The 250,242-nt window shown below is 44.1% G+C and overlaps 1 protein-coding gene and 2 long non-coding RNA genes across 5 annotated transcripts; 1 reads left to right on the top strand and 2 right to left on the bottom strand.

Moving 5' to 3' along the window:
* Positions 1-6,665: 6,665 nt before the first annotated feature.
* Positions 6,666-96,895, bottom strand: SYNE3 (spectrin repeat containing nuclear envelope family member 3). Of its 2 annotated transcripts, none has more exons than XM_083732368.1 (19): positions 96,316-96,895; positions 72,954-73,029; positions 64,117-64,274; positions 61,856-62,028; positions 60,330-60,639; positions 56,180-56,341; positions 54,154-54,498; positions 53,735-53,871; positions 49,164-49,338; positions 47,054-47,236; positions 46,727-46,870; positions 45,133-45,267; positions 42,481-42,642; positions 40,903-41,066; positions 37,919-38,042; positions 35,036-35,188; positions 32,546-32,695; positions 30,678-30,716; positions 6,666-16,500 (listed from the first exon to the last, which is right to left on the bottom strand). In XM_083732368.1, exons 3-19 carry the CDS (start codon positions 64,258-64,260, stop codon positions 16,303-16,305), a joined length of 2,898 nt encoding a protein of 965 aa, XP_083588494.1. In that variant the 5' UTR covers positions 64,261-64,274; positions 72,954-73,029; positions 96,316-96,895; the 3' UTR covers positions 6,666-16,302. The 2 variants fall into 2 exon arrangements, with proteins under 2 accessions (XP_083588494.1, XP_083588495.1); XM_083732369.1 differs by lacking the exon at positions 96,316-96,895 and adding an exon at positions 74,680-74,791.
* Positions 92,167-147,865, top strand: LOC310845029. Of its 2 annotated transcripts, XR_014564429.1 has the most exons (4): positions 92,167-92,312; positions 116,446-116,528; positions 142,436-142,553; positions 147,851-147,865. It is a non-coding gene; the product is annotated as an uncharacterized lncRNA (long non-coding RNA). The 2 variants fall into 2 exon arrangements; XR_014564430.1 differs by lacking the exon at positions 92,167-92,312 and having other exon boundaries at positions 115,768-116,528.
* LOC310844890 lies at positions 130,446-142,266 on the bottom strand. Its single transcript, XR_014564375.1, has 3 exons — positions 141,559-142,266; positions 137,742-137,899; positions 130,446-131,333 (listed from the first exon to the last, which is right to left on the bottom strand). It is a non-coding gene; the product is annotated as an uncharacterized lncRNA (long non-coding RNA).
* Positions 147,866-250,242: the final 102,377 nt, after the last annotated feature.

Raw genomic sequence — 250,242 nt, 5'->3', positions numbered from 1 at the left:
TAATAGTTTTATTATTTATATGCCGCTCATCTGACTGGGTTTCGCCAGCAACTCTGGACAGCTCCCAACGAAATATTAAAAACAAAAAACTTCCCTGAACAGGGAATATAACATTTTGTGTGTGCAATTTTGCCTTGTGCACACTATTGCAAGCCACTTTCCCTAATGCCTTTTTGTATGTTGCTGTCACTACCTGCATTTTTAAACAATATACACATTTTTGTGCCCGTTTTTTGTTTTGTTTTTTGTTAGAGAACTGCACCTCAAATTTCAAAGGATAGCTGCGGTTCATTTTGCATGCTGTCTCAGGATGAGCAAATTGTGAAGGTGAACCTAACCAAACTCCTCTTCCATCCTAACCATGGCTAACGTCAACCATGGTTTGTCGGCTTGGACTGCATGACGAGCTGCAAATGGTTAAAACTGGAAGTGAAAGCTTGTAAGCTCCTCTCTTGGCCTTAAAGATGTTGGAGGGGAGCGAGGTACTGTAATGCACAAGGGCTAGCAGGACGCGAGACTAATTTCACATGTCATCAAACCAAAGTTTAGTGTGATAGCTGAATGTAGCCATGGCATCAAGTCTCCTCTGTTGCTGCTGTTTGGATGCATGCATGTAATTGAATCAGGCCGGTGGGGATGTGGGGAGCTTTGCCACTTTGTCGGCTGCTTTCCCCCCTTCCCCTTTCGTTTTGACAGCCCTGCGCTCCTGGGCTGCTGGAGGAGGCAGGTAGGGAGAGGACGGGAAGGAGGCAGGCGAGCTAAAAAGTGGAGGGTGGAAGGAAGGAGAGAAGCTCCTTCAACTCAGGACCCAAACTCTGCAACCCCCCAAAAAGCTCAACAACTTTGGCCAACCCTCCCCTAACAACTTTGGTCAATCTTTCAGCAACTTCTGGCAATGACAATGAGTAGATCACAGCAGTCTTTTATACTATGAGTAGAACGCAGTCTCTTGGGACTCCAAATAGATTTCAATGTGTGTGTTGTTGGGGCTGACAAGAAATTTTCCGCAGCGGGTACCACCTAACCGTGCTACGCCACTGCTACAGACAAAGGTAATCCACCAAGAGAAGCATCATTTTATGATCTGCCTAAACGACATGAGGGTTTGGCTTGTTTTTCCAAAATGTATTTCATATTTTAAGGTTCTTTGCATAATTGCGTCACAGGGAAAGGCAAGGAGCCTTCTATGACAATGAAACTTCACCCCTGATCACTGGAAATATCATCCTTTGGCTTCCCATATTTCATCAGGTATTGGTTCAGTACTTCCAGCCAAACCCAACAGGGACTGGAAACTTGTTTTTAAAAAGAAAAGAAAGCTGAGAGTCTCAGTATATGGCATTATACCATATTTCTGTACTTCCATGGAATCATGACATACACACACCCTGGGCTATAGCTCAATTCAATTTAGATGGCAATCATAGTTTTTTAACTTCTGAAAATCAGCCTTTAGGTCCACATTGGGAAGCAGCCAGAACCTTTGCAAAGTTTTGTCATTTGCAAATTATCAAAGATGTGGCTCCTCACCCCCCAAAATGGATTTGAATGTGTGCCTGGAAGTTAAACACACACACAGCCCAATGCCTAAATTATAGAGATGTATCGTCTGGGTGCTTTGCAGCCCCTGTGCTAAGAAATGATATGACAATAAATGGTTGTCATGTAGCACCTTTGCAATACTTTATTATCCCATAATGAGAAAGTGGCTTTAAGTTATTGGTAATAAAAAGCACTGCTGATGGGAAGAAGCAACGTCATTAGGTAGCTCCCAGGTATTCCAAATGATCCCCTTTCTGGCAACCAGTCATGATCTGCTCCCTGTCTCCATTTTCACTTCACTGTGTTATCTCTTTGGAAGTCAGGAAATCCCAGCAGATGGAACAGATCGTCCATCATCTCCATTTCTCTTTCTCTCTCTCTCACCATCAATAGTTGAAGAGGGAGGAAAAGTCATTTAAAAGTTCACGGAGCCTTGCTTTGGTTCAGCTGACTGCCTTAAGGAGATCCACCAAAAAATATAGAAAGATGGACAGCTAAACAGTTTTTTAATATATATTATGTATACATTCAAACTGCCAATCAGGAAACATTCCTCTGAAAGATTAGCTCTCTTTTTATTTGCCTGAATAGTAAAACAAAAAAAGAGGAGAGACAGAGAGAAAGAGGCATGAAATACTTAGTGCATTTGTAATGCACAGCAGATGGGAATTATACATATTTATGGACACTGTTAACCACATCTCTCCCACATTACTCTGATGGAGTGCATGCATAGACTTGGCAAAAAATTATTTTTTAAAAAATTAAACAGCCCATTAGTACAATTTATGAACAGGGCTTCCACTAAGGGAGCTGTATCGAGAGGTCTATAGTCAGTACGGTGCAGCCCAGCTGATACCATCTGTTTGGTGTATTCACTGAAGAAGATTATATTACAATCCTTAGTAATGCCACAAATGCTACAGCTAAACTGGATGAGACTTCGGCTTCATTCCACTGCAGCAATATGGGTTTATCGTGAGTGATTTTCCACAGCTGGAGGTGGAGACTTGATTTCATGGAATCACAAGAAATAAAATTCTGAAAGCTTGAAATATTAACCTAAAGGGGGACAAAAACAAAAAAACAAAAAATATCTAATTCCTCTGCATTAAATCTCTCCTGCATGATGCATTTGGCCGAACCCTCTAGACAAGGTCAGATTTCAGTGCTAAATGTTTCTGAGAGGGATTGAACCAAGGATGGTTCCAACTGTGTAGCTGCCTGTTAGTGCTCATTTCATGACTATCATTTCACCTCTGGCAGTCTTGTCCCTTTCCGTTCACTTTTATAGAATTCTAAATGATGGTGCCATTGAATTGGGGAGAAGAGCATTATGGCACAGCTCCTGAAATTGCTTTTATTCTGGCAAGCGCGTTTCCGACTTGAAGGGAAAAGCAGAAGACTCAGACTGTAAATCCACTGAAATGCATTTGATGCACTCCCTGTCTCAAGATGCCATGACTTAGCTAGGGACCATTTGAAAGCATAAATAGACGCTCTCTTTTTGCATATATCTCTAGTGCAGCGGTTCTCAACCTGTGGGTCCCCAGATGTTGTTGGACTGCAACTCCCATCATCCCTGAGCTTTGGCCTTGCTAGCTAGGGGTGAAGGGAGTTGTTGTTCAACAACAACTGGGGACCCACAGGTTGAGAAAGGCTGCTCTAGTGGGATAGAGAACCACTTGTGTGATTGGGAACTGTGTTTACCCTTCTCCTGGTCCACCACACTCAGAAGTTCACGTATATGGCCTGAGAAAGGACATTCACTTTGGTGTTCCCTAACCTGTGGCATTCCCTTCCACACAGAGGCACATTTGGCACCTTCATTGTACAGTGGTACCTCGGGTTAAGTACTTAATTCATTCCGGAGGTCCGTTCTTAACCTGAAACTGTTCTTAACCTGAAGCACCAGTTTAGCTAATGGGGCCTCCCGCTGCTGCTGCACCGCCACCACACGATTTCTGTTCTCATCCTGAAGCAAAGTTCTTAACTCAAGGTACTATTTCTGGGTTAGTGGAGAGTCTGTAACCTGAAGCATATGTAGCCTGAAGCGTATGTAACCCGAGGTAGCACTGTATAGCATCCATCATATGCTGAAGAAACAACTCTTTTATCCATCAGCCTTTGACACTTGAGATATGTATTGTTGGGACCCACCCTATTCTTAATCTGAATTGCTTAAAAAAACTGATTTTAATGTTATATTATTATGGGTGCCACGTCACTCTAGGATGGGGAACAGCAGGTCAAAGAGATTTTGTATGCGAGAGTTGGAAACTGGAGACACAGAGGTACATCAAGCTGGACCATGTGCAGAGGAGGGTGACCAAGACGATCAAGGGTCTGGAAACCAAGCCTTAAGAGGAATAAGGGGAGACTGAGAGATATGATAGCCATCTTGAAATATCTAAAGGGCTGCTACAGGAAAGATGGAGCAAGCTTGCATTCTCCTGGGGAGGGCAGGAATCAATGGAGTTACAAGAAAGGAGATTCCTACTAAACACCAGGAAGAACTTTCTGACAGTAAGAGCTGTTCAACAGTGGATTGGACTTCCTCGGGAGGTGCTGGACTGTCCTTGCTTGGGAAACCTAATGTGGAAGCAATATCTGTTTGAATGTTAATGATGTGACACCCTGCCCACCCCACCCCCACAAACATCCTATGTTCAAATTATGCAATGCATACATAAACCCACAGTCTCCACTGATCTTCAGTACAGTGATACCTCAGGTTAAGAACTTAATTCATTCTGGAGGTCTGTTCTTAACCTGAAACTGTTCTTAACCTGAGGTACCACTTTAGCTAATGGGGCCTCCCGCTGCACAAGTTCTGTTCTCATCCTGAAGCAAAGTTCTTAACCTGAGGTACTATTTCTGGGTTAGCGGAGTCTGTAACCTGAAGTGCCTGTAACCTGAGGTACCACTGTACATGGAAACTGAACCTGAGTAAGCTCAGAAACCCCTGGAGTCCATTGCCAGCTGGAACTTCAGGCTGTGTGCAACAATATTGTAACTTCCTTTTGACCTTATGGTGCAGGATGGGTAAGATAACAACTGTCACTGTATTCATGTAGCTCAATAGTATATCCAGCAATTTCCCTGACCATCTGTCTGGAAGCAGAGGCTGTACATGGTAACTGCTGCTTTCTTCTCTAATGTAATTCTGGAGTCCCCAACGTCGAGTCCTCAGACATCCCCATTGGTGCCCCTTGTTGGAGGCCGGAGCTGTATGCCCCACAGGCCTGTCATATGTTCCTGAAACTAGCCTGCTACCCTCAGGCACATTGGAGAACACTATCCACTTGCCAATGTCGAAGGAAAAATCAACTGCTGGGCCATTCAGCCTCTGTACATGGAAAAGTGGCAGAGAGGGAGGTCAGAGGCATCATCTTGTTCTTTGCCTCAGGCAGCAAAATATCTTCTGCTGGCTCTGCTGCCTGGACGCAAAGGTCTCAAACATGTTCCTGTTTGGGCTGAGTCTTTGCCTCAACATCTCCCTACACCTGGCATGTATCTGTATGTTCTTCAGCTCCGGCTTCCTGGCTCACCTCTTGACAGCTGTTTATGGCTCAACCTTGACAAAATGGGGTTGTTTCATGGGCGCTGGATTACTTACTTCTAGATGTGTGGCCTTGCTTCTGGAAACAGACCCAGAACTGCTGTTCAACTGAGTGGAAATTGTGAGGGCTCGGTGTCGTTGGTTGAAACAATGTTCCTTGGCGATTTGGTCCCCATTTTTCATTTAACGGGCTAGACTTCAGCCTGCCTCCCGGCATCACAACAAAGATAGTATTACGAACAGAAATTCGCAGCGCCGTCAAAGTGGGCAGCAAAAGGCTATTCTGTCACTTTTCATTCACCTGGGGTACTACAGTTAAACTAATTAGAAAAGACTGAGGAGGCCGAGGAAGCTGAACATTCTTAGCCCTAGGAAGAAAGCTGCGGTGAGGGAAAGCCCAGAGCTGCCATAATCTGAATAGTAACCACTTGTTCTCAATGACTGCCCTGGTCTGGCACTCGCAGAGAAAAGATTTGGGTTAAATAGGAGGATTTTTGTAATGCCGAAGCTAGCCCAGCGGCAACAGGATAAGCAACCATCTGCAGCAGTGTTTTGTTAAATAAATAAAAGAGAGATCCACGATTCTCAGAGAGGCTGAAGTGTGCTTTGCTAAATGAAGCCACCTACCCCCACCCCATATATGTCCAGTGGTGTCATCCCAACGAATGCCCACTAGGGCTGCAATCCTGTACACATTTGCCAGAATAAAGATGCGTTAGGATATTGTGCACAAGGGTGGTAGGACTTGCGCTTTTTCTTTTCTGTACACTCTGCAGGCTGGATATTAAGCGGGTATTAATGCTTATTAGGAGAATCTTAGAATTGGAAGGGATACCCCAAGGGCATTCTAGTCCAACCAATCTCCAGACACGGTCTCCCATCCACTTTGGAACCATGCTGGACCCTGCTTAGCTTTGCAAATGTGCTAGCTGTTTTATTGCTGCACCACTCGGTTGCATATTTAATGGCGCCAACTACTGCCTGTGTCATAGTGCCATGTGTCCGGAGGGAAATGGAGGAATAAACTGAGTGAAGCAAAGGTGTACGAAAGGCAGCACTTGAAGAGAGAGCAGCCAAATCATACTATTCGCCTAAGTTAAGAAGCTGTTCTTTTAATAGGAAACCAGTGTGCTATTGATCAGACTGAAGGGAGAAAGAATAAATTGTCTACAAGAGGCTGGCATATTATATTCCTCCATAACTAATAGTAAGAAGTTCCCCAAATCGATTATTTTATTAGTTGCAACTAGGGTCACAGCCACATCTTATGTCTAAAACACATGGCCTCCCCTTAACAAACCACAGTTCCCTTTTTCATTGATTTAGTAACAAAAAAAGTGTTATGTTTGTACAAACCACCATTCCCATGATTCTTTAGGGGAAACCATATGCTTTGAATGTGTTTTAAATAAATAGTGTGGATGTGCCTAAAATTACCATCATCTGCTCATTGTTCAACATTCTCAGACATCTGGGTTCCATGTGACATGTGCAGAACCCCTCTTGGAAAACAATATAATAGTCCCCGCCCCCGCAAAAAAACCCAAACTGAAACAGCAGCTTACAAACAGGAAGGCATTTATTAGAATAAAAATATATGCATTTTTTTAATTAAAAAAAGCCATTTACAAAAATACCACAGTGACGTTAAATGAGCACACAGAGGATTCTTCTTTCTATCTTTTTCTTTTAAAAAGTGCGGCTCTTCAAAAAGACAACAGTTTCATGACAGGGTTGCCAAATGCCTGGAATTTCCTGGACATACCTGGAATATTGCATTCGGAAGCACTGTCCGGGTGGAAATTGGCAAAATCCGGACATATAGCAACCCATGTCGGCAGTGTCGTTTTTGCCGATTTTCCTTAAAAACAGTTCTAAAACGTAACTTTTGTGTCCAGATTGTTACTTTTTGAAATATGGCAACTCTATCTTGCGAAGGAGTTGGGCTGCTCAGCATTTCTCCATATGACGGCAGAAAGCTTTAGGAAAAGTCCAGGACACAAAATCTGCCTAAGAGAAGGTACAAACTGCGATAGCTCGCACATGTACATCTGTTTGGGCCCACACTTTTTAAGCTAAAATGAGCCCAGCTTCTACAAACATAGTTCAAAACCACACACCATAGGACAGTGTGATGGAAATGGTCCCTACAGTATGGGGGTGTTTGTTTATAAGTGCCCGAGCTAAAACAAAAAAAAAGGGGTGGGGTAGCAGGAAATATGAAGCCTGTGTCCTAGTAGTCCATTGTCAAAGGACCATGATTGCCAAGGAAAGCTGGGAATGATGTACACTTCCTTCAGCCACCTGGGTTGTTTTATGAAACCCGTTCCTTGAACTACGCAGGGCCTTCTAGCTACATGTGTCTGCATGTAGCCAGTCTTTCTATATGTTAATGGATCCACTGGCAGATCCACACCATGCATTTAAAGCCCACAGCTTCCCTCCTGGAACCTGTAGTTTCTTAAGGGTGCTGAGTATTAAAGCTCTTTGAGGGCAAAACACTAGTTCCCAGGGTTTGTTGAGGGAAGCCATGTGCTTTAAATCTGTGCTGAATGTGCTTTAATTGTTCTCTGAAGAGACTCGGAGAATAGCTCTAACACGTGGAAATGCTCTGTCCCAACTATTTACCACCACCGGTAAGCTCCATTGATCATGTGCCTTGTCAGGTAGGATGAGATGAGATAATAAGGTAACTTGGAAAGAAGGGCCATAGCTCCATCTTAATGCCTCTGATTTGGTCTACAGCAGTCTTCCCAACCTGGTGCTGTCTAGACATTTTGGATTCTGACTCCCATTGGTCCCAGTCCGCATGACCAATAGTCAGGGAAGATGAGACTTGTAGTCTAACAGCTGGACGGCATCGTTGAGGAAGACTGGTCTATAGCATCTCCCATTCAAGATCTCGGGTGCTAAACTGAGAAGGATGCCTGCCTGAGATTTGTTGAGCTGGTGACTAGAAGGCCCAGGGCAAGGTGCAGCATAGTTTTGATTCAACATAAAACACATCTCTAGCTCTTCTAGGTGATGCAGGGAAAGAAACGAGGTTCTATTTCTGGAAGGCAGCAAAGACGATCTTCTCCCTGGGCTAAACAATGATCATGACCTTTTTCTGAGCCAACAACACATTCAAGTTAGCACAAATAGAAAAGTTACAGAAATCAAGTGGTTTACTTTTGACACACACACAAAAGCATTTTGTTGCCTGGTGCATTGTACAGAAGAAGCAAAGTTGGAGCACCCAATGAGTTGACTTACGTTGCAGAATTGCAAGTAGAAACTGGTGTCACTGCAATTTAAAGCACAATTGATATTCCCGTGGATTGGAGCACTGGTCACACTTAAGAGTCCGTGCATTTCAGTGGATCATGCATAGAAACATTGCTCCATGGTTTGCATTCCTAGACAGTCATAGGTACCAGACTTTGTGTGATGATCTGTAGCTCATCAATTTGCTTGACTGGTACTATATCGTATTATGTAAATAAGCTGTACACATAATGGTTCCTCTGCCAAAAACCACTATGGAGCGGTGTCCAGTTCATAAGAAAGATTTATGCATGGTTCAGGTTCACTGACTAAAGAAGTCCCAGAATGCTATCTGTTTTTCTGACACCTTAAAGAATAACAAATATATTGTCATGTCAGCTTCAATGGGCTAGAGGTTATTTCATCAGATCCATGCTTATGCCACAATATATGTGCTAGTCTTTAAGGTGTCATAAGATTCTTGGTTGTTTTAACACTGGAAAAACATTTCAAACAGCCATTTGTACAGATATCTGCATGTAAGATCAGCTCACTGTGAAGTCGCACATACATATAAAAGTTTTTGGGTAAGTTGTTTGAGATGCTTTGGAGATGAAAAACCATCATCATGTGAATCTAAAGGTTTCTTCACATATTAGGATTATGAGATATTTCTTCCTAGGAGTTTGTAAGCTCACCCATCCAGATACTGGCCAGACTGAAAGTTATTAAACTTCAGAGACAGAACTAAATCTGGCACTAATGATATTATGTGTATAGTGGCTAGAATTCTTAGCACCCTTCCTAAACTACAATTCCCAGGATTCTTGGGGGGGGGGCAGGGAGCCATGGAAGTTAAATTGTCATAAATATTATATATATTAGTTTGCTGTGAAAAGGCACCCCCAGATAATCAGTATTTTCACAATTTACTTTGCATTTATGTCTAAAAGTTAAAAACCCTGATAATTCAAACACAAATCCATGGGTATCCATGTAACTTGAGAAAAATACAATATTCAGTTCAAAATTCAATGCCCCCCGCCCCCCCGGCAGCACCATAAAGAGGTCAATTCCAGCAAAATCCCAATAGCATGGATGGAATGAATGAGAACCCTTTTTATTATCTGAAACTAACAGGATCAAGCCTTAGCAGAAGGGAAAGCTTAGCACAATAAGCTCCCCCCACCCCCCAAAAAAATCTCTCCACTTTTATGAAAGCATTCTTCCTTTTTATAAAGCTGGGCATGAAAATTATATGGATGTGGAACGTCACCTTCCTTTAAATAGTGCAATTATGACATTTCCTATTATATACAGATCACAGCAATGGTTAGGCTCCGCTTATGGAGCTATGAGGCAGATGCATGTGCGAGGCAATGCCAAGCCTGTGCTCTGTTACTCTTATTGGAGTTGACAAAGGCTTTTCGTTTTGAGAAAAATAGACATGCACCCCAAGTAACAACTGGGGTTGCGGGAAAACGATGGCTTCAAGGGGCAGAAGCGCTAGGCAAGTGGGTGGGAAGAAGACCAGTTTGCCGCCTTCTCCTCCTCTAGAAATTAGCTATGCCTTTTTTGGAACCAATCTACACTAATTCCAGGAGGAGACGTTGATCAATGACTTGTGAAAAAGAGAAAGATTGCAGGTAAATGCTTTGTTACTGCCGGGCATCAAAATGCACGGCTGAGCTTGTAAAAGCCATATAGCAAAGCTGGAGCAAGAGAGTCATGTTTGAAAAAGCGTTGCCTTTCCTTCCTGATTGAATGACACATTAACGAGTAAACAAACAAACTCCTGTGTTGCAAAATATGAGTCAGCAATATCAAAAGCCACACGATGGCCAGAAACAATAACAATGTGAAAAACTTTATGGAATAATTCAAAACATCAAAACTAACAAACCGAAGTCTCTGAAAGTCCTTAAATGAATCACAGTGCCAGACTTTACCCGGTGGAGAGCAAGCTGTGAAGCTTTGTATAATCAGCAAATGTCCAATTCTGAGGTCCAACTCTGAACTCTGCTGAACAGTGTTTCCAGATAACAACTACTGTTTCGTTGAATTCTTCATCAGCCAATTAGTTCAACACTCGTAAGTAGAAAGATATGTAATTTCTTCATTAACCAATCTTTTTCCGAATAGATATACTGAAAAATACTCCGGAACAGTGCTCATGGGATGATGTAGTCACTGTTGACTACAGTTTGTTAGTTTTGATGGTTTGAATTATTCCATAAAGTTTTTCACGTTGTTATTGTTTCTGGCCATCGTGTTGCTTTTCATATTGCTGAATGACACATTAGACAGGGGCCGCTTCCTGTGTAAAGTGTGGGTGGGGTGTCCGTCTGCCTATTTGCTGCTTAATTGTGGGGAGGGCAGAGTAGGAAAGGGTATCTCGTTGTGGCAGAGAAAGCGCTTCCCCTGACTTCCCACCACCTCCAGTGAGACTAGTACCCCGATTTGAGATGTTGGAGAGCTGCAGCCACCAAGCAAATGGTTTGACTCCTACTCTCACCGCCCTCAGCCAGCATGCCCAATGGTCGGGAATGATGGTAGTTGGAGTCCAGCTACATTTGGAGGCCCCCCCCCCCAATCCTGCATCTCTGCTGTAAGGCACTCTCCTATGTTCAAGTCAACTATCGCTTCAGGACAAATCAAATGTTGTGGAGCCTCTAAAGCACAGACCCTACGGGGAGACTTCCACTAACTTGTCCTGCCTTGAGGGTGGCTTGATTTCTATGCTAGGCACAGGGATGAGAGGGAATACTCTAACTCTCCTCTATCACATTCTAATGCACATTCCAAGAACCAGATAGTTACAAAAAGCAGCAAAAAGAAGTAAGATCCTATCCATATCACAGTCAAAGTACAAGATAAACACTACATTCTTTTAAACTGCTTTTCAATTATATTTTTAAATTTTTATTTTTAAATGTTTTTAACTGTTTTATGGGGTTATTCAGCTGTTTATGTTTATATTTTGTTTATGTATTTTGTGTTTTTATATTGTAATTTTACCTTGTGAACCACCCTGAGACCTGTGGGTATAGGGCAGTATATAAATTTAATTAATAATAATAATAATAATAATAATAATAATAATAATAATAATAATATCAGCCTGCTCATTTGCCTGCATTGGATTCCCTGTACATACCTGCATTTACAGTGCTACCTCTGGTTACGAATGCTTCAGGTTACGAGCTCCACTAACTGCCCCAGGATGTGAACGGAAATCATGTGCTGGAGGCCCCATTAGCAAAAGCGCGCCTCAGGATAAGAACAGTTTCAGCTTAAGAACGGACCTCTGGAACGAATTAAGTTCGTATCCAGGGGTACCACTTTAGTTCCTTGTAACCTATAGCTATCAGGTTTAAATAAAAGGCTGGCTTACAATATCCTTAAACTCCACAAGACATTCTGCACTGGAGGCTCGAGGCAGAAAATAGGCTTTTCCCCTGCCACCATTCCCTGGGAGTTGAAGTCAGTTTGAAAGAGGAAACCCGGCATGTTTTGTTTGTTTGCTCAGTAATATATGCATTTACACGAACACTTTGCCCTAGTATAGGCATTCTTCGTACACATTACTTGTCTGAGGAACCGCATTGCGAAAATTCGGCAAAGTGTGAATTCCGAAGGGGGCCGGTGCTTCTGTTAGTGCATTTCCAGAAAGTGCAAATTAAGTAAGTTTAAGTGCAAACTGAATCAAATTCTCCGCCCTCTGCCCCCATCACTACTTGGAAGCGACCCCACCACCTTCCCCACTCCTTGACAATCCAGCCTCACCAGCAGTATGTGTGAATGCCTTATGGGAAGACAGCCTGGAAAAATATACGACTAGCCAATCCTTGTGCAATTTTCGAAGCAGAAAAAGTAACAATGGGTTGCTTGTGGATCCCCTTGTGCAATTACGGTGGTGCCGTTTAGACTACAGGTCAGCTCAGCTTTTCCAAGATAAGTCTTATTCTTTGGAGACCCCTGATAATACTTTAGTAAACACATGCCCAGGTTTTAAACTAAACAGAACTGAGGCAGGTTTTTATTTTTTTTATTTTTTAAGGAGGGATATCGAATGCTAGATTTTTTAAGGAGGGATATCGAATGCTAGATTTCTTTCTCTCTCAGAAATGAAGACCACAACATGAACTGCATGGAGTAATGGCAGAAAATGAGTGGATCTGCTTGCCTCTTAGCCTTACACAAATATAATAGATCTAAAAAAGAAAAAAGCTAACTTCTTTGTTCCACAGAAAAGGGAAAAATCACATGAAAGAGAGAGCTAGCGTAATATTTTGGAAAACACCATGATTCTGCAGAGAGCAGGGATTAAAGGTGATAACGGCTGCTAAAGTGATCATAGTCTATCAGCAAACAAACCATTTCAAGGTTCTGAGCAGGGATGCTGAGACAAAAGCTGAGCAGTTGCAGCAGCAGCTGGGTTAAAGCAAGAAAGTGGAATGTCTCGGAGCAGACTGATACGTCAAATACCAAGCTGGACTTGTCTGCCACCTTAGGTGACCCCTGCACGGGCTAATGAGTCTTCTTCCCAACCACACTGTGCCAGTTTGAGCAATGAACAAGTCAGCCTCCAGTGGACACTTGGGTAGTCAACAGCATAAGAACATCCCGTGCAGTTGGGCTGCTAACATCCCTGTGAAGCAGCCTCCTTATTTGCAAAACGGTAATAGTCTTAATCCACAGCGGCAAAATATTTTAAGCACAGTTAAGCGATATCAGTAGACCTTTCCTCTGAATAATTTTTATGGGACCAGAGTGCAAAAAGGCAGTGAAGGATGCCAGAGCAGGAATAGGCGTGGAAAGAGAGAGGAAGGGGGTGCAGTCCCAGTCTTTTTTTTCCAGAGCAGAAGGGATGAAATCATCTTCCAGATCACCAGGGTAAGTGGTGCACCCTCCTTGCTCTAGCAAGCGACTGAGTTGTTAGTGAAGTTTTTTCTGTTGTTTGGGACAGATTAGCATAGAGGAAGTCAGAGAATGGGGGGGGGGGAGCAGAAATAAACAAGCAGAGGTTGGACACATCTTTCTTTTCCTTTGATGGAGTTCCTTCTTCACGCTGGCCGTTCAAATGGTAACACTTCTTTGCAAGATTGTTTAAAAGCTAAAGGCTGAAATTCAGCTGGCTGAAGGCCTTTTGTTAAAGCCTAACATGCTTTACAGGGGGACACGGGTGGCGCTGTGGGTTAAACCACAGAGCCTAGGACTTGCCAATCAGAAGATCGGTGGTTCTAATCCCCACGACGGGGTGAGCTCCAACTCGCAGGTAACTATGCAGAGGGTTGCAGCCAAGCCATGCGGCTGTGATCAGGGATGGGAACCAATTCTCAGAGTGGTTTAGCAATCAGTCCCCCTTCCCTGGGAACTCCAGGGGAATAGGAGTCTCCTAACAACTGTCAGCACCCATAACAAACTATAGTATAGGATTCTTTGGGGGAAACAATGACTGCTAAAGTGGTACGATCCTTTTTATTTTATTGTATAGCGCAAATGGGGCCTAACTTGCAAAGAGAAAAGGGCTGGATTGGGCAATATGAGAGGTTGAGGAGTAGAGGGTGATGACTAAACTCTGTTAAGTCCAGTGATGATTTCTCTATGGATGGGTCATCTAGGCCAATGCCCTGCAATGCAGGGACTGGGAAGGAACCCCCACAGCAGCCCACTGGGGAGTGGCCATGTAGTGCTGAATATTGCAGGCTGGAGAGTGAGTGAATGAAAAACTAGATAGAAGGGGAAACCAAAGTTAGCATCCTGGAAGAGGAAGTCTTACAGGGCAAAGTTTTAGAGACCCTGGATGTGCTGTCATATTCAGCAGAAAATTAATTCCATGCTGAGAGGAGGTTGGTGGGGGTGGGGAGACCCCAGGCTGCCAAAATGTGTTTCCAATTTAGTTTCCCCTTCTCCAACATTTTTTTTTAGGGGGCGGGGGAGATATCATAACATTTGAAATGTTGAAGTGACGTTGCCACTATTTTGCTCTGACCTCTGCACATGGAAAAAATGTCTGCTATGTTGCCTACAATCACCCTAAGCTTCTGCCTCCTCCTCCTCCAGAAACATCTCTCCTGCCGAGGTTGGCAGGATCTTTTGCCAGTTGGTAAGAAGTGAAACGATAGAGAGGGGTCAATCAGACTCAAGTATTTCAAGTTATGTTAAGGGTGCGAGAGAGAAAACGTTGATAACAGGAGAGTAGCAGGAACGGGGGAGAGAGACGAGACGGCGCAGCAAGGTTCAGGGGCCTCATCTTGCATATAAAACATAGGAAGTCTGTGCAGGATCAGGCCAAAGACCTATTCAATTCTCACAGTGGCCAACCAGGTACCTATGGGAAGCTCTTAAGCAGGACCTGACTGCAACAGCACTCTCTGTGCTGACATTCCCAGAAGCTGGCATTCACTCGGGGGCACATTGAGTTTCCCGGTGCCACAGAATTCCCGGGATAATCTCTTACCTTCTCACACTTTGGGTAGAACTGGCAGTGAGAAGTTCAATGGTTGCCACTAAAAAAAGGCAGCTCCATGTGGAGTTCCCTTCCTCCATCCATAGAATGTAATTATGAAAACGTGGTATGATATCACTATCTTGCCACAGCCAATCGTGTGGAACAGGTACAGGGTTGCGACTGCTAGCTGATTAATTGGTTAGATTAACGGACTAATTCCTTTTTGAACAACTAAATAAGAATGATAATAATGCTCCAATTAACTGGGCAGCAGTGTTTTTTAAAAAAATATTTTAAATGCATGTACACATAAAAACAGAAGAAAGAAAGCATCACCTGTAAAAGAGGCATTTCCCATTTTCTCTTACACGGAGGAGAAAAGATAGGGCCTTCCAGTGGTGTGCGGTGATTTTTTTTGTAGGAGAACAGAGTCAGCTTGCAGGGGGGTGTTGCAGGTGTGAGCTTCGTGCCTCCCTCCCTAAGCTGGGCAGAAGCTTCCCAGGCTTCAGGAAGGAGGCACCAAGCCTCTGATAGGATGCTGGATCCCAGCTGCCTCCTTCCCAAGGCTGAGCAGGCTTTGAGAGGGTGGCAGGAGGGCTTTTGGAGCCTTTAAGGGACTAGCCTAGTTTTCCTATTCCACTGACCGCATGTTGCTGGTGCCTCCTGTAAAAGCAGATGTCCACCCTCTAAAGCAGGCAAAGGCAAACTCTGTCCTCCAGATGTTTTGGGACTACAACACCCATCATCCCTAGCTGACAGGACCAGTGGTCAGGGATGATGGGAATTGTAGTCCCAAAACATCTGGAGGGCCGAGTTTGCCTATGCCTGCTCTAAAGATACAGGCAATATGTGTTTGCTGTTTTGCTTTAGTTCTTACTCATTTCCAAATGCATGCAAACTGGATAGATTTAAGTACTTAATCAACAACTACAACGAATCAAGCAGGATCTCTTCAAGCAGGTGGCAGCTGTAGTTTTCATAAAATTCACGGGTCGAAGAGATGGAACTTGACTTGTGTAGCTATCTCCCCCCACACACACACACTCCACGACAACCTCACATTTGTCCCCCTTTGTGGTTATACCTTAGCTTTTGGTTTCTATGCTTACACAATGATTTAGTTGAAACATCTACTGTTACTCAACGAAGACAAAGGCATAAAATAAGAACAGCAATAAAAATGGCAGAGTTAAAAATGGAAACGGTGATTTCAAGATATCTTTCATTGAGACACATATATAAAAATCATATATACAGTATAAATATAGCCATATATTTTTAAAAATATAATTTTAGCTCTAAGTATGAATACTTCATTTCTATGGACTGAGCCTATATGGACAATGCAGGTCATTTGACCAAGTTTCCAGTTTACACGGGTCCCTTAGTGAGTTGCCTTGGATTCTGGGGGACCTGCAGGAGGCGAGACACCTCAGGGAAAAGCCACTCGGATAACTTAATCTGTCACCTCATCTGCACCTTCAGGCGTAGAGGACTTTTAAGTTGGCGGTGGGCCGTTGTATCTCAGCACCAGGTTGAAGGAGCGGGCGTAATTGTTGGCGAGCTTGCAGCTGTGCGTCTCCTCTACGAGAGGCAGCAGGAAGGCGAGGAGAAGGAGGAGGAGCAGGAGCAGCTGGAGAGGCAAGGCGGCGCAGCAGACGCGGCGCAGGAAGGAACATGCCCCGGCTGGTCGTCCCTGAAAGACACAAACCAAATGGAGCATTAATGTCAGGTGCTGGGCAGATGAAGAGGAGGGGTGGAGACCACCTCCCCAGGAGCCCTCCAGAGAGGAGGAAGGGGCAGATGGTATTGATCTACAGGACTGGTCCGACACAGGGCACACCCCAGAGCAGAGGTAGTCAAACTAAGGCCCACGGGCCGGATATGGCCCACTGGGCTCGTTAATCCGGCCCGCGAACCTTGCGGACCCTGCCACTCGCTCGGTCAGTCCCCGCGCTAAACAGGTGCGGTGCAGAGGCCTTGCATGGAGACTGACTTCTGTGACGCGGCTGGCATGGCTTCTGATTGGCTGCAGCCAATCAAAAGCCGCGGATGCCTCTGGGCGGGCAGCGATGCTGGCAGGCTTCTGATTGGCTGCAGGAAGCTCCTGCAAAATTCAGAGAAGTGTGAATTTCAAAGGATAGCCGCATTTTCATCCTCATCTAGTTTAGGAAAGTGCAAATCAGAAAAGCACACTTTCAATATGAACTGAATCAATTTCCTCCCCCCCCACCCCCACAACAGCAGAGAGGACTATAAGTGTTTGGAGAACAGGAAGTAAAAGTTAATCACTCATCCTGTTCACTCTCTCCCCTACAATTTTTAATGCATCAAAAACTAGTACTGCAGGTGAAAGTACACAGAATGTTAAATGTGTCTTTGAATCTGAAGTGACATTTCAGAGAAGGGGTTTTCATTATGACCAGAGCAGGAAAAGAAAGTACCCATTTTCTCATCCCTGCCTTCTGGGTTCCCAATAATTATTTGCTCTTCCCAGCTAATACAATTTGCATTTTATAAACTAATCTGCAAGTTTATCATTTATTTGTTTATTAAATATGTATTTAATTACACCCACAGGTCTCAGGGCGATTTAAACATAAAATCGCAACATCAAAATGCAAAATGCATAACACACACACACACACACACACACACACACACACACACAGGGCACTGCATGTCAATCAGCCAAAGGCCTGGTAAAAGAGAAATCTTTTTGCCTGGTGCCTAAAGGTGTATAATGAAGGCACCAGCCCAGGGGTCAGCAACCTTTTTCAGCCATGGGCTGGTCCACCGTCCCTCAGACCATGTGGTGGGCTGGACTATATTTTGAAAAATATATATGAACAAATTCCTATGCCCCACAAATAACCCAAAGATGCATTTTAAATAAAAGGACACATTCTACTCATGTAAAAACACCAGGCAGGCCCCACAAATAACCCAGAGATGCATTTTAAATAAAAGGACACATTCTACTCATGTAAAAACATGCTGATTCCCAGACTGTCTGTGGGCCAGATTGAGAAGGCGATTGGGCTGCATCCAGCCCACGGGCTTTAGGTTGCCTACCCCTGCACCAGCTGAACCTCCCTGGGGAGAGCATCCCACAAGTGGGGAGCCACTGTAGAAAAGGCCCGTTCTTGTGTTGCCACCCTGTGGACCTCTCATGGAGGAGGCACATGAAGAAGGGCCTCAGAAGATGATCTCAGGGTCCGGACAGGCTCATATGGAAAGAGGTATCCTTAGACATGAAGAGGCATTTAACCAGTGGAGGCTCTTCCATTACGTCAAATGGGGCTTCCAGCCTCCCTCTGCCTTGAGCTTGCCCCCATTTGCCTGCCTTCTTACTTCCAACCAGTCTAAGGAGTTGCACAGGCTGTCACCTTCACCTTCCTCATTATCCATGTTGCCTTTCTGGAACTCAGTGGAGAGGATTCTGTCCTTGGATCTTGCCCCACATCATGTCGGGCTCCTGGCTTTCTGTCTCACAAGTCCCAATAGGCCACAACTGCATTTAACATCAAACTTGGCTCTGTCCCTGAACCATTAGCATGAAGTGATTTGATTCTTGGCACACCATCTGATAATTTTCAGACCATGAAGCCATTATGTGAGGCAGTGTGCCCTCTACAAGAGCTAGCAATGCTTCTATGCAGGAATGGACCACACCCTCAAGAGACACGAGGTGCTGAGCAAAAGGGACTGGAGGTTTCTGGGTACCATAAAAAAGGCTTCCGTGAGCCAACGTTTGGGGTTGACCTATGTGTGACAATCTGCCAGATGCTAAAATCTCTAAGAAAATGCTTAGTGTTGCAAACGATTTTTTCCAGACAATTTCTCAGCCTCGGTTTCCTCAAGGGACAACACAGTTGCTTTTAGTATTAATTTTGAGATTTCCACGCGCCAGTTACAATTTTTCCAACCTGTCTTGTGTGCCAGACAGGAACTTGGTGGCTGCTGGAGAGAAATGGCCGCCTTTGGTTGGGTATTCAGTTACAACGAAGTGCAAGTTTCACACACTTTCCCTCATGGCCAAAGCTCTGCTTCATGTTTGTATAGGTTTGCCGAGTTCAGGGGCAGCCGCCATTTTGGGATATACAGCACCTCAATCTAGCCATGGGCCTTCTCTGTTTAATCTCTGAACAGCAGCAGAAAGCTCCGGGTCCCCACCCCTTGCACCTCACTTTACAATCAGGCTGACTTATTTTCATTGCTCCCTGTACAAGCCTCATATTTTACAAGATGCCAGAGAATAAAAAGGGAAGTGGAACAGATGGTGAAATTTGAGTTCAATGTATAGCAGTAGCCTTTACAACTGGGTCTGCTGCTCCGAAATGGCTCATTATAAGAAGGGCAAGGGAGCAAAGTGGGCCAGGAATCCAATTCTGGCCTTACGAAAAGGTTTGGTTTCCCTCTGAGAACACCAGAGCGACACAATTCATTATGGGGGAATAACAGCCTGGGTGTCTACATTAAAAATAACCACGTCCCATGTTTGCCAGGTTCCCCCCCCCCCCCGGGAGAGTGAATTTTTCATTGATTTATGAGATTTCTTACCCCCACCCCTTCACTGAAATGTCCCAGGGCGGGTTGCAACAACGGAACAGAAATAGGTTTCATACAATTACAAAAGCAAACAACCAAGCAAAAGCAGAACAGTATGGCTTAAATAATCTTCTTCTTTGGCGATCACTCATAGCCGAGGAAGACTGTCTTCCATAAACACGGTTTTAACAATAAGTCTGTAAGTGACTGTGGAAGTCAATTCTGGACCCACACGTCCTTCCACAGTGGGGACATTGGTTTCCGGGTGGGAGTTGATCACGATGTGGATTTGCCAAGCATGCCTTCCTGTTAGCACATTTCTCCCTTGCATCCTGAGTTTGAGTGTCTTCAAAGTCCATGGCACCTTTGGTAAAGGCTGTTCTCCAATTGCAGCCCTTGCAGGCCAGTGTTTCCCAATTGTTGGTGTTTATACTACATTTTTTAAAACTTGCCTTCAGACAGTCTTTAAGCCTCTTTTGTTCACCACCATCATTACGCTTTCCATTTTTAAGTTCGGGATAGAGTAGTTAGGCTTAAATAATATGGAAGAGGTAGATATCACAAAACAAAATCCTTTTAAGAGCCTGCTGGATCAGGCCAATGGCCCATGCAGCCCAGCATCCTCTTCTTATAGTGGCCAAGCCTGTGGGGAAACTGCAAACAGGATTGAAGCACAAGAGCACTCTCCCCTCTGGTGGTTTCCAGCAACTAGTATTCAGATACATTACTGCCTCCGACCAGAGGATAGCCATCATGGCAAGTAGTCATTGATAGCTTTCTCTCCCGTGGATTTGCCCAATGCTCTTTTACTAGGAGTGAGTGCCATAGTTTTACCACACACTTCATTTAACTGTGAAAGGTAAAGAGCTGTGTCTTCAGTGTATGACTGGAAGCTGGACAACAAAGACAGCAAGATGCACCTCTGTGAGAAGGCAGTTCCAAAACTTAAGAGAAAGACGTCTCCCTTCCGGGCCACACTTTTGAGGGGGGCAGAACTACCAAGAGAGCCCCCTCTGCCACTCTTAACTATGCTGAGGCACCGAGAAAGATTTCTGTAGTTCAGCTTCTCACCCAGTTGCTTTGTCCAACGTCCTTATGCACCCAGCAGGGAAATTCTAGATTCAGGGCTGCCAGAGTTCAGGTTTACAGGATCTATTTCGCTGTGTGTTGTTGTTCAGCTAGAACTTTGACAGGGATGGCCCGAGACATTTTGCTGCCCAAAGCAGACAAGATGGTGCCTACCATTCCGTGTACAGAAGTTAAGTGGACTGGAAATTGAATCTTCCTCCAAGCATGGGTGCCACCTGAGGCAACTGACTCACTCTACCTAATGGTAGGGCCAGACCTACAATTCCCAGCACTCTTAATGAACTACAGCCCCCAATATTATTATTTCTGGGGCGTGTAGGAACTCTAAATGTTTGGCATGCATGCAGCCTCAATGTAGCCTTAAGTAGCTCCTGCCAAATTCACCGTGAAACAGCGCAGCAACTTGTTTTTTTTTTTTTTTTGACATTATTACATAACAGTAAGGAAATCAGGGGTGTGTACAGAAATTCCTATGAGAAAAAGTAGGTTTCTAGCTCTTTGAGGTTCATGGATTGGAACATCCCCCCAAAACTACAAGTCCACCAGGGTGCAGGAACTGGAATGCCTAAGAGTTTGGGATTGGACAATCTTTGCTTAGATGGTGAATGTAATGGCCACAAGAAAAATCCAGCCTAAAGCCAGTTGATTACAACCCTTGCTCTCCAGTGGGCTGAAACATTCCCATAACTATTTTTGGCATTGCGTCCTTTCTATGTTTCTTGGAAGCTGAATGAGATTTTGAAGAGTGGGTGCTTAAATTAATCCATCCCTTGGGATGCTTTGACATGCATGCCTAGCATCTGAGTAAGTGGCTCAAAGCTGCCATAATCCTGGCAGCATAAAGAAACAATTGCAGCACAAAGGACAATAGTCTTGCACCCAGCTAGATGCCCCAAAGGAATCTTCCATCTCCAAAATCCCAGGGGGACATTCTAATCCCCGTGTGGGGGATCAGAATTGCTTAAGGGTGAGTGGGTCAAGCTTCATTTCCCTAGTTGACATGAAGGGTTACAACATCTCAACTAAGCTTATTTTCCTCAAATGAGGAGTTGTTTTGCCTTCATATCCCAGGCAGATGGATATTAATCTACTTAAAGGACCTGATGATTAAGCAGTATATAAATGCTGTTAAGTAAAAAATAAATACAAATAAAACTATACTTCTGTGCCAATTTCTTCATCAGTCTCAATCCTATGTGTTTAATTTCAGCACAAGGTTGCCAGCTCATTTCTGGGTCCAATTCAAGGTGCTCATGTTAGTGTTTAAAGCCTTAAATGAGGCACGTCCCAAATAGCTGAGAGACCGCCTCTTTCCCTACAGACCCCCCCTAGGGCAGTGTGGTTTTCAAGCAGTGTGACGTGGCAGGGGAGGATGGTAACTGTGTCTGGAAGGTCCAAGGGCAATAATAGAAACTTTTAAACATTTCAGAGTAGTATAGTATTGAAATATTTTTATTATTATTTGCAGAACATGGATAGATCTCTTTTTAAAATGAGTGCAAGGGCATCTAATGATACTGAGGACAATCCTAGTTGTGTTTTCCAATGTATTTCTTATCAATAAAAAAATCAGTGTGCTGTGAGGAAATTTATTAACCTGAAATTGTGGACCAGTGTAAAAATTTTTTGAGAACCACTGCCCTAGGGTGTTGCGATAGGCAGGCGGGGCCCTTTTGGCAGTTCCACCGCCCTCAGAAGCTTGGGTGGCAGCAGCACAGGAAGTCAGGTGTCCCACACTGACTGCTGCTCATTCACTAGGTGTTTGGGTCTGTGTTCAAGGTCCCAACTTTGTCACGGACTTGAGGTGAGTTCTTGAGAAACTGGCTGTCTTTCAGCCTCAGTTCCCAACCTGTAAAATGGGAGAATGGTGACCTAGCTCACAGGGGTGTTGCGAGACCTGAGGAATGTGAAGCAGTTGGTAAACTGTGATGCTGTTTCGCAAACAAGCTGCACACTATGGTTCTGATTCTCCCTTTCAACTTCTCCCTACTGCCCTAAGGCAAACACCTGCAGGAGAGGTCATGTAAATCCAGCATTCCTGCCACTGCTTTCCCTCCCACCTGCTCTCGGCTTGGCTTTGCCTGATCCGGCAGCCATGCTATCATGCTTAATGACTCAGCTGGTCGCCATGGAAATGCCCAGGCTGTCACAACTTCAGCATTGTGATGCCGCTGCAGGATCAAGGAGTGGGAAGGCACCATGGGCTTGTTGACTCGAGGCATGATCAAAATGCCATGCATCTTAGCTCTGCAGAGCACAAAAATTCAATTGCTGGAGCAATGGCGGGTCTCGCCAATAACACTGCCGAGGACAGTGAGGCACTGAGGCACAGTGAGGCACATTGCGCAAAATAACCAGGTGTGAAGACAGACATTAAGAGTGCTGGCAGTGTCAGAAGGGACAGAGGAAGATGCTGAATGCTAGGGAAACCTCAGGCCCAGGTATAAATGCCTCTCTGTCTGGCCCTGGAGACTCTGCCCAAGCTATACCCATCACTGGCCATGCTTCAACACTGAGTGGGAACTAGGAATTCTGAGAATGCCTCCTGCTTGTCTGCTTGGAGGAGACAAGGTGGGGAAAATGAGTGTGTGTAGCAATGAACTTCCTATACAGAGGTGAAACTCATATTTGTTCCCTTGTCCACTTTGGCCTCTCGCTTGATCCACCATGGGCCTTTGGAAGATCACTCAGAAGCAGAGGCAGAGTTAGGGTTTTAAAAAAGCTAAAGGACCCCTGGAGAGTTAAGCCCAGTCAAAGGGGTTACAGCACTCATCTCGCTTTCAGGCTGAGGGAGCCGGCGTTTGTCCACAGACAGCTTTCTGGGACATGTGGCCACCATGACTAAACCACTTCTGGTGCAATGGAACACTGTGACAGAAGCCAGAGTGCACGGAAATGCTGTTTACCTTCCTGCCACAGTGGTACCTATTTATATACTTGCACTGATGTGCTTTTGAACTGCTAGGTTGGCAGGAGCTGGGGCAGAGCAACAGGAGCTCACCTCTTCGCGGTGATTCAAACTGCCAACCTTCTGATTGGCAAATCCAAGAGACTCATTGGTTTAGACCACAGCACCACCTTTGTTAGGGTAGTGTGACTGGTTCAGATGCACTGGGGCACCACAACAATGCTGTAGAATGGAGTGCGAGAGGTGGGGAGAGGCCGAATTTTAGCATCGCACTGGGTGCCGCTGAAATACGAGAGCCAAAAGTCTGCCACTATCAGAAGGGAATGTGGTCCCTGTTTGAAAAAAGGCTCCCTACCTCTGCCTTATATCAAGGTGCCTTAAGAATGTGAGCAGAGCCTCCTGGACCATGCCAATGACCACAGCAGCCAACCAGATGTTTGCGGGAACCCCTCAAGGAGGATCTGAGCACAAGAGCACTCTCTTCTCCTGTGGTTTCCCGAAATTAAAATTCAGAATCTCTGCTTCTTCTGACTGGAGGTAGAGCATAGCAACCGTGGCTGGTAGTCAATGGCAGGCATATCCCCCATGAATTTGTCTTATGTATGAATTTGCCTTATCTAGGGCTGTAGCTCAGTGGAAGAGCATCTCCTTGCATGCATTTGATCCCTGGCTCAACCCCTGGCATCTCCAGGTAGGGCTGGGAATATTCCCAGCTGGAAACTCTTGACAGCTGCTGCCAGTCAATGCAGACATTACTGAGCTGAACAGAGCAGGCCAATGTCCACCTAGCTCACTATTGTCCACACCAGGGTTGGGAAGCCTGTGGCCCGCCATATGTTGTTGGACTCTACCTTCCACCATCCCCAGCTAGCATGGCTATGTGTGTGTACATGGGTAGCCATGACCAATGGAATTAGCCAATACTCAGCTGGATGGACCAATAGTCTTATAGTCCTGGATTGACAGCCCTACTTGCTAGGCTCTCAGAGGCCATTAGCCAGAGTGGGAGATTTCTCCCCTCTTTTCCACACTTGGAGAAGAGCAGCAGAATGTCACTCACTGGTGACTAGGCTAGCACAGCTTCACAGGTGCCTCTCCATGCCAGGCGTAAACCTTTGCCTGCTACATTTCTGCAGGCCAGGCTATTAAAAGCACAAGAGCACAGCTAGTAAAAAAAAGTTGGCAACCGTATGACTTCTGTAAAAAGAATAGTAAAATTAGATAAACATTCCACCAAGCATAGAAGGCAGTGTGTAGAAAATTATATTTAAAATGTTTAAAAGTGCCACTAGGACTGAACTCAAGCTGCACGGGCGGCCTAGCTGTCCTCAGTCACATTTGCTCTTGACTCATCCTCCTGAGGCATTTTGACTCCTGCTGAGATGGTTATTGGGGAGCTGTGGGCTCTTTAGCACATTATGCAGAGCGTTCATTAATATAACTCCGTTCCAAATATATCGTGAAAAATGGTTCTGGTAATAGGCAGGAGAAGCAAAAACAAAAACAAACCCCTAAGCCTCCAGGGCTGGATAGAGTGTGCCTGTGAAAGTTGGCAATGTATTTCTCTGCAGTCGCTGCTTTCCCAATATTTCTGCCAGGAATATTGAACGTCACCTTGAATGGAGATGCCCAAACCATGCAAGCAATCCAAGCAATTATTTCAGTGAAGGGGGGGGAGCTTTTCTTTTGCCAAGGGCTGCATCCCCCCCCAAAGGGTAAAATTTAAGCAGGGGATGCTGGTGATATTTGGACCAGAGCTGGCAGTGTGTGTGGCCACCTTCTTTTATTTCTCTCTTTCTGCCACTCTTTCTCTCACACACTTTTCCTCCCCATGAAACAGGTGACAGGTCACTCTTTCCAGAGGCCTGAGTTCCTTGTTTGCAGAGGATTCCCATTCCTTCTCCTTCCCAGATTCCATCCCAGTGGGACTTCCTTCCCACACTCATCAAAAGTTGAGGACCACATGAATTGAGACCAAGAGCCTCAGTGTCCTGCTTGTAGGCTTCCCAGAAGCACCTGGTTGGCTTCTGGGCTGAGAACAGGATGCTAGACTAGATGGGCTAACGGCCTCATCCAGGAAGCTCTAATGATGTCTGGTTGATATCAGGAGCATAGTGTCCTAGTATATCCACTGGGCTTCCCATAGGGACCTGATTGGCCACTGTGAGAACAGGATCTTGGAGTTGAAGAGCTCTGGTCTCATCCAACAAGATTTCATGTTCAGATTCCTTCACTGAGCATTGAATAACTAGGCTGTAGGACCTCAAAAGTCCCTTCCAACTCCAAAATTCTGTTTTACAGCAGTGAAAGAATTTTACTCTCGTTGATGTTTTTAGCATGAGGACCTGAACCAAGAGCCTTCCAGAGAAGGAGCGAGTGAACTAGCATTGCTCGCGGCTGGCTGAACTTATTTGGTCCGACGATCAGTGGCGACTTTCTAAATGAGACGCAATTGCAGATCCTGACTCTCCATCTGCTCCAGGAGATTACATCCCACAGCATCTCAAAGGGAACCAATTAGGCAGTCATGAATCTAATAAATCCTAATTACTTTGTTTGTACAAACAATGAGGCCCAAATCATTTGCGCAGCAAGGAGCTTTAATTAGGGTTGAGCACTGCAGAAAATAAACCAGACAAGAACTGCTGAACCCCATAAATAACCTGCTTTGATTTCCAATTGACGCTAAGTATGCTCCTGCAATACTTTCAGCAACTTGGAAGCCAACCTTTGAAGAAACATTTATCATCATTATTTTTTTAAATATTTGTTTTTACAATGCTCCGTCGTATGCGAAGAGGCAATAAGCTATTCCATCACTGTCAGCCTACGGGGGAGAAACCACAGGCCCCAACGCATTAGCTTTCTCAATTTAATTTTCCAGTCTTCTGTTTATGGATAAAATTATGCTAGTGCATATTCGCCGTTTGTTTTGTATCTGACATCTTTTTCTCTGTGTGCGCTATTTATCCAAGCAAGGTTTTTATGCTCTGGGATGATCAAGGAATGGTTCTTTTATTATTGCAGACCATGCGTACACTTACTGGTGAGTAAGGCCACATTCACAACATACATTTAAAGCACTAGGGGCTGTGGTTTGTTAAGGGTCCTGAGAGCTCGCAAGAGGCCTCTGTTTCCCACCCAGAGCAGCAATTCCCAGAGTGGTTTAGCAGCCAATTCCTCTTGCCAGGGAACGCTGTGAATTGTCGCTCTGTCTGAGGTACGGGAGTCTCTTAACAATTCTCTGCACCCCTAACAAACAGTAGCCCCAGAATTCTTTGGGGGAAGCCATGATGGTTTAAAGTGAAATCCCTCCTTGTGCTCTGATTTTGTCAATGCATATGTACTCCTTTTGCATTGGTGGCTTCTAAAATGGGGGTTGGGAGGTTAGTGAGCAGAGAGATGGGCCTGAGGAGCAGCAGACTGAAGTCCAAAAATATTTAAAAATGGAAGAAGGGCAGACAGCTGGAGAAACACCAAAGTAATTCCATACTCCTCGTACATTGGGATGGGGAGAATTTTTTGAGCATCCCTAGTACATATGTATGCAAATGCATATATGAGTTATGTATTTTTTGTGTTTTTATATTGTAAAACTGCCCTGTGATCCTTGGATGAAGGATAGTACTGTATAGAAATTTAACAAACATGTGCATTAAATGGATGGCGTGAATGCTGCCTAAGTATCATTGAATCACTGGAACCTGTTTCTAGCAAAACATACACAAGATTGCACTGCTCATGAAATCTAACTAGCTCTATATCTCTATAAATGTTCATATATAAGCCAGCAGGGATAGGGTTATCTAAAAATACAAGCAAAATAAGCAAATATTAAAATGGGGGCGGGGGATGGCCTTGATTGGTCTTTCAAACCATCCCTTACAGAGAGGAAAACTGTATTTTTGTCTGGCAATGTTCCCATCAAGAATTAAATACAGCATGTTTTCCCCCTAGGGGTATAATGGATGCTAAGAGAAACATTCCTGCCGCTTGAGCTGTTCCTACTGAGGGAGGGAGATGGGAATCAATCGACTTTAGCCAGGCCCTGGCAATATCCAACATTTGATTCCCCCATCCTACTAATAGCCAGAATCCAAAAGCTTGTGCAGCCACATGGAATGATGTGGATGCATCTGAGGTTGCAGAACTGCTGAAGCTAAGCAGTTAATATAGATCATGTCAATTCCTTGGATGAAGTTCCATCAGAACCTCAATGAAAGAGGAAGAACATTCCCTGATGGATTGTAGGGGCATTGTAGCAGATTCTTGGTGGCTCCTTAGTGGACAAACCACTAGGGGAAGAAGAAGAAGAAGAAGAAGAAGAAGAAGAAGAAGAAGAAGAAGAAGAAGAAGAAGAAGAAGAAGAGTTTGGATTTGATATCCCGCCTTTCACTCCCCTTCAGGAGTCTCAAAGCGGCTAACAATCTCCTTTCCCTTCCTCCCCCACAACAAACACTCTGTGAGGTGAGTGGGGCTGAGAGACTTCAAAGAAGTGTGACTGGCCCAAGGTCACCCAGCAGCTGCATGTGGAGGAGCGGAGATGCGAACCCGGTTCCCCAGATTACGTGACTCTTAACCACTACACCACACTGGCTCTCCTGAAGGCAAATCTCTCCTGAAGGCATATGGTCTGAAAACCACTGGCTTAATTTAATATATCGTCTTCATCCTGACTGACTTATGATGCCCTTTTAAATGTGTTTTGTGTGTATGTGTGTTTTTGGTTTGTTTTTGTTCTTGTTTTGATTAAGTATTTTGTGTTGTTTTTTTTTATATTGTAATTTTGTGTTGTGAACCGCCCTGAGTTCTACGGATGAAGGACGGTATACAAATTTAAATGACAACAACAATTGTGGCTAACAGTGTGTGTATTTCACTTTCCAGGGCAGCGGTGGGAGCACACTGGATGCTGAGGAAAACAGGAATGTGTAATCTACCTCATGGTAGGCTGCTGGGACATACAGTGGTACCTTGGTTTACGAACTTAATCTGTTCTGGAAGTCCGTTCTGAAACCAAAGCGTGCTTTCCCATAGCAGCGGGGGACTCAATTTACAAATGGAACACACTCAACAGGAAGCGAAACATGTTCTTATTCCAAGGCAAAGTTCACAAACCAAAATACCTGCTTCCGGGTTTGCAGCATTCTTAATCCAAGTTGCTCATAAACTAAACTGTTCTTAAACCAAGGTACCACTGTACATGCACACATCCAGGAAAGGGTGAACCATATTAGAAAAAAGAAGACATTTAGGGCTCCTCAACTGTTCACTTCATAAAATGGCCAGGAGTGGTTCAAAGCAAAGCCATCATGGCTGAACTGCTTATGATACATCTTATGTCTATGTTAAAGCAGTCTTTGCCAACCTGGGGCCGCCTTCTGCTCCCATCAGCCCCAACCTGGGAATAGTCAAAAGTAACTGGAGGCCACCAGGTCAGTGAAAACTGCTTTAAAGTGTTTGACATTTTAAAAATTACTTTCACATTTTAGTGTACTTTCCTTTCATGTTTATTTTGACTCCACCAAGTGCAACTCTTTCTCTGTGTTCTTGAAGCACTCCTCTCTCTATATATATTTTCCTTTACAATTTTATTAATGGTAAATGAGATAAGGAAAGAGAGCTAAAAGAGACTGGCTGTTCTGTTTTTTTAATATATATAATTTTTTAATAAAGATTTATTAGTTTACTAAAATACGTGCATTGCCTCTTTCTTCAAGTTGTGTTTTCTACAGATCAGTTTCATTTGTTGTGAGACATTAGCGTTGCATGCAGTATTAGGTTGGGAATAAAAGAGGGGGAAAGAGGGGTCAGGTGGCAATGCTTCTTTTTTTCCTACACAGTGTATGTGTGGGGTTTCATGTTAGCTTCACTAGTGGGGGTTCTCTTTCTATTCGCTTGTTATATTTCCTTGGTGGTGAGAGAGGTTGGAGGTGGCCTAGGGTGCGGTTGGCTGTCTTGGTTGACTGCAGTGAGATTTGTTTATGCGTGTGAGAGGGTGGGTTTTGGGGTCAGGTTAGCCAGATCGATTTATATGCTGTCGGTGGATTCTTGTTGTTGTCTTGTTGGGCTACGCATGTGATAAAGAGGTGTCTTCTATTTGTCCCTGTGTCTGTTTCAGTTTATTGGTTAGTTTTTCTAGTAAGTTTTCCCATGCTATTTGATACCATTGGTCCATGTTCACTCTTGACAGATCTCTCCAGTGTCTGGCTATGATGCTTCTAGCTGCTGAGACTGGGTGGGTTATGAGCTCTTTATAATGTGAGTCGGCATTATTATCTTGGAAGAAGTTCAGTAGGGCCAGTTCTGGGATGACCTCTAATACTTGTTTAGTTGTTTTACATATGTCTTGTATAACTGATGTCCAGAAGAGTTGGATTTTGGGACAGTCTCACCACATGTGGAGGTATGTGCCTGTGGAGGTGCACCCTCTCCAGCATTTTGGTGAGGTTCCTGGGCGTATTAGCACTCGTTTTCTTGGTGTTAGGTACCACCTGTAGGTGATTTTCAGAGTGAGTTCTTTTCTTTTTGTTGATATGGATTTAAAGGGGGGTTTAGACCACATTTTGGTCCATTGAATGGGCTTAAGCTCAAAGCCTATGTCATCCTCCCATTGTTTTTTAATTGTGTCTAGGGAGTTTGTGGGATTTTGGAGTAGTGTTTTGTATATTGTGAATACCATCCCTTTACCATGTCCCTTTGTTGTTAGGAGGAGGTTTTCAAGGGCCTAATTGCTGCTGATTTCCTACTGGATTGTTTAAGAAGGCATTTAGCTGGTGGTGTTAGCCAGGGCATTTGGTTGTCCCCTAGTTTGTCTTGTATTTCTTGTGTCAATGTGGCTTTGTTTTTTTTTGTAGAAGTCTGCTAGGCGATATGAGCCTTTGATTTGCCAGGTTTTTACCTGGAGGTTTTGTGCTGCGTGATGGAATAGTGGGTGGTGAGCCAATGGGATTAGTGGGATTGAGGTCGGGGACAGTTTGCCTGCTTCTTCCTTCCATGCTTTAAGTATGATCTGTGTGAACCTGTTTAGTGTTGTGGGGATTTTCCTTAGTTTGTTTGGGAGGAATGGGTATGCTATGGTGGGGGTGTTTTTGATTATGTCTCTCTCCAGGTGTACCCATTGTTTTGTTTCGTCTTCTAGAATGCATCGGATTATGTGGCACATTTGGTTGGCAATGTAGTATAATTTTATTGTGGGGATTCTAATCCTGCAGCCGCGCCCTCCATAACAAAATATATTTCATTTCAGTATGTTTTTAAAACACACAAACACACATATGCCCTTCCCTCTCCTTTTCTGTGAACAAACAAAAACACACTCTTACCTTTCTAAATGTGTCTGTCTCCTCCAAAGAGCTTGTTGCCTGTTTAAAAAAGACAAAAGCATTGGGGTTTTTGTTTTAAGAAAAGAAACCACGGTATCCCCTAGGAACCTATAAGCCAATGTTTATTTCACGAGGGGAATGTTGCTTTAAATTTCTCATCGTCTGGACAAGCTAAAGCAGCAGGTGATTTTCTATTTAATGAGCTTTATAGTACACATCCAGTTTAAATTCCAAATGGATTTTGTTCCCTAGCAAGTTGAAGTCTGGTTTAGGCTTACATGAGAAATAACTATGATTTCACTGACACCTTCTGACTAGTTGTAGTTTTGCAGGAGATGGCACAGTAAAAGCGCATTACTGAGGGTGGATTGCTACACACATTTACCACAGAGTAAGGACACTGACACTAACTTCTTACTTGCACTTTAGCCAACTTTTGATTGTTGTGTATTTTTTCCCATCTAGCTTTCTTATTACTCCATATTCACCCCACTTTTTTAAAAAAAAATGCATTTAGAACTGGGGAAATGAAGAAGAGCAAATTCCCTTAATTTTTTTAGCACTTTCTTCATACAAAACAGTAAAGATTGGAGCTGCATGGCCTGCCTCTCCCCATCTTTACCCAAATTACATGCAGACCAGCTAAAGGCATGTTGCAGCATTTCCCCAAACCTTGCAGGTGTCAACCAGTGAAGTAGAGCAGGGTAGGGAAATGTGCAGGGCAATGGGGCCACACATTTTCCCCCTCCATTACAACAGAGACGGGTGGGGTGGGGTGGACCTTTTCCAGACAGAGGGCCACATTCCATTCTCTGCAACCTTCCAGGGGCCACATGCCAGTGGTGGGCAGAGCCAGAGGCAAATTAGAAGGAGCAATGAATGTCAATATTCTCTTCGTACTGCAGGCTAGGTTTTTAACATGCACTCCCCAGCCCACCCCCACTTTCTATCATCCATAGAAGAAGAAGAGGAGTTTGGATTTGATATCCCGCTTTATCACTACCCTGAGGAGTCTCAAAGCAGCTAACAGTCTCCTTTCCCTTCCTTCCCCACAACAAACACTCTGTGAGGTGAGTGAGGCTGAGAGACTTCAGAGAAGTGTGACGGGCCCAAGGTCACCCAGCAGCTGCATATGGAGGAGCGGGGAAGCGAACCTGGTTCACAGATTACGAGACTAAAACTTTCAAGGGTGTAAAACCAGGCGGGCTGTACCAGGCGCCTGCCGCCCCTGAACTGTGCCAGCTGGTCATTAGAAGAAAAACTGCCTCAGAATTGGTTTTGTTTTCTGCTCTTCCCTCTCCCTGTTTCCTTTCCCCTGTTCGTCCTGGTTTTGTTTTTTCTTAGATTGGAAGCCTTTTTGGCTGCAGAGTACAAGTGCTCCAAATAATAATAATAATAATAAAAATCCACGAAACATGTGAATCTGACCGTCAGACTTTGATATACCCATTTCCTACCAATTATAACTGTGCATCTTTTCTTTGTTTATGACCATGCACAATATGGCTCTTCTGGGTAGAAGGAGAACAGCGCAAGCCTAACACCCCTATTCTAAATGGGGTAAGAAGAAGAAGAGCTTGGATTTGATATCCTGCTTTAACACTACTCAAAGGAGTCTCAAAGTGGCTAACAATCTCCTTTCTCTTCCTCCCCCACAACAAACACTCTGTGAGGTGAATGAGGCTGAGAGACTTCACAGAAGTGTGACTAGCCCAAGGTCACCCAGCAGCTGCATGTGGAGGAGTGGAGATGCGAACCCGGTTCACCAGATTACGAGTCCACCGCTCTTAACCATTACACCACACTGGGTCCCCAGTGTGTAATGTAAAATATCCCCGATCCACCTATCCTTAGATCACAAGGCCTACCAAGGAGTTGCCGGAATCGTTCAGTTTCGACTTGTAGAGCATCCATCTGTAGCGCAGCTCCTCCAGATCATCGGAGTTCTTAACAATCGGCCGAAGGCGCAGGAGATCTTCAAAATGCTGCTGACCCTCAGGGACGCGAGACTGAAGCTCCTGGAAGGGAAAGTGGGGAGATAAAGCACCATTTTGTTGTGCAAATGATGGAGGTGGTAGTGGTGGTGAAGAGAGAACACACTGCCTTTTCCCATTGCACATACAGTAATTAGGGGGCATTTCACAAATAATTCCAAGGGGGAAGGCGGATCACAAAGCAGTGACACTTCCCATTTTTTTATTCCCATGTAGCTGCCTGGTTTTATTTTACATGGTTTTATATCTATATATTTCATAAATGATCACTGCAGATGGTGACAGCAGCCACGAAATTAAAAGCCGCCTGCTTCTTGGGAGAAGGGCAATGACAGGCCTAGACAGCATCTTGAGAAGTAGAGACATCACCTTGCCAACAAAGGTCCGTATAGTTAAAGCTATGGTTTTCCCAGTAGTGATGTATGGAAGTGAGAGCTGGACCATAAAGAAGGCTGATCGCCGAAGAATTGATGCTTTTGAATTATGGTGCTGGAGGAGACTCTTGAGAGTCCCATGGACTGCAAGAAGATCAAACCTCTCCATACTGAAGGAAATCAACCCTGAGTGCTCACTGGAAGGACAGATTGTGAAGCTGAGGCTCCAGTATTTTGGCCACCTCATGAGAAGAGAAGACTCCCTGGAGAAGACCCTGATGTTGGGAAAGATGGAGGGCACAAGGAGAAGGGGACGACAGAGGATGAGATGGTTGGACAGTGTTCTCGAAGCTACCAGCATGAGTTTGACCAAACTGCAGGAGGCAGTGGAGGACAGAGGTGCCTGGCGTTCTCTGGTCCATGGGGTCACGAAGAGTCGGACACGACTAAACGACTAAACAACAACAACACTTCATAAATACATATTAACTATATTTATATATAGGGGACGCGGGTGGCGCTGTGGGTAAAACCTCAGCGCCTAGGGCTTGCTGATTGCATGGTCAGCGGTTCGAATCACCATGGCGGGGTGAGCTCCTGTCGTTCGGTCCCAGCTCCTGCCCACCTAGCAGTTCGAAAGCACCCCTAAGTGCAAGTAGATAAATAGGGACCACTTTATAGCGGGAAGGTAAACGGTGTTTCCGTGTGCTGCGCTGGTGCTGGCTCGCCAGAGCAGCTTCGTCACGCTGGCCACGTGACCTGGAAGTGTCTCCGGACAGCGCTGGCCCCGGCCTCTTAAATGAGATGGGCGCACAACCCTAGAGTTGGACACGACTGGCCCGTACGTGCAGGGGTACCTTTACCTTTTTATATTTATATATTTCTTCCAAGGGTCTGGATACCAAGCTTTAGAAGAAAAGGTTGACAGAGTTGGATTATGTTTAGCCTGGTTAAGGGGGAGGCTAGGAGGAGATATCTTAGATATCAAATATCTTAAGGGCTGTTACAAGGAAGAAGTAAAGGAAGAAAACACCAGCTAAGACAAGGATACAGTCGTACCTCAGGTCCTGAACGCCTTGGGAGTCGAACGTTCTGGCTCCCGAACGATCGAAAACGGGAAGTGAGTGTTCCTGTTTTCGAACGTTCTTTTGGAAGCTAAACATCCGACGGGGCATCCTGCAGCTGCTCTTTGGAAGTTAAATGTTTCAGAAGTCGAATGGACTTTCAGAACGACTTTCGAGTTCGACTTCCGAGGTACAACTGTATTGACAGGCTGGGATGTGTGCAGAGGAGGGTGACTGAGGTGATCTATGGCCTGGAAACCAAGCCTTATGAGGAACGGTTGCAGGAGCTGGGCATGTTTAGCCTGGAAGACTGAGAGGATATATGACAGCCATCTTCAAATATCTCAAGGGCTGTCACATGGAAGAAGGAGCAAGCTTGTTTTCTCCTGCTCCAGAGCAGAGGACCTGAACCAATGGCTTCAAGTTATAAGAAAGGAGATTCTGGTGGTTGGAGATTCTGGAGATACTGGTCATTGGAGGTTTTTAAACACAGGCCAGGTGGCCTTCTGTCAAGGATTCTTTAGCACTGGGCTAGATGCCCTTTGGGTTCCCTTCCAACTCTACAACCCCACTCTGAACTACTTTTAAAACTATGCTAGTCTGAAAGATGTGGAGAGACTTCTCTGGGGATATTGGGGACAGGCTCAGCTCAGTGGTAGAGCACATGCTGTGCATACAAGGAGGTCCCTGGTCCAATTCTTGGCCTCTCCAGGGAGGGCTGGGAGATGCTTTTGCCTGCAAACCTCAAGAGCAGCTTACAGTCTGGTCAGTGCAGTCAATGCTGAGCTTGGCGGACCAATGCTGTGGCTTCTCATAAGGCAGCTTCCTATGTCCCTAACCCATTGCAACAGACCAGACTGGGGTGTCTTCTCAAGCACACCATACAGTAACGCGAAATTAACGCAGCATTGTGGAGTGGAGCAAACCTTTAACTTGCTGCGCCTTGCTTTAAGTTCTTCACCACTGGATGGTTTCTGGGCGAGAATTTTGGACAGCTTGGCATTTTCTTCTTGCAACCACTGCTCAAAGTTCTTAATGAGCTGGAGATCATCTGTATCTTCCTCTTTGGCCATGTTCTCCTGAGTTGCAGAAACAATTGCAAAAGACACAAATGTAGAAGACAAGAGCATGCACTTTCCCCCACGAGTTATTGAATAGTTGTATCCCATACCCAGCAGAGTCAGCTATGAAACAAATCATTCATTTATCTTGTCTTCTGTCATCCCATTTGTGGAATGTTCTTCCCAGGGAGTTTCTCCTGGTGCCCTCATTATACACCTTTAGGAGCCAGGGGAAAACGTTCCTCTTCAACCAGGCCTTTGGCTGACTAACATCCTGTATCCTTTTAAATGTGTTTGTTGGAGGTGGTGTGAGATTATTGTTTTGGTTTGCTTTTATTATGTATTTTGTGTTTTTAAACTTGCATTTTTATGATGTAAATCATCCAGAGATCTATGGATGAAGGATGGCATTCAAATACAGTGGTTACCTTAGTTCTCAAACTTAATCTTTTCTGGGAGTCCATTCGACTCTCGAAACCATTCGAGACATATGTGTGTTTTTGTATGGAACGTTTGGGAGGAAATAAGACAGCAAATAACAAATAACAAACTAATCATTGATGTATGTAATTTTTATTTCTCAATTATATTTAGTGGTAGTATGGTTGTAATGTTTAAAAGAAAAGAAAAGAAAACCAAGGCGCAGCTTCTGATTGGCTGCATGCGCTTCCTGCACTCAAGCGGAAGCCGCGTTGGAAGTTCGGCTTCCGAAAAACGTTCACAAACCGGAACACTTCCGGGTTTGTGGCATTCGGGAGTCGATTTGTTCCGGAGTCGAGCCTTTCGACAACCAAGGTACCACTGTATAATAAATAATAACTAGACTGGGACACTATTTGATTTTTTAAACTGGATTGGTGGAGTGGGAAAAAAAGCAGGAGTGACTAACCCTTTTTTTAAGCCCTTTTTTTGCCTTCTGGGGGCCACATGAACAGAGAAACCCCCACCGTTGATCCTTGAGAATTAGTCCTATTGTGACACAGGACTGGGCAGAAAGATCTTAAACCTCTCTGCTCAACCCACAAGGTAACCCACTGCTGCCGTTATAAATGTTCCCAAAAGTTGCTGTTAGGTTAGATTGAAATTTGGTTCTGAGGGGGGCAGGAAGATGCCAAGGAGTTCTCCTTCTTATGCTTGTTGATGGGCAGAAAGCTTTCCTACCAGCTGCCATTGAGAACCACCAAGGAGCAGAACGCAGAACTCAGGAAGGAGTTCTCTGATCTGCAATGATGTTTCCCTGAGCACAGAGTCAGTCCCATTTGATTTCATTCTTCATTCGTTCTGAAACGAACGTAGATCCCCAGTTTAGGGGAGACACTAAGAAGGACTTTTAAGGTACTGGAAAAGATGGCGCTTTTCACATTCAAAACATTTCAGAGCCGAGAACAGGCTCCGTTCCCAAGGTGTTTGCCATTTGGTTGCATGTCAGTGTTACAAGCTACACCCGCTGTGTATATGGCCCCAGGTTCCCTATTAAAAAGTTTGATGGCTGAATGAAGAGTTGTAAACTGCAGAAAACACGCTCGGAATTAAAACAAAGCAGCGCGGGCCTCTTTTTTTAAAAAAAAGGAAGAAAAAGGGTCTGCTGCAAAATCAGGATTTAATTTGAACCAGGGCTTTCTGCAACATTCAGACCCGGCACCTGCACACTCTGTCCTGCCACCTATTTTCAATGTCAGGGGTCAGTCCTGGAAGATGTAAAGCAATGGCAATAAAAAAAGGAGTGTGCCAATTGCCATCTGCAGATAACATTTTCTCCCCTATTGAGTAACTGTTGCCTGTCCCAGTTAGGACTGGTAGGTAGAAGGTGGGAGTTTATGAGACTAGATTTGAGCTCCAGCACCCATCGTGTTGGAGCTATGCCACTGCGTACAGGAAAATCCACCTCTTCATATTCCCTCCTTGGCGAAAGGGCCAACGCTCAGTGGTAGAGCAGCTGCTTTGTTTGCAGAAAGTTCAATCCCAGGTATCTCCAGGTACTGTTGGGAAAGACTCCAACCTGAAACCTGGAAAGCTGCTGTTGGTAAGTGTGGATATTACTGAGCTTGATGGACCAATGGACTGACTCAGTTTAAGGAAGCTTCCTGTGTTCACAGTACAATGCAAAAGAGAAGAGCTTTGCGCTGGCAGCTAAATATCAGTTCCACACTGGCAACCAGACAGCATCTGCCACTGTAACTGTGAGCAAACAGGCCAGCTTAGGGGGTGCAGCAGAGCAGCTTTTGTGGTAGATCCGAGTTTGTGAAACACACACACACCGTTCTCCCTACCAAGCACCAATTGGGTGAAGCAAAAATAACAGACAGAAGAGCCCAGTTCATATTGCATACACTGAACGGAGATATTTAGCATCTTACACAGGTACAAATCTACAATGCGCTTCCTGACAAAGGCAAATCTGAGCCAATCTGATTTCCACCCTCAGAAGCTGGTGAGAACTATAGCAGGGTTTCCCAATCTTGGGTCTCCAGCAGATTTTGGACTACAACTCCCATCATCCCTAGCTAGCAGGACTAGTGATTAGGGGTGATGGGAATTGTACACTAACAGCAGCTGGAGACCCAAGTTTGAGAAACCCTGACCTAGTGTCTGGAGAAGCGAGGGAACACAGCGCTCTGGCTGAAACAGGTTCTCACCTTTATGACCCCAGCCGTGAAATTGCTACAGGGGCTCAGACCTGTTCCTTCGCCAGCCCTGTTGCACAAAACTTAAGTCATAGCAAAAAGGTGACTGAAATGCTTTTCTCACCCAGGAGTGGTTGAGATCTTCAGTAGAGCAAATGGCAAAACCATGGGATGACAGGTTGGCTGAAAAGTTTGTTTTCTTGCCGGCATCTACCGTTGTCCTGTTTGGGTAGATTTTCTGGAGGAGACTATGGTCAAACCGAAGATGGGGAGGGGAGAGGAGAGATAGTTAAGCTAAGGCTTGTAACATTTATAAAACACCACTGATTCCCTTATTCATCCTGGGACCACCAACTAAACCGTTAAGCTTACTAAAGATTCCTATGGGCTATATAGCGTGTTGAAGCTGTGGCCGATATTGTCATGAGCCCTGAGCTGGTGTCCTTGAGGGAGCTGTCAGATGAGGAGGAGGGATGGAAGGAGCATGGGGTAGTTAAAAGGTAAAGGGACCCCTGACCATTAGGTCCAGTCGTGACCGACTCTGGGGTTGCGACGCTCATCTTGCTTTATTAGTTGAGGGAGCCGCCGTACAGCTTCCGGGTCATGTGGCCAGCATGACTAAGCTGCTTCTGGTGAACCAGAGCAGCGCACGGAAACACTGTTTACCTTCCCACCGGAGCGGTACCTATTTATCTACTTGCACTTTTGGGTGTGCTTTTGAACTGCTAGGTTGGCAGGAGCTGGGACCGAGCAACGGGAGCTCACCCCGTCACGGGGATTCGAACTGCCGACCTTCTGATCGGCAAGTCCTAGGCTCTGTTGTTTAACCTACAGTGCCACCCGCGTCTACCTACCTACCTACCTACCTATAGGGTAGTTAGAATCCCCCCAATCCACTCCAGAAGGATAGGAGAACCCCGAGATGAGTGCACAGGGGGAGGGGGGGGAGACCATTCTGTCTGGCAAGCAGAAATTCTTGCACTGGGAACGACCAGAAGAGTGAGGCATTAAATCCCTGCCTTCATCTTGATTCATGGATGACCTTGCTTGGATAAGCTTTGTCTGACGTTCTCTAGCAACTGGACCACCAGCTCCCAAACAGCACAAGCACAGCAGCATCACAGGACGAAGCAGAGATGTAAAAGATACCGTGACAAGTTCCTGCCAGTGGGTTTTATTCATTCTCCCTGGACGTGGTCTTGCCGTTTTAAGGCCACTTTTAAAATGGATTGTTACTTTCCAGGGGATTGTTCTAGCAGAGCGCTCCTAGCTGTGATTAGGAAACGGTTACAATCCGCGGCTGGTTTCTGAACTGATGAGGAAACCTGACAGGATCAGGAGGTGGGGAAAGAAAGAGCTACTTAGATTGGAAAATGTGTGTGGGGTGGGGGTGGGGGGTAGAAGTCTGGGCAAAGGAGAAAAGCATACAACTTGCCAGGAAAGTTATGGATAAAGGAAAGGGGGCGAAAGCTCAAATTCCCAGAACCCCACAGTGATTCATAAAGACTTAGATGGTATTATTCAGCAGCATTGGGAAAGATCTAAAAATTAATGCTGAATTATTGGAGCTCAAGTGATTAAATATTGGAGCAGAAACACACACACAGAAAAGGGTTAAGTGTGGGAAGATCATTTAAGTTTATGGCTATGTACACGGTATGCATTATTATTAATAATAATCAGTGCTTTTTTCTAAAAAAAATGTTTAGGGGTACTCTCATTTTCCTACTCATTGAAATACTGCCCCTCAAAGAGGCCAGATTCACAAAATGTTTAGGGGTATGTGTACCCCTGCGTCCCTCCAGGAAAAAGCACTGTTAACAATAATAATGATAATGATGATAATACAGTGGTGCCCCGCAAGACGAATGCCTCGCAAGACGGAAAACTCGCTAGACGAAAGAGTTTTCCGTTTTGGAGGTGCTTCGCAAAATGAATTTCCTATGGGCTTGCTTCACAAGACGAAAATGTCTTGCGAGTTCCTGCGGGTTTTTTTCCCTTTCCTCCCCCTTTTCCTAAGCCGCTAAGCCGCGTATCCGCTTATCCGATAAGCCGCTAAAAGCCGCTAATAGCGCTAATAGCGCTAATCCGATAAGTCGTCAATGGGCTTGCTTCGCAAGACAAAAAAACCGCTAGACGAAGAGACTCGCGGAATGGATTCTTTTCGTCTTGCGAAGCCCCAGGAACTTTGGGTGGCTTCCGACATATATAAAAACATACCGGTAATATATTTAAGGCATACGTTCCCCCGAGCCAAAGAACCCTGGGAATTGTAGCTCTGAGAGGGGAATACTACAGTTCCTAAGATTTGTGGGAGTGTGGGAAAATGTACTTTAAATGTACCTTATGAAAACAGAAACGTCTCTCTACTTCGGAAAATAAAAAGGGCCTATTGGAAGAGAACTGGTTCCTGCTTGTAGGCTTCCATAGAGCACAAACGCTGCTGGGTTCCTTCTGTTACCAAGATACAGCTTTATAAACTGTGGGGTGCATTTAGATAAACAGTTTAACCACACTAGAACCACTGCTGCAGCATTTTGGAGCTTTCATGCAGCAGTTACTCAGAAAGGAAGCCACTCTGTCTGCTGCTTCCTGTGCCGTGTCTATATCAGAACTGTTACTTAAGCACTTGCTGAGTAGCCATGGGCAACATGGCATTGCCGGCAGGTGAATGAACAGGCTGGTGGAGGAGGAACAGAGTTCTCCATCGCTCCTCTGCAACTAGAAAAAGAAACTGAGCCGAGTGGCAGAGGAGGGAAGCCTCTGCCACAGCCAGCAACTTTTGCAGGCTAGTAACTTTAGTGGGCTTATTTGCAAGGCTGAAGAACATTGCCAAATGAGGATCAGCAGGCCTCAAATTGGAAATGCTACCTAAGGGCATAAGAAGAGCCTTGCTGGAACGGCTCAAAGGCTAATTGGTCTAGCACTCTGTTCTCACGCTAACAAAGCAGTTGCCTCTTGGAAGCCCACAAACCACACAGACCTCTCAAAGTGTTGAGGAAATGGGAGCTAATAACGCAACCACGGCTTTGCTTGCCCTTTCACTCCGTCCACCCTCTGTGCCAGCCAACTTGGAGTGCAAAACATCAGAACTGCCTATCCGCCTACCTTGACATCATGTCTTCAAGAGACTCAAAAGATTCCTTTAGCCTCTTCACTTTGGTTCGGATGTTCTCAGCACCTTCCAACGAAGAGTTTTCTGCCACCAGCTGCCCATGGGCTTCAGTGAGGTGCAGCTGAATCTCTCTGTCTGGAAACTCACTTTGTAGCCTCTGAAAGGCACAAGGCACAACACGCAGAATCATGTAGATGCCACTAAAGTATCTCTCCATCAACGCTGAGCAGGACAAGCATATTGGCAAGGGAGCTGCAGCAATGTCTTGCCTCTCCAAAAGGGTATGGAAGAATGTGGTGCTAATGTCCAACACCAAGATGAAGGTCTACCAGGCTTGCGTCTTGAGCATGCAGCTTTATGGATGTGAGTTGTGGACAACTTACACCCACCGGGAGCGATGCCTCCACGCCTTCCATATGCACTGTGTCTGGAAGATTTGGGGCATCATATAGCAGGAAAGAGTCTCAAACAAAGGCGTGGTCTCCTAAGCCCACATTCTGTACTCCTGTCTCAGCAACATCTACGCTGGCTTGGTCATGTCCACAGAATGGAAGATGGCAGGATCCCCAAGGATGTGCTCTATGGGGAGCTGGCTTCCAGCACTAGGCCCGGTGGTAGACCAGCTCTGCATTACAAAGATGTCTGCAAACGTGGCATGAAGACTGGCAACATTAACCCCACCCTATGGGAATCCTTGCAGACAACCACAGTGCCATGAAACAGACAGACAGGCTGTGCATCCATAGCAGTGAACAGAGGAGGAATTGCCACTGGGAGGAGCACAGAGAGAAAAAACGCCATGCAGCAGCACAACTGGATGCCTTCATCTGCCCCAGATGCAACAAAACATGTCTCTCCAGAATCAGTCTCTACAGGTACAGCAGACGCTGTAACTCTCCAACAGATGGATGCTAACAGTCTATGCACAGGTGGTGCTTTTGCAAATGGAAACAGAAGAGGACCCCAAGCTAGATCACCCATGGATCCATCTGTACCCAGGATGGGGAACCCCTTTCAGCTGCGTTTCCTTGAGGGCAACATTTTAGGGGTGCAAGGTTGGTTGGAAATGCCAGCCAGAGGCAAAGGTGGGTGTGGGTCAATGGATGTAATTCTTTGTTTTGTACAGCAGGTTACATTTCAGTCATGCAAAAGTCAAGGGCTTCTGCACACACATTCACACTTCTCCACCTTTTCCTCCAAGAAGCGAGAGCCTTTATCGCTTGAGAAGGGCACAGAGCAAGGGCTGGTGGGAAGTGTGGCTTGGCAAGCGTGTGACTGAGGAAGGGATGTGATCTGGAGGCAGTCCCAAGGGCCAGACCGAGAAGCTTGGAGGGCCACATTAGGACCTGTGCCTGAGGTTCCTCACCCTCATCCTAAACCAAGGATAGAGAACCTGTGGCCCTCCAGATGTCGATGGACTACAATATTCTCCACCCATGACCATCTGCCATGCTGGCTAGGGCTGATGGGAGTTGTAGTCAGAAACACCTGGAGGACACCAGGTGGGGGCAGGCGGATTTGCCACCTGCACAGCATGATCATGACATCACAAGGAAATAAATGTTCCTCACCTCCAAGTCCAAAGCCCTGTTGTTCGTTTTCCACCCTCCATTGCCATCCTGATAGGACTCCAACTTCTGCTTGGTCACCGTCAACCACTGCAGGAGATCTGACGATTTGTCATTAAATGTCCAGTGGACTTGGACGTGGTGCTTGCTCTGGGCTGTCATGTTCTACAAAGAACATCAGGGAGAACCACATCAGTAATCAGTCACAACAGAGATATCTTAGTGGCCCTCCTTGTTATCTCCTAGTGAGCAAGGATGGTGCCTTAGGCCTCCCTGCATATTGTACAGTCCTGGGCTGCAACGCAGCTCCAGGTTTCATTCTGACACTCCTTGAGATGGGGGAGAAATTTGATTTGATGATTTTAAAACCACATGCATCAAAGCAGCACTTTCTAAAATGATATGAGAACCAAAACACAGTTGAGCCATCCTTCAAAATAATTCACACTTATCCAGATTTTGCAACGCAATTTGCCAACAAAACAATGTTTATGAAAATACAGATTTTAGGAAAAAACGTGCATAAAAATGAAGATGTAATTGAAAGTAACATACAAAAATTCATTGCATTAGGAGAAAATGTTTGTGCACACGGGTTTGTTTATTGGGAGAAATTTGTGCTAAAATGCCTGCTTAAAGTGGTGTGATACTGCTTTAAATGTATAGTGCAGGTGGAGCCTTATTTGCAGTCCTATATACACTCACATTGCAATAAGTCACGTTGAACTCAACAGTACTTTTTTCAGAGTAGACATGAGTATAATTGCGCTGCAAGTTGGTGGCAGGAGCAAACCTTTTCCATAAATGAAAAATGAGGGTAGATAGCAGACCAAAGTAACATCTGCATCAGCAGTAAAATGAGAGCTTTCTTTAACCAGCACGCAATTAAAAGAACCCTTGCATATTTAAAGCTAGCCACACGGTGGTGTTCTAGGAATAAAAATGCACCATGCAAGTGTATTGCTGGGGATGAGGGAGAACTTGCTTGGTCCGATTTTCACAGTGGACTTGACGTGAACTGATGCTCTCAAATGTATTTGTGGATTAGAACGCAACTCCAGGTCAGATTATGCCCTTCTCAGGATATTGCAGTGCATTTTGGGGGGGTGAATAAGAACTTAAAACATGTGGAAGGTGTATAGAAAATACACATTTTACTGGTGAAAGCACTGGAAAGTTTGGATTTCATACTAGAAGTGTGCATAAGATGTATACAAAATGCATACAATGGGTTTGAACAGGCCTATGGCTGAGTGACAGCGAGACCAGAATGGAATGGAATTGGTTGCTCAGCCCATCCTTATATTTATTTATATTTCTGATGAAGTAGGATGCAGCACAGGAAATATATACAGTGGTACCTAAGGTTAAGAACTTAATTCGTTCTGGAGGTCTGTTCTTAACCTGAAACTGTTCTTAACCTGAACCACCACTTTAGCTAATGGGGCCTCCCACTGCTGCTGCGCCACTGGAGCATGATTTCTGTTCCCATCCTGAAGCAAAGTTCTTAACCCAAGGTAATATTTCTGGGTTATTATATATAATAAACACACCCATGCACACAGAAATATGTATGTTTTTGTGCTGCAAGGCACACTTTTTTCTTTTCTCAAAGCCACAGACCTAAACAGCCAAACCACCATGCAGGGTGTAAAAAAAAAAGGAGTTCTCATTCATGGTGGTGCTTTTTTTTTTTTTAAGTCTTCCTAAAAGAGGAGTTTGACATTTACAAGCAACTTTATCCCTCTTGAAAACCCACTCCAAATTTCTGCATTACTGTACATTTTTTATCACCACCTTTAGATTTCGGTTGGCCCATCAAACTAAAATATTGCAGCAAGCTTGTTGTTTCTTTTGAGAACGAGTGTAGACCTTTATTCCCCCACCAACAAATCACTAGACGCTAAATTGATTCGCTATGTTACATAACACTATTTGTTTCCACCGGTTATAATCCTCCGGCAATAAACTGTGCGGATGATCTAGTACTAAGATTCTCTGCACAACAATATATAAAGGCCAGATCGATGCCTGAAGTGGCGGAGACACCCCCTCCCCCGAAAGCTTTGGAAAAACACCAAGATGGATTTTTATGTCCCACGCATCAGCAGCCTTAAAGTACTGAACAGAGACTTCCAGGTTCATAGCAGCGACAACAAAAAGTTCCATTTTTTAAAGTGTCTTGAGAGTGCATCCCGGACCGCTGTGGAAATAACTTCCACTGAACTCAGCTAGACTTGCTTTCGATCAAATATGCACAGAGAATCAGGCTCCCCAGAAGCTAAATATGTGATCTTTAAGAGGCAAATGACACTTACTGTTAAATGTGGCTTTGTATTTGTCCTTAAACCACAGCAGAAAGTGTGGAGGCCCAGGCAGGACTTGGCTTGTGGCAGGCATTGTAATGAAAATTGTGCCGCTGCCCCTCGCTACTATTTGCACTAGCGCCAATGAAAATAGCAACTGTGGGGCAGTGGGGGAGGTAAAGCAGTGGTGGGCCACCTTCGGCCAAGGGGCCAAATGAGGCCCTTCAGTCCTCTCCATCTGGCCCTTGAAAGTCTCCCAGAGCCACGCCATTCACTGACCTTGCTTTGCAACCAAAGTGTTTTTGCAAACTATGCCACAAAGCAAAACATTGAGCGAAACCTGATTTACCTCCAGAGACCTCTTCAGTATTTGATAGCTGGAGGAAAGCTGCTTGGTTTTGTTAATCTGCGCTGGGTCGGACTGCGTGAGTTTTTCCAGGTCTTCGATTTGAACAGCGCACTCCGTCATGTCTCCTTGGATGACCTGGAGAAGAAGATTTCACATTGCACAAGTTGCCGCGTGTGAAGTCTCCCTTCCTGGAGATGTTTGCACTGAAAGCATTGGCATCAGGGGGCAGGGCTAGTCGGCAATGTATGGCGGCATCAAGGGGAGGGACTAGTTGGCATTGGGGGTTGGGATTCCCAACCGGCTCTGGTCCCACCCGTTCATGCATAATGCCTGGTGATGATTGTCATCATCATCATCATCGTCATATATTACTTATACCCCACTCATCTGGCTGGGCCTCCCCAGCCACTCTGGGCAGCTCCCAACAGAATATTAAAAACACGATTAAAACATCAAACATTAAAAACTTCCCTAAACAGGGCTGCCTTCAGATGTCTTCTAAAACTCAGATAGTTGTTTATTTCCTTGACATCTGATGGGAGGGCGCCACTACTGAGAAGGCCCTCTGCCTGGTTCCCTGTAACCTCACTTCTGGGCCGAGGCTGTTTAGGGCTTTAAAGGTCAGCACCAACACCTTGAATTGTGCTTAGAAATGTACTGGGAGCTAATATATGTTACATGGGCTCAGCGGCCGCTCCCAGTCACCAGTCTAGCTGCTACCTGAGATCCTTTAAGTGGCAATGCCAAGGATTAAACCAACAGCCTTCTGCAGTCAAAGCAACTGCCCTGCAACTGGGCACATCAGGGAAAAAGCCCCACAGTGAGGATTTTCTGTGTTGTGCCTTTTACATGATGCCATATGCAGAATTGCTCAAACAACAGTACCACCAGCAAACCAAACAAATATGTCAGGAACCTGAATGCCCTAACATGTTCATTAGGGGGCGATGAGCACCCATCTCTAACTTTTATTACCACCACCACTCTCCGCAGTTCAGCAGCTTAGCATACAATTCAAGCCACATTTTAAACTTCAGAGCTAGTGGCAGAGAGAGCCTGGGAGCTGGGGAAGGGACTGAGGAGTTCTTGTTTAATCACAGCGGTTTTGAACACTGTCACATAGAAGTCTCTTCTGTACATTACTATATATGTGTAGGAGAGAATGAGAGCCTTGCAAAGACATCAGAGAAGGTGTGCAGTGGTGCACATACAGAAATGGTACAGAGGTAAGGAAAACTCCTCAGAGTCTCAGCTTTCAAAATGAAGGAATTGCAATTATCCCACCTTTCCTACAAACAGACAGGCTGGTGGACATGCTCTCTCTCTTTTTATCCTCAGAACAACTTTGCAAAGCAGAATAGACACAAGGGAAGAGAGTGATAGGCCCCATGGCTATCCGGTAAGCTCTGTGGCTGTGTAGGGATTTGAACCCAAGTCCCACAACTCCAGGTCCAATGCGCTGACCACTACACTGCATGGGATCTCTCGCTCCTGTGACTCCACAAAAAACACCCTGTGGATTGATGGTGCTCTTTTGCCTTAGTAATGACATCCACCAGAACAGAATTCGTCTGAATAGGAATTGTCCAATTACCTGTAGCCTCTGCAGCCGGGCTTCTTTGCCCGCCAGGTCAGGCAATGGTTCCTTCTCTGCCTCCAACTTGGCTCTGATAGCAGACAATTTCTTCTGCAAAGGCTCGAAGACCGCATCAAAGTCTTTATGCTGAGACACCAAAGCCTAACCGAAGAGAGAGAAGATTGTTTTTTTATTTCACACAGTTTGGCATGATTGCCTTCCGCTACTTACTCTGCCAGACTCACATGAAAGCATACAAGTGTATCAAATAACAAGAGGACTCATGGTCCCAAAACGCAGAATTCATCCCGTGGCCTAAGAGCAAAGTCCATAGAAGTGTCTCACCTGCAACCTGATTTTGCTCTGAAGCAGACTTTTGTGCAAGTGTTCCGTTTCCTTTGCGGCATCAGTTGCTTCAGCCAGGAGCGACTTTGCTCTCTCTGCCTCGAAAATGCTGCCCAGGAAATCTTTCTTCATCTGCAACATCATGAACTGCTCCTTAAAGCGGGAGCTTTCGGCCAGAAATGCCTACAGGGGAGAACACATTTTCACATGAATAATTTGTACCCTGCTTTCCAAAATAACACCAACCCCACCATTAAAGTCCAGCGCATGTCAAAAATGCAGCAACGCACATGAAAATCTGAGAACCTAGCATATAAAAGCCTCCAGGAAATGAAACATTTTCAAAGCCCATCTGAAAACAGGAACAGGCTGGGCAAATCTCTCTGAAGAGAGAATTCCCCAGCTGCGGTGCCAACACCAAAAAGGCCCCGTGTCCTGTGTCCACCAATAAAACCCTTGCTTCCAAGTCCAATAGAATGTGATAGGGAATACCTTTGGTTTGGTATTTTATAACAACTGTTGCTGTTCTTAGCTTGTTTTTAAAACTCCTAAGTTATTGCTTTAACTTACATGGGTTGCCACCGTGAGCTCACTGAGAAAAGGTGATGGTATAAATGTTCTCAATGGTGACTGGCCAGAAAGCAGAGCTCTCAGATCTCAATATCAGGGACTGGGTAGATTTGTACTAGTTGGGGTGAAAAAATGCTACTGGCTATGGAATCTATGTTCTGTCTCCAACCGTTGAAGGAAGCAGAATACCACTTTCTGGGAATTGCAAGTAGGGAGAGCACTGCTGCATACAGATTCTGCTTGCAGGTTTGGTTGGCCACTGCGAGAATAGGATGTTGGGAATCGATGGTCCTTTGGCCTGATCTGGTAGGGAATTTTTGCTCTTATGTGCACACACCAGTAACCTGGCCCCAGGCTGTTTAAGGTTTTAAATCTTCTATAGCTTTCAAACCGTGGCCTGGGATTCTTGGTTTGTTTATGAGAGATAGCTTGGTGAGAAGATCATAGCGATGGGAATTCTTCCCCAAAAGACAACTTGTCCACCTCTAACCACCTTCATGGTGACCCAGAAACCACAACTAATCCAGAATGCGGAAGCTAGACTGGTGACTAGGTGTGGCCACCGAGACCATATAACACTGGTCCTGAAAAACCTACATTGGCTCCCAGTACGTTTCCAAGCACAATTCAAAGTGTTGGTGCTGACCTTTAAAGACCTAAACGGCCTCGGCCCAGTATACCTGAAGGAGTGTCTCCACCTCCATCGTTCTGCCCGGACACTGAGGTCCAGTGCTGAGTGCCTTCTGATGGTTCCCTCACTGTGAGAAGTGAGGTTACAGGGAACCAGGCAGAGGGCCTTCTTGGTAGTGGCACCTGCCCTGTGGAACGCCCTCCCATCAGATATCAAGGAAATAAGCAACTATCGGACTTTTAGAATACCTCTAAAGGCAACCCTGTTTAGGGAAGTTTTTAATGTTTGATGTTGTATCGTGTTTTTAAAATTCTGTTGGGAGCTGCCCAGAGTGGCTGGGGAAACCCAGCCAGATGGGTGGGGCATAAATAAATAAATAAATTGTTGTTGTTGTTATTCCTCACTGATAGATTCTGCTGACTTGGGGAGAAAGGGAGCTGTGTTTCCATGCACAGAACTTAGGGCTCTTCGCTGCATCCAGATCTTATCATTACTGTCAGTAATGACAGCCATTACTGTGGGTTGAAAACAAACGGGGTTGTTTTGCTGCACATTTTAATCATGGCCATTTATATTTTTATGTTTTAATGGGACTATTTCATTGTGCATTTTAATTATGGTGCATTTTTAATTGTTCTGTATTTTAACAACATTGGGCAATTGGTTTTATGTTTCGCGAAATGGCTTGGGAGCCATCCGGGAATTAAGCAGCATGTAATTATTTAATAATAAATGTTGTTTCCTATAGTAACAGAGAAGCCTTCCTTTAACGGGGGCTGCCCAGTGGTTGCAGAAACATCAGTGTCATGTCTCCTTGTCAGCAAATTATTTGTCTGTGTGTGAGAACACAAACAGGTTATGTGCTTGACCAAGTTTTAGGCTTTCAAGAACTGCAGAGAATCTTGTCACCTCTATCTGATGCAGAAAAGCATCTGTCAAGGCCGGGTCAGAGACATTCGCCGCAGTGTCCAGGAGCCTCTGAGCCGATGGCTTCCACAGCTGGAACTCTCTCACGGGGTTTTGAAAGCGTTGCCTCAGTTCCGTCTCAGTCTCGGTGCTCATTTTAAAGGTCTTCTTCTTCAGGCTGCAAAAACAGGCATAGAACTACTGTTACGTACTCAGCTGAATAGTATCCAAAATGCAGCAATCTGATTGGTCCTAGAACAATAAGATTCAGAATGCAGCAGTCTGACTGGTCCACAGGAGCCACCCAATCCAGCTCCAGGTAGAAGTGAATCTGCAACCTGATTGGTCTACAGGAGAATCCCAGAACTAACCAATCACGTGGGACCAATTGTGTAAATAATGTATATAAACAGACATTCTGGGGGAAAGTCCATTCCTCCTCACCCCTATGAGCTGAATAAAGAGCATGACATCCACTCTCGACTCTGAGTATATTTCAACTATGCTACAAAGCTGAAGGAGAGAGAGGGAGAGGGAGAGAAATAGGGAGAGAGAGAGAGGGAGAGAGAGGGAGAAAGGCCTGGCTTTTCCTTTACATTGGAAGCCAAATGGTCAATGCCCTCTGTGCTTTGCTCTTTTGACACAAGGCAGTTCAGTCTCTGCTTCATAATAAACCCGTTTTCTTGCTTCCGGGCAGCTGCCTCTGCCACTCAGAGGAACAACAAAACCTTTTTTACTTTATTTTTAAGATACCAAGATGCACATTCCTTCCTGGTGCACCTGCCGTGTGGAATTACCATAAGCAGGCCTGTGCAACTGGAACAAAGATTGCTCAAGACAGACCACTGGTTCGCCTACCACAGCATTGTCTACATGGAGAACAGCTGCATCAGGCCCATCGTCCTGTTCTCACAGCGACCAACTAGATGCCTGTGGAAGCCTGTAAGCAGAACATGAGTGCAACAGCGCTCTGCCCACCTGTGAATCCCAGCAACAGGAATTCAGAAGGATAAAGCCTCTGGCAGTGGAGGCAGAGCACAACCATCATGGCTAGTACTGACTGGCAGTGGCTCTCAAGGGTTACAGTAAGAAGTCCCTCCCAGCCCTGTCTGGAGATGCTGGAGATTGAATCCGGAATCTTCTGCATGCCTAGCACGTGCTCCAGCACTGAGCTATGCCTCTCCCCCTCCGACCTAGACAGGCAGAAACTAGCAACGACTTCCCCAAATCAGAATCTACTTGCTGCTTTACAAACACTTGGCAAAACACTTTTTTCTAGCTGGATGGAACCTGGCCAGATGCAGCTGCCAATCTTAATGGAGAAACATCTTTGGAGAAAACATTTCCTGGGTGTTAATTCTCCCTGAGAGAAACCTTTTGCTTTAGCTAAACTAGAGACAGTGAGGAGTTTTCATCTCACTTGACACCGCACAGCAACATTCTCATTTCCCTTTGTATACAATAAGAGGAGGTTGCCCTCAAACTAGTTTTGGAGGATGAGAGGCCCTGCGACAACTACCTTTGCTGTTCTTCTGCTTCTGCCCCTTAAGGATTTGCCACTTCCTGGAAAGCAGCGAGCTGGCAGCAATCTGTTTTTTCTGCGTTGGCAAACGTTGGGAGTTTTCTTTTTCCTTGCTACTCCTCATTGGAAAGCATCCCAGACTTGCTTCCTAAAATCTGAACTGCCTTCTTGAAACGACCCATTTAATAAAGACAAACCTCTTTCAGCTTGCCAGCGTGCTCTGCACTTGACATAAGGAATTCAGCTTTTCAGACGCAAACAAAATTAACTGCGCCTTTGCGAGACCGACGATCTTTCCTCCAAGTATGGAAAGGTGTGGGCTATATGCTCGTCACTTCCTGATTCCAGTTAGCCTGGAAGTGCAAGTCTTTTGCCAAAGCTCAGGGGGAGAGGGAGAGGGGGAGAGAGAGAGAGAGAGAGAGAGAGAGAGAGAGAGAGAGAGAGAGAGAGAGAGCGCGCCTGGATTTCCTGCCTATCCCGATTGAATGTAAGTAGGAAACAGGAGGTTGCCTATTAGAAACTGGCAGGATAGGTGTACCCAAAAATCTATGACGGGAAAGAAATTAGCCCAGCAAAACTGGAGAGAAGGGCCATGCCTAGCAATTCACTACTGTTACTGCTACCTCTGTACTGTCTGTCTTCAAGCACGGCAAACAAGGCACAGAACATTTCAAGATAAGGATCCGAAGTATAAATGGGCAGCCCTAACCTAGAGACTAACAGCACTAAAAGTGACCTACAGAGCAAGCTGGCTCTTAGGACAGATGTCACCCAGGCAAGCAGGAGAAGTGGTTTTGCTCAACTTTTCAAAGCAGACTGCCAACACCTGACATTCAGAATAGACAGGAAGGAGGGCAGGATGCCATGCAAGGTAGCGAGAGGAGAAGCATCCTTCTTCCCACCCTCCCTTGCCACTGGAACAAATGATGTGATTTAAAACTGGCTGCCTACTGACTACTGAGCTAGGTTCAAGGCCTTGGTTTTAACTTGCAAAGTCCTGAACAACTTAGGTCCAGGTTATTGCAGGGACTTTCTAAGCACTTATATCTCAGCACCATTGCTGAGATCGTCTGTAGGAGTGTCAGTGTTTGCCTCCGAAGTTTTTATTTATTAATTATTATTATTATTATTACTTTTTAAAATTGATATACCGCTTGATTATAGGGTGGGAAAATCCTCAATTGACACCAACACAAAACTGAGCCATTCAGTGCCATTGCCTATTCCTGTGGAAAACTCTACCAGCAGAGAATCAGCAGGTGCTCTCTGCATTAACTTTAAAAGGTTTGTGGGGGGAAATTCCTTGCTGCTAGGCTTATACAGACAAGTAAGGAGGGGGACATTTCCCACAATAGTCAGCTGGTGATCTGCTTTAATACTTGTGTGATTCCTATTATAGTTTAACTGCTTTGATATTTTAAAATGAAACGATGGTCTGTTTTGGCACTAATGGCAGGCGAGCAGGGTTAAGCAGCAGAAGATGGGAAGATACTATACCCTAAGTCAGACCACTGGCCTTTCCAGCTTCACATCATCTACATTTACTGCCATTGACTGTGCTGGATTTTAGACAGGGGTGTTTCTGAGCATCGACCTTTGTGAGTCTTTCTCCCAGCTAAATGCTGCTGATGTGCTCCAGCACCAGAACACCAATTAGTAAGGTTGGAAAAGACCAAAAAGCTTATTTAGGTCACATCCCAGGTATGTAGCAGGACCACCCAGTACTTCAAGGAAGGACCAGAACTTAGTGAGAGAGCAATTTGCTTTGCAGGCCCTAGATTTCTTCCCTTGCATCTCCACACAGGGCTGAGATGCACCCTTTCCAAAATCTTGGTGAGGTGCTGCCATAAGACTCATTTTATCCAATAAACATTTCCTCCTAAGTAAGGACATGTGGTTAATGGTCAGCAGCAAAAGGAAGACTCTTGCCACCAACACTTTCCCCATGTATCCAATAATGGGATCTCCCACTTGACTTCTTTCTGCCACAAAGATGGACGCAGGGACAATGGTCCATCGACTATTGCATCCTGTTCTCACAGTGGCTGAGGAGATGCCTCTGGGAAGCCTGCAAGCTAGACATGAACACAACATCACTCTGCCCACCTGTGATTCTCAACAAGTGGTATTCAGAGGCATAACACCCAAGACAATGGAGATGGAGCATAGTGAATATACAGTGGTGCCCCGCAAGACGAACGCCTCGCAAGACGAAAAACCCGCTAGACGAAAGGGTTTTCCGTTTTGGAGGCGCTTCGCAAAACGAATTCCCCTATGGGGTTGCTTCGCAAGACGAAAAAAATCTTGCACCCCCCACGGGTTTTTTCGCTTTTTTCGCCCTTTTCTTAAGCCGCTAAGCCGCTTATCAGCTGTTCCGCTGATAAGCCGCTTAACAGCTGATCGCTGGAAGCCGCTTGACAGCTGTAGCGCTAATCCGCTAAGCTGTCAATGGGCTTGCTTCGCAAGACGAAAAAACCGCTAGACGAAGAGAATCGCGGAACGAATTCTTTTCGTCTAGCGAGGCACCACTGTATTGCGCTAGGTGACCCAATGGACTGACTTGGTATAGTGTAGCTTTGCATGAATATCCCACCAAACAGAGCCAGGTGTGAAATAGTGATCCAAGACATTTTGCTGCCTGGATAGAAGCCAAAGGGTTCGCCTCCCCCCTCCCCCATTCTGTATACCTGAAGGAGCATCTCCACCCCCATCATTCAGCCCAGACACTGAGATCCAGCACCGAGGGCCTTCTGGCAGTTCCCTCATTGCGAGAAATAAGGTTACAGGGAACCGGACAGAGGGCCTTCTCGGTAGTGGCACCCACCCTGTGGAACATCCTCCCTTCAGAAGTGAAGGAAATAAGTAGCTATCCTATCTTTAAAAGACATCTGAAGGCAGCCCTGTTCAGGGAAGTTTTTAATATTTAATGCTGTATTGTTTTTAATACTTGATTGGGAGCCACCCAGAGTGGCTGGGGAAATACCAAATCTTCTCAGGTATAGTTTATTTTCAACGGCTATTTGTTCCTGTCCTCCTCGTTCTCCCCAAATACCTTTGATATTCCCGTATTAGGCCTATCATGCTTTCGGAAAGTGCTTGCGTGTCTTGCGAAAACCTGAACAAATCCTTCAGCTGAGTCTTCAGTCTCTCAACCTTTGATTCCTCTGCTGCGAGAGTTGCCTTTGCTGCCTTAAAACACAAAGGTATTATGATTTAAAATGCACACACACATCAAATCAATTTATCTTACTGGGCACATTTGCATATATTTTTATTCTGCAATTATCTAGAAAAAGGCAATTTTCTTGTTCCAAATTGCTTCCCTATTGCTCTTCAAATTCCCTGAGCAAAACAAGTTTGCATACTTCAATCACATGGGCATGAATAAGTGTAGATAAGAAAGCCCGGTAGGATAATACAGACTTAACAATTTCCTTGTTCCCTGTCTGTCCCTGACAAATAATCACTCACCATGAATTTTCTCCACAGAGTGATTAAGTCTTCGTCGCCTCTCACTCTGTCATCTGATTCAAAGGTGCTTCCTAATCTCTTCAGGCTTTTACGGAAGTCCTGGACCTCGCCTTCCAAGAGCCTGGCTTGTGAATGATAGGCGTTTTCAGATTTAAGGCTCTTCAGCAGCCTCTCTTCTTCCTCAGCGCTGACCACCTTCAGCTTCTCCAGGGCTTTCTTCAGATCCTCAAGCTCCTCTTTCAACTTCTCGGCTCCCAGCGGGGAGGTGTTCTGCATCACACCTGTAGACTGAGCTTCAAGATGTCGCCATTTCTTTTCCCCACTCTTCACATCTTTGGCAATGTCCTACAGGAGAAAGGGGTTCAGAAAGAGTTACATAGAGGGACAAGGTTGCTACTACGACATCCCAGGACTAGCTGGACTAGATGAACCTTGGGAGTCGCTTCCAACTCTACAATTCTACTACTACTACTCAGGTACATAGGAAACTGCATCATTCTGAGTCTGACCCATTGGCCCATCCAACTCAGACGTGTCTGGCTGTGATCTCCAGGGTTTCCGGCAGGAGTCCCTACCTGAAGAAGTCAGGATTGAACCCGGAAGCTTCTGCACGCAAGGCTCTACCCACTGAGCTATGGCCCTTCCTCAAATAATGCTAATAAATATTTTGTTTTAAATGCTCTTCCTCCAGAGTTGTCAATTTCCAGTTTTAAAAAATACCTAGAGCACTTCCAGGTTGTTGCTATTTTTTGGCTGTGATTCAATCGCATACCAGCAAATTCAGGTTGTGCAAGTACAGCGGACCGAGAAGTCTTGTGCAACAAACCCACTTCCCCAAAAGCTTGGACGTTTTGCTCTGAGGAAAGTGTGGGATAATGCTTGCTTTGATGCAACACCATCTAACCTGCCCGCAAACAAACCAGAATGGGTGCTCGTTACATAGTCAGCTTTGTCTTATCTCCCTGCAAGCAAATCAGGATGAATGCCCAATGAGAAGGTCATGTGGAAGAACACCAAGTCAGTGGTCAGAGCAAGGGACAGGTTAGCGGGTGGAGCCAACGTGGGATTTAAGTGGCCAGAGGCAGGGCCTGGTGTGTTTCTGTCTGATGGGCCCGGGTGGACTTACTTAGAGGCAAGGAGTTGTGCTCTGAGCAGTAACATGTGACCAAGTCAGACCACCATTTTTATTTCCCAGAATGCCCCCAATGTAGTGCAGCTCCAGGACATTGCAGAAAATTAAAATGTCAGCTAAACCCAGGCACCTGGCGCTGCTCAGAGTACTGGGCCAATATATAGAGGTGTTCAGGAGTTAGGCTGTGCTGAACTGCTGAAGTACTGAGGTCCACCTCCGAGGGCCTTCTGGTGGTTCTCTCACTGCGAGGTTACAGGGAACCAGGCAGAGGGACTTCTCAGTGTCTTCCCTGTGGAATGTCAAGAAGATAAAGAACTACAGAACTTTTAGAAGGAACCTGAAGGCAGGCTTGTATTGGGAAGTTTTTAATGTTTGACGTTTTATTATATTGTCATATGTGCTGCAAGCAGCCCAGCCAGATAGGTGAGGTGGTAATAATAAATAAATAAATAAATAATTTTTTTAAAAACCACAGTTGGTCAAGGATGCCACATGAAGATGCCTGTCCTGCCTAGTCAATTTCTGGCACATTCAATTTTGGCCTTGAGACAAAAATACCAAATGGGCACATAAATGCACTTCACAAGTTGGAAACCCTACCACCTACCAAGCATTGAGGGTTCCAACACTGGTACAATATCTCTATTTAAAAAAAATAAAAATCCTCACAACAACCAAGTGAGGTAGGCCAGACAGAGATGGTAACTTCCCCTAGGCTGCCTTGTGAGCTTCAAAGCTGCAGAGAGAAGAGATCTTTGAAATGGAGGCTTCTCTTTGGGTGGAACACATGAGCTCTTTCAGAACATGCATTTCATACACCTGCTCATGGATAGACGAGGAAATAGGAATAAAGCTTTCCGCACACGACAGAAAGACCTGACACTGTTCAAGTACCTGCAATGACTTAATTCTGTTCTCTGCTGGCGATTTTGCTTCTTGACTAAGGCAGGAGTTTAATCTCTCTGTCACCTGGGTCAGCCACAGCTGAAACTGGTCCACGTTGCTCTTATATCGCTCGTGTTCCTTTGTTATCTTTTCAAGCAGCTGCACTCTCCTCTGTAAAAAGAGAAACATCAGAAACGGGGAAAGCGAAAGTTATCTTTGTCCTCATACTTTGCATTTTTGAGAAACCCAGAAGACAAAGAGCCTGTTCTTTTCCCTTTGCCCCTTCGCGTGCTCGTGCACATAAACGCACACACCCGTCACTTGGCTGCTTTGGGGGATTTTGAAACAGTTTTGCTGCCTTCAGCTCAAGAACAAAACAGTGTGTCCCAGGCCTGAGGATGCTGTAATTACCAAGCACTTAATTAAATGAGTGCAAGGTTTTCAAGGGCCTTGTGAGGTCACAGTCTTTCATTCTCTAGAAAAGAAAAAGCGAGATAACAAAAGAAAGGCTTAGCATGCCAAAATCTATCTGCAAAACATCCATGCTGGATTTCCACATGTTATACCCACAATTTCAAAACGCTTCATCTGTGGAAAAAGAATGCACTTCAGTGCTGCTTACTTAGCTTTTGCACAATTTATTATGCAGATGAAGGCCACAGCCACCAGGGGGCCTTCAAATTTTCTACCCGTTTTTTTGCTCATGAAAATACAGTACAGTGGTACCTCGGGTTACATACGCTTCAGGTTACATACGCTTCAGGTTACAGACTCCGCTAACCCAGAAATAGTACCTCGGGTTAAGAACTTTGCTTCAGGATGAGAACAGAAATTGTGCTCCAGCGGCGCAGCGGCAGCGGGAGGCCCCATTAGCTAAAGTGGTGCTTCAGGTTAAGAACAGTTTCAGGTTAAGAACGGACATCCGGAACAAATTAAGTACTTAACCTGAGGTACCACTGTACAAGGAAATCATTTTGCAAGCCTTTCTCTACCCAAGGGCTGTGGTTGGCTGGGGTTGCGCACTGGAACTTGTGAAGTTTCGGCATTAACTGTCCAACTGACTGCAGCTGCAACCTTGTGCCCGACAAGAATTTCTTCCAAGTAATCCCGTAAACAGGCTTGGACTTGCACCTTTATTTCAGTGGGAGAGTTCCACTTGCCCTTAGTTTGCCCGTCAATGAAACCTAGGGCTTAGAAACACTTCCTCTTGCCATGCTCCTTTCCCACTTAGGGAAAACAGCTCTTTAGTGCGAAATCGGAGCAAATGGTCATTTGGGATTTCCCCAGATTGCCATTTGTTCCTATCTGTCGCTAAAGAGCAGGTTTTCCCTTGGAAAGCAGTGGAGCAAGGGGAAAAGAGCTCAGACCCAGGCTTCCTAGGCATGACACAAGTGGAAGCATGAATGACTGTGCTTTTTTTTTTTCTGTGCTTGGTGCTTTATCGTATTTTTAATATACTGTTGGGAGCTGCCTGGAATGGCTGTGGAAACCTAGCCAGATGGGCAGGGTATAAATAATAAATAATTGTTGTTGTCGTTGTTGTTGCTGCGTTATTCCAGCATTATCATATACAAAAGGGTCCTCCTTCGACAGGCCTTTTAAGAAGAGAACTTTTATCCCAGTTTGCATCTATATTGCAACTATTTTTTAACTGGTTTTTTAATTATAAATATATGGAATTGTTTTCAAACATTTGTATTACTTTACATAATGGGATTGTGTGTTTTTAAAAATTGTTTTATATACAGAACTGGTTTTACATGTTTTTCCACTTTTCCTGTTTTATGGTTGTAACTGCTTTGTTTTATAATTGTTTCATATTTTATAACAGCCACAGCAACAACATATTGTACGTTTGCCACCCACCCTCTTCCCACAACTCACCTTGCTTCCCCTTCAACATTATACAATGCACATTCTTTTGCAATCCAAGAAAATCTTTATTAAAAATTATTTCAAACCACAACAGCAATTTTATTATTTGTACCCGCCCATCTGACTGCATTGCCCCAGCCACTCTGGGCGGCTTTCAACAAAATATAAAAACACAGTAAAACATCAAACGTTTAAAAACTTCCCTATACAGAGCTGCCTTCAGATGTCCTCTAAAAGATGTCTTCTATTTCATTGTTGAGAGAGAAATCAAATAAATAAATAGGCCGTCTTTTGAAATGTTGTGACACATGGATGTTGAAAAACAATAGAACAAGGTTGTTTCTGAGACCTGACTTGCTCCTTATCTCATTTTTCGGGGTTAGATTTTCTGGTGCATTTCTGTAACCATGAGAACAGGTTACTTAGAAAGAAAGAAAAAGCGAATGAAGGTTGCATTTTAATCTTTTTAATCTGTTGGCCTTTTTGGCCTGGCTCTGCTATAATTTATAACTATTGCAATTTCTCAAGGCTTTTGAAAGCTTAGCTACTTATGCACATCTATCAAGAGGATCCAGACTATGGTATTTCTTGTGGAACCAACCGAAAGGTCATTGTCAGGCACACAAGTTGAGAGTTAAAATGTTATGACTGCGTTATTTGTGTTTAGTGTTTCAGGGACCCAACCTTTTGTCTGGAACATTGTGTACTAGAAGAGATGGTAAAAATAATCAGTGCAAAGTGATGCCAAATGAAATTCCAGGTTGTTGTTGCTGCTTCCCTCACCTGAACCATGACAAAACCCAAACTTACCAGTTGGATTGCAGTGCGACACATGTTTATTTGCACTATCCTGCATGAAATAAGCATTTCATGGGCCTGATTCTAACCCAGTGTACATAAACAAAGGGGTACACAGACTTTAGGCTTGTATGATTGACTCTGTTTTCTACCTATGGTCCACCAACCCTCTCTAGGTGGGGCCATCCTGTGTGCCGAGCCTAGAGAAGTGGGAGCCATCTTCTGAACCAGGTTGGGTCTTGTGGGATTGCCCAGAAGTCTCTGCACTATTATGAGGCTACTTGGGAAGGTGGGACTTCCTCAAAGTGGGGGTTCCTGCCATGAGACCTGCTTTACAACCCCCCCATCAGATCCCATGCCTGTTTAAAGTGGTATGAGACTGCTTTAAATGTACAGTGCAGATGGGGTATCAATCTCCCATTTGTTCCACTCCTGGGATGAGGCCCACTCATACATGGATGCAATTGTAGAGTCCCAGGCCAGCCAACCAGAGCTAGATGCAGAAGGCATGCACTTAGAATTAAAAAAGCATGGACCCGGGGATTTGATCTGAGCACCAGAACTGAACAGAGCTCACAACCCTTTTGCACAAAAATCCACTCCTGGTTCCTTCATTTCGGCAGAATAATTTAGGATGCAGGAGTCATTTTCTTGCTGCTATTGTTAAGCAATTGGTAGTCAGAAATCCCTACTGATCTCCTGCAAATCATCCAGGCTTTCTGCCCATTTCCAGTTACCGCCCTCATTGATCATTCTGTTGGCCTCAGTCAGGAATGTACCAACTAACTGCTATGAGACCAGGTTCAAGTTACACAGAGAAAACACCAGCAATGCTTCCCACTAACCTATACTGCAGTAAAGTAGTGAAATATCCTTTTTCAGCTAAGACAGGATGTCCCCTGAGTGGTTATTTACATTATTTCAAGAGCGAATTGCCAATAAACCTTTTAGGCCATTTCTGGCTCAACTGAATGGAAAAGAAACTGGCAGGAAACTCGTAAAGTTGTGTTTCAGTAGTTATAGTTCTTTTTGTTTCTTTTTTAAAAAAAAATTAAGGAGAATGCAGCCAGGAAGAGTGAGAATACTTTTTTGGCACAAAATGGGAACATTAGTTTGCTCCCAGTGGTGAGCAAGTAAAACTCTTTGAGTAAGAACTGAAATGCTCAGTTTAGGAGAGAGAGGGATTGGGAGTTCAACTGGGAACCAGAAGTGTCACTATAACTTCATTGAGCATTCGACCCCTTGGCTGGACCAACATTAGACTTCCTGTAGTGCCTACTGAACTGGAGATTATTACATTATTACTTCAGAAAGTTTTTAATGTGTGGTGTTTTGCTGTGTTTTTATTATGTTATTATGTTGGAAGACACCCAGAGCGGCTGTGGCAACCCAGTCAGATGGGAAGGTTATAAGTAATAAATTATTGTTGTTACTATCACTTGTTCTTTAATATTCTGCCTTTTCTCACCCTTAGTTCCCTCCTTACCTGTGCTTCGTCCTTGACATCTGCGTATTCCTCTTTCATCTTCTTCTGGATGTCCTCATCAACACTTGGGTCCCCAATCCTGTTGTAGAGGGAAGAGGCTTCTTCCAGCAGCCGTTCCAACAGGGCTGACTGGTTTAGAACATCGTTCAACAGGACCTGGGCATGGCTGAGCTGCCACTCTTTCTCTTTCAGGCCAAGCTGCAGCTCTATGTCAGGCTCCAAAGTCACCTTCATGTTGTGAATCCATACGTAAAATTCATCTTGGGCTTTCAGGTATTCACTCCAGTGTAGCCACACCCACTCAATACGGCTGCAAAAGGATAAATAGAGAGTTGGGTTATGGGAGCGATGGACCTCTTCCAGAGCAGTTGGCCATGTTCCCTTCCCATACTGCTGTTGTCACTATGGTTGGTCTCCACGCCCATCGTTCAGCCCGGACACTGAGGCCCAGCTCCGAGGGCCTTCTGGCGGTTCCCTCACTGCAAGAAGTAAGGTTACAGGGAACCAGGTAGAGGGCCTTCTCGGTAGTGGCGCCCTCCCATCAGATGTCAAGGAAATATACAACTATCAGACTTTTAGAAGACATATGAAAGCAGCCCTGTAAGTTTTTAATGTTTGATGTTTTAATCATGTTTTTAAATATTCTGTTGGGAGCTGCCATAAATAATAAATTATAAAAAAATTATATAAAGTATAAATAATAAATTGTTGTTGTTGTTAGTTCTTCAGCCCCAGTGGGGAACCTCCAGCTTGTGAGGTCTTCGGCACCAGGCTCTGTTTCATGGATCTCAGGGTTCTATCAAAACACAAGGCAGGGCCCACTGGCCTGATCCACCTCTGCTAGTGCATCATGGAAGATGGGGCAAGCTTGTTTTCTCCTGCTCTGGAGGGTAGGACTCGAACTAATGGCTTCAAGTTACAATAAAGGAGATTCCAACTCAACATATGGAAAAACTTTCTGACAGGAAGAGCTGTTCAACAGTGGAACAGTCTCCCTCGGGAGGTTGTGGACTCTCTTTCCTTGGAGGTTTTTAAGCAGAGGCTGGATGGCCATCTGCTTTAGCTGAGATTCCTGCATTGCAGCGGGTTAGACTAGATGACCCTAGGGATCCCTTCCAGCTCTATGATTCTTACCACAGATAAAATGGTCTGTACGTTTGCTATGAAGGTGCTATAAGGGAGAACTAAATATTGTTGTGTCATAATAGTTTTGCTGGATATGAGGGACAACACAGTGTTCAAGGTAGGGTCTTCCCCTGCCTTAGAGGGGCTATATATCCCCCACAGCCAAACTAGGAGAACAAAAGCAGAATCTGGGATGTCCTGGAAAAAATGACAGAGATGGTGGATCAAGTTTTCTACACAGAAGGTTCTGTGTTCAGTCCCTGGCATTTTCAGGCAGGTCTGAGAATCTCCCCTTGAATGAAACCCCAGGGAATGACTGTCAGACAATGCAGACAACAATGAGCTATATAGACCAACAGTCTGACTTGGCAAATGGCACATTCCTACGGCTGGAATCTTACCTGTGACAATGCGTAATATATATGGCTGTCTCTTCCCACATGGCTTTAATATCCTTTAGTTTGGATAATATCTCGTGTTTCTTCTCCTCACCAGTGCACTGAAGGAGAGCATCGGCCTTCATGAGAACCAAGTCCATCTTCAACCGGCCCTCAGGTTCCAAAGCACAGATTTTCTGTTGGGAAGAATCAAACATTAAAATTAAACCAAAAATAGGTTTTTTTAAAGGGGACTTAGGAGCATTGCAAATCCCATTCCACCTTTTGTGGGGAGACTTAGGACCAGAGGGCCTTTAGAAAAAGCAGAAGCCAGGAGATCCAGGCTAGGGGTCGCATAACTATCAGGTTTGGGAAGGGTCTCTCAGCAGCCCTAAAGAACTACTGAGATACTTGCCCCTCAGGCCTGTGTGCCTTTCAGGGAAGGCAGAAGAGGAGCTGCCTAAGTCATGGTGCTAGTGCCATCAGCCCCTGAAGGACGCCTTAGGCTATTTTGTACTATTTGTTTTGAAAATTGTAAACCACCTTGTGTGTGCCTTGACAGGAAGTTGGTATATATAAATGCAATCAACCAACCAAATGGAAATAATATTAAAAAATAAATCAATATCCAAGCAGGCCTGAAGCTGCAGCACAACCCTGTGGCAGGCTTCCAGGGAGCTGGCTGTTAATTGACTCAATCTAATTATTGCTATGTACGAATGAGGCTTTAATAAATAATAATAATAATAATATACTAATAATTTATTATTTATACCCCACCCATCTGGCTGAGTTCCCCAGTCACTCTGGGCGGCTCCCAATCAAGTGTTAAAAACAGTACAGTGTTACATATTAAAAACTTCCCTGAACAGGGCTGATCCACAAATACAAGGACACAAGGAAGCCAAATGATGTGTGGGGGGGACACCCCCCCAATTAATGCCTGTAGGGTAGCAGAACTTGTGAGGTGAAAGCTGGGTATGAACTGTACATTTAAAGCATATTTAACATGCATGACTTCCCCCCCAAAGCATCATGGGAACCATGCTATGTTAAGGGCGCCAGGAATTGTAGCGCTGTGAGGGATAAACTACAATTCCCAGGATTATTTGTGGGGAGGTGATGTGCTTTAAATGTATGGTGTGCATGCAACCTAAGGCCCCATCCACACTATGCTTTTAAAGTCACTTTAAACAGCCATGGTTTCCACCAAAGAATTCTGGAAAGTGTAGTAGGGTGCTGAGGGTTGTTAGGTCCTTGTTCCATTAACAGAGCTACAATTCCCAGAGGGACTTAACAATGACTCCCACTTCCCCAGGAACTCTGGGAATTGTAGCTCAGGAGAGGTAAGATGAGAGAATCAGAGCATATGAGGAGAGAAGGGAGCATGTGATCATTGCAGCACTTACCTGATAGCCACATGGCCATGATGTCTAAATTAAACCTTAGGTTGCATCTCCCCGTAAACCAGGGTGTGTTTCTATAGAACTAATTAAAATTCCCAGGAGCCAATCCCAGAATATAAACTGCACTAGGTAACAAAAGGAAGATCTATAAATAAACCTGAAGCCAGGTTTCAGAACTCATTAGTGCTCACAGTAATGGGAAGATGAATAAGTGTTCTTAAGAAAATCTGTTGCAATGGTGACATTCTCGTTTTTCATGCTTTAAAAAAAATATCTCTGCTTTCCTTGGCTGAAGATTTTCATTAACAGATTAATGGAACATAAATCATATAAATCAAGTATGACTATAAACTGCCCAGCTCAGAAACAGCAACTTTGGAGCCAAGTTATTTAAAAAGCCAACAGCCAATGAGATTGAGATATTAGCAAGACTAATTTCTGTATGTAACGATGACTGCAGATATGAATTAACCATTAGCTAATTTAATCATTTAATAGGAGAAAAAGACAGGGCACAGAGGACTGGATTGTGATTAAATCAGAAGGATGTGCCATAGCCTTTTGCTTTCAGATGCCTGCAGCCAGAGCCTTTTTTTCAGCTGGAACTCACCAGAACTCAGTTCTGGCACCTCTCAGGGGGCTGCCATTGATATTATAAGAGAACATGGGAGGCACTCATGGCGAGTTCTGGCACCTCTTTTTCTAGAAAAATAGCACTGGGGAGCACATCTGGAGCAGGTCCTCAGACAAGGATCTCAATGTCAGGGCAGGTTCAGATAGTAATCACAGCAGTAACAATATTACATCTGAAAAAAATGTCTGAAGGAAATCAGGTGTGTGTGTGTTTGTGTGTGTGTGTGTGTGTGTGTGTGTGTGTACCTCTGTGTCTCTTAGCCTGGCCTCCAGGGCAGACCTAGGTCCCTTGGTGTTGTCATTGATCCGCAGTCTCTCCTGAATGGTCTTCATCCAATCTACTGCCTTCTCCACGCTGCTGTCAAATTCATCCTGTGGCTGCTGGGTCATTGCATTAGATGAAACTATGGGAGAGAGAGGAGTTTGAACAAGCTTACTTTCTTGAGGCATTACTCTAGTGAAGAACCACTTTGGACTAAGGCTACTCAATGGATTTCAGTCCATTTTTTATATATATAAAGCAAAGTAACCTGCTGCACGTTTCCTGAATTGATATGCAAATCAGAACGCGGTTCAGTTCTCTGAATTCTGTGATGTGGCCACCTCCTTTAAAAAGGCATATTTGGAGAAACAAATTGCATATAAAATGTGCATGGGGGGTATGTTAAAAAATAATCCACTTTTTGTGCAACATTTAAAAAACAAAACAAAACAAAACTCGCAGTTGGATACAGAAAGAGGATGGGACCGATTTACCTGTGAAAAACAGATATGAAATAGGCTGATTGTTCCATCTCTGTGGTATGTAGTTGGGGGGAATTAAAAATCAATAAGCATTACATATTTCCAGTTCCTTGCTCTTTGCTGATTCCAAAACAGGATTTCAGTAGCTTCTCCTAAAGTGTGCAAATGTGCTAATTATCTGCACCATTTGTGCACCTCCATACCAGGGAAAAACGCTTTCTGCTCGTGCCAAATCTGGTATGCCGTTTTGAACCAGGGCCATGTCTGAACTAAGTTCACATGCAGATTGGCAGTGCACCTCTGAATACCAGTTGCAAACTGCAGGCAGGTGAAAGTGCTGTTTTGCTCATGTCCAGCTTGCAGGCTACCCATGGGCTTCTGGCCAGCCACTGTGAGATCAGGATGCTGGACTTTTGGGGCTATTGGCCAGACCCAGCAGGGCTTGCCTCATGCTCTTATGCCTTCTCTCTGCTTGGCTGGCATGCCCCAAACTTTCAGTTGTGAGGCTTCATTACAACAAACATCCTCTGGGCACGTAAAGCTTTCAAATCTGTCACACAAGGTGAGACTTGCCTTCAAGTGGGCAGGGTTCATCTAGGGACAGGGTATATTTCCTCATAGTGAAGAACAAAGGAAAATAGTTTTGAGTGGTGAATATCAAACCTGCCTCTAAGAAGCCTCCACACTGATGGGAATCTGCAATTGCCCAAGCTTCGCTGTGTCAGCTAACGAATTTTACTGGGCCAGGGAGATGATCAATGCCTCTTTACGAGAGGGGGTGGTCCCTGCCTGTTTGAAGGAGGCAGTGGTAAAACCACTCCTTAAGAAACCTTTCCTGGAATCAGAAAACCTAACTACCAGCCAGTTACTAATCTCCCTTTCCTGAGCAAGGTTCTGGAGCGAATGGTCGCAGACCAGATCCAGGCGCTTTTGGAAGAAACTGATTTTCTGGATCCATTTCAATCGGCGTTTAGGGCTGGTTTTGGCACAGAAACTGCTTTGGTCGCCCCCAACATATTTGACTCTCTATTTCCCCGTGACAGTGACCATAACTACATTATGTCTAAGAAAAGCCCTACACAGCTGAGCCAAAATAAAGTTCAAAACTGGAAAAAAACAGAAAACAAAAAATGGCTATTTCTATCCAAATCTCTCCCCCCACCCTGAATTTTCAAAAAACTTTGTGTCCCTCCTTCCACAGAGGCCAATATCTCTCTCTGGCACTAATTCTAAGCATTAGCTTCCTTCCAGAGACATTGACTGTCTATTAAGGACTATTAATCAGTAATCTCCCTAATGATGGAAAGCCAGCAGCCTCCGCAATACCTTTGACTGCCTGAGCAAGGGTTTCTTAAGCATTTCTATCTTGCAAACAGACAAGCGGGGGTGGCTGATAGCTGATCACCTAATTGGCGGCGACAGTGAGCCCCCCACCCCATGAACTTGGCACTGTTTGCGAACCCAGCTTGCAGAAGAACGGCTGGGAGCTCACTTTCAGCTCCCAAATGGTCCTTGGAGCCACATTCCTCACTGTGCCTCACCTGACACCACACATGATGTCAGGTCCAGAGCAGGTGAAATAGCCTTGCAGGCAAAGTTTGGCTTGTATTGGGCCTAGTTAAGGCCACTGAGCTGGATGTTCTCTGTGCCTGCTATAAGATGGTTGGTTACAGAGGGAAGGTAACAAGAAATGCAACAAGAAAAGGCTTTGAGAAAAGTAAACACTGTCCTGATCAACAGAGAAGTGAAATTCCATCAAATTTAGAACTACCACCATCACTTCATTTTGTGATGTCTTTAAATGATTGCAGAATCTCTTTGTTAATTCAGCAGTTTCTCCTGACAGTAAAGACATCGGGGAGGAAGACTCAAGTCTGAGGCCTGATCCCAGTCTCTGCCACAGGCACCACCTCAGTTACCTTCCGTCTAAGCCCCACTATTCAAGCATGTTTGTTTGCTTGCTTTTCTTTATCTATTTATACCTTGCCTTTTTACACCGCAATCCTAGAATCCAAGAATTGCAGCGTTGGAAGGGACAACGGGGGTCATCTAGTCCAACCCCCTTTAATAAAAGGTAAAGGTAAAGGTACCCCTGCCCGTACGGGCCAGTCTTGACAGACTCTAGGGTTGTGTGCTCATCTCACTCTATAGGCCGGGGGCCAGCGCTGTCCGCAGACACTTCCGGGTCACGTGGCCAGCATGACAAGCTGCATCTGGCATGCCAGCGCAGCACACGGAAACGCCGTTTACCTTCCCGCTGGTAAGTGGTACCTATTTATCTACTTGCACTTAATTGTGCTTTCGAACTGCTAGGTTGGCAGGTGCTGGGACCGAACGACGGGAGCGCACCCCGCCGCGGGGATTCGAACCGCCGACCATGCGATCGGCAAGTCCTAGGCACTGAGGTTTTACCCACAGCGCCACCCGCGTCCCTACCCCCTTTAATGCAGGAATCTTTTGCCCTATGTGGGGCTTGAACCCATGGCTCAGAGATTCTGAGTCTCATGCTCTACCAACTGAGCTATTCACATTCCTTACGGGACTCAAGGTGGCATACAGATAAGAATAAGGACCACTAAAAACATAGAAAAAGTAACCATTAAAAAGAAACAATTAAACACTGATAGAATTAAAGCAATATACACAAATATATTAACACCATACCAATCATTACAATGAAAACAGCACACCAGCCCTTTCATTAAAAGTGGTCAGTTTCCCAAAGCCTGTTGGAACAAGAAGGTTTTCACCTGCCAGTGGAAAGACAGCAAGAAGTGAGCCACTCTAGCTTTCCTAAGTAGGGAGTTCAAAATCTGGGAGCCACCACCGAAAAGACTCTGGACAGGTGTAAGTACAACTGTTCATAGGATCTGTATAAGGCCTTAAAGACTTAAAGACCTGGGACCAGATCTAGATTCACATTTGAGGGTGCACTGGGCAAAGGTTCCGCTGTCCCTTTGCCTATCAGCGGCCCCTGTCAGACTCATTTGGCTGTGGAAGCAGAGTGCCCAGCAGCACTGCAGAGCTGGGGCTATAAACTCTTTTTAATTTCCCAGAATGCATCAGCAACAGGCCTTGGCAGATGTGAAAGCATCCCAGATGCAGCTGTCAGCAGGTCACACGGGAGCTTAATGTAATTATCTGTGCTTGTTTCACTTCCCAGTTACTCTATATACAACAGCCGTTAAAAAGAGAAGAGAATAACGAGTAATCTGTTTGGCTTTCTACATCATGTTTTGGGTTTGTCCTTCTTCCCCCTGTCTCAAAGTGCCCTATTTTTAACTGTGTGAATATACTGCTCAGACAGACACACATTTTAAGCATGCCCCCCCCCTCGGTTGGCTTTTCCTTTCTGAGAAAAACAGAGATCTTATCAGAGATGTTTCCCCCTTCCCCCATACAGTGGTTCTCAATCTGTGGATCCTCAGATGTTGTTGGACTGCAACTCCCATCAGCACTGAGCTCTGGCCTTGCTAGCTAGGGGTGATGGGAGTTGTAGTTCAACAACATCTGAGGACCCACAGGTTGAGAAAGGCTGCCCCATCACAAAGCACCATGGGCCACCCCAATGCTTTCAGCATCTCAAACACTAGATACTACAAAAATTATTGGAGAAGCACAAGCCCAGCCCAGAGGCCTACATTTTCAGTTAAGTGGCAACTTAATTTAAATGATTAATCTTAGCAAAGTGAACTGCAGAAACTAGCTACGAGCAACGACTGCATAGCTAGCCAAAAATTCGGGGCATTTCACAAACAAAAGCCTTATTTGCAATCCAGCCTATGATCCTGATTTGTGATCCTAGTCTGCAGGCAAGCTCTAACCATAGTTTACTGTTCAGACAAACTAGAAAACTATGGTCTGTCACAAACAAGGTTAGGAAAATTGAGAATTATGGCATGCGGCCAGAAGAGGGGAGAATTTGGAATCTGTACGAGGGTCTGTGGTTCTTTGGAGCTTGTTCACATAAGGGCAAAATATCTCAATAGGCCAGGATATCAGGAGGTCAATTCTGCACAATATAGGGAATATATATAGCTCACTGGAAGGACAGATCCAGAAGCTGAGGCTCCAGTACTTTGGCCACCGCATGAGAAGAGAAGACTTCCTGGAAAAGACCCTGATGTTAGGAAAGATTGAAGGCACAAGGAGAAGGGGATGACAGAGGACAAGATGGTTGGACAGTGTTCTCGAAGTCACCAACATGAGTTTGACCAAATTACAGGAGGCAGTGGAAGACAGGAATGCCTGGCGTGCTCTGGTCTAAACGATTAAACAACAACAGGCCCTTACAATGCTACCATTCTATGATTCAATAGTGCTGTCTCTGTTGCCTTTTTGGTGCTTATGGAATACCTTTGAAACTGAGATCTTTCCCTGTCTGCATCTGAACTGGAATTGTTTTAAAGGTTTTTTAAAATCATTTTACTGCTTATTGTTTGCTAGCTCATTTTGAAGAAAGAGAGGGATATACCGGTAAATTCAAATAACAAGAACAGAAAGGTATTTAAAATTGTTTATGCAGAAGTGGGGGGGGGGGGACCCAGTCCAAATATGCATTATACAGTGGTACCTCGGGTTACATACGCTTCAGGTTACATACGCTTCAGGTTACAGACTCTGCTAACCCAGAAATAGTGCTTCAGGTTAAGAACTTTGCTTCAGGATGAGAACAGAAATCGTGCTCCGGCAGCGCAGCAGCAGCAGCAGGAGGCCCCATTAGCTAAAGTGGGGCTTCAGGTTAAGAACAGTTTCAGGTTAAGTATGGACCTCCGGAACGAATTAAGTACTTAACCCAAGGTACCACTGTACAGTCATACCTTGGATGCCGAACGCCTTGGTACTCGGACGTTTTGGCTCCCGAACGTCGCAAACCCAGAAGTGATTGTTCTGGTTTGTGAACTATTTTTGGAAGCCGAACTTCTGATGGGGCTTCTGCAGCTTCCAATTGGCTGCAGGAGCTTCCTGCAGCCAATTAGAAGCCGCACTTTGGTTTCCAAACATTTTGGAAGTTGAACGGACTTCCGGAACGAATTCCATTCAACTTCCAAGGTATGACTGTATTCAGAAATCTTCTTTATTATCCAAGGCACTGCAAAATCCAGAGCAGTGTTTTCTTCTGTTTTAAGTATACCATTTAACTATATTGACACTGAAACAAGCGATCCTTGAGAAGGTGCGCTGACACCTTCATTGTCAATATTTGTCATGCAATCCTGAGAACCTTGCAAAACGTCACTGCTGGTGTTCTGTGTATTTTGGGGAGTTATTTTTGTGTCTGTGTTGTCTTATTATATAAGCGTAGAGGTGGATTTGTTTTGGGCTGCTCATTAATGCCGGAGAAAGTGGACATGAAGGGGCAGTTGGGTGTTTTAAGCATTTCAAATGGAAGACATGCTCAACTGCATTGGCTGAAATTGTTTTGTCCATGGGCAGCACATTTACACTACAAAGTTAAAGTGGTTTAAAAGTGGCATAACTGACATGGCTCTACCATCTCACCCAAGGAGGGATGGATCAAGATCTTGCAGATCAAGAAAAGGTTATCACAGCAAAAACTTCAAAACCCTTGGCAACCAAGTATCTCAACCATGTCCTTAATTTTAAATTGCAGAATTTTTAAATTCTGATTGAGCATGGAGATTTTATCTGCTTAGTGGTGTTTTTATGTTTATATTTTGTGCACACATTGCACCAGCTGGCGTTTTAATTTAGTTTGGTAGTTTTACCTGCTTAGTTGTGTAGGCTGTGAAACACATAGCAATTAAGTTCAACATTCCTAGAGTGGACATGAAATGGGACGTTTGCATCAGCCAATAGAAAACTTCCTGTTTCCTCCTGGGCTGGGACAAACTTCCTCTGCATGTGACTAGAGATGGGCGAGACCTTACCTGTCCAGGTGACAAAAGGACCAGGAACAAAGCCCACTCTCTGACTCCATTCCTCATAGAAGCAACATCTCTTTTGCTAGACATGCCCAGTTGGCTTCCAGCCAATAGAACACAAAGGAACTATATCCTTATGGGATAGAATCCACGTGTATATACTTTGTAACTAAGTCTGCCTTCAGGGATCCATCTGTGAACTGAATGTGTGAGTAAACTTCTTTTATACTTTTACACAAGATTGTGTTGTGTCTATTCTTTTTAAGTGGGAGTAAAGGGGATTACCGGGACCCAGGTGGTGCTGTGGGTTAAACCACGGAGCCTAGGGCTTGCTGATCAGAAGGTCGGTGGTTCAAATTCCCGCGACTGGGTGAGCTCCCGTTGCTCGGTCCCTGCTCCTGCCAACCTAGCAGTTTGAAAGCACGTCATAGTGCAAGTAGATAAATAGGTACCGCTCCAGTGGGAAGGTAAATGGCGTTTCCGTGTGCTGCTTTGGTTTGCCAGAAGCAGCTTAGTCATGCTGGCCACACGACTCGGAAGCTGTACGCTGGCTTCCTCGGCCAATATAGCGAGATGAGCGCCGCAACCCCACAGTCGGCCACGTCTGGACCTAATGGTCAGGGGTCCCTTTACCTTAAAGGGGATTACCAGGAATCCTATATTGAGAAGCTTAAATGAGCTTGGAAGAAGCTAACCACTGTGTATTTAAAAAGGGAATGTTAAAACTCTGCTAAATTATAGAACTGAAGAAGTGTGCGTGCACACGAAAACTCAAACCAATAACAAACTTAGTTGGTCTCTAAGGTGCTACTGGAAGGAATTTTTTATTTTGTTTCAACGACAGCAGACCAACACAACTACCTACTTGTAACTAGAACTTGCTAGCGCAAGTTAGGAAGGACATTATGAAACAATATATCCTCTCCTGCCTCCCTGAACATTCCCACAAGTTGTTTGTACATGTTTGAGTTTCCAAAGGCCAGTGTAAAAGCTGATGCAAACAGAATACCTACATCTTGATCTATCAACATGGCTTTACCAAATAAAGATGGGATGGACCAACCAAAGCCTGTCGCATGTCAGTTTTCCTGGTGCTCAGACACGTTTATCCTGCTTTCTGCAGACTTTCAGAAAGAACACATGAAATTGTACACATTGTACACATTTCAGCACTTTCCCCCTGAAGTACACATTCTGTATGCTTTTTAAAACATCACATATTTACAGTTGCACTTCTGTGATCTGAAATGGCATTTCAAAATCTGGAGAAGTGCTCAGTCTGAGAAAGAACGGCAATACTTCATAATGTGTTTCCTAATCCACTCTTTGTTACCAAAGCTGTTCGGATGAAAAGCAAAACAAAAACAGGCTTCTGAAAATTCCTGGCACTCCTTTCTTAAATACACATTTAAGCCAAAAATCTATACTGTACAAGGCTCCTAAATAGCTCCGGCATGTCTCAGATTACCCCACGTTCCACACCTGACTGCCATCCGAATCCCAATTCTTATGCAAATACTGTATAAAAACATGGAGATAAGAGATGCTGCAGAATATTGACCTTGCTGTCAACTAAATTTTACCCACTGAAATTAATGGGCATGGCTAACCTGGACCTAATGACTTTAAATAGGTCTACGCTGAGTAAACCTTAGCTGGAGCAATCTTGGCATTTTCCAGCATTACAACTTTTTCAGAACATTTTCCATTTGGAAATGATCAGCACTCTGAGTTTCCTTTGGAGAAAGCTACTCAAAATATGCTGGAGTGTGTCAAATGTTATACACAGGCATTATCAGATATCCTGGCAGACAGGAGAAGCGACACACTCAAATTTCTGCTGGGGGACTACCTCTTTCTGTGATGTATGTATAATGTTTTGGGGGGTGGTCTTCAGCTACAATTTCAAAAATCTATATAAGAGCTTGCACACCAATGTTCTGGGTTCCTCTGCTCCCTTCCCTCCCTGCATGGGGTGATCAGGGGACCCTGGTGCGACAGTATAATAAAGATCATGCTTACTAGCTGCTTTGCTTCTCAATATTCTCTGGTTGGCCTCTGTTATTTTCTCCTACCGATAGAGAACCTACATAAGGACTCTATGCGGGATCTTGGATACCCCATGAGGGAAAAAGAAGCAGTTTTTTCTTATAACACTATTCTGTTCTTTAAGCGCGTATACACTGTGAAGAGTAGCTTGCAACAATTTAAAATGGCAATGTCATGAAATGCAACAAAAAAGCAACCATCAAATAGTTCAAAAAACACAATGAAAAGGCACAGACCGCAGCTAAAAATTACATTAAAAAAAGAACAACAGCAGTAGATACTTAGCAGACAAAAGCCTCCTGAATAACCATGCCTTTTGTAATCTGAAAAAGACAGCCACAGGTTATCTGCATTGTGCAGACCCTCCCTTTTCAGAACTGCCAGTAAACATTACATGGAACTTACCTTCAACTTTCAGGCTGTAATCCTTAGCAGGTGTCTGGTGAAAACAGCCCAAATCTATGAAGCCAGCTTCACTTCCCTGAAATAAGAGTTATATTTTTATCCATATATCAAAGGACAGAAGAGCTCTTGCACTGATGTTTACCTGGTATCACCAGATTGAATTGGCTCCTCTCCTACTGCAGGCAGCAATCAAGATTCAGAGCACTTCAAAACTAGGGGCATGCGTCTGCTAACACAGGGCAAAAACTGTATTTCAAAGGACGGTTGACTTGGTGACCTGTCTGCCTGCTCAGTCAGTCTGTCATCCTGAAGTTACCTGCTACCTGCTGAGAGGTCACTTCAAGGCCCCTATGCTCCCTTCTCAGGGTTCTTTATCTTTAAATCAGACTTTGACCGGACAGCTCTTCAAATAAAGGATGTCTTCAAATAGAGGACTGTCTTCCGGCAGCTGTTAAAACAGAGCCCCATCCTCTGAAATGTAGGGCACCCAACCACCCTAAATACAGATTAAGTTTCATTTTAATATTGCTTAGAAAACCGGCAGGGAAATGCAACACCAGACAATCTCATAGATTACTTTCATCTCGGGGATTTCCCCAACGCATTAAGTGATTGAAAAGAATGGCTGTTGCTGTTATTGCTTTTATAATGCATGCTGGTTACTCTTTCCTATATGATAGCCACAAATCCTGTTTTAACATTTCAGCAGCACTGGTTAGCTTTGATATGACCCTCAAAGCAATGTAGTAAAAGTTAAGGTTACTAGTACGCAAATGCCCCTTTCCCCTAAAAATGGAAAAAAATAAAATATTGGACAATGGCAGTTAAGTTACAAGGGGTGGAATTAAAACACTGCAGTTTGCCAGGTGGAAAAATCCCCTCTGCTCCCCTGCACACTGTTCTGGAGGTCCTCCCACCTACCCACCCCCAGCCCATTTCAGACTTCTGCTGACGCAGCTCCTTAGTTGAATCCCACCCTCAACAATTTAATTGAGTGATCCTTGCTGCATCATAACAATTATTCAAAGCTACTCCTAATGCTGGGAGTTGACAGCATTAATATAACACGGCACAGCAAGTCAAGGACGCAACATGGGAGTCACTAGGATTAGTATGCACAACTTTTTTATTGTAAACCGCTTACAGGGTTTTGCTACAATCGAGCAGCATATAAATTACGTTAAATCAGGTGTAAATAGGTGTAAGCTCTGTTTATCCTTTTTCATGCAGCATGCAGGAGTGTAGTGCTGTGGCTGAATTCACCAGCCTACCTGCAAAAAGTTACAAACTACTGCTCTTTTGAGCGTACTTTTTGCAAACCTTAATAACAGATCACCTGGCAAACCAGCAGGGGGCTTTGTGGCAAAGCTTAATTGTTTCTGAAGTTAGAAATTAATTGCAAGTCCTGCAGGATGCCCCGTGCCAAAAACACAATCATATCCTTAATGGCATGGTAGCATCATTAATTGCAGGATGAAAGCGCAACTATGCTAATGCTGTTCTTGTTTGCACCACGAGAAAACTTATTAGAGAAGACTATCTGATCACAATCGCTCTGGGCACCAAACTTTTGGAAGGTTCTCAAAGCCATGTGCTCCAGGATAATTAAAACTGCTCCTAGATGATCTAGCCATTCAGCTTCTTTTCATAACAGCATCAGCCCTGAGTGCTTCATATTGCAAAACAACCCTGACAAAAAGCAAATACCAGTTATGCAAAGGCTTGCCTGAATCTGAGAAGACTGACCAACAACTCCATCTCCACGCTGCTCTCCCTTCAGGAAGCAAATCAACTGTTACAATCCCCACATTGCACAGATAAGTTTTTGAACCGCAGAACACAGTTTTGGAATTGAGTAAAATAGGCTGTTTTCTAGCATGACTCATTTTTGCCTGGACTTCTGCAGTTTTCCATAAATTAGTCACCCACCCTCCCACTGAGCATATATGCCAGGCATTGTGGGTCAGAGGCACAGACAGCATCTGGTTTCAATCCCTGAAAGTATTTCTTTCTCAGCCAACTGGTACATTCAATTCTGCAAGGACGCTGGAGTATCATAGGAACATAGGAATCTGCCTTCCACCAAGTCAGACCTTGGTCCACCTAACTCAGTCTAGTCTACAGCAGCCTTTCTCAACCTTGGATCCCCAGAAGTTGTTGGACTACAAGTCCCATCATCCCTGTGTTGCTAGCTAGGGATGGTGGGAGTTGTAGTCCAACAACATCTGGGGACCCAAGGTTAAAAAGGGCTGCCTTGTAGTGACTGGCAGTATCATCATCTGCATTTCAAGGTTTGTTTCGCTCATGCTGGAGAAGAGGAGCAAGCAGGAGTGATCAAGCAGCACAACACAAACCAGGAACATGGATTCATCGTGATGTGCAAATTAAGAGCCTTAATAGTATAGTTATGACATGCTTTTATAAATCTTTAGGTGCCTTGATTGGGGAGATATGGGAATGTAAGTTCAAATCCCCACTCAAACAACAAAGCCAATTAAGTGGGCTTGGGCTTATTCAACTTATAATAATATAATAATAATTTATTATTTATACCCTACCCATCTGACTGGGTCTCCCCAGCCACTCTGGGCGGCTTCCAACCAAATATAAAAAACAATACAGCTTCGGACATAAAAAACTTCCCTAAACAGGGCCGCCTTCAGGTGTCTTTTAAAAGTAAAATAGTTGTTTATTGCCTTGACATCTGCTGGGAGGGCATTCCATAGGGCAGGCGCCACTACTGAGAAGGCCCTTTGCCTGGTTCCCTATAACCTCACTTCTCACAGCGAGGGAACCGCCAGAAGGCCCTCAGTGCTGGATCGGATTGTTGTGCAGCTAAAATGCTGCTTTGAGCTTCTTCATATTGAAGAATGGGACACAGCTGTAGCAAGCCATAAATTTAATAGGATTTGGAGAATTCGCAACCAGACACGATGTGGAGAATTCACAATTAGGATTTGGAGAACCTCTCTCTGTTTCAAATACAAAACGAGAAGTTGTCCTCTGAAGTTAGAGCAAAACTTAACTTTCTGTGTGCATTTCTTTTTTTGCAAGTAGTAGATAGAGGCAGGAGAGGATGGGAGAAATGAAGAAGAAACAGAAAGGAAGTAATGAGTAAGAGGGGAGAGGAAAAAAAGCCCAACTAAGATCAGTTTATAGAACAGGAATTAAAAGAAGATGCTTTATGCAGGGAAGTGCTGGGACTTAGAAGCTATGCTGCAGATGCAGAAGATCCCAGTTTTAATCACTGGTCTCTTCTCTTCAAAGCAGCAGGGCTTAAGAAGACCCTTCATGAGATCTGGAGACCTACTGTCAAGTTAAGGAAGCCCGGGGCTGGGGAACCTGTGGCCTTCCACATGTTGCCAGACAACATCTCCCATCATCCCTGACCACTAGCCATGTTGGCTGGAGCTGATGGAAGCTGGAGTCCATCTACATCTGGAATGCCAGAGGTCCTTTGTCCCTGCAGTAGACAATCCTGAGCTAGGTACCGGTCTTCCTCTGTATAAGGCAACTTCATATGCAACCTTAACACCCATGACTCTTTTTCCAGGGATTGAGGCAATGAGAGCTTTCCTTTTCTTTACGTATTTTTGTTAAGCAGTAGTACTATTGCAAACAGCAGGTGCAGAGGCAGTTTTAGGAGAATGCGACTGGCTCACCGGCACTAAGCATCAAAATGAAAAGGGCGCCACAACAACATTCCCCTGGTCCTATCTCTCCCCTATCCCACTTAACAGCTATTTATTTAACAAAAATCACGTATGCACCTGATGGCGAATGTTACATCTACTGTAGTTTGGCCTTAACACACACTGAAACCTAATATTTTACTTCCTCCTCTTTTAATACTGTCAACTAGTCCCCATTCATCAGGCGTCTTGTCAGTTTTTATAAGTTTCAAACATTACTCTTCTGTGCAAGTTAACAGGTTTATTTGATGGTGACCTGGGCTCCACAGAGTTTTTCCTTGGGGATTATCTCTATTTAAATCTTATTCGCCTTTTCAACAGAGGCACCCCTGCTGTGTGCTGGCCTTTAGTTGCATAAAGGGATTCTCTGGAGTCAGACAGCGGCCTGCTCTTCCCCTGTCATCTATACAGCTCTTCCCCTGTCATCTATACAGTCATGTGGGAGACAAACAGGAGAAATTGAACCATTTATTTGCTTACTTATTTCACAGCGTTTATATACTGCTTGATTGCAATAAAACCTCAAAGTGGTTTACAAAAAAATATAAAGAAAGAAAGAATAAAATTGCCATGGAGAACCAGTTAAAATCAATGATTTAAAACAGTAAAAATATAATAATTAAGATCAATGATAAGCTAAAAACCAGATTAAAACATGTGCTGGTATTCTACGGGTCTGGACAGACCGCTTGCCTAAACAAAGGTGTTTTTAGCAAGCACTGAAAAGAATACAGCAAAGTTGCCTGCCTGGTGTCAATAGGCAGGAAGTTCCAAAGTGCATGTGCTGTCACACTTCAAGCTATATTTCTTACAAATATAAGAAGCAAATATTATGTGGCCAGTTTTGCAGATCGAAGTGGTTGAGGAGGCATATATGCATAGCTGTCAACTTACAGATTTGAAAATAAGGGACCAGCAGCCTCAAAAATAAGGGATCAGCAGCCAAAATAAGGGATTTTCCTAGCACACGTATGTTCAACTTCTGGGCCCCTCCGAGCCAAAGGCAGAAAGCCCAGCCAGCAGCCAAACAAAGCCTCAAGTGGTGGTTCCCACAGCACAGCAACCCAGCAAAGGGGATGCAGCAAGGAAAACCACCGTCACCTCTCCGCTGGGAAGCGCTGAGCAAAGGCGAGTCCCCAGGCAATGTGGCCGATTTGATCGGCACAAGGCATGCAAGCTCCACCCCCCAGTCATTCTTAGACTCCTTATTGGGTGAGCAATGCAGCCAAGCAACACAGTTGGAGCCTCCCTCCTTCCTGGCTGGCAGGGAGGGAGGGAGAGGAGCTGCTTCCTTTGAAACCTGGGAAATTTAAGGGACATCATCAATAAGGGACAGCAGCAGGACATGGCACTGGGATAAGGGACTTTCCCACCAAATAAGGGACGGTTGACAGATATGCATATATGGGGGAAGGAGATTTTGCAAGACTCTTGTTTCCTTTAATATATAAAATGGACTCCTCCTAGTTTCTGCCTTATTCTATTTTTTCCTGTTTCAACAGTTTCAGATGGAGTTTTGACAAAGCTTAGCTTTTTCAATCGCACAAGGAACCCAGAGTACTGCCTAATACCAGGTCAAATGATTTGTCTGTGGTGCTGAATGCAGCAACCCCTTCAGCTGCCAGTCAAAGTTCTATCCCATCAACAGCTTCTCTGATCTTTCTGTAACTGGAAATGCCAGTACAGTAGTTTCAACTCAGGAGCCTTCTGTATGCAGCAAGTCAAGCTGTACATTACATGACTAGGAATCCGCAATGGAAGTGATTTGTGGACATTTATATCTTAATGTTTTGATGGGATTGTTTTAGTGGGCATTTTTGTTTACTCCATATGCTGTGCAACCATTTTCTATGTTTTTGTAAACCACTTTGAAGCCATTTCGGCATTAGGCAGTACAGACGTGCCTTGGATCCTGAACACTTTGCAAGTTGAAAGTTTTGGATCCCAAACACCGCAAACCCAGAAGTGAGTGTTCCGGTTTGCAAACATTCTTTGGAACCCGAACGTCCAATGCGGCTTCTGATTGGCTGCAGGACCTTCCTGCAGCCAATCGGAAGCCGTGCCTTGGTTTCTGAACGTTTTGGAAGTCAAACGGACTTCCGGAATGGATTCCGTTTGACTTCCGAGGTACCACTGTATATAAATTAATAAATTCTACTCATAATAATACTTGTGCCCCTTTTGCAGGACAGATTCCTGCATGGCTTGAAACCAGTACAGCTGCTTTATTATATTTGTGTTATTGGCTGCCTTGTGACCATTTGGTGGAAAGACAGGATACAAATATAACAAAGCAACAACAAGCAAGCTAATAAACAAATGTTCTCAATGAGAAAGTAGCTCAGATAGCCAGGGTTGTCAGCTTGAATAAAATATTAGGGGGGGCAGGTAAGCCCTTCTTCGCATAACTGATCACATGACATGGTACACACCCACACCCACACACCATTTGAACGCCAATGTGCCTATCAACTTTGAGGGGGCCCCAGTCCTCTCAGATATTTTTTTGGGGGGCTGAAGACCCTTCTGCCCCTAGGAATTGGCTCCTATGCAGATAGCTCAGCCAGACATTTAAGTCTGCATGGTAAAAGGAAATAATTTCAAACCATGCAGCAAATCCTCTCCCATAGCCAGGTATTAGAGATAACAAATCTCAAAGTTCCCTGTGAAAAGGGATTGACTGTTAAACCACTCTGGGAACTGCAGGTCTGGGAGGGGAACAGGGGTCTTGCACCAGCTCTCAAACCCTTAGCAAACTACAGCTCCCAGATTTCGGGGCGGGGGGCCATGTCTGTTCAAAGTGATATCACAATGCTTTAAATGTATGATGTGAACATGGCCTTAATTCACCTGGAAATGGTGAGAACTACTGTCAGGGATTTTTGAACTAATTCAGCAAACTTTGTTTAACCAAGCTACAGTAGTTCATTCTGTGCAGTGCAAATGCTGCACTGCCTGTCCTTGATCTAGGAACCTCCCAGACAAAAAAATTGAGATGCAGTAGTAGGAAGGGTTTTGATAGCATCCTGGTGTGGTCTTGTACCAGGAGTAATTCTGCAGCTAGATGTGGGCTTAGCTGCAGTTGACCATAAATCCATCAGGTCTTCTCTTGGATTTGCTGAATGATGGACAAGGAAACCTTCTCCATTAAACGCACAGAAAGTGATGGAGTTACTGAAAGGATTATTTTGGCCCACTAATTAATCTGCAGTACTTAACTGGTGCCGCCCTTTGCCGTCTAGTGTCTGTTTTCAGGGTAAAGGTAAAGGTACCCGTGCCCGTACGGGCCAGTCTTGACAGACTCTGGGGTTGTGCGCCCATCTCACTCAAGAGGCCAGGGGCCAGCCAGAGCCGCACACGGAAACGCCGTTTACCTTCCCGCTGGTAAGCGGTCCCTATTTATCTACTTGCACCCAGAGGTGCTTTCGAACTGCTAGGTTGGCAGGCACTGGGACCGAGCAGCGGGAGTGCACCCCGCCGCAGGGATTCGAACCGCCGACCTTTCGATCGGCAAGTCCTAGGCGCTGAGGCTTTAACCCACAGCGCCACCTGCTTCAGGGTGGAAGCCTGCAACTCTCCTCTGTGCCTGTAAGGCTTTTAAGGCAAAGAAGGGAGCTTTTTAAACTAGCCCAGCATGTATCTAAGTGTGATCACAAAAGGGCGCTCACTGGGAGACTGCTGGGTAATAAATAGTTAAGAACGCTTTTATGCATTGCTAGCATTCAACCTGCAGGGAATGCCAGCGTCCAGCCCTGGCACATGAAAAGAAGTGTGTCTGAACATGCACAGAGCACCTTTTTCCTCGCCCATGAAAAGGGGACAATGCTGGCCTGAGTGACGCTGGCCCTTTTCATCTTAGAATTTGGGCACTGCCTAAATCCTCAAGGATTAAGAAAGCAACTTAAGAATATTGCCAGCGCAGAATAATTTCAGGGTGGCGATAACCTTGCAGCTGCCTGACTGTAAGAATTCTCCCTAAGCAGGCTTTTTGAATCATATGTTTATCCCTGCTCATCTCCCTGCTTAAACTGGGATTTGGCACTCTATGAGAAAACAGGCTTCCCTCAAAAGAGGTACCAGTCACGGGATGTTGCCTGGGGACAGGAGACATTTACAATTCATGTGGCTTTGTAGTGATTTTGTTAGCTCCAGGTGGCTGACAGCAAGTCCAGTGCCTGATGGGAAAGATCTGTATATACCATAACAAAGGCAGATTTAAAGAGGGATTTATTTAAAAGAGGATCTGGTGGCTTTGAAGAATGCAATGAAGAGATTTACTACCCTTCCAAATGTACAGTGGAAGATAGCACAGCGACTCTGGACAATTGAGTGTGTGTATGTGTAGCACTGGCAGCTGTTCCAATATTTTTAAGTGATACCATCTCCAAATGGCTGCTCCTTACTCTCCTCTCCCCTTCCACAGAGGATATATTTTATTTACTTATACACAAATGCTCAAAGCAGCAAATGAAGTAGAAAAGCAAACACAGGAAATAACATTAGCAACATGGAGCTCCAACCCAGAAATGCACATGGCATGAGCCACACACAATCAGGTCTTGTGGCTGACTTTTGTAAAAGCAGTGGGTCAGTTCAGGTACCATAATCCCTGTGTAATAAAACGTGGGTAAAATCTACAGCTTATCCTTACACCTGAACGGGAAACTGTGACTTAATGGCCTGGTTCAGGATGTAATTTAGTTCCATGCAACAGAGGCTCTCTCACACTTCCCCTTTCCCTCTCCTTTGGTGCAGTTGCAAGCAGTGGTGGAGGAACCCTCTCCTGCAGCGGGACGCTGAGGGGCAGGGCAAACTGCTCAGTGATGCACGCACAACATCTGTACGGAGTGCGCATGCGTGGCATCCCGTACAGAGTGTGCATGTGCGGCAGCCGGTACGGTCGCCGTGTGAGAGGCAGCCCATACTGACTGCATGTGCCCTTGGCCACTCTACAGCTGGGGGGAGGAAGGGGTGTCACCTGGGGTGGCCTGCCCCCTCCGCCTACCACTTCATACGCCCCTGGTTGCAAGGAGATCAGAAGCATCCGCGCCCATGTTTAAACTACCCACAGTTTCTCACTATGTCTGAAAAGGATAAAACAGTGAATAGCTAAAACCATAGTTTACGGAAATACACCAAGGTCAAATCATGGTTTATGATCCTGATTCATTCCAATAAAACCTTTAAAGTATCTACAGTTTCCAATTCGGATGTTGATGACAAACTGAGGTTAACATAAGAACATAAGAAGAGCCTGCTGGATCATGCTAACCTTCCCTCTGGTCCAGCATCCTGTCTTACAGGGGCCAACCAAATGCTTCTGGGAAACCCACAACCAGGACCTGAGCTTCTGCAGTTTCCAGCAACTGATATTCAGAAGCATCACCGTCTTCTTTGACTGTGGAGGCAGCGCACAGCCCCCATAGCTAGCAGCCGCTGATAAGTCTTATTCTCCAGCCCACTGCCCAGAAATGCACCAAGCTGCTGGCAGCTCCATTCTTCCTCTGCCAGCACACGGTGGGCTAGCAATTTTCTGTGCAGGCTAATGACTTTTGAGGAAATTATTTCCAAAGCTGTGAAGCCACAGTCCGCACACAACTCCCACGCCAAGCCCTTTGTGCTGAATAAACACAGCGACGGGCCAAGCTGCCTCCTCCCAAACTTCACAGGGGTTTTTGCCAGCTTGTGTCACGCAGAACATAACACAGGCCGTCACCTGCCACTTTCTGCTGCATTCCGCCAGGAATGAAAAATGTGTGTCTTCCCAGGGGCCCAAGAGAAACCTGTCAGGTCACATGTGCAATGTAAGCAATGCGACTCCCATTAACCTGTCACTAATTCAGCCTGGAGAGAATGGCGTGTTGTGCTTTATTTCTTTTAAGGGCTGTGCTCCTCAGGTTCTCCGCTGAAGTTGCCAGGAAGATAGTTAAGCTGTCAGTTAAAGAGTTGGGAGGAGGCCAACTCCTCTTAAACCACCAGACGCTGATCAGATAGTAATGACTCTCAGTCACCGCTGACCTGATCTGGAGAGACACCAGCCACTCAGGTCTCAAATCTCTTTATTAAAGCTCCTTCGGGTCGGTTAGCAGAGTCACCTTTGACTGGTTAGGTACAGGTGCCTACTTGGGGAAAAAAAAGTTTAGCGGAACTGTCCCCTTGCCATTCATTTGTTCCAGTAATTACTGGTATTGCAGGCTTTAAGTGCTTCAGGTAGTAGATTAATCAACTAAATGCTAGTTGATTAATTGGCAGGGATCATTTTAATGGGTTCAGGCAAACATAACCACTGGGTCTGAGAGTTAAGGACAGAGTTATCTGGCTGTATTTAAGCACCTGATTCTTGTTTGAGGTGACTTATACTGCTGTTTATTTCATTTTGAAATGGCACCCCAGCGGTTGCCAATCCCTTTGGGGCTTGGGGGCAGATTTGCAAACTGGAGAAACAGTGGTGGGCAGCACGACACAGCGTAACCGTGCACAAACCATGTGGATACATGGTGCAACCACCAACGCACTACACCAGCTCCCTGATCCTTTCAGCTGGAATTATTTGATTCAGAGACCTTCTCTGCATGTAAGGCAGGTGATCTACCCACTGAGATATGCTGCATAACTGGGGATATTAGGTGCCTTCCCTGATGCCACATCACTGGTGATATGCATTAAATCCTCTATGGTCATGCTGCTTAACTTATACCAGCCTTGTATTTAAGCACGAGCTTGGCAGCCGTAGGCAAGAAGGCACCGCACAGAAGCGAGTAAGCAGGCTGGCAGAAAATACTTCCTCCTGCTATGGGAATGCAGTGGGCAGCTGACTCAGACACAGAGCTCTCCGTCTCTCCCCCCCCCCCCCCGGGTATTATTATTATTATTTTACAAGGCTGGTTCTCAGATGAAAAAGCTCAAATAGCCTTGCCAGCCAAACGGTTGTATTGTTGTGCTGTGGGTTTTCTGGGGGAACTGTTAAATTGGCAGCATTTCGGGGGGGGGGGGCTTTATGCAAACCAGGCCAATTTGCATATGACAATTTTCATTGTTTTTCTTTTTTTCTTTTAGTTTGGATTGGACTTGTCATCTGAACGAGCATTCTTTTCCCACGGGCGTTTTCCAGAGATGATTTGAAAACTTTCACGCTGGGTTAAACAAAATAGCGACTTCACCCGGAAAATCTGTTTTCCGGGGTAAGCTTTTTGGCATTTCCCCTCTTGTTGCCCTGACACATTCCTGGGCTACCCCTCTGAGCACATGCAGTCTACAGTTGCAAAGCGCAGCATGGGAATGACTGGAGAGTCAGTGCTGTGGGGCAATTCCTTGCAAGCTGACCCATTAGAAAGGAAGGGCTCTAGCCTCCTGCTTCATCTGACATTCTTCAGTCTTTCCTTCCAAGAAGATCAGAGGTTGTGTGTGTGTGTGTGTGTGTGTGCACGCAAGGACACAGACCAGCAACTCACTTGCATCCACATGCAAGGAATGGTCACCAGCTGTGTTTGAATCTACTTAAAGATAAGTTTTACATTTAACAACAACAACATTTTTTATTATTTATACCCCGCCCATCTGGCTGGGTTTCCCTAGCCACTCTGGGAGGCTCCCAACAGAACATTAAAAACATGATAAAAGATCAAACATTAAAACTTCCCTAAACAGGGCTGCTTTCAGATATCTTCTAAAAGTCAGATAGTTGTTTATTTCCTTGATGGGAGGGCGTTCCACAGGGCAGGAGCCACTACCAAGAAGGCCCTCTGCCTGGTTCCCTGTAACCTCCCTTCTCGCAGTGAGGGAACAGCCAAAAGGCCCTCAGCGCTGGACCTCAGTGTCTGGGCTGAATGACGGGGGTGGAGATGCTCATTCTGGTATACTGGGCCGAGGCCGTTTAGGGCTTTAAAGGTCAGCACCAACACTTTGAATTGTGATTGGAAACATACTGGGAGCGCCAATGTTGGTCTTCAAGGACTGGTGTTATATGGTAGTAGTAGTGGTGGTAATAATAATAATAATAATAATAATACCAAACCTTCCTAATGGTGCAGCAATAAAACCGCTAGAACATTTAGCAAAGCTGAGCAGGGCCTGGTCTGGTCTCAGATTGGATTGGGGTCTCTGTGTTGAGATTCCTGTATTACAAAGAGTTGGACTAGAGCGCTTCTCAACCTGTGTGTCCCCAGATGTTGTTGGACTACAACTCCCATCATCCCTGAGCTCTGGCCTTGCTAGCTAGGGGTGATGGGAGTTGTAGTTCAACAACATCTGGGGACCCACAGGTTGAGAAAGGCTGATTAGATGATCCTTGGGGTTGCCTCCAACTCTACAATTCTCTGACTCTAACAACACCAGAAAAAAGTGATCAGCCAAACATAGGAAGCTGCATTCTGTTGAGTCAGATGCCTTACTTCCTCTAGCTCAGTGTTATCTATAATGACTAGCGATAGCTTTCCAGGGTTTTAGACGGTGGATATTCCTAAGCCTTCCTTGAGATGCCAAGGATTGAACCTGGAATCTGAATGCAAAGCAGAACCTACAGCCCTTCCCCAAACGTCTATGATGCTGTTATATTTGCCTTAGAAAGCATTGCCTTTCTCTATGCAGAGTAATCAAGACCTAAAGTCTAATTTCTGCACAACATGGGCAAAGCCAGCCCACTAATTATGCGCTTGAGCCAGAAGAACAAAAATTTGCCTTGCAAAACCCAATAGGCTAGAGGGTGGGGGAAGGGATCTCGTTCTTCCATGATGCAGATTAGGCCAGAAGCAGTGCGTCCTATCATTAAAATTGGTCCGAACTGCTTAATATAGCCAAAACGAAGAGCTCAACCTCCTGTGAGTCACTGTCCTTGCAGGAAGGCTGATGGCTTCCTGGGAGGGACTCAATTCAATTTCTTGGTTTCAGGGTGGATTTCAGTGAGTGACGAAGAGACCAGGCCTCCAGAGCCCTGATTTACTCTCCTAAAATGGTGATTCATTTCTGCAAAGCACAGTGTTCTTAATAAATGACATCTGTTTGTTCCTTTCACTAACCCTGTAGGGTTGAAAGTCAGCCTTGCAGCCTACCCCTGCAAAACTGGTTTGTTCAGAAGAACCATCTGTTGTCTGAACTGGGCAGCCAGATATGTAGGGCTGGCCATTGTGTGGCCCTCTAGATGTTGTTGGATGACCGCTCCATCATCCTTGACCTTTGGCCATGCTGACTGGGGCTGATGGTAGTTGGGGACCAACAACATCAGTGAGGCAACAGGGTCCGCATTCCAGACCCAGAGAGAGAAATGTCCAGTACTGAAGACAGGGCTTGAATTGGAGTCAAAGAATCTGTTTCCAATGACAGCCCAGCTAACATGGTGCCCTCCTGATGCTGTTGGACTACAACTCCTAAGAAAGAGCCTTAACCAACATAGCCAGCGGTCAGAGAAGATGGGAGCTGTAGTTAAGGATACTGGAACATTGACAACCGCCATCTTATAGGGCATGCCCTGAGGTAAATCATTTTATGCATCTATTTATGAATTGCCTTTCACATGTGACTCAAGGCCATTTGCAAACACACCACTAAGTACAGCTAAAAATTCAGAAATAGTACAGAAACACAGCTAAGTACAAATTTAAACACAATACAAAACTGACAACTAAGGCAGAGGCTTTTTTCATCCATCTGGAACAGGTTGGAGAAACAAGAATGTCTTCAAATGTTTCTGGAAACTACAAACAGCAGGGGTAGCTAAACGGAGATGCTGTTTGGCAAAATCGGGGCAGCCACACTGAAAGTTCTGCTCTGAGTTACAGTGGAGGGGACTTCTGATATTTTAGGGACATGAAGGAGAACTTTCCCCTGACAGTTGTAGTGACTTGCTAGGTATATGAGGTGTTTAGGACATGGGTAGGCAACATAGCTGTCAACTTACAGATTTGAAAATAAGGGACCAGCAGCCTTGAAAATAAGGGACCAGCAGCCAAAATAAGGGACCTGCAGCCTCACCTATTCCAGGCACTCCAGTCTTCCTGTCCTCCTGCAGTCTGGTCAAACTCATGCTGGTAGCTTTGAGAACACTGTCCAACCAACTTTGTAACCAGAGGTTCAACTGAATAGAATCTGAATCACATGCACCACAAGGCCTATGCAGCCTCAACTTAAGATGGCTCCCCAGCCTGGCTTTGCACTGCAAAGTTTGCAGCAGCACGTGCAACAAAATGGCATCCAGCATTCAAAAACCCCATCAGCTTGCATTAACTAGCCACACACAAGGCATGCAAGCTCCATCCCCCACTTATTGGGTGAGCAACACAACCAAGCAACACAGTTGGAGCCTCCCTCCTCCCTGGCTGGCAGGGAGGGAGGGAGGGAGAGGAGCTGCTTCCTTTGAAATTTAAGGGACATCATTTAAGGGACATCCATCAATAAGGGACAGGAGCGGGACATGGCGCTGGAATAAGGGACTGTCCCTTCAAATAAGGGACACTTGACAGCTATGGTAGGTAAATTAAGGCCTGCGGGCCAGATCTGGCCCAATCGCCTTCTCAATCCAGCCCGCGGATGGTCCGGGAATCAGCATGTTTTTACATGAGTAGAATGTGTCCTATTATTTAAAATGCATCTCTGGGTTATTTGTGGGGCATAGGAATTTAGTCATTCCCCTCCCCCCCAAAAAATAGCCTGCCCCCCCACAAGGTCTGAGGGACAGTGGACTGGCCTCTGGCTGAAAAAGTTTGCTGACCCCTGTTAGGCAGTCTCTCAAGCATAGCTGTCAACCTTCCCCTTTTTTGCAGGAAATCCCCTTATTCCAGCACCGTTTCCTGCTGCTTCCCGCTGCTATCCCAGATTATTAGATATCCTGTAGACTGTCCCCAGGATAGGTGAGGCTGCTGATCCCTTATTTTCAAATCTGAAAGTTGACAGCTATGCTTTCAAGTAACCTTGTCCCAAGTCTAAGGTTAATAAACTACTGTTGCCTCGCTCAAATCTCTGCATCTGAAAATTTTCCTTGCACAGATCTCCAGGGTTTTCAGGGTCCAGATTGCAAAGAGGCACCCAAGCACGGAATTCCCTACAGACGTTTGTGCTAAACATGTGAAGGTCAGGCATGGTGGAAGGGGCACACACATGTCCCAAAGTCCCTTGTAAACTTCTTTCCATTGCATGTTCAGGCTGAGCGCTCAAAGAAGGTGTAAATATTTTTGATGCGGAAAGTGCAAAAAGCAAAAGATCGCAGGAGGCGCCACTTGGGTGACTATCAGCGGTAGATTGGTCAAACCAATCAATAAAAGGAAACACCTTTATCAGATTTTGGGGTGTGGGTGGAATTTTTGAGAATGAGCATCCTGTGACCAGTTTATTCTGATGAGCAAGTTAAAGGCTCCCTAAGACTTGCTGAAAAAACACTGAGGTTTCCTGCCAAGATGCAAGTCACGGAGGAAATGAGAAGTTGGTTTCTTTCAAGAGTCTATTGGCTGGAACGCTTCATGACGGGGAGCTGCTGCGAAGCTGTTGCCTCCCTGTTGTGCACCTTCTAGCTTGCTACATATTGGAAGCTCCTCTGAAAACCATTAAAAATAATTGGTGACGCCGTCTCTTCTTTAAAAAGAAACAATGGCTTGTTGTGGAATCCTGGGCCAGGCCGGCACACCTTCTGAATATGTGGGTAAACTATTTAGAAGCAAGCATATATTAGAGAGGAACCATAAGGATCAGTTCTTGAGCACCTTGTCATGGACTGGCTGGATGCAAAGGAGTAGAACCCCCAGGGGAAGAAGGCTCAGAGCCAGGGGATTGATGTTGGGATGATGATGAGTGGTCCAAGGGAGAAGGGGAAGCAGACTGTGGCCTCCTGTTGTTAAGTGTGGCTGTCCAGAAGCCCGTGAAAAGGACGTGAGTGCAACTCTCCCCACTTGCAATGTGCAGAAACTGATATTCAGAGGCACTGCTGCCCCCAACAGTGGAGATGGAACACAGGTACCATGGCTGATAGCCACTGATAATTTATCCTCCACGAATTTGTCAAATCACAGGAGGAATCTGTGGCTAGCCAAGGAGGGGCCAAATGAGGATCCAATGTGCCGGGGGGTTCAGCTGGGAATGCAAGCTGCACCTCCAGAACCCAAGGAAAGCCTTTTTGGCAAGGCCTGACATGCTGCTGAATAAACACGGGGCTTGGCTTCTCCTCCGGCGGCAGATAAAAGAGAAGAGCAGATGGCTTAAAAGGGAACGCAACACACGGTGGCAGAGAGGAAAGGATGCAGCTAATTCCCTGGGAATTAAATCCCTCACATTGAGAGTTTTAGAAGCAAGAAGAAGAAGAAAGGCTGGGGACGAAACTGGATTCGGCAGAAGTCTCCTAAGGAAAAAGTGGAAGGTGTTACACGGAGAGAGACTACAAGCCTGTGTGCTGCTTTTGAGTTTGGGGAAGGGAATCTCGAAAAGATGGTTGGGTAAAGGGATTAAGGGTGTGTCTGTAAGGAAGCTGGTTCTTGCTTGTGCTTCGGCTGCTAGTGCAGGAGTGTAAACTCTTAAGAGCAGGAGCACCAGAGAACCTCACGCCTATAGTTCTCTTGCAGCTTGTATCCCAGCCAGTTGTCCCTACCCATCAAGTTCAGTACTGGTGTCTCTGACGTCCTCCAGATGTTTTGGACCACAACTCCCAAGGGGCTGATGGGAACTGTAGTCCAAAACAGGCTGGCCATCATCATCATCATCATCATCATTTTATTATTTATACCCCACTCATCTAGCTGGGTTTCCCCAGCCACTCTGGGTGGCTCTAAATGGTTCCACTAAATGGCTGGGGAGCTCTGTGGTTACAGATAGGGGCCTTTTCCACCTGGAAATGCCAGGGATTGGACCTGGGGCATTCTACATACAAAGCATGTGCTCTACCCTTAACCCCTATCATTCTCCTAACCCTTCTCTTTCTTTGGCGATCACTCGTAGCCGAGGAAGATTGTCTTCCATAAACGCGGTTTTAACAATGAGTCCGTAAGTGACTGTGGAGGCCAATTCTGGATCCACACATCCTTTCACAGTAGGGACATTGGTTTCCTGGCGGGAGTTGATCACGGTGTGGATTTGCCAAGCGTGTCTTCCTCCTCGCACGTTTCTCACTTGTGTCCTGAGTTCAAGTGTCTTCAAAGCCCACGACACCTTTGGTTAAGACGGTTCTCCAACTGGAGCGCTCGCAGGCCAGTGTTTCCCAGTTGTCAGTGTTTATACTACATTTTTTTAGATTTGCCTTGAGACAAGCCTCTTTTCTGACCACCAGCAACTCATACTGCTTACAACACACCCTCCCTGTTGTATATGTAAATCCACTTAAAGGTTATGCTCCATGCAACTCATGAAGCAGAGACTTGTCCACTAATGATATAATAAGGCTGCTAGTTTTTAAGATGCCCCAAGACTCAGTTTGGCCCCATGGCAGCTGTCTACCTTGCAATGCCAAACTGCTTATTTCTCTTTAGATACAGGTCCCCCCAGCACCAGTGTGTAAGAACATAAGAAGAGCCTGCTGGATCAGGCCAATAATGGCCCATCTAGTCCAGCATCCTGTTCTTAGAGCAGCCAACCAGGCAAACCAGCAAACAGGACCCAAACCCAAGTACACTCTCCCCTCCTGTGGTTTGCAGCCACTGGTTATTCCAAAGCAATACTGGCTCCAACCCCGGTGGCAGACTCCAGCCGTCATAGCTAACTGGCTACTGTGAAATGTGTCACAGAGCTGTCGCTAGCCACTAAGCTCCTTTTCTGGCTCTCCAGAACCATCGAGCAAAACCCTTTGCCTAGCTCTAGAAACACCTGTTGAAGATCACTGCCCGTTGGTGAGTCCTCAGGTTAAACAAAAGTTGGTAGCCTTTTCCAGCTAATACTACACAACAGGACTGTGTTACAAAGAGGTGTGTTAATAAAAGGGTGTTGCTGGATTTCAGCCGCAGACAGCAGGGCCAATAGCCAGGGATCATAGATCTGTAGAGTTGGAAATGACAATGATACGATAATCTTTATTGTTATTGTCCCATACAGAACAACGAAATTGAAAAATCTACATAAAACATTCAAAACTCAACAAGCCTGCTATCCCAGCTATCCCAACCTGGTTAGCCCCCTAAAAACTCTGATACCCCATTTTTAAATACAATATACTCCCTTACACTGTGTTTAAAACCAAAATCGCATTTGGGTAGAAACTGTTTCTCAGGTGGCTAGTCCTAGTCTTTATAACCCTGTACCTTCTTCCAGAAGGCAGAAGCTGAAAGAGATCATTTCTGGGGTGTGCACTATCCTGCGCTATCTCTGCAGCTTTCTTATGGCACCTGGAAGCATAGATTTGATCCAAGGTGGGAAGAGTCAAATCGGTTATAAATAATTCATTCGAACAAACCCTGACTCCCCTCCAGTGAGCTTTCAGCATCTGCACGTGCCGCCATCTTGGAAACTTGGGCCACCCATCTGGTCCAACCCTCTGCAATGCAGGAATCTTTCTCCCAATGTGGTGCTCAAACCCAAGACCTTGAGATCAAGCGTCTCACGCTCTACCAACTGAGCTATCTAAGGTGGGAGCTGCAGTTCAACAACAGTCCAAGAGACACACATCCCTCCCACCCTGGCCCTAATAAAAGGAACATATTGAGCGGCCTCTCTAAGTCCACAAATCAAAAAGGCTGTTGGCTGTCTTTCCCTCTGCACAAAAGAGCTGGATGGTTTGGCATGAATGCTCTGAAGCTGGCCAATGGCAAGCAATTTATTCTGCCCTCCTCTTGTTTCCCTGCTGAATCGGGTGGGTCTTCCAAGCCCAGCCTCTTTCATGCAGGCGCCTCCCTTTCTGGAAAGAGATATTTTGTTTATCCCTTGCAGAGACAGGCCCACCCAGCAGCCGCCAGTGGGAAGGCACCAAAGGGTGCCAACAACACACGTCTACGATGCAAAAAGGTCATCACGTGCCGGGCTGTAATTATACCCCGGAGAGCAGCTCTTTTGGCGGTTTAACTCTGCAGAGGCACAAGCCAAGACTTGTCCACAATGCTAATGGGTGGATAATGAACGTGTTTCACTCGGAGGACAAGCCATAGTGTTACAGTAATCTGATGGACAAAATGTTAACATGTTTCTCCACCCTCCGCCGCCCCCTTTAGGTCCTACCTGGAGCCATTAATAAAGACGTAAAGGCAGAGGCTTCAGGAGGGCTCCTGAAACTACCGGTAATTAATGCCTGCTTCTACTTGGCATTAAGAAGAATGCTGAGCATTTAAACAGGGGATTTCAAATTGCTCTATGTATATCATCTCAATGATCTTTAGAACAGGTAATGAGGGGGGAATTAAATCGATGCAAAACAGCAAAACCCTAAAAATAAGTAGTCTGCAATACATAAACGTATGCATTTAATGCTGCAATTAAAACACACTTTAATAAAATTAAAGCAGCAGTTTCATGCACACCCGTACTGTACCTGCAGCACTGAATGCAGTAGGATTGCCTAATCCACTAACTTCTTAGCATTCTTCAGTCGCCTCTAAGGTGAGTGCTTCAGTCTGCAGACTTGCACCCTTTGCAAAGGCCATATATTGTTCGTTCTGCATTTGGAGACAGTCCCTTACTGTGGTCATCCTTTGGAACCCCCTGCCAATTGACATTAAGAAGGTGCCCTTGCTGTTTTGCTTTAGAGACCTGCTGACAATGCTTACCCAGACAGGTAATTTAGTTACCTATATTCATTCTAAAGTTGTATTGATTTTCATCTGTGTTTGCATGGTGTTTGTTTTATGTACATTTGTTTTTCATTGCTTTCTGGATTTTAGCTGTGTTTCACTTTGGACAGCTTTTTGATTAAGCACTTAAATCATCCAAACAAACCAACAATGCCTTTGTGCTCATTGCATTGGAAGGCTAGAACGGGCTCACTTTTTGCTGAGCAGCCAGCCAGCACACTACCTTTGCATTGTCCCTTATATCTCCCTAAGGGAAGATATATGTGTTTAATATTTAAATATTCTGTTGGGAGCCACCCAGGGTGGCTGGGGAAACCCAGCCAGATGGGTGGGGTATAAATAATAAATTGTTGTTGTTGCTTTTTTAGGCTGGAAGCTCAAGGATGGTATAAGATCTCCATATACCCACTGGCTTGGCTCAGGCACAATTAGCAGTGCTGGTGTCCAATCACAGAAGGCAAACAGGTGCGATTGGAGAAGTTTCTCCACCAACATCTACCTGTGTTTTCCCACAGCTATATACTTGCACCTTGCATGAGCACCCCAAGTATCTTGTTTTCAGTTTATGCTTATGCTGCAACTTACAAATATTATTCAAATTAGGAAAGGTAGGCAAAGGAAACAAGAACATTGTTGGAAACTGCCCGTTTTCCTCATGTTTTCAAAGAGTAAGGTGGATCATAAGGCTAAAACATTGTGTTTTCTTCGGAATGCTGTAAATTAGAACGAGAGCAAAAAATTATCAAGGATTGTATTCAACTAACTTTTACTCAGAGTAGACAAACTGAAATTAATGGGCCTAAATTAGTAGTCATGGCCATCGATTTTGGTGGGTCTTCTGTGAATAAAAACTGGAGACATATATAGGACAATTGCATGTTGATCCCACTGTCCCTTTCTGCAGACCAGAAAGGATGGAGCTGGAATGAGAGCTGTGCTTCAGTGACCAAGCAGCTCAGGCTGTACACAGCAGCTGAAGGCTCCATCCCTAGTTCAGAACAGGTGTATCCCTGCGCCTCCCCTCCTCCCGAGTCACTTCACATGCTGCTAGGCAGACACTTCTGCACCTGCTCTGCAGTTCCTGCTCAACTGTCTCCTCTGCGGGTGGGTCTGTCAGACAGCCACAAACCCAGGCAGCTGGCAGGGGCGACCTCCAGTCCAAGGAATCCTAGGAACTGGAGTTTGCTAAGGGTGGTAGGAAACTGTACCTCTGTGAAGAGTAGACTACAGTGGGCTGGGGTGTGTGTATGTGCTTTTAAGTGTATGGTGTGCACACAGCTCATCCTCTGGCCAAGCAGGGATTTGACCCCTGTACCAAATTGCACCCTTCTATCCACTGAAAGAGCAGCGGCACTGGAACATACGTACAGTGGTACCTCTAGTTGCGGACACGATCCGTTCCAGGGTGCCGTTCGAAAAGTCCGTAACCAGAGCGGCACTTTTACGTAAGCGCAGAATGCAATAGAGCACTTCTGTGCATGCACAAAGCACACAGAATGCTTCTGCACACGTGCACATGGTGAAACCCGGAAGTATACACTTCCAGGTTTGCCGCGTTCTCAAGCCGAAAAGATGCAACATGAACCTAATGCAACATGAGGTATGACTGTACATAAAAGCTCGCAGGATCAGGCCAATGGTCCATCTAGTCCAGCGTTCTGTTCTCACAGTAGCCGAGCAGATGCTGCTGTTGCTTCCAGCAACTACCATTCAGAGACACTGTTACCTCCAATTGGGGAGGAAGAGTTTTATCTTCCACAAATTTGGCTAATCCTCTTTTAAAGCCATCTACGTTGGTAACCATTAGTGGCTGATAGTGAGTTCCATAGCCTGCCGATCAGAAGGTCGGAGGTTCAAATCTGCACGATGGGGTGAGATTCCGTTGCTCTGTCCCAGCTCCTGCCAACCTAGCAGTTTGAAAGCACACCAGTGCAAGTACCGGTAGATAAATAGGTACTGCTGTGGTGGGAAGGTAAAAGGCGTTTCCATGCACTCTGGTTTCTGTCACGGTGTTGCAGAAGCAGTTTAGTCATGCTGGCCACATGACCCGGAAAGCTGTCTGTGGATGAACACCAGCTCTCTTGGCCTGAAAGCGAGATAAGCACCGCACCCCATAGTCGCCTTTGACTGGGCTTAACCATCCAGGAGTCCTTTACCTTTTTTACCTTTTTAGTTTAACTATGTGGTGCATAAAGAAGTACTACAGAAGTTCTCTCTCTGCCACCTCCCCTTCTGGCTTTCCTAAGAGTCAAAGGTTTCAAGTTACTTTGAGAGGAATCCTGACTACTGCATTTGCCATTTTTTAGGGAAGTGTGCCAGCCCATTTCAGACCAAGGAATTATTAACTTGCTTTTGCACCCATGAAGGCACCAAGTCATGATTTCCCCACTTGCATGCTAAGTAGAGCAAATATAACTATTTTAGGATGGAGTGAAAATGGTTCTTAAGATTCGCGACCCCTACAGACAGGTGGCAAAATTTAGGTGGAGGGGATTTGCCAAATATTCTCCAGAACAATTGTAGGTAGAACATGAGACTCTTAATCTCAGGGTCATGGGTTTGAGTCCCATGTAGGGCAAAAGATTACTGCATTGCCAAGGGTTGGACTAGATGACCCTCGTGGTCCCTTCCAACCCTGCAATTCTATGATGGAACTACTGGATTATAGGGAATTACAACAAAGGGCTGCAGCTCAAAGGTAGAGGAAGTGATCTGTATGCCGAAGCCCCCTCCCCGCCCCATTCCGATCCCCGGTGCTGGAGGAGGAAGAAGCGGAAGAAAATGAACAGAAAAATATATTCGAGTTAGTTAATTCTGAATGAAACTTTGTTGTTAGTGTCTATTGGTCAGGGAGCTAAGAGAAGAAGGCTGGGAGGAGCTCAGACCGAGGCCGTCCCTTCTTTCGGTAGTATTAAAACAAAAATAAACAGTTACTTCTGGACCCACAATTACGCCTGAAATTCTCCACTGACGGAAAAATGAGGGAGGAGGATTTCGCCAAATGTCGGAGGCGGAACAGAAGTTACTTTTTCGGAGAACACCCCCCACTCCGCACACACACACAACAAAACTATCAGGAAATGTATCTCTGAGAAAATAGCGGCCCAGCTGTTAAAATATATTCTCTCTCTCTCTCTAAAAAAGGGCGCCTTTTCCCAGAGGCTCCTCCTTCCACGAACTATAAATAAACCGCTACATTGTGTACGATACAAGGAGGCAATTGCACAACCGGCCGCTTTCTGCCAGCGCCCCTCCCTCACCCCCCCGCCCCATCTCTGTTCATCGCATTTTTCAGTTTCTGTTTTACAGAAAGATCTACTTTGTGAAACCAAAGACTAGCTGTCACCCGGTACAAGAAAGTCCCCCTCTCCATTTGCTTTTCCATAGCGCACCGCGAGTGCCGCATGCAGCACCTCCGCCTGCTGCCCTAAAGGACACCCGGAGACCTCCATCCAACATGCAGAGGCAGTTAGGATCCGCGCCACACGCAAACCGCTTTCACCGCTAAATAATCTATCTATGCGGCAGCGGGGAATCTAATAGTAATAGCAATCGATACATTATTAGCGTCCGGAAACACAGCCGGTGGTGACGCTGCCCCGCGCCGCTTCGAAAAGTTCCTAGGCTTCAGCCTTAGAACTGGGAGGGGACCTGGCGGCGACACCCGGCTCGGGGTGGGATTTCCCCGTCTGCGCTCTTAGCGCGCGCGGCGACCGCTAGATCCCGAGGACGGCAGACTGGGCGGGGGGGGGGGGGACACATGAAAAGTTTTGCCTGCCCATCTCCGAGGAAGCGGGGGGGGGGGGGAGAGATGATCGCTGTCAAGGGAAGAAGGGGGCACCCATTTGCCAGCAGCGGGTGCCCCCGAACCGAGGCTGAGGGTGGCGCCATCGCCTGTCAAAGTGACCGCAAAGGCGGGCTCCGGTCGCGCGGCCGAGGGAAGCCCCGCTGTGGGTCGTCCAAAGTCAGCCCGAGCACGCCACTCACCTAAAAGGCATGGAGAGACGGAGGGAGCGCGCGAGGATCCCGGTGCAGAGGAGGCTCCTGCAGCAAAATAAAGGCAGTCGGCAGCGGGAGGGCTCCAGGACCCGGAGCTGCAGCGGGGCCGTCGATGGCGTTGCCAGAGACTCCTCCCTCTGGGCCTCGCTCTCTCCGCCTTCGCCGCCGCTTGCCCTGCCTGCGATCGGCCGGGCTCATCGCTCCGCTCTGCAGAGCGCTGCGCAAAGGCGCGGCGGACAGGTGTCCGGGGACGCTTTGGCTGAGCGCGCCCCGGGATCGGAGGTGCGGGGCGCTTGCTGCAGATCTTATCTTCCGGGGTCGCTGGGATGGCGGCGGTCGGGGCTTGTGTTATGTAAGCGCGTCAGGAGGGACTGCTTAAGAGGCCGAACGAGGCTTATGCAATGGCCAGATGCTCCCTAGGGGTCGAGGCTTGCAGTTGCGGGAACGAGTTTATATACCAAATTCACATAGCCTGCATTGGCACGATGGCGCCTTTGAACTTCACGCCGCCGCCCCCTCTCAGCCATGGCCTTTTGCACGTTCAAGGTTGCCGCATTCAAAAACACAAGGGGTGCGGGTTAGTTTGGCTCGTTGCAGTTTGGTTTGGCTTTCCTTGCTGGAATCGCCTAGGCTTCTCAACCCCTCTGAACCACAGTAACTTTATACTGGGCGCCTTTCCCTCCCTACACACGCAGGGCGCACCACACCGATCATGGGTATAGCCAGGGGGGCAGCTGCCCCCGCCGCATCAAGAAAATAAATAAAAAATACTTACCTAAAAGTAGAAATAATCAAAGTACATTGAAATGATCTCTGAGATACCACAACCTCCCTCCCTAGCGAACATTTCCCTAGAAATAGTCAGTGCCTGCTTTTGTTCCACTGATACATGGAGCATGTAATTTTGTTTATTGTAAAACAAAGCAAAACTATCCCACAGTATGAAACAAACTATAGGCAGCATATAAACATCAACCCAAATCCTCTCAAAAGAGTCAGTTAATCTCTCCCCCCCCATTTTTTATTCATTTTATAACACAACTAAACAACACAAACAGAAAAACAAACAATACAAACAAATTATTGTCTTATCCTTATTTTTTCTAAACATTGTTAGGTGAGCTTCCCCAAGTCCTCCCTATCTCATTTTCATTTTACCTCATCTTTAGCAGTTTACATATATCATAATTTTTAACCATTTTTATTACACTTTTACCATAAAAATCTTCACATTTTATCACTTACAAATAATACTGTTTTAAAATACACTATCTTCTACTTCTAACCCTACAGCCTATATCCACTTCCAAAGCTATTCTAGGATTTAAAAATTAACATATTTTTTTCAAATATTCTTTAAACTTCTTCCAATCTTCTAAAAGAGCCAGTTGATCTTTACTAGTATTAAAGTTTAGGTCAAAGGTTTTCAACCTTTTGAGTGCACAGCTCCCTTGACCAACTACGTCCTTTCTGGGGCACCCCTGTGGGGCTCAGGAGCCCACTTACGTCACCCCTTGCCCGCAGAGCTGGCAGCCTCTCACCCTTTTTCAAACACCTTCCTTTGTGGAGTGTTCCCTCAGCCTCCTCTCCTCTCCCCTTTCCTTGGGTGTCCTCTGGGCAACTGCTGTCCCTTGTCTCTGAGCTGCCCCCCCACCCCAAAGAGAGGTGCCTCCTCATCCTGCCCCACAGGGGCCTGGGAAGCACCCCCTGGCCAGCCCCAGAGGCACCATTCACCTGGGGAGCTTGTGGCCAGGGCTGCTCCAACAAACACCTGTGCAAGCCTTTGGGAGGCAGAGACGCAAGAGGGCATCAGAGGAGGGAGGGAAGGAAAGAGGGACAGAGGCTGGTGTTGCCTACGGCATCCCTGACCATCATTCAAGGCACCTCAGGGTGCCACAGCACACTGGTTGAAAACCACTGGTTTAGGTAAATGGAACTGATTTTGGTGTCTTAAAAGCAATGGTGCCCTAAAATACATCTTTGCTGAGGGAGTTCCACAAGCGCGGTCCTACAAGAAAGAAAGAAAAATCGCTTTCAGGTAGCAAAACGTCTGGCTGAAAGGACACTCCAATAAGGGCTTCATTTCAAGCTTTCAGTTGACAGGCAGAAAGTGGTCATTCTGATGAATTTAAAAATATAATAGTGGAAAGTTGCTGTCAACATTTACAGCCTAAATCTAAATAAGTCTTTCTTTCTGTGGAATCAAGGGAATTGTGGTTCTCTGGGAGGGGGCTGCTAGAATTCTGCACAGCTCCGCTAAACTGCGATTTCCAGTATTTTGGGGGCAATCTGTGACAAAGTGGTGCAAAAGTAACATACATTTGAAGTATAGATGCATGCCTTGCTCGTGCAATCCCATGTGTGTCAACTCAGAAGTAAGCTCTCAGGTAAGTGTACACAGTTCAACCTCATTTTTTGATACAGCAGGAATACTTTTGCGGAGCTGTAACATTAAAAACAAACAAAACACTTATGTGTACAATAGCATTCTCTTTTATTCATATCCACAGTGGGATAAAAGTGGAAAGGAGATGAAAATAACAAAAACATACAAACATTTTTTGAGGTCCCTATCTGACTTGAATTAATTAAGTTAATTAATAGTAATTTATAGACAGCCCCGTTCCATAGACTCAGAAAGTCAATAAAAAATGTGTGCTCAAAATATCTTGTTGCAGTCAGATTAATACAAACTATTAGTACTAAAACACCATCTGCCCGCCAGCTTAACTCCAGCTGTTGAATGAATCCCAGGCTATGTAAAAGGAGCTTTCAGAAGATCCCTCTGAAAAATGGATACTTTAGCCCTGCAGGGTTGCTTTACAACACCAGAAAAGTTAGAGGATGTCATGTTGATCCAGAAGACAAAGCTGCATATTGGTGCATTCAGCTTTACTAAAGTGTGTACACTATTTGGTTGGATGACCTAATATAAAGGCAGTGTGTTAATGCGGGTTTTTGGAACTACAGTGGTACCTCGAGTTACATACGCTTCAGGTTACATACGCTTCAGGTTACAGACTCTGTTAACCCAGAAATACTACCTCGGGTTAAGAACTTTGCTTCAGGATGAGAACAGAAATCGTGCTCTGGTGGCGTGGCAGCAGCGGGAGGCCCCATTAGCTAAAGTGGTGTTTCAGGTTAAGAACGGACCTCCGGAACGAATTAAGTACTTAACCCGAGGTACCACTGTATAACATTATGAGGGGTAGCTTCACTGCCCACCCCCATTTTGTATTTTTCCTAATTCATGACCAAGAGAAAATTCACACTGGCTCTTTTTTGCATGTCACACTAGGTCAGTTTATTTTAGACCATGGCTTAATCGTGAACATGCTTCCTGTCCCCTCACAGCTGCTTGCTCATGGCACAAACCAACCACAGTGCGTCTTGTTGTGTTGTGTGAACTCAGAATACGTTTTTTTCCTTGTTTCAAACAAACCATAAGCAATCCATGCAGGTGGTGATGGTGCGGCAAATTCACAATTAAGTCATGGTTTAAAACAAAGTGGCTCAGTGTGATGGGTGAACCGTCAGTGGTAACTACCAACTCACCTCTGTTTACTGTTGCTCTGTTTATGGTGATCTGAATGCTCTTTATGGGATGAACTTTGGTGCCATTCTGTGCAGCCAAATAAGCATTTTATAATTATATTTCTGGGATGAACAAGGCTCCGTGAAGCCACCTTGAGGAATTTTGTTTTAAGGGTCATATTCAACTGAAGCTTGGCACTTTTATGTTCCATCGATTTCAGTGAGAGGCCCCAGGCACTGAACTCTCCCAGTGTTGAAATCAAAGGGTCCTGAAAGCCTCTTAAGTGTGGTTGGATAATCGCCAGACTTACGAGACACAGATTCTTAAGGAGCATGTTACATTAAGGCAGTGAGTGACACACAACACCTGACTTTCCACAGGACCCTACTCTGCCTGTACTATCAGCCAGTTTTAATCCTATATAGCAGCTGTCCAGACTTTAAATAGTCCAATTGTCACAAATGGAATGGTGAGCATAGGAAACATGCTGTGTTAGCAGCCAGCACATCATTTCCCTCGTCTTCTGCCCTTAATAGAAGCAAACGGTAGCTGTGCTGAATTGATGACATTTTTATTGTCCCCTTTTTCCAAGAAGCATGGGACAGTGTGCTTGGTTCTGCCCCTTCTACTGGCTAGGGATAGGGAACCCACATAACTCCAGATGTTTCACAACATCTGGAGGGCCACAGGTTTCCCATCTCTTGATTCATCCATTATTACTATTTGTCCTGTTGCCAGTTCCCCCCCGCAAAAGATGAACTCAATGGTTGCTCATTTGCTCTCCCAGATGAATTTCCTTTTTGCTTTCAACTTACTGCAGGCTTCCCATCTAAAAAGTTTTATTGGAATGATTGTCTCCGTCCCTGGGCTAAGCTCAAGGTCATGCAACTGAAATGGGCAGATATTCTTGCAGTGTTTATACGTGTCTCTGCTCCCTTCCTCTTGTTACTTCATCATAACATTTTAGATTTTAGTTACAGATAGGTAGCCGTGTTGGTCTGCCATAGTCAAAACAAAAAAATTCCTTCCAGTAGCACCTTAAAGACCAACTAAGTCAGTTCTTGGTATGAGCTTTCGTGTGCATGCACACTTCTTCAGATACACTGAAACAGAAGTTTCCAGACCCTTCTATATAATGAGAAGGTGGGGAGGGGTATTACTCAGAAGGGTGGTGGGAATGGGTGATTGGCAGATAGCTGTGATGAGCCTGTTGACGACTCTTAACGACTGCAATAGGTCTTACAGGAAAAAGCAAGGGGTGAAAAGGTGAAAAATGGCTTTGTCATGTATAATGAGATAAGAATCCAAGGTCTTTGTTCCATCAAATGCCAACAGTGTCCTTCAGCTCTCTATATTGGACAAACAGGCCAGACCTTACGCCAAAGAATAAACGGACATAAATCGGACATCAGGAATCACAAGACAGAGAAACCAGTAGGAGAACACTTCAATCTCCCAGGACATTCTATACAAGATCTCAAAGTAGCTGTTTTACTACAAAGGAATTTCAGAAATAGACTGGAAAGAGAAGCTGCTGAATTGCAACTTATCACCAAACTTAAAACCATCGAGAGACCTGGTCTGAACAAAGACCTTGGATTCTTATCTCATTATACATGACAAAGCCATTTTTCACCTTTTCACCCCTTGCTTTTTCCTGTAAGACCTATTGCAGTCGTTAAGAGTCGTCAACAGGCTCATCACAGCTATCTGCCAATCACCCATTCCCACCACCCTTCTGAGTAATACCCCTCCCCACCTTCTCACTATATAGAAGGGTCTGGAAACTTCTGTTTCAGTGTATCTGAAGAAGTGTGCATGCACACGAAAGCTCATACCAATAACAAACTTAGTTGGTCTCTAAGGTGCTACTGGAAGGAATTTTTTTCTTTTAGATTTTGACCTTTTCTTTAAAGGACCACCACCATGTTAGATAGAGAGATACATACATAATACACAAATGCATTATAAATGTTGAAGTTGCAACAAATGTACTTGGAGAACCAATTCTGTCCATGAATTATACAGTTCTCACTTTTAAAAACCATTTATTTCCCCTCAAGGAGAGAGGAGGGAGGACATCCTGTCTTTTGTCATACTGGCTGTGGTCTAGACACATTGTTTTCCCCAAAGAATCCTGGGTACTATAGTTTGTTACGGCTGCTGACAGTGGTGCTGTGTCGTAAGCATATCAGTGAAAGTAGATAAATAGGTACCACTGTGGCGGAAAGGTAAATGGCAATTCCATGTGCTCTGGTTTCCGTCATGGTGTTCCGTTGCACCAGAAGCGGTTTAGTCATGCTGGCCACATGACCGGAAAGCTGTCTGTGGACAAACACCACCTCCTTCAGCCTGAAAGCTAGATGAGCGCTGCAATTTAACAGTCCAGGGGTCTTTTACCTTTACCTTCTAGAAGTGCCTCTAGCTAATTGGTTTCCATGGAAACATATTTGCCCCTAGTTTGCATAACAAATGGGATATCTAACAGACATTCAACAAATGAAACTGAATGAATCATTTTAGCCATTCGTCTCCAGAGACAGATGCCAACAGCAAAAAAGGTTAGAGGGCACCTTGAGAGTCATTTAAATCCCAAACCGTATAAATGATAACTGTGTTTTATATATTCCTTGGCTTTTAATCATGGGAGGGTGGAGACTAAGCTGGCATTGCCACTTGAAATGTGTGGAATTGAACTCTAAACTTGTCTATACCACATTACGTGTCTCTATCTCCATTCAACAGTGTTATCAGGTTAACTGACAAAGTTGCAGCTGAAATGATGAATGAGCCCAGTAGTTAAACCATCTAGTTGCCTGGCCAACTAAACAATGCAGAGATCATCTCTGAGTTTTATGCTGTACCTGTACAAATCCTGGGAGGAATAGCAATGATTTAGGGTGGTAAGCTTAAATTAATAGGTACATTTTCTTCTTTTGTTCTTTTTCAGCAGGCATTTCTCTTCTCTAGCTGGCAGGCTACTCTGGGATGGGCGTTGCATTTCCCTGCATTTCCCGCAATAAGAGTTGCCCAAGAGAATGGATAGGAATGACTAAACAATTTAAAAAAAATCTGCTAGAAAGGAAAACACCTTTACACCCTTAAGGAACGAGAGTGATTGATGCTTAAATTTCTACAACAATGGTTATGCCCCACTGAAGCATTTACAATTAAGAGAGTCAGTATGGACAGACAATGGGCAACCTCCAGGTACCAGTAATTGCTGGACTTTGCAGGGGTCAAACCCAGACTGAAACCTATGGAGAACTTAAGAAGCCAAGTTACCCGGCCTCAGCTGGGGAGGGCGGGATACAAATAAATAATAATAATAATAATAATAATAATAATAATAATAATAATTATTATTATTATTATTATTATTATTATTATTTAGGACATGTTTAAAGTATGCCAAAAAAATGCATTCTATGGACCAAAGCTCATAATCTGAAAAAGAACTGTTGCAAAATAAGGATAAACTCCTGTCTAAAATGTATAATTTCTTACTAGAACGGGAAACAAAAGATGAGCATCATTGACACACCTATACCTCTGGGAGAAACTTTGGAAAAGTGATTTGAAATTTACTGTGTGTTATTTTCTGAAAGAGAACAATTTGAAAATCATTCATAGGTGGTATTTAACTCCCAGTAGGCTGGCTAAGATGTATAAAGCAGAATCAGATACATGTTGGAAATGTAAAGAAATGGGAGGAACTCCCCCCCCCCCTCATGTGGTGGACATGTGGAAAGGTAAAGGAATATTGGGAAATCATTTATAATGAGTTGAAAAAAATGTTTAAATTTACCTTCTCAAAAAAACCAGAGTCCTTTTCGTTGGGAATAACCCAGACAGAAATCCCCAGGTGCCAGAAAAAGTTATTTATGTATGCAACAACAGCGGCCCGGGTTCTGTTAGCCCAAAAATGGAAAGTGAGGTCCCTTGTAAAGAGGACTGGCAACTTAAGATGTTAGAATATGCAGAATTTGCAGGCTTAACACACAGAATAAGAGAGCAAGAAGAACGTATATTTAAAGAAGAGTGGAAAATATTTATTGAATATATGGAAAACAATTGTACACAGCTGAAAACGCTGGGAGCATTAAGATAAATTCAACAGAGTAAGCAATGTTTGCAAGAAGCCAAGTTACAGGGAACCAGGCAGAGCGCCTTCTCGGTAGTGGCATCCACCCTGTGCAACACCCTCCCACCAGATGTCAAAGAGAAAAACAACTACCAGATTTTTAGAAGACATCTGAAGGCAGCCCTGTTTAGGGAAGCTTTTAATGTTTAATAGGTTATTGTATTTTAATATTCTGTTGGAAGCCGCCCACCCAGCCAGATGGGCGGGGTATAAATAATAAATTATTTATTATTTATTATTTATTATTTCAGAAGCCGAATGTGCTCCATTTTGAGTGCCACACTCCTGTTTCGAGTGTCACAATTCCAATTTGAGCGTTACGCTTCTGATTTGAGTTTTACGCTCGGTTTGAGTGTTACACCGAGGTTGGTTTGTTTTGGCTATTTATTTTGTGGTTTTGTGGCTCTTTTTCTTTCTTTTTAGTGACTGCATGGAACCCAGTTCAGCTACTGATTGATTGATTGATTGATTGATTGATTTTGTGATTGCAGTACATTGTTTCATACTTTCATATTATGGATCAATAGTCTTGTTAGATAGTAAAATTCATGCTAAACTGCTGTTTTAGGGGTTGTTTTTAAAAGTTTGGAACGGATTGATCCATTTTCCATTATTTTCTATGGGAAAGCACGCCTTGGTTTTGGAACCCTTTGGTTTTGGAACGGACTCTGGAACAGATTAAGTTTAAGAACCAAGGTACCACTGTACAATCACAGAGCAGCTTAGCAATCAGTCCTTCTTCACCAGGAACTCTGGGAATTGTAGTTCAGTGAGGGGAATAGGGGTCTGCCAACAACTCTCGGCACCCTTAACAAACTACCCTTCCCAGGATGCTTTGTGGGAAAGCCAAAGTAGTACAGTCGTACCTCAGGTTACAGACGCTTCAGGTTATAGACTCCGCTAACCCAGAAATAGTACCTTGGGTTAAGAACTTTGCTTCAGGATGAGAACAGAAATCGTGCAGCGGCAGTGGGAGGCCCCATTAGCTAAAGTGGTACCTCAGGTTAAGAACAGTTTCAGGTTAAGAACGGACCTCCAGAACGAATTAATTTATTAACCAAAGGTACCACTGTACAGTGACGGTTCAGTTTTTTTGGGGGGGTCTATTTGCATAGGCAACATCGTGCAAAGTCAGGAACCCCCAGAACTGACCCCCTGCAAGGTGGAGGGCTGTTTACCAGGCTCTGGGAAGGCCACTTTTCACAGCAATACCCCACAGAGGAACTATTTATGACTTGCCAGCTGACTCCGCTGTAAATTCAAACATGGTTTCATGTTAAGGCACTTCACAAAGTAGCTGGGACATTCCAGCTAACTCTAATCTGGATTCTGGTCGAATAAATGGCTGCAGGTCTATATTAGTTCGTAACCATCGGCACCAGTGTTTGAAATCTTCAGCAAACAGTTGCTGTGGCATTTCTGAACAGCCATCACAGCTGCCCCCCAAAATAAAGACCAATTGGTTTATGGAAGTTCTGCTATTTTTAATATGGTGGCTCAGCATATTTGCTGGAATATCAGAAGAGCAGTTCTGGATCAGGCCCCTCTTCATCGGCATTGAGTGGAAGTGGAACATGGCCTTCATGCTTGGTCATTGCTGAATGCCCAGTCCTCCATGGATTTGTCGAAATCCCCTTGTAAAGCCATCTAGGTTGGTAGCCATCATCTCAGTGGCAGACTTTGGGGTCTCAAATTTCAGTGGCCCCCTGTGTGATGCCAGAATTTGACCCCCCCCACTTCTTGCCTTCTATTCTACATCATAGTTGGGGTGCCCTCGTGGCTCTGCTTCCAGTGCCACAGAACTGTTTGTGCTCCCCTAAATTTGGGTTTCCATGTTTCAAAAAGTAAAATTCCTGACATCTGCAGGTCATGTCTCAGGCAAGCTTCCCCTAAATCTGCCTCTGTTGCAAATTCCATAGTTCAATGACGCACTGTGTGGATAACTACTTTTATCTGACCCGAATCTTCCTTGTTTTGCTGTTCCGCTGTTCCATTATTTTCATTATTGTCTCGTGGTGCCTTCTACTCATGCCTGTCCTCTGTTGCCTCCTAGCTGCAACCTTGCTTTATTAAACTTACAGCTTTTAAATTGAATTGAGTTTTGGCATTTTATATTGGTGTTAGCTGCTCTGACAACTCTAAATTTGGGTACACTCTCAGGACCAGCCCTGTGATGAGGTGGAGTGAAGCAGCTGCCTCAGGTGGCAGATGTTGAACCAGGCAGAGGGCCTTCTCGGTAGTGGCACCTGCCCTGTGGAACTCCCTCCCACCAGATGTCAAAGAGAAGAACAAATACCAGACTTTAAGAAGACATATGAAGGCAGCCCTCTTTAGGGAAGCTTTTAATGTTTAACAGACTACTGTATTTTAATACTTTGTTGGAAGCTGCCCAGAGTGGCTGGGGAAACCCAGCCAGATGGACGGGGTATAAATATATATATATATATATATGCAGGTTTTGGTGTCCTCGGGTGTCTTCCCGTGTAAAAGTTGGGGTGTCTAGGCGACGTTTCGACGAGGTCTCACTCGTCATCTTCAGGCTGGTGCTTTCGGCTTCTTGTTACTGGAACAGAGCGGGATCTCAATGTTTGAGTTCCTATAAATACTGTAGAGGGGGTGTGGTGTCTAGCCTCCAATGTTCTGGGCAGAGAGGAAGTTCCCAGGCTAGTGTGCCTTTTCTTCTTTTGTTCCTTAATTACTTGAGAGATACCTTGAGTGATTTCTTGAGTGATATCCTGAGTACCACTTAGGTGGGTCATTAGGTGTGGATTAGTTGCTAAAGTCTTTGTGTCTTGACCTCTTGAACTTTGTGAAGAGTTTTCCTGAGAAGATGGCTGTATTGCACTTAGTTGTGCTTTGGCTTGGCTTCGTGTATAGGGGCGAGCTGTGGTTTTGTGGCTTGTGTCAGCCAGATCTGTGTAGGGATTGCAGGGGGGTGCAGCATCCGGAGGTGCCACCATGGATTGGCTACTGGATGGTGTCAGTAGTTCATCTGTGGAGAGGGTCTGGGTTTGGCCAAGCCAAAGCACAACTAAGTGCAATACAGCCATCTTCTCAGGAAAACTCTTCACAAAGTTCAAGAGGTCAAGACACAAAGACTTTAGCAACTAATCCACACCTAATGACCCACCTAAGTGGTACTCAGGATATCACTCAAGAAATCACTCAAGGTATCTCTCAAGTAATTAAGGAACAAAAGAAGAAAAGGCACACTAGCCTGGGAACTTCCTCTCTGCCCAGAACATTGGAGGCTAGACACCACACCCCCTCTACAGTATTTATAGGAACTCAAACATTGAGATCCCGCTCTGTTCCAGTAACAAGAAGCCGAAAGCACCAGCCTGAAGATGACGAGTGAGACCTCGTCGAAACGTCGCCTAGACACCCCAACTTTTACACGGGAAGACACCCGAGGACACCAAAACCTGCATTCCTGTACCCGTGAAAATCTACGAAAGCATATATATATATATATATATATATATATATATATATATATATATATATATCTCACACAAAAAAGAAAGAAAGAAGTACATCAGGTCTGAAGAACCACTTTCCATTGGGTACACTCTCAGGGCCAGCCCTGTGATGAGGCAGAGTGAAGCAATTGCCTCAAGTGGCAGATGTTGATGGGCAGGGAGGGGACAGTGCCATGATGCTTGCCCTGTATCCCCTATGTTAGCCTGGTGCCCTCAGGTTCCCTCAATATATTTTCTTTCACCAATATTTGAGTAAGATTCAACTGTCAGTCCAATTGACTTCTGTATGTATCTTGGGGAAAGGCGCCATCTTGCCCTTTGCCTCAGGCAGCAAAATGTATTGATCTGGCCCTGTACATTCTTCTGTCGCCCAATTGCTTTGTGCTGTAATTGCCTATTCAATGCAGACCAGGTAGCCCTATACAGGCTCTCCTTTAGCTTGTTTTTCCAGTGCACAGTGCTTTCGCATTCCAGGAGAGCAGAAAAATTTCTATTTCCTGCACTGCAGCAGCCCCTGGCGGCTATAGAAAGCAACTACAAATGGTTATTTATTCATTGATTTGATCTGAATTGATGCATCATGGGAAAGATAAGAATAAAATTCCAAACGACTTTGCCAAAATGGGGAACTGGGCCAATGCCACTAAATGAAATTAATCGATTGCTGCTGCTCTAGGTGTGCATCCTATATGCTTTGCTCTACAATTTGAATCTTGTTACATTAGCAGAAAATGAGGTTCTTTGCAGTTTTGGGAAATGTGCCAAGTTTCTCTTTGCTGGTTGAGCCTTGAACAGCAGCAGCTATTTTAATTGAGATCCTCTTACAGATATTAGGGCAGCTTTTGGACATATTCATAGAGCACAAGGCTATAGGTGGCAAGCCGTGATAGCTATATGCTGTCTCCAATGTTGGCCACGTAGTACAGCTCTAAATAGCAGTGGCTAGGAATCACAAGGGAGAAAAATGCTGTTTTGCTCATATTCTGCAGCTTTCAGTCTCCCTCGTAGGCATCCGGTTGGCCACAGTGAGAACAGGATCCTGGAGGGGCCCTGGCCCGATCCAGCAGGCCTTTTACGATGTTCTTAGGGAATATAAAATCAAGTGCGATTTGTTATGTTATAAGTCAAGTGGCCTGCATGTTATTGATTATGTATATGTAGTTTTCACCGGTATCTTCATTTTTATGCAAACTCTCCTCTAATATACGTGCCTTTTTGTAAACACTGGTTGGCAGACTGAATAATAAAATCCGTAGAAGTGCTCATTTCAAAGGATAGCAGTACTTTCATCTTGGAAAGTACGAATTTGACAGATCTGCCTTTAAATGAGAACTGAATCAAGTATCTTCTCCCATCTCTACACACGAGCGAGTGTTACTCACATGAAGTAGCTGCGATAGCTGAAGTGGAGCCTGGGTATAAGTGGGAAATGGAAGCAGCTTCATGTTGGATGAGAAAAATGCCTTTATTTTACTCAAGACGATAGCGGCTGTGATGTGGCCCAGCCTAAGACCTTATGCTATTTGCAGAGTCTATATCTGGAAAAATAAACAGAAAATCTTTTAACACCTGTCTTTACCATCAGTTCCACTTTTACCTATATCTATGAAATGAAAAGGGATAAAGCGGGGAGAATAATCTTTGTTTAGTGATCCTGACTGTCTTAAGCAGGGGTCAACAAACTTTTTCTGTTGGGGACTGGTCCACTGTCCCTCAGACCTTGTGGGGGGGGGGCAGACTATTTTTTGGGGGGGGGGAATGAACACATTCCTATGCCCCACAGATAACCCAGAGATGCATTTTTAATAAAAGGACGCATTCTACTCATGTAAAAACACACTGATTCCTGAACTATCTGCAGGCTGATTTAGAAGGCGATTGGGCCGGATCCGGCCCCCGGGCCTTAGTTTGCCTACCCATGGTTTTAAGAGTCCCTTAACATGTGACATGAATCTCACTCACTAATGCTTTGGAATTAGTGCTATTGAAGCACCAATACTTCCAAGTTTCAGATAAGCACAACTTGAACCATATAATGCAAGTCCTTTGTTTGTTTGTTTGTTTGTTTGTTTGTTTGTTTCACCTTCTTGAATTTCACACTATGAGTGATGAGGGCATTTTCATGAATGGGCCATACATTGACAATGGTTAAAACATGCATTCTGTCCTGTGTTAACAATGCAAGACTGTTTCCTGCACACATGCACAAGACTATGCCCTTCGATTCTCCCTCTTTTTAATGTGTAATTAATATATAGTCTGTGGTCCTCCTGTCTATGTTTGGATGTGGGGCACATCCAGGTTCTTTCTATAGGATGATATATCCTTGGTATCTACATAATACCAAGTAAACTGACAAAAATGTATAAATCTAAATCAAACAAGTGTTGGAAATGCAAAGAGAAAGAAGGTTCTTTTTATCATATGTGGTGGTCTTGTAGAAAGGTTAAAGCTTACTGGGAAATGATATATAATGAATTGAAAAAGATGTTTAAAATAACATTTGTAAAAAAAACAACCAAGCCAGAAGCTTTCCTTTTGGGAATTATAGGGACAGAACTACCTAAAGTGTATAGAAATTTATTTATGTAAGTGACGACAGCAGCAAGAATGTTACTCACCCCAAATTGGAAAGAAGCAGAAGTCCCAGCAAAGGAAGAATGGATACAAAAACTTATGAATATGCAGAAATGGCAAAACATACTGGAAGAATAATAAATCAAGATAACAAACTTTTTTAAAATAAAAGAATGGAAATGGTTTACTGAATATTTACAGATAAATTGCGAACAGATAAAAACATTGGCAGGTTTATTGTAATAACCTGCAGTTTCATAAGAGTATATATTTAAAGAAGATAATTAAATGAGCAAATTACATGAATTTGGATGTGGAGAAGATATTTAAAAATAAATTTAAGGAACCACAGAAAGAGGGGGAAGGAAGTCAAACCTTGAAATGCTAAAATGATTGTAAAATTAATGAAATGTATAACTTTGAAAAGTATAAACAAAAATGTTATTTTAAAAAAATGTAAAAAAACACACAAAGTTCTTTCTATAGGAGGAAAACAAGGGTAAATTGTGCTGTACCTGATGGAAGGATGTTTTATGATGGGATGCTAAAGCTCTTCATGCCATAAAAATGCCCTGATGTTGCCACATAGGACAGGATGATACAATCTATGTAAATGGCTCAGATGTATTAGCAGGTAGCAAGTTTTGCAGCAGCAGAGCACTGTTCAGGTGCTTGTGAGCTGTTCTGAATTGTCTGGGAGCTGCTTGGAAGGTGATGGACTCTCCTTCGTCACAGGTTTTTAAACAGAGGTTGGATGGCCATCTGTCAGGGATTGTTTAATTCCTGCATTGCAGGGGGTTGGACTAAATGACCGCTGGGTTCCCTTCCAACTCTGCAATTCTATGATTGCATGGTACTCTGGATTGTTTGCATTGGGAAGCTAAGCATCCTGTGCTCTGCCGGTGGCATTGACTGACACATGGGTGAGTGAGCACAGGGCATCTTGTATGATTTCGATTTTCTGTATGATTGACATGCCTTCAGGGTGCGAGAGAGAGACTGCAATAAAGCGTGTTCATCTTTAAGTCTTTGACAAAATAAATATACAGTGTCACCTTGGTTCCCAGACTTTAATCTGTTCCAGAAGTCCATTCCAAAACCAAAGTGTTCCAAAATCAAGGTGCGTTTTCCCATAGAAAGTAATGCAAAACGGATTAATCCGTTCCAGACTTATAAAAGCAACCCCTAAGACAGCAATTTAACATCTAACAAGACTACTGATCTATAAAATGAAAGCAATAATCAATGTACTGTACTATAAAATAAATAAAACAGTATTGTAAATGATAAAAAATTCCCCCCCCCTTACCTTCACTGATGATAGTCATTGTTTGGATGGGGGGCTTTTATCCATTTCCACAGTCACACAATCAATCAATAAATCAATCAGTAGTGGAAGTGGGTTCCAGTCACAAAAACAAGTCACAAAAATGAAGTCACGAGTCCTATAAAACGAAGAGCAAGCCACAGTCACAAAAAATAGCAAAAATAAAAGCACCAAATATCACCTCAGAACACTGCAATCAGAAATGGAAGGCTTCAATTACAATTGGGTTTTTTAAAAGCAAACGGAAGCTCAGGAGCACGTTCGGCTTCCGAGCAAAGTTCGCAAACTGTAGCACTGACTTCCGGGTTTGCAGCATTCGATTTCCACGTTGTTCGGGAACTAAGCTGTTCGAAAACCGAAGAACCACTGTAGAATCTTCTCAGCACACTTCATGACTGTATTCCCTGAAGAATCTTCAGAGGTCCATGGACATTTTTCTATTCTGTGTTTATGAGCCCCTGCTTTCTAGAGTAGTACAATGCTCCAGTTGCATTCAGAACGACCCTTAACAGTGGCCTAGCAGCACCGCTTGACCTCCTGTGCTAGCTTTGTGAAGTCTTGTTGCCTCTAAAACCTAGGGTGGATCTATACACTGGGGGAAAGCACGCTATAAATATAATAAATTAAATTGTCATAACAAAAAACCCCCTATGTAAAATCACACAGAAAAGTTTGGTGCTCTACAGCGCCATCTGGTGTTGCATATTTATAATGCATTTAAAATGCTGTTTTTTTGACTAATGTAAATGAGTCGCTCGTTACTGGCCTGCAGCACTTCTCTGGCATATGCACAACAGTTTCAGTTTGCAGAATATACCTAAAAATAAATAAATAAGAAAGTCAGTCTGGTGGGCCCCCTGATTGAATTCATTGCCATTTTTTGACATTACTTTCTCCATTCACCTCCATTTCTGTCTCACAGCTGTTCCATTACAGTGGTACCTTGGGTTAAGTACTTAATTCGTTCCGGAGGTCTGTTCTTAACCTGAAACTGTTCTTAACCTGAAGCACAACTTTAGCCTATGGGGCCTCCTGCTGCGCCGCCAAAGCATGATTTCTATTCTTATCCTGAAGCAAAGTTCTTAACCTGAAGCACTATTTCTGGGTTAGCGGAGTCTGAAACCTGAAGCGTATGCAACCTGAAGCGTATGTAACCCGAGGTACCACTGTATTGTAGGCCCTTTCACTTCACCTAGCGCTTGCTATATGTTTATATTAATATTAAGTCATAGTATTCCTAATTAAATTTTACCAAACTGTTGACCCAGGGTAGGGTATTATTACTCATTTTTCTCTCAAACTAAAGTAGGGAAGTTTGAGTTGCTTAAAAGAGAGAGAGAATGAAGAACTGCAGAATCAGCAAAAGAGCTAGGATGAAAATGGAAACAATTACTTGACAATACTGAATAAAGATGTAGCCTGAAAGGAATGTAAGCTGCAATCCTACCCACTTACCTGGAAGTAAGTCCCACTGAACTCAATGGCACTTACTTCTAAGTAGATATGTGCACTTGCTGGGCTGCAGTTCCAGCCATATTTACTCAGAAACAAGTCTCATTCAATGGAGCTTCTTCTTCTTCTTTGGCGATCACTTGTGGCTGAATAAAATTAACTTCCATAAAGACGGTTTTAACAATGAGTCTGTAAGTGACTGTAGAGGCCAATTCTGGACCCACACGTCCTTCCGCAGTGGGGACATTGGTTCCCAGGCGGGAGTTGAACACAGTGTGGATTTGCTAAGCGTGCCTTCCTCCTAGCACGTTTCTCCCTTTCGTCCTGAGTTCAAGTGTCTTCAAAGCCCATGACACCTTTGGTAAAGGCTGTTCTCCAACTGGAGTGCTAACAGGCCAGTGTTTCCCAGTTGTCAGTATTTATACTACATTTTTTAAGATTTGCCTTGAGACAGTCTTTAAACCTCTTTTTGTTGACCACCAGCATTGACCACCAGGAGCTTACCGGTAATCCCAGGTAAATGGGTAAGATTGCAGCCCATGTTGGTTTTTTATTGCAGTTGAATACTGACAGAAAGCAACCAGAAGATGGTGCTACTAAGCTGAAAAAGAATGCCTGATATATTAATGCAAACTCCTGGAGAAGCTTAGCAGACACACACTTGTTTATTTCTTTCCCCACACAGTGTGTCTTGCATTTGTAAAGTTTATAACTTGACCAACCAAAACAACGCCCAAACCATACTGAAGTCAGGAGCCTTGTCGCGTATGAAAAAGAATATCAAAGTGTGCAGAAAGGAGAATATCATTCGGAGGGAAGATTCATGGATACCTTCTTTAGGGGTAAAGGATGAAACTGCCTAGAGGAAAATCTGTGTGCTCTGTCCTTGCCCCTGGCATGGTGCATATGATATGTAATGTAATTCCATAGATAAATGATTACTTAAGGTGAAATAATTGTGGTAAATGTTTTGCGCCAGGCAAAAAACATTCCTCTTCAACAAGGCATTTGGCTGATGAATATTCCACAACCTTTTGTTGTTGCTTTGCTGTTTTAACTATTTATTTGTGCTTATATCTTATGTTTTTATCTTGTGAATCACTCTGATATTATTTGATGAAGGGCAGTATATACATCTTAATAATAATAATAATAATAATAATAATAATAATAATAATACATTTCCAATTCTCTCAGTTTCTCATTGTTCCAAACTTGTTCTGTTCTCCACATCAGTTTGCATTTTCTAAAAAAGCTTCATCAGAGTTTTTGTGCAAATTTCATCCCATACACCATTGGTGCCTGTGGTTTTTGTGTGGCGTGCACATATTTTACAAAGCAATTTCCCCCAATATGTGGGGTTTTTTTGTATGTTATTTTCACCAGATAAGAACACAGGCAGGATTATTGCAATAACCTGCAGTTTTATAAGTGTATATATTTAAAGTAGATGGATAAATGAGTAAGTTAAGTTAATTTGGAATATGCAGAATATATATATATATATATATATATATATATATATATATGGAACTGCAGAAAGAGGGGGAAGGAAGTCGAGTTTCAAAATGTTAAAATGGTTGTAAAATTACTGAAATGTATAAAATTGAAAATAATGAATAATTAAAATAAATAAATAAATTAAAATAAAAGTTTGTGGAGGGTCTGCAGAGGATACCAACCTTTCGACTTGGATGGTTTTAAAAGATAATTAGACAAGTTTGTGGAGGGCAAGGCTAACAGTGTCTAACTAGCCATGATGGCTGTGTTCTATGCCCACTGCCAGAGGAAGTATTCCTCTGCGTACCAATTGCTTGAATTATTGAAATCTCAGGAAGGGAGAGTTGCTTTTGCACACAGATCAGCCACCTGTGCGAACAGGATACTGGACTAGATGTGCCACTGGCCTGACTCAGCAGATTGTTGTTATGTTCACTGACTTCCAATATTTGGTCTTTTCCAGACCAGTTTACAGTCCTCAGCTAGGCACAGCACCATCCTTCCGTTTAGGAGACATTTTCTTCGCTGTGAGCTCAGATTATTAGAGTGGCTTCAGTTATGTGCCCCTGATTGGTTGCCCAGAGTTGATTTACTCCCCTTATTAGCAGACTGGAGTGCCACTTTACTTACATTTAGTTTGGGGCATGAGATTAAATAGTCCTTGCTGGACCCCTATATATTTTAAGCGTCTCCTGTCAGTCTGCCTCTGTCAGTCAACAGAAGGGATATATAAGCCTGCACTTAATGCAGCGCTATCTATTTGCTCCACCTGACCATGCAGTAAAACGCAGCTGAAAAACTCTAGGGTTCGATGTAGCTGAAAATAGAAGTTATTTCTGCACTGTGGAATTTTGCACTCTGACTCCACAAGGCTTTAAAAAAAAACACCACCACAAATTATAACACAGTAGATTTTTGAAAACTTCAGGAAACAACGAAGTGGCTTCGAAATGTTGGCAACTCTGAAAGCTGTTCTACAGTTATTAGTGACAGAATATCTCTGTACATTTAAGTCTTTGAATCCTAAATACTAGGAGCACAATTGGTGGCGGTGGTTGATGCTTGTGAGAGGTGGGAACCAGAGTTAAAGGTAAAGGGACCCCTGACCGTTAGGTCCAGTCGTGGCCGACTGGGGTTGCTGCGCTCATCTCGCTTTACTGGCTGAGGGAGCAGGCGTACAGCTTCTGGGTCATGTGGCCAGCATGATTACGCCATTTTTGGCGAACCAGAGCAGCACACGGAAACACCATTTACCTTCCTGCCGGAGTGGTACCTATTTATCTACTTGCACTTCATGCTTTCAAACTGCTAGGTGGGCAGGAGCAGGGACCAAGCAACGGGAGCTCACCCCTTTGTGGGGATTTGAACTGCCAACCTTCTGATCGGCAAGTCCTAGGCTCAGTGGTTCAACCCACAGCACCACCCGTGTCCCAGACTAGATCTAACTCTAACTCTAACCAGAGTTAGATGTCAGCAAATACAACCAAAAAGTAGCCAGCTTATAACTCATCCCCACAGTATGAAAAATGATGAAGCTGATTCAATATTTGTTATTAACGCAGCTCTATGGAGGGGCATTGGCCCTGGCAGTCATCTTGCAGCAGCAAGCTTCAGTGGTAGCATTTCTGCAAATTGGCCTCCCACAGAGGGTCTGGTAGTTTTCCTCACACCACTGCAAGCTTCTCCTTTGTATCAGTTAGCAATCTCATCCTGAAAATTGCCGGATCGGCAGGGAATCCATTCACACCTACGGCTTGCCATATAAGGATGGCCGCATTTGCAAGCAGCTACTGCACAGTGGAGGGCATGTGAGAATTAGGCACAAGACAGGTCACTGTTTTGCTTCCTTGGCCTGACCCATTAATAGCCCCTTCACCATGGAAAGGCTGTGCTTTGCCCCTCTCTCACACACAAGGAAATCCGCTCCACTTGGTTCCATTAGCGCCCCCCCCCCCCAGCAAGGTGACTTTTTCTGGTCCTTCCCTGCTTCTCATTCAATTCTGGGTCACTATTGCCTGCCTCGTACAAAGTTGTCTGTCCAGTGCATGCAACCTAAAGAAGAATGCAACCTTTTTTCATTTTGTTTTCTGACTTCCTTAAGGTGCCTTTCACAGCGCTGCAGAGAGAAGCCGCAATCTCCGTTCGATAACTCAAACTGGGTCACTCGGAATGCAGAGCCTCCAGGTTGGTCCACATTTCATTTATTTATTTAATCCCATTTCTGAATCACTTCCTGCGGAGGGGGGGAAAACCCACAATAAAAACATCGGTGCAAGAAAAAACACACAATTGCACACATATAAACAACCCCAACCAGTTGTTGTTGTTTTTAAAAAAATGACGATTAAAAACAGTTTCACACGTCAAAACAATTTCACGTGTAAAAAGAAAGAAAAGAAAGTCGAATATTTTTATGGACAATATAACAGGAACAATGGAAGAATCAGCATTAGTTCACCAGAACAATAAGAATAAATAATCAGTAATAGAATCTTAGGAACTGTGGAGTTGCAAGGGTACCTGAGGGTCATCTGGTCCAACCCCCTGCAATGCAGGAAACTCAACAATATAATTTGAAATATGTTTAGCTTCCATGGGATTGATAACTGTCAGAGTCAAACATAGAAAGGTATTAAGGTTTTCAGAACATTGAGAATGGATGATGGGTATTTATGCTTCCAGTTTTGAGCTACAGACGTTTCAGGTTACAGATGCTTCAGGTTACAGACTCCGCTAACCCAAAAATAGTACCTTGGGTTAAGAACTTTGCTTCAGGATGAGAACAGAAATCGCGCAGTGGCAGTGTGGCAGCAGCGGGAGGCCCCATTAGCTAAAGTGGTACCTCAGGTTAAGAACAGTTTCAGGTTAAGAACGGATCTCCAGAACGAATTAAGTTCTTAACCCGAGGTACCACTGTATAAGTCTCTTTAGGGATGCGGTAGGGCAAGTAGATAAATAGGTACTGCTGCGGTGGGAAGGTAAATTGGTGTTTCCAAGTGCTCTGGTTTCCGTCACGGTGTTTCGTTGCGCCAGAAGCGGCTTAGTCATGTTGGCCACGTGGCCTAAAAGCGAGATGAGTGCCACAATCCCATAGTCGCCTTTGACTGGACTTAACTGTCCAGGGGTCCTTTACCTTTTTTAACCTTATAAGTCTCTTTGTTAGAAGGGTTCTCAGGTTCCTCTTTCATTGTCCATCTGTTGCTCTCCATGTCACAGGAATGTAATTTAGAGGTGTGTAACCCTTGCAAGCATTCCCCCCAACCCCCCCCCAAAGTTAATACGAACAATTTCTGACTTACAAGAAGACACCACAGGGCACACCCACAACTGATACCTCAAATAAAACATGATCAGCTCCGGTCAGAACTTTGGTGACCCAAAATAGCCGAAACATTTCACTGCTGTATATTACACAACTGAAAATTGTGTAAAATCTAAGAACACATTTTTAAGACTAGAAATCCAACAAAGCAGAGTGACAGCAAGGGAAATATGCACTCATAAGAACAAAAAGAAACGTGTTAACTTCCTGTTTCACTCATGCACGTGTGAAAAATCTGGCACCTTTACATAAAGTAACATAACTGACATACAGGTGGAACCTGTGCACATTCAGATTGGAAAGCGGAAAGAAAAAAATGGATTTTCTTCACAGGGTTTTGTTCATACCTAAAGAAGGTGTAACAATAGCCTGAACTCATTACTATTATGCGTCCTACTTCCTGTCAGCTCCACACTTTTTTTTTTTTTAAAAAAGCTTGCCTCAGCAAAGAATTCCAGGTATTGACCTCACAGCCCTGAAGCAAGATGAATAATGGGTCTGATCAAATGGCTTTGGCTCTTTGATGTTGGTTGAAATCTGTGACTGAAGAGAAGAAAGAGCGATGAGCCAGGGAGGGAATGGGCCCATGAATTATGAAAAGTGATTCAAACTAATGAGGAAGGAAAGTTTGCTTTATTCTAAAGAATAAAAAAAAAACCTAGCTGTGAGGGGATCAAAGGGTTTGGCATTGTCTTCACACACAAAAACGACCTACTGCATACCTGGCTTTTGTGGCCATAGTGTAACATGGCAGTCCATTCTTAGCTTTTGGATACTGGACTGGGAAACTGGGAAAACCAGCTGAGGTGTGCTGGGAACAACCGCTCCTTATGCCACATATTGACTTAACTCTGGCATGTTGCAGCAAAACAGGAATTGACAGGAAAGGTGAAAAAAATGGTTGACCTGAGTCAAAACCCCTCAGCAGGTAATCCCATCAACCAACCCCTCAGGGAGTAAGCTTATTATTATGTCCAAACAACAGAGCACCTATTGGGCTTTCAGTTCGTGAGTTGGGAGCACTTTTGTCCTGGGAATTAACATTTAAAGATTACAACCAGTATATGATCTCCTTTAATCAATGGATCCACAACATGACAACACTCACAGCATATGAATGGTTTACTTCTAGATGCAGACTTTGTCTAAATATGTTGACATTTGGAATGAGTTTACAGTGGCACCTCGTGTTAAGAACTTAATTCGTTCTGGAGGTCCGTTCTTAACCTGAAGCTGTTTTTAACCTGAGGTACCACTTTAACTAATGGGGCCTCCTGCTACTGCCGCTGCGCTGCTGCCGCCGCGCTGCCGCCGCCGTGCAATTTCTGTTCTCATCCTGAAGCAAAGTTCTTAAGCCGAGCTACTATTTCTGGGTTAGCGGAGTCTGTAACCTAAAGCGTCTGTAACCTGAAGCGCCTGTAATCCAAGGTACCACTGTGTACAGAATATAGCAGGCAATTAATAACCATATATGTATTAGGACAATAATATTAGTTATATATCTGTGTATATAACAATGTATGGAGATGGACAATAAATGATTACATTTAGTGTACTAAACTGTATCTTTCTTTCTTAAAGTGCTTTTTGCACTATCCTCCTCTTTCTTTTCTTTTCTTTCTTTTTCTCTTTCATCAATAAAATCAATCAATAAAAATCACAACTATCATGATTCAAAATGGCTGCCAAAACCTTAAGAATGGGTCAGGGAGACATGGTGTCCACCAACACTCCAGCTATTATGGAAGCTGTCACTGATAAAATTAAATAATTTCATGCTCCACTTACTGCTGAGTGGACGAAAGTGTTCGATTCTATGAAGGAAAAATTAGAATTCTTAATGCAAAACCCCCCAGACCATTGAAACAACTGCAGATGAACTGCTGGACCTGGCCATCAGTAAAACATGGACTTTATTAAATGCCATTTTGAGCTCTCTATAAAGGTGGATGACCAGGAGATTAGAGTGAGATGATAAAACCTGTGCTAGAGGGGGGTTCCAGAAGGGGCTGAACAAGAGGATAGGATCAAATTTTTGCTGGTATGGTGGGTGACCAAGATCCCTAAAGTACCCCTGTCTCCTGGTGATATTGAAAGAGCCCAGCAAAGTTTAGCTCCCAAGCTCAAGAATTTATCTATGTGCAGATACATTATCGGGGTATTTAAGCATTTCATTATTAAAGACATGAAGAAAATATAATGGAAAATGTTCATGAAAAAATATCAGAACATGAGTGGGTTGGGGATTTGCAGGGAAATACATAATGGTGCTTCAGGACCCGCATTCAAAGACTTTAAGGAGCTTTGAAACCAGTAACTAAAAAATAACAAGCAGCACAAGTAAAATATTGTTAGACTTTCCCAAAACTAGTGGGGTTTGCTACTAATAAGAAGGAGATGACTCGCTTTCTGCAGCTACTGAATTTAGGAACCCCTTGGGATTTAGCAGAACTGGAGGAAAAAGATGAGAACTTAGATGTGGAAGATTTAATGGAATATAGTGCCAGTTGTTTCAGTGGTTTGGCAGATTCAAAATGGGCTAGATCTGTTCTCAGAAATGAATATCAAATACAATTTGCTTGACGTATGGAGGATATTACACAGATAGAGATCACAATTTTAATTCACCTAGGCACAACAGATATTGTAGAATTGCCTACCAACATCTAACACTCTTCATACTAGGTTCCAAGAAGCATACATAGGTTACGTTTCTGGTACTTAAGGTTGGCCTGGGAGAGATCCCTACAGAAAACCCTGAAGGACCTCTGCCAGTCGTGTCGACAATACTGAAGGGATGTGGGTGGTGCTGTGTTCTAAACCACTGAGCCTCTTGGGCTTGCCGATCGGAAGGTCGACGGTTCAAATCTCCACAACAGGGTGAGCTCCCATTGCTCTGTCCCAGCTCCTGCCAACCTAGCAGTTCGAAAGCACACCAGTGCAAGTAGATAAATAGGTACTGCTGCGGTGGGAAGGTAAACAGCGTTTCTGTGCACTCTGGTTTCTGTCACGGTGTTCCATTGTGCCAGAAGCAGTTTAGTCATACTGGCCACATGACCTGGAAAGCTGTCTGTGGACAAACACCGGCTCCCTCGGCCTGAAAGCGAGATGAGTGCCGCAACCTCATAGTTGCCTTTGACTGGACTTAACTGTCCAGGGGTCCTTTACCTTCACCCCCCTTTTTTTTACAGTACTGAGCTTGATGGACCAGTGGTCTGACTCAGTATAAGGCAGCTTCTGTTATCCCCCTGGGCCAGCAGGGGGATACTGTAGATAGTTTTCACTCAGGTCCACATATGCAAATAAGGAATTGAAAGTGATGTTCAGTGATTGGATAGTTACAGAAAGTAGTTACTGTTGCGTTGTAGTGAAACTCTATATAAGCAGGCTGGCTGAACCCTTCAGTTCAGTTCTGTTCTGTGAATAAACAAGAGCTGTTTGAAGAATCGCTGTGTCGTCTGATATGTTCACCCACAACTTAACAGCTTCCTATGTTTCTTCTACCAGTCCAATCCAATAGACTTCTGTATGAGGCATAGGAAGGGGATTGTATCAGAAGGCCATGTTTGGAGACTTCTTGCCCAGGTTGTCCTTCAAACATGGCACTCTGATGCAGTCCCCTTCCTTTTCTCTTCCAGGACCTTCCAGACAAGAAGATTTGACTTTGCTGGACTCTTTAGAAGACTCGCTCTAGGAGCAGGTCCTGATGCTCCTATGTGATAGGGGGAGGGGGAAGCTTTAAGATAAGATTACTTTACAGAGGACTAATCCACCCAGCCTTCAGAAAGCCTTAGAAAGTTTTTGCAACTTGGAGATGCAACAACTTCCTTTTTACCTGAGCTCTGTCCAGGGTTGTGGCCTGGTCTCTGCCTTATTCTGAATTGATGGTTTAACAGTCAAGACTTATCCCAAGAATTCTAGGATTTGAAACTCAGCCATGAAATTGTGTTAATGTTCTCTACCTCTACACCCCCCCCCACTCTGGAACACTCCCTGAGCTCCTTAGTGAGAGGGAGGGAATTACTTGGAAATCAGTTCAAATTTGGAGTGTGGAAGGATTGTAGGAAGAGGATGCTGCTGACTAGTTTTCCACTGAAATGAGTTGTGCTACAATAACAGATTAAGTGAATTTTTTAGACTGTAAACCCGAGGGCAGGAATTGTCTTTTTTGCTGAGATTTGTAAGACAATCTGGGAGCCTTTTGGGGGGCTGAAGAGTGGGATAAAAATGGTTTAAATAAATAAAATCAAATAAATATACAGCCTGGAAGAAAGTGCCACCCTTTCTTAAGTCTTCATAGTCCCACTTGGATGCTTCTCTCAGACTGAGGCGTTTTATGAGCCTAATTAAAATTTCCAACCAGGTTTCATTTGTTCCCTAATTATGTTTCTCTGCAGAGTCAAGCAAAAGAGAGAGAGAGAAAGTATCTTGTGTTGTACATAAATCACTATCAGCAAAAATGCCAGCTAGTAGGAATCTTGGGAATCAAAGCGTTATGAGCACAATCGTACCTTGTAAGCAGCAAGTGCTTCCCTCAGAAATGCTCAGGCGTGGTTTCCCGAAATGCATCGGTCAAGTTTCGTTCACATGCTTGCCAGGGTTGTTTAGCTGGAATGCAGAATTCACGTTTCCTGTAAAGGTTCCTTGTAATATCCAGATGTGGAGAACTGTGGTTTGTTTAAACTACGGTTTCGGAACAAGCCAGGACTTGAAACCACAGCTTGATGCTGGCTTGTTCTCACTAACTATGGTTGAAACCAGGGACTCCCAACCTTTGTGAGGTTGTGGCTCTGTGATTATTCACAACATCCTCCACTGGCTTTGCATTTGCCAGCAGTGAGAAAGAAGCCAACTTGTGGAGGGCTCCTTTATGTGAAGAAGAACCCTAAGACAATCAAGATTCACTTTTTGCACAGAGGATCCTATGAGGACACATTCACTCGGCTGCTGAATGAGTGGCTGCTAAGGGGGTAACTGCTGTCAGGAGCTTGTCCTACACTCAAATAGGACCCTGGTAGAGACACATGCCCAACTGGCATGTTCTCTCCCTCCTGGTTGATCGTTCGGGAGCTTCAAAAGCTTTCTTCAGCCCGAACATCACAGCAACCGATGCCAACAGACATTGGCACACTTAGGGATCCGCAGAGTCTTCACAGCTTGTGTGACAGACCTCAGCAACTCAGCATTTTGACTAATCTACTTTATTTACATATAAACACACACAGAGCACTGCAACATGGCTCCCTCTCTCTCTCTAGCATCAGATACGAAGAGAAAGGACAAAGGACAATAGTCCCACTTCACAGAACACAGTAACACAAACATCCTGTTTCCGCCACTTCCCACTCTGTCAAAACATATACAGTGGTGCCTCGCAAGACGAAATTAATTCGTTCCGCAAGTCTTTTCGTCTTGCGAGTTTTTCGTCTTGCGAAGCACGGTTTCCCATAGGAATGCATTGAAAATCAATCAATGCGTTCCTATGGAAACCGCCTTCAGACCAGGTTTGGGGACAGTCTGTCCCCCGACCTCTTCTGAAGGCCGACGGGGGGGGGGGAAGTCTTTGCTTCCCCCCCCTTCCCGGGACAGCGGAGACTTCTCCGCTGTCCTGGGGCGATTTTAAAATGCTGGCGGGCGGCAGCGAAGCCTTCGCTGCCGCCCGCCAGCATTTTAAAAACCCCGGGACAGCGGAGGACTTCTCCGCTGTCCGGGGCGATCTTAAAATGCTGGCGGGCGGCAGCGCTGACGCCCGCCAGCATTTTAAAATCCCCCGGGAAGGCAGGCAGGGGGGACAAAGACTTTTGCCCCCCACCCGCCTTCAGAAGAGGTCCAGAGGGCTCTCCAAGCTGCGGATAGCAGCCTGCTGCCCCGCGCGAGGGGCAGACATTCGCAGCTTGGGGAGCCCTGCAAGACTTCCCCTGCAGGGCTCCCCAAGCGGCGAATGTCTGCCCCGCGCAAGGGGCGCTCTGCTTAAGAGCGCCCCTCACGCGGGGCAGCAGGCTGCTATCCGCAGCCTAGGCGGGAACTCTTCTGAAGGCTGGGGGGAGAAGGGCTTTTCTTCCCACCGCCAGCCTTCAGAACAGCCTTCTGAATGTTGGCGGTGGGGAGGAAAACCTTCCTCCCACCGCAAGTCTTCAAGACAGGTCCAGGAACAGAGGAGAAGCGCTGCGCACCTTCCCCTCTGTTCCCGGACCTGTCCGGAAGGCTTGCGGTGGGAGGAGGGCTTTCCTCCCCACCGCCAACATTCAGAATGCTGTTCTGAATGTTGGCGGTGGGGAGGAAAACCTTCCTCCCACCGCAAGCCCCGGGAACAGAGGAGAAGCGCTGCGCACCTTCCCCTCTGTTCCCGGACCTGTCCTGAAGGCTTGCGGTGGGAGGAGGGCTTTCCTCCCCACCGCCAACATTCAGAATGCTGTTCTGAATGTTGGCGGTGGGGAGGAAAAACCTTCCTCCCACCGCAAGCCCCGGGAACAGAGGAGAAGCGCTGCGCACCTTCCCCTCTGTTCCCGGACCTGTCCTGAAGGCTTGCGGTGGGAGGAGGGCTTTCCTCCCCACCGCCAACATTCAGAATGCTGTTCTGAATGTTGGCGGTGGGGAGGAAAAACCTTCCTCCCACCGCAAGCCCCGGGAACAGAGGAGAAGCGCTGCGCACCTTCCCCTCTGTTCCCGGACCGGTCCTGAAGGCTTGCGGTGGGAGGAGGGCTTTCCTCCCCACCGCCAACATTCAGAATGCTGTTCTGAATGTTGGCGGTGGGGAGGAAAACCCTCCTCCCACCGCAAGCCCCGGGAACAGAGGAGAAGCCCTTCGCGCCTTGTCCTCTGTTCCCGGACCTCCCACCGCAAGCCTTAGGACAGGTCCAGGAACAGAGGAGAAGGCGCGCTGCGCTTCCCCGCTGTCCCCGGAGATTTCCCTATGGGCTTTCGTCTTGCAAAGCAAGCCCATAGGGAAATTCGTCTTGCGAAGCCGCTAAAAAATCGGAAAACCCTTTCGTCTTGCGGGTTTTTCGTTTAGCGAGGCATTCGTCTTGCGGGGCACCACTGTACCGTCATATGATAGACAACAATCCCATGACTGCAATCATGGAGCAGGAATTCTAACAACTGCTGCCTGGTGCAAATATTAGCAGCTGACTAATGACAGTGACCCAGAAGCTCATTTGCATGTACCTTCATGGTGTTAGGAGTCCCCCTAGTGGTGGTACAAGGGCAGGGTAGCAATTTCCTGCTATTGCCCCTGCATTTCAACAATACAATGGTACCTCTGGTTATGAATGTAATTCGTTTCAGAGGTCCATTCTTAAGCTGAAACTGTTCCTATCCAGAGGCACGCTTTCGTTAATGGGGCCTCCTGCTGCGCATGCACCTCCAGCACGTGATTTTTGTTCACATCCTGGGGCAAAGTTCGTAATCAGGAGCAGCTACTTCCGGGTTAGCGGAGTTTGTAACCAGAAGCGTTCGTAACCAGAGGTACCACTGTAGTTACAACCATGCATGTGGTGAGCATTCTGTCCTGTCCTGAGCTGAGTGTTACCATAAAGCACCAATGCAGCAGCAAGCAAAGGCTCTAGCAGCTTCGTCAGCTGCTTGTGGCTGGGAAGCCAAACAGGATGTCTGTGACTGTTGCCATAGGAACATAGGGGCAGTCCATTCTGTACTGAGCACCGGATGTTAGCTCAGTGTGTGTGTCATGTGACCCGTACTGGAAGTACATGGGTGGAGTTTATTCTTACTGCTGTTGAGTGCATACATGTTTCTCTGTACTGATGTAAGAGACAGAAATAAAGGATGTAAATAGATTTCTGTCTGCTTCTTTCCCCTCCCTGGGGATACCAAAGGGGAGAGAGAAGAAACGGTGTGTTCTTCTCACATCTGGGAAGAATCGCCGAGACCTCGCCTGCTTATCTGCCAGGAGTAGCAGCGGGGAGGTCGACAAGGAATATCTGCCGGTGCCTATGTTGTGGCACATTCCTCTGACCCAGGCAGAATTCCAACACTGAGCTCATCAAATGCTTGTGAAGTCAATTCTGCAGGCAGTCTCTCTTTCCCACCTCTACAGCCCCACGGCTTGCAAATACCTACCAAGCTATCAATCCATCTCTTGTCTGTGAGCATTTAAATTCAGTTCCACGTCTGCAGACAATGCCATTGTAATCCTGGGCTGTCCAACACATCTTATCTTTTGTAGAAAATTCAAAACTCCCTCTCACTTTTGTTAGTTTGGGTGCGGAAGCCTGGAAAAAGCCACTTAAAAAACACAATAGTTCCAACCTGAAAGATTTCTGGAGGGCAGCAAATCTGTAGCAAAAAGCTGTCCTCTGATGTAAATGACGCCCCTCTTTTTATTGGATTAAAAATATATATATCCAGGCTCAGAGAGGCATAAAGCTTCTCTTTTTCCCCGTGTGAAAGCACTAATAATAAGACAGCTCTGGAAGACTGAGCGATGTAATCACACCCCAGAGCAAAGTTTTAATTTGATTTAAACCTACCATAGTCCAAGACTCTAACATTCAGGTATGGGCTGTGCCTGAAATTGCTCTGATATTAACCTCTCTGATAGTGGCTGGGTTTGCTGAGTGTCATTGATGAGCATGCAACCATTCTCCTAAACTATTCACACGTAATTGCAGTTAATGCATGAGATATACTTAATTTGCTGCAAGACCAATAGCAATATTTTTGAGCACTACTGAACATCTATTCAGCAATAAAAAATTTGCAGGCTGAATCTGTTAAAAAAATGCCAACTCGCGTCAATTTGATTACAATCAAAGTGCAATCACAACAGATGTAACCACATAACAATTAAGTTTATGCCCCTTTCCTGAAGTTACTGCATTCAAAGTCGGTTGAAGAAAATACAACAAAATGATTCTTTGTGATGCTAAACTGAACCAGTCATCCAGAGTATGTCAATAATCAATGATACTCAACTCCTAATAATCCATTATGCTAAAACTAGCAGAAACACTGCAATGCCAGTGCTAAAGAACAAGTCACAATTCTGACACTGCACATATTTGGTATGGTATTCTATGACCATGATCTCCCAGACACAAAATTTTAGGTTAAATGTTAATGGGCAAAATTTAGGCTGAAAGAGGAAGCCTCAGAATCGCGCCATGGCTTAAATCGTCCCTGGCCATGCCCTCACCTCAAGCAACCTGATTGGCTGCCTGGCAACCTGATGTGGCCAGGATCTCCTTCAGCGGGACACGGGATGCTATCCCGCCACTGACGCTGAGGGGAGTGGCTAGGTGGCCAGACTGCAACCTGGCCCCACCAGGAAGTGGACCGAATTTCCCATAATTTGGGGGGGGGGGAGCCATGGCTGCTTAAAATGGCCTCATAGTGCTTCAGTAGTGTGAATGCGGCCGTCATGATGGTCACCAACATGGATGGATTCAAAAGAGGATTAGATGTGATATTCCAAAGGAGCAGAAAAGACTTTTTATGTATGCAATGACGGCCGCATGTATGCTGTTAGCCCAGAGTTGGAAAGAAGATAAAGTCCTTACCAGAGAAGAATGGCAAATGAAGCTGTTGGACTAGACCAAAACTTTAACAAAGATTGGGGGAGGGGGATTAATAGTGATCTTGGAGATCACTGTAAGCAGATGAAAACATTAGCAGGATTGCAATAACGCTCATAATGTAGCACGTACTATGGAGATAATGGATTTATATAAAATATGGACTACAGTATTGGAAAAGATGCAGTAGAAAAGGTTTAATAATAGGACCCACGGAGGGGAAGGTGGGAAGTCCAGAGATTCGGAGGAATGATCTCTTTCAGCTTCTGCCTTCTGGAAGAAGGTACAGGGTTATAAAGACTAGGACTAGCCGCCTGAGAAACAGTTTCTATCCAAATGCAATTTTGGTTTTAAACGCAGTTTAAGGAGTCTCTATGGGAGTACATTGTATTTTAAAAATGGGGTATCAGAGTTTTTAGGGGGCTAACCAGGTTGGGATAGTTGGCTTGTTTGTTTTTGAATGTCTTATGTAGATTTTTTCAATTTCATTGTTCTGTATGGGACAATTACAATAAAGATTATCGTATCGTGTCATATCACGTATGGTTGTATTGTTATAATTTTATACTTTTAAAATCAAATAAAAATTATTTCAAAAAAGAGGATTAGATAAATCCGTGAAGGTGCAGGCTATCAATGGCTACTAGGATGACACTGTTTTCCCTATGTCTTTAGCATATGCGGCTAAAGACCGCCCAGCGCCCGAATTAAGTTGTTGAGCTCTTTTTGAGGGGGGCAGCTCAAAGTTCTTGAGCTTTGTTTTAGGGGGGACATGCAACTCTCTCTCCCATGCCTCTGCAGGCGGAGGGAAGAGAGCTATCCCCGCAGAGGCTTGGGTGGGAAGCTGCATGCCCACCAGCCATCTGGTGCCCCCCAGAATTTGGCGTTAGGGTGCCCCACACCCCTTGCGTCTCCGGGTAAAGACGGCCTTGACTGTCAGAGATGGAGTGCCCCTGAATGCCAGTTGTGGAATCACATGTGGGAAGAGAGCTAGTGTGGTGTAGTGGTTAGGAGCGGTGGACTCGTAATCTGGTGAACCGGGTTCGATTCCCCGCTCCTCCACATGCAGCTGCTGGGTGACCTTGGGCTAGTCACACTTCTCTGAAGTCTCTCAGCCTCACTCACCTCACAGAGTGTCTGTTGTGGGGAAGGAAGGGAAAGGAGACTGTTAGCCGCTTTGAGACTCTTTAGGGTAGTGATAAAGCAGGATATCAAATCCAAACTCTTCTTCTTCTGTGCTTCTGGGTCTTGCTTTGGGGCTCCCCACAAGCATCTGGTTGGCCACTGTGAGAACATGATGCTGGAGCAGATGGACCTTTGGAATGACCCAACAGGTTCTCCTTCCAGTTGCCACATCAAAATGGCGGCTTTCCAGCTTTGAGCATGCCTTTCAAGCAGCTTCCGTACACAGTAGCTCAGTTCAGTTCCAATGTATTTTTAGGATTAGCCGCATCAGAAAATAACAACTCCATCTTGTGGGCCATCTTCTTGCCATCGTACACCTACAGGAATCATTGGTCTCACTTGCGACTGCAGCTTATTCAGCCTCATATGGCATTATTGCCTCATAAACTGGATGTACCCTCCAGTTATCATCATCATAAATAAGAGCAGGGTTGCAATCAGACCAAATGTGTGATCGACTCCTCAGAGCAAGGTTGTTGGGTGTTTTTTTCTTTTCCTTTTCCTTTAAACCAGTCATCTATTATGGCAGAGCACATTGGCAGCAGTGCTGTAGCTGAAGGGTCTGGCAAAGGTTTTCTTTCTATAACTCTCATTTTTCAAGGCTTTAATAAACTCTATTTATGCCAGTTTGATCACCAGGGTGAAACTGGCCATATCACGTCCCAGTAGTACAACAAACATTTTATTTTTCTTAACACCAGCCTTCAATAATATTAAGCTTTAGAAATAAATACATTGTGGCAGCAAAAAGAGGCTTATTTGCAGTTTAGGAGCTCCAGAAAAGTTCTGTTTTGAAAATAACATGGTGTTTCAGCCTTAAGTTCCCATCTTATGATCCCTCACAGGGCTGTTCTGAAGGTAAGTGAGGGGCAAACGCCTTTCTTTACAAATGTATTCCCTACTTTTGCCCCTGCACAAGCCTTTATGGTGGCAATAGCAATAGCCATAATAAATCTAACACATTTAGGTTAAGGATAAAGTCCCTTTAGTCTAGCAAACTCTAAGGAGACCTGATGGAGATACAACAAATTATAAATGGGAGAAAATAGATGGGGGAGGCGACTATAGACGACTGAAAGCGCTTCAGCACGCAACATAAAATTAACCGGTGGAATTCACTGCCACAAGATATGGTGGTGTTTGCTGCCATTAGCAAAAGTGGTTTTTCAGACGATCAAATGGAAGAAAATTTGTTTTTGATGACTGCGCATTTTATTGTTGCAACCTGCCCTGGGACCTTACAGTAAAGGGCAGGCAACCAACCAACCAAACATAACAACATGGCACTTTGCCAACTTGGTGCCCTCCATATGTTTTTGGATTACAACACCCATCAGTCCCAGCCAGCAAGTTCATGCCATTTTTTCCAACCCACCCTATGCTCTCAGTTCTTACTGGGTTCTTGGGAGGACTCCCCTCCCCTTATTTCCCCCTCAAAAAATATTTTTTGAACTTCTAAAAACATTGGAATTTCTCAATACCTCTGAATACCCGATACCGGTGATCAATAGGGTTGTTGAATTCATACCCATTTTATGAGCTTCTCAAAGGCGATGTTGCAGACTGAATGCTACAAGAAATGAAGTTTTAATCTGAGCCAGCGAGGTAGTTTATTATTATTATTATTATTATTATTATTATTATTTACGTGGCTGGCTGGCCTGTAACTACATTTACCACTCCCAGAGTGTGCACACATTTCCTTCCCTCTTCCCCACCCAGGCTGATTGCCAGGGCTTGCATAACACGAGGCATGGCATTTTGTAAATTCTGATGTTCAACTGATTCTCTCAACTTCTGTGCGCAGTGCAATGCAAACTCAAGTGATCAGCTGATTGTTGGGGGTTCAGAGAGGATGGTGCATGGGACATTACAAACCCTATGCAATAAAGAAAAGAAGAAAATAGCTCACCAATAATAATAATAATAATAATAATAATAATAATAATAATAATTTATACCCTGCCCATCTGGCTGGGTTTTCCCAGCCACACTGGGCAGCTTACAGAATATATAAAACATAATAAAGCATTAAACATTAAAAACTTCCTGATACAGATGTCTTCTAAAAGTTCTTTATAGTTCTTTATCTCCTTTACATCCGAAGGGAGGGTGTTCTACAGGGAGGGTGCCACTACTGAGAAGGCCTTCTGCCTGGTTCCCTGTAACTTCGCTTCTTGCAGTGAGAGAACAGGCAGAAGACCCTCGGAGGAGGACTTCAGTGTCTGGGCTGAGCAATTGGGGTGGGGATGCTGTTGATCTTTAAGGTGTCACAAGACTGTTGGTTTTGCTGCAACATCAAACATGAATAACAACAATCAGATCCTATATAAAAAGTCACAATTAGTATGACAGTAATTATGAAATCAGGTGACCTTTGCTTGCAAGGCACAAGGGAGACCCAGTTCACTAGCAATTGATCTGGTGGTAGTTGAATAACATTTTTCACTTAACTGGTCCATGAGATCCACATCCTCATCCTTGTATTAATGGTCCTGTCTGGCGTACGCAGTCAGCTGCTGCCTGATGCAACAACTAAGGCTCTGTGAGTCAATTCTAGGAGAAACATTACTGTCTAAGGCAAGCAAAAGGTTTTACAAAGTTTAAGTCCCAACCATTCCTACTGGCTTACCGTTCCCCTGGTTAGCTTTATGAAAACATTAACCTTGACATTTTGACGACATCTTTCCTTTCCCTTCATTTAGTATCTCATTTAAAGTTTGTTTTCATTGTCTTCCATTTAACGATTCCCTTGGACTGATTGCACAACCAAAGTCCTTTGAAGAATGACAGTCCTGGGCTCTCGGTGGCAGATCCCAAAGTGGGGTTTAAATGTCGAAAACAGAGCCAAGCTGCTATGTGGTGCCTGGGCAGCTCTGCGTCAGCATTCTCAGGTAGCAACGCAGGTGGAACACGGAGAAGCAAACAACCGCTTGTTAGAAAAACAACCTGAAAATCTTTAATAATAAAATTATTTAAGGAAGGGAAAGAAAGGCAGGAGTTGCCTCATTTCACTGAATCAGTGATATCCAGTGTGGTGGAAGACCTGGGTTCCAGTCCCCACTCAGACAATGAAGTTCACAGAGTGACCTTGGGCCAGTTAATGTTTTTCAGCCTACCTCACAGAGTTGTTGTGAGGATAAAACAGGGAGGAGGATAACCACGCATGATGCTATGCATTCCTTGGAGAAAGGTAGATTATAATTGTAACAAGCAAATAAAGAGCCAGAAGAGATTGTATTTATGTATTTCTCACAATTATGTATTTCTCCCCTCACGACAGCCCTGTGAGGAAGGCTAAGTTGAGAGACTGTGATTGGCTCAAATTCACCTAGCAAGTTTCATGGCTGAGAAGGGAATTGAACCTTGGTCTCCTAGGTCTTAGTCCAGCACTCTAACCACTGCACCACATGGGTTGATTTTGAAGGTCATCTGCCAGGGATAGGTTCCAGGAGCAGGTTAGCAATAACTCACTTGGCATCAGTGAAGTCAACTCTTTATTCAAAGAAGCAAACAGGCCCAGTGAGCACAGCAACTCTTCGCAAGTCTTGTGCCAATGAGGCAGTTATGATAACTGGAAGGTCCCACCTTCCCACCACTCTCTAAGACTCTTCCCCCAGGTCCTTCCTCAGCAACCTGAGACTCCTTTGGTCTTTTCTCTCTTTCTCCACACTCTTCATTCCTCTTCGTGTTCTGGGAGAATGGGGTGGTGGTGGAGGAGCTTTTCGCAACAGGAGGGGGACACTTCCTTGGCTTCTTCGGCAGCCTGTCTCATCTCTGCCTCTTGGGCCCCCTCCTCACCAGCCTCCTCTCCTGAGTCTAGCCTGCTCTCTGCCACAACCTCTTCCTGTTCACTAAGCCCTGTGAACTCTTCAGCTTCCAACACCTCCTCCTCCCAGTCTGCTCCCTCTTCGCCCTTTGACCACTCATCATTGTCCCGCCACTAATCGCCCGGCTCTGAGCCTTCTTCTCTTGGGGGTACTCTTGGGGGTTCCCCAGAGAGTGCCTTCCACCCCTCCTCTGTATCCAGGCAGTCCATGACATCATCTAATCCAGCATATTCACATTGCTATTACCGAGAAATTATAGTTAACAGACTAGGGAAGGATTTTGCCCCATTACCAAAAGTGAATAAGATTTAACTGCCAGTTGAGATGGATTCTGTGCATGGAATAAGGGGGTGCCATCTTGTCCCTTGCCTCATGCCGAAAATATCTTTGAGCTGCTCCTGCAAGTCTAATTGATGAGGAAATAAAGGTGACAGCAGCACCAAACACATGAAAGAAAGAAAGAGCCTCAAAACGGCACTGAAAAACAGAATTTTATAAAATAAATGTCCTTATAAAATAATGAAATGCCCAATGTGTTTCAGCAATGACTTCATTTGTGTTGCCTTTATAGGAAAAAGTGTATTCTTGTGCTCCCAAATATGGCCTTTGCTGAAATGTGACATTCGTTCTCACTATTATATGACATTTTTGTCATTTTATGAAATCCAATTTTCTTCGGGACGCTTTTAGGGCTTCGCCTCTATTGTTGGCAAGCAGGACTCTGCCATCTCCACAGTCATTCTCCCGCCCTGCCAGTCACTGATCGGAGGTGGCAGGAAAGAAACAGAACACAAAAGCTCTGCAGTGATGGGAGGGACATAAAAGGGGCATCCCCCTTCTTTGAGCTGCAGCCTGGCAGTCCTATGAAAAAGTGAAGCAGAAGTCTAAGGGCAATGACAAGGTTATAACTGCCTTGAGATGGAAGCCCAGACACAGGACTGGGATCACTCTGCAGAGGTGGTGATATAAAGAACAACAGAGCAGAGCAGAGCAGAGCAGAGCAGAACAGAACAGAACAGAACAGAACAGAACAGAACAAAACAAAACAAAACATAACAGAGGTAAAGGACCCCTGGACGGTTAAGTTGTGGCGCTCATCTTGCTTTCAGGTCCACAGACAGCTTTCCAGGTCATGTGGCCAGCATGATTAAAGTGCTTCTGGTGCAACAGCACACTGTGACAGAAATCAGAGCTCAAGGAAACGTCCTTTACGTTCCCACCGCAGTGGTGCCTATTTATCTACTTGCACGGGCGTGCTTTCGAACTGCTAGGTGGGCAGGAGCTGGGACAGAGCAACAGGAGCTCACCCTGTCACAGGGATTCAAACTGCCGACCTTCCGATTGGCAAGCCCAAGAGGTTCAGTGGTTCAGACCACACCACCACCCATATCCCTCACCTAATAGAATAGAACAGAATGTCTTGAAATAGTAGGGCTGCAGCCTTTAATTTGATTGATTAATCAAATTAAAATCTTTATAATAAGGCTAAAATCCATGATTAACCCCGCAATGCCTTTTTTTTTATAAAAAAAAGAAAGAACTGATTTTAATACAAATATTGCCAGGATAGCAGATGGTATCACCCATCTCACTTCAGTCTCACTGCTTATAGGTTATATAATCCAAACACAGTGAAAATAGCATTGTTCCTCCCCCCCACTCCCAAGGCATTGTTTTTGCCACAGGCAAATATATATGCAGATTTAACGGGGTAGCTAGCTCATTGGATCAATCAACTAATCTTTAATCAGGAGATTGCCCTGTGCACAAAGGCTATAAGCACACACTCCTGGTTTGAGAAGCAGTGTACACATGACATTTGCCACGATCCATTTCCCGCAAAACCAGCTTCAAACTGCGGGAAAAGAACAACCTAGCTGCATTTTAAGCCAGTAATGTGTACACAGCCAGAAAGGTAAGCTTAACGGAGGGGAAAGAACCAGACAACTTAGCACAGGGTAATCCTGCGTGTGTTCGACTCCAAAGCACATTTTATTATGTTCAATGGGACTTATTCCCAAATAAATGTGTATAGGACTGCAGTCTCTGCCATTTTGTTTAACCAGCTTCCAAAGGGGCAGGCATGTTAGACGGCTGCAGTAAAACCAACAAGTCTTCTGACACCTTAAAGGCTAACTCATTTTATTTTGGTGCAAGCCAGCCTGCTGCTCTCCAGATGTTTGGGACTACAGCTCCCAACCAGGCCAGGGCTGATGGAAGCTGTCATCCAAAGTATCAGGAGGGCACCAGGTTGGCAAAGATTTGCTTATGCCATAATAAAAGGTAAAAGGACCCCTGACCATTAGGTCCAGTCGTGGCCGACTCCGGGGTTGCAGCGCTTATCTCGCTTTATTGGCCGAGGGAGCCGGCGTACAGCTTCCGGGTCATGTGACCAGCATGACTAAGCCACTTCTGGCGAACCAGAGCAGCGCACGGAAATGCCGTTTACCTTCCCGCTGGAGTGGCACCTATTTATCTACTTGCACTTTGACGTGCTTTCAAACTGCTAGGTTGGCAGGAGCAGGGACCGAGCAACGGGAGCTCATCCCGTCGTGGGGATTTGAACCGCTGACCTTCTGATCGGCAAGTCCTAGGTTCTGTGGTTTAACCCACAGCGCCACCCGTGTCTCTATAATAGTTATAATATTTATATTATAATGCCATAATAGTTAGTCTTAAAGGTTCTTTCTCGATTTTTTTTTAAAAAAGTATCTCCATGAAGAATACAATATACAGATAATTGCCATGCTCTGGGCACCAATTATAACCACAGTGATGGATTGCTACTTCTTGAGAGGGTGGAATTAGATTTAGATACTATATGGTGATCATGTCAATAGAGGGATCTTTTTGCAAACTGTCATATGTTTAACTGGATGGAGTGTTTTATCGAATTCTGCTTGAGGGTTCCCCGCAGGCATCTGGATGGCCATTGTGAGAACAGGATAGCATTGTGAGAACAGAGCCATTGGGCTGATCCAGCAGGCTTTTCTCCTCTTCTTATGTGTTTTATATTGTTGATTTAAAAAATAAAATAAAAAAGAATGCTTTTGTATTCTAAATATGCCCTCTACTGCAGATTGCCTGGAGACCCCCAATATAGATGAATTAAGTTTAATGATGATGATCATAATTAAAAATTAGCATGCAAGAATCCACAATGAAAAATCCATAGGGTTACTATAACAGCTAAGAATCTGAGTCTATTTAAGGATAACTATGAAAAGTGTTGGTCAGAAATTAAAAGGGATTTAGAAGGTTGGTCAAGATTGAAACTTTCCTTGTCGGGCCGAATTGCTGCTATAAAGATGAATGTATTGCCAAAAATGTTGTTTTTGTTCCAGACTTTACAGATTGTGGATAAAATGGAGTGTTTTGGGAGGTGGCAAAGAGATATTTCCAAATTTGTCTGGCAGGGCAAAAAGCCCAGAATTAAGTTCAAGATATTAACTGATGCTAAAGAAAGAGGGGGCTTTGCCCTGCCAGACTTAAAGTTGTATTATGAATCAGCAGCTTTCTGCTGGTTGAAAGATTGGCTGCTTCTTGAAAACACTGATGTTTTGGATCTGGAAGGTTTTAACAATGCTTATGGATGGCATGCATATTTGTGGTATGACAAGGTTAAAAGTCACAAGGCTTTCAAGAACCATATTGTCAGGAAAGCAGTGTTTAATGTCTGGACAAAATATAAAGACTTATTGGAAAACAAGACCCCAAGGTGACTATCACCAATGGAAGCTAAGGCCCGGAAAAGACTCAATATGGAGGCCAAATGGCCGAAATATTGGGAAATACTAGAAAAAGATGGAGATAATTGGAGGCTGCAGAGTTTGGCGAAACTAAAAGATAAAGTGCGAGATTGGTTACATTATGCTCAGATTAAAGAGGTTTTTAAGTTGGATAAAAAGATAGGATTCCAGGTGGAAAAATCAAAGTTGGAAACGGAATTGCTAGAACCTAAGACTAAGGTACTTTCAAGAATGTATAACTTGCTGTTAAAATGGAATACACAAGATGAACCGGTTAAATCGGCTATGATAAAATGGGCACAGGACATTGGGTACAATATCATGTTTGCTGACTGGGAAAGGTTATGGACCACCGGTTTGAAATTCACGGCATGTAATACCTTGAAAGAAAATATTATGAAAATGATATATAGGTGGTACATGACTCCAGTCAAGCTTGCAAAAATATACCATTTGTCTGATAATAAATGTTGGAAATGTAAAGAAGCTGAAGGAACGTTCTTTCACCTCTGGTGGACTTGCCCTAGAGTTAAGGCTTTCTGGGAAATGATATATAATGAGTTGAAAAAGGTATTTAAGTATACCTTCCCTAAGAAACCAGAGGCCTTTCTTTTAGGCATCATTGGCCAGAGGGTGTTAAAGAAGGACCGAACATTTTTTATGTATGCAACAACAGCAGCAAGGATACTTGTCGCCAAACACTGGAAAACTCAAGATTTGCCCACACTGGAAGAATGGCAGATGCAACTGATAGACTATATGGAACTAGCAGAAATGACTGGCAGAATCCGAGACCTGGGAGAAGAGGCTGTGGAGGAGGACTGGAAGAAATTTAAGGACTATTTACAAAAATATTGTAAATTGTATGAGTGTTAAGAAAGATGTAAGATTATAAATAATATGGCACCATTAAGTTAGGTGAAAGGAATATGAAGATAACTGGAAATATAAGAAAAGATAAATTTTGGATAAATATTATGCTAAAATTAAGCTTTTAAGGTTTGGATAAAAATATCTAAAATTAGGGACACAATATTGGAAAATTATAAAATAAGAATTGAAACAAGGTGATAAATTGCTGGATAAAGTTTGATAAACTTGGAACGCAGGAACGAGAGATGTGAGGAAGTCCAAAGAAGCGAAGAAAATATGGTTATTGTAAAGTTATATGTTATTTTGTTTTTTGTTTTCTATTGTATTAAGAAAATCTTTAATAAATATCTTATAAAAAAAAAGAAAAGAAAAATCCATAGGGTTACTAACTTCTTAAGGACACGGGTGGCGCTGTGGTCTAAGCCACAGAGCCTAGGGCTCACCGATCAGAAGGTCAGTGGTTCGAATCCCCGCAACGGGGTGAGCTCCCGTTGCTTGGTCCCTGCTCCTGTCAACCTAGCAGTTCAAAAGCGCGCCAAAGTGCAAGTAGATAAAGAGGTACCACTCTGGCGGGAAGGTAAACAGCGTCTCCGTGCGCTGCTCTGGTTTGCCAGAAGCGGCTTAGACATGCTGGCCACATGACCCAGAAGCTGTACACCGGCTCCCCCGGCCAGTAAAGCGAGATGAGCGCCGTAACTCCAGAGTCGTCTGCGACTGGGGTCCCTTTACCTTTTTTACTAACTTCTTAGAGGGAAAGGGGCGGGGAAGCAACCAAGTTTTTATATATGGAATTACTAGAGAGACTACTTAATCTGTTTTTAAGAGATCCAGTTGCACCCTTGTTACATAGTGCAGCAGTGATGCCTTGTCCAGGTGCAAGGGGAACAGAATCCCTTTGTTCTTACTTGAATGCGGATAACATCTGCATCCAGCAACCCTTCTTCCCCTTGTGGATTGCTTGGTTGCTATCTTATAACTGTTAGGCACGTCTTTGTGCTTCTCTGACGCCTCCACTTTCCTCTCGACTCCTGTGGATGTGGGATTTCTGCCTGATGATAACAGGCTTTTTTAAAAAAAATGCAAAGACTGTCAGAAATGTTCAATTGACTTTGTGTTTGGTTCTGGCAGTAATCAATGCCAGGAATTTCTCTCTCTCGGGGGCTTCCAATGATATCTTACTAACTACCTGCTGTAATTGGCATTTTCATCTCCTCCCTCCTGGAATAAGGCACTGTAGATGTCACATTTTTCTAAGCCTGAAATCTGTTGTCATTCTTTCTGAGTTAAAACCAGCACTGCTATTCACATTCTGGAATTTTTTACTTCTTTCTCATGACCGGAACGTGTATTTTAGGCAAGTCTGTAGAAGGGCAACTACGATCACTACAACCATTCCTCTTCCATGGATGCCTCCCTGATTTCGTTCTCCAGCTTAACATCACCCTGAAGATTGTGGTCAAGGGGAAAATAATACATCTCCAGTAATAAATTATTTTTGGGGCATGATAAATCTGGTATCTACCAATGAGATAATACTGAGAATCGTTCAGTTAGAATGAAGGAGTCAGAGGTTCAGAACCACAGGTGGCAATCCTACAGGCAGGGCCAGCCCTATCATTGGGCATAGTGAATCTGTTGCCACAAGGTCATTTTTGCTGAGCCCCTTCTCAACCCAACCATTTCCCCCCGTTACAGGACTGTGGTGTTTGGCTTTGTGGCCTGTTCTGCACTCCCTAATCTAACTTGCAGTGGCAGATGATGCTGTCCCATTGCCAGAGTTGAGTGAGATTCAATTGCAAGTCCAGTCAGGCTCTGTATGTGAACTGGTAGGGATGCCATCTTGTCCTTTGCACCAAGCAGCAAAACATCTCGGGCCAGCCTTTCCTACAGCTGTGTGCTTATTGCCACTGCCAGAGCTTCAGAGTCTAGCCTGGAGGAGCCAGACGGAAGGACCACCTTCTGACTGCTTAAATACACTTGTTAAAAGGTGAGTACTCATCGGTTCAGCGGGACCTTCTTAATGGTAGAGCTTTTGGCCTCCAGGGACTTGGTCGGTGGTAGCTTTGCTTGACTGACATTGGAATCAGTAGCCTATGTTAGAGCCCACAGGGAAATATGCAACTTCAGTATTCAGTGGTACTATGCATGGAATTTGGTTCCAGTGTGTCTTCTGAGGATGGCCCCCGAAGCAGGTCTGCTGTTGCTTGAGGATTCCAAGGACTCAGGCCATGACACTTCCACTCATGCATTGGGCCACTTTTGGGTACAGGTCTCTGTTTTTGTTAATGGAATGTTGTTGCTGCAAATAAACTCAGTCAGTCTCATACATGGCAGAAATACTTCTTGGGGGCGGGGGGAACTTAACTGACTGCAAGCAACATATATAGCATGAATTCAACAAGGAGGGGAAATGGGAAGAGGAAGTTAAAGAGGAAGTTGCTTAAATCAGAGATAGAAAGAGAAATAAGTAAGCTTCAGCCAATTAAGATAGGTTACAGCTCCATCTACTGATGGAGTGGACTAATTACGACGAGAAGAAGAAGAAGAAGAAGAAGAAGAAGAAGAAGAGGAGGAGGAGGAGGAGGAGTTTGGATTTGATATCCCACTTTATCACTACCTGAAGGAGTCTCAAAGCAGCTAACATTCTCCTTTTCCTTCCTCCCCCACAATAACACTCTGTGAGGTGAGTGGGGCTGAGAGACTTCAGAGAAGTGTGACTAGCCCAAGGTCACTAAGCAAGGCATAGCTCTCACCAGACATAGGTTGCTACGTCTCCATCACTTTTAAGAGGTTTCCGGTAAAAGTGACCTGTTTTAAAAATTATTATTTTTAATGCAGTTTTTAATTTGCATAGTACAAATGGATTGAAGCAAGGTATTAACACAAACAGCAAATTGCAGGGTTTGACAAGCGGTAAAAGTGTGTTAGAGATGCATGGTGGGGGAGGGTGTCTCATCACATCTTAATTTTTTATATTTTTTGTAAAAGGTATTATTATTATTATTATTATTATTATTATTATTATTATTACAATTTATTATCCATACTTCACCCCAAAGTCCTAGGGTGAGTGAGAGTAAATAAACCACAATATTAAAAACTGTTTAAAATAAATTAAGATTGCAGGAATCGGTTGGGTCCTAAAGATAAGTATTGCTATCCATTTCCTGAGTTCCCCAAGAGATCCAGCAAGTTTATGTCATGTGTTATTTACTCCAAATAAAAGTATATTGACTCGGTAGCTGTGTCCCCTTATGTGCTTGGTTCACAAAGGAAATAAAATCATGCCAAATGGCATAAAATGTGTCTTCAGCCACCTGGCCCTGGAGGTGGCTTGTTAATTTATCCATTATAAATAGAAACCATAGTTTGTCATGCCAAATGATGATCTGCATTTCAGTGCAGAAAATAATGATTTTACAACAGCGTCTATGAAGGTCTGAACCAAGGAGAGGTAGACTGACAAGTTATAAATCTGGATGGTTTGACAGTTTTGCATGATGATTTCTAAGACGGAAGCAAGATAATAATATGGAAAGCAATATTACCATGCATCAAAGTGCTCACCATAATTACTCTTTTCAAGCCACCTCCAGTACATTACCGAGGAGGGTTGTAATTATTGAGCAGGAAAGGAACTGCAAAGTATGTCAGCCCAAGAATTGGAAAACAACAACATAAACACAAACTGCAGCCATTTCTTGGGAGAGGAGCAGGCAAATGGAAAAGCACAATGCCTTTCTGCACTCGCTGTTCTGAATTGTTTTCTTATTGCTATCAGGTGGCTGTTGGATTTCTTACATTTCCTCTCTCTCAGAGCACATTTCCCTTATATGCAAAAGTTGTCAAATGCCTGTCATTATGATGGGCAACCTGTGAGGAGCATAGTTTTGAGTTTAGGGGGTAAAAGTCAACTGTCCACAGAGGCTGAATCACCCAAAGTTGGGGAGCATCTCTAAGTCCTGCAAATTATTTATTTTTAACCCATAGGAATGAATTCACTCAGGAATTCTAGTATTATGGGAGAGGGATGATGCCTGGGTTAGCCTTGATTTTGTGACTTGTCTACAGCAACCACTTATCTGGGCAAATGGGACGTTGCCCCACCAACCTTAGCCAGCCCACAAGTTTCTGCTTTCTTACTTACAAGCAGTCTGGGGCAACCCTGGCCATCAGCTTCCTCTCCTTAGTTTTGCCCTTTGCAGAATTTAGCAGGGGTGGTGGTGGTTGGGGAGAACACTAGAATTATTTGGCTTTGCCTATCAGGGCCTCTGGCACCATCTACTATTGACTGGCTGGTCTTCTGCCCAATTAGTCCCAATGGGGACCAGCCACAACTGGCCTCTTGTACTTGCAAAGGGGACAGTCCACATGTGGCTTACAAACTTGCTCCATTGGATTGGAGAGAAAAAAAAAGTTTGGATTTGATATCCCGCCTTCAGGAGTCTCAAAGTGGCTAACATTCTCCTTTCCCTTCCTCCCCCACAACAAACACTCTGTGAGGTGAGTGGAGCTCTAGGTTCTCCTTCCTTGCTATTGAGTCATCATAGGGGAAAAAAAACCCTTGTGTGAAATGGCTTTTTGCTATGCAGGACTTGGAAGAAGTGCCACTGTGCCAGTATTGATAGCTAACTTATGGTGAGAACATCTTACCATGAACCTGCAATGGCTATACCTGCTAGATGTTTGTTTCTGGGCACAATCCAAAGTGCTGGCAATTACCTTTAAAGTTCTAAGTGATTTCTGTCCAGGATAACTTAGGAATCAACTACTCCATACAATCTTGCCTGCCCCCTAACATCAGAAGGAAAAGCCCTTCCTTGCTTCTTTAGCCTGGAAAAGAGGAGAAGGAGATAGCCATCTTCAAATATCTAAAGGGCTGTGACATGGAAGATGGAGCAAGCTTGTTTTCTCCTGCTCTGGAGGGTAGGACTCAAACCAATGGCTTCAAGTTACAAGAAAGGAGATTCCGAATAAACATCAGGAAGAACTTTCTGACGGCAAGAGCTGTTTGGCAGTGGAACAGACTCCCACAAGAGGTTGTGGGCTCTCCTTCCTTGGAGGCTTTTAAGCAGATGTTGGTTGGCCATCTGTCATGGATGCTTTAGCTGAGATTCCTGCATTGCAGGGGGTTGGACGAGATGATCCTTGGGTCCCTTCCAGCTCTGCAATTCTGTGATCCCACTGAGAATGGAAGCATAGCTCAATGGCACAGGAGAAAGGGCCTTCTCAGGGGCAGCAGCTGGAGTATGAGATGTGTAAACAGTGGCCTAGGACACTAAAAACACAAATATTTGAAAGGTTAAGAGGAATAATAATTTACTTGGTGCTAAAATTACTACAAAGAAGGCATCAGGTGAGCCTCTTCAGGAAAGGCATTCTTCAACTGGGGTGCCACCACTGCAAAGGCCTTCTGGCCAGCCCTGTGTCCTCCCAACCCATCTGTCAGCTCAACCTCGCTAGACATCCTATAGTTCACTGCTGGCTGAAAATCATTTATGGATAAATTGAACAGCACCAGCCAGAATGAAGATTCCCTGCATTGTGAAAGCTGTCTGTTTAATGCTACCTTCAGTTCTCTTTCTTTAACCACTTATAGATCAGTTTGAAGACCTCTTCCTATGACTGCTAAGTTTATTGAAGATCTTTGATGAAGGACTTTGCCCAAAGCTTTTTGGAAGCCTGAATATACATTGCACAGCGGCCAAGGAAGGCTCGTGAGTCTTTTAAGGAAGGGAAATCTCTTGGGCAAACATCCCAACACTTTGCTGAAACTGGACAGATTAATCTTTCAAAGTAACTTTGGGCTCAGCCTGCAATAAGCTACGAGAGCGAAGTCAAATCCATGGCTGTAATAGATTCCGTAGCTTATTATGCGCCTCACAGCACCACTAAGCTTGGCTCATTGGAAAGTCTAATTGGTGCTTTGGGGAGAGCTTCAGCCTATCAAGGCTTCTCCACCCACGAATGGTGGGTTTCCAGCCAGCCAGAACCTTCAAGGGGGCTGTCAGAGAAGCCAGCTCTGCTTAGCTTGCTAGCTCTGTTTTGTGACTTGACATGAGACAAGGTATTACCATATAAATGAGATAAGGTCTTAGATAATTGCTGACTGAAAGTAAAAAACTGAACTGAGCTGCTTGTGTCCGGAACTATTAAATGTACCTTTCTATCTACCATCTTTTTTTCTGTCTTTCTAAATCTGTATAATTTTCTCTGCTGCTGCTTCTATTTCTTCCATCTTCTCTCCACTAGTAAAAACTACAAATTATACATAGAGAGAGAGAGAGAGAGAAAGAAAGAGAGAGCTCTAGGACATTTTAAAATTCTGTCCTCCCTTCCCACCCACTCACATACACTATAAACCTAGGAAGCTGCCTTGCACTAATTCAGGCAATCTAACTCAATATTGTATAAGCTGATAGGAAGTAGGTTCTCCAGGATTTCAGGTGGGACATTCCTTGTCCTACCTGGAGATGCTGGGGATTGAGCCTGGGACCTTCTGCATGCAAAGCAGATGCTCTGCCACAGACCCACATCTCTCTCCCCGCCCCCGAAAATACAGCTCTTTCTCTTGAAAAGGACTATTGAATTTGAATATTCTATTTGAATTTCTGGAGTCAAATGCTCATAGGAGGAAGAAACTGTGAGGCAGAGAAAGACACCAGCCAGACTTAAGGCCATCCCAATGATACTCAAAACACATGCCTTAGCTTAGGCCCCAAAGCACTATGGGCCCATCACCTCCTGGCAAATAGAAGGGGAAGAAATGGAGGCAGTGAGAGATTTTACTTTCTTGGGCTCCATGATCACTGCAGATGGTGACAGCAGCCACGAAATTAAGACGCCTGCGTCTTGGGAGGAAAGCAATGACAGCATCTTAAAAAGCAGAGACATCACCTTGCCAACAAAGGTCCTTATAGTAAAAGCTATGGTTTTCCCAGTAGTGATGTATGGAAGTGAGAGCTGGACCATAAAGAAGGCTGATCATCGAAGAATTGATGCTTTTGAATTATGGTGCTGGAGGAGACTCTCAAGAGTTCCATGGACTGCAAGAAGATCAAACGTATCCATTCTTAAGGAAATCAGCCCTGAGTGCTCACTGGAAGGACAGATCATGAAGCTGAGGCTCCAAGACTTTGGCCACTTCATGAGAAGAGAAGACTCCCTGGAAAAGACACTGATGTTGGGAAAGATGGAGGGCACAAGGAGAAGGGGACAACAGAGGATGAGATGGTTGGATAGTGTTCTCGAAGCTACCAGCATGAGTTTGACCAAACTGCGGGAGGCAGTGGAAGACAGGAGTGCCTGGCATGCTCTGGTCCATGGGGTCACAAAGAGTCAGACATGACTAAATGACTAAACAACAACAAAGCATCCATGACAGATGACCATCCCATTTCTGCTTAAAAACCTCCAATCATCCACTAGCAGGCAAACCCCCTTTTATTTAAACAGATGTCTGGTTCCTGAGTTGTTTTTCCTCTGCCAATGTGTGTTTAAGCCTGTGTTTTTATTTTCAACAGGCCCAGCCCTCAATTTTCTTTTTAAATCTACCCTCATCTCATTTTCACACAGTTTTATTATGATGTTGCTTATTTATTAAGTGTTAGATAATACATTGCCTTTGGCATTTTTTTAAAAAAATGGAAATGCAGCCTATACATGGAAGAAAGAATAAACAGAGAATAGCCTTCAATTTTATTTGAGTAACCCCATTTTGTGTGACAGCTACGATAATTTGAAAGACGGGTCTATAGCTCTTGTTGCAGCCTGCATTTATATACAGTGGACAGAATGCTGAACTTGGACTAGGAAGATCCAGGTGCGAATTCTTACTCACCCATGAAAAGCCAATCATTTTTTCTCAGCTTAACCTACCTCATAGATGTGTTGTGAGGATAATTGAGGAAATATGTATATCATTCTGAGCAACTTGGAGAAATGGCAGCATAAGAAAAATATAATGAACGGAAGGAAAAAATAAGAAAATTGAAACAAAAAGGAAAACAATAGAATTACCATTTGAAAATAAAAGTAAGCCCCAAACCCAGAAATCTCACATAACTATGAGTCATTCTGTGGGTGGTTTGATGATTGAAGGATATCGGTGTACAGACAGTTGAAAGGGAAAGAACATTGCAGTAGATAAGAAGTTGAAAGAGAGGCAGCTTGAAAGAATAACGAACGGACCAATTAATATTTCAGGAGTTCCTATTTAAAAATGATGTTATTACAATGCTTCAGGCATTAAATTTGCCAAGCTGACTATTATGGGAAATCAGTGCAGTTTAAGTACTCTGCAATCATAGAGAATTCATGGAAATTTAAGAGAAGTTATATATTATACATTGGATATTGGGGAGGGAGAGGGGGGGCGGGGAGGGAGAGACCCAACACAGCTAAAGAAGGATGGCAAGCTACCAGCCTGATTCTATGAACCTTGCATGTACTTTGCAACATTTCACAGATGAAAACAGGGATAACCTTGTGTACTCTTAACACCTTATACCAGGCATCCCCAAACTCAGTCCTCCAGATGTTTTGGGACTACAGTTCCCATCATCCCTGACCACTGGTCCTGTTAGCTAGGGATGGTGGGAGTTGTAGTCCCAAAACATCTGGAGGGCCAGGTTTGGGGACACTTGCCTTATATCCTCACACCAGACACCATTCATTTACTCCTGGGTGGGCTTCTGGAGCAGGATCTGAAGAAATCCCCCCTCCCGTATTTGTTTTGACAAATTTAGGAGGCAAAACTTGAAATGCCTTCAGGCTTCGATCCTACTAACTGACAAGGAGTAAGGCTCATTGAACCCAATGTGGCTTGCATCTGAGTAGATGTGGATAGGGCGGAGTTGTGAGTAGCACTGACTCTCTGCCTCGTCAGCTATGGAATAGATAGAGGGGAAACTGGGCAGTACAGAAGTACAGGCTAGACATAATGTGTAGGGATGGGTGAGCTGATGTGCATCCACACCAAAGATTAATCTGACTGCTCATCGTAAGAACGTAAAAAGAGCAGAAGAAGAAGAGTTTGGATTTGATATCCCGTTTTATCACTACCCAAAGGGGTCTCAAAGCGGCTAACATTCCCCTTTCCCTTCCTCCCCACAACAAACACTCTGTGAGGTGAGTGGGGCTGAGAGACTTCAAAGAAGTGTGACCAGCCCAAGGTCACCCAGCAGTTGCGTGTGGAGGAGCGGAGACACGAACCCGGTTCCCCAGATTACAAGTCTAGCGCTCCTAACCACTGCACCACACTGACTAGATGTGCCAGGCCAATGGCACATCTTGTCCAGCATCCTGTTCTCACAGTAGCCAGCCAGATATAAGAAGCCTGAAAGAAGGATGCTCTGCACTTGTGCTTTCCAGAAATTGGTATTCAGAACGTAGGAATGCCGTTGGTCAACAAAAAATGTTTAAAGATGTTCTCAAGGCAAATCTTTAAAAAATGTAGTATAAACACCGACAACTGGGAAACACTGGCCTGCGAGCACTCCAATTGGAGAACAGCTTTTACCAAAGGTGTCATGAGCTTTGAAGACACTCGAACTCAGGACGCAAGGGAGAAATGAGCTAAAAGGAAGGCACGCTTGGCAAATCCACACCGTGATCAACTCCCACCCGGAAACCTATGTCCTCACTGTGGATCCAAAATTGGCCTCCACAGTCACTTACGAACCCACTGTTAAAACCATTGTGGCATTTGTATGGAGCCCCCAGTCGTCTCACGGACTATTGAACCATACACCACTAATCCTCTGCCACCAACCAGGTCCTCAGTCAGGTTCTTAAGTTAACAAAGAAGAGTGTAGTTTGTTGCAAACACAAATAAACTTTAACTGTGTTCAAAACGTTGTTACTCTTTACCTCCTAATGTAGCCTTATGAGGCTTTGCCCTCGGGTGGGAAAAATATTGCACCTGGGAAAGGGAAGTGGGAGTCAACAGACACTCAAGGAATAGTTTAGGAGAAAAAGGTTTTATTTCTACCATCCATGAACTGGTAGAAGGAGCAAGTGTGTTAAGTCACATAAAGCATGCACGAGTTCACAGTGATGTGCACAAACATATATATCCCTTTCCAGTTCCCTCCCCCTTTATCCCAGGGTCCTGCCCCATGAGTTCCTCTGAGCATGAACAGAAAGCTGTCTTGGGACTCTTGGACTCTTGGCGCCCTTCCCAGGAAAGGGGGTGAGGGGGTTTCAGTGTGTTCAGATATGTTTCAATCTCGGACAGAAAGCAAGTTGCAATGTGGTTCTTTAGCAAGGCCAGAAGGCATGAGAAAGGCCTGAGAAACAATGGACTGTTCTCTACCTTTGTTACAGCAGAGCGGAATGTTTCTGATGCTTAGCTGCTGAGAAAATGATTTTGAAAAGCTTTGAGAAGTTTTGAGCCTGCTTTGGTGGGGGGTGACTTCGGGCCTAGGTGAGGTCACCCGCCCTCACCTTCCTTCACTTAGTCTTATTTTTATCCTGTCTCTAACTCAATTCAATTCAATTCAAAATCCTTTATTAGGCATAGCACACCACACATTAACAAACAAACATCATATACAGACTGTATAAAATATGGGCTCAGCGAACACAATTTATCCCAGTCCTATTCTTAGCTCCAAGAAATAAATCGATGTACATAGGTAATATAATACAACATAGCAACATCACCTACCATTAAAAACCACTAAGTCTCTTTGTCATGGCCCATTCTTTCTTCATGGAAAGCGCTTAAAAATTCAGCCGCTATTAAAGTAATTTGATCATCGCTGTCCGCCAGCAGGTCCTGAACAGTTGGTTGTGTCTCTAACTCTTCTACCTCCCCTCACACAAGAACCAACTGCACTAACTGTCGCTCTGTTTCCAACTGTCTGCCAACTGCTTTCCCAACTGCCTTTCCCAACCAACCAACTAAAACCAACTACCCAAACCTTGGGCTAAGCCCTTTTATAAGCAGGTAGGCTCTGCCTCTGGCTTTTCTATTGGTCTACCTATTAACTCTTTCTCTTCCTCTGTACAGACATTTTCAAAAGAACGGGCAAACGCCACAACCATGTTTATGGAAGACAATCTTACTCAGCTCCGAGTGATCACCAAAGAAGAAGAAGAAGAAGATTTCATTACTGTATTGCCTCTGACAATAGAGCCATCACGACTAGGACCCACTGATAGGCTTATCCTCCATGAATTTGTCTTTTAAAGCCACCCAAACTGGTGGACATCACTACCTCTTGTGGGAGCGAATTCCATAGTTTTAACTATGCACTGTGTGAAGAATCATAGAACTGTAGCGTTGGAAGGGCACCGCATGGGGCATTTAGTCCAACCCCCAGCAATGTAGGAACCTTTTGCCCAATGCGGACCTCGAACCCACAACCCTGAGATTAAGAGTTCTATCTTAATCTCTGACTGAGCTATCCTTCTTCCCCGAAGTACTTACTTTAGATTGTCCTGCTGAACCTTCCAGCATTCAGCTTCCTTGTATTGGACTCTAGTATTATGAAAGAGAGAGGAAAATTTCCCCTCTATCCCATTTCTGCACCGCATGCATATTCTTACACATCTCTGCCATGCCCCCCTGCTTACTTGCCTTTAGCTGCGTTGTCTGAAAGCAGGAGCAGAGCCTTACAGGGCTGTCCAAGTGTCTCTCTGGGGGGATCTTCTACCTTGCAGACATGCCTGCTGTTTGCCTCTGTTTATGCTGTGCTTGTAAGAAAACATTACCAAGATGCCTTAGGTCTCTAGTTCTCTAAAGGAAACCAAAGCAGGTACTGACACTGTCCCCCTGATCTTCTCACCGCTTGGGGAAGTAGGCAGAGGGCAACAGTAGCTTTCTTTCCCAGATCTATACTTACTGACTATAGCTTTTAGCGTTTTACAGGTGACGTTTAACAGTGGAACTGCAGGTAGCTACACTACTGAAATGGCTATAAAAAACATATAAAGCCCCTATGAGACTTTGTTTGCTGCTATACAGCTTGACCCTGAGGTTAATGAGGCTGTCGTACTTTATTCATCTCACGTTTGTAGTGTTGTGCCCATAGCACCACCGTGCTCCAATTCACTTCCAACTATATTTTGGATAGGATATTGACTGTGGAAAGGCATTCTGCCTCTGTTTCAGTGATCCTTACAGTGACTTACCAATGTCTTCTGTTTATGAATTTTGATACAGTATAGTGTTATAAAAATGTTGTCAGTACAGTACGTTATTAGCCGACGTGTTGCTTGTTGTTGTTCAGAGCGCTTTATTCTGAGTCAAGGTTCATAAATCCCAATCTGGCGAGAATCACATTTTACAAAATAAGCTTCTAGAGCTCAAGAGGGGAGAAAAAAATGGGAAGAACGAAAAGAACTTATTTAACAGTACAATCCTATACAAGTCTACTTAGAACTAAACCTAATTGAGTGCAGTGGGACTTCCATGCATGCATGTCTTTAAATATTCAAAATGCAGAAAGAAAACAAGGAGGGGAAGAGCCATGAAAGAGTTTAAAATAACAATCTTGCGATAATAATTTGATGGATATTTTGGCTTGGTCATACTGAACAAATGCTACCGAATTCAACAGAGCTTATGATTTGCCAGAGTTAACCCACCACTTCCACATTATGGAATCTATATACAAAAGGAACAGTGATAACAAAGCTCTATGAACCTGTCCTTCTGCTGAGATAACCAGCGGAGGCCCTGATCCACACACATTCCCCTTGTCAGAAGTGTGACGGGCAGCAACACAAGGTGCCTAGATTATGGAACTTCCTCCCTTGAGACATCAGTACAGCTCTGACAGTGCAGGTACTTGTTTGAGAGTGGTTTTTGTTCTCCTGTGACTCTGGCGTTTGTTTCTGCTCTGCCATATTTATCTTTTATAGGTACAGAAGTAGCAGCTTCAACAAAACAGCAATGTAGAAGGCAATTAAAACATCACCATCATCTCACCTCCTAACAAGAACACTCCTGTTCAAAGTCCCAGCCAGGCAGCTTCCTCTAACAGACCTGTGATCTGATTCCATTGTTTCTCCACTTTTCACTCACTGTCTCTAGTTCCCGTCTCTCTGAACTACCACTTGCTGAAGCAGAGCTCCTTGTTCCAGCTGTTTTCAGGGCTCCCTCTTGCTTATTTTCTTGATTTTCCCCACCTGGCCCAGGAATTCTCAGGCACCTCAGTTTTACTTCTTCAAGAACAGTCTATTGGGACCCAGAAGAGGTATCATTTCTGTCTTATCCTATCTTCCAAAGGTCCTCTACTTTCACATTGTAGCCTCCACTCTGCTTCCTTGTCCTATCTCGGTGTTTGTGTAGAGCTGTTTTGGGAATCACCTTTCCTCCATTTCCTCTCCTGCTCCCTCTTGCATTTCATGCATGTGCTGATTCCTAAATTTGTCTAGGCCATGTCCCCAAAACATAGTAGTCATAGCTGTCAACCTTGCCTTTTTTTGCGGGAAATTCCCTTATTCCAGCACCGTTTCCCGCTGCTTCCTGTTGCTATCCCGGATTGTTAGATATCCCGTAGACTGTCCCTGGGACAGGTGAGGCTGCTGATCTCTTATTTTTGAGGCTGCTGATCCCTTATTTTCAAATCTGAAAGTTGACAGCTATGATAGTAGTCAATGCTGATATGTTAGTAGAGCTAATTTCCCCAAAGAAATGCACATGTTTTGCTGAGCGATTGCCCACTGCAGTAATGATTGTGTACATTTCTGTGTATTCGTCTCAGCTTGGGAAAGATTTGTGTGACTGTGACGTACTGAGTAAATCTGCCAAGAGGTCCTATTGCCACAGTTCAAAGATACCTAATACACGGGAGTGTTGGAAAGTGTGTGAGTGAAACATGAGGAGGCTGAGTAGCATGAACACACATGCACTAAACTGCAGAATAGGCACAAGAGGTACTTTGCTATGTGCCTTGGAAAAACAGATCAGGCTCCTTCCTTCCTTCTTTCTGGAAATCAACAGCAAAGTAGGTTGGGTACCAATCTATGTTGGAATTCTGCCTGGGTCAGAGGAATGTGCCACAACGTAGGCACCGGCAGATATTCCTTGTCGACCTCCCCGCTGCTACTCCCGGCAGATAAGCAGGCGAGGTCTCGGCGATTCTTCCCAGATGTGAGAAGAACACACCGTTTCTTCTCTCTCCCCTTTGGTATCCCCAGGGAGGGGAAAGAAGCAGACAGAAATCTATTTACATCCTTTATTTCTGTCTCTTACATCAGTACAGAGAAACATGTCTGCACTCAACAGCAGTAAGAATAAACTCAACCCACGTACTTCCAGTACGGGTCACATGACACACACTGAGCTAACATCCGGTGCTCAGTACAGAATGGACTGCCCCTTTGTTCCCATGGCAACAGTCACAAACATCCTGTTTGGCTTTGCAGCCACCTGCAGCTGACTGAGCTGCTAGAGCCTTTGCTTGCTGCTGCATTGCTGCTTTATGGTAACATACTCCCCCTAAAGTATCAATGCGTGCTGCGAGCAAAGCGTCATCCAGAGAAGAAAACAAACAGCTGTTATACATATAACATTCTCCTGTTGTTTCAGTTCCACCCTTGGAACTACCCGCCATTGGTTTCACCAATGTACCTCTCTGGTTGTGTGACTTCCAAGGAATGAGTGCATTTGCATTACCTTGGTTAGCAACTCTCTGTTGTGCCTTTGTCTCTGACTTAGACACAGCTTCAATTTGTCCTTGGCCGTTTACAACAGCAACACATGCAATAGCTAGGTTTGCAAACTCTCGTGAATACCTCTTGGGTGGTACACCCTTCGTTGCTCTCTCAGACCTACGTAAGAGGTGCTGCTCTTCTTTGCTTTCTGGTTCAGCTTCTGAACTCTCTGGAGAACCAGTACTAAGCTTAATCAATGGTTCATCCTCCTCTTCTGAGGGTCTAGTCATTATGTGAGATTTCCTCTCAATGACTGTGACAACTGAGCTCCCTGAGCTATCGCTGTCATCATCAGTACTACTGAACTCAATAAGATCAACATCATCATCATCATCATCATCAGAATCATCTCCAGTGGGAAATGTGTGAACAATCACTCTCTCCTGTTCAGCAGCACTCTCTAGAAATTTTGTGAGAATCACCTGACCAGATTCAGACAAAATTACTCTGTAGAGACCCTTTTCATAACCCACAAAAATGCCTCTGGCATTCTTTACCCCACTTGGAGTTTCTGTTCTCACATGAGACCCAAAAACCTTGAAATGGGCAACTGAAGGTTTTCTCTGGAACAGTTTCTCAAAAGGAGAACATCCCAACTCTTTTGAAACCTTTCTCAACCATGTATAAGTGTATGACAATAGCGACTCCGCCCAGAATTCATTTGGCAGATGCGAACTAAGTAATTGCGCATGCATTCCCTTTTGCAATTCTTTGTTCACCCTAACACAGACACCCCTGTTCCACGATTCTTCGGAACTAGCAATTTTGTGTCTTATCCCTTTCTCCTGCAGGAACCTCTGGAAATCCTGTAAAAGAAATAGTGGCTTCTCATCTGTACAAAGACAAGCAATGTTAGCATCATGCATATTTTTAACCTTCTCACAAAACTCTTTAAACCTTTCTAAGGCTTCTTTTGGTCTCTCCAAAACATAAATCCAGACATAATTTGTGAAAGAATCCACACACACAAGGTAATATTTTGCATTGCCTCTAGATGGTGCTAGAGGACCAATCACATCAGCATACACCCGCTGAAATGCTCTGTCGACCCTCGAGGTCACCTGCTTGGTGTTCTTCTTGGTCAGACCTGCAAAAGAAATCACGTTAGAATCACAAGAATTACATTCCATGTAATCACTTTGATCAAAAGTCAACAAATACAGTCCATCTTTCTCTTTGGCAGAAAGATACAACTCTCCATCTTTGTAGATCTCGCAGCTATCAGCACCATAGGACAGTTTTAGTCCCTTCTTAGCAATCTGCGAAACGCTGAGCAGATTGAACTTCAACTCTGGAACCAAGTAAACATTGCTTATAGTCAAGTTCACACTTTCAAGATACACAGTTCCAATCCCGGTCGCTTTCAGTTCCTGACCATTGGCTTGTTTTTTTTTTAGCCCCCACAACAAACACTCTGTGAGGTGAGTGGGGCTGAGAGACTTCAAGAAGTGTGACTAGCCCAAGGTCACCCAGCAGCTGCATGTGGAGGAGCGGAGACGCGAACCCGGTTCCCCAGATTATGAGTCTACCACTCTTAACCACAACACTACACGGGCTCTCCTGACCGTTGGCTTGTTGCACAGCAAAGCTTTGCTTCTTAAACGTCGAAAATAGCTGTCTGTGTCGACACATATGCACCGTGGCTCCAGTGTCTAGAACGAAGAAGTTCCCCGCTTCTAGTGTGGCTTTTAGCGACATCAAAGCCTTTGCAGTCTTTGCCTTTGAGATGGTATGACTTTTGCCTGACGCCTCAGACTTTGTAGAGCTCCCTTTGGCTCCTCTGTGCTGACACGGCTTCTTACAGTTCCTCTGAAGATGCCCAGTCTGGCCAGAATTGTAACATCGGACAACGTTTAACACTACAGCATTTTCTCCAGTAGCAACAGCAGTGGGGGCGTTAGAACTCCGTTCTTCCCTCCCCCTGTCTTTCACTTTCAGTGCTGCAAGTCTGTCATGTTCATTAAGCACAACCACATACACTCTCTCCGTGGTTAACTGTGCCGCCGGTAGGGACCCAAGCTGACTGGCAACCGTTTTGTAAGTCCGATTCAGGCTGTTTATCACCATGAAGCAAAACACTTCCTCCTGCAGACAGAAATTACGTTCCACCATCTGTTGCCGCAGATATTTCATTTCCGTCAGGTGCGCTTGAACATCTCCATCAGGCGCAAGCCTCAGATTGGTCAGCTTCTCAAAATACAGCAACGCTGAAGAACCTGCATCTCTCTGATGTGTCCTTCGCAATGTGTCCCAAACCTCTCGTGCGTTTGTAAATCCTGAATATGCACAAGCTGGGAATCTGAAACACACAGAATTATAGCCGTCCTGGCTCTCACATTCTGTGACTCCCAAGCACGTGTTGGTGCTGCAGGGATGGGGTTCTCAATCACCTCAAACAGTCTCTGATTCTGCAACAGGGCCTTCATCTTAATAGACCAAGATGAATAATTGTCATTAGTCAAAAGGGGTGGGTTAGGCAGCGCTCCCCCTTTCTTGGCATCCATTTTGAGTCCTTGCATTAAAACTCACTCTCAAACCTGCTAAATCCAATAGCTGGTTTGTTTACGCTCTTGCCACCTGGCAGCTCTGAACGCTAGCTGCTTTGGAAAGTCCCTTTCCAACAGTTCATGAGATACTGTAGCCAAAACATTCCATTGTTTTCGCCTCTCTCATGCACAGCCTTACAGTAAGTTTCCACTTCACTGACGAGCGTTGCTTAGCAACAGTACATTCCTTTCTTGTACAGGAAACCACAAGAATCTCTGGAATGCAAGCCTCTTCCCACTGGGAGCTGTTTTTCCCAAACACTGCTCCCGTGAACCAGAGAATAACTCAATCTGCGTTCACTCTTTTAAGCCCGAAATTTCTCATACCTTGGGCTCCGTGGCTTGGCTGTCTTATCGTCTGGTCAGCTTCTGGCTGTAGGCTGTAGGTGCAGAGGATCAACCTCTCATTGCAGACTTCCATGGAGTGATGAAAACAGCAGCTCTGCTACTATTGTTGCAGACTCCCATGGATCGAAGAAACCAGCAGCTCTGCTACCACTGTTGTTCAGAACCATCCTCTGCTACCACTGTTGGAATTCTGCCTGGGTCAGAGGAATGTGCCACAACGTAGGCACCGGCAGATATTCCTTGTCGACCTCCCCACTGCTACTCCCGGCAGATAAGCCGGCGAGATCTCGGCGATTCTTCCCAGATGTGAGAAGAACACACCGTTTCTTCTCTCTCCCCTTTGGTATCCCCAGGGAGGGGAAAGAAGCAGACAGAAATCTATTTACATCCTTTATTTCTGTCTCTTATATCAGTACAGAGAAACATGTCTGCACTCAACAGCAGTAAGAATAAACTCAACCCACGTACTTCCAGTACGGGTCACATGACACACATTGAGCTAACATCCGGTGCTCAGTACAGAATGGACTGCCCCTTTGTTCCCATGGCAACAGTCACAAACATCCTGTTTGGCTTTGCAGCCACCTGCAGCTGACTGAGCTGCTAGAGCCTTTGCTTGCTGCTGCATTGCTGCTTTATGGTAACAATCTACAGAGGGTACATCAACACTATACATTTATACTTAATAGTATGTTAAGGGTGCCAAGCGCTCTGAAACCCCTATTGTCCCCACAGAGCTACAATTCTCAGAGTTCCCTGGGAGGAGGGATTGTTAAGACACAAGGTGAATTGTAGCTCTGTGGGGAGAACCGGGGCTTCCTCTAAGCACACTTAACAAACTACAGTTCCCAGAATTCTTTGTGGGAAGCTATCACTGTCAAAGTGGTATAACAGTCCTTTCAATATACAGGGCACGTGTGACCTGAGTTTTGTGTTACTTTCCCCAAAGTTTTCCTCCCTCCCTCCAGCTGCATTGTCTGCAATCTGACTCAGAAGACTTATGTCTGCTCCTGGTCACAGGTGAGGAGTCATGTGGGCGAGACAATGTTCATGGGACCACAGCTACCCGTGAAATCCTCAAAACGAGTTAAACATTTGTACTATGCAACCAGTTTGTCTAAGGATCCAGGAATATGTGTTCACATATAGGGCACAACAAGACAATGACCTACCACCCCCAACAGGCTATGACTCAATAAGACTAATCTTCTTCAACAACACCCCTGCCACATACAAGCAAACCATACTACAACCAACTGAACACAACCAACCAAGCTCTGGACGCTCTAATCTCTTGCAATGCCAATCAATCAATCAATCAATCAATCAATCAATCAATCAATCAATACTTACCTATGTGATGCTGACACAAACACTATGCAATAGAATGAAATAAGATTGCCCCTACTTCTCTTCCTCCCTCTCCCTCCCTCTCCTCTCTTTCCCTTCAACCGCACGACGTGTATGACAATGGCCTTATTGTTGCCAGAACTTTCTTGGCAACAATAAGGCCAGAAACTACACAGAACTTGTCAACAACATGACGACTGCTTTCAGAAACCTGGGCTGCAACATGAGCGTCAAGATGCACTACCTATTTTCACATATGGACCAGTTTCCTGAAAAGCTGGGATCAATGAATGATGAGCAGGGGGAGAGATTCCATCAGGACATGAAAGAGATGGAGACCAGGTATCAGGGTCGCTGGGACGCAGTCATGATGGCTGACTACTGTTGGACTCTGAAGAGAGACCTCCCTGCCGCTGATTTTTGCAAGGGGTGAATAAAGATCTTTCTGAATAAAGAGGTTTCTAATATGAAAAAACCAATTAAGAAGAATGAGCTTGCAAAATAAAGGGCACTGGCATGTTCAGAGGCAACCTCCCTTTGCCAATAAGAAACCTCTGTACAGTCGTACTGTAGAAGTCAAATGGAATCCATTCTGGAGGTCCGTTCGACTTCCAAAATGTTCGGAAACCAAAACACAGCTTCTGATTGGCTGCAGGAAGCTCCTGCAGCCAATCAGAAGCCGCAGAAGCTCATTGGACATTCTGCTTCCAAAAAGGTTTGAAAACCAGAACACTCACTTCTAGTTTTGTTCTTTCAGGAGCCGATTTGTTTGACAACTAAAGCATTCGACAACCAAGATATGACTGTATTTAATAAGATGATTCCACAATTCCACAGCATTTCTTTTTTTTTTTTTATGTTGTTATTCCTAGTAATGGTGACCAATGATGGGCGAATCTGTCACTTTCAGTTTCACTCAATTTCTCATTTTTTCAATTTTAAAGACAGTTCTCATTTCCACATTAGTGTATATATATATGCATGAGCATTTTACTGTAAATTTCTCCTAATACCAGCTAGCTTGTATGCAATTTAGCTTAATGCACACATTTTTTTCAAAGCAATTTCCTCTAACATAATGCAATTTTGCATGTTATTTTCACGAATATATGCATTTTTACAAAAACCTATACCCCATTATTTGATTCTTCGGGTTTTTTTTACACATTACCTGGGTCAAGAGCTCCATTGCCAAATTTGAAGATCTGCAAATTTTGAATGTTTTGGTTTTGTTTTGGTTCTTGAATTGTTTCAGAAACTGTGTATTAGGCAGGCCTGTCTTTAAATGTGAACTGACTCCAAATTCTTCCTCATCCCTAACTGAGAATCCCGTATAGTTTCTCCCTTTAATTGTCAATATTTTATTTTTAAAAAAGCAACCCATTTTCATTTGCCTTGAAAAGAACCATTCAGCACATAGTAGACATATTTCTGGTCAGACAAGCAGAGTTTCAAAGTGTTCTCTATCTACTCCCTTAAGTTGTGATCCTTTTAGTGAAGGAGCCTTAAGGGCAGTTGATGGCCTTTTCTGAGGCACTCTCAAGAACTCAACGAGACCTGAGAGTACATAACACTTTACAAAATAGATCCTTCAGGCTGTTCAAGAATGTTAGGGAATCCTAGACTTGTCTAGCGAGTTATTCGTGACAGTTTCTTCTAAAAGCTTCAAACATGTTGATCAAAGAGCATCCTTTGCCCTTGAGACAAAAGCTTCTCTTTCCGTTTAAATATAGAACAATAAATATAGAAAAGTTGGCTTTGCAGATTCCACCTACAGTGATAACAGCAAGGGTCAGCTCGTTTGTGTATTTTTAGCACTTGCACAGGGAGTTTTCAAAGTTGTCAAGGTGGTAGGATGGAAAAGGTAATCATCCTGAATTTGGACGGGCCTCACAGGTTGCAAACTGATCTTTGCCAGAGGATCTCGCGTCCCTTGCCAGATAATGCACCTCCGAGCTCTGTAGAAATCTGAAGGCCAGAGACATTTGTTTTGGAGATAACCCGTAGTGTTTCTAATGCATTTTGTGGCATAGATGGTGCACATCTCCTGGAGTGTGAGATAATCTAACATGGCACATGGAGTTATAAATAGAACGATGAGATCTCGCAAAAACCTGCCTGGGAGGCAAGCTCACTGTCTCGTTCTATCCCGCAGTTCCCCCCTGTCTTCTTGGTCTGAAATGTTTTCTTAACCAAACTCATCACCCCTCCAGCCTGCTCTTTAGTTCCTTGTAAACCCGATGGTAAACCCACCAGTGCGTCCATGGTTTCATTCCCTGCCCCACATAAAAATTATGAATGGTGTGGAGGGAGGGAATATTTTCTCCCTCTCCTATGGCAAGTAGAACTCGAGATCACCTGATGAAGCTGGACTCAGGAGGACTTACAGAAGGAACGACTACACAAAACACATCATTCATTTACTTTGGTTGGGCTTCGGCCTGATCCAACAACACTGTTCTTCTGTGTTGCTCATGAATGAAGAGCCATAGCCAGGTCCCATAGTGGAAAGGGCTTTGGTTGCCAGGCAGACTGGAGCCTTAGCAACTGTAGTTTCAAAGAATAATAATTGGCCAGGACAATGGGAAAACATTGCAAATATGGCAAGGAGAATGCCAGGGTAGCTTCAGTTTTAGGAAGGGCTTAACATCTTCCCAGAGATACCTGCAAGATTGCCTTGCCCTGTATCTGGCCACTCGAATGCTTCCCTCTGCAGAACTGCCAAGATAGCAAGCGTCACATAATACTCTGCGTTTGTCAGAAATGGATCTTTCGGTGTGGCAGCAGCCGCACTTGGGAACTCTCTGCACAGGTGCCCTTCGCTGTGCTCTTTTCAGTACATCCTAAAAACTTTTCTGTTGAGGCAAACCTGTCCAGATTGTAGAATATTGATACGTGTTTTGATCAGTTTTTAGCTTATCGTTGATTTTAATTATTTCTGAATGTTTTAAATAGCTGTTTTCAGCTGTTTTTTTTAACTGATAATTTTATTGTTTTATTTTTGTGTGAGGGTTTTTTTGGGGGGAGGGGGTTGTTTAACAATCAAGTAGTATATAAATGTTATGAAAAAATAAAATAAAATAAAAATACACTTGCTTGGACCTTGAGAGCATCTTCCTTGGCTGCTTTCATGAAGTGATTTTGCAGAGAAGCCAGTTTCCAGGGTGCTACTACAGCTGTGAAATCCTCTTCCCAGAGCAGCTCACTGGACACCTTCTTCGTTGTGTTTTTGGTGTGAGGTGAAGACTTCGGTGATTCCTCAAGTTCTCTCTCTCTCTCTCTCTCTCTCTCTCTCTCTCTCTTTCTTCCTTTCTTCCTTTCTTCCTTTCCACCTTTGAAACACCTCAACAAATTTGCTTTAAACGGGGTTGAGGGAGCCTTAGAATTTGAGATACTCTTATAACTGTGGACACCTCCAGATGTCCTGTTTCATGAGCATTTATCCTGATTTCCTTGCGCAAAACTATGCAGAGGTTAGACTATATGCAGTACAGTCTTTATTCAGCATTAGTTCTGATTTGTTTGTGGGGAGGGCATACGATGATGACCATTCCTCTTGCATTCATCCTGATTTGCTTGCTTTCCTGCTAATCTTTTGTTCATACTACACATTTAAGTGCATTTCCCTGTTGGTTTCCAAATCATAAAAGTCCTCCTCCTCCTCCTCCTCCTCCTCCTCCTCTTCTTCTTCTTCTTCTTCTTCTTCTTCTTTGGATTCATTGCACCAGGGTGACAGAGGGCTTTAATCCATTTTAATCCTAGCTTTCTGATAGGAATTTCAATCCCTCCTGAAAATACTGAGTCTGGGGGGGGGGGTCACCAATATTTTAGCGTTTTGATTGTTAGAGTAATTAGCGCAAATAAATTAATAAATACATGCATAACAATGAGCAAGGCAATGAAGGTATTCAGAACCTCCCACTTGAATTACTTCTGCAGCAAATCAGGTTACTTCCCATTAGAATTGTCTTCCCATAGATTTATGTTTGCTGAAACCTTGAAGCTTCCAAAAACCAAATTAGCCCAAGGCAAGCCTAAGGCATGAAAAATTGAGTTCCTGCCAAACGTTAACTATCCAAGTTAAGGGAAAAGCAGCAGGAAATAGCTGTCCTATTCAAGAACGGACACAGAAAAAGGAGAGGATATTCGGGTCCCACTTTTCCTTCATAGTACGAAGTTTCAAGGGACTTTTCTTCTTTTTACAGAGTCACTTTCCTTGTGAGGAGAGAGCACTGAAGATTTTGTAATATCTAATGGTGCTAGAGTAACTATTTGTTACAGCGGGGCCTTCTTGATGACTGCTCCAGACTTTGGAACTCCTTCCACAGAGAAGCTAGACTGCTCCCCTCCTTGCTGCCCTTCTGCTGGCAGGTGAAGGCTTCCTTGTTCCCACAGGATTTGGGGAACTGACTACAGCAGCAAGAATGCTACTTGCCCCAAAGTGGAAAGAAGCAGAAATCCCAGTAAAGGAAGAATGCACACAAAAACTTATGGAATATGCAGAAATGTTGAAACTTACCGGAGGAATAAGAAATCAAGATAACAAACTTTTTATTAAAAAAATGGAAATGGTTTATTGAATATTTACAGATCAATTGCAAACAGATAAAAACATTAGCAGGATTATTGTAATAACCTGAAGTTTCATAAGAGTATATATTTAAAGAAGATAATTAAATGAGCAAATGAAATGAATTTGGATATGCAGAAGATAATAAGAATAAATTTAAGGAACCGCAGAAAGAGGGGGAAGGAAGTCAAATTTTGAAATGTTAAATTGATTATAAAACTAATGAAATGTATAAACTTGAAAAGTATAAATAGATATATATATATTTTTTTTAAAAAAAGATTTAGGGAACTGACTGCTTTTAATGAAAGGGCTGGTGCCATGCTGTTTTTATTGCAATTACTGCTTTGGTTTTAATAGATTTTATATATGTATAAAGTTTTAATTAGATCAATGTTTATTTTTTATGATCCCCCCCATGTTGTTATTGGTTCTTAGCCACCCTGAGTTTTGTCACGGGTAAAGGCAGGGTATAAAACAACAACAACAACAACAACAACAATAACAACAACAACAACAACAACAACCGTTTGCAAATGTGTAACTGGCTCAGGCAGCACCAGCCTCCCTAAGTCAACTGCACACCCTTGTAGCTTCTGCGACTGCTTCTTAACAGAGAGTTACGTACAAAGCTATCAGCTTCTGACTGTGCCTTTCTGTTTGAAATGACCAGCAAACAACTTTTCCTGCTGTCTCCCTGGAGTGGTGTGACCTTTGCCCAATTCGGATCAGTGTCTCACTCAAAACGCTTGAGAATAATCCCCAGCTATCAAGAAACATTCTCCTTAATCATCAGTTGACCAACCTGGACTATTAAGAACTAGCCAACAAAAGAATGGTTGGTGGCCATTGTAACAATATCTACCCATCCATAGTCATCCCTCTCCTTTGTTGCTCAGCTGGTCCTCTGTACATCTCTGAGTGAGTTACAGGGTTTGTAGCTCTAGGCCCCTATCCCTATGCAGTAGGGATACATCACCAAAGCTGTCTCTGACTATGAATTGAAATGGGAAATCTCTGCTTAACCAATGGATATCAGAATGCAAGAATGTGCACAGTTTCTGTATCAGGATGCGGGTATGCATTTCTGTTTGCTTTCTGAGTATCAAACCGTCTCCCCCACCCCCAGTAAGCATGATGCAAGGCTTAGATGCCTTCTCTGAATTTCTTCCTCAAATTCCGAGCATGTTCAAGCTGCAGCATGGAATGACACTGCTTCTCAAGGCTGTGTTTACAAGCCCCACACGTGAATGAAGGTACACAAAATAGATGAATGGTCCAGGACGGGCAAGGAATTTGTACTTGTTTGGATACCAATAGGATGAGTGCCTACCTGAATCATCCTCTGCCTCCAGCAGGGAAGGCCCTTTTTGGTTTCACAGCTGAGGCTAAGTGACGGAACACTAACTTTGTGAGGCTTAATGGGAGAATACTGCAGAATGCTGCCAATGGTTGCCTGTTTCTGATGGCTTTACAGTGGTACCTCCAGTTAAGAACTTAATTCGTTCCAGAGGTCCGTTCCTAACCTGAAACTGTTCTTAACCTGAGGTACCACTTTAGCTAATAGGGCCTCCCGCTGCCACTGTGCCACCGCCACTGCGTGATTTATGTTCTCATCCTGAAGCAAAGTTCTTAACCTAAAGTACTATTTCTGGGTTAGCGGACTCTGTAACCTGAAGCATCTGTAACCCGAGGTACCACTGTACCTCAAAACGCTACAAATAACGCATTTTTTGTTCTATAAGACTCACTTTTTCCCTCCTAAAAAGTAAGGGGAAATGTGTGTGCGTCTTATGGAGCGAATGCAGGCTGCGCAGCTATCCCAGAAGCCAGAACAGCAAGAGGGATTGCTGCTTTCACTGCGCAGTGATCCCTCTTGCTGTTCTGGCTTCTGAGATTCAGATTTTTTTCTTCTTGTTTTCCTCCTCCAAAAACTAGGTGTGTCTTGTGGTCTGGTGCATCTTATAGAGTGAAAAATACAGTATGTCACAGGCAAAAGAAGTCAAGTGAAAAACTCATAACTCCTTTTATCAGCATGAATGCCAGATTAAGAAATGCACTGGATTCTAACAGGCTAGACTAGATTAGTGACTGGGCTCAGGCTGGAGATAGACATGAAGTTCAATGTGCTAAAGTGCTAGAAGGTTTGCTTTAGGTTGTGGGTGAAAATTTACAGTTTTTCATTTTGCTTAGCGCAAACAGAAAACTTTCTGATGTCCTACTTCCCTTTTTACGGGGATTATTTTTTTAAACATGCAGGAGCATTCAACTAAATTAAGTTAATAGCTATCTTTCAATTCCCCATAAGAGTGAACAACCAATTCTTCTTCACTTTAGGAATTGTAACTTTGTGTGGTGGTGGTGGTGGTATTGAGGTCTGCTCACAACTCTCAGCACCCTTAAGAAATTACTGCTCCCAGAATTCTTGGGGGGGGGGGAGCTCTGACATATTTATGAGATGTGGGTGGCACTGTGGGTTAAACCACAGAGCCTAGGACTTGCCAATCAGAAAGTCGGTGGTTTGAATCCCTGCGACAGGGTGAGCTCCCGTTGCTCGGTCCCTGCTCCTGCCAACTTAGCAGTTCGAAAGCACGTCAAAGTGCAAGTAGATAAATAGGTACCGCTCTGACAGGAAGGTAAACTGCGTTTCCGTGCTCTGCTCTGGCTTCGCCAAAAGTGGCTTAGTCATGCTGGTCACATGACCTGGAAAAACTGTCTGCAGACAAATGTCGGCTCCCTCAGCCAGTAAAATGAGATGAGCGCTACAACCCCAGGTCAGAGTCATTCACGACTGGACTTAACTGTCAAGGGTCCTTTACCTTTACCTTAAACCTTAGCATTACCAATCTTTACTTGTAACTCGTATATATGTGTGTGCAAGTGTGTGTGTGTTTTACATAAACGTTATACACCATAAACATAACATTTACACATATTAAAAAATGAAAAGGGTTCTTTCGAACCTTGAGACCTCCTTCCTGAATTGTCGCCATATATTGCACCTGCTGTACTACCTTAGCGGACAAAAATCTTAGAAGAATTTTGGGTGGGAATGGGGAGTGGGATGAGGCACAAATATAATCTAGTTCCCTTTTCCACCCACACTCAGTGTGTGTTTGTCTGGCTTGGTGTTAGTATACAGAACGACATGCAACACTGATGAACACCAGCTGCCATGAGATCTGCGAGGGATCATTCGTTTAGGTGGTTCCCTCAGTGTCTGTCTTTACAACCAGTGCTTTTTTCAAAAGGTCAGCCTGTGTTTGGGAAGATTCCACTGGGCTCCCCCTCCCTAGTAATTACACAGAACACTCAAGAATCCACATGTCATTAGCGTGAGTGGAATTCAAAGAGGGAGGAAATCTCCATAGGAGGCTCTTGCGAGACTTGCATTGACTTGCATCCGGTCGAAACCCACATGCTGGGTACCCCAGTGGATATGGATAGGACTCCTTCTCACCATACTAAACAGGGGGCCCTGCCAACTATAGCAGCTGTTGCAGTCACCAGGAATTCAGTAGTAGGAAGAAAGGGATTTCAGTTTGGATTTCCCTCCCAAAACTGAAATCACTACCCTCTCCCAATGCTGATATATTCGTCTCCAGGCAAAACGTACAGGTTTCCAGTTTTGGCTTGAACCAGAAGTTCGTAGCTGGTGAAATTTGCTGGTAAGATGACAAACAGGGGGCTTCAAATATATATACATATATTTATATCACACACACAAACATGATACATATTCACATCTGGTGTTTTGTTTACTTGTATTAAAATCAAGCGGTAGGTCTCTTCAGTGGCAAAAAAGATGAGACATTTATATATGTGCATATAGATGATGCAGTCAGACGTGCATGAAATCCCTGAGGAACAGTCCTCAGAAATAAAAATGAATTTTGGGCATACTGTATCAATTCAACCATTCATATCTCTACTGCAAAAATGCACCTTGGTTAGCTAGAACTGCAGCAACCTGTCTGACACAATCTGCACAATTTTTTAAAAGCCCCAAAACAAGGTACCCAAGAGTTAGGTTTTGAGGAAGACTTCTGAAAATGTAATATAAAGGAATCTTCACACTGCCTAACATGAGGTCGCTTCTCAGTTATGGTTAGGGATGGGTGGGGAATTCAGTTCAGTTCACATTTAAAGGCAAATCTATCTAACTTTCCCTTTGAGAAGCAATATGAGAATGAAAACAGCCATCCATTGAAATCTGCACTTATCTGAATTTTGCAGTGCAGTTCTGCAGCCAAGTAATGTGTACAAATATGCATATGCTGGGGTAAATTGTGCACTGAATGCATATGTATTTCCGAAAACAACATACAGACATGCCTTATATTAGGGGAAAATGCTTTGCAAAAAATATGTCTATTGGGGAAATGATGTATATATTAGGAAAAAATTACACTTTCCAAATTCACATAACCAAATTTATCCCCCATCTAGTCCCATTGCTTTCAGTGGGACATGCTGCCAAGTATGGATGCCTGGCAATGAATGGTCATTTCTGAAGCTAACTTCCAGGCACTTTATCTTCATCACACTTTTCTGATGATTTAGCTCTTGAGGAAGAGTGAGAAGAAGGCAGGCGATGACAGCTACTTACCATTCTGCAAAACTCCCAGAAGACCAGTATCCAGTTGTGTGAAGGGCATGGAATTGAGGAGGCCAGGGAGATGGAGAGCTTGATTTGCAAGATTCTGGAAGGGAGAAAAGGAGGAGCGCTGAGCTAAACAGAAACCCATCTTGCTGATTGTGACAGAGATGGGAAACAGGTTTAGCAAACTCTAGAGGTTGCATCGCAAATTAATCCCATGAAACCACTCTCACTCTTCTCTTTCCGAAACCCAATGTGAGATTCTCCTTCCTCTTTGTACTTGGAAAAGGTTGAAAAAAAAGTCACCCCATTAAACACTTGCTGTAAAACAAAATGCTTCCATGTGTCCTGTTGTGAGATGAACAGTCCCCACTTTCCGGTATATTCTCAGAAAAGCTATGTACAGGAGGTATGGGAAACCTGTGGCCCTCCAGATATTGTTGGACTCCAAATTCCATCATCCCCAGCCTGCATGGCCAATGATCAGGGATGATGGGAGTTGTTGTCCAGCAACATCAGGAAGGCTGTAGAGGAGGGCTGGTGAGGCATATGACCTTGAAAAAAGGAGGTATGGCCTACCATCTTGAAGGTTAAACAGAGGCACTCAGAGGACCACATTGGGTCTGAAGCTCTCCATCCTTGCTAACAGCTCATGTTGTTCTATCAGCTAGGAAAGTCATTGCTTGTCTCAGATCACATTAATTGTTCAATAAAGTTGTGACCCAGTTTTACTCTTAAATCTCTCTTTATTCACCACTGGGTCCACAATTAATCTAGGTAGACTGAACTACTGGACACACCACAGAAGACTCCGATCTTCTAGCACTAAAAACAAACAAACATTAAGGACCCCTAACCGTTAAGTCCCGTCACGAACAACTCTGGAGTTGCGGCGCTCATCTTGCTTTACTGGCCGAGGGAGCTGACATTTGTCCACAGACAATTTTTCTGGGTCATGTGGCCAGCATGACTAAGCCGTTTCTGGTGAAACCAGAGCAGTGCATGGAAACGCCGTTTACCTTCCTGCTGGAGCGGTACCTTTTATTTACTTGCACTTTGAAGCACTTTCGAACTGCTAGGTTGGCAGGAGCTGGGACCAAGCAACGGGAGCTCACCCCATCATGGGGATTCGAATTGCTGACCTTCCAATTGGCAAGCCCAAGGCTCAGTGGTTTACACCACAGAGCCACCCACGTCCCTATATCTTCTAGCAATAATGCAATTTAAAAGTTAATCCACCCCCCCCAATCCAGCTTCCCCCACACCACACCCTGAGCAGACTTTTGTGATCTTTCTGACAGTTTGGCTGATACATTTTTCATTTAATTGAGTGTCACTTCTTGCAGCCTGGAATGTAGGAAACAGGGCTCACCCTTTCGGCAAAGTGTAGCGATATTGCTGGTTCCATCAGTAATTAAGTTGTCATTCTCTCAAATAATCTGGCTTTGGCCGAAGGAGGGGGGGGGGAATAAAGGAAATCCAATTATTTGGAATCTTAATTTGACAGAGGTGCTAATTTGCCTTCAATAAAGCCTTAATAGATTATCCTTTGATGTGACATTATGAAATAGATCTGAGGGATGGGGAAATCAGCCGGGGCAGTTGGGTTCAGCAAATGTTTAAATGAAAATTCATTTCCTGGATTGCAAAGAGATCCCAGAACACCTTTCAGATTGTCCATTGCTTCATTGGTGGCTGCTGTGCATGACCTAAGAAGTGTCTGAAATATCGCAGAGAATTCTGACGCACCAGCCACAGCTCGTCTGCTGCAGCTACCAAGTCCTGCATTTAATCCGAGGGCTGCATTGTTGCAAAATAAATGATGGCACACCTCCCAGTTGAAAAGCTGCATCCAGACACATTTTTAGTAGATGCATTACTAAAGGTGGGATGAGGAAGCTGTGGCTCATGAGTGAAAGCCTGCTCACAGAAAGTTCAGTTTCATTCCATGGATGAGATATGCAATGGCTAGATAAATAGAAAAGGAGGCTTTCAATACAAGTTCTTATAACAGATATCAAGGATGTGGGTGGCGCTGTCATCTTTTTTTTTTAAAAAAAATATTTATTAAGATTTTATATAATAAAACATCACAATCAAACAAACCAAAAAAAGGACAGTAAAAAGAAAAGCAACATAATCCAGCAGGATGAAAGAAATAAAACAGAAAATACAATAAAAAACATGCGAAAAATAATGAAAAACATGAAACAAAAAAGATTCTAATTTTTGCTTATTACCTTAATAACCCTCTTTTCTGACTTCCTCACATCTCCCTTTTCTGTGTTCCCCTTTACACAATCAAATTCAGCAATTCCTTACCCTCTTTCAAATCTTATTCAATATTATAGGTTTCAACCTATTATGTCTCCCATTTTTCCTTTCCTTTTAGATCCTTCTTTACATATTCTTTATAGCTTAATCCCTTATATCACTTTGTTTAATTTTGACATATTTTTACTCTGGTCTTTTCACCCTTTTCTTTTAACACATTTTTGCATAATTCTTTTGACTATGTCACTGATGCCATGTTATCTTTATATCCAACATCATTTTAACATTCAAACATTTTACAATGTTTTTGGAGATATTCTTTGAACTTCTTCCAGTCCTCTTCCACCGACTCTTCTCCCAGATCTCGGATTCTGCCAGTCATTTCTGCCAATTCCATATAGTCTATCACTTGCATCTGCCATTCTTCCAGAATGGGCAAATCTTGTGTCTTCCAATACTTTGCGATAAGTATCCTTCCTGCGATTATTGCATACATAAAGAATGTTCTATCTTTCTTTAACACCAATTGGCCGACAATGCCCAGAAGGAAGGCCTCTGGTTTCTTAGGAAAGGTATATTTAAATACCTTTTTCAGTTCATTATAGATCATTTCCCAGAAAGCTTTAACCTTTGGGCACGTCCACCACAGGTGAAAGAATGTTCCCTCAGTTTCTTTACATTTCCAACACTTATTATCGGGCAAATGGTATATTTTTGCAAGCTTGACTGCGGTCATGTACCACCTATATATCATTTTCATAATGTTTTCTTTTAAGGCATTACATGCCGTAAATTTCACACCAGTGGTCCATAACTGTTCCCAGTCAGCAAACATGATGTTATGACCAATATCTTGCGCCCACTTAATCATAGCTGATTTGACCGTTTCATCCTGAGTGTTCCATTTCAACAGCAAGTTATACATTCTTGAAAGTATCTTAATTTTAGGTTCTAACAATTCTGTTTCTAATTTCAATTTTTTGGGTGGCGCTGTCATCTAAACCACTGAGCCTCCTGGCCTCGCCAATCAGAAGGTCAGCAGTTTGAATCTGTGTGATGGAGTGAGCTCCTGTTGCTCTATCCCAACTCCTGCGAACCTAGCAGTTCGAAAACACGCCAGTGCAAGTAGATAAATAGGTACTGCTGCAGCAGGAAGGTAAACAGTGTTTCCATGCGCTCTGGTTTCCATCATGGACTCCGATTGCTGCCCACATGACCCAGAAAGCTGTCTGTGGACAAACGCCGGTTCCCTCAGCCTGAAAGTGAGATGAGGGCTGCAACCCCATAGTCACCTTTGACTGGACTTAACCATCCAGGGGTCCTTTACCTTATAATTGAAGCAACATCCCCTTCAGGGAGGAATTTCCTCTTTTCTCACATGGTAGGCATTGCCTCCTGCAAAATGATGCCATCTACAATACATGTACATATGATCTAAAGACAAACTTTGCAACCTGTTTCAGAGAGCTTACTTTACCTGTGTGCAAATTTAATTGTGAGATCAATTGATTAAGGCTTCAACCCTAACCCCAACACCACCATTACCTGAATTTGGTAGGGCTTACTTCTGAGTATGCATGGCTAGCACTGTATGTGATTGTCTGGAATTCCTATGAGTAGTCAATTCATATTTCAAATCAAGCTAAAACAGGGTTGCTATCTCGGTCCATCAGCAGCAGGCAAAGACTGTTGTTTAGTCGTTTAGTCGTGTCCGACTCTTTGTGACCCCATGGACCAGAGCATGCCAGGCACTTCTGTCTTCCACTGCCTCCCGCAGTTTGGTCAAACTCATGCTAGTAGCTTCGAGAACACTGTCCAACCATCTCATCCTCTGTCGTCCTCTTCTCCTTGTGCCCACCATCTTTCCCAACATCAGGGTCTTTTCCAGGGAGTCTTCTCTTCTCATGAGGTGGCCAAAATATTGGAGCCTCAGCTTCACAATCTGCCCTTCCAGTGAGCACTCAGGGCTGATTTCCTTCAGAATGGATAGGTTTGATCTTCTTGCAGTCTGTGGGACTCTCAAGACTACTTGACACTTAATCAAGGGCCATTGGCTGCCCACCATCATTTGAGGTGGACCAAAAAGCCTCCTCCCCATTAAGGCTCAGGACTCCTCACCAAAATGCTGCCATTCAAATCAGTCATCCTACCTAAATCTGTGTGCAATGGCTGTTGGGTCATTTGTTTTGGTTCCTTCCTTCCATTTAGTGCAGTGAACTGCAGCTTGCCACACTCCAGTTATGGTGTCTGAAAGTCTCCAAAGGTGAATTTTCCCTACATGAAATTAAACTGCCGGGTTTTTGGTTCAGTAATCAAGAGCTGGCTAAAAGACAGGGAGGGTGGGAGCTCATGTTACTGCTACATCTGTAACCCAATTACTCTCCTACCCAAGACAGATTTGAAACGGCCCGCATGATTAAGTTGCTTTTTATAACTAGGCAAGCTTCCCATTTGATGTGAACGCCTTCCTGCATCCAGATCCACACCAACTCACTTTGGATTCCCTGTCTGTAAACTCATCACCAAAGTGAGAGAGAGGAATGGCAGAGGAACAGGGTTAGCTTCAGATGGACAGAAAGATGTTCATCATATTTACACAGCACTGACAGCTGTTGTTACAAATCATTCAGAAAGCCGTTTAGGAGATGTATCGCTCATTACCTAGCAAATGAAAAGCAAATCAAATCAAAGGTTTAGAAAATTTCTGGAAGGCAAAGGAGAAATTCTGGAGCTTGGCCTGGTTGCAGATATTAAGGTTCTAAACACATACTTGGCAAGGCTTAGCTTGCTTTCACCTGTGGGCTGTGGAAATGTACCAATACTAATAGCTCAGTTGGTGAGAGCAGGGTGTTGATAACGGCAAGCTTGCAGATTCAGTCCCCATATGGGACCAGTGTGGAGCAAGCCGATTGGGTGCCTGGGGCGGTGCGTGTGCCCTGTGCCCAGGCCCTGTGCCCAGGCCAGCCACCTGCGGGGGCAGGGCAGGGGGAGCTGGGGCAGGACACTCCATGGGGCCTCTGAGGAGTCTGCCTGCCTCCTCCCACTCAGCCGCCCTACAGCTGAGGTGACATTTAAACCACAGTGCCACCCACGTCCCTAATGCTAAGGTTCAATGACCATAAAAAAACCAGACACAAAAAAGAAAACAATACAATGCAACAAACAAAAACAAACAACCCCAATGGAAGCAGTTGTAGGGTGGGAATGTGGAGTTGAGGAGCCCAGGAACACAGAAGGTTCTAGATTCAGTTCATGGCATTTCCAGGATGGACTAGCAGAGACTTCTGCCTGAAACCCTGGAGAGCTACTGCCAGTTTATTTTGTTGTTGTTTTTTTAATTAAAGATTTTCTTGTTTTACAGAAGTATGTGTAATGTCTCTTGTATTTTTTCCATGTAACATTTTTGCAAATCCGTTTCATTTGTTGAGACATTAGGGGGAGAAAAAAAAGGGGTGGAGGGGGGGGGAAGATGGGTGGGGGTGGGGTTGGGTGGCGATGTTTCTATTTTGCTTACTGTATGTAGGGTTTGGTGTCAGTGTTGCTTGTGCAGGTTCTCTGCTGTTCACTTGTGTTCCTTTGGTGGTGAGAGAGGTTGGGGTTGGCCTAGGGTGTGGTTGTTTGTTTGTGATTGGCTTTGGTGGTCTTTGTTTTCGTGTGTGAGTGGGGTAGGTGGGTGTTTTGGATCAGGTTAGCCATATTGATTTGTATGCTGTTGGTGGATTATTGTTATTGTCTTGTTAGAGCTACTGCCAGTTGGGCAGTACTGAGTTAGTTGGACCAATGGTCTGACAGCATAAGGCAGCTTTCTGAAAGCTGTGCTGAGGGAAACTAAAACTAAATCATTCAAATGAGGTGTTTTTTAGGGCCAAACACAACACAATGGCAACAGTCCTGTTTGTTTATTTCCAAGCCTGATCCAATTGGCAATGGCTTCCTAGGATTTCAGACAAGGATCTGTCCCAGTCCTATCTCTAGATGTTGGGGGCTGAACCTGGAACCTTCAGCATTCAAAGCAGATACTCTGCTACTGATGTCTAGCCTGTCCAAATAGGTTTTTCCCAAAGACTCATTCCAGAGGTCCTGACTGTCTTGTTTCTCTTCTGCGGAAACATGTAATCACATCCTAACCTGAACCCAACCAGGATATGCTTAAGTTTCCATTGCCTCCCTGATTCCAGTACTATGTTACTTTGGTGAATTACATGTACTCTTCAGACAGATTGACAGTGTGGCAGGAAGAATGAAGTTTTCTCTGATACACAGAATCATTAAGGCTCCACCTGCGCTTCCTGTACTTTCCTATGTGCTAATGTGTCTCACTTGGGGAAATCTTGTTTGTTAAGTCCGAATTTTCAAAGGGACTTTCCCCTGAAGGATAGCCCTTTCCTTTCCGGGATTATTTTGGAGTATAACATGTTTTTTTCTCATTTCTGCATTTTTATGAGTTGAATGCAAGTTTCCGTATGATATGTCAGTGATAGAATGAATAACAGTATCTGAATGATTCCTTCTGTGCAGAAGGCAAGGCTTTTCCATTTCATACATCAGTAGAATTTGCTGCAGTACAGCTAGAAATCTATAGCCATGGTGTTTATTGACACAAAGAATAAATTCCACCCTTTTAAAAAAGTGTTATTTTAGGGTTGAATTCTGGACACATTTGGGGATAACTGAAGAATCCAGGTTTGCATCTGGTCAGTGCAAAGATTTACACTTGCACAATGGGAATTCCCCCCCTTCCTTTACATGCCCCCTAATTCTGTTCTCAGAGTTCCCCAAGCACTCCAGGGGTGTGAGTCCAGGGGTGTGAGTCCTGTTGCGTAAATCTGTGCACTGATAGGATGGTTCCCTAGAACTACACTGGAACAAGCAAAACTATTTTCAAATTCCAGTGCAAATTGGCCTGATTCGAACCTCCTCCTGTAATTACATACATATCAGAAGTTACGTACCCTCTGAATTTGCTGTTCACCAAATGGCGAGTCATAATATTCAGCTTTAAAATGTATCACACATTTAAAGCTTTTTCAAAATACACATTGCAGTAACATTTAACTGCGAATTTCTTTACTTTTATAAATGCAGAAATGGGATAGAACAGAGTTAAGGGTGGTCACATGCAGATTTAAGTGTATATATATATATATATATATGGTTTTGGTGTCCTCGGGTGTCTTCCCGTGTAAAAGTTGGGGTGTCTAGGCGACGTTTCGACGAGGTCTCACTCGTCATCTTCAGGCTGGTGCTTTCGGCTTCTTGTTACTGGAACAGAGCGGGATCTCAATGTTTGAGTTCCTATAAATACTGTAGAGGGGGTGTGGTGTCTAGCCTCCAATGTTCTGGGCAGAGAGGAAGTTCCCAGGCTAGTGTGCCTTTTCTTCTTTTGTTCCTTAATTACTTGAGAGATACCTTGAGTGATTTCTTGAGTGATATCCTGAGTACCACTTAGGTGGGTCATTAGGTGTGGATTAGTTGCTAAAGTCTTTGTGTCTTGACCTCTTGAACTTTGTGAAGAGTTTTCCTGAGAAGATGGCTGTATTGCACTTAGTTGTGCTTTGGCTTGGCTTCGTGTATAGGGGTGAGCTGTGGTTTTGTGGCTTGTGTCAGCCAGATCTGTGTAGGGATTGCAGGGGGGTGCAGCATCAGGAGGTGCCACCATGGATTGGCTACTGGATGGTGTCAGTAATTCATCTGTGGAGAGGGTCTGGGTTTGGGTCTGGTGTGGTTGATTGGTGTTGGCGTTCTGTGTGCCTCTGGATCTGGTGTCAGTTTTTGTGGGGAGGGCTAATTTCCAGATGTCTGGCAAGCGGGATGTGTCGTCACGCTTGTTCATGTTGTGAGGGTGTTTCTCTATCTCGATGGCTTCCATGATTATTCTCTTGTGGTGATGTTCCGTGTTAAAGAGCAATTTGGAATCTGCAAAATTAATTTCGTGTCCTGTTTCTTTCATGTGTTGGAAAAGAGAGGAAGTTTTTTCTTCTTTTTTGACGGCATTCTTGTGTTCTGCGATACGTGCATTTATTCGTCTGTTTGTTTGTCCAATGTACGTGGCTGGGCAGACTTTGCAGGGTATTTCATAGATCCCTTGGTTTTCCAACTGGATTTTATCCTTGGGGTTTCTGAGGATATTGGCTATTTTTTGGTTGGTGCAAAAGGCTGTTTTGATATTGTGTTTATGGAGGATTTTGCTAATTTTATCTGTAGTGCCCTTGATATAAGGAAGGAGGGCCATGCCATTGTTTTCTTCTGTGTCTTGGTTTTTGGGGGGTGTTTCCTTTTGGATTAGCTTCGTAATCCTGTTTTGCTGGTATCCATTGGCAATTAACACATTTGAGAGATTCTGTAACTCAGTTGTCAAGTGGTCTTTGTCAGCCAGGCGTTTGGTTCTGGAGATGAGAGTCTTGGCTACGGAGTTTATTTGTGCAGGGTGGTGGTGTGATTGTGCATGTAAGTAGCGGTTGGTGTGTGTTTTTTTCTGGTAGATAGTGTGTCCTAGGGAGCCATCAGGTTTTTTGTAGATTAGGACGTCAAGGAAGGGAAGTTGGTTGTTGGCTTCTATTTCCATAGTGAATTGTATTTTGGGGTGTAAGTTGTTGAGATGTGTGAGGAAGCTATCCAGTTTTTCCTTCCCGTGTGGCCAAATTACAAAGGTGTCGTCAACATATCTGAGCCAGACCCTCTCCACAGATGAATTACTGACACCATCCAGTAGCCAATCCATGGTGGCACCTCCGGATGCTGCACCCCCCTGCAATCCCTACACAGATCTGGCTGACACAAGCCACAAAACCACAGCTCACCCCTATACACGAAGCCAAGCCAAAGCACAACTAAGTGCAATACAGCCATCTTCTCAGGAAAACTCTTCACAAAGTTCAAGAGGTCAAGACACAAAGACTTTAGCAACTAATCCACACCTAATGACCCACCTAAGTGGTACTCAGGATATCACTCAAGAAATCACTCAAGGTATCTCTCAAGTAATTAAGGAACAAAAGAAGAAAAGGCACACTAGCCTGGGAACTTCCTCTCTGCCCAGAACATTGGAGGCTAGACACCACACCCCCTCTACAGTATTTATAGGAACTCAAACATTGAGATCCCGCTCTGTTCCAGTAACAAGAAGCCGAAAGCACCAGCCTGAAGATGACGAGTGAGACCTCGTCGAAACGTCGCCTAGACACCCCAACTTTTACACGGGAAGACACCCGAGGACACCAAAACCTGCATTCCTGTACCCGTGAAAATCTACGAAAGCATATATATATATATATATATATATATATATATATGTTGCTCTGATTTAACAGCCTCATCTCTGAGTTCACATCGTAAGGCTTATTAGAGGCCTTTAAGACTTAACAGTCGATGTGAAGTTGCAATAATAATAAAAATACAAGCAAGAATACAGTCAGCTCTTCATTATTTTAAGGTTGGAAAGAACAGGATATAACCCCGCACTCCCCACCTCGACCTTCAGAAATTATGAAACTCCACAATGTGGATTATGGAGAAGTGAATACCTTTTACTTCCCCCACAAAAAGCCCCTGGACCTATTCATCTGCAGTTCAGCTGGCTTAACCCAACCTGGAGGAGAACCTGTGTCTGCAAATTTAATAATAATAATAATAATAATAATAATAATAATAATAATAATAATAAATTTATTTATATCCTGCCCCCCCCAGCCAAAGCCAGGCTCAGAGCAGCTATCAACAGTAAAATAATACAGCATTCTAAAATCAATTAATTATAAAATCAGTTCAAATCAAACTGATGGCAACCATTGGACTAGGGTTCTGTGAAGAATTACCAAAGGAGGGGGTCAGGCTGTGCCTTGGCCAAAGGCCTGGTGGAACAGCTCTGTCTTGCAGGCCCTGCGTAAGGATGTCAAGTCCCACAGGGCCCTAGTTTTTTGTGGCAGAGCGTTCCACCAGATCGGAGCCACAGCCAAAAAAGCCCTAGCTCTGGTTGAGGCCAGCCTAACCTCTCTGTGGCCTGGGACCTCCAAGGTGTTTTTGTTTGAAGACCGTAAGGTCCTCCGTGGGACATACCAGGAGAGGCGGTCCCATAGGTACGAGGGTCCTAGGCCGTATAGGGCTTTAAATTCCATCTGCTACGGTCATTTTCAGATTTCCCATTATAGTGAATGGGGACCATGGACCAAAATAGCATATCTGGTTCCTCCCCATTTTATCCTCTAAACATGCCTGTGAGATAGGTCAAGCTAACAGGTAACAGCTGGCCCAAGATCATGCAGAGAGCTTCATGGCTGAATGGGGATTTGAAGTCTGATCCCCCTGGTCTTAGTCCATCACTCTAACCACTACACCATGCTTGCTTGCTTTTTGCCCAAAGCTAAAGAAGATCAAACCTATCCATTCTTAAGGAAATCAGCCCTGAGGGCTCATTGGAAGGGCAGATCCTGAACCTGAGGCTCCAATACATTGGCCACCTCATGAAAAGAGAAGACTCCCTGGAAAATACCCTGATGTTGGGAAAGATGGAGGGCACAAGGAGAAGGGGACGACAGAGGACAAGATGGTTGGACAGTGTTCTTGAAGCTACCAGCATGAGTTTGACCAAACTGCGGGAGGCAGTGGAAGACAGGAGTGCCTGGCATGCTCTGGTTCATGGGGTCACGAAGAATCGGATACGACTAAACAACTAAACAACAACAAAAATCAGCCATGAGGCCCACACACAAGTGAGAATCTGACAGTGGGGGAGGAACTTTAACTCTTCCCCTGCACCATTTCCCCAGTATAAACCACTCCCTTTTGCCCTAAATAGGTAAAAATACTTAGGGACCCACTTACATGTTCCTCCCACCCCTGTGGTGTAAGTAGCAGGTATGGGGGTACAATTCAACTTGTGAAAGCACCAAAACGTATTGAGGAATGCTCCTTTTCATGGGGATCTGTGCCAATCACTCTCCCCATCTGCAGATCCCCCACAACTCCCACACTGCTCTGGACATCTTGCAGCTCTCCATAGCATCTTCTGAGGGGCAGGGGGAGCTTGCAGAGGAAGGAGAAACACGAATTGCCTCCCCTCTTCTTCCAGCAAGAGCATCCAATGAGTGCAGTTGCACTTGAGGAAATTCTAGATCCAGCCTCATCTCTTTCTTTAAGGGAAGAAAGTGCAACAGCATACCTTGGAGTCTCAGTGACAGGCTAAACCTACAATGACAGCTTGATCTTGAGACTCTCTCTGTTTCAAAGTCCTTTATAACCATTCCTAAGCATCTGCCTGAGTAGTGTGCTTCATCTGATTACCAACCAGAGTAAGTCTAAAGTAATGGAAATGGATGCTTTCAACCAAATTCACTTTGTATTGGAGAATCTTTTCAATGTATCTGTGCTTCAGATGCAAAGGCGATACTCCCCCCACCCTATAATTCACAAGTAATTAGTTTTTCTTCCTTGAATCACTCATTTCCTGAAAGGGCTGTTTATCCCATCTCCACCACACTTATTGGAAAACAGGAAAATTTGTCTCCCCCTCACTGTTGTTGAATCACAAGCTCCTGCAGTCAGAGAGATCTTGGGAAACGAGATATATTCAAGAGAATTGTGACAGAATGGTCTGGCTTCAAAAAAGTCTTCAAGATACTATACAACCCTATTTGCACTGTACATTTAAAGCAGTATCATGCTACTTTAAACAGCTGTGGCTTTCCCCCAAAGAACTGTGGGAACTGCAGTTTGCTAAGGCTGCTGAGTGCTGTTAGGAGACCCGTCTCCCCCCCAAAGAGGTACAATTCCCAGAATTCCTCGGGAAGAGGAACACTCTGGTCTTGACACTCAGACTAGACTAATTGAAATTAGAGGATCTAAGAAATTAGAGGATCTAAGTTACCAATACCAGTGGCTCAACACTAAGCAGAACTTAGATGAATACAAGCCATTATGTGAGCTGAAAACAGCCATCTTTCAAAATTTGCACTTTTCAAAATTTTGCAATGCCATGTTCTGCAGCCAAGTAAGATGGCCCAAAATGCATAGACCTGGGTAAAGTGGGCATAAACAATGCATGTATTAGTAACAGCAGGCAAAAAAAATGCACCAGACTGCCAAAAAAAGTCCATATCCAGATAAATTCACACTAAAAAGCTGATTGATTTACATGAGTACTTTTTAAAAAAATGCAAACCAGTGTGGTAACATAGCCATCTGAATTTAAGATTAGAAAAGGGAGAAGAGCAGAGAAACTGGAACTGAGAGATTCAGTCATCCCTACTTCCCACACCCATAAGAGAGCTCAACGAACAATGTGATGGGTATTTCAGGAAGTGCAAGTTGCCTGAAGATCTGTGGCCTATGGACCAGCAGAGAAGAAATTTGCAGAATGAATGAAAGACATCTCACAAACACCTCTTGGCTATCTTAAGCATAAAATAAGTGCAATAAAAATCCTATACTCCACCAATGGGAACTTCTCTCTCTTTTACTCTTTTGCACACAAATTTTCCTCTTTGATCATTTTTAATTGCTTTTCATATTAATTGAAGGGTTAAAAAAAAGTGGGAGGAATTTTCGGCACAGTATTAATTTTTTTGCCCCACCGGCCAGAAAGGTTTAAAATAAAACTGCTGAACAAGAGAGAAGCCCCGGTTTGATCAAGTGCATCCAGGTATTTTTAGAAGACAATTTTGAATATATTTATAGAAGTCACTTTTTGCATGGAGCCTTCATACTGAGCTGTTTATTATTTGCAAGAGTTACAAGTGCCTGCTTATGCGCTGCATATGCAAATAAAGCTGATCTATGGAGTTTTGGCATAAGCCAGCATGCTTCATCTGGGAGCAGGTGCTTAGAAAAGCCGTCCTGTTGGGGGGAAACGAATGTTTTCCGAGAGTTTTTGGAAGCATTTCGCATGCAGCTGCTGACACGTTACGAGCAGATCCCTCAGCAGCTGAGCTTTTGCTGGCTTAGGCTTCTGTCCTCTTGCTCAAGGTCCCGCTTCCCACCACACTAAGCTTTGCTTGGCAGCAGGTAGAATTGCTAAGCACACAATATGTCGGATGCTAACTCGCCAAAGCGAGGAATGAAAAATGAGGTGCTTCAAGATCTCAATCCCCTGCATCCCTTGGCGTTATGATACCCAGACTCTGGATCAGGCATTCAGTAAGATCTCACTCAAAGAAACAAGGTCAGGTGCCTTATTTAGAGAGGTCAAAGAGTGGCACTCAAGTACATTCCAATGTTTTGGGCTACTTATAAAGCCCCCAAATGACTTAGGGTTCAGATATGGAGCAAGGTCATAGCTGCACGGTAGAGCATCTGCTCTGTATGAATGAAGTCCCAGGTTCAACCCCTGACTGAATTCCTAGAAAGCCATTGCCCATCAGGGTAGACCAAAGGCGGAGAACATGTGGCCTTCCAGGTGTTAGTGGATTCCAACTTCCAACAGCCCGGAATAGCATGGACAATGTCCAGGGTTGAAGGGAGATGGACAACATCTGGTGGCAGATAGGTAGCCGTGTTGGTCTGCCATAGTCAAAACAAAAAAAATTCCTTCCAGTAGCACCTTAAAGACCAACTAAGTCAGTTCTTGGTATGAGCTTTCGTGTGCATGCACACTTCTTCAGATACACAGACATCTGGTGGGTCCACAGTTTCCCCATCAATGGTGTTGAAAACGGTTATCAGGCTTTGGGTAATTGGCTTTCTCCCCCCATGGCAGTAGATAAGAAGATCAAATGAAATGAACATCTTACCAGTTAGAAACTTCAATAATCACAGCGAGAGAACAAAGAACACATCTCCTAGAAATGGCAGTGCTCCCAATTAAGGGTCACCCCCCCGTCCCTATTAATCTACATCACTCCTATGTCTTGTAATCTGAGCTTGTAGTCTCTGCACTTTCTGTTCTAACACTTTCTGAGCTCTCCATGACTTTGGAGATGGGGAGTGAATGCTGTCCAGAGACTTTGAATCTGTTAACCCTCTCTCTCCATGTTTCTTCTCCTAGCTGCTCCCTATCCAGTACCGTATTTCCCAGCTTCTGCCTTCTTAACTACGCCCCTCTGCAAACCACTGTTCCAAATCTACACTGTCCTCCTGCTCCTGTGAAGATTCAGGATCAAGATCATGGGGAGGGGGTGGCTCCCACCATTCTTCCTCAGTGCAGCCCTCCTCAGCATGGTCCCTGACATGGGTGAAAGGAATTAAAGATGAAACTGCCAATATCATAATGCTGTTACACAAATCAATGGTGCAGCTGCACTCAGAATACTGTGTGTAGTGTTCTGGTCACCTCACCTCAAAAACGGACATTTTGGAGTTAGAAAGGTTCAGAAAAGGGCAACTGAACTGATGGAAGGGATGGAGCAAAGGTGGAAAGGCTGAAGCATTTGGGAAATTTCAGTTTAGAGAAAAGCTGAGTAAGATGTGACCTGATAGAAGTTTATACAATTATGCATGGCATGGAGAAAGCGGATAGAGAACAGTTTTTAATCCCTCTTTTGTCTAGTAGTTTGGATAGGTCAGTTGGCTAGAGCATGGTGCTGATAACACCAAGGTTGCAGATTTGACCCCCTTATAGGACAGCAGCATATTCCTGCATTGCAGGGGGTTGGTCTAGAAGATCCTCAGGGTCCCTTTCAACTCAACAAAACAACAACAACAACAGCTTATTATTTGTACCCCACCCATCTGGCTGGGTTTCCCCAACCACTCTGGGTGGCTTCCAACAAAGATTAAAAACACATTAAAATGTCACACATTAAAAACTTCCTTAAAGAGGGCTGCCTTCAGATGTCTTCTAAATGTCAGGTAGTTGTTTATCTCTTTGACATCTGGTGGGAAGGTGTTCCACAGGGCGGGTGCCACTACCGAGAAGGCCTTCTAACTGGTTCCCTGTAGCTTTGCTTCTTGCAGTGAGGGAACCGCCAGAAGGCCCTCGGCGCTGGACCTCAGTGTCCGGGCAGAACGATGGGGGTGGAGACGCTCCTTCAGGTATACTGGGCCGAGGCCATTTAGGGCTTTAAAGGTCAACACCAACACTTTGAATTGTGCTCGGAAATGTACTGGGAGCCAATGTAGGTCTTTTAGGACCAGTGTTATATGGTCTTGGCGGCCACCCCCAGTCACCAGTGTAATTGTCGCATTTTGGATTAGCTGTAGTTTCCAAGTCACTTTCAAAGGTAGCCCCACGTAGAGCGCATTGCAGTAGTCCAAGCGGAAGATAACTAGAGCATGCACCACTCTGTCGAGACAGTCGGCGGGCAGGTAGGGTCTCAGCCTGTGCACCAGATGGAGCTGGTAGACAGCTGCCCTGGATACAGAATTGACCTGCGCCTCTATGGACAGCTGTGAGTCCAAAATGACTCCCAGGCTGTGCACCTGGTCCTTCAGGGACACAGTTACCCCATTCAGGACCAGGGAGCCCTCCACACCAGCCCGTCCCCTGTCCCCCAAGAAAAGTACTTCTGTCTTGTTAGGATGCAACCTCAATTCTGCATATCATTTGCTGGAAGCCACAGGAGGGGACAGGGTTCTTGTGCTCAGGTCCTGCTAGTGAGTTTCCTACAGGCATTTTGTTGGCCAATGTGAGGACAGGATGCTGGACTAGACAGGCCACTAATCTGATCCAGCGTGCATTTCAGCTTCCATCTTCACCCTTAACTCCTAAATTGCCTTCATTGCTAATGAGTCTCAAACTTCACACAGATCTAGCAACCTTAACTAAGAGCCTGGTAAACCTGGTTAAATTTAACCAACTGTTTAAATTACCCAGTTCCCAACAAAATCTGAACACGATTATAATTCTGTGGAGCTGAAAAAAAAAGGTTTTGGCAAAGGTGTGCAGGAAAATTTTGCTCTTTGCACAGGAAGAAAATCCTTTAGCATTTTTCTCTGTGCAAACAGGCAACTGAAAACTGACATTTTATACCTAGATTTGACTTTTCTTTTTATGTGATCTCTTAATCTTAACAAACACAATAGAGCCTCAGATTTAGGAAATAACTTGTTTGCTTCCTGTGTCTAGAGAAAGAAAGAAAGAAAGAAAGAAAGAAAACGCTTGAAGGAAGTGGTTTGGCATATCAAAGGAATCAGGCAAGAAAAATTGGACACCAGGAATGCATGGAGGTCTATGGGGTTTGAGGCATTGCAAGGCATATTGGCAAGAGGGCCAAATTCAGTCTGGTTTTAAACATGACAGCTTAGTTTAAAGTCAACGTAAGCACGTGTATGTCTTGCTTTCAAGGTGCTGTCGGCAAGCAAGCAAAAACCTGAAGCTGCTCAAAATGCCATCTTTGTGTGTTTGAACATCCTTCCATTGACAGAAGCTTGACGACTGCTTGGAAAATTGACATGATAAAGGGGAGGGGGAGAGAATGAAAGGTTAGCAAATGTGGCTCAACTAAAACTACCTGTCATTTTTTTTTGCAGGCAGTCCTGAGAGAAAAAGAGGCAGAGATAAGGTACAGGGGGACAAGTGAACTAATTCCTTGCTATTGTATTCAGGTACAATTATGGCAACCTCTATAAAACTGGAATTAATCCATACAAGATGCAGCAAACAGGCTTTATTGCTTTGAGGGAATAAATCATTGGTGAAACTTCCAAGGTATTTCTATATATCCATATAATCTTGTCTTAACTGTCATTGTGGAAAGGTCACATTGCTCACCACCCCTCCTAGCCCATACCTTTGCTGAGTATGTGTATTTGTGTTTGTGTGATTCTTCCTCTGTCACTTAAGCCCTTTTCAATTTACGTTCTCTTGGTACATTTTGTGCCTCTCAATTGCCTTCAGTCAGAAAGAGATACATGGCTTTGTGCTTCCTAATTTGTCTGGTACAAACACCTCATGTGCCTGTCAGAGGGGATTTGTTTTCTTTGCTGACCGTGTTTGTGAAAACTGCTTCAACGGGTTGCGAGGGCCTGATGGCGGCCCCTTCAGCAGCTCATGTCACCAATCTAGTGAAAACAATTCACCGGCGAACCTGATCAGGGCTTCTCCTAGGCATGTGGTTGACCACTGTGAGAAAAGGATGTTGGATAAATTTACCCTTCTCTGTGGTAAAAATAATATCTTCTCCACCCCCTCACAACCTGACGCACACAAAGCTCTTGTGTGGTCGATCTCACGGCCATTCAGAATGCAGGATGTGAGGTATGAGTCTCCTAGGCTGTCAAGGAGAAGGTATCACTTGAAGTGTCTCAAATCCCTTTTGATGCCAGTCTTTTCACAGTGACTCTTATTGGAATAGAAGCCTTGTCATGAGAAATTTGAGTGGCAGCAGAAACAGCAAAAACACACCAACCCTTAAAAAAAATAGCAGGAGGGGAAACAGTGAAGAAAACTTGGTGACTCAGATAGCGGAAAGGGCGTCCAAATTAATCATCTCCTCTTGCTGACATCAATGCTTACTTTCCTTTCCTGACATCAGTTCCTTTTGGCCAATAGAAGCAGAATGATGATGGTCTTTCTGTCACTCACTGTCCTTTTTCAAATGCCTCTCCCCTTTGTTTCTGTAAATCTAAGGATGAAAGTCACCTTTTCTTAAAAAAAAAAAAGTTTGATGATGAAGAGGGAGGGAAAGTATCGGTAAAAAGTTTGAAAAAGTACAGGCTTGGAGGTGACCTCAACATCTAGTTCGCTAGAGCTACTGAGCACCTTGGTTCAGCTGGAACTCTACACATGACCTCCGACTATTTTGACTTTGCTCTCATTATGCGAGGAAGCCAAGGTAGTTCAGACTAAGAAAAGCGCAACGGGAACCATAATAACTGAGGTACAAGGGTTTTTTTCTGCCTTTTCTAGTATATGTAAAGGACTATATAAGTGGAAACATATTTCGTCCCTGGCCCGTTGGTTACATCTAATACAAATATCTACCCCCACACCTTCATTGAGATTAATTAACTCTAGGAAAATCAGCATCCAAGGTTATTTCAAGGATAAAAGGAGAGGATCATATATGTGCCCTTGAGCTCCTGGGAATGTGTGTGATAAGAATGAAATGTAATCAGCCAGTACAGGAGATTCTTATTAGGCAAGCCAATACAAAAAGGAGGTCTCGGTGGGTAGAGAGTTTAAAAACTATGGAGTTAGATGAAGAGCAAGCAGTGTGAGCCTGGGGCCTCCATATGTTGCTAGACAACAACTCCAACCATCCCTGACCAATGGCTATGCTGATTTGGGCTGAAGGCAGTTAGAATCCAACAACCTCTGGAGGGCCACAGGTTCCTCACAACTGGACTAAGCACTCATGGCTAGGTCATTTAAGCTTAAGGCAATTCATTCTATTGCCATGACAGGGTCTCTCAGAGTGTAGAGGAAGACTCAGATGAAAAGGGGGCTGTCATCCACAAGGGGGACCCTTCAGGACCCTCTTTTGCACCATTCTGGCCAAAAGACCTCCTCAGACTTGGATGATGAATTCACAAGAGCACAATTCTCTTCTTCACTTTGCAGAAGCTTAAGAATACTAAGGACACTTTAAGGCAGAGCTTTCCAAACTTCAGTTGGTGGTATACCTTTTAGACATGCATCATTTTGTGACACAGTAATTCAGTTTTACTAGCTAACCGGAGGTTAAACTAGCCCCTCTCCAGCCCCAGGAGGAGTGCAGGGAGCGGTCACGCGACACACAGCAGTCGACACACTAACATGTCACGACACACAGTTTGGAAAGCTTTGCTTTATGGAGTACAGCAAGCTCTTTCCAGGTGACGGGGGCTTTAGCAAAAAAGACAAGTGCCTTGATAAGTCCGCAAATGAAGCCAGCTCCTAGGTGTGGTACTAAGTGGGAACTCTCCAAGGTGCTGATCTGGCTAGCTAAACTTGCAAGCTCTGTGATTCTCCTAGATGGGTCTGCTACTTCTGTGACTACACCAGTTGTAATGGCACTTATTAATATGATTCTAACCACTGAGCTTCCCCAGCCTAAAGTCCTGGAACTTTGCAAGGCTAGATATCCGTCCACTGAGCAATGGTTCTCTGCTGCTTCAGCTGTCACCTGTAGGCAGCCGCTATCAAATGGATGAATGGGTGAAATTAATCAGCAAATGAATAAGCACAGATGATTCCCATTTCACAGGGCCACTGAGAGTATTGTGCTCTACCCACCTCCCCTTGCTTTGCTGGATCGCTGATTGCTCTTGGTGAAGGAATAGTGCCGGAACCCTTGCACATTCAGCAACGGGAGATGGTGGAAAAACAAAACAACACGCCAGAACAGAAGCCACTTGAGAATTGGCTCTGAGTTGTTTAACTGGTTGTGTGAATTGAGGTATCCGCTGGATGAATTGAGGAAGCAATAATGTGTGATGATTCACTGTGTGGTGACTTATGCAAGCAATTTCACATATTCAAGCAATTACTTGCAATTACCATGTGATTAACGTAATGTGCGAACTTGCTCTGCCTAGTATGAAAGGCAATTTCCTGGCACTGCTGGATGCATGTGCTTACCCAGCAATTAACAGTTTGCAGGCTTGAAACTCATTTTCTTTGCATCTTAGAAATGTCTCCCTCTCCCCCTCTCCCCCCTCCCAGGTCTAGATTAATACACTTGGGGCCCCTGTGCTTCATGGAGTCTCATGTATCTGACTGATAAAACTAGTTTACGCCCCACCAACAAAACACAGAAGCCCCATGCCAATACAAAAGTTCACATACATCCCCCATCATTACTGTCCACCAAGGACTACTCTGCCCTTGATAATTTTCTGCAATACAGTAGTATGCACCCAGCAATGTTCCTCTGGTAGACCCAGCAACCGATATCACAAACACAGTTCTGGAGATTTTGCTGCCGAAAGCAGTTGTGTTGCATGATCTGACAAATACAACCCTGTGGAAAGCTGCAGGAGATACTCTCTGAGCATGCACAATTACACAGAATCTGAAAGAAGTGCTTGGCTTCTACTGGGATATTACAAGGGATTCTGGGTACATTCTCAGGTCTTGCACTGCTTCACTGGTACTTTGGCCTCCACGAGACAGCTTGAGTTGCTTCTGCTGTTGTTGGCTGTGGTCTCAAATCTCCCCACTGTTTGGAACAGTCATTGCTCCCCTGTTTCAGTATGTGGGAGCAACCAGTCTCCTAAGCTGTGAATCTACCACTGAAGATTATGCCACGTAGAATCATAGAATCTTAGAGTTGGAAGGGACCCCAAGGATCATCTAGTTCAACCCCCTGCAATGCAGGAATCTCACCAAAGCATCCATGACATGGACATCCAATCTCTGCTTAAAAACCTCCAAGGAAGTAGAGCCCACCACCTCTCATGGAATCTGTTCCACTGCTGAACAACTCTGTCAGGATGTTTTTCCGAATGTTTAGTCAGAATCTCCTTTCTTGCAACTTGAAGCCATTGGTTTGAGTCCCACCCTCCAGAGCAGGAGAAAACAAGCATGCTCCCTCCTCCATGTGACAACCCTATATATATATATATATATATATATATATATATATATATATATATATATGCAGGTTTTGGTGTCCTCGGGTGTCTTCCCGTGTAAAAGTTGGGGTGTCTAGGCGACGTTTCGACGAGGTCTCACTCGTCATCTTCAGGCTGGTGCTTTCGGCTTCTTGTTACTGGAACAGAGCGGGATCTCAATGTTTGAGTTCCTATAAATACTGTAGAGGGGGTGTGGTGTCTAGCCTCCAATGTTCTGGGCAGAGAGGAAGTTCCCAGGCTAGTGTGCCTTTTCTTCTTTTGTTCCTTAATTACTTGAGAGATACCTTGAGTGATTTCTTGAGTGATATCCTGAGTACCACTTAGGTGGGTCATTAGGTGTGGATTAGTTGCTAAAGTCTTTGTGTCTTGACCTCTTGAACTTTGTGAAGAGTTTTCCTGAGAAGATGGCTGTATTGCACTTAGTTGTGCTTTGGCTTGGCTTCGTGTATAGGGGCGAGCTGTGGTTTTGTGGCTTGTGTCAGCCAGATCTGTGTAGGGATTGCAGGGGGGTGCAGCATCCGGAGGTGCCACCATGGATTGGCTACTGGATGGTGTCAGTAATTCATCTGTGGAGAGGGTCTGGGTTTGGGTCTGGTGTGGTTGATTGGTGTTGGCGTTCTGTGTGCCTCTGGATCTGGTGTCAGTTTTTGTGGGGAGGGCTAATTTCCAGATGTCTGGCAAGCGGGATGTGTCGTCACGCTTGTTCATGTTGTGAGGGTGTTTCTCTATCTCGATGGCTTCCATGATTATTCTCTTGTGGTGATGTTCCGTGTTAAAGAGCAATTTGGAATCTGCAAAATTAATTTCGTGTCCTGTTTCTTTCATGTGTTGGAAAAGAGAGGAAGTTTTTTCTTCTTTTTTGACGGCATTCTTGTGTTCTGCGAGACGTGCATTTATTCGTCTGTTTGTTTGTCCAATGTACGTGGCTGGGCAGACTTTGCAGGGTATTTCATAGATCCCTTGGTTTTCCAACTGGATTTTATCCTTGGGGTTTCTGAGGATATTGGCTATTTTTTGGTTGGTGCAAAAGGCTGTTTTGATATTGTGTTTATCCAAACCCAGACCCTCTCCACAGATGAATTACTGACACCATCCAGTAGCCAATCCATGGTGGCACCTCCTGATGCTGCACCCCCCTGCAATCCCTACACAGATCTGGCTGACACAAGCCACAAAACCACAGCTCGCCCCTATACACGAAGCCAAGCCAAAGCACAACTAAGTGCAATACAGCCATCTTCTCAGGAAAACTCTTCACAAAGTTCAAGAGGTCAAGACACAAAGACTTTAGCAACTAATCCACACCTAATGACCCACCTAAGTGGTACTCAGGATATCACTCAAGAAATCACTCAAGGTATCTCTCAAGTAATTAAGGAACAAAAGAAGAAAAGGCACACTAGCCTGGGAACTTCCTCTCTGCCCAGAACATTGGAGGCTAGACACCACACCCCCTCTACAGTATTTATAGGAACTCAAACATTGAGATCCCGCTCTGTTCCAGTAACAAGAAGCCGAAAGCACCAGCCTGAAGATGACGAGTGAGACCTCGTCGAAACGTCGCCTAGACACCCCAACTTTTACACGGGAAGACACCCGAGGACACCAAAACCTGCATTCCTGTACCCGTGAAAATCTACGAAAGCATATATATATATATATATATATATATATATATATGGTTTTTTACAAAAAAGAAAAGTACATGACCACAAAAGTAAAAAGAATGTAAAAAGAAATAAAACATCATAAAAAATACACATAGAACAGATCAAAACACTAGAATATAGAATACAGTAAAGAAAAGTTCCACCCAACCAAATACAAAAACATAAAAACTCCAACTTTTTCGATCATACTTAATTAACTTCCTTTCTTGACTTCCTCACGCCTCCCTTTTTTGTGTTCCTCTTTACCCAATCAGATACAGCAAATCCTTACCCTCTTTCAGATCTCATTTCTAATTGTTAAGTTCATTCTATTATGTCACCAATCTTTCCTCCTCGTACTTAAACACCTTTATAATATTATTTACTTTCGACATAATATCACTTTAATCTTTCCTCCTTTTCTGTTGCATTTTGCATACTTTTTTAAGCTATATCACTAATGCCATATTATTTCCAAATCCAACATTATTTTAACATTCATAAACTTTGCAGTGTTTCTGCAGATAGTCTTTAAACTTCTTCCAGTCCTCTTCCACAGATTCTTCTCCCAGGTCTCGGATTCTGCCAGTCATTTCTGCCAACTCCATATAGTCTATCACTTGCATCTGCCATTCTTCCAAGGTGGGCAAATCTTGTGTCTTCCAATAGTTTGCGATAAGTATTCTTGCTGCTGTTGTCGCGTACATAAAAAATGTTCTATCTTTCTTTAACACCAATTGTCCGACTATGCCCAAGAGAAAGGCCTCTGGTTTCTTAAGGAAGGTATATTTAAATACCTTTTTCAGTTCACTATATATCATTTCCCAGAAAGCCTTAATCTTTGGGCACGTCCACCAAAGGTGAAAGAAAGTGCCCTCAGTTTCTTTGCATTTCCAACATTTGTTATCAGGCAGGTGATACATTTTAGCAAGCTTGACTGGGGTCATGTACCACCTATAAATCATTTTCATAATATTCTCTCTTAGGGCATTACATGCCGTGAATTTCATACCGGTGGTCCATAACTTTTCCCAGCCAGCAAACAAAATGTTACGATCTATGTCCTGTGCCCATTTAATCATGGCTGATTTAACTGTTTCATCCTGAGTGTTCCATTTCAACAGCAAGTTATACATTCTTGAAAGAATCTTAGTTTTAGGTTCTAACAGTTCTGTTTCCAATTTTGATTTTTCCACCTGGAAACCCAACTTTTTGTCCAAATTATAGGCCTCTCTTACTTGATAATAATGAAGCCAATCTCGCATTTTGTCCTTTAATTTCTCAAAACTCTGCAATTTCAGTTTATCTCCTTCTAATTCTAATATCTCCCAATATTTCGGCCATTTGGCCTCCATATTGAGTCTTTTTAGAGCCTTTGCTTCCATGGGTGACAATCACCTTGGGGTCTTGTTTTCCAATAAATCTTTGTACCTTATCCAGACATTAAATAATGCTTTCCTGACAATATGGTGTTTAAAAGTTTGGTGCGCTTTAACCTTGTCGTACCACAAATATGTGTTGAATAATTAAGCGTGACTAATTGGTTTACGACCCCAATTAGGTGCAGTTTATAGCGGTCCGGCACGTTTCCCTCAAGCTGCGCCGATCTTCTTCGCTCCGTCACGCCTTGCAGAGTAAAACACAGCGGAAAAAACTGTTGCTTGTTGCTTACTTAGATCCATGCAAACACACCAGGCATGTGTGTGTTCATTTATTAGCCTTTTATTACAGCAGAATATTTACAGCTCAACATTTCTCAGATTCTCCTGGGCTGCTAGCATTCGTGGCTGCCCTTCTCTTTCAAAGACAAAGAGACAGTGAGAAAACTCCTCCCTTCTTCCAAAACTGACGTCAGAATGTGAGACGTCACTCAGAACATCTTAACCCTGTAAGTTCTGAATCTCCACAATATGCATGCCAACCAAAAGCATTGTCAAAACCTTCTAAGTCCAAAATGTCAGTGTTCTCAAGAAGCAGCCAATCTCTCAACCAGCAAAATGCTGCTGATTCATAATAGAGTTTAAAGTCCAGCAGGGCAAACCCCCCTCTTTCTTTCGCATCTGTTAATATTTTAAATTTTATTCTGGGCTTTTTGCCTGCCAGTCAAATCTAGAAATATCATGTGACAACCCTTAAGATATTTGAAGATGGCTATCCTATCTCCTCTCAGCCTCCCCTTTTCCAGGCTAAACATACCCAGCTCCTTCAAGCGCTCCTCATAAGGCTTAGTTTCCAGACCCTTGATCATCTTGGTTGCCCTCCCCTGCACATGTTCCAGTTTGTCAACATCCTTCTTAAAATAGCAGTAGCTCTTTTTACTGCTGCATCACACTGTTGACTCATGTTAAGCCTGTGGTCCACCAAGACCCCTAGATCCTTTTCACATGTACTGCTAGTAAGCCAGGTGCCCACCCATCCTATATTTGTGCATCTAGTTCTTCCTGCCTAAGTGCAGAACCATATCTTTGTCCCTATTGAAATTCATTTTGTTGGCTTGCACCCAGTTCTTCAATCTGTTAAGGTCATTTTGAATTCTAATTCTGTCTTCTGTGGAATTAGCTACTCCGCCCAGGTTGGTGTCATCTGCAAATTTAATGAGTATCCCCTCAATTCCTTCATCCAAGTAATTGGATGAACAACAACGGGCCCAGGACAGAACCCTGCAGCACCCCACTTGTCACTTTTTTCCAGGATGACGAGGAACTATTAATGAGTACTCTTTGGGTTCGGTCAGTCAACCAGCTACAATTCCACCTAACAACTCACATTTTACCAGCTTCCTCGCGAGAATGTCATGGGGGGCTTTGTCAAAAGCCTTACTGAAATCAAGATACATTATGTCCACAGCATTTCCCTGATCCACCAACTTTGTAATTCCATAAAAAAAAGAAAAGAAAACAGATTGGTCTGGCATGACTTATTTTTGAGAAATCCATTCTGGGTCATAGTAATCACAGCATCCTTCTCTAAATGCTCACAGGTTGGGCATCGCTTTCCTTTCGGGTGAAGATAGGGGCAAAGTAGGCGTTGAGTAGTTCTGTGTTTTCTCTGTCACCCAATAGCATTTCTCCTTGTTCCCCACACAGAGGACCTACCACTTGCTTGTTCTTCCTCTTACTTCAGACATAGCCAAAGAAACCATTTCTTATTATTTTTAACCTCTCTTGCAAGCCAGTGCTCATTCTGAGCTTTAGCCAGCATGACTTCCCCCCTGCAACTGTTGGCTACTCGTGTATACTCCTCCTTTGTGATTCCCCTTCTTTCCATTTCTTATACATGTCCTTCTGAACTCTCAGCTCGTCTATAAGCTCCTTATGCAGCTACACCGGTTTCCTTAGATGCCTCCCACTTTTCTTTCTTGTTGGTATTGCCTGCGTTTGGACCTTCAATATTTCTCCTTTTAGAAACTCCCATACTTCTTTGACTCTCTTCTCGTTGAATATTTCTGACCAATGCTTCAAACTCAAGTACCCAGGTATAAAGAACGGTAGAGTTCCTGGGCATTTCATAACTATGTAGAAGAGAGGGTTTTTAAGCTGATCTGTAGAAAACACAACCTGAAGAAAGAGACAATGCATGTGCTTTTGTAAATGAGGAAAATCTTTAATAAAAAAATATGTTTTAAAAACCACATAGCTCTCCTCTCCACAGCATGATGAACCTACATCTGCAAGGATCCCCCTGGTGCTCACTATTAAATGTGCAGAAGACTGGTCTTCTTCTGAATCTGATAACTGTTTTTTCCCCCCTTTTTCTTTCCAGTGAAGGATGCAGAGAGGTTGCTGACATCAGAGAAACCAATCCAGTTCTCAGCCAGATACTGCAGCTTTTTTTATTGTTGCTGTTGCTGTGGATCTTAAGGAGAAGAGAGTGTATTTCTTTCCACACAAGTCTTGTAAAACCTACTTTAGAAGTCTGAGAAAAGAGCTGGTAGCAGCCTCCAGAAATGTGCGGCAGCCAAGCTCACGATGACTTGGTTCTCCTGCAGCCAGGAAAACCCGAAGGAGAAAATCTTGGTGGTTTTTCTGAGAAGATAAATACCTTTTGATCCTCAGGGTCTTGAGCTCACCAGCGCGTGACAAGTGGGGAGGTGGGGGGGGAATTCCTGCCAGTTCCGTGTTTATGGTTCAGGAGTTCAGTTAAAACCGCACGGTCTGCTTTGAAATGTTACAGTAAGCACAAAGCCCCAGCAAAGCAAAGCAGTAAACATGATGACACCCGCTTTATTGAGGGGCTTCTGCGGGAACTAATTTGAAGCCAATGCGCTCCCAGAGCAGCAGAGGTGCGGCAAGACCTTAGCTAGCATATTTTAAATTAGGCCTTTCCATTTGTGATAGTCCCCGGGTTGCACTGAACTGCTGAATGATTGACGGTACGTGCATCGTTAACTTGCATGGAGCCGCTGCGGAGGGAGAGGGGAAAGAAACCCTCAGTGTAATAAATATTGTAGGAACTAATGATCCCATCCCCGATTTTGCACAAGCTTCAACACCAGGAGGCTCCAGGTAGGGTTCAGAGGCTCTCAGATGGCAATGACGTGGATTTCTGGAGGGAGGGGCACAGTTCCCCAAACCAAATGGAAATCCTGGTGGTGGTGAGTTCACTTCCTAGACTTAGTATATATTAAAAAGGAGGAGACTCATGATGTGATTTCATAATCAACAGGAAAGAGGCCTCTTCTCTCTACAGTGGTACCTCGGGTTACAGACGCTTCAGGTTACAGACTCCGCTAACCCAGAAATAGTACCTCGGGTTAAGAACTTTGCTTCAGGATGAGGACAGAAATGGTGCTCCGGCAGTGCGGTGGCAGCTGGAGGCCCCATTCGCTAAAGTGGTGCTTCAGGTTAAGAACATTTTCAGGTTAAGAACAGACCTCGGAACGAATTAAGTACATAACCAGAGGTACCACTGTATATATCTACAAGATGAACAAGGTTGTGGGGTTCTTCTTGTAGGACACTTGGTTGGGGAATGGGGGGGGGACTAGTCACAGTGTATCAACGTTTTTTTCTTCAGCATGTTTCATGCTGCATGTTAATCATGGAAGAGCAGGCTAAAAAAGTCAAGAAATAAAAGAAATATTTTATCAGCCACTCTGCTAGCAAACTCAGCTGCTGCCTGAGGCAATGGCCTTCTTCCACCTGATGTTAGTGCCGGCCCTGTGTTATAGCTTTGTGGAATTTATCCCTTGGGCTTCCTGTATTAATTTATAGCTGCTGTGATGTTTAACTCTCAGGAGACCCTTTTGGCCATTCAGTTTACTTGTATGGGACCAGGAGGAGAAGCAGGGGTGCACTGACTTCCCTGCTACCTTGTCCCTCCCACGTTCAGTCACCAGCAGCAACCCTGGCATTGGGAAGCCAAGTAAGCATTGCTCTTCCCTGTCAATCACTGCTGCTCTAAACAGTGTAGCTGATGTTCTGGATTGGGCAGCACTTGGCAGTAATGTGCCTAATTCTTCTAGCATGTGCATCTACAACTGAGGAGACTGGATGTGCCAACATAGCTTAGATACCTGCTTTGGAATGATGGTTTTATTCCTATAGCTTTTCTTCTACTTTGCTGATTCTTTTAGTCCTACCAATCAGGGTTTCTGTTGCTTTGAAAGAATATATATTTTGGGGAGGCTATTTCTTTTTTCAGGCTCTGTTTTTAATTTCGTTGGTGAGACACATCTTTACTGGCATATATAATATTTGTGTTACAGAGAGAGAGAGAGAGAGAGAGAGAGAGAGAGAGAGAGAGAGAGAGAGAGAGAGAACTTTAAATTTTGGTAATAGACTTTACAAAAAGAAATGTGACAGCTTTTGTTTAATATGAGTTTATGAGTTGGATGGCCAATGGATGCTTTAGGTGAGACTCCTGCATTGGACTACATCAGCCTTGGGATCCCTTCCAACGCTTAAGATTCAATGATTCTAACTCCCCCCTCATTTATTCATTTGATTTTGCATGTTAAAATTTACAATTATGCCACAACACCTTCCAAAAGTACAAGATTCCCACAAATCTCTGGATTTCTCCCCCTCCATGGGTCCCTTTTCTACTGCATCTTTTAGAATAATCCAATTTTTCAAAATCTCAATTGTATCCATAGTTCTCAAGTGTTATTGCAATCCCGCTAATGATTTTGACTGTTTACAGTGGTCTCCAAGATAAATTATAAAATTTCCCCATTCCTTATTAAAGTTTTGGTCTTCCTGATTTCTGACTTTTCTGGTCATTTTTGCCATTTCGGCATAGTCCATCAACTTCATCTGCCATTCTTCTCTGGTAGGGACTTTGTCTTCATTCCATCTCTGGCCTAGCAGCATCCACACAGCTGTCATCACATACATGAACAGTCTTTTCTGTTCCCTTGGAATTTTAGCACCTGAAATTCCTAATAGAAAAGCTTCTGGGTTTTTTGTAAAAGTTATTTTAAACTTCCCCCTCCCAGTTCCTTATATATCATTATATATCATTTCACAGAATGCTTTTATTATCTTGCACACCCACCACAGATGATAGAAGGTGTCTTCCTTTTCTTTACGTTTCCAACATATATTTGTACCTGTCTATGACTCTACTTTGTAGGGACACGGGTGGCGCTGTGGGTTAAACCACAGAGCCTAGGACTTGCCGATCAGAAGGTCGGCGGTTCGAATCCCCACGACGGGGTGAGCTCCTGTTGCTCGGTCCCAGCTCCTGCCAACCTAGCAGTTCGAAAGCACGTCAAAGTGCAAGTAGATAAATAGGCACCACTCTGGCAGGAAGGTAAACGGTGTTTCCGTGCACTGCTCTGGTCAGCCAGAAGCGGCTTAGTCATGCTGGCCACATAACTCGGAAGCTGTACGCCGGCTCCCTCGGCCAATAAAGTGAGATGAGCGCTGCAACCCCAGAGTCGGTCACGACTGGATCTAATGGTCAGGGGTCCCTTTACCTTTTATGACTCTAACTTATGCCTTCATGGGTATTATTGGTCTCTATCTCTCATCAACTCCTGCCAGAATGCTCATGGCTGATGAGAGTTGTGGTGCAACAACCCTGGTTCCCACCCTTGATTTAAAGCAAAGGAGGGGAACCTTTAACATTTCAAGAGAGGGAACTACATTGCCTACTATTGATATCAAGACATGGTGTAACTGTGTTGTGCATTATGGAGGAATCAAAGGATGAACCCAACAAAGGGATACCATTTAAGGCAGAAGCCCCGTGTTGAGTGAGCAGTTCCCTCCTTAGTCTCCTGACCCGACCTAAATATTGGTGTCAGCATGGGCTGAAGTTGTTCTCATATCAATAAATGGTTATATACAACAACCTGAAGTTCTTGAGGGTACCTGCAGTTGTCCAATATGTGGGATATCCCATCCCTGACTGTTGCTTATTTTAGTAGAGTAGACTACCCAATTATTATTTGGAAAAAAACAAAGGACGGAAGGAAATTGAATGATTACAGTTTAGTAGAATCTTTTTTTTGTTCAGATGAGTCTTGTGTGTGACATGTAGAAAATAAATTACAGTGCATTCAGAAATCCAGCTGCTTCTATTTGAGTGGAATATATCATGATTTAATGAAGACGGCCATCTGCTCTTGTGTAAAATCTTAATTAAGAAATATATGAATCAGAACAAAACGAACTCTGAAGTAATTAGTATTTTGTAACTTTTGCAAGGAACATAGAGCAATTATGGTGCAAAAAGCTTTCTTAAGCATGTTGTAGCTATCATCACGTCTTTAATGTGCTGAGGCAGATGTAAAACTTTTCTTCCTGCCCCCAGCAGATATCACCACTGTCATGGAGTTTTACGTGTGAAAACAACCAGTTTATTCATTAGCACATTTATAGTCTTTCATCTTTCTTTCTTTCTTTCTTTCTTTCTTTCTTTCTTTCTTTCTTTCTTTCTTCTCCTTCCTTCCTTCTTTTCAGCTTAGTGTCAAATTTTTGAATGAACGTGCATTTTTTCTAATTAAATCCACAGAAAAGTAATGTTAGAGGCCTTGTTCTATATAAGTGATTATGGCATGTCAGATCATTAGTCAGTCTGTCAGTGCTGTCCATGCGTCAGAGGATGGATCTACATACAGGGAAAAAACACTATAAACAAGTAATAAATTAAATCATTATAACAAAAGGAAAAAAAAACCCTCCAGATAAAATCACTTAGAAAAGTTTTGTGCTCTACAGCACCATCTGGTGTTGCATGTTTATAATGCAATTAAAATGCTGTTCTTTGACTAATGTAGCTGAGTCCGGAGTCTGCATTACATCTTGACTTGCTGAAGCAACATAAATACTTTCTACAGTATCTGATCTACAAAGCCTACAAGCTGTATGGATATATATTAATGTCCAGAACTGATCTTCTGTAGGAGCAAGCAATTCTGGGCCTTAAGCTACCTCTGTGTGGTGACTGCAACTGGGGGCAACTTCTGCCATGTGGGTATCACATTCAGACTCCCAAGAGGCATGGGAGCAATCGGGCAGCAAAATATATTAGCTTAATACTGCTGATCTGTATTAATGAAGCTCCTAAATGCAAGTGTATGGTCTTTCTTGCTTTAAATCTAGCCATCACATATGCAAATACCCTTAAAAATTATGTAGGATCAGAAGCATTCAGACTGGATTCCTATTGGGGCCCATGCAGGGCCACAGCTAACATGCACACTACACTGTCAGATACTTCTTCCTTTTTTGCTTCTGATACATTATTGTTGCTTAATTCAGCTGACCTTGGGCATGACTGCAAATGGCCGAGGATAAGTGACAAAAGTGATTGTGAGTTCGGCTCATTAATTGTGAAATAAATAAATAAATAAATAAAGCTAAATAAAATAAAAATAAAAAAATTGTCCAGTAGCATCTTAGAGGCCAACTAAGTTTGTTCTGGGTATAAGCTTCCGTGTGCATGCACACCTCTTCAGATACACTGAAGCAGAAGTCACCAGACCCTTATATATGAGAAAAGAATCCAATATCTCTATTAAGACCAGGTCTCTCCATAGTTTTCAGTTTAGTTATAAGTTGTAACTCAGCAACTTCTCTTTCAAGTCTATTTCTGAATTGAGATATTGGATTCTTGTCTCATTACATATCCTAAAGCTATTTTTGGTCATCTGCATACTATCCCTTGCCTTTTCCTGTAGGACTAATTGCAGTCGTTAACAGTTGACAACAGGTTTACCATACCCATGGAGTCAGTCACCCATCTCCCACTACCATTCTGAGAAAAACCCCACCCCACCCTCCCACTATATATAAGGGTCTGGTGACTTCTGTTTCAGTGTATCTGAAGAAGTGTGCATGCACATGAAAGCTTATACCCAGAACAAACTTAGTTGGTCTCTAAGGTGCTACTGGACAATTTTTAATTTTATTTATTTATTTCATCTGCGTCAGACCAACACAGCTACCTACCCGAAATTATGAGAGAGCTGGTTGTATTTGTGCAATGGGTGCATGTGAAAAAAGGGTTGGGAGCCCTCTGTTGGCTAGCTCTTGAATTGCATGAAACCAGATCTTAATGAAGAAATAATCCTTATAAATTTTCTATTGGTGTTTCTATTTTGTTGATTGATTGTCACAGCATGCCTCTGTAACTTGAGGTCTTAACACATGGTAATGTTCTAACCCCATTAAATATAATTCAACTTTCTCCGATGGCATTGTAAGAGTGAAACAGGCTGTGTACACTTTCTCATTTACATTGCATCCAGGGGCACATCCTCCGAGGGTTTGGGATGTGGCCACGCTCCATATCTATCCCAAATTTAACCTGTCACTTCTTATGAAATACTACATTCTTATGTGTATTCCTCCAAACCAGTTTCGATCCAAACTGAGAAAAAGGACAACCTAGCTGTGTTTTAAGCTGATAATGTGTATGCAACCACAGTCTGGAGACTAACTTTAGGGGGAATTTTATCTTGTTCTGGGCTTGTCATTTTAGATATTTGTACTTTTTAAGTGTTGATTTTGCTATTAAAAGGCAAAGTATATATTTTATAAATTTATAAAGGAAAAATTATACCCCACTCTATTGAAAGGTGAACACCAATACAAACATTGTTGTTGTTTAGTCGTTTAGTCATGTCCGACTCTTCGTGACGCCATGGACCAGAGCACGCCAGGCACTTCTGTCTTCCACTGCCTCCCGCAGTTTGGTCAAACTCATGCCGGTAGCTTTGAGAACACTGTCCAACCATCTCGTCCTCTGTCATCCCCTTCTCCTTGTGCCCTCCATCTTTCCCAACATCAGGGTCTTTTCCAGGGAGCCTTCTCTTCTCAAAGTATTGGAGTCTCAGCTTCACGATCTGTCCTTCCAGTGAGCACTCAGGGCTGATTTCCTTCAGAATGGAGAGGTTTGATCTTCTTTCAGTCCACGGGATCTCAAGAGTCTCCTCCAGCACCATAATTCAAAAGCATCAATTCTTCAGCGATCAGCCTTCTTAATGGACATGGGTATCATCATATCCTATGACCCCAGTTAAGAGCCAAATTCATTGGTGAACAGGAATTTTTTTTTTGACCGGCCCCTAAAAGTTGGTGATGATGGCAACAGGAGCATTTCTCTGGAGAGAGCGTTCCGAGCATGCAAAGAATAAGTGGATATTGTTTAGGACCACAATGTGATACCACCCAGGCATTTTGAAAATTAGGTAGTCAGAGATAGATTTTCCTCAGCCTCTCAATGGAAACTCTGTGTCTCTTCATGAATACTGAATATGCTGTCTTAGTTTTTCTGAGCTCAAGGGTATGCGTTTTTGTGTTAGAGAAATAAAATTTTGTCTGTATGCATATGACAGCAGTGGCAGAAATAAGTGGGAACAGCAGCTTTTCCTTGATACCATCCCAAAATCCCTAAGCATAAGGTTGGATTTGCACCAGTCTGTGTTATTGCAACAGCATTAAACCTGAACTGAGGGATGGTGTTTGCCAAAAGGAAGCTACTCTGTAGCCCAGAAGTCTTATGCAATACAGTGGTACCTCAGGTTACATACGCTTCAGGTTACATACGCTTCAGATTACAGACTCCGCTAACCCAGAAATAGTGCTTCAGGTTAAGAACTTTGCTTCAGGATGAGAACAGAAATCGTGCTCTGGAGGCGCAGCAGCAGCAGGCTAAAGTGGTGCTTCATGTTAAGAACAGTTTCAGGTTAAGAACGGACCTCCGGAACGAATTAAGTACTTAACCCGAGGTACCACTGTATTCTCCTGCCAACCTAGCAGTTTGAAAGCACATCAAAGTGCAAGTAGATAAATAGGTACCGCTCCAGTGGGAAGGTAAACGCCATTTCCGTGCGCTGCTCTGGTTCGCCAGAAGCGGCTTAGTCATGCTGGCCACATGACCCGGAAGCTGTACGCCGGCTCCCTCGGCCAATAAAGCGAGATGAGCGCCGCAACCCCAGAGTCGGTCACGACTGGACCTAATGGTCAGGGGCCCCTTTACCTTTACTTAAACACGTTGCAGAGTCCCCCCAAAATAGACCAGAGGCAATTGTACTTCATCCAGCAGAGCTTTACTGCTGCTGAAGGCAAATAAGCATAATGGTCACAAATCCAATACATTCAGGATTGGCACTGTCCGTAAGAAATACAGTTGCAGCAGACTTAACTTGAACTTAACAATAAGACCAATGCTTTTTTTTCTGGGGGGATGCAGGGGGACGCATACTCACAAACATTTTGTGAATCTAACAGGAGAAGTTTTTTAATGTTTAGTTTCTTCTCTAGCACGGTGAATCGTCAGTTCCGTTGCTACCCCAAATGGTGGATTAATTTCCTGTCACGGTGTTTCCTGAGTCTCAGATGGAATGAGAGTACCCCTAAACATTTCTTTTACGGAAAAAAAGCACTGAATAAGACTAAACCTTAATATGATATCATGCTATGTACAGAACACTGCACCAGAACAAAGGGATAGAAAGAGAAAGTGAGTGAGACCCAGGCTCCTCCTGGCCTGACTATTATCGATAGCATGACCTTGACAGAAAAGATAACAGAACCAGTTTAAACCAGCTGTACTCTGCTTCTCAGAAGGAATAACCCAAACATCAGAAAACTTCTGCCTGCTTCTTTCACATAGAAAGAAACTTTTCAGAACATTCCCAAACCAAGCAGAATGGGAAAGATCTCTACACATCAGATCAATACTTTCTGTACTAAGAAATGCAAACTGACAGTATTCAGGGCCTCTGACTTCGGAATCCATTCTAACCAAGTCTTTGGCTGATTGACATTCAATGCCCTTTTAAAATGTGTTGGGAAGGGGGCGTTTATTGGGCTGTTCTTGTTTTTATTTTTATTCTGTATTTTATGTTTTTATATTGTGATTTTATCTTGTGAACTGCCCTGAGACCTGTGGGTATAGGGTGGTATATTATTATTATTATTATTACAGTGGTACCTCGGGTTACATATGCTTCAGGTTACATACGCTTCAGGTTACAGACTCCGCTAACCCAGAAATATTACCTCGGGTTAAGAACTTTGCTTCAGGATGAGAACAGAAATTGTGCAGTGGCGGTGCAGCAGCAGCAGGAGGCCCCATTAACTAAAGTGGTGCTTCAGGTTAAGAACAGTTTCAGGTTAAGAACAGACCTCCAGAACGAATTAAGTTCTTAACCCGAGGTACCACTGTATTATTATTATGTCTTTAGCAGAAAAGTGAGCAGAAATGTCTTCCAAGAGAGCCCAAATAGAATCAATATCTGGTGCTATTTGCATGGAATACCTCAGGACAGTTATAGCACTTACCTTGTCATGACGTAAACATGATGTTTGAAAGCAACCATTAATTACAGTGAGATTAAAGATCTTTAATCAGCTTAGGCTGTGGATCAAGGGATTGCAAACTTGCCTGGTGCTATTTACAGAAGTCACACATTTCCTAACTGAGGGACAGCCTGGATGAAATACTGCTTGCTGTGGCAAGGCATTTATCACTATCCCCGCGAGATTGCAATGGGAGGAGGTAGGCGCATTCAGCCTACCAATTCAGGCGGGCTTTTATGAAATCTCACATGGTGCAATTGCATTCGCAGCCTGAAGGTTAGTCAGCTTATCAGTTCCGGCACCACAGCGAGGTACTACACTCTAATGAAAGGGAATATACCTGATAATATTAAATAATGGCTGTATTCTTCAGATACATTATCACCGAGAGAGTACATAACATTTGAATAAAGGGATTTGTATGTGTGTTTTGAGCAGAAAGAACCATCTATCAACCATTTATCAGGCGGTGAGATAAAAGCTGCCTGAAATACTAAGGAGCTCAACATGAAGACAGGGAGGCTTCATGAATACACAATACCTAGCCCACTGAGGGAGAAAAAAGGATTTGTATGTGAAGGAGCTGGGGTGGGGAAAAAGTTTAGGAGCTGGAAATCAAACAATAATTCCTTATACTCATAAACTCAAGTTTGGAGAAAGTTAGAGAAGTCTCACTGAAATGCATGGGACATAAACTCAGGTCATTTAACAGGACATCTGATTGCAAGCGTTGGTCATGAGCCACTGGGTGGCTTTAGGCAGGATTTCAGCTTGTGCGGCCCCAGGCACACATTTTTGAGGGGCCGCAATCAGGCACTCCCCATGATAGGCACGGAGCCCTGGCAGCTGAGGCATGGCGACAGGCCGGTTGGTCTAGTGAGCAGGTGGATGGAGGCAGGTGGGCTCCATTCACTCTCCATGTGGGCTCTGTGTGCAGCTCCACCCCAGTTACCCAGTCCACCAGACGGGTGCAATACTCGCCTCGCCCCGGGTGCCGGCAAGCCACGCTATGCTGCTGACACCAGCCAAGGGACCCTCCATGTGTCAATTGGTCAGAAGAAGTCAGGTGATATTCCACAAGCAACTAGAATATGGTTACCAGATTTTTTTCAATGAATCTGGGGACAATTTTTTTTTTTTTTTTTTTTTTTGGAAGCTGAGTAGTAACAGGGAGTCAGTAGTGGGGATGGTGAAGCAAAAGACCTTGGGCCCAAAGACACATGCATATTGTATAAAGGTGCAAAGCCCTTCTTTCGCACCCTGTGAAACATAAATGTGCAGTTTTTTTTAAAAAAAACTGGGCAATGGTGTCTGCCCGTGGTGCCCGAGCCTCCCCTGATCTGTCAAAACAAAGGGGGAAGGGGGCAGGAGATCTGTACTGCCAGACGTCCCCGGGTCCCCTTTGGCAGTGGTGGTGGCAGTGGCAGTCAGCAGCCCGGAGCCAGCCAGAGCCAACTGCGCTACCAGGCTGGCTCTGGGCTGCTGAGGCTGCCGCTGCCACGTTTCCCAGGGACAGATGTGCAAATCTGGGGACATTCCGGGGACAGAATTTGTCCGGGGACAGATTTGCAAATCCGGGGACGTCTGGTAATCCTAAACTAGAAGCTTTGATGTTGCTATCTGCCCATAGGGCACCTTTCATGCCCCCTTTCCTGCCTTGCCCAGCTCTTAATTGCCTGGGAGCCAATCTTGAAGGCCAAAATGCATGGCATACACCATGGGTTGCCCAACTTTTATTTATTTATTTGAAAGCCTCTGTGGGGAGGGGGCTTGAACTTTATTTGAAGCAGCGGCAGTGGAGAAGGGCCATTTGATCCTCCCTCTGCTATGCTGCTTTGAGCATTGAGTGGATCGCTGCCACTCAATGCTATTAGCATACAAACACACCCAGCCAGGGGGAAGGGAAGGTGGGATAGGATAGTCCTAGAAGGAGCTCTTTTTATTTTTAATGGCCACAGATACCATCCAGCAAACCTGCTGTGGAAAGCAGCTTTTCCAGCCAGGTGATCATTCCTTGATCCCAGACAGCTACCTTGCCACAGAACAAAGCCTTATTTTGAGCAACAAATTGGGTCTGTAGGGTGGCATTTTACTGATTGCCACTTGGATAGAGATGCACAAATATATTAAACCTGACAAAGTCTCTGCGTGTGATTTAGATTCTAATAAGCTACTAATTAAGATAGAGCTAACAGGCATCCTCCTAATTTGCTAGTCAATAATTGCAGACAAAAGCCAGTAACATTTTATTAACTAGAACAAAATGAAACAGAGATAAGTGCTGAAGACTCAGAGGCTCAATGTATTATTTCGGAGGAAGGGGGAGGGGGAAATAAACAAATGCTGCAATCCTATGCATGCTTACTTGGGAGTAAACCCCACCCATCCCAACACTGGTAAGTGTTCAGTGGATTGGCACCTGGCTCCCTGCAAATAATCCCGTGAAATGTTGTTTGTCAATGGTGCTGTAAACTATAGCATTGTAAGGGGGTAAACTACAGTTTCCAGGATTATTTGTGGGAAGCCATGTGTTTTAAATGTGCATTGAATGTGCTTTAAATGTATGGTGCAGACGTATCACAGGGGACTGGAGCCTCTGGCCTTCCAGTTGCTACTGTATTGCAACTCCCATTACCCTTCACCACTGGCCATGCTGGCTGGGGCTGGTGGGAGTTGGAGGCCCACAACTCTGGAGGGCCACAAGTGCCCCATCCCTGTGGTAACCCCATCAGATATCTTCCTCTTGATTCAGCCTAGGAGGAAGCCTAGGGCTTTTGGGTGGGTGGTGACTTCACTCTTCATTTTTGCACTCCTTTTGCTATGAAAAGCAAAAGTAATATATTATCATCATGATGAGAAAGGGATGCCTCCCTCCCTATTAAATAGAGGTTAGGAAATTCAACGTTTCCTCCTTTCCCCCTCCTTCTTTCTGCCATCTCCTTGCTCCATCTCTCTCGCTGCCACCCCTTCTCTCCTCCCCATTTTCTGTCTCCTCTCTTCTCTCTCTCTCTCCTACCCCATTCTCTTCTCATTCCTTCTGCCACCCCCTCTCTCTGTCTCCCTCTTCTCTCAGCAGGCTGAATGAGGGACAAATTGCTCTTGCTAGAGCTCCAAACTGATTGCTTATGGAGGACTTCTGAATTCAGGCCAAGGGCCCAAAGTTGTCCTTTGCCAGATCTGACCATGCTACACACCCATTGGATGATGTGTACAGGCGCCCCCTTCACCAAAAGAAATAGCTAAGCTTTTCCAGGTGAGAAATTTCCTTGCACAGTTGTGCCTTGGTTCTCGAATGGAATCCATTCCGGAAGTCCGTTTGACTTCCAAAAATGTTTGAAAACCAAGGCACGGATTCCAATTGGCTGTAGGAGCTTCCTGCACTCAATCGAAAGCCACGGAAGCCGTGTTGGACACATAGCTGTCAACGTTTCCCCTTTTTAAAGGGAAATTCCCTTATTCCAAATAGGATTCCTTGCAAGAAAAGGGAAAAGTTGTCAGCTATGGTTGGACATTTGGCTTCCAAAAAACAGTTGCAAACCGCTACACTCATTTCTGGGTTTGTGGTGTTAGGGAGCCAATAAGTTCAAGAACTAAACTGTTCGAAAACCAAGGCACAACTGTATATATTAAAACTTCCACATACACGAATAAATCCCTGAACTCACTGATTCAATGGGGTGGGGAGTCTATGTGGCCCTCCAGTTGTTATACAGCCAACAGCCAACATGGCTAAAAGGGATTATGGGGTACCTCACCCAACTGATGTCTCCAATCTGAGGTGAATATCGGAAGCTGCAGTGTAGACGGCTGTTCCTATTAGCACATCCCCAGCTTGTGTTCTCAGCACCAGCCGAATGACAACAACTTATAAAGTGATGACACTTAAGGCCATTTATGGTCCAGTTGGCTTGCCCTGCCAAATGAGCCACTTAGACGCGTAAACATTCCTTGCTTGTGCTGCTAAACTAATTCTCCACAGGCTGTATATCACTCACCACAGCAGAATGTGGTGATAAAACTAAGAGCCTAATAAGTGGGAAGAGTGATGTGCAGCTATGCCAATTAGGAGATCGTTTTATAGGGGCCGTGTCAATTTGGGGATGTGTACAGGGGAAAGTGAAGGAGCTGACGGCTAATAAATATTCACAAGGGCAGGTCAGCTGGCAGCATGGCTGTGTTTCGGTATAAATGAGCTCCATGGGATGTTAAGATAGGGTGCTGCAAAAAGAAAAGAAAAAGCACCAGATTGATTTATTTTCTTTTTTTAATGGGGGGTGGGTGGGTGTAGGCTTGGGAAGGTTATTTAAAGACTTGCTATTTTCACAAAGTTTGTGATTTTAAAGCAAGCACTTTGAAAAAGGGGGAAGGAAATTGACATTGTTGTATCTATGGGTTATGAGCAAATTTTAATGCTGTTTGAAAGAAATATGGATGCTTTTGTATAATGGAAATGTGACCCCAATGTAATTCAATGTACTGACAACTTGGGGCCTGTTCATAGCTCAGCTTGATGAAGACTGTGAATAATGATGATGATGATGATGATGATGATGATGATAATAATAATAATAATAATAATAATAATAATAATAATAATATACTTATACCCCGTCCATCTGACTCTGGGCAGCTTCCAGCAGGATATTAAAAACACAAATAAAACATCAAACATTAAAAACTTCCCTAAACAGGGCTGCCTTCAGATGCCTTCTAAAAGTTAGATAGTTGTTTATTTCCCTGACATCAGATGGGTGGGCATTCCACAGGGTGGGCCGAAAAGGCCCTCTGCCTGGTTCGCTGTAACTTCGCTTCTCACAGTGAGGGAACTGCCAGAAGGCCCTTGGAGCTGGACCTCAGTGTTCGGGCAAAACGATGGGGTGGAGACACTCCTTCAGGTATACTGGGCTGAGGCCGTTGTGCGTCCTTTAATTCTCCCTCCTCCATGTGGTGTCCTCCTCCAACTACAGTGGTACCTCGGGTTACATATGCTTCAGGTTACATACGCTTCAGGTTACAGACTCCGCTAACCCAGAAATAGTACCTCAGGTGAAGAACTTTGCTTCAGGATGAGAACAGAAATCGTGCTCCGGTGGCGTGGCAGCAGCAGGAGGCCCCATTAGCTAAAGTGGTGCTTCAGGTTAAGAACAGTTTCAGGTTAAGAATGGACCTCCGGAACGAATTAAGTTCTTAACCTGAGGTACCACTGTATTGCTGTCCCACACTTTCTCCTCCTTCATCTGGAGATTCCCTGTGCAATCGATTTAGCTCTCCTATTCAGATTCTCAAAGCATGAAGGAAAAGGAAGTGGTGACTGTGATCTTGTACACACTGATCTACGACGTCATTGGGCAAGAGTGGATGCACAAGCCCATTCCACTGCTGGGACTGCCCACGTCAGTTTTTAAATGGGCAAACTGCAGGCTAAGGCAGAATCAATCTGCAATGAGCTTTTGTTTTCGGAATGAAGGCAGTTTCTCAAGAAGTGTTCTTCAGGGGCAAAAAATATGCAAGAGATCTAGATTATGTGTGGACCACATAGAAAAAAACCCACGCAGCCTCCATTGATTCTAGAATAAAATGTTGTGCATCTGCAGCTGTTGCCTATGGTTCTTCTTGCCCCTTTTGGATTGCTCTACCATGGAACTTAAATGTGAAATTAAACAAAGACTAACAAATTTATTACAACATAAGCTTTTATGTTGTAATGGTTGACAACAATTGAGATAGATAATGTAATCAACAAAGTCAGAGAAAACTACAGACCACCAACTAAGGACAGCATTTCATTCATGGCTAAGTGAACCTTATTCCGCAAAAGCTATAATAGACATGTTAGTCTTTAAGGTGCCACAAACCCCTTTTTGTTTTTTCCTGCAACAGAGTGACATTACAATTCGTCTCCAAATTGTTTAAATGTGAAATAGTTGATCAAATTTCTTCAGCTTAACAGATGGATCCGTCTATTTCCACTTCATGTAAATTTCACGTGAATTCATTCATAAGCCTGCTCTGTCTTGTTCTGCATTTACCTGTGAATTATGAAAAATTGTATTAAAACATTTTATCTTGGTGTATGCATCCCTAAATATATTTTATCTAAAATATCATTTTTGGACATATTTTGGTAACTTTTTGGCTCTGAGAAATATCGAAGTATTCTGCAAAGAGCAAAATCCAAAGGAAAATTATGTTGTAAGCCACACATTGGTCCAGGAGATGTGAATGGGGTGAGGCTGCTTAAAAAGTGTGGACCAAATGAAATTCCCTCCATCCCTAATGTGAAATAAATAATAATAATAATAATAATAATAATAATAATAATAATAATAATAATTTATGTATACCCCGCCCATCCGGCTGGGTTTCCCCAGCTACTCTTTGTGCAAGAGTCACTAACATCCATAATAGACAATACTGGGCATAGAAAGACCAGTTTGTTCTTTTCACCTGTGAAAGGTCATAGCTCTGTGGTAGAACATCTGTTTTGCATGCATCCCAGGTTCAATCTTCCAGGTAGGGCTGGAAATGTCCTCTGTCTGGAACCTTGGAGATCCCCTGCCTGTTAATGTAGACTGGGGTAGGCAACATGATGCCCTCCAGATGTTGGAGTACAGTTCCCATCATTTATTGTTTGCTTGTCTGTAGGTTGCTTTGGGTTGCCCTGGGCAAAATAAAACAATTAACAAATTTAATGCCTAATAAAATAATAATCCCTGATCATTGGCCATGCTGACTGGGGATGATGGGAGTTGGAGTCCAACAACATCTGGATATGCCCTGTGTAGAAAATACTGAGCAAGCTGCCCCCTTCAGCTAGGTAATGCAGCTTCTGTATTGTCCAGTGAACTATCTGGTTTGGGGGAAGGACTATAGCTCAGTGGCATCTGCTTTGCTTACAAAAAGTTCCAGGTTCAGTCCCTAGCATCTCCTGCCTGAAACCCTGGAGAGCCTTGGACAATCAGTGTAGCTTTCCCAAACTTGAGTCTCCAGCTGTTTTTGGACTACAACTCCCATCATCCCTGACACTGGTCCTGGTAGCTAGAGATGATGGGAGCTGTAGTCCAAAACAGTTGGAGACTCAATTTTGGGAGAAGAGGAGTTTGGATTTGATATCCCACCTTTCACTCCCTTTAAGGAGTCTCAAAGCGGCTAACATTCTCCTTTCCCTTCCTCCACCACAACAAACACTCTGTGAGGTGAGTGGGGCTGAGAGACTTCAGAGAAGTGTGACTAGCCCAAGGTCACCCAGCAGCTGCATGTGGAGGAGCGGGGAAGCGAACCCAGTTCACCAGATTACGAGACCACCGCTCTTAACCATTACACCACACTGGCTCTTAGAGACAATACTAAGCTAGGTAGCCCAATGGCTTGGCAGCTTCCTATCTTCCTGTGTTTATTAACTGACAAGGGCTGGGAGAGATTCTCCCAATCCTCTACCAATGTGATTCCAATATCCCCAGTCTTAAGCGTAATGCAGCCATGAGGGAAAATACCACAGGGAATCAGCATCTGTCTCATGGCAGTGTTTATGCACTTAGGGAGGGGATCATGTCAACTTTGTCAACAGTTATGATGCAACTAGCTTCCTATTCCCATTTTCTATGTTAAATTTAATTACATTGTGAAACAGTTGGCATTAATGGACTTCTGAGCTCTTCTTCTCTCTCGGCTTTTCGTTTTCTGAATTTAGAGTCTCGCTTCATGTGGACCCAGCAAAGTCACAGCTCATTAACTAAGATGTTGATCAATACGATGTGACCTGTTAAAAATGTAATGCTGCCAGTTAAATCGACTCTAAAACATATTTCAACTGACAGCTAAGAGCTTTAGGTTTCAAGGCTCATAATGGAGAACTATAATGATATGTTGTGGCCTGCCCGGGATCTTGGAAGCCAAGAGCATTATCCAAATAATCAGCAGATGGAATGAAATAAACAAGTTGCTGGGAAATTGCTACAGGAAAAAGAAGAGGGGTGGGGAAGCATCTTGGTGAAGTTTCATCTCATACAGGGTGTTCAATAAAGCAGAAATATTGTTATGGGGACTGCTCCGGTGGTTGAAAGGGCTTTGAAAATGAACTCATGTGCTATTTGTTAAGGGCAAAATAAAACAGAAGAAAGGCAGTTTCCTCTTTGCCTAATATGGGGAAATGCTTCTGGGAGGCAGGCTCAAAATTCTGCCTCAGCTTATGCCACAAGTGGACAACCAGTGGTCCAGAGGGCCACATGTAGCCCCAAGCTCATTTTATGCAACCCCTGGCACCATATGAAGCTGCCCTGTTCTTTCATCCCATCAGAGTTCATTCCTTCCTTTTGGCTTCCTCCTTATTCTTACTGGCTTTTGAAACTGGATTTTATTTGATAAAAATAATAACCATAGTAACAGCAGTGATAATAAATTTGTATACTACTTAATTCCAGAATAGCCTAAGCAGTTTACAAGTATAAATGCTAATTACAAGTATAAATGCCATCCCTGCTTGCTCTGCTCACTTACCCCCTGTTATTTCCCCTACATTAATGCCGAGAACTTCCGCCTTTCAACATTTCCATGCCCTCTTCTCTTCCCTATTCTGCAACCCCCTTTGCACAAACACCCTGTTATCACCTTCACCTCATTTTCCTTCCTTCCTTCTCCCTCCTTTTTTCAACTTTTGTTCACAGGCCACCCCCATTTCCATGCCTTATTCTTCCTGTTCTGCCGCCCTGCTTGTGTGCACATGCCATAATGATATGTTACTGTATCTTCAAGATGAATGGAATCTGAAGAGCAAGTTGTCAGTTAGCTTCTTCAGCTAGAGAAGGTGAATTCTAGTTGATAACAAAATATCGGTTCTAAATTACTAGATGGATTTTGAAACTCCATGTTGAAGACAACACATGGAACCACGAGTGAAATACAATCTGTGAAGGTACTGTGGAATATCTAAGGGCTCTGCATTCTTTATGTCTCTCACAGGAGGCTGCTGAGGAATGGAAGAGGGAGACATTTGAATACAGTGAGAAGGAAAAGATTTTGAAAGGGGGAAAGTGGCTGTTTTAAACAATGGCAGAAGTTCGAGCGAAGCAAGAGTGGAAAGACACCGAGAGGAAAATAGTAGTTTTGATCAACAGCAGCCATTTGATGAGAGATATTATGTGAACATGGATCAAAAAGTAATTTTTTATATTTGTTCCCATTTTGCCTTTTGAGATTTTGGAGCGAAGCCTTGGACAGATGAAAGAATTGTGAGGAGGTGACAATGGACTGAGTAGCATAGCTCTGAAGACCACTGATGGTTCTGGAACTGAGTAAAAATTCCCCAGAAGACATTCTTTTGATATGATTTCCCATTTATTTTTATTTTTCTCAATCCACAGGGGAAAAAACAAACACTTAGCAGCATTTTCTCTTATTATTCTCCACATTTTAAAATGGTGGTCTCCATTTTCCTTCCACAGTGCCTCAGAATACCAATTGCTGGGAAAGACACAATTTCGCTCAGATTCTGCTTGGGGGCTTCTCACAGGCATCTGGTTGGCCACTATGAGAGCAGGGTGCTGGATTAGATGGGTCTTCGGCCTGATCCAGCAGGGGTTCTTAAGTGGAATGTTCCTAGCTTTGGGGCATTTGGGACGATACAAAATGGTGGTCAGGCTGCTAACACAGTTGCTGTTGCCTTAGGGGAAAATCATTGCAGGTGAAAATGGTGAGGCCCACCCCTGAGAAACTGCTGGAGAATTTCTTCTCTGCCTGGAGAAATGTTCCTCCCAATTACTCTGCTGACTAGGGTGGATAATTTTAGGTCTTTTTCACACCACCCAAATATGGGCCATAATTTATGGGAAGCTTCTTTAGATGAGAATGTTTACATGGTTCTTTTTTTTGTATAGGATGGATGATAAATGCTGTAAATAAATAAAATAAAATAATGATGTGTCAGAAGAGTAATTCACATTTACAAAGACTGCTGGATGGGCAAAGGTATAGATTTTTCATGTGCATTTGATACATGAAGCAGACCTTATTGATGAGTACTGGGACTTTGAATACTAAGAATGATATCTGTTTGCCTGTTGTCACACCAGATGATTTTAGATTATTGATGTGGGTAGAAGCTTCAGCGATGTGAATTATACATAGACTGATGACCCTGGAGAAAACGCAAATGATGTAATTGACTCAAGGGGCTTCGACATGACATTCAGAGTGAGCCCTCAGAGTGAATTCAAGCATGCCTTCACTCTAAGGCCATCTATTGTTATTTATTATACATCATCTTCAAACGGATTAATCTTTTAACAGCCTCTTCTTCATTGTTGCAAAAGAGCTAAGGGAAACACTGTGATGCCATTCAGGATCTTGCCAGCTGAAATGTGTTGCTCATTTGAAAGCAACTTCCAGTGAAGGAACTGCTGTGAGGTCATTTGAAGCAGAATTCCAGAGACGGGGGGCATTTTCCTGCCCCTGATCTCCAGTTTAGTAGGGATGCTCAAAAAATTCAGTCTTTTTCAATTCTGATATGAACTGAGCTGCTCCACATCTTCCAAATAAACCATAAGACTGTGTTTGTACACATTTGGGGATTTGTCCAGAATTCCATAGCAGCAGCAGCCGCCGCCAGGGAAATGCTTACTTGCATACTCAGCCCTCCAACGCCTTCAGTTTATGGAGTAGGGTAGGAAGTCTTTGTTTTTTAATGGAGATTTTCCTGCACAAATGAGACTCCCCACTGTATATCTAGGAGATACGCATGCTTGCTCTCTCCCTGGCTCATTTTCCATACACACACCAATGTCCGTACACCCAGCCCTCCGTTTGTCATATTACTTTCTGTCTCTCCCCCCCCCTCTTGAAAATGCCTGTGTGTGATGCTTCTTTGACAGGGCCCAAGCTACAGGGCCTGTTAGGATTGTCCTACTCGCATGTAGGACCCTGGCAGGCACACATGCCTGACTGGCATGTTCTCTCCCTCCTGGTCTGTCAGGGTCCTACTTGCATGTAGGACCCTGGCAGACACACATGCCTGACTGGCATGTTCTCTCCCTCCTGGTCTGTCATTCAGGAGCTTCAAAAGCTTTCTTCAGCCCAAGCATCACAGTGATTGATACCAAGAGGTATCAGCACACTTAGGGATCCTGCAAGGTATTTGCAGTTTATGTAACAGAACTCAGTAGCTCAGCATTTTGGCTAATCTACTTTATTTACATATAATACACCGGGAACATTCTGACTTAGCTTCTTCCTCTTTCTCATCAGACAGCAAAGAGAGAAAGAAAAAAGGACAATAGTCCCACATCACAGAACACAGTAACACAAACATCCTGTCTCCGTCACTTCCCATACTGTGGAATGAAAACATACACCGTCATGTGATAACAAAATAATCTCATGACTGCAAACACGGAGCAAGAATCCTAACAGGGCCACGCATCTTCTCAAAGCGTGTGTCTGGATGGCAGCTTTCTGCCTTATCAACATATCCCTGCAGCATTTAACCAAAAACACAGGACAAGTGACTCCACATTCCCTAAGTGGTTGGAATTTCCAGATGGCTTGGAAGCCTTTGACAGACTAGTCAGTTTCCTTGCAAAGAGAAAGCACTGAAGACGTATGGCATCTTTGGAAAAGATGTGTTTATATCCAAATACAAACGCCAAGCATGGAAGATCTGGCAAATATCTAGGCATAGCCCGTGCTAGTATGTGAAACAGCACTGATTTCTTAAAAGGAAGAAAAATAGGGCACCCTCGGTTTCATACCATGACTCCTTTGCAAGCCAGCCACAAAACTGGCAGCAGAATCCTATGCATGTCTACTCAGAAGCAAGTGCTGGTGAGCTCATTATAACTTACTTCCAAGTAGGTGTAGGATTGCTGTCTTAGATCTCTGTCCATTATGCTCTTGCTGAAAAACTGGTTCTTCCAGTCTAACCAAATAGATGGGGCATGTGATACCTAGTAGTTTGGCCACCATATCTTCTAGCTCAGTATGGGATGAAGAACTTGTGACCTTCCAGATACAGTGGTACCTGTAATTTAAGAACTTAATTCCTTCTGGAGGTCCGTTGTTAACCTGAAACTGTTCTTAACCTAAGGTACTACTTTAGCTAATGGGGCCACCGCCGCACGATTTCTGTTCTCATCCTGAAGGAAAGTTCTTAACCCGAGGTACTATTTCTGGGTTAGTGGAGTCTGTAACCTGAAGCGTCTGTAACCTGAAGCATCTGTAACCTGAGGTACCACTGTACTGTGGAACTCAAACTCCCATCAGGAGTTTGAATGGCTCAGGACCGCAATAACTCAAGGACCGCCTCTTTCCATATGAACCTACCCAGATCCTGAGATCATCTTCTGAGGCCCTTCTTCGTGTACCTCCTCCTCGAGAGGTCCAGAGGGTGGCAACACAAGAACAGGACTCTGCCCCCATCTGTGGAATGCTCTTTCCAGGGAAGGTCGCCAGGAGTCTTCATTACGCACCTTTAGGCACCAGGCAAAAACATTCCTTTTCAACCAGGCCTTTGGTTGATTTGATTGACATCCTATGCCCTTTTAAAATGTGGTTTTTTTAGGGGGTGGTTATTGGGTTGTTGTTTTCATATTGATTATATATTTTGTGGTTTTATATTTTGATTTTGTTCTGTGAACTGCCCTGAGGCCTCCAGGTATATAAATTCAATAAATAATAATAACCATCAGCCCTCGCCAGCATAGCCAATGGGTCCTCGGTTTTAGAATAAGAATATTGACTGGTTTACAGCAGCTATTAAGCTTGGAAGCTGAATCCACTCAGTCCCTCCACCATCTCTTCTGTCTCTTTCACACCATCAGTAGCATGCCTTAAAAAGATAAACAAAACACACAAAGGTCCCGTTGGTAATGCGACGAGGGTGGGGAGGTTATTTACAGTTTTTTCATATATACAAGGATGGTTGCAGATTTTAAGCTCACATGGTGAGAGCTGCTTTCATGGCTGCCTTGTGCAGAAGAGAGGTGAGAGCGAGCAAGAGGAAGGGGCAGAGTTTGGGGGGGGTTAGTGGGCAACGACAAAGTGTATTTCCCCCTATCTGTTAATCTCAACTCTGCCCTCTACTGACTGGAGGCATGAATGGTTGCTTATACTCAATGACTGGAACTTCCGGTGGCCCCTGGGACTCTCCTCAAGCCACACTCCTCAAACACCATCCCTTCTCCCCAGGCCACACTTTTCATTGGCTGTGCTCTGCACCCTCTTGGGTGCTTTTGTTTGGCTGAAATGTGGCCTTGAACTCTGGTAATGCTTCCTGCTTGTCTGGATGGAAACCAGAGGCATCTCTCTCTCTCTCTCTCTCTCTCTCTCTCTCTCTCTCTCTCTCTCCTCTCTCGTGTGTGTGTTTAGAAAAAAACAAGCTTACTGTAGAACGGTAAAATTAACATTTGTTCATTCCGCCCACTTTTGCTTCTGTCCTTGCTCGTCTCTGGCATGTCGCCCTTGGAAGGTTGCCTAGAAGAAAGGGTGACCCTTAGGCTGAAAAACGCACCCCCGTTCCTGTTTTCTTGGGTATGGAAATTGGTAGACAGAGTGGCATGGCAAAGACAGACACAGACACTTGCGCAGCCATCACTGCTAGTTCTGTAAGGGAAGGAGACTTTGTGAGTTCTGCTTTGCTCTCAGGCACTGGTGGCTTTCCTGCTGGCGCTGGCGTGTTGACATGGTGGCTCCCATACCATTTAAAAACCATGTGGTGCTATATATGGGCTGAATTAATCAGACACAAAAGGGCCGGTGTCTCCTTTCAAGGGAACTGCTGGAAAGGACAGGGGAAAGGGTCATGGGAAGATTAGACCCTTTAATTTTGCCTCCTATCCTTGGGAAGATGTCGTGATGACAATCACCACCTCTGCATTGGATGCTAAGTTGCAAGACACAGTGACAGATGAGATACATGTTGCCTGGAGCTTTTGCCTCGCTGCTCATAAGGAAAAAAAATGAATGTTGTGACTTGACTTAGACAGCGGGCTGCAGATTCCTGTAGAGAAATTGGAGCGCTCAAAGGCTGTCGCTTGAGGGAATCCTCTGCTCTCGGGACTGAGAGACTCAGCTTCTGGGAGAGCCTGTTCTCTCATCTACAAGGCAACAAGGGTCATTTGGAGCACTCACTCCCACATCTTTTTTAGTTTCAGAATTTCTGCATACTCTATGTTTTTATAAATAACACATCTAATATGTTTTGAGGGGGCACGGGGGGAAAATGGCAAGCAGCCGGGCACACAAAAGACATCCTGCCACATTGCAGGTAAATAAAGCCAGGTGAATTTGTGCTGGGCCCCTTTCAAGCTTAGAGACATTACTCTTGCTTTCAGCGGGCACTTGTCTGCAGCGCCCCCCCCCACTTCCCCCAAAAGTCTGCATTACCACAGCACCACAACACATTTCAACAGTACCCATTTGGGCTTACGCTTTGCTTTTGACAAGCTCACATCTCCCAGAAGCACCCCATTTTGGGTTAGAATTCATCCAAATCCAATGAAACTTGTATGAAGAACATATATGTACACCTTGATCTAAATGAAGACCAAACTATCTGCATTTTTTTTTTTTTTGCCTGAAGATAGAAAAGCTACTTGGGGGAGCATGATTTTGACTGGAAAGCTCTAAAATGGTTAAGCATCTCCTCCTCCTCCTCTTGTCAAACTTGAAATCTCCTGTAGGTGCTTTTATTTATAAAACACACATACCCCAAGACTGTTTAATATAGTGGTACCTCAGGTTAAGTACTTAATTCGTTCCGGAGTTCCGTTCTTAACCTGAAACTGTTCTTAACCTGAAGCACCACTTTAGCTAATGGGGCCTCCCACTGCCGCCACGCCGCCGGAGCACGATTTCTATTCTCATCCTGAAGCAAAGTTCTTAACCTGAGGTACTATTTCTGGGTTAGCGGAGTCTGTAACCTGAAGCGTATGTAACCTGAGGTACCACTGTATCTAGATTTGGGCTTACACTAGATACTGGCATTCCATGCTTATGTTTTTAAACCGTAACAGCTTAACCACATTTATTTTCTACATATGCTTTCTAAGCACACATTTGCATTTCCCGGTCTGTGTCCTAGCGTTTTTTGTGTTGTTGCTTTTTTGGGGGTTTTTTTTTTTTTTGCCATGTCTCTTTCCCCAGGCAAACCTGATCTTTACTGCAAGGTTGGAGCAAATGGCAATTCAAGTTTTTCACAGATTGCTGTTGATTCCCATTCAGCGGTAAAGAATGGGTTTTCGTGGGGAAAGTGGTGGGGCAAAAGCTTTAAAAAGTGCTTGGACCTGGACCTAGAAATGCAGAGCAATGGTATATGTGGCTGAGCTCTAATTCGCTTGAAGACCTTTTAGGTAACAAGTGACGAGTAAGTCTGATAAAGATGGTGATGGTGATGATTCAGAGATACAGAAAGATGCATCATTGTTCTCCTGAACTGTTTGCATCTTTTGTGAGGCAGGGGAAGAAGAAGGTTCGAAGGAAACTGCTTCATACCAGGACAGATCACTTGCCCATCTAGGAACATAGAAGTCTGCCTTATATTGAATCAGACTACTGCTCCATCTAGCTCAGTATGTCTACACTGACTGGCAGTGGCTCCCCAGGTTTCAGGTGGGGATTCTCTCTCTACCCTACCTGGAAATGTTGGAGACTGAGCCTGGGCAGCTTCCGTCTGCAAGGCAGATGCTGTACTACTGAGCTACAGCAGCAATCTCCTGGGTCTCGGACACAGGTTTCCCACATTGCCTGCTACTTGATCCTTTTAAACTGGAGATGCCCGGGATGGGACCTGGGACCTTCTGCATGCAAAGCATGTTTTCTACCCCTGAGCTGCAGCCCTTCCATAGGTGCCTAACAGCAACTGTCGTGTTGTTAGCATTCAAGAGCAAGTTGCCCAAAGCGTAATAGACACATGGAGGTAATAACACCACTGCTGTCAGACAGGTTTAGGGAAAGCTCGCTGCTCAGCATGGTGGCTTGTTTTCATTGCTTATAGCAGTTTGCCATTAAAATATTCATACACAGACTCATCCTGCAAGCAAGTAGCATCTCCTGGTGATACCGTGTTCCCTCAATTCCCATAGGAGCAGACAGAGCTGCATTGCATTCAGCATCTCACCCTTGGAAGGTGGAGCCTTCAGACTACTTTGGCACTGTTTTGTTCTTACACAGAGATGAAATTGGCCATGAATAGCATTGGTTTAAGACCTGATTAGCAAAGAGGCTTCAGGGATGCATCTTACTAAGTGCCTTAGGCTTTGCTGTAGGACTTGACAATTTTCAGGTAGCTAAAAGAGATAAAGTCACGCAAGCTGTGTGTGTCTTCTGCCCTCTTATCTCTTTTAAAATATTTGGGGAAATTATTTTCAGATGCAAATGCTCCAGGTTGTTGTTGTTGTTGTTGTTTTGTTTTGTTTTGTTTTGTTTTTAAAGGGGATATCCATTATCATTCTAGTGCAAAGGGAAGGGGGAAGCTTTGAATACTTATGCATGTATGTGCTTTTTATTCACTGGTGATGATGATGATAACTGATGAAGAAGAAAGGATGCATATTTAATTATCACCTCTTTTGTTATAACCAAACAACAAGCAAAGATAGAGCCACAATTTCTAAAACCTACTGCACAGTTATATTCCTAACTTTAACTTGCAACTATGGCATACCATGCAGTGCTATGTATATTTCATAATGATCTTAAAACATTTTGAGACCACCCTTGGATTGATGAAGCAAAGTGTTTCTTCTGCAGTGTCCAATAAAAAGACTCCGATTTCATACAAAGTTTTCTTGTTGCCTTTTTTGGGTTGTTGTTGCAATACATATCCCATCCTTCCTTCTGAAGGAGCCTTCTGTGGCAGACATGGTAATGATAAAACCAACCAAGCAAAATGTTTAAAAACAGTCAAAAACATTATCTCAGCCATTGATATTAGGGTTGCTCAGAACTGTGTCTTTCAACCATCCAATTCCTGAGTGAAAAGGAAAGCTTTTACATTTCTGCTGGAAGTCAGCAATGAAGTCACAAGGGAGGGCATTCCAACAAATGGGCAACTGTTATTGAAAAGGCGCTGCCACAGATCAATGCCTACTGAGCATCACCAAGGCCTTATCTGCCAATTGCAGGGTCAGAGATGGTTGGCATTGGGGAAGATGCTCTTTTAGGTACTTGGGTCCCAAGCCATTTGGGGTGTTCTATGCCAGTAAGGGACGCGGGTGGCAAGGGACACGGGTGGCACTGTGGGTTAAACCACAGAGCCTAGGACTTGCTGATCAGAAGGTCGGCGGTTCGAATCCCTGCAATGGGGTAAGCTCCCGTTGCTTGGTCCCGGCTCCTGCCAACCTAGCAGTTCGAAAGCACGTCAAGTGCAAGTAGATAAATAGTTACTGCTCTGGTGGGAAGGTAAATGGCGTTTCCGTGCACTGCTCTGGTTCGCCAGAAGTGGCTTAGTCATGCTAGCCACATGACCCGGAAGCTGTACGCCGGCTCCCTCGGCCAATAAAGCGAGATGATCACTGCAACCCCAGAGTCGGTCACGACTGAACCTAATGGTCAGGGGTCCCTTTACCTTTACCTTATGCTAGTATTAACATCTTGAAATTGCCCCAGTAGCTCAGCTGACAAAGTCCCTCCCTCCTTAAATAGTCCAGCAGCTGTTTGCTCCATTTTGGCTGGCACACAAGGGTGGTGAACATCCAGCAAAATCAGCATGCCATGCTCCCATCTGCGGCTGGGCACAATGCCACCTCCCTCACATCCTTTGTAGCAGGGAAAAGGAAACAAAAGCCAGTTATTCACAAGGATAGGCAGTAACAGAAAGGTTTGCTTCAAGCACAGGAGGGATCTGGTCCTGCTGAGTGGGAAGATAAACCAAACCACTTACATGTCAATGGAACGTGCAGTTATTTTGAGTGCCAGTTGTTGGCTCTTAGTAGGAGAAGGGGGAATTGCAGCCTCTCTGAAGACGCCAGTCTCAGTCGACCCTGTTTCAGTTTCACCCCATCTGAATATCTCGAAGTGGATTTCTGGATGGAAATCCTAGGGTGCAAACAACTTTCCAAAAAATAATAATAGAGCAAGTTCATTTGGCATCCAACTGAACTTAAATAACCCATCCAAGGATTGCAGTTCTGCCTCCTAAGCCAGTCAGAGTTGCCAAGAAGCACACCGTGGTCTCAGAAGTGGTTTGCTGTAAGAGCTTGTCAATTAGCGCTAAAGCTAGCTAATTGCTTAGAATACTAGCAATAACAATGAGAGGTTACTGCCAGGTTGGGTTTGTTTAAATTAAATTGCCCTTGAAATGAAAACTCTTGCTTATTAGATCCATCAGCTTTTGTTAAAAGCAAGAAACACGCTGTGCAGTTGATGCAGACTCTCTAAATTGTGCTTAATGTTTTTAACATCCTGATGGGCTGCTTGTCTCTTAGGAGTTCCACTTTTAATGCTGGTTTTTAAATAGCCCAGAAGGCTAGCATAACTCAAGACGTACACACCTTAAAAACAAAAACAAAACACCTTATTGATATTCCTGAAGCACCTGGAGGGGAAGGCAGAATCATGGATGCTGAATATAGCCCCAGCATGGACACGTTGACTGTGCCTGGGTTGTCTCTTCACAGTAATTAGGAACCCTGCAAACGGTGGATTCCTTGTTGCAGGTACGGCACTTATGCAAATTCAACTGCACCAGAATCTCAGTTCAGATCTTCAGCTGAAGGCATGGTGGGAGAATAGGAAAAGAGACACAGCAGGTGTGGCACAACTTTCTTCTCCATGCATTCATTGTGTATGTAATTGTTACCGAAATAGGGCTTCCATTATGCCTCCTTGTGGTTTTTTACCATCAGCAGAGAATGACCTCTCGATAGTGCTGTGTTGTACGTTTGAAGAGAAGTAGACTGTAGAGAGATGTCTTTGATGGTGATTCTCCGGACCAGCTGAGAATTAGATCCTTTTCATGCAATTACTGACTTATTTAAAAGATTAAACAACTCTTTTTGGGTTTTTTTAAATATTGTTGCCCACATCAAGCCTTTGGGACAGGGAGGTCCCAATATGAGCAAATGGTATTAGATCTCAGTTTGTGAATGAATGGCACTGGATTTCATTATGTGAATGAAGGGCGTTGGATTTTCAGTTGCAACAAGTAACATCACTATCAATGACCTCTGCTATATATATAACAGGAAGCCTTTCCATCACCATAGCTCTGAGACCCAATGTAGTTAGAGAGAGATCATAGCTCAGCAGTAGAGCATCTGTTTTGCATGTAGAAGGTTGCAGGTTCAATCCCTGGCATATCCAGGTAGGGCTGAATCTTTTGAGAGCTGCCGCCAGCCAGTGTGGATAATACTGAACTAGCTGGACCAATGATTCTGACATGGTGTGAGGCAGCTTCCTATGTTGCCAAGCAGAAAATTTAACTTGCCTTCTGTTTGACCAAGAAAGGGTCCAGGGGCACAAACACACTCCTGACAACCATGATGGTTCCAAAATTCCAAGATGGAGTAGGTTGCCCTGATTAAGCTTTTAGGAACTTAATGCTCAGTGTATTGTTAATTTAAAAACAACAACCCTGATGCAGTAATGCCAGAGTGGGGAGGCTAAGGGATGTCAGCCCCACCAAAACCCATTATTATTATTTTTCTAAGAACAAATTAAGGGAGCTCAGTCAGATGAAATGGCACCCCTCTGCTTTTAAAACTACCGCGGCAGATACAAGCATGAGATGAATACCATTCGTGTTATGTTTCCTTAGTATTTAATACCCAGGCATGATACCTTGAAACAATACTAGAGTCATCTAGGTTGTTGTAACGTATAAAGACTTAAACTGTCCAGGACTATGATACCTCAAGAACTGCCTCTCCCCACTTGAACCAATCCAGACCCTGCAGTCATCATCAGAGGTCCTTCTTCATGTGCTTCCTCCACAAGCAGTGGTGTAGCGTGGATTGCCAGAACATGGGGCAAGGTAAGTATCCTTGGCACTACCTGATAATAGGCTGGAACAATAGCTTGGCAAGCTACCTGAGTGGCAGCTGCAGCTCCCTGTGAGTGTTGAGCACGGTGGAGAGTGGGAGCGATGATTGGTTGGGAGTGGGTATCTTTCTAAAGCCCATGCTCTAGCAACCGGCCATCACCCAAATCCACTCCTCAGGCCGTCCACACGAACATTGTGAGATTTTCTGTCTGAGGGGGAGGGCGTGCTATAGTTAATCTATTATTACTACTTTCCTTTTGAAATTTTGCGCCCCTAAGAATTTTACGCCAGGGCAACTGCTGCTGTGGCCCCACCCACACTTCACAACCATCCACAAGAGGTCCAGAGGGTGGCAACATGAGGGCCTTTTCTGCAGTGGCTCCCCGCTTGTGGAATGCTCTCCCCAGGGAGCCCCACCTGGTGACTTACATAGCTTTAGGCACCAGGTGTATTCCTCTTCTCCTGGGCCTCTGGCGAATTAAAGAATCTGCAGCCTTTTAAACCATGTATATGCAGAGGTTATTGTTTTGTTTGTTATTATGTTATGTGTTCTTGTGTTTTTATATAATGTTACAGTAAGTGTCACACTTTTTAACTTAAAAAAAGAGAAGAGGAACAGGTACTAACCATGAAGTTGTTACATGAAGTGTGCCACATTTTTAACAACAACAAAAAAGAGGTGCCAGTGCCGGGTACTCTTGAGTACCCCCTGAAAAAAGCACTGCTTAACCCTAATGATAAATCTAATTCTAACCCCGACTCCAACTCTAAACCTAATCCTAACCCTGGCTCCAAACTTAACCCTAGTCCTAACCCTAAACCCAACCCTACCTCCAACCTTAACCCTAACCATACCTCCAACACTGACCCTAACCCTGCCTAGAATCCCAACCCTAACCCTAATCCCAATCCTAACCCAACCCGAACCTGAACCCTAAAAACAACCATAGCCCTAACCCTAACCCTAACCCTTCTGCCAATACTTATTCTAGCCCTAACACTACCTCCAACCCTGATCCTAACTCCTTGCTCTCCTGCTGAGCCTCTCACTGTCAGGCAAGCCAGTCCCAGCTGCTGACAGCAGCATTATTGTTGTGACCTCTGAACCTGCAGCCAATCTTCATCTCCTGGCTGCAGCACCAGCTACAAAGCAGAGCCAGAGCTGCTGCTCCAATAACTTTTAACTATTTAAATTGTTTTAAATTGTTTTCTTTCTGTGATTTTCGGATGAAGGGCAGTATAGAAATTTAATAAACAACAGCAACGGTAACATTTTAAAGGTTTAACTGCCTATATTTCCACACTTTTACTTTGCTGCATATTTTGCGATTTGGAATTTTGGAGTATTTGCTCCAAACGTAGAACCCAAGAATTCACCTTTCTGTATTGTTTTTCTTTGTACCAATATTGGCTGGGACTGAGCCCATATATCTGCTCTCCACAAGTTATCTGAAAAGCTATCTGTGGCTATTAGCCAGAGGTAGTAAATCTTCTGAATGCCGGTTGCTGGAAACTTCCAGAAGGGAGACAGCTCTTGTGCTTAGGCCCTGCCTGCGAGTTTCCCACAGGCATCTCGTTGGAGACTGTGAGAACAGGGTGCCAGACTAGTTGGACCATTGGCCTGATCCAGCAGGCTTTTCTTACATTCTTGTTTTACTTGTTGCATTAGGGAGATAAGCTATGGCATCCAGCCTTTTCCTCCTGTGCCCTCGTTTCCCTTTTTACCTTCCCATCTACCTGAAAAAAACATCCTGAACTTTGTAGCTCGCTGTTTTCCCATGGTGTTTCAGAGAACAACAACTTCCACACGGAATATAGGTCGGAAGGGGAATTCAAGAAAACATGCAGGCAGCCATCAAGCAGCATTAAACACATTATTAGGGGAACATAATGGTCTGGAACCTGTTGCCTGGCAACAAGTGCTTAGCTAACCAGCTACCGGAGCTCACCTGCTCCAAAAAGCACCAACTTTAAACCACCGCACCCTCTAGGCCTACACAACTGCATATTCACCATGCTTCTTAGACTGAACTCCCCGTGGAGGTAAATTAAGACCTTTTTGTAGGATGTAAGAATAAGGTTGCTGCTTTGTTCCTTGTAGCTGGAAAACCGTATTACCCTGGTATCATTTGGATGATGAAAGTCATCTGTGAACAGGGATGGGCAAATCAGTCTCTTTTCTCATTTTGAAAACATTTCATGTCAAAATTTGCATTTCTAAATGTATTTTCTCTCAATGCACGCCTATATATTGAAAAGTGATTTCAGAAGTGCAAAAGCCACTAGTTAATTATGTTCCGCTTTGCACATCAGTCCAAAAGCTGCAGATCAAATCAGTTCATGTTGGAATTTGCAAAGATCGGATTCCTTACGCCTCCCTGGTTTGGGAGTGCCCATATCAGTTTTCATTTCAGATCGCTTGGGAGCTGTAAAGTAGAAATTGACATTTCCCATATGAGACATCTTTTATCTTGTGTTTTGGGTCATCCAAACATTACAAGAGTGGTGCATGACAGCAAACATGAATTCATGCATAATAAGGGGAAGTGGGGGGAGCCTCTGCCCCCCATGTCACATCCTTGCATTCACCCGACCCCAAATGTTGTGGACTTTATATAAGTTCTGACGGCTTTTTAAATCCACCAAGCATTCCACACTTAAATGCAAAACCATAAAGCACCAAATTGGGGTCCTGAGGAAGGTCTTTGACTCTCTGAGCCTCCTTGTCAGCTTGTCTGAAGAGGGAGCTATTGGACTAACCTCTTAGTTATCAGCACAGCAGATGTTTAGAGTGTGACACTTCAACTCTCCAAGGGTCTTATGAAGGGTCAGTGATATGAGCAAAGGTGAAGATGCCCCGTCTTACTTCTCTACCTCTCCACTCCCTTGATCAAAGGTTTGCCCAATTCCCTGCCCAGCTCTTCTTCCTGTCTTCCTTTGCCTTCTCAAGGTCTTCAGCCCTTATTGAAACTATATGAAGTAGCTCTAGGAACCACAGGAACTTCCTGCAGTTCCCAGGCCATGTTTCATTCCCACCACTCTGTCAAGATAAGTCACTTCTGCCTTAGGGAGGAGGTGGATTGCAGGCTTCACGGCCCCTTCCACGTGACCAAGGGGTGGGAGGCCAGCCCCTGCACGACTGGGGGATTCCTGGCTGCGTCACCCCCTGGCTGGCCAATCGGCTTGCTTCAGGGGTGTGACCTGTCCCTTAAAGGACGCAGCCGGGGATCTCCCTCTTTGCCTGCCCGCCAGCTGCTCCAGTTTTTCCACCCTCCCACCCTTTAAGGTTGTTTCCTCTGACCTTGCTATGGAGCTTGGTTGGTCACCATTGAGGGGCCTGGTAGGAATTTTTCCACTTGGCAAATTGGCACCTGCCACTTGGTTTTCACCTACCTCATAGCAAATCGTCACAACTTTTGTTGTGACGGTATTGGCGGTTAGGCATTGGAATAGTTCTGTAGATGGAAAAAGGGGAGGTAGCGCCATCACATGCCCCACATTTTGAAGGGTAGCCTGTTGAAGGATTCCGGGGTGGGTGGGCGTGGCCCTGTCCGAAGCCTAGAGAGGTTAGAGCCTAAGGCATGCCCCCTATCGGTGACCCCGGGGGAGCTCCTAGTTGATGTGCATCAGCAGGACTCCCCCTACTGGTGGTTAACCCTTCCTGGACTTCCAGCGGATGGGCTGGAGTCAGATATAGCCGGTTAGGTCCAATGCCTAAGCCAATATCGCTCATCACCTGTAACCAATAAAGTTGTGGCCTTATTTAGCCCATTGTTGTTGTTTAGTCATTTAGTCGTGTCCGACTCTTCATGCCCCCATGGACCAGAGCACGGCAGGCACTCCTGTCTTCCACTGCCTCCCACAGTTTCATCAAACTCATGTTCGTAGCTTCGAGAACACTGTCCAACCATTTCGTCCTCTGTCATTCCCTTCTCCTTGTTCCCTCAATCTTTCCCAACATCAGGGTCTTTTCCAGGGAGTCTTCTCTTCTCATGAGGTGGCCAAAGTATTGGAGCCTCCGCTTAACAATCTGTCCTTCCAGTGTGCACTCAGGGCTGATTTCCTTCAGAATGGATAGGTTTGATCTTCTTTTAGTCCATGGGACTCTCAAGAGTCTCCTCCAGCACCATAATTCAAAAGCATCAATTCTTCGGTGATCAGCCTTCTTTATGGTCCAGCTCTCACTTCCATACATCACTACTGGGAAAACCATGGCTTTAACTATACGGACGTTTAGCCATTTAACCTTAATAATTGTGTCATGTGTCTTTATTTCTACATGGGGGGGGGGGCAGGAACTCGCCACGCAAAGTCGTATCTGTTGCCACTGTGGGGCTGGAAGCTTATGGATCCAAGGGGAAAGTCCAACTTCTTGTGTATGCAGTGAAATCGTGTACCAGATGTTGTGCTTCAAGAGTTTGCGTTCTCCCACCAAGAAGTACAGCAAGGAGCAAAGCTGTTCTGTTCCATTCTTGGGTCTCTGTAGCAGCAAACATGCTGCATGGCTTCTCTATGTGCCCTTTGCCAGATGTTCCAGTGGGCCACAGGGAGCCATCTATTACCCAAACAGCTGTGCCAAAAGCTGTTCCGCAGCTGAATAATTAAGAGGGCATTCTCAGTTGGCTGCAAAATCTTGGTGGAATACAGAGCAGGTAAAGGAAACAATTTCATAGCAAGATGATCTCAAAACCGTGAACTGTGGAGGCATGCAGTACAGATGGAGATTATGGAAGAACAAACTTTTTTGCATTGAGTTGATACTCAGTGAATGGTAAGGAACATACTTAGCTAGACATTCATTCATTCTTATTAACAGCAGAGAACGATAAAATCCATCAGTGTTATTCTTCACCACAAATACACATTTGAGAGATCACCAGTCATGAGCCATATGCAGCTGGAGGCTTTTGTATGCAATCACTTCTTTTGTACCCCCTTCATATAGAATATGAGCACAAGTTAGTTACGCCTGGGGATGGGAAGGTACCTGCAGATTCAGAAGCAGGCAGATCTGATTTGATCCAAGAGGATAATGACCTGGACTGGATCATGAGGCCACTTTGCGAGATTGCCCAAGGGCTACAATGCTGCCACTGTCCTTTGACTTTCTCACTTCCATTTTTGAAAGCTCCAGAACAGTCCCCCAACTGCTCACAGCCTGGAGTGGCTATCATATGAGGTTCCTTGCCATTGCACATTTTGAATTACAATAAAGGAAATCCACTTGGGAGAAATGCAACTTGTTGACATTCTGAATTGTACAGAAAAAGTGTACGAAAAAATTGTCTGGAGAAGGCACCACAGCAGGGAGCCCTCGAACTATCTTATACTTTTAAAACAACAACAACAACAACAAAACCTTTGTATTTCCATACAGGTTTTTGAGGGTTCCCCCTTTTGAATCCACAAGGATAGGACAGACTTAATTCTGTCCTCATGTAGAGCTGGAATCTATCCATCCATCCCTAGTTACATGCTTAACTGTTGTGCCTTCTTACTTACAATAGATTTTTAGCATTTGTGGAAACAGTGGAGGAAACCTCCACGTAAGCATCTTGCAGCCTTGATTTGCCTGCCAAAGAGTTGTCCTTTGGGAGAAAACTCAAATAAAGCACCGTCTCAAACTGCAGCCCAGAAACCGAGGGAGAGAGAGAGAGAGAGAGAGAGAGAGAGAGAGAGAGAGAGCAGAACTTTTCAAGAAGATGCTGATGAGTTAACATTTCTTCAGCAAGGCAGATCAAACAAAGGCAATTCTTTAGGATGATGTAAACTCAAGACTAATTAATAGCAGCTCTTTTCGACAAATCACATGGCAAAAACATCCATTCCCCCTTAGCTGATTGAGAGCAAGTGCTCCCCAGCCTTCATCTTTCCTAGTTTATAGGTTGATTTGTGAAACATCCTTCCTGACACAAAACAAACAATTTGAAAAGGTAACAGAAAACCCCTAAAGGCACCCCACTCTCTCTAACACACACACCTCAATAGGAAAAGCAAACAGTAAATTAAATTTGGTAGCACCACAAAAGGGTAATTTGCACGCGTTGCAAGGGCTGGGAGCTATGGCTTCCCACTTATCTACATCACATTCTTTCACTCCAAACAGAACAGACCAAACAATTTTTTCCTCCTGTAATTTTGTGAAGGCTCCAGCCATCTGAAATACCCGATAATTTTTGCCATGCTTTGTTATGATGATGAATCACTGTGTATTTTTCTGCTGCACTTGTTAATCTCACTCGGCAGTCCAGGGCCTGTATGTGCACTAAGAGATAAATTGGACAGTGACCCCCATGTAGCAGTGTCACAGCCAACTGTCTAAGGACGTTCTTGAAACATATTGCTAAAGTCATGCAGGTTCTTGCTTTGTGGGATGTTGGATTCGCCACTGGCCAGGAAAGGCCTGGTGCCAGTGGCTCCAGCTAAATTAGAAATCACATAATAAACCTATGAAGAAATGGGACAGCCATATAACTAATCCTTCTACTATTCATTGGTTACTTAGAAATACAAGGAGGCCAATCTCAAAACAAAACAAAAGCAGGTTTCTTGTCACCACAGAAGACAACCATGAATTCAAGAAGGGTCTGGGCTGTTGCTGTTGTTGTTTTTTAAAAGCTATTTAGCAGAACAGCATTATGAATTAGTAAGACAATGATGAAGACAATCTATTGTGAGCAGCTCCATCATTTTATTTCAACTGGTAGATTGTTTACCACTTGGAACAAATTGGAACGTGTCCAGAGAGGGCAACCAAAATGGTCAAAGGCCTGGAAACGATGCCATCTGAGGAACGGCTAAGGGAGCTGGGCATGTTTAGCCTGGAGAAGAGGAGGTTAAGGGGTGATATGATAGCCATTTTCAAATATATAAAAGGATGTCACATAGAGGAGGGAGAAAGGTTGTTTTCTGCTGCTCCAGAGAAGCGGACACGGAGCAATGGATCCAAACTACAAGAAAGAAGATTCCACCTAAACATTAGGAAGAACTTCCTGACAGTGAGAGCTGTTCGACAGTGGAATTTGCTGCCAAGGAGTGTGGTGGAGTCTCCTTCTTTGGAGGTCTTTAAGCAGAGGCTTGACAACCATATGTCAGGAGTGCTCTGATGGTGTTTCCTGCTTGGCAGGGGGTTGGACTCGATGGCCCTTGTGGTCTCTTCCAACTCTATGATTCTATGATTCTATGGAAGAGCAGCCACCATAGCCAAATATGAAAATGAATGCTCTCAAGAATTCTGGATGATACAACCGTTGTCAGTTGAATCAGCAATGAACAACACAGAGAAAAGAAACCAGTTTAATGCCATTTCCCTCACTGTGATCACATCAACACTGCACATTTAAAGCACTCTGATGCAACTTTTAACAGCCAAGACTTCCCCCTTAGAATCCTGGAAACTGGTTTGTTAAGGGTGCTAGGAACTGGAGCTCTGAGAAGGGTCTCCTAGCAACTCTCAGCACCCTTAACCAACTGCAGTTCCCAGAATTCTTTGGGGGAAGCCATGACTGTTGAAGTGGCATCAGAGTATGGTGTGGATGTGACCTGTGTTGATGAGGCTACATTGCACATATATGGGATGCCACCACTTTTGACAATTGAATGATCTCAGATTGACCATCAAAGACACAGATGATGACGTACAAGGTCTTTGTCCTCACCATCTAGCTGCATGGCAGTGCACTCTCAGAACACCTATTGTGGTGAAGACTCTTCTCTTAAGAAACCCAGCAACTTCCACAGCTGCTGTTGGCAACATGCCCTTGGCACTCCTTGTCACACTAAGATCATCACTGAAGGTCAATCCACCAAGCACCCTCATACTTTGACTTGGGTATGCGCTTCAGGTGAAAGATGACCACACACCTTTGACTCTCTTGGTGTTGCTAAACTACAGGTCCCATCATCCCTTGCTATTGGACATGTTTGCTGGGGTTCATGGGAGTTGCATTCCAGCAACATTCAGAAGACCAAAGCTTCTCCACACCTGCCTTGGTATTTTTTTTTTTTAAATAAGGAGAACTGCTTCGCTTCCAGAGGGTCATCCTATTTTATTTTATTTTATTTTATTTTATTTTTGTATGAACACAGCGAAGCCAGAAGTACAACAGTGCATTGAGAAAATGTAGTGGCCAATTTTCATCAAGTACTCTTCCCTACCCCACACCTGCCCTGTTTTTGCTTTTATTATAGCAGTGGGGCAAGCTCATCAGTTTCTTGAGTAAATGGGAATGCGTTTGGCCTGAAGAGCAATTTGTTCATCCTCTATGAATGACAGTTAACGGTTACTTTACTTTGATGCATATTTTCATTTCAAAATGGAAATAACTTTTCACTGATCTCGTACCTTTCACCACACCGCTTTGGACTATTTACAACCGCAAATTAAGGTATAATGGGTTTCAGCTGCTGTTCATCCTAGGTTGCATGCTACTGCCCAAAGAGCCCAAACATATTTTTATTTTTTTTAAAAAAAGAAAGTAATATATGGCAAATGGAAATTGCTGCTTTGGAATTGTTTGCATATGACTGTGTAGAGAAGTGGAATGGGAGGAAGCAGATAATGAAAAAGAAGCATTATATATTCACATGCACACACCCCAACCAACCCCATTTCCCCAACAAACCATGGATGTCCAGAAACTCAATCAAAGACAGAGCATTCCATGCTTTGCCTAGCAAACTCATGGATAACTAACTGGTTAGACACCAAGTCCATATACCTAGGAAGTGTATGGTGGTCTTGTAATAAGGTTAAAGCTTACTGGGAAACTATATACAGTGGTACCTCTGATTATGTACTTAATTCATTCCGGAGGTCCGTTCTTAAGCTGAAACTGTTCTTAACCTGAAGCACCACTTTAGCTAATGGGGCCTCCCGCTGCTGCCATGCTGCCGCCACGCGATTTCTGTTCTCATCCTGAAGCAAAGCTCTTAACCCAAGGTATTATTTCTGGGTTAGCGGAGTCTGTAACCTGAAGCATATGTAACCCAAGGTACCACTGTAGAATGAATTGAAAAAGATACTTAAGATAACATTTGTAAAAAAAACAACAACCCATAAGCTTTTCTCTTGGGGATTATGGAATCAGAGCTACCTAAACAATATAGAAATTTACAGCTGCAAGAATGATATTTACCCTAAAATGGAAAGAAGGAGTCCCGATGAGAGAAGAATGGCTACAGAAATTAATGGACTATGCAGAAATGGCGAAACTTACCGGAAGAATAAGAAATCAAGACAACAAACTTTATAATAAAGGATTGGAAATGGTTTATTTAAATTATATTTTGAGGCATCTTGTCTTTGCTATTTAAAGGAATGGATATCATTGGAAAATGGTTCCATATTAGATCTTGAAGGACACCTTAACAGATTTGGCTGGCACACCTATTTGTGGTATGACAAGGTTAAAGTTCATAAAGCTTTTTTGAATCATGTTATATGGAGACCCCACATGACCCGGAAGTGTCTCCGGACAGCGCTGGCCCCCGGCCTCTTAAGTGAGATGGGCGCACAACCCTAGACTCGGACACGACTGGCCCGTATGGGCAGGGGTACCTTTACCTTTATATGGAAACCAGTGTATGAAGCATGGGATAAATAAAAAAAAAATATTGGAACACAAAACACCATGGTGGCTCTCTCCACTTGAAGCAATATCGGTGGGGGGGGGAAAGGAATATGAGAAATGATTGGGCAACATATAAAGAATTATTAATAGAAGTAGATAAAGATTTAAAATTAAGGAGGTTCGAAGATATAAGGGACTTAGGAGAGGGGGGAAAGTTTGGTTGTGCAGACAGAAATCCTTGCGCTGATGGAACTTCACTTAGTGCCATCTTGGATATAGTTCATTGGGTTGGACAGGACCTTAGAAGTCATCTAAACCAACCACCTGTGCAATGCAGGATCTACAATGCAGCATGCAAGGACAGCATCCTTTCTTTTCATGGACCATGCAGCCTCTGCTCAAATACCTCCAGAGTAAGATAGCCAACACCTCCTGAGTCAGTCTATTCCACCGCTGAACTGCTGTTACCATTAGGAATTCCTCCTGCTGCTTAGCTAACTTCTCCGTCGTTCCCATCCATTCATTCTAATGCTGCCCTCTGGAGCAAAGGAGAACAAGTCTGCTCCATCATCCACATGACAGCCCTTCAGATCGTTGAAGACAGCCATCTTGTCTCCCCTTAACCTTCTTTTCCCCAGGGCTAAATATACCCAGCTCTTTCAAGTATTTGTCTTCAGATGTTTTACTTTGGCAGCCGCAGGAAGAAATGACTGCTAGATGTTAACATCTAGCTACCTGGAAAGCTGCCTCCAAGCAGTGGCTAGTGGTAATTCATTAGATGTGAGCAAGAATCTGGCAGAATATAACTCAGGATGGAGTTTTCTGAAAATCTCAGGGTTGAACTTACCCAACACAGATTTCTCCCCTCCCAATTTCTGTCTCACTCCTTGGTGAGTAATGTTATTTCCCCCCACTAGTTCTACTATTAAAAAAATCTTGCACATTACAGTGGTACCTCGGGTTAAGTACTTAATTCGTTCTGGAGGTCTGTACCAAACCTGAAACTGTTCTTAACCTGAAGCACCACTTTAGCTAATGGGGCCTCCTGCTGCTGCTGCACCGCTGGAGCACGATTTCTTGGTTAGCAGAGTCTGTAACCGGAAGCATATGTAACCCGAGGTAACACTATATATGCATTTTTTCTATGAACATATATTATTTGTATCTGAATATACTCACCCAGTGCACATACAACAATGCATGTACTGGAAGTGTATTAAAATACTTTAAAAATCATGATTCAGAACTAGAGTACCACATGGGGCTTGAATCTCTTATGTATATTTCTTGCATGTAATGTATATAATTAGGCTTTCTTTAAAAAAAGAGAAATAAAATGTGCCTGCTGTTTGGACATAAGCTCAATTCAAAAAGCAGAAAATCTTGTGAGAAAATCTTGATTGGGCAAGAACCGCCATGTTCTGAGTATAAATCCATTTGAAATGGAATCCTTTCCCATTCCCTGAATTCACTGGAACCTATCTATAGCCCAACAATTCACTCACATTTGATGTCATATGCTACTGTTGTTGTTGTTTAGTTGTTTAGTCGTGTCCGACTCTTCGTGACCCCATGGACCAGAGCATGCCAGGCACTTCTGTCTTCCACTGCCTCCCGCAGTTTGGTCAGACTCATGCTGGAAGCTTCGAAAACACTATCCAACCATCTCGTCCTCTGTCGTCCCCTTCTCCTTGTGCCCTCCATCTTTCCCAACATCAGGGTCTTTTCCAGGGAGTCTTCTCTTCTCATGAGGTGGCCAAAGTATTGGAGCCTCAGCTTCACAATCTGTCCTTCCAGTGAGCACTCTGGGCTGATTTCCTTCAGAATGGATAGGTTTGATCTTCTTGCAGTCTATGGGACTCTCAAGAGTCTCTTCCAGCACCATAATTCAAAAGCATATGCTACTACTGTCATATTATTATAGTAGTAATACTATACGGGCGGTTTGCAACATACTAGCATGCCACATGGAATAACTCAATGAATGAATGAATGAATGAATGAATGAATGAATGAATGAAGAAGTTATATGTTGTACTTTTGCATGAATCACTGATTTGGATTGTTCCTTCCAATGAGCAGGCAGGCACAGAGCAGTGACTCAGACACAAGAGCAGAAATGCAAGGCAAAGGGAGATTTTTCAGAGTGCTCTTACTCTCAAATTCGCCTGTTTAAAGAACACAGCTACTTCAGCCATTAAAAGACTGACACTATATCTCTGAATACCAGTTGCTGGGGAGCACCAGTAGAGAGAGTGCCATTGCTCTTGTGTCGCTCTTGTGTCGCTCTGTTATTCTAATCAAGCAGGGCTATTTTTCAGGCTCTCATATTGCATGAATTCTGCAGATTTTTATAGTCTGTCCTGCAAGGTTCTTGTTTCCTCTGATCCTGTTTCAGGGTGAGTCAAGGCTAACCCTTGTTTACGTTTCCCCGCCATAATCACCCTCTCCACACAGGAAAAACAAATGTAAGTTGTATTGTACGGACGGTGACAGAAAAGCCCATTATTGACAGCTGCACAGGCATTTGTTCACTGTTTATAAACAGTTGCACAGGTCCAGTGGTTGGTGAGTCATTTCTAGATATTCACTTTCTGCTACAGCAGGCAGGTTTTAGGATTCTGCGGTAGGCAATCTGAAATCTAAAACCACCCAGTTTAATCATCTCGCTTTATTGGCCGAGGGAGCCAGCGTACAGCTTCCGGGTCACGTGGCCAGCATGATTAAGCCGCTTCTGGCGAAGCAGAGCAGTGCACAGAAATGCCGTTTACCTTCCCGCAGGAGCGGTACCTATTTATCTACTTGCACTTTGATGTGCTTTCAAACTGCTACAGGAGCTCACCCAGTCACGGGGATTCGAACTGCCGACCTTCTGATCAGCAAGTCCTAGGCTCTGTGGTTTAACCCACAGTGCCACCGCATGTTACTCCTCTGCTAAAACTACTTCAATGGCTACCGGTTCGTGTCCAGGCACAATTCAAAGTGCTGGTTATGACCTACAAAGCCCTTTATGGCTTGGGCTCAGACTACCTGAGAGATCGCATCTCCCTATATGAACCTGCTCAGGTGCGATGATCCTCAGGTGAGCACCTTCTCTTGGTCATCACCAGAGACATGGTTGGTGGTGATAGGAGAGAGGGCCTTCCATGTGGCTGCTCTCCTATTGTGGAATTACCTCCCAAGAGCGGTTACTTTGGTTCCCTGTTTGTTTACCTTGCTCTGGCAGGCTAAGACTATTCAGGCAGACCTTTGAAAATTGAGGTGTAGGAGATGCTGATCACTGATGCTGATCAGGACAACCTGTAGTTCAATTGTTGGTTTTAAATGTATTCTGCTGTGTTTTAATTATTGGTTTCAAGTAGCTTGTTTTTATTACTTTGTATTTTATAATGTTGTTTGAAATGTTGTAAGTTGCCACGAATCCCAACTCAGGCAAATAGTGGAATATAAACAGAGTAAATGACGGTGATTATAATGTTGTTGGGCAATGGATATATGTCAAAACAAAAAAAATTCCTTCCAGTAGCACCTTAAAGACCAACTAAGTCAGTTCTTGGTAAGAGCTTTCGTGTGCATGCACACTTCTTCAGATACACTGAAACAGAAGTTTCCAGACCCTTCTATATAGTGAGAAGGTGGGGAGGGGTATTACTCAGAAGGGTGGTGGTGAGTAATACCCCTCCCCACCTTCTCACTATATAGAAGGGTCTGGAAACTTCTGTTTCAGTGTATCTGAAGAAGTGTGCATGCACACGAAAGCTCATACCAAGAACTGACTTAGTTGGTCTTTAAGGTGCTACTGGAAGGATTTTTTTTTGTTTTGACTATGGCAGACCAACACGGCTACCTATCTGTAAATGGATATATGTGTGTGTCTGGTTCTCTGTGCTTTAATAGATAGCTCACCTAAGTCATCCTATCTAAAACAAACTTTATCATTCTAGGTCATGGGTAGGCAAACTAAGGCCCGGGTGCTGGATCCGGCCCAATCGCCTTCAAAATCCGGCCTGCGGATGGTCCGGGAATCAGTGTGTTTTTACATGAGTACAGTGGTACCTCAGGTTAAGTACTTAATTCGTTCTGGAGGTCTGTTCCTAACCTGAAACTGTGCTTAACCTGAAGCACCACTTTAGTAATGGGGCCTCCTGCTGCCACCGTGCCGCCGGAACCCGATTTCTGTTCTTATCCTGAAGCAAAGTTCTTAACCTGAAGCACTATTTCTGGGTTAGTGGAGTCTGTAACCTGAAGCGTATGTAACCTGAAGCGTATGTAACCCGAGGTACCACTGTAGAATGTATGCTTTTATTTAAAATGCATCTCTGGGTTATTTGTGGGGCACAGGAACTTGTTCCCCCCCCAAAAAAAATATAGTCTAGCTCCCACAAGGTCTGAGGGACAGTGGACCGGCCCCCTGCTGAAAAAGTTTGCTGATCCCTGTTCTAGGTCTTTCCTGAAGCTTCCAAGTCTCAGTCAGCCACGGATGAATATTATTAACAGGGCTGTTTGCGAAAGGAATATGTTTGTGGAATAAATATGGGGGGGGGGGGTTTGGAAAGCATTTAGTGTGATGTAACTAAATGATATTTCAAAGAAGCCTGAGAGTGCACAGTCCTTTGAAAGATCACAGACGTCCAGAAGGCATAGCGTTCAATTCGTCCATGGTGGAACTTTTGGAACGATGTTTGATAACAATGAATCTTATTTACATCCCCTGTGGCAGATCTTCTGCAGACAGTCCATGTTTCCTGGAGAGCTGCTTCCAGTCAATGTAGATAATACAGAACGAGAGGTCTGACTTTCAGTAATGCTCCCCTTGTCCCTGTGTCTGGTTCCAAGAATCTGCTAACCACCACTCGACATAGAACTCACATAGAAATTTATCTTGGATTCAAGTACCTAATTTCCTTAGGCTGCAAAGCTTTCTTTGAAGGAGCCCCAGTCGTTTCCATGATTCTCATTCATGCCGTTCTTTGCCTTTGAAATATCGCTGCCTCAGAATCAAAGAAAGATTGAATTAGATGGCACTTGTTATAAACTCAAGCAAATCTGATGAAAGAAGTACCCATTGACCCTCTCCTTTTTTCCCTTTTTTGTCCTTGGGAGCTTGAAAGACCAAGCTCGAGTGAGTTTGTGCTCTCCTCCCGCCTTTTTCCAATTGAACAATTAACTTGCCATTTTAATTCAAAATTGATGGAACATGCCTGTATTGTTTTGCTGCCCTATTTATTCGCTTTTAAAAAGTGGATTGAGAACATCTCCTAAAGCGCCAGCACTAATATTTCAGCAATAGCCCAATCATCATTAGAGCAGAAAGAAGACTTGGGGGGTTGGGGTACCCAGTAAACAGATCTTATGAATGCTGCACCATGCAGATTTAATTCAGATTCCGCCCTGCCCCCCTTTCTATTATTAACTAATTTTTCTAGAAAAGAACCAGATTGTCACACTGGAGTAGTTAAGAAGATAATTTCTGTCGTTACTAATAGAGAAAGAGCAAACATTCTTTATAAAGACAAATGAAAATTAAGCCATGACGTTCTGAGAATATTTAAAACATAACTCATACTTTCAACATTTGAAACCTTGAGTTACTGTGTGGGTGGGTGTTATATATATATATATTTTAAAGATCTAAGAATGGATGGGAGGATGTAACACATGGATGGAAGAAAAGATGCTTGTTTCCATAATTCCGATTGTACACACACACAAGCGCTGCTATTAAACTTTGGGAAAAGCTTAATGGCAGCATAGGACAACCACCATGGGAGTCAGAGGGGTGGGAAAAGATTTAAGCAGCTCAGTACAATTACAGTGGTACCTTGGTTCTCAAACTTAATCCGTTCCAGATGTCCGTTCCAAAACCAAAGCGTTCCAAAATCAAGGCGCACTTTCCCATAGAAAGTAATGCAAAATGAATTAATTCATTCCAAACTTTTAAACAACCCCTAAAACAGCAATTTAACACAAATTTTACTATCTAATGAGACCATTAATCCATAAAATGAAAGCAATAATCAATGTACTGTACTATAAAATACAGTGGTACCTCAGGTTAAGTACTTAATTCGTTCCGGAGGTCTGTTCTTAACCTGAAACTGTTCTTAACCTGGAGTGCCACTTAAGCTAATGGGGCCTCCTGCTGCCGCTGCGCTGCTGGAGCCCGATTTCTGTTCTCATCCTGAAGCAAAGTTCTTAACCTGAAGCACTATTTCTGGGTTAGCGGAGTCTGTAACCTGAAGTGTATGTAACCTGAAGAGTATGTAACCCGAGGTACCACTGTAAATAAGACAGTACTGTAGATGATAAAAATTAAATTTTTTTCTTACCTGCACCGATGATAGTCATTGTTTGGATGGGGGGCTTTTATCCATTTCCGCAGTCACATAATCATTCAGTCAGTAGCTGAACTTGGTTCCAAACAGTCACAAGAACAAATTATTCGAAGAAGCCTCAAAAACAAAAACGCAAAATAAATAGCAAAAACAAAAGCGCCAAACTTAATCTGTTCCGGAAGTCCGTATAACTGCCAAAATGTTCAAAAACCAAGGCACAGCTTCTGATTGGTGCAAGTGCCCTGGAAACAATAGCTGACAGTTGCATCAGATGTTCGGCTTCCAAAAAATGTTCGAAAACTGGTACACTTACTTCTGGGTTTTTGGAGTTTGAGAACCAAAGTGTCTGAGAACCAAGGTACTACTGTATCCAGCAGTGAAAAGAGGGCTGGGGGAGAAGGAGTGGGAAGTACCTCTGATTCTACCCACTGCCATCTTGGGCCCCACCTACTGCTGAAAGAATCCTGCTCTTGATAGTGGAAGAGTGAGGGAATCTTGCTTTCTGATGATATGCACATCCCCCAAGGCCTGTTGGAAATTTGAGAATGTACACCCTGCTCCCGCCCCTAGTATATATTTTTTATTGAGTTTACAAGAACACAAATTAAAATGAAAGCAGTGGAAACTCATCTGGGAAAATACAAATAGTAAAGCATGAACATATGAGAAGGGAAGCAATTTAGTAAGTATACATTATAACTTCATCGTTAATATCATTATCTAAACATTAACTTTTACAGGGTTTGAGAAGGAGAAGTGAATTAAAAGTTCCATAATCAGAAGAACGCTGGGGGTGGCAAATAATCATCTTTTCTCAGGCTCACATAGTTAATGAACATCTTCTATGTTGTCTCAAATTAGTCCTTTCTCTTTTTGCCCCATGATAACTTTTAATTTTTTGTGTTCATTTTTCTAAAAGAGTGCATGGCCAAACTCTCCGGTTCTGCTGATCAGTATGTATGCAATGAAATGTCTTTGAGTTCTGTGTTGTGACCACTGTTGTGGCTGAAAATGAGATCTAAACTTGCATCAAGAAACAAATGTAACAGTGTCAATGTTCCGGAGCTGTTCCGCCGGGCCTTTGGTCGGGGCTCAGTCTGACCCCTCTCCTTTTACAAGACCCTACATAGGTAAGTGGACTCACTAACTCTTCTCACCAGCTGATACAAATAGCTGAGCCTGGTGAGTACTGAAGGTTCCCAACCCCTATAGTTATAGTTATAATTTGCGGGTAGCCATCTGATCTTATTTTGATTTTAATCCGATTTTAAGCTGTATCTCAGTCGATTGGTGAATTTTATGTCTTAATGTATTATATATTTTGATGTTAGCCGCCCTGAGCCGGGGAGGGCAGGATATAAATAAAATTTATTATTATTATTATTATTATTATTATTATTATTATTATTATTATTATTGCTCAAGAAGGGTGTCCCACTGAACAGTGATCAAACAAATTTCCTGGCGCATTTGCTTCTGAAAGGCCTGCACTCAGGGACATTCCCACCACATATAGAGGTACATGCCAGCCATACTGCAATGTAGGAGCTGCACATGGACTTATCAGAGATAACGTCTTTGGGCATCAGATACCATTTATGGAATTTTTTAGTGATAATTCCCTAGTGGTAGCGGATGCTATTTTATATGGTGGATTCAGCCAGAGAGAGTTCCACTCATCTGCTTCTGCCTGCCGATCCAAATCTCCCCCCCCCCCAAAGTATGTGTAACAAATCACTTGGTCCCTTGGTGGATTCTGAAAAGCAGCTACAAAATCCAGTCGCTATCTGCAAATTTCCCATCTAAGATTATGGGCAGCATTCGTTGAATCAGCCCTGTCAGTGGAAGCCTTGGGCAAGGACTTCTGCTTGTGCAGTGGGGCTTCCATCCCCTTGCATACCCCACGCTAGGGCTGGGTGATATATGACATATCATCCAAAACTGATTTGAAGTCCATATCATAATATCGGTTTCATAATTTTTGACCTGGCAATATATCGCAAATCATGATGTGTGTGTGTGCTATGCAAAAATTATGATGTGAGGGAAACTGCAAAGCCAGCCAATGTTTCTCTTAATTCCTGCAGCCCCTGTTAATTCTGCCTCATGCAGTGATTTATAATAGCAGTCCCTGGCCAAAATCACCATGTGGGAAAAACCATGAAGACAGCCAATGCCTCTATATAGCTCCATCTTTATTTCAGACATTGTGCTATACCAGTATATCATGATGTTTAGCAGGTGATGTATCAGATATTGCCCAGCCCTACCTCATGCATGCCAAAATTGGGTCAGGGTGTGTGTGGAAGAACCCATGGAACAGTGTGCAGTGGAGGAGAGGACAGCTGATGGGAAGAGCACAGTGGTGAATTCTACCCATTGCATATTGACCTGGAAATGTGCATAGTTCCCTCTTCCTGGAAGGGTTATGTGAATGTGCACACTAGCCAGTTGTTCTGCACATTAATCACTCAACTTACATTCACATATAAATAATGATTCTGAAGGCCTTGGGAAAAAGCAGACTTAAGAACAAAAAACCTATCAATTAATGGTTATAACTCTCTCCGGGGTTGGCCAGTTAGTGAATAAAAAATAGATTTGCTTACTGCCTGATTCCTTACAGCATCCTTTTCCTGGTGTAACATCACACAACCTTCAAGTTTTTGATGAGCACAGCATATGGGTCCATGTATTGAGCTGGGCTGTGCAAAATATCTGCTGCAAGGTTTGTCAGAAGGATAGGAGCAGTTCTTTGATCTTTTCAAATACGCTCCCCCACCCTCGGCCTGGATAAAGTGCATGCAAATCATAATTAAAATCATGTCAGCTTTTTCACTTCCACCCTCCCCAACTTTCTCCACTTCTTTTGCTAATAGGTCCTCTCTTGCGTTTGGTTATAGATCCAGGTGACACAATTCATTTCAGCTACGGAAGAACAATTCCTTCCCTTTCCTAAGGCGTCAAGAAGTAGGCAGCCCAATGCTTTTCATACCATGAATACAAACCAGATAAATAAAAGATTAAAAGAAAATCTGGGCAGCTTCTTCTGGTAACCACTTCAATGGCCCTTATAGAGACGGGGACTATCTTTACCACTGCACACCTTCCTCCAACACTTCCTGTAGTCATTACTTCCCTGAATCCCTCTTGCTCTCAGCAGTTATGAGATCACATAGAGCAACAGAGGGAGCTACTTGATACCAAGACAGACTATTGGTCTATCTAGCTCAGCACTGTCCAGACTGACTGGCCATAGCTTTATGTGGTTTCAAGTGGCGAATGTTCCCAGACATACCTGTAGATGCCAGGGACTGAACCTGGAATATTCTGCCTGCCGAGCTATAGCTCTTCCCCAACACACAGTTTGAATTGAGGCTGTTGTACATGGGGGTAGCTGACCCTTTGCTCCCAGGCCTTTGTCCAAATGCCAACTTGGGGAAGGTTTAGTTGGGGCAACAGTGCAGGAGAAAGGATTAGACACCTTCTTCCAACACCACAGTTCTAATCCAATTGCAAGGTGGAGAAATGTACCTGCCATTGTTTTTTTAAATATAGCATGAAAACAGAAACTCTCACATCACATACTGTTTGACCCTGAGTTCTGTTTCAGTGTGTCTGAAGAAGTGTGTGTGCACACGAAAGCTCATACCAATAACAAACTTAGTTGGTCTCTAAGGTGCTGACTTTTTGACCCTGACTTTTGGTATCTGGAGAGCTTGGAGGAAGGATCTGAATGGTGAAGAATGACACTGTGGCATCTCCAGCTTGGGAGTCCAACAAACCTATCAAGTTTGGCGTGTAGGCCTAGATCAGATGTGGATCTGGCCCATGGAGCCAAAAAGGTATCTTACTTGTGTCTTAGAGGAAAACTTGGCACATATCATTTTCCCATTCCAGTGCTGTGAAAGCCTATTTGATTGTAAGGTATCTGCTCTGTATTTTAAGGATTTGGGTTTTAATTGTATTTGCCTTAGATGCTCTTGTCCTGAAGCCAGTTTCCTACTGTGACTGTTTAATTTGGATGAGTTTTAATCGTACGGTGACCCACTCTGGTGCCAGTTATGACGAGGGGCGGGTGAGGATATTTAATAAATATTGTTATTAAGTAAACATTTACATTGGCTGGAGTCTGCCCCATAGCCATAAAGGGGGCACACCTTAGGGCAGTTCACATAATCAAGCTGTTACTGGAATGTACTGGGATCAGGTGCACCAAATCTAAGGGGCCAAAGGCACCTGGGACCCCTCAATATTTGCTTCAAGGGAGCTGGGCCCCCTCAATCTTGAGGCAGCCCTGTGCATGTTGTGTGTGTGATGTCACACCTGTGCCACAACCTCCTCCTTTGCACACATGATGTGTGTTGCACATGTGATGTGTGCCATTATTGGGGTCAACCCAGTGCCTCTCACTGGGAGACTGTGGGTAGAGAGACAGACAGACACACAGACACAGAGAGAGAGAGAGTTCAGTTGGTGGAGGTACGCACATTTTGTTCATGAGCTTCAGGGAAGTCTGGGGTTTGCGAGAGCAAATGATTTGTCATTTGAACTTGTGTTAACTTTTGAAAGTGCACCTTTCAGCAGGACTCACCATGCAACATTTATGAAACCCGCACAAGCCTTTTGGAAGAAAAGCAAGAGTGGAAGTTTTAGGTCGGATATCTGAGATTTCCAATAGGGCTCGCAATGTGTCTGTAGAACAAGGCCATTAAAAGTGATTTGGTGTGACATTCCTAGCACGCCACAAAAGAAGGGAGAAAGGAGCCTTTTCATTAACAATAACCCTCATGCTCTTCAAGCTCCTGGAGCAGTGCTGCATGGGACGAGGTGCCTCTTCAGATATGGTCACCTTCTGCATCTCCTTGATGCAGAGAGGCAATGTGTAATTAGGAAACTGGCTAGAAACATCAAGTTAATATTTTTCTTTCCATCCCAGCTCTGTCCCCTGTGATCACAATAGCAACTCCCAGATTCTCTCCAGCTGTGGCACGCATGGTATTTATTCATTTAAAATCTGCCTTGAAACATTCCTCCATTAAAAATACTTTAATCCTGCATTACAATGAAAAATTGCCCATATATGCAAGCATCACTTACATTTATATTTTGAGTTGTTTGAATTGATTGTTGGCTGCAGGTTTGTTTAATGGATCTAATGTCACTGTGTGCTTTATTTTTATTTATTTAACAAAATCACCATTAAACGATTACAACTAGAAAAAAATAAGAGCAGGTACAATTAAATACATCCATTCAGTGATTTTGGGTTTCCCAGCAACCGTATACTTGAGCTACCAAATGCCTGCGTGAAAAGTAAGCAGTGGCCATGAAAAAGGCAAATTCCATGCTATGGACCTTTAGTGGATTTACATTGTTGAGGCTCTGAAGCTTGATCTGTCATGGGGGCTGGTGGGCATTGTAGCCAGCAAGAAGGTCTGGGTATCATCTTCAGTGGACTTGTTCCACGACAGGTCACTCCACCTTTACAGCATCTGTGCTACTGACGCCCAAACTTTTGGCTTGTGGAAATGTATGCAACAAAAAATTGAGTTGTGCAAATAACATTGGGTCTACTAGACCCCCCCCCCCAATAAAATTAAGCAATGTGGACTAAAGTCACTTTTGGAGTCCCTCCAGGATTGGGGCCCTGAAGCTTAAGCTTCATTAGTTTCATAATAGATCCATCCCTGGTAAATATCCAATGAACCTGAATGCTGGGAGATTCAAGACAGATAAAGGAAAGTGCATCTCCACACAGTGCATAGTTAAAGTATGGAACCTGCTCCTTCAGAAGGCAGTGAAGGCCACCAATCTAGGTGGCTTTGAAAGAGAATTAGACAAATTTGTGGAGGAGAGGGCTAATGATGTCTACTTGCCATGATGGCTATACTCTGCCTCCATAGTTCAGGGATACACTCCTGCTAGGGAACAACAACCGGTGGTCGATGTAGCCTGGGAGGGGATGTGATTTAGTGAGAGTCCACAGGCTAAGGTAAGAAAGGTAAAGGTAAAGGTAAAGGACCCCTGGATGGTTAAGTCTAGTCAAAGGAGACTATGGTGTTGTGGCGATCATCTCACTTTCAGGTCGAGGGAACTGGTGCAGACAGCTTTCCGGGTCATGTGGCCAGCATGACTAAACCGCTTCTGGTGCAACGGAACACTGTGATGGAAGCCAGAGTGCACAGAAATGCCGTTTACCTACCCACTGCAGTGGTTCCTAAAATGTTTACCTTCCCGCTGCAGTGGTACCTATTTATCTGTGTCTCTGAAAATTGTTACACATCACTTGGGAAGACAGGCAAACCAATATCAGTGTACTGGAAGAAACAAAGATCACCAGTGTTGAAGCAATGATTATTCAACATCAACCTTGTTGGACTGGTCATGTTGTGCAGATGCCTGATTATCGTCTTCCAAAGCAACTACTCTATTCCAAACTTAAAAATGAAAAGCGTAATGCTGGTGGTCAACAAAAGAGGTTTAAAGACTGTCTCAAGGCAAATCTAAAAAAAATGTAGTATAAACACTACCAACTGGTTAACATTGGCCTGCAAGCACTCCAGTTGGAGAACAGCCTTTACCAAAGGTGTCATGGACTTTGAAGACACTCGAACTCAGAACGCAAGGGAGAAACGTGCTACGAGGAAGGCATGCTTGGCAAATCCACAACGTGATCAACTCCTGCCTGGAAACCAATGTCCCCACTGTGGAAGGACATGTGGATCCAGAATTGCCCTCCACAGACACCTACGAACTCATTGTTAAAACCGTGTTTATGGAAGACAATCTTACTCGGCTACAAGTGATCACCAAAGGACCTATTTATCTACTTGCGCGCTGGCATGCTTTCAAATTACTAGGTTGGCTGGATGTGGGACCGAGCAACGGGCGCTTACCCGTCGTGGGGATTTGAACCGCCGACCTTCTGATCGGCCAGCCCAAGAGGCTCAGTGGTTTAGACCATAGCGCCACCTGCATCCCCTACAGGCCTGGATAGAAAGTCCCCAGCCCTAAGGTTCTGCATCTCTGGTGCTGATGGTGGTAGGCGTGAGCCATTAGAGATGCAACAGAGGTGTAGGGCACCAGGAATATGGACTTGCTCTCCCACTCATGCAATTCCAGTTTTGTGAAGGGCAAATGCCCAGCTAGGACTACAGTTTGATGGCGCATATCATGATTATTTCTAGTCTGATTCTCTGTCTGACGTGAAATATTGCACATGGGCATAAGGAGCCTTTTCAGTCTGCCGCATGCACTGCAGTGATGGAGAGGGGAAAGTATCTTTGGTTCTCCAATCTTGCAGATTTAACATCTGCTCAAGCCCTTCTTCTTATTCTTATTATACATGCATATAATACTCAGGCTCCTCCTTTTCTTCTGGGCATGAAATTAGAGAAAAATTCCAAAGAGAAGACAAACGCTAATAAAAACCACATCTGTTCAAGGTACTTGAATGGGGTTTAGGCAGATATGATTGAAGCAAAAGTTGAGTCCTGGAGGCTTATACGGAAAGCAAGAGCGGGAGACTTCCCACGAGTATGCAGAAATGTAAATTAGAAGCAATCAGATTGTTTCTCTAGTTAGAGGCGTAGGGAGCTTTTAATCCCCGGGACGTATTTGTTCCTGACCTGATTTTTGTACTTTACACTAAAGATATGCTAGAAAAGCAAAATGGTCCAAGAAGCTATTACCAGACATTCAAAATGAGCCCCACTAGCATGTGAAAAGATTGACTACGCTGCATGGAATCAGTGTTCACGCATGTGTGTGTAAAAAGACAGGTGCATTAGAGATGAGGTCTATTTCTTCACAGTCCAATTACGCAGAGTTAAGCCTATTTAATTCAATGGGGCTTACTCCCAGGTGAGGTTAGGAACAGCGGCGGAGCATATGCTGCTGCTGCCCGGGGCAGGTGCGCAGTGCACTGGGGGTGGTATGTGCTGGAGGCAGTGTGTAGAGGGAGACCGCTGCAGTCGCACCAGCCCAGCCCTCACCACTGCTTCAAATCAGCCTGTTCAGCCTGATTGACCTGGTTGTGCCCCCTCAAAAAAATGTACCCAGGGCCACGGTCCCCCAGCCCCCCATGCTATGCCACTGGTCACGATTGTAGCCTATCCTGTTTTATTGCCATGAATATAGTCAGATATTCACAACATATATTTAAAGCATGCAGCTTCCTCCTGGGAGCTGTAGTTTGTTAAGGGTACTAAAACCTCCCAGGGTGGCTTAACAATTAATTCCTCCCAATTAGGGACTCTCACCTCCTGTGGTTTCCAGCAACTGGTAACCGTGGGACTGTGGCTGGCTACACCCCAACCACTGCCCCCAACTACAAGATCTGCATGTGTCAGGGAGTGGGCAGAGGAGGAATGGTGGAGACCACCTCCCCATTCTGACCCTTACAGGGAAGAGGAAGAGGAAGACGCTATAGATTTACAACAGGGGTTGGAGGGAGATCAAAGCTCAGAGGCAGGTGAAGAGAAAAGTTGGGAAATAATGGGAGAGGAGGTGCAGGCAGCAGCTGGCTGACACATCATTAGAAAGCATTCCAAGACCCACCATCTCCCAGAACCTGGCGAGCCTTAAAAGTAGGAGAACAAAGAGCTCAAAAACAGAGGGCACGTAGCAGCACCCATAGAGGAGATGATGAGAATGATGAATGAGGAAGTAGGAGAGATGGGGGGTGGAGATGATGATGGGAGTGGTGATAATAATAATAATAATAATAATAATAATAATAATAATAATAATATATTATTTCCACCCCACCAATCTGGCTGGGTTTCCCCGACCACTCTAGGAGGCTTCCAACAGAAGGTTAAAAATACAATGAAACAGTAGTCATTAAAAACTTCCCTAAAAAGTGCTGCCTTCAGATGTCTTCTAAATGTCATATAGTTGTTTATTTCTTTGACATCTGATGGGAGGGCGTTCCACAGGGCGGGCGCCACTCACTCAGGACAATGCCATTATCCAACAGGCTGGGTTCTACAGCCTCTCTCCATAAAGTTTGAAATAAAAAAGGACAGTAAGAAACTTTCCCTTGTCTTTATACTTTCCTGGGCAACCAGCCGGGGCCACTGAGAGCATCCTGACATCCTGTTGGGTGTAACATCTGGAAAAGGTCACTGATTCGCATACATCTCTATGTCCATAGGCTTGCTCCTTTCCAAGGCCACAGAGTGAATGTGTAAACTCTAAGAGGGGGTATGTGATGCAGTGAACTGGGGGGTGGAGCTGGTTGCTGTAAGTCCTCCTGTTTCCTCCATGTGTTGGCTGTATATGTTGAGGGATTCACTTGAACTTCCTTCTTTCCATGGAGAAAGCAGGACCACACCTGCTTCCTAAATCATATGTTACTACTACTCAGCCAGCCAAGCCCCTTAGACCAATAAATAATGTACTAGCATCACTATGCTGCAGACCTGCTTTGCTGACCTTTCCTCCTCCTGACACCATCCCAAAGCAAACATCTAATAATAAATTACACAGTTATGTCCTCATTTGTTCCTGTGAACATCCAGAGTGAAGGTGTTCAGCGGTTAAGCTATTCCTCTTGAGATGGAATCAACCGGCTTAGCCTGAAATCCATGACACCATCATGTCAATCAAATAATTCTTTGTGGGCATGTGATGGGCATATGGAGTTCGTCTGGTCACAAAGGCATGCCCATTCCTTCCAACAAGGTGATAAGTTCAGTGGCCTCACAGAGATGTGCACTCCAAAGCTACTGTCTTTTCAGAAGCAAATGAAGAAGCTGGCTGACTAAGAAGCACTGAGAGTGTGTGCAATGTGTTTTGTGAATTGGAATGAGTAATGGAGGAGCAATTCAATTCACTTCTCATTTTAATGCAGACGTACCTAATCTGCACTCCCTGATACAATATGCAAACTGAGACACAGCTATCCTTCAAAATCCACTTTCTTGAATCTTGTGATGCTGTTCTCCAACCAAAAAATGTGTACAAATTCTCTCTCTCTCTCTCTCTCTCTCTCTCTCTCTGTGTGTGTGTGTGTGTGTGTGTGTGTGTAGTTAGGCCTCAGCACAGAAGGGTTATGTGCAACTTCAGTTCATGTGGCTGGTATTCAGTACAGCACCTCTGGCTTGGCCTTTGCCTGGTAAACAGAGAATAAATTCTTACTGAAATATACTCTGAGTCGAGTGTGGATTTCTTACTCTTTATACAGCTCATAGTAGCGAGGAACGGAAGTTTCCCCAAACTGTCTGCTTTATATACATTATTTACACAATGGGCCCCATGTGATTGGCTAGTTCCGGATTCTCCTGTAGGCCAATCAGGTTGCGGATTCACTTCCACCTGGAGCTGAAATAGGTGGCTCCTGTGGACCAATCAGACTGCTGCATTCTGGATCCTATTGTTCTAGGACCAATCAGACTACTGCATTCTGAATCCTATTGTTCTAGGACCAATCAGACTGCTGCATTTTGGATCCTATTCAACTCAGTACATAACACTTACCTTCCGCTCCTGACCACTGGGACCCTGGGACTACATCCTTATCAAACATTGAAAACACTTTAGGCAGGCATGCCTTCTCCCAAAGAATTCTGGAAGCTATAGGGTTGTGCTGGTCCAGGGGGGAGGTTACCGTGGGGCGAGGTCCGGGACCTGAGTTGAGGGTCAGCAGACAGTCCTCCACGGGCGAAGCGGGGTCCACAGCGAGAAGCCGGGCAAGGACAGGAACTCTGAGGGAACAGGACTGGATGCTGGCTGAAACAGCTCTTTGACGACGTTGCTCCCGCAACCTGGGACTGGGCTCACTGGCCTTTATCTTCTCTGAGGCCAGGGGCGGTCCCGGCCCCCAGGAGACCCGCCTCTCCTGGCCTTAAGGCGAGCACTCCTTCTGGGAGAAACCAGTTCCCTTCGCCTCTCTGCCCTGAGCCTCTGCAATTCAGGAGAGGCTGAAGGGTTACTGGACCCAGGGGGAGACTCACCTGTAGGCACTGAGTCCTCAACCACCTCTGGAGCCAGAGTGGATTCACCTGGTGCCTGTCCTGAGGATCCGGCTCAGGTGCAGGTGCTTCAGAATCAAGGCCCTGCTCCAGCTCAGCCGGTCCTGGAGGCGGGGACTCCTGTGCAGGCTGGGATTCCTCCGGTTCAGCCTCTGAATCGGATTCCCAGGCCATCACAAGGGTGCTGAGAGTTGTTAGGAAGCCCCCTTCACAAACCTACAATTCCCAGGAGTTCCCTGTGAAGTGGAATTGTTAAACGACTTTGAGAATTGTAGTTCTAGGAAGGGGAAAGGGGATCTCCTAACATCTCTCAGCACCTGTAACAACCTACAGCTCCCAAGATTCTTTGGGGAATGAATAATTAAAGAGGTATTGTGATGCTTTCATTGTAGGGTGTATGTTATTTATGTATGTAATGTTTGCCCGAGCTTGAGTCTGAACTAGGATCCAAAGTCCTGTGTTTTGATTCAATACATGATATCCAATCACATAGTATTGTCAGGGTTTGGGCTACTGGCATTGGCTCTTAAGCTCTTTGTTCTGATTTGCAGCTTGGGGATTTAGATAGCCAAACCCGCTGAGAGTGGGAGTGGCCCAGGCCTTCAGAAATATATATAAGCAGCTGCTTTGCCCTTGACTGTTCTGTGCTGTTAGTCATCTGCTCGATAAAGTCTTTTGCTGTAATCACTGTGTCTCACCTCGCAGAAACCCACCAGCCTAGGTATGTTGAGGGGCACATTCTCTAGGTTGCAGGAGGGTGTACACACGTAGTTGAATGAAGTAGGAGCAGGGCTTTCTTCCGCAGGAACTCAGTTCCGGCACCTCTCATGTGGGCTACATTGACATTATAAAAGAACAAGGGAAGTGTTCATGGTGAGTTCCGGCACCTCTTTTTCTAGAAAAATAGCACTGATTAGGAGCATTCTGAGATGAGAGAATGGGCCGCAGGAAGGGGTGCCATTTTGCAAGTATAAGATTAACAGACCAGGGACTAGACTGGTCAAGAACTTCTCTTCTTGGTGGGCTGCTGCTGTTGTTAAAGAAATGGCATCCCAGCCAGCAGGCTGAAGTGGCACAGTCCATTCTACCACCTCAATATTCTTCCATCTCATTTTGCTGCATGCATAGAGACTAGGCGTTTCTGTTAGAACAGCAGCTCAGGGTAGAAATATAATGCGCACCCACTCCTCGTGACAGAATTTGAGAGCGTCTGCTTTGGAGGAGATAAATATGTCCAGTTTAGCAAAACGGCAACTGGATTGCTTGCATTCTTCAATATGCCCTTGACACATTTTTATTTATGAAATTTGCTGATATATCTGAAACAACTTACATCTGGGAGTCAGAGGAGAGACAAAAATCTATAACTAAGCATGTCTATCTTTGCCACTGGTGTAAAGGGAGACAACAGAGGCAAGCCCTTCTGGAGGTTAAAACCAGCTTTCTATCTGAAATACAATAAGGTTGGTGGGCATGAAATTTGATAAGATCCTTAGCAGACCATTCTTAAGGCACAAGGGATTAAAATATCCAAATTACTTTGCGGTTTAAAGGATGCCCTTCATCGCAGCTTTTGTTCAGGGTTGCAAACTTTGTTATGAAGCAATTGTTGTGCCCAATTATTTGATCCTATAAAGTTGGGAGTGCATTCCACAGGGTGGAATTGATGGTTAAGCAACTCCTATCACCCTCAGCACCCTTAACAAACTGCACTGAAGTGTAGGTAGGTTCCCACAAGGCAAGACACAGTAATAACAGCAAGAACCTTTATTGAACAAACAGAACTGGACAACAGGTGCAAAGCAACTGTTTATATACATTTCTGGAAGCCTGGACCACTCCCACTCCCAACAGTTCTCAAAATTTCTTAACCATCAATTAATCTAATCAGGGAACTCGGATAATTTTCACTCTGCAAGGGGAAGAGGGGTCTCCTGACATCTCTCAGCACCCTTAAACTACAGTCCTGGCATTTTAGTGTGGGAGTCATAGGTAGAGAACAGGTAGAGAACTGTTTAAAGTGCTCTGATACTGCTTTACACATATAGTTGAGGCTTTAGCTTGGATCCTATCCATTATGGAGCATTATGGAGGACTGTTTTCCTCCTCTCTGGACAGCTAGACTGGTAAAGAAAAAGCTATTTATATGCATTGTATACCTTCAGTATATCTGAAGGAGTGTCTCCACCCCCATCGTTCAGCCCGGACACTGAGGTCCAGCTCTGAGGGCCTTCTGGTGGTTCCCTTACTGCAAGAAGTGAAGTAATAGGGAACCAGCCAGAGGGCCTGCTTGGTAGTGGCGCCCACCCTGTGGAATGCACTCCCATCAGATGTCAAGGAAATAAACAACTATCTGACTTTTAGAAGACATCTGAAGGGAAATTTTAGAAGACACCTGTTTAGGGAAATTTTATTGTTTGATGTTCTATCGCTTGTTATTATTATTAGTGATATAACATTGTGTGTCACTAGATGGCGATGTGGAGTCCTGTTTTTCTCTACCTGTTTTCCCTGTTTTAATTTACGCTTTAAACTGAAACGCTTCTTTGATGTGTCTAGAGCCAGCCTCTTACCACCTCCTTCTAGGATAGTGGTGGAAACCCTGCCCACTGGCAGAGTTCATAACTTGGCCTACAGGGGCACTTCCCCCCCCAAGTCACACCTACCTGGCCCACAAATATGATGCCCGATGTGGGGCAAGTGAAAACTCAGTTGCAGAAGAACAGTCAAGAGTCTTAAATGAACTCTTGATTGTCTCTTGGCAATGTATTTAGTAACTTTTAAATTAGAATCTATGAGATATTAAACACTGGATGGTGCTGCATTTCAGTAGTTTTTGTGATCTTAAGTATGTCACTTTTAAACATTTTCGAATCCGGAAACAATTTTATTTTTAATTGTCTGAAATAAACTTCTTTGGAGAGAGAAACAGAGCCCACGAAATATGTTTATTGTCATATTGGCAAAATAACCTGAGACATGATGGGGAAAATAGCTGTGGTAATTCTCTTAGGTTGTAGCAGGGAAACTCTCTATAAATTCACATATATAGATAGATCAGTAGGGATATATTTGGAAGCCCTGGTGCCCAGTGAAATAGCTATAATTTGTTCTAAACTGAATTTGAACCTAGCCTGTCAAAGCCATTTTCCCGCATAATGAACAGTATGGGAGAAGATGTAAAATACAGACTTCCGTGAACCACACTATGAGATTATTTTCGCTTTACGTTTTGTGCTTTAATATGTGTACCTACTTTAGTGCCCCAGGACTCCTCCAGTTGTGGCAGGGAGGCTTAAACACTGTCTCTATCCTGGTTTCCTCTTTGGCCTCCCAAGATTCTCCCTCCCTTGACCTCAGAAT

Source organism: Podarcis gaigeae (genome assembly GCF_964106915.1).
Source record: "Podarcis gaigeae genome assembly, chromosome: 1".
NCBI classification, from domain to species: Eukaryota; Metazoa; Chordata; class Lepidosauria; order Squamata; family Lacertidae; genus Podarcis; species Podarcis gaigeae.
This window is presented reverse-complemented; position numbering and strand designations above follow the sequence as displayed.

Bases quoted from the DNA above. Each gene is read 5' to 3' on its own strand.
- SYNE3 (XM_083732368.1), bottom strand. From the start codon at position 64,260: ATGACCCAGCAGCCACAGGATGAATTTGACAGCAGCGTGGAGAAGGCA. The intron at 56,342-60,329 runs GTAAGGAGGGAA...CTCTTTTTACAG, and splicing joins ATGTCAAGGACGAAGCACAG to AGGAGAGTGCAGCTGCTTGA. The intron at 41,067-42,480 runs GTGAGGAACATT...TGTGCCTTTCAG, and splicing joins ACAGGGCTTTGGACTTGGAG to AGGCTACAAAGTGAGTTTCC.